General features: G+C 41.3%; 34 protein-coding genes across 54 annotated transcripts; 22 read left to right on the top strand and 12 right to left on the bottom strand.

The window, feature by feature from the left end:
- Positions 1-21,185: 21,185 nt before the first annotated feature.
- On the top strand, positions 21,186-24,660 carry LOC128257928 (calphotin). Of its 3 annotated transcripts, none has more exons than XM_052989223.1 (2): positions 21,186-21,252; positions 22,015-24,660. In XM_052989223.1, the coding sequence occupies exon 2, from the start codon at positions 22,134-22,136 to the stop codon at positions 24,567-24,569; it is 2,436 nt and encodes an 811-aa protein (XP_052845183.1). In that variant the 5' UTR covers positions 21,186-21,252; positions 22,015-22,133; the 3' UTR covers positions 24,570-24,660. The 3 variants fall into 3 exon arrangements, with proteins under 3 accessions (XP_052845183.1, XP_052845192.1, XP_052845202.1); XM_052989232.1 differs by having other exon boundaries at positions 21,186-21,296; XM_052989242.1 differs by having other exon boundaries at positions 21,212-21,326.
- Positions 24,661-29,442: 4,782 nt separating this feature from the next.
- LOC128266340 (serine-rich adhesin for platelets) lies at positions 29,443-50,560 on the top strand. The gene is given in 8 exon segments (XM_053002797.1): positions 29,443-29,464; positions 31,404-31,852; positions 37,586-38,175; positions 43,520-43,754; positions 44,514-44,798; positions 44,801-45,186; positions 45,925-46,030; positions 49,277-50,560. Coding segments are annotated over 7 exon segments (1,962 nt in total). The 5' UTR covers positions 29,443-29,464; positions 31,404-31,791; the 3' UTR covers positions 49,576-50,560.
- An 11,467-nt stretch (positions 50,561-62,027) lies between these two features.
- LOC128266334 (uncharacterized) lies at positions 62,028-69,474 on the top strand. Of its 2 annotated transcripts, XM_053002789.1 has the most exons (7): positions 62,028-62,201; positions 62,264-62,348; positions 66,548-66,949; positions 67,090-67,175; positions 67,428-67,511; positions 68,211-68,461; positions 69,170-69,474. In XM_053002789.1, exons 3-7 carry the CDS (start codon positions 66,553-66,555, stop codon positions 69,294-69,296), a joined length of 945 nt encoding a protein of 314 aa, XP_052858749.1. In that variant the 5' UTR covers positions 62,028-62,201; positions 62,264-62,348; positions 66,548-66,552; the 3' UTR covers positions 69,297-69,474. The 2 variants fall into 2 exon arrangements, with proteins under 2 accessions (XP_052858749.1, XP_052858751.1); XM_053002791.1 differs by lacking the exon at positions 67,428-67,511.
- Positions 69,475-79,878: 10,404 nt separating this feature from the next.
- Positions 79,879-96,924, bottom strand: LOC128264732 (uncharacterized). 2 transcript variants are annotated; one of them, XM_053000391.1, is made up of 6 exons: positions 95,886-96,924; positions 83,701-84,575; positions 81,204-81,441; positions 80,733-80,947; positions 80,548-80,653; positions 79,879-80,447 (listed from the first exon to the last, which is right to left on the bottom strand). In XM_053000391.1, exons 1-6 carry the CDS (start codon positions 96,034-96,036, stop codon positions 80,287-80,289), a joined length of 1,746 nt encoding a protein of 581 aa, XP_052856351.1. In that variant the 5' UTR covers positions 96,037-96,924; the 3' UTR covers positions 79,879-80,286. The 2 variants fall into 2 exon arrangements, with proteins under 2 accessions (XP_052856351.1, XP_052856357.1); XM_053000397.1 differs by lacking the exon at positions 95,886-96,924 and adding an exon at positions 94,138-94,703.
- A 17,215-nt stretch (positions 96,925-114,139) lies between these two features.
- Positions 114,140-126,094, top strand: LOC128253163 (phospholipid-transporting ATPase ID). Its single transcript, XM_052981381.1, is given in 21 exon segments — positions 114,140-114,542; positions 116,500-117,159; positions 117,385-117,443; positions 117,553-117,765; positions 117,834-118,037; positions 118,039-118,371; positions 118,433-118,654; positions 118,710-118,958; positions 119,245-119,943; positions 120,647-120,937; positions 121,052-121,225; positions 121,285-121,561; positions 121,626-121,778; positions 121,890-122,076; positions 122,869-123,015; positions 123,082-123,233; positions 123,292-123,515; positions 123,573-123,902; positions 123,987-124,235; positions 124,295-124,411; positions 124,482-126,094. Coding segments are annotated over 20 exon segments (5,190 nt in total). The 5' UTR covers positions 114,140-114,542; positions 116,500-116,594; the 3' UTR covers positions 124,827-126,094.
- A 6,023-nt stretch (positions 126,095-132,117) lies between these two features.
- On the top strand, positions 132,118-134,751 carry LOC128254918 (probable citrate synthase, mitochondrial). Its single transcript, XM_052984288.1, has 4 exons — positions 132,118-132,288; positions 132,340-132,545; positions 132,802-133,573; positions 134,244-134,751. Exons 1-4 carry the CDS (start codon positions 132,244-132,246, stop codon positions 134,643-134,645), a joined length of 1,425 nt encoding a protein of 474 aa, XP_052840248.1. The 5' UTR covers positions 132,118-132,243; the 3' UTR covers positions 134,646-134,751.
- Positions 134,752-146,880: 12,129 nt separating this feature from the next.
- LOC128259633 (ubiquitin-conjugating enzyme E2 H) lies at positions 146,881-147,914 on the top strand. Its single transcript, XM_052992170.1, has 2 exons — positions 146,881-147,010; positions 147,084-147,914. The coding sequence occupies exon 2, from the start codon at positions 147,163-147,165 to the stop codon at positions 147,796-147,798; it is 636 nt and encodes a 211-aa protein (XP_052848130.1). The 5' UTR covers positions 146,881-147,010; positions 147,084-147,162; the 3' UTR covers positions 147,799-147,914.
- Positions 147,915-154,967: 7,053 nt separating this feature from the next.
- LOC128256791 (band 7 protein AGAP004871) lies at positions 154,968-157,975 on the bottom strand. 2 transcript variants are annotated; one of them, XM_052987417.1, is made up of 8 exons: positions 157,734-157,975; positions 157,522-157,672; positions 157,108-157,470; positions 156,424-156,589; positions 155,997-156,369; positions 155,895-155,936; positions 155,511-155,577; positions 154,968-155,434 (listed from the first exon to the last, which is right to left on the bottom strand). In XM_052987417.1, the coding sequence occupies exons 1-8, from the start codon at positions 157,897-157,899 to the stop codon at positions 155,311-155,313; spliced, it is 1,452 nt and encodes a 483-aa protein (XP_052843377.1). In that variant the 5' UTR covers positions 157,900-157,975; the 3' UTR covers positions 154,968-155,310. The 2 variants fall into 2 exon arrangements, with proteins under 2 accessions (XP_052843377.1, XP_052843385.1); XM_052987425.1 differs by having other exon boundaries at positions 154,969-155,434; positions 155,515-155,577.
- A 5,241-nt stretch (positions 157,976-163,216) lies between these two features.
- Positions 163,217-165,656, bottom strand: LOC128266427 (uncharacterized). The gene has a single exon (XM_053002937.1). It carries the CDS (start codon positions 165,506-165,508, stop codon positions 163,397-163,399), a length of 2,112 nt encoding a protein of 703 aa, XP_052858897.1. The 5' UTR covers positions 165,509-165,656; the 3' UTR covers positions 163,217-163,396.
- A 1,640-nt stretch (positions 165,657-167,296) lies between these two features.
- Positions 167,297-168,999, top strand: LOC128257973 (band 7 protein AGAP004871). The gene is made up of 5 exons (XM_052989325.1): positions 167,297-167,444; positions 167,499-167,643; positions 167,702-168,061; positions 168,118-168,283; positions 168,348-168,999. The coding sequence occupies exons 1-5, from the start codon at positions 167,381-167,383 to the stop codon at positions 168,969-168,971; spliced, it is 1,359 nt and encodes a 452-aa protein (XP_052845285.1). The 5' UTR covers positions 167,297-167,380; the 3' UTR covers positions 168,972-168,999.
- Positions 169,000-169,233: 234 nt separating this feature from the next.
- LOC128258339 (uncharacterized) lies at positions 169,234-170,227 on the top strand. The gene is made up of 2 exons (XM_052989926.1): positions 169,234-169,597; positions 169,742-170,227. The coding sequence occupies exons 1-2, from the start codon at positions 169,297-169,299 to the stop codon at positions 170,125-170,127; spliced, it is 687 nt and encodes a 228-aa protein (XP_052845886.1). The 5' UTR covers positions 169,234-169,296; the 3' UTR covers positions 170,128-170,227.
- Positions 170,228-170,351: 124 nt separating this feature from the next.
- Positions 170,352-171,518, top strand: LOC128258349 (uncharacterized). The gene has a single exon (XM_052989937.1). The coding sequence runs from the start codon at positions 170,538-170,540 to the stop codon at positions 171,315-171,317; it is 780 nt and encodes a 259-aa protein (XP_052845897.1). The 5' UTR covers positions 170,352-170,537; the 3' UTR covers positions 171,318-171,518.
- A 9,397-nt stretch (positions 171,519-180,915) lies between these two features.
- On the bottom strand, positions 180,916-182,528 carry LOC128266548 (transcription initiation protein SPT3 homolog). The gene has a single exon (XM_053003138.1). It carries the CDS (start codon positions 182,467-182,469, stop codon positions 181,315-181,317), a length of 1,155 nt encoding a protein of 384 aa, XP_052859098.1. The 5' UTR covers positions 182,470-182,528; the 3' UTR covers positions 180,916-181,314.
- Positions 182,529-182,816: 288 nt separating this feature from the next.
- On the top strand, positions 182,817-184,950 carry LOC128253255 (DDB1- and CUL4-associated factor 12 homolog). The gene is made up of 4 exons (XM_052981560.1): positions 182,817-183,190; positions 183,265-183,819; positions 183,876-184,280; positions 184,401-184,950. Exons 1-4 carry the CDS (start codon positions 182,924-182,926, stop codon positions 184,551-184,553), a joined length of 1,380 nt encoding a protein of 459 aa, XP_052837520.1. The 5' UTR covers positions 182,817-182,923; the 3' UTR covers positions 184,554-184,950.
- LOC128253066 (GRIP and coiled-coil domain-containing protein 2) lies at positions 184,703-189,024 on the bottom strand. 2 transcript variants are annotated; one of them, XM_052981256.1, is made up of 5 exons: positions 188,816-189,024; positions 188,654-188,753; positions 185,524-188,573; positions 185,347-185,464; positions 184,703-185,282 (listed from the first exon to the last, which is right to left on the bottom strand). In XM_052981256.1, the coding sequence occupies exons 1-5, from the start codon at positions 188,843-188,845 to the stop codon at positions 185,200-185,202; spliced, it is 3,381 nt and encodes a 1,126-aa protein (XP_052837216.1). In that variant the 5' UTR covers positions 188,846-189,024; the 3' UTR covers positions 184,703-185,199. The 2 variants fall into 2 exon arrangements, with proteins under 2 accessions (XP_052837216.1, XP_052837305.1); XM_052981345.1 differs by having other exon boundaries at positions 188,654-188,750.
- A 516-nt stretch (positions 189,025-189,540) lies between these two features.
- LOC128253201 (kelch-like protein 18) lies at positions 189,541-191,891 on the top strand. Its single transcript, XM_052981448.1, has 4 exons — positions 189,541-189,752; positions 189,844-190,697; positions 190,763-191,021; positions 191,089-191,891. The coding sequence occupies exons 1-4, from the start codon at positions 189,621-189,623 to the stop codon at positions 191,569-191,571; spliced, it is 1,728 nt and encodes a 575-aa protein (XP_052837408.1). The 5' UTR covers positions 189,541-189,620; the 3' UTR covers positions 191,572-191,891.
- A 3,431-nt stretch (positions 191,892-195,322) lies between these two features.
- LOC128264469 (tachykinins) lies at positions 195,323-209,458 on the top strand. Of its 4 annotated transcripts, none has more exons than XM_052999966.1 (4): positions 195,323-195,444; positions 206,912-207,627; positions 208,104-208,329; positions 208,935-209,458. In XM_052999966.1, exons 2-4 carry the CDS (start codon positions 206,956-206,958, stop codon positions 208,946-208,948), a joined length of 912 nt encoding a protein of 303 aa, XP_052855926.1. In that variant the 5' UTR covers positions 195,323-195,444; positions 206,912-206,955; the 3' UTR covers positions 208,949-209,458. The 4 variants fall into 4 exon arrangements, with proteins under 4 accessions (XP_052855926.1, XP_052855943.1, XP_052855917.1 ...); XM_052999983.1 differs by having other exon boundaries at positions 195,351-195,444; positions 206,915-207,627; positions 208,128-208,329; XM_052999957.1 differs by having other exon boundaries at positions 195,351-195,444; positions 206,915-207,627.
- LOC128264458 (beta-galactosidase) lies at positions 197,666-202,611 on the bottom strand. 2 transcript variants are annotated; one of them, XM_052999935.1, is made up of 5 exons: positions 202,468-202,611; positions 200,405-200,626; positions 200,134-200,348; positions 199,311-199,728; positions 197,666-198,893 (listed from the first exon to the last, which is right to left on the bottom strand). In XM_052999935.1, the coding sequence occupies exons 2-5, from the start codon at positions 200,623-200,625 to the stop codon at positions 197,834-197,836; spliced, it is 1,914 nt and encodes a 637-aa protein (XP_052855895.1). In that variant the 5' UTR covers position 200,626; positions 202,468-202,611; the 3' UTR covers positions 197,666-197,833. The 2 variants fall into 2 exon arrangements, with proteins under 2 accessions (XP_052855895.1, XP_052855905.1); XM_052999945.1 differs by lacking the exon at positions 202,468-202,611 and adding an exon at positions 201,982-202,000.
- Positions 209,459-210,770: 1,312 nt separating the features above from the next.
- Positions 210,771-220,725, top strand: LOC128254926 (periostin). 6 transcript variants are annotated; one of them, XM_052984318.1, is made up of 10 exons: positions 210,771-210,896; positions 211,293-211,397; positions 212,078-212,143; positions 215,059-215,174; positions 215,851-215,992; positions 217,513-217,704; positions 217,768-218,053; positions 218,835-219,303; positions 219,373-220,055; positions 220,117-220,725. In XM_052984318.1, the coding sequence occupies exons 2-10, from the start codon at positions 211,327-211,329 to the stop codon at positions 220,600-220,602; spliced, it is 2,511 nt and encodes an 836-aa protein (XP_052840278.1). In that variant the 5' UTR covers positions 210,771-210,896; positions 211,293-211,326; the 3' UTR covers positions 220,603-220,725. The 6 variants fall into 6 exon arrangements, with proteins under 6 accessions (XP_052840278.1, XP_052840269.1, XP_052840306.1 ...); XM_052984309.1 differs by having other exon boundaries at positions 215,056-215,174; XM_052984346.1 differs by having other exon boundaries at positions 214,861-215,174.
- Positions 220,726-221,516: 791 nt separating this feature from the next.
- On the top strand, positions 221,517-222,917 carry LOC128264959 (uncharacterized). Its single transcript, XM_053000704.1, has 3 exons — positions 221,517-221,954; positions 222,014-222,552; positions 222,730-222,917. Exons 1-3 carry the CDS (start codon positions 221,532-221,534, stop codon positions 222,788-222,790), a joined length of 1,023 nt encoding a protein of 340 aa, XP_052856664.1. The 5' UTR covers positions 221,517-221,531; the 3' UTR covers positions 222,791-222,917.
- Positions 222,918-223,892: 975 nt separating this feature from the next.
- Positions 223,893-226,543, top strand: LOC128264953 (uncharacterized). Its single transcript, XM_053000691.1, has 4 exons — positions 223,893-224,172; positions 224,542-224,983; positions 225,602-225,978; positions 226,416-226,543. The coding sequence occupies exons 1-4, from the start codon at positions 224,027-224,029 to the stop codon at positions 226,486-226,488; spliced, it is 1,038 nt and encodes a 345-aa protein (XP_052856651.1). The 5' UTR covers positions 223,893-224,026; the 3' UTR covers positions 226,489-226,543.
- A 1,519-nt stretch (positions 226,544-228,062) lies between these two features.
- LOC128256110 (uncharacterized) lies at positions 228,063-230,623 on the top strand. 3 transcript variants are annotated; one of them, XR_008267701.1, is made up of 4 exons: positions 228,063-228,308; positions 229,102-229,498; positions 230,055-230,352; positions 230,465-230,623. XR_008267701.1 is itself a non-coding variant. In XM_052986214.1 (3 exons), exons 1-3 carry the CDS (start codon positions 228,203-228,205, stop codon positions 230,251-230,253), a joined length of 702 nt encoding a protein of 233 aa, XP_052842174.1. In that variant the 5' UTR covers positions 228,063-228,202; the 3' UTR covers positions 230,254-230,353. The 3 variants fall into 3 exon arrangements, 1 of the variants encoding a protein (XP_052842174.1); XR_008267702.1 differs by lacking the exon at positions 230,055-230,352 and adding an exon at positions 229,552-229,671 and having other exon boundaries at positions 228,067-228,308; XM_052986214.1 differs by lacking the exon at positions 230,465-230,623 and having other exon boundaries at positions 230,055-230,353.
- Positions 230,624-231,242: 619 nt separating this feature from the next.
- Positions 231,243-233,505, top strand: LOC128259246 (solute carrier family 35 member F6). 2 transcript variants are annotated; one of them, XM_052991525.1, is made up of 5 exons: positions 231,243-231,332; positions 231,456-231,624; positions 231,724-231,871; positions 232,354-232,507; positions 232,568-233,505. In XM_052991525.1, exons 2-5 carry the CDS (start codon positions 231,557-231,559, stop codon positions 233,341-233,343), a joined length of 1,146 nt encoding a protein of 381 aa, XP_052847485.1. In that variant the 5' UTR covers positions 231,243-231,332; positions 231,456-231,556; the 3' UTR covers positions 233,344-233,505. The 2 variants fall into 2 exon arrangements, with proteins under 2 accessions (XP_052847485.1, XP_052847495.1); XM_052991535.1 differs by having other exon boundaries at positions 231,318-231,332; positions 231,427-231,624.
- Positions 233,506-233,647: 142 nt separating this feature from the next.
- LOC128252376 (uncharacterized) lies at positions 233,648-239,358 on the bottom strand. Its single transcript, XM_052980038.1, has 9 exons — positions 239,178-239,358; positions 238,050-238,109; positions 236,868-237,002; positions 235,952-236,437; positions 235,695-235,835; positions 235,488-235,628; positions 234,869-234,958; positions 234,669-234,803; positions 233,648-234,605 (listed from the first exon to the last, which is right to left on the bottom strand). The coding sequence occupies exons 2-9, from the start codon at positions 238,106-238,108 to the stop codon at positions 233,837-233,839; spliced, it is 1,956 nt and encodes a 651-aa protein (XP_052835998.1). The 5' UTR covers position 238,109; positions 239,178-239,358; the 3' UTR covers positions 233,648-233,836.
- A 473-nt stretch (positions 239,359-239,831) lies between these two features.
- Positions 239,832-242,698, top strand: LOC128251663 (uncharacterized). 3 transcript variants are annotated; one of them, XM_052978746.1, is made up of 5 exons: positions 239,833-240,113; positions 240,172-240,500; positions 240,558-240,842; positions 241,014-241,749; positions 241,810-242,698. In XM_052978746.1, exons 1-5 carry the CDS (start codon positions 239,954-239,956, stop codon positions 241,866-241,868), a joined length of 1,569 nt encoding a protein of 522 aa, XP_052834706.1. In that variant the 5' UTR covers positions 239,833-239,953; the 3' UTR covers positions 241,869-242,698. The 3 variants fall into 3 exon arrangements, with proteins under 3 accessions (XP_052834705.1, XP_052834706.1, XP_052834707.1); XM_052978747.1 differs by having other exon boundaries at positions 239,834-240,113; positions 240,558-240,809; XM_052978745.1 differs by having other exon boundaries at positions 239,832-240,113; positions 240,558-241,749.
- On the bottom strand, positions 242,534-244,358 carry LOC128251665 (aurora kinase C). The gene is made up of 3 exons (XM_052978749.1): positions 244,001-244,358; positions 243,604-243,949; positions 242,534-243,541 (listed from the first exon to the last, which is right to left on the bottom strand). Exons 1-3 carry the CDS (start codon positions 244,115-244,117, stop codon positions 242,721-242,723), a joined length of 1,284 nt encoding a protein of 427 aa, XP_052834709.1. The 5' UTR covers positions 244,118-244,358; the 3' UTR covers positions 242,534-242,720.
- A 225-nt stretch (positions 244,359-244,583) lies between these two features.
- On the top strand, positions 244,584-246,675 carry LOC128251664 (zinc finger protein 271). Its single transcript, XM_052978748.1, has 2 exons — positions 244,584-244,878; positions 244,939-246,675. Exons 1-2 carry the CDS (start codon positions 244,723-244,725, stop codon positions 246,379-246,381), a joined length of 1,599 nt encoding a protein of 532 aa, XP_052834708.1. The 5' UTR covers positions 244,584-244,722; the 3' UTR covers positions 246,382-246,675.
- Positions 246,676-246,801: 126 nt separating this feature from the next.
- LOC128251662 (major heat shock 70 kDa protein Ba-like) lies at positions 246,802-249,153 on the bottom strand. Its single transcript, XM_052978744.1, has one exon. It carries the CDS (start codon positions 248,927-248,929, stop codon positions 246,998-247,000), a length of 1,932 nt encoding a protein of 643 aa, XP_052834704.1. The 5' UTR covers positions 248,930-249,153; the 3' UTR covers positions 246,802-246,997.
- Positions 249,154-250,843: 1,690 nt separating this feature from the next.
- On the top strand, positions 250,844-253,195 carry LOC128251661 (major heat shock 70 kDa protein Ba). The gene has a single exon (XM_052978742.1). It carries the CDS (start codon positions 251,067-251,069, stop codon positions 252,996-252,998), a length of 1,932 nt encoding a protein of 643 aa, XP_052834702.1. The 5' UTR covers positions 250,844-251,066; the 3' UTR covers positions 252,999-253,195.
- Positions 253,196-253,480: 285 nt separating this feature from the next.
- Positions 253,481-258,509, bottom strand: LOC128261670 (arginine/serine-rich protein PNISR). Its single transcript, XM_052995466.1, has 9 exons — positions 257,825-258,509; positions 257,396-257,756; positions 256,547-256,700; positions 256,084-256,338; positions 255,784-255,886; positions 255,368-255,424; positions 254,848-254,975; positions 254,431-254,659; positions 253,481-254,373 (listed from the first exon to the last, which is right to left on the bottom strand). The coding sequence occupies exons 1-9, from the start codon at positions 258,363-258,365 to the stop codon at positions 253,592-253,594; spliced, it is 2,610 nt and encodes an 869-aa protein (XP_052851426.1). The 5' UTR covers positions 258,366-258,509; the 3' UTR covers positions 253,481-253,591.
- Positions 258,510-258,990: 481 nt separating this feature from the next.
- On the bottom strand, positions 258,991-261,946 carry LOC128254695 (ATPase family AAA domain-containing protein 3A homolog). The gene is made up of 5 exons (XM_052983961.1): positions 261,571-261,946; positions 260,974-261,448; positions 260,088-260,912; positions 259,646-259,844; positions 258,991-259,573 (listed from the first exon to the last, which is right to left on the bottom strand). The coding sequence occupies exons 1-5, from the start codon at positions 261,788-261,790 to the stop codon at positions 259,481-259,483; spliced, it is 1,812 nt and encodes a 603-aa protein (XP_052839921.1). The 5' UTR covers positions 261,791-261,946; the 3' UTR covers positions 258,991-259,480.
- A 79-nt stretch (positions 261,947-262,025) lies between these two features.
- LOC128254620 (protein asunder) lies at positions 262,026-264,747 on the top strand. Its single transcript, XM_052983835.1, has 3 exons — positions 262,026-263,678; positions 263,748-264,053; positions 264,115-264,747. Exons 1-3 carry the CDS (start codon positions 262,120-262,122, stop codon positions 264,305-264,307), a joined length of 2,058 nt encoding a protein of 685 aa, XP_052839795.1. The 5' UTR covers positions 262,026-262,119; the 3' UTR covers positions 264,308-264,747.
- A 110-nt stretch (positions 264,748-264,857) lies between these two features.
- On the top strand, positions 264,858-266,268 carry LOC128254755 (uncharacterized). Its single transcript, XM_052984086.1, has 2 exons — positions 264,858-265,040; positions 265,102-266,268. The coding sequence occupies exons 1-2, from the start codon at positions 264,974-264,976 to the stop codon at positions 266,181-266,183; spliced, it is 1,149 nt and encodes a 382-aa protein (XP_052840046.1). The 5' UTR covers positions 264,858-264,973; the 3' UTR covers positions 266,184-266,268.
- Positions 266,269-266,361: 93 nt separating this feature from the next.
- LOC128254546 (nucleolar protein 6) lies at positions 266,362-270,498 on the bottom strand. Its single transcript, XM_052983715.1, has 6 exons — positions 270,363-270,498; positions 268,878-270,304; positions 268,702-268,812; positions 267,400-268,640; positions 266,935-267,338; positions 266,362-266,870 (listed from the first exon to the last, which is right to left on the bottom strand). The coding sequence occupies exons 1-6, from the start codon at positions 270,393-270,395 to the stop codon at positions 266,454-266,456; spliced, it is 3,633 nt and encodes a 1,210-aa protein (XP_052839675.1). The 5' UTR covers positions 270,396-270,498; the 3' UTR covers positions 266,362-266,453.
- Positions 270,499-278,339: the final 7,841 nt, after the last annotated feature.

Raw genomic sequence — 278,339 nt, 5'->3', positions numbered from 1 at the left:
CATGTGTGTGAGTTAAACCGAAGACCGTTTACACTGCCGGTGTCGGCAGAGTGCCGGCAGAATAAATCGAATTAAATATAGCTCCACAAAATTATGATATTTCCTTTAGCTTTGTACCATTTTAAAGAATTGTGACCAATGCTCTAACACATAAGAAGTTATTTTTTGATATATTTAAAATAAAGTTAAATAAAGCTTATGGATAATAAACTTATTACTTATATTTAAATGGTTTATTTAATTAGCTTTTGTTTATTTATTTTGAACATGCGCTTATTATTTACATTTTAGTGATTTCTAACCAGGGCGGCAATTGTCCTTTAGAAGCCACTAATTCCTGATTATTAAGCACGGTTTCGCAACCACTGTGCCCCAACCGGATACAGCTCGCTTGATGGGCACTCCAACTGTTTGCATTATGAGGCACGGAGCTTGAGCTTCCCGTCCGGCGTCAGCATCACCAGCAGCATCAGCATCAGCAGCATCAGTAGCAGGAATCGGGAGCGGCATGAGCCGCAGTTGAGCGGCCTCAACAGTGGCACGATCATCAGTTGGCCCCCTGGCAAATACCAGTAAATTGAGCTGGTAGCCCGGCAAACCACCAACCAACAACCCACTCAACTATCAGCCATCTATCCCGCTGCCGTTTTGTGTGTGCAACTGTCAATACTGGCAATGAGTGAAATGGAATTTGTCTTGCTTGCTGGTGACGGCTTCGAGTGGCGCTCGGCAATTTGTTGCATTCGACGACCTACGACCCCATGACCCATCTAGTCATCAATTGTTGCCGTCTTTGGCATGGGTAACAGTTTCGAATCACTTTCGAACCGAATCGAGCTCCACCCCCTCGTTGGCTAGAACAGGGTTGGCAGCCACCACGGGTACCTAGGTGCCGACTTATAGCGAGTCCTTACTGTACCATCTGCTCTAATTAGAGGTAGCAAATAATCTGGTGTATATTTACATCCGATTTTTTTTATGTACTTTCAACTTTGTGTTGTGGCTTCAGTTGTGCGGTTTCTAGCCAAACTATGTTTGGAGCACTATTATGCTGAATAAATTTGAACCCTTTTTCAGCTTGCTGGGTGTGAGTAATTAAGTTTACTTTGTTGATACACGCGCACATGTAATTTCGTCTGAATTTTAATTAGGCAGTTTGATTAGTTTAGATGGGATTGCTGAGTGGTTGGGCCCTGGCCCCGTGAAAGTCATGAATATTTTGTGGGGACACCGGATCGCCACGATTTCACATAAATATTTTGCTGACCCCCACAGGAGTTTTCCGCTTTTTCGAATTTATGCAGCGTTATTGAAAATATCATATCGTTTTCGGATTCCTATTTGTCCGGCTGGGGACTCCGCCGGAACTTGACATTGATGCGCATATCAAATCAGAGAAGTGTAAACAAAGTGCCGAAATGCACGACTTTTCGTCAATTCATTTGCATTTATTACAGCTTCAGTTTTTCCCGAAAGAGAGAGCGTACAGACGCCCAATGTGTGTGTGGGAAAAAGGTAGAAAAAAGACAGTCGGAGACCAAACCGGAATCGTACGCTGAATTATTCATATTTTTGCAACGGACAAACTTTGTGGAGAGGCAAGGGTGCGGGTGGGGACCAACTGGTGGAGGGGTTTGCCAAATCAGCTTAGCAAATGAAAAATCGAAATTGGGCAAAGGAAGCAAGGCAGGCGGAAAAGCAAAAGTTGCACTCATTTGTAACAATTTATTTGATTTCTAGCACAGAAATTTCCTCAGCCGGGCTCCCATTTGTTGGCCTTTTTCATCCTCCTATGGTGCTGCTCAATGCAAAAGCGCTTTTTATTCAATTTTCTGCTCACGTAATATTGACAAATTATTAGCGGGGATTTTTGATGGGAGTGTGGGTCAAAGGGCGGGCGGAAACAGCTGGCGAGGCGATGGGAAATTTTTTATTGTTCCATTGGACGAAAGGTGCAGCTGGCAGAGGATTTTCCGGAGACCAAATGACTTTGTTTTGCATTTTTTATTGGGATCCGCAAAAAAAAGCAAAACAAAACGATAGGCATTTTGAAATTGATTATGCCTCCGCAGCCACAGCCCCGAAATAAAATTTTGCCAACGTCTCGTCGATGTGAACTTCGCAGCCCCAAGCAAACAAATTGTTGCACAAATATTTGCTATTAATTTCCATAGACAACATTTAGTACCCCGAAACGAGCAGCCAAAGACTGGGGGAGTGGGGCGTGCCACACCCACTCAAGAAATACCAAAGTAAATTCAATGCATTAATTGACTGAAATTAGCTTCGGCTATCACCATTTAGTTGGGCCATTTGACAAGTTGTCACCTTTAGGCCTTTTGTTGCACTGGAAAGCGAGGGAACTCGTTAAATTTACTCCTTCAGCCATTGCTCAGTTAACAGGGGGGCGGACAATAACAGCATCCTTACAGCCGGCGAGAGCAGTCACAGAAGAAGCAGCGCCTGCGTCCTGAACTCTCTCAGCCAAAGGACCTCCCGCTCTTTGTGATTTATGAAATTCCCGGCTGCTCTCTTCCTTAGGCCTAAGTGGAGGGCAGAGGGCCAAAATCGTATCTGATATTGGCCTGTTGACATATATTTTCTAATTGGCATTTCCGCTGCGTGCTCGCTCACCTTTTGATAGCTCACTGAGTCTCCTGGAGACGTGGGGATTAAGGCGAGGGTTAAGTGGTAACCGGTTGGTTAAATGGTTCTGCTTTATGGAAACAAATTTGTTTAGTTTTGAACTACTAGAATTTATTCATAAACACAATTCTGGAACAGTGTTTAATTGCTTTCAGTTTGTCTAATTAAAATTTAATAAGTACTTATGAACAAAAACTTTTAATACGATTACATTATTAATTATAGTTCAATCAAACATATTAATGCGATTTACATTTATACGTTTGATTTATTTTGTACAATTAAGTGAAAGTGCAGAGGAAAAAAAATAAATTTGCACTCGAAAAATCTGATGTTTCGTGTTTGAGGTCTTAACGGTTTTTTATTAATAAGAATTGCTTTTGCATAAGTGTAGGCACTTGTATAAAAATCTGTTATTCAGCGGATCTATACGTGCTTAACGAATGTATAGGTGTTTTTGAAGCTGTTTTGCTTAATAATTAAATTTTAAACAAACACCAAAGGAGGCTCACAATTAGTTTCCTGAATTTTCCGCAATCAAATTGAATGAGCAATCGAAATACCTATTAAATTTGGGTCAAGTATTTTGGGAGCTTAGCCCTTGGCCATTAAAAGCCACAAAATGTGCAATTTGATGGAAATCTTTTATCAAACTATCAAGCGAACAAAGCAGAAAGGAGGAAAATTAGCTAGTCAAGTATTTCGATCAGGACACGTGCCAAGTTTTTGGTCCAAGTGTTTTGCCTTGCTGGTTACGAATGAATGCACACTGATGGCCAAGCATATGGCTAATGCACTAAGACATACACAGACCCTTCCACCCACACACACACACACACATCGTAAATCTTTGTGCATTAACAACAAAAGGGTCGCCAAAGGTTTGGGGCAAGGTTGGAGCCAATATTCTAATTAACTCATGCATAAACGAATAATAACAAACAAAAGTGCTATAAATTTCCACTTGACTTGATTGATGGCCTCTAAATTGTACATACGTGTATACCCTAACGAATTGTTTCGCACATTGTGTGTGTGCCTACGAATGAAAGTGTGTGCGTGAATTTGACCTTTTCACATTTGACATTTCCGCGGCAATGTGTATTCTTAACAGCAAACTTGAATTCAAATTAATATTTGTTTAATGAAATTCCGAAATGTTTTCTATTTATTTGCCTTAAATTTTCATGGCAATACATCTGAAACAGTTATAGTTATATAAAAATAACCAACAAAATGTTGTATATTTTAATTTATGTATATGAGAAATAAAAAAAACAAAATCCAAGTACAACTTTTTTTTTGTTCAGATCTTTTCGTTTGGAATTCATATAAATATAAGGTTAGATTCTAACTGAATTTTGTAAGAAGAGATTTCTGGGGCACCCATGATTAAAACTGTTGAAACTCGCTTGTTATTTACAAACAATCTAGCAAAGTAGTAACACATCTACCCAGAAAAGAGTATTCAAAACCGCTTGAATTAAGCACCCGGCACTTTTCAAACAGGTAAGAAAAGTCTTTTGGCCTTCGGTCAACACGTTCTTCATTGTCTGGGCACTAAATCACAATTTATGTTGTTCTCACGTAAAGCCCATTAGGGGGACATCAAAAAATTATTACTATAGCACTTTATTTACGATTATTTGATCAAATATGGCGACCGTGTCTGAATGCCATTTGCGGTAGCCTACCCACGCCAGCAACAACGTGAGCATCGGGCATCAGCCCACCCACATCCAAGTGGGCATATAATGTTATGTATTAAGGGTCATAAAGTTAATGCAAGCCAAACACTAGCAACAAGAGCAAATATCAAACAAAAGCGTAAAAAAAGGACGAAGGATACGATGCTGTCGGGCTGGCTCGGCACGTTCCAAAGGTAGAATGTAGAAATGCAAAATTTAGGAAAATTTAAGTGAAATATGTATTCAAGATTAAAAATTAATAAAAATGCTGATGAAAGCTTCGTTTTAGTCAAACTTTATGCTATTAATTTACATTTTAATACTGGGTAAAATCGGTTTAGATTTTCATAAACGAAGCCGAGCTGCACCATAGAGATGCATTAGATCCTTAAGACATAATTTGAAGAGGGACCCTGCCCAAGCCGATCCGAACCAAACCTAACTAAGGCATCAGGTGCGTGCATTTGGGTTGCTGCAGAATGTAAACACGTTTTAATTAAAATACTAAGACAACAATAATGGCAGAGGCTGAGTCGGGTCCAGGAAGAACTTCAAAGTCAGCAGCTGGCCAGGAGCAGCAAACTGAAGTGAGGCCAGTTCAAATGAATTTGTGGTGAGCAGGATGCAGCCTGGAACACGGAACAAATCTAATCGCATTCAACGAATGGTTTTCCTATGGATTTTGTTTGTATGTGCAGGACATAAACTACCGAAAGCTGCTTGGGATGGACAGCTTGCAAGGCACTGGGAAGAGCATCAGCAAAATATATATATCACTACAAGTTGTTTTAGGGCTTAGATAAAATTTCATTTGAATTTATTCTCGCATACTTGCTATGCATTTCTCTCAGTACTTTTACGTGCATAATACGTGTGTGTCGGGGGCTCCAGGAAGGAAGTCAGTTATGTGCGAGTGTTCAAGACTTAAACAGAGTTCCTGGAAGACAACAGCATAATGGCTGTGGCTAATGAATGATGACAGCATTTAATGTCCCTCCCACTATTGCCCTGACCAGCATCATTAATAACCGGCCTGACCGAAAATGGCAGCAGTCAGACCATCAGCAACACCTTGACCAATAAAACCAAATTAAAGCCAGCAGCAGAACTGTGACCCCAACGAGGGAGGTCAAGCAAATTATAATTGTGGAGCTAGGGATAGCACGCAAATGGATGGCCAAAATGTGCCCCGCACCGCAGCCCATTAAAAACTGATGCCCATCGATACTAGTTAGACGTGCTAACAATGGACCCATCAACGATACACCGCACGTCGAGCTGGTCAGCCGTTTGTAATGTATCCTCTGATGCGCGACTGTCGGCAGAGTTGCGATCTCCATCCGCCTGCTGCATCCTGTGACTGTGAGCTTAGTACAGGGCGTATACTTAATTACTCTTGCCTCGTCCATAGCAAATTAATGATGCTTAAAAGCAGCGGGGGAGCAGCGTCGCAGGACGAGGAGCGACGTTCGAGAGTGGTATTGTGCGTGCGGTGGTGTGTGACCACAGCTGACTGCATTATTCATACGCACCGTTGCACAATTAACTCAGTTAGTCCGCTCTCTCGCGCTGAAATCGACGGTGAAATTATTAAAGAAGAGTTACGCGAAGTGAAAATGAACAGCAAGAATTTGGTGTGAATAACGAAGCTTTTTCTTGTTGACCATTGTAATTAAAGGCATTCTTAAGAGCTGAATAATATTTGATCTTAAAAAAAAATTTTTCATTAAATTGTGTTGTTAGAAATCGGCTTCAGAATTGGACAGCCAAATTAACTTTCCTTAATAACTCTTCTAGCATGTTACTTCTAAAAAGATTGAATTCAGAATTTTTGATCAAGATATAAATTTTTTTAATTATATAAAGCCTTATATTAATGTGTTAAAGCCGTAGAATGAAGACAGCCGAAATTGTGAACTTAAAATTAATATAAAAGTTATTCAAATACCCACTTTTCAGTGCCTCACTGCAAACAGTGTATTGGCATTTTAAAGTTCTTTCTCCTCTTAAGCACCCTTTTTGCCTTTTCGTTTTACATTCTTCTCAGATTTTTTAAATTAAATTTGGGTTGTTTGCTCTCATTACACACAGCTTAAAGGATGCAATGAAACATTGACAATGATTAATACTAACATTTGATAATTACCATTTAAAAGAAATCTGAAATAGTTTGTTTTAACATTGGCTCTGCCCGCCCCCTGATGACCCAGAAAACCCCCGCAGACTTTCGATGAGGGGAGGAGACTGTTGCCATTATAGCGTCCGATGTGTTGCACTGATGTTGGCTTAGTTGCGGAGCGAGCCAAAGCCAAATGGCAAACATCGGATGCAATGGCCTGGCCAAAAGCTCGGCCCAGGCAAACAAAGTGCTGCAATCTACCCCATGTCCACTTCAGCAAAGTGGGTTTGCTGGGCTCTAAACGGCTTACCCGAAACGGGGGCGCTACACTAAATATAATTGTAACATTCAAGTGGCAAATTGCTGGCCGTTCCGCGATTATTATTATTTGTTGCATCCGCATTAGAACTTTTGCAAATTGGTTTCGCTTTACCAGCCCGCTCATATGCCAAGTATCGTGTTTTCACACACTGCATACGGGCAACAGTGCCGCTCGGCCATGGTAAATAATTATGCAGGACGCTGGCCGAGCTCCAAAAAACGGTTCGCATATTTCATTTATTTAGGGGAATACATAAATACCGAAAGCGGAGCAGACCAAACAGAAAAATGTACCATATGCAGGGGTCACACATATGCATAGATTTGCATTCGGAATGGCACCGCTCTGGGACCTTTCTGTTGATGGCTGTGATATAACAAGGAATTATATTGTTGGACGGGGAGATTTTAAAACTATTCGGTTTGGGTAGGTTACTGCTGAGCCGCTCATATGTATGGCCCTGAATATATATTCACATTTAACACTTCTTATAAAACGTAGGTCAATGTTATTATATATTGGCATTGCTTCGAAAATGTGATTTTTTAAACAATTTTTACAATTTTAAGGGTTTTGAAAGACTTAAAATATACGACCAGCCACTTATCAGTGAAGAGGAATTACTTAATCCGGACGAAATTTCAGTATTCGATGAACCCAGACAACTTATGCCTACTGAGCTCTTGCCAATCACAGCTCAAGCGGTTTTCCCAGCTTTAAGATTCCTTCAGCAACCAGCGAGGCATTTCCTGATGCTGATGTCAATGTCACCATCGACTTGGACAATGTGCGAGTGCTGCGACGAGTCCAACACATGCAATAAAATTGGGAATCGCTCGACTCGACATTTTTCCATTTTATGGCACACTTCGCTGGCGACGGTCTCGATTTTTCTCGATTCTCCCGCTTTATCGAGTTTATTGTGGGTAAATGCGCTGCGGAAAAAAATCAACAATAAATGCACACAGATGCAATGTATTTAAAATGTGTACATATATGCACCCGAAAGTGGATATAAAGCTGCGTGCAACACGCAGCCCTGATTATTTGGTAAATATGGCGTATTTACGTAACCAGGACAACTGCTAAATGGCCAACCGAAGAGAATGAAATGGGGTAGTGGGTGTATAAATAATATGTGGCAAAATGATTTTCTTTAAGAATTTGTTTCCGCTTTCCAGCCCAAAAACTAAAGAGAAACAAGTGCAAAAATGTGTTTCCCGCTCTTTTAGCTCATCTATAGAATTGTTTTCTGTTTTTTATATTCGTTACTCGTAGAGAAATTGGGTATGTGATAGTCGTTGCAACGTATGTAACATTTTCTAGAAGCGTTTTAAACCCTTCTTGTTCAGCATCACTAGCCGATTTGATTAGTAATGTTTGTCAGACTATCCGTATAAATGTTAGAATCTCGGGAACCTTTCGGGATAGGAAGGTTAATGCTGTTTAATTTGTATATATTATGTATTATAAAACATTTGCTTTATTAAACGCTTATTGGGTCTATAATTACCGACTCACCAAAACACTTTTCAACTTTTAAGAAGTTTTTAAGATATCAAGATTAATTAATTAATTATTTCAGTTGAGTCTAAATTCACATGTAGCGCTCTGTTTATATGCCAATATTTTTAAAACTTGGAACTCCTTTTATCGTTATTTTTTTTTTATTTAAAAAAGTTCGAATTAATTATTAACAAAATTATTAATAATGGGGTTAGTGGGAAATATATAGACAATTCTATGAAATGTTATCAAAGGAACTGTGCGTCCAAAATCACGTTTGTCCCTGCACATTGATAATACAAAAAAATATATAATTACTAAATTATGATTAATACTTATATTAAAGATTTAAATTAATTTTATTTAATTTTAGAATTTATTTTAGGTATCAGGTATCAATATTGCCATTGGAGGGAAACACCGAAAATAAAAAACATGCAAATAAGGCACAGAAATGTACTAATTAACTGGGTTTTCACAGCTAATTCTCGCTAATTTTTTAAATGACCGACCATTATTATGTAGAAAATGCAATTGTAAATATATGAGTATTTCTGGTAGTTTTATAAATGTTTCCCTAATCCCTATTTTACGAAAAAGGCAAAGAAGTTTTGGCAGTATCATACACAAACGCTCGACAGCCGTGCTGCACTTCAGGCAAAGGGTTCTGCCTGTGAGGTTAGATAATAGCCACCGACATGAGAGGTTTTCGGGGTTTTGCGATGAGAGGCTGGGAAAAGGGGTCAGCTCACCTCAGAGCCTTGCCAACAAAAAAACCCGTTTGGTAGCCGTAATCAGTGCACCCAATGCAAAAATTGTTCACAAAATGAAAACTAATCGATGGCGGAGAGCGGGCGGGTTAACTACCACACAGAACGGGGGCGGTGGGTAGTCTGCTGCCCGAAGTGGGCGTGGCGAGCTTGATGGCGTTCCTTTGGGTTTAGGTGTTTTACACGCTGGACGTGCATAAAATTGTGCGCAACCCGGCGTACGTGGAAGGAGGCAAAACCAAACGCAGGAATGGGGACGGAAAATAGGGAGGAGACGGCGCCTTCGTTGGATTCCCATCACGTATCGCAATTTAAATTAACACTTTGATATTTTTTGCTAAACGTGTCGCGGTTTTTATGCGCCATTCTCAGTACGTTTGCAGAAGAGTCAGAGAGCTAAGCAGCCACAGGACTTTTGCCGTCATATAATAGAGCATTTATTATTTTAATTAAGCGTTTAGTGCCGCACAGATGGGTCGTGTGAAATGTACCCATATTTGAGAGCCAAACTGTAATCAGACAGGCAGATTGAAAGTGTCGTTTATTTTTGCATTCCCTCACGTTCATCCGTTTACTAAAACGTATTTTTTTTCTCATTTCGACAGGGGAATTTCATGTATCATCTGTCTGGAGAATTATTCCTGACACAGATTTCAAAAAAAGTGGTAGGTTCAGATGGGAAACCGCTTCCCTTGTATCGGCTTAACAAATTAGTTGCTTGTTGGTGAAAGTCCGTGTCGTTTCAGCTCCACAAAAGCCACCAACGTCGAACATAAAAGGTGCAGTGCAACAAAATGGTCAGGATGGGACAAGGGAATGCATAATTATGGACAAAGTTCTCATTTATTTTCGCGCTGAATTAATTAAAAGTTCACTTATGCACGGAATTTGCATAAAAATTACATTTTAATTGTGCTTCATTTGCGAAGAGGACGCCAAGTCGTCTTCGTCAGTGCCTTCGCCCTGGCGTTATGAGAAATTCTCCTGCGACTGCTCCGGCGAATGTTCGGGAAAGGCTTGGGTGCCAAAGGATGGCTCCAGAGCCAGAGTGCCAGAGCGTCAGAGAAGTGCACTCGAGACAGACAAGAACACTCCCCGACCCACTACAAAGCGCACTTGCCAGTCGTAATGAAAAAACACATCTTCCTGTTAAGACCTAGCCTGCAAAGGGAGCGGAGAAAGTGGTTTGGCTCGAGGTGAGCAAATATAAATATTTATTAGGATTCCAGGACTCTTTCACTTGGCGTTATTCCTGTTGATTTTCGTTTGTGGAAAGGTTCATTCCCCTAATGGGATTCTGTGATATCGATAACAAAATGCTAAGTAGATTAAAAAGTCAAGAAATGAAAAGCATGATTTAATATTGGTTGCTCATATATGTGTAACGACGAATACATTTTAAATTTTTTAAAATTTATATTCTCAATTACAAAGATCGAACTCACGTTTCTCCTTTTTGCATGCTGAAAAAAATTTGATATTTTAATTTATCTTGATATCCATATATTGGTTTTTCCTTTTTATACCCTTGCAGAGGGTATTATAATTTCAGTCAGAAGTTTGCAAAGCAGAAAAGGAGACATTTTCGACCCTATAAAGTATATATATTATTCTTTTCGTCCGTCTGTCCATCCGTTTCTACGCAAACTAGTCTCTCAGTTTTAAAGCTATCTGCATAAAACTTTCCCAAAAGTTGTCTTTCTATTGCAGGTAGTATATAAGTTGGAACGAGCCGGATTGGACAACTATAGCCTATAGCTCCCATTGGAACAATCGAAAAAAAAAACATTTAACTTTAACGTTTTAAATTTTTTTTTAGTTCTTCGACAAATAGTAATGGGTAAATATTTAAGAATTACGGTTTTAATTTTACCAAAATCGGACGACTATATTATATAGCTCCCATAGGAACAGTCGGAAAAAAAATACAAAAAGAATTATAAAATTGCGGTTCTTTAATTTTTTTTTTAGTTCTTCGACATTTAGTAATGGTTAAATATTTTAGAATTACGGTTTAAATTTTATTAAAATGGGACGACTATATCATATAGCTCCCATAGCAATAATAAATTATATAAAATAACTATCTAATAATTGAGATGCAAATTATCATAGCTTCAATGTTTTTAAACATATAGGCAAGTAAATCATAATTTTAATGTTTTCAAAAATATTTAATTCTTGCAATAGCTGCAAGGGTATATGAACTTCGGCTTGCCGAAGTTTGCTTCCCTTTCTTGTTTTAATTGTGCGAGCTATAGTTCCTGTCAAAAAAAATTGCTTTATATATGGGGAACAGAATTTATTTTCATTCCCAGAGTAATTTAAGTTGCAAAAGTTTTTTAGTTATATGTTAATAGCACGGGTGTGTACGCATATTTAATCGCCTTTAGCAAATACGTACTGGCCAACTATTTTAAATATTAAGTTATTAATATCTTGAAAGCATGTTTTCTTATATTTAAAAGAATGCCATCCAACCCATTGAGTTTTATGAGGCTAATCAATTGCAGTTCGCAATTTTTAGCATATGGACACAGTTACCTCGCATTAAAATCGATCAATAGGTATGCAATATAATATACACAAAAGCCTGGAGGCTTGTATATCGAAGCTAGAAATGAGAAATTCAAGGTTACTCTGCTTGCATCGGTTGTGCAAATGTTGTGTGACAGTAATTTTCAGTTCATCGCATTAAATGAGCCCCTATTAGCTTAACAAGTACCTGACAAATAAGTTAATTCCCGTACGTAAACATCAGCGAACATTAACGCCTTTAGCCGAGCCCCGCCCTTCAAAAAGTCATGGTGGTGTGAAGAACTCGATTTGAAGTTAATGGGAACCGCCCCCACACCCACGCCCATGAAGAGGGAAAGCTGCCATACAACACCCCTCGGCATTTCATCAACTTGGTCCAATGCACAGAGCCAAGAGCCAACAAATAAGTGGGATTCAGAGGGAAGGCGAAAAAAAGTTGGCCAAAATATGCTCAAGTCTCGGCTGGATTTGGATTGTTCTTGGTATTTTTTTTTGCTCATTTCCGAATACGGGCAACCTGAGGTTTGTTTTAATTTGCCGCTTTTCTATGGAGCAGAGGACCTCGGCCTCCTCCGTTCCGTTCCATTCCATCCCATCCAGAGCATTGTCTTACCGAGCGAAGCAAAACTTTTGCATTTTCTCATTTTCGGAAAATGTGCAAAGGGATTTGTTTTCATGTCTGCCACTGGTACTCCTGCTGTTCCTGTTTCTGTTTCTGTTTCTGGTCCTCTTTCACGCATTTGTGTGCTCATGCTGTTGCCTGATATGATTTCTGCTTTTGTCCCCCCAAAAAAGCGTGAGTGTGTGAGTGTGGGGGGTCCTTTGAGATTATTTTTGTGATGCGGTGGCACAAAAGACAACAATCGGAGACCAGATCCGACCCCCCCCCCCCCCCACTCGTACTGAAAATAAATAAAGCCAAATACATCTGTTTTGCCATAAATTGTATGAGCATCTGTATATGAGCGTGTGTTGTGTTGTGGGTGAGTACTTTTATGAACAAGTACGAGCTACGAAATGATATCTTGCTTTCGGTTTGTCGTGCCACAAAGTTTTCGGTTTGCTCCGGCGGTTTCTTTGGTGATAATCTCGAATTATCTGCTGTGTACTCAATTCGGAGAAACATTCTTAGGTCACATCAGGGCTAACAATAATTCTAAACTGTTTACAGCTTGCAGGAAATACTTCATTTCATATTTGGATAATTACCCTAGACTCTCCACGAAATAAAGCTCCCAAACATGTTGTTTTGTATTTGCAAGCGCTTTGCTTGGTTTTTGTTATTGGGTTCGAGAAGTTTAGTCCGACTTTAGTGATAAATTCGGGAGCACTGGCAATGATTTTCGGAACGTGTTTATATGGCGAGCTTCCTTTGTTGTCGAACATTTCCTTGTGTGCCTTCAGCAGGGGGCATTTGCCTATTGAGCCACGTTCCCGGCTTCCTGTGGTAATGACATTGTTTTATTTGAATTACGATTTGTCCCGGCCAGAACACAGCCCTAGCCAACGGCATGTCCTAGACATGAAAGCTGCTTTGGTCTAATTTAATTTGTCCCACTCCGAGGGAAATGCGTGTTTATGTGATTGTCTTGGGGGGGAGGTGCTGTAATGGCAGCCGGGATGGCCAGGAAGGACACTTGGCGTCTGCTTTCCTCCCTTACGGGATTATGTACTTCAATTCGTAATGCGAATTGCATTATTCACGCGTGCCGAAAGTCGGGGCATGTCAGGACCCTAATTATAATTGAATAAATCAGAGCAGCGCGTAAAAACTCCGACGTACGTGCGTCGCTCGCGAATCAATTAACCCTCGAAAGCGGAGAACTTTGCAATCCCCCCGCTTAACTGGACTCCAGAATGCACTTCCGGCGTACTTCGCTTGACTTAGTTGATCTGAACTCTTTCTTGGCTCGTTTACTTTGCCCGTGGACATGCTAAAAAGGTTCCCTTCGACCGGAAGGAAATCTCTTCCAACCAAAGCTCCGTGCTACGTGGAATGCGGCACGTGGCGCGAAACAAGTGAAAATACCGCGCTGATGGCTTACTCGTCTTTTTTTTTTCCAACCAAGATAATAAATGGTCAAGGGTTGTCATTGTCCCTCTCGGCTACCCGCAAATTGTGTCCGGATGTTTTCCACTTTGCAGCCGTAATCCTGTCTTGCTCTTCGGTGACACTAAGTATCATAATATCCGCGATAAAATAAGCTTGAATATTTGCTTATTTGTTTAGGTTTGGAAGAGGAAATTCCTTCCCTTGAATTAAAACGTATACTAAAAACTAAAAGTGTAGCAAAAAATACGTAATAAAAAGTAAAAACAGAGTAAAACCTGCGCACAAAAATAGCCATCAGCGCTGCCAACACATTCTCAGCACATTACTGATCTACTTAGTTGAGCAAAACTAACAAAGTCAACAAAGTTTTCTCGGGAATGACTAAAAAGTACAAATTCGCCAAAATAATCAAATAAAAACGAAAAGATCGGGGGCGGGCAGCGAAGGGGATTACATGTAGAACCGGATACTGGCAAGACATTAGCACTGCTGGAAAAATCCGATGCCAAGCAGGTGGAAAAACCAAACTAAAAACTTGTGCGAACCGAAAAAAGGAGCGACACTCACGTGTGAATGTGTCTATCTGCTTTGTTGCAAGACATATGCTTGGCACTTAGCTGCCCTGCTTCCATTCTGCTCCATTCTGTTCCGTTGAGTTCAGGCATACTCAACGTTTTTCGAGCTCTTGGGCAAAAGCAAACGCTTTTCCAGCATTAGTTTTTGCCCAGCTCACGGCGCATTCAGCTTTCTTGCTCCTTCTGGCATTTTACAGCAACCATTTCACCCACCCCATCCTGCGTACCAGGTTTGGCTCACGTATGTGAATGGCTTTGTGGTAAATGTTTTTCAATTCCTTTTCCAGCAAGCGTTTGCAGGCAGGCCACCACAGCCGCCGAAAAGTACACAAATTTAGCGTTTTATTTGCACCTGCTTTCGGCCGCATCTCAATGCGGTGCTAAGGTGTGTGTAAGTGCTGGCAATCCGGCGTGGAAAGGCGGAAATAGAGCTTATTATGTGGCCCACTCCACTCACACGCTCTTGGCCTGCCCAAGTCAAAGGCGAAGGCGAAAGCGAAGGCCGCTGGGCCAGTCCGATTCGCTCTTTTCGCAGTGTTCAGTTCGCAGCTGGCTTTGAATCGAGATTGAATGGAATTGGAGGAAGTGCCATAGAATTCCCATAGAATTTAGCCTGAATGGGTACCTCGTTTACCACATATTCTCAACAGTCATTTGCTCCCCGTACTCCAGTGCTTTGATTGGGTGGGCCCCGAACGTTTTGGCCCATTTGTGGCTTCTATTTATGAGCGTCAGTGAGGGAGGCCACTCGGAACAGGGGAAATTTAAGGTCCAAATAGTCTTACCGATAAGAAAAATTCGATTACCATATGCTACATTCCATTACACACCACCTAAAGGTCTCTGCGAAATATTACTGATCTTGTAAAAATCAAAAGGATTCCATAACAAATACAAAACAAATTAAATTTAAAATAAATATTTTATTTATTTAGCTGCTCAAATAAAACTTAATTATTTGTTTACCGTGCAAGAGTGAGCCATAATAATTGGTTTGAATGCGAATGCAAATGCCAGTGGAGCGAAACAATCTGTGGAAGAAAGCAAATATAAATGGTAAATAACAGAGTGCACATCATTGCATTCAATAAAAAATAAATTGATATCGAATAGAAAAAGGCAGGAGTGGAAACGAAAGTGCAGCAGGTGGGCTTTCAGTGGAGCGTGGAAAATGCTTCTGAGCATCCTTAACGATTGCACTTTCATGGTCAGACTTTATTTAAATTTTAAATCACTAGCATCCTTTGAGAGCGTAAATATTGTTCAGCTAATCAAAATAATAAATGGCAATAAAAAAAGGAAAAGTATTTGTTGGCCAATCAACTGAAAGAACATTGTTTTGTAGGAATATTATTGCCTAACTAACCGCAGAGTTGGATCCCAAGTCAAAGTACAAACTCCCTAAGACAAAGGTTGGCGAAACAATTCAAATTATGATGTGAACAATGCGGAAATGCTGCAATGAAGCTGTTTCTTGTGCACATTTGTTGGTCGGTCAAACAAGCATTTCTGTTAAATTAAAACCTCAAACTCAAGCAGACAGTGGAGCTGGCTAAGAAACATGTTGCCAAAAAAGTTCATAAATTGTGTATGTGCGTGCTGCTGAAATTGTCTGAACTATTGCCAGGGCACCCCTACTGAAAAGGGTGAAAGTGGGGGATAATTCCTCGTTCCGAGGACGACAAGTTCTGAGTGCCCGCAGCCGGACTGAGTTGCGGCCTCGCCTGCTCAACGAATGTCACTCGTCGTTGAATGGAAACCGGGCTAGAGCCCTGCCACACAATGATGTTTCAAATTTGAGCAGCAACAATGGCAACAACACCCGGAATGTCCACATCGACAAATGTAATTGACATTTCTTTAAGCGTTCATATGCTCACATCTTGAAATATCCAAAAACCAGAGACAGGACAAGAACTTTTGGCTTATCCTCGTTCTGGACAGATGCTGTGTGAATACGTGTCTACATCTGAAGAATGGGCCTGCTCGTGTATCAACGTGTTATTGTGATATCTTTCGGACATCAATCCTAAACACGTAGCCCAGCCGATGGCACCTTATCTGCAGCCGCATTCAAAGTATCTTGTTATTTTGACCACCTCTTTTGAGGCCATGAGAATTGGGTAAGTAAAGTGACCTGTACTAATGGCACAATATCCAGCCAAAGTCCCTAGCCCAAAATCAACCCATAAAATCATAAAAATGAAGCCAAAAAAGCGGAAGAAAATAGTAGGGTCTTCGTACCAAATCGAAAAAGTTTCCGCTTAGGCCTGGCATTAAAAACTTGGCAGCTTGTTAAGCTCGGGTGAAGACCAGATTGTAGTTCGCAGTGCTGGGGGCCAAATTAAATCCGCAAACTGTAGACAAAATGCAATAAAATAAATTGCAACAATATCCGCAAAAACCAAGGGCGGGCGGGCAGAGCTTAACAAAATAAAAGTTCCTTATAAATGATGCTGCTAACCTTACTGCCGCATTCGGAGTGAACATAATATAAATTTTCAACCGAGCCGAGCAGGAGCCAAATGAAAGGTGACAGCTGGGATGTGGGGAAATGGAAAAATGGGTAAAAGAAATAGGTGAAGGGGGACGAGCTATGGCAAAACAATAGTTCAGCAGAAAAAATAAGCTGAAAACGAGTGAGAAAAACTTAAGTGCCCGTTAAATTTCCCAGCGGACTAATGATAAAAGTTACGCGACTCCTGCCCCACCTTTCACTCCTGCCCTTCACGCGTATTTTCCTACCTTTCCTGCAGCATTTCGCTCGGCTTGTCGGATTTGTTTGCTCTTTAACCCTTTCCATTTGGAGCCGTTTCATTGTTTTTTCCTTCGCCATATTCTTTGTTGTTTTTCCCCCTTTGCGTGGAGTACCGGTAAATACATTGCGGCATTCAAGTTAATTTACCACAAGAAAGCAGCCAGCAAGATGGCGCAGCGGAAAACCGGGAAGGAGCAGGGGAGGAGTCTTGGAAAGGCTGAAAAAATGCAATGAAAATTATGTTGAACCAGACCCTGGGATCGTAATTAGTTTACTGCCATTTAACTTGCTACATTAGTTGCAATTACGTAGTAAATATTGTTCATTTAATGTGTAATTCATTTGAATTTTTTAAACGGTTTGCCAGGGTTTTATCTGTGAGGAAAGTCTGCAAGCCTGCGAAAACTAAGGACTTAGGGGTTTTCATTGGGGTATTCTTTTTGTGCTCTTTAATAACTGCACAAAGGAATTAATTACATTATTTTTGGGTATAAGAATTGGGGTAGATCTTTTTAACGATTTTAGATTTGACCACTTAACATTTAGTTATTGAAATGCCAAAAAGTTTATGCTTGATAAACTTTGTCAATCTTAATTTACATATGTACTCATTTAAAGCAAAAGTCTATTAAAACAATAACAGCAAATAAATTGTTTTGCACACTTGACTGTCATAAATATTATGAGTTAAATTTATCTGGCTTTTTGGCCATTTGGAATTTTAATGCATTGATGAATTTATTAAATAATTTTGTAATAAAAGCTTTTGGTAACCAAATTAAACACTTAAAACTAAGTGCATCAAGTGTCAAGTGGATTTCGACCCACTACACTAAGTCTTGAAAAATTATTCAAGTCGTTTAAGTATTTCTCAAAATTTAATTGATGCAAATTGTTGTTCAGTTTTGTTGTTTTGTTTTTAAAATTAAATATTCTCCCTTCCGTCGCTGTTGATACAGTGTACGTGCGTGCTTTTCGATTTGTGTTTGTTATGTGCTTTGCATAATTTAACACTTTGCCTTAAAAACAATCAAATTGTCAAGTGTCAAAAGTTCGTGTCAGGATATTTCCCCGCTCAACTGGGCTGTGTTTGCGCTGCCATGTAAATGTAAATAAAAATGCATTAATTATGTAGCTGTATTTTACACACTCACACTTTCCCGAGGAGGAGTGAAAATGGAGTGAAAAGGGGCGACCGTAAGTGGGTGCTTGTGTGCAATATTTTGCATTTGCCTGCCAGTTTTTCCGGTTTGCTCTGACCACAAAGTGTTGGCCATTAACCGAGCGCAGTTTGACACAGTCGCTGACTCGTGTTATGTTTATGCAACAAACTTTAGGAATAATGACAATAATAAGATATTAATCTAGGATTTTAAATTGTCTATTTTGGAACACACAAAAATATGTTAAAATAAAAACTTCCAAGTGTTTCATTATGATCGATTTACTATTGGTCATAGATTTTATTATGCAGAACAGGGTTGCCAGTTTTAAATCAGTCAGAGTTTGTAGAAAAAGGTGCCTTTGAAAACAAAACTGATTTTGGAACAAGGCCATCGCATAAACGCAGTAACAGACACTAACGCAGGGCAGCAGAATGGCGGGCTGACGCGTGTTAATTTGAATAAATTATTAAAGCACGTGATGAGCGCGACCTTTCAACCAATTGGGGCAGCAAACCACCACCACCCACACCCGCACCGATGGCAATTGGATGGTCACAGCCGCCCCGCCCGCCCCTCCCACAATCCAAGTGCAATTAAGCACGAAAAAACCAATCAAACTGGAAATAAATTGCGCCATAGTTGCAGCAGCCACACAGCTACCAGGGTTGCCATACGGCGCCGATTTTTGCGAATTTTTTTTTTGCCAAGCCAGCACTTTGTGTGCCCTCCTGCGTGTGGGTGTTTCTGGGTTCTCTTATTTTTTTTTTGTGTTCGCCGGGGGTTTCCCTTTTTATTGTGGCCGCTGGGTGAAAATTGTTTGCATTGCATTCTCTGCTGATGCATGCGAATTGAGAAATATTTGCAATTTAGCAAAATACACCCGGAAGCGGGCCCGGATTGAAGCTTGAGCTGCGATGCCGCCTGCTGCCTGCCGCCTGCCACATTCCTCTTGCCACATTTCGCAATTTCGATTCTCGCCCCGCATTTGTATTCATATTTGTATTTGGGTTTTCCAATCGCACTCGCAATCGGACTCAACTTTCAGCACGCCCGGAGTGCGTGCAAAATGACGGCAATTAGGTTTATGTGTTGCACTGATTTGCGTTTTTTGTAGTCGATCCTCTCACCTGTGAAAAGTGGCGGAAATGCGATGTCAATAGTTTTAAAAACTAATATTTTCCAAAGCTGTTCAATTTTTGCTATGCACATTTGGCCTGCGGACTTAAACATTGTTAAATAATGTATTGTTTTGTGGAAAGAAGTTAGAACTACTGTTTTCAACAACTTTGATTGCAGTTGTATATAGAAAAAAAGGCTTAAAGTTAATATAATCAAAAATATCGCATATTTTACTATACGATATGTAATTTTTACATTTGTAAATACGTTTTATGTGTGAATTGGTGGTGTCTACTTTATAATTAGTTTAAGTTTAAAAAAAATTAAAAATAAAAAAAAAATACACATACAAGAACTATAGGAAAAATAAACAATTCTTTTGTCGTTGGGTTTAGTTTGTGTTATTCACCTTGGACTTCTAGTCGAAATTTTCCACAAAATGGTTTTCTAAATTTTATTAACAGCTTCAAAGTTATCCGGCTCAAACTGTCATTTGGATTATTTATGTACCACCAGCTCCTCAGTACATCTAAAATATACATTTTTATTATGCTACGGAAACTCCTTTTCGTCCGTTCTCCTTAGATCAATTGTCGAGCGCAGTGATGCAGCAGGGGATAGAATAAAGTATAAATACAATTTGTATGCTTGATGTAATTTCATTTCCACTTATCTTGGTATTTTCTCTGCACTTTGCTTCATGCGATTGATTTATCGCACAGAAAATAATAGGCAGCCAATGTCTATGCATCCTGTGAAAGGACTCGCTCCTGCTCTCGGCCTTCCAGCCATTCAATCCCTGAGCCGGGTTCAGTTTATATTCAAATGCTTACGCTTAAATGTCAATAATACGTGAAATTGAACTGCCAATTCAATCTTCACAACTACTCCGTTCGTTCTTCCACTTCTCCAGTGAAATCATTTCCATATAAGCGTTTTCCCATCTTCTCTATTTATATATATATGTATATATACATGTGTTTCTTTTCTTTTCGCTGGCAATCTTTTTATTTTGTGAAAGAAATTCTTTCTGTTCATATGTGGAAAAACTATTTGCAAAAGTCTCAAGTGTGCTCGGTACCCGACCAGCAGTGATTGCGGGGTGCGGCGAGGTGTTGGACTTTTTTAAACGACGGCTGCAAATTGTACGCAGATCACATTACACTTGCTCCAGCGGGCGGCATGTGCAACTGCCGGCTGCCTCTGCGGATTGCTTTACATTCGGCTGCACTTCCAGCTCCCTCCCCCCCCGCACTCACTCGAAAAATTGAAAGATTTATTTCTTAGTTCTCTGCGATTACATTTCCACCGAGCTAATGTGTTCCGATCCAACGGCTACGTAGTGGCAGTTTGTCAACTGTCATTGCATCAGACATTCAATGGCGGACCGGCGCTGGGAGGATGTGGACGAGAACGGGGATGAGGAGGAGGGGGAGGGGGGAGCGGACTTGTCGCATTTCGTTGACAACTACATTGCAAATACGGCAAAGTAATCAGTATTGTGTAAATAACCAGTTATGTGTCTGCAAATGCAGCTGACAAAGCGAGTGGTAAGCGATATGCAATGAAGCAAAAAAAAATCATCGAAAGGGATTCTCAGACGAATTTAATGCATTTGGCAAGATGCAAATGGAATCGATAATACAATAGCGCGGAAATATCTTAAGCAAGAGATATTCGAACGCATGTAGCACACTTTTAAGCGCACCCCAAAGTTTTCTCGTGCGAGCCGGAAAAAATTTAATACTGGCTAAGGTCAGCTGCTAAGCACCTTAGAACCTAAACGAACGGACGCCAAGGCACTTGAAACTATGCGTATAGTTTTTGCACTCAATGGGCAGTTGTCAGACTTCTGACGAGGGTAAACCAATGAAAAGAGGTAAAAATGCGCAAGAAAACTGAGTCAAATGGCCAGTTAGCCACTAGTTTTCCCTACGAGTAGTCGGTCGCTGTTGAAAAATATTAAACAATTCGGATAGTATTATTAAAAAGGTGCAAAAAGGATGAAAGGCTATTTTTAAGGACTAGCCCAACAGGCAGCTTGATCATGAAAAAATCGGCTTATTGTCAGTTTAAAGTTAAATAAACCATTGCAATGGTTTCAAAATAATTAACATAACAAGGAATTTATCTCAAGCTTGCTAAAGGTCTCACAATTTCATGTAATAAATAAAAAGTGACGCTTTTAATTGCAAGCTTTAATAAATATAGATAATTATTTGAACAGCAAAAATTAAACATAAATAACTACACGTGTACCCAAAAAATATTGTCCCAAAATTTAACTAGGACAGTATAAACTTAACTTTAGCTTTTAGTTTAGTTTTAAAAACGTCGGGCTTCTGTTTTTGTACTGGAGTGTCATTTCAATATCAAACGTTTCGTTTTGACACTGCCGAAACTATTAAGTTGATACGGACCTTGTTGAAAAGTTTTTCACACTCAATAATAAAACAAAATTTCCTTTCATTGTATATATTTTGTCAAAGTATAACAGCACAAATTGAAAATACATTCAATTGAGTCCGCATGGGCGGCTCCAGAGTAAAATTAAAATGAATCGATTCCTTTAGAAGCTTCAAACAGAAAAAGAAAATATTTAGCTTGTCGTCTAGGTGTTGACATATTTTCTTGTTTTACTTACATCCTCCCTCATCGATCGCCATGTTATTAGTGGCAATGGCCTCGTTCAAGGCCCTATCCTAATGTATCTCATTTCTTTGATTTTTTTCGTTTTCGTTCCTCTGTTTTCAGCTATCTACTGACCTTGAAAGGCTGGCCATGAAACTATTCTTATTCTACTAAGCACTGGATAAGTGAAAAGCTCTTCAAAAAGGGTGAACAGATTGGAGGTTAAAAAAAAAAAGATAGAAATGGAACCAGAGGCTTCGCCAGCACCAGTTTCTGCCCCTGTGGCCACGCCCGTGGCTCCAACAACCGTGGCTGCTCCGGCGGCAGTGGCCAGCCCTGCGGCAGTGGCTCCTTCACCGGCAACACCGATTGTGGCAGCACCTATTGCTGCTGCTCCTGCCGTTGCTAGTGTGCAACCAGCAGCAGTTACTGCTCCTGCTCCAATATCTGTCGTTCCCGTCGTTGTTTCGCCAGCTCCTGCTCCTGCTCCTGCTCCAGTTCCTGCTCCAGTTCCTGCTCCAGTTCCTGTCATTTCTGCAGCCCCAGGACCTGTTGTTGCCACCCCAGTCGTGGCAACTCCAGTTGTTGCAACACCAGCTCCAGTTGTTGCTCCTGTGATTGCTGCCCCACCCTTACCTGTTGCTGAGACTCCCGTTGTTGCTGCCTCAACACCTGTTGCAGTGGCTCCTGTGATCGCTGAGACCCCAGTTGCGGTAGCTCCTGTAGTCTCTACACAAGCAACTGCTGCTGTTGAGATTGCGCCTGTTGTAGCTCCACCCGTGGAGCCTCCAGTGGCTTCAGCACCCGTACCTGTAACAGAAACTCCAAGCGTTGTCGACACTCCTGTGGCTGCTGCTCCTGTGATCGCTACACCGCCTGTTCCAACAACAGCTGCTGTTGCTGTTGCTGAGGCTCCAGTGATAGTATCACCCACTGTTGCCGTGGCACCTGTGACTCCAACTCCAGCGGCTGCTGACACTGAGGTTCCAACTGCCGTTGCACCACCTGCGGCATCTCCATCTCCCATAGTGGCAACACAAGCCCCTGCTGCGGAGATTCCAGCGTCCGCTCCTGTGATCTCACCGCCAATCGCTGTTGTTGCCGATACCCCGATTGCTGCAACAGTAGCAGAGGTCACACCGGTTATACAGACTTCACCCGTTGCTGATACTCCGGAAGTCGTTGCTCCTGTGGTCGCTGCACCACCAGTTGCAGTTTCTGAGACTCCAGTTGTCATAGCTCCGCCGGTGGCTGCCATATCAACACCAGTATCAGAGACCCCAGTAGTTGATGCAGTTGTTGCTCCAGTCACTGCCGAGGCGCCTGTTGCTGAGCCACCTGCAATTGCGGAGACACCAGTAGTTGCTGCCGAGATAGCTGCTGTTGCTGAGACTCCAGTTGCAGAGCCTCCCGTCGCTGCGCTGGTGGTACCTTCCGAAGCATCCATATCCTCGATACCAACAGTTGCTGCTGCTGAAATTCCGTCGCAAGTTATTCCGCCGGTGGAGCTTTCAACTGAAGGAGCTGTTGCCGGATCTTCACCACCAGTGGCATTTGCCGATACCACTTCAGTTGAAGTACCAGCTGCAACGATTCCCGAACCAGTGGAAACACCAGCTGCTGTTCCGGAGTCTCAAGTCGTTTCCGTGGCCCCTGTCGAAACTCCTACAGAGCCATTATCCGGAACCGCTCCTGATATTCTACCACCAGCTGTTGTCTCAGAAGTAATTCCTGTGTCAACACCCGAACCCAAAGCAATCGAAGCCACTCCGGTGGAGCCTTTACCTGTTGAGACTCCGATTGCGACCCAGGAACCAGCAGAAATTCCAGCACTTATTCCAGAAACTGTTGCCGAGATTCCAGCTCCGGCACCAGATAAAATTCCGGATGCTGCCGCAATCGAAACTCCTGCAATGGCCCTCGAGCCCGAAATCACCACTATCAGTGAACCTTCTGCCGTTGCCGAAGTTGTAGATGAAACCATTCCACCTGCGGTAGTTGAGCCAACTAATCCTGAACCAGTTGTAGCTTCAGCTGAGCCAATCACTGAACCACCGCCTAATGCTGTTGAATCCGTAGAGCCAATTCCTGCAGAAAGTGTTTTAGAAGCTGAACCAGAAATCACTAAGGTCAGTGAGACAACCGATAATGTAGGCCAAGAAGTGCCTGTAGCAGAGACTCCAGAAACGGCACCGAATGTTGTTGAGGAACCAATAGCTACCGCCCCGGAACCTGCAGCCACAGTTTCTGAAGAAGTACTGGTAACTAAGGGTGAAGATGTTGTTGTTGCTGAGGCCGCCTCTGTTGTGGATCCTCTTGAAACACCAGCTGCTGTCGAAATTATTTCGGCATCAATAGAGCCAGCAGCTGACGAACCAATTGCAGCAGTAGAAACAATTACTGCCACTGGAGTAGAAGCCACAACTGCCGAAAAACCTGTAGAACAGGTCCAGTCAGAAGTCCCCGATAGATCATCTCCAGATCCCAGTTTAGTGCCAGTGGCAAAGATTACGCCTTTGCTGAGGGATCTTCAGACCACCGATGTTTCTCTGCTGGCCATCGCTGCCACCTTGGATGCCATTGGAGAAAAGCTCAAGGATCAAAAGGCCAGAAATCAGCAGGTAATGGACAGACTTTGCGAGATTGAGAAAATTCTTGGCCCCCCCAAAACGAACTAGCTTAAGCTGAATTTCTTGTTTAAAAATAAATATTTACAAAATAAGTTTAATATATTAAACTCATCACCAGAAACCAATAAAAGTTCAAGTTCGGAAGTCAATTTTATTATTATATTCGTTGACAAAACTTAAAACAACTTAAAACATAAAAGTTGTATATTTTGGAGTTAAAAAATTGAAATAAAAATTTTAAGGACTTAAAAAATTAGCTGCTGAGTGGGGGGGACAAATCCTTTTTACCACCAAATTGGCTTGGCTTTTAAAAAAATATCTCTTATAACTTGCATTCAAACTGAGAAGATTTATTTGTGGGCCATTTTTGCGAGAAACAGTGTTGGCTAGACAAATTGTTCCCTGCAAAATTCATGAAACCAAAACAAATGTAGCATTTCAGCTTTTGGACACATAAACATGGTTGTTTCCAACAACCCAGCCACAAATTCTAATGTGCACACGTGTCCAAAAATTTTCACGCGAGAAATTAGCATTTGGAAAGGAAGCGGGGCAAAAACTCCCGACGATTCTATAAGATGCAAATGAATGAACATTTTTCACTGTTTTGTCAGCAAAAAAATATCATAAATAAGCATTATAGATTCTGTTCTTTTTTGTTCCCAACCGCGAAAACTGACGAGTTCTGATAATTGAGAATTTATCAATGAATAATTTAAACATGGCTTCCGCAAAAATCACTCCCACCCCTCTTTGATTCCATTTAAATTGAGCCGATGAAATGTACTATGGTGGGGATGGATGAAACTTGGTTCAGAAGTCAATTGAGAGTCATAAAAACGTTCGAAAGGGGCAAATGGAAACTTTTATTGCGGCAAACTGAAATTTGTGTTTATGGGCCAGTAAGTCCGGGTAAGTCAAACACCTACGGCGATTATTCTAATCATTTGCATTGTTTTGGCTGGCTGCTTGTTCCGCTGGCCTATCTCGCAAAGTTTCCCTATGCTGTGTGTGGGCCAAATTCGGTAGAATAGGCCCCAGTAACATGTTCGACAGTTCAATCTAAATCTATCGGCTACTCACACATGCAGCGGCAAAAAAGCAGAGCTAAAAGCCGAATTCCCATTTGACCATTTTGTCGGGAAACAATAAAATGACCTCTCGCACACATATCCACACACAGATACACACAATACACACAGACAACAGCATCCGAAATCCCATAAATGTTGCAAATGGAGCAACAGAGTGAAGTTGTCATGCAGAGGACGCCATGCCACAGGACCAAAACAACAGCTACCCGAAACTGAAAAAACGAATTTCCTTTTTTAGACTTTTTGGCACTTTGGGGGGCACCATGGGGGGATAGTCGGCCATTCTCAAGCGACTGAGATGAAGGTTACACAGCCTAACCGCATTAATGCCAGCACAACCAAATGTGTAATTGTTGCCTAGAGGATTTGCGAAAAGATTTTCACTGTCATTTGAACTGTTTTTAAGGCTCCATTTACTGCTCTTTCCCAATGAATGCTCTGCCTAAATGTGCCAAATTGAAATGATCCTTGCTTGCAAAACGATAAGAGAGGTTGCCGTTTAAACTGTGTCATTAAGAAACATTGTCATGAGTTTAATTTAATTTAAATGATTATATCATATAGCTCATATCATACGGCAAACACAGTAAGCCACAATCTGTTAATTTGCAGTAGACGCGTCCTACCTTTGTACTTTTTTTTTAAATAGTTATTCTTCTATATTTGTTCGTTTTTAATTTTTTCAATTGCCCATGACCTGGGATCTGCAAAAAATACATATACGTATATCGCGTTTAATTGAACACACGCTGGGTTGCTTCAGAAATATTTTCCAACATAAATTGTTTGGAATTTTTATGGATGTCTGTTCTGAATTTGATTGGACAAAATTTCTGTGACACGGTGAATAATACTGCCAAACGATTTATAAAGTGAATCGTGAGAATAGCCACCATAAAAACTAGCAGCCCAATTTTCCAGAGTCTTGTTGCCTTGCCAATATTTATTTGAGTTTTATCGCTGATATCTCGGATCAGACGAAAGCGTTACAAAGCAATTATAGAAAAATCTCACTTGCACAGCATTTTTGGCTTATATGATTTTGTAAAGGAAATTGTGTTTAAACACAAATCGGAACCTCCTCTATGCTTCACTTCTAAGGCGACGTTTCAAGGCGTCTAGCATCGTTTATAAAACGTTGACAGATTGCAAACGCTTTTCTGAGTGCAGTGATCAACACTTTAGACAGGAGTTGCTGTCGGCCGCAGGAACATTGGTCGAACATTTACTTGGTTCCCCCGAGCCGAGAGCTCCAGAGTGTGCCAAATCAATCAGTCGGCAATGCATAAATGACACAGTCAGGGCCGGGCATGCACTCCTCATCTGCGACATCGTCCAGCTGTCACACACGGCCATTGCGGCTAATGCGGTCCCTTGTTGCGGTCCCCCTTGCCAACCCCCTTTCAGCAGTTAAATTGGAATCATCTCCCCATACCCCCATATCCCCATAACCCCACCTCCCAGCCCACCGCCATTGGGCTCACATTAGCCAGACACGATGAATGTTCCGGGCAGTGGACAATGATGCCTTAGTGCTTGACTGGCTATAAATTTTGAATTAATTGGTGGCTGCTGAACATTTTGCCCAGAAATTTATGTTTTTCCTGGCTGGCATGCCTCATCCTGGGCAGAGATTACAGGCAGTGATTTTAGGTAGATACTAAATGGCAAGAGGGTTCTATGTATTTTTTGCTATTTTGGTAATATATTTCTATTATGTACTTCATTAACTTCTTCTGATTTAAGCACTCCAAAGCTTAAATAAGAAATTATCTCTAACAAAAGCCTTCATTTTCGTCCTTTAATATATGCACGTTATACAGTTCTTATCGGGATTGTTTTCGATTTTACTTGACTATCTCAATCGCATTAATTGGTGCGACCTACTTAGGAAGGGGCATTCTTTTACAACTTTTTATCTAATTCTATGAGTAATTTTTTAATTTTTTTTCGCCCACCCTTCAACAACAGTGATTAATGACTTGTGAGAAAAAAGTGAAAGGTGTGCAAAAGGCAAGGAGAAATTCGTTTTCAAGGGTCTGGCATGATTGAGTTCTATTGAGTGAACTGCAGAGCTAAGCGGAAAATTGTTCTTTATTCGGACTGGCAGGGATAATTCGAGCGTTTGTTTATGGCTAGGATGGGCGAAGAATTGAAATCGGAAGAAGGTTTAAAGGTGTCTTCCTCAGTCTGGTTAGTAAACGGCTCTCTTTAACCTACCCTAACAATAAATGTGTGGCCTTATTTAATTACATTTTTTCGTATAAAGATTTTTAATAAGGAACTAAGACTTGTTTTACAAATGTAAATAACTATTTGGTAACTGTTAGTGAAAAGCCTGTAGGTACAAAATTTGCGTGTTCAATCAAACTGTCTAAGCCCATATTATAGCCCTTTAATTAACTCTCAACATGTCTGTATTACTGGCAAATGTTTTTGAGTTATTCCTTTAGTTATTTTCAATTTGTACAAAAAAAAAACAATTAGCTGCGGGCCTTTCAATAATACAGCATAAAGCAAAACAAAAGAATGTATGTAAAAATCGTTTTAATTTGCCAATGATTGTGTGTGGCCGTGGGTGGTTCAATTATTTAACTACATAAACAATAAAAATATTCGCAACTGTGTGTGGGTGGTTGGGACCGTATTAAAAAGTGAATGTGTCTTCTGCATATATGCAGCCATTGTTTTTCAAGCTTTTGTGGGGTTTTGGGCTCTTGCTTTTGCTGGGATTGGAAGGGAATTGGGTTGGCTGGGTGGCTCCAGATCCCAAACTGTCAGTGACAGCACTACGTAAGTAATTTCGCGCATATGTTACGGCCAGGGGGCGGAGTGGGCGCCAGAGAGTCATCATCGAGTTCGGCTTTAAGCCGGAGTTCGGCATATTCATGGCTGCTGCACACGACAAATTGAATTTTATGCAAAAGCTTCCGCTTTTTGTGGCCCTCTGCGAGAGCGGACTCCACCCTTCAATGTCGCGAATGTCTTCGCAATTTGCGGCGACATCTATGGACCGTTCGTCTGCATTATAATTTGGTCCTTTGTTTTCTCTGCCAACCCGCCATATTCCCGGCTATCCCTGTGCTTTGCACTTCGCCATGCCATAGATATCCGGCCAAGATGCGGTTTTCACTGGCTGATGCCGCTGTCCCACTTTCGTTCGTATCCTTTTCATCCGCTTTGTTTTTGCCCCCACTTTTTGGCCAACACTTTTTACGAGCACTGTGCAGGCGCCTTTGGTTCGACGTTAATGAGGAATTATGTTATCGCACTGTTAAGCTGCAATAAATGTCGGTATGATTGCAGCCTCCTTTGCCCACCAACCCTTTGTCTTGTAATTGGCATGGCTTAACGCCGGTTAACGCCGGTCTTACTGTGATTTTAAGCATTCCCAGACTGAAATTAACATAAAATCCAAATGAGTAATTTACCTAACTGCTCAATGCATAAAACATGCCTAATAACAATAGAGCAGTTTAGCCGTGTAATTGCATTTGTTTCGTTGACAGACTCGACAGCGTTAACAGTCCATGGCTTTAAGCATTTGTGCAGCCGACTCTCGCCTACAGTATCGTGTTCTCTTTTGCTGTTACCGAATATTGCGTATACGCCACCGAACCGAACTCTTCGGCGAACTTCGGGCCCGATTGGTTTGGCCTGTTAAGGTGTCGCCAGTTGACTTAGTTTACTTTTAGCCGGTGCCAAGCTGGGTTCGTTTCTCGCTTTACAGTCGTTGAACGTAATTCATCCACATCCACAGAGATTTATAAATGGTTATTACTGAAGAGGATCTTTTACAAATTATAGTGATCAGTCTGTGCCGAAATCAATATAACGAAATTACATGAAGTATTAAATAATTAATACAAATAACTACCAAGTAATTCATATAAACTAAAAACAAGAAATACCTCTTTTTCCAATAACTCAAGAAATGGAAGCGATTTGTGAATTGTGCCCAAATGCGAATAAACAAATATTAATAATAAATAAACTACCAATCGGTGCTTCAGTAAAAAGATCAGTTAGTTAAAACCGCATATTAGGTTTTATTGGTTAATATAAATATATATATATATATATATATACCTGATCGCATCGAAGACTGACTATGGAACAAAAAATCATTTGAAAAAAAAAACAAATTACGTTTTCCTTGGTGATGAAAAAAGTTGACGTTTTAATAATACGTAACAAAATGCCATTGCCTTTAAAAAAATAATTGATTTTATTAAACCCACTTACCTATAACCCCAGGAAACTAAACTGTAGCAAAAGCTACGAAACTGTCATACATAATCTGCCACAATAATCGTATTAAAATAATCCTATAAAATAATAACGAACTAAGGACACGGCTACGGAATTGAATGGCAATCAAAATAAACTAAATTACAAGACTTAGGAATTTCCCGCTTTCCACACCGTCGAGCTTGGGCCAAATGTCTGAGTGTTCGAGCAGCAGCAGATGGCCAAGACCGAGGCCAAGATGGACAGCAGTCAAAAGTCGAGGATGCGGAATGCGAATAGAAATAGGAATTGTGTTAAATCATTTACACTTCCGCTGCTGTTTTGTTTGTGCAATCAATTTAATATTATTTGTGTTATCCACGCTCTGGCCCAAGATCCAACTCGTTCTCCTCCTTGAGGGCATACGACCCAGTCGTCCGGAACATTACATTTGTTTAACATTTGAGTTAACGCTCCATTGGGCCACCTACTCCACTGCCATTACTTATGTATGCCTGGCATTTCTCAAGCTCTGGCTGTAGTCCGACTTCAAGCCCATCTGTTGGCAGAGACAAAACAGCATTTAAATCATTATTCCCGGCCAGACCTGGCCAGATATGGCCAGCCTGGACCTACCTACACCTTGGCTAGCCATCGAGAATCCTTTCAATTCATCCTGCGCGTGTCGTGCATTCGTAAGTTTGCTCGGTGGGCGTGGCCACCCGCCTGGATGGCCATATGTACTCCTTTTACGCCCCACTAAACACCCGCATAAATAAATTTCGTTAATGCCAAATAGTCTGGGGCGTAAAAGAAAGATGAGGTAACACAAGCAGCCGCAGTAGCTGGGAAACCGAGCAAGCGACGCCAACAGAGGTTGGCCAAATGGAATGCCCCAGCTTACACAACTACATGTGCTCAGGTTCCGAAACCTAATTCGCCAGCAAATCTCCAAAAATTCTCACATTATTTTTAAAAGCTTAACACATTTCGTTAGCTCTTTGCGATTTCTTAAAGGTTTATTATCACTTCACTTGGTCATAAGTCAGAAAAAGAAACCAATTTGAAGAAATAGTTCTTTTAAAAATATTTTAATTTGTACGAGATAAAGTAACTTAGATTGCTTGAAATTACTCCTATACATATAAATATATGTATACATATACATATATATATATTTCCCATAAATCTATTTTATTTTTCTCAGTTCTTGAGCTTGTATGCCGAAGTATTTTTATTTCCTTAGGTTTTGAGCCGGATTTTGAGACGGTCGGTTAAAACGGGAACACATTGTTTGGGCAACTAATGCCAAGAGCACCCGCATTACCCAAGCCAACCGAAAACTTACACAAACATATCAAAAACAGGACGCGGCGCAAAACGCCGGCCATAAACTGGGACACGGGCCAGAGCCAGAGCCCGAGAATGTGGGAATACGAATACAAGACCTAAAACGTAGAATAGGACCCAGCTCGACGGGCACATTGTGGGAATATTTAAAATTGGCCACGTGTTGTTATTGCTGCTCAGCTTGCCATACGACATTTTTTGCTTTTAGTTATTTTAGATTGCCCCGACAAGCTTACCGTGGAAGTGCAATTTGAAAATATGTTAACCCAGCGATTTTATGCACCAAAGAACCGCCAGCAACGCGTAGGAGAAGGAGTAGAAGCTATTGCAGCAGTTCGTGTCAAGGCGTATACGCGATATTAACAAGAGCAACAGCCAAGAAGAGCGGAATCCCCGCCGAGGCAGGGATAAATTTACACAGGCTCCAGCGGCCCAACGCCGCCAGACAGCCAATGTGACCCAGTTAAAGCCAACGGATTTAGCTGGCCAAGGACCGCGAACCAAGGAGCCAAATCGGGAGCACGAAACGCGATACACTTCCAATCCCAGACTCAACTCGACACGGAGCAAGGATTATCAATTTGCTTGGCACTTTAATGGAGCTGGCCAAGATGCCGGGGCCCCTGATCCTGCTGGCTCTGCTCATCTGCCTGCCGGGTAAGCTGCGTCAAATATGAAATTATTTCTCACGATACATTTGTCGCATATTAAATGACTCGCTCCCCATTCCCTCTTCCTTTTCCCGAATCTTTTTCTCATGTTTTCATGGAAAACAATTTGATATGCGCGGCTTAAAAGCATTTTGTGGGCGAATTTAAGGCATTTGCTGCCGTACATCCTTGGCCTTTGTGCATATTTTAGCGCAGACTGTCTGAGGTGAAGAGAAAGGTGCGCGAGGGAATGAAGCTTTACTTGGGAATTTTTTGCTTAGTTTGTCAGGGTCAATTTAAATTATGTTGGTATTTTTGCAACGCGGCTTATTCTGGCAGAAATTGAAGAAATTTGTATTCTGAGCCCCAGATTTACACATCATATGGTACTTTAACATTTTTGGCTTTTAAACATCAAAAGCTATGTTTGCAATACTTGGTTTTACCAACCGTTTTAACATGGACACTTAAAAACAAAACTAAACTTAAATAGAAAATAAAAATATTATAACCAAAATGGGTGAAAAAAAAACCTCAAAACCAATGAAATTAGAGCTTCCGATAAAAAAAACAATCTGAACGATTTGTAAGGGATGGCTTTAAGCCAACATTGCAATCGCTTACAACGCTTGAGCAGTTAACTTTTCCCATCAATTAATGGTTTGCCAAATTGTCCACGATTTGTACCTTTCCCTTGCAAAAGGAATTTATAAAAACCTCTGAGAGAGTCCTTGGGCTACAATGCACGGCAAATAAAAGCCGAAAATGGACTGAAGGAAACAAGAGAGAGAAAGGTAATTAAAATCAAAATGGCAACATGAAAAGGCAGAAATTGCTAAACTGAAAGTTAAAACTAAAGCATAACGAAAGTGACTCTCGACATTTTCATCAATGAACCAAACTCGATCAAACGCTGCGCTCCCCCCACCTGCCCATCAGAATTTTGTTTTTTCAATAGAAAAGTTTGGAAAAAACTGCAGCAAGGCCGAGTGAAGGGGAAAATTTCCATGGGGGGAGGGGCAGGGGCCAAAACTATGGCGGGGCGCCTCTGGATGCCTTAAATTGTGTTAAAAGCTCGCAACTTTGGTATCCACCCCCAAGCTAACCCCTTTTTTTTTTTGCTCTTTGCCTCCTCCTCGCAAGCTGTTCGATTCTTTTGGCCATGAAAGTGATTGACGAAACGCTTGAGGAGATTCAGCCAATTGAACGGGAAATAACAACAATCAGGGTAGCAAGCGGGGCAGAAGGATGATTGGGGGTAAGCGAAAAGTGGGAGAGCAAAAAAAGTTAAAAACTTTTACTTTTGTTTAATCAAATTCAGCTGCCCAGTTGAGCATCATTGAATGCTTGTAGCGAAAAGTGAAGTAACTCGAAAGGGCCCGCCCAAAACGGACCCAACTCAACCGCAGGTTCTGCCCCCGCCACTCGAAAGCCCCCTTTTGTTGGCTTTTTGGCCGTATTGCCTTGCGGTAGCGATAAGTTGCTCAAGTCTCGGGTTATTTTCCCACGAGATGCCTCTTGGTTAGCCGCCAAAGTGGCACGCCCGACTTAAACGCTTAACAACAATTATTACACAAAGTTACGGCCATCCCCGTCCTTCTGGTCCTGCTCGTCGACCTGCTACTGTGCTTTCATCATTATGGGCGAAAACTAGGCTGGCATTTTGATGAGAGTGTCCGGCCGAGAGTCCTGTTGGCATCGAGTTAACTCGAGGTGGAGGCGAGAGATTACGCCGCTCCATAGCTGCGGCCGGGCGCCTTGGGGTTAAGCCAATTTCCACCATCATCATCACCATCAGCCTCAGTATTAGCCTCATCATGCCGGCAACATGCCCATCATAATTAGGAAAAGTGTCGAAATGTTGTCAGCCCGAGACGGACACAACGGGGGCGCGCCCCGGTCATCAGTCAGCCCGCAGGGGCAACACACTGAAAGAAACGCAAATTGAGAAGATTTCGAAAACATATAAAGTTCTATTAAAATAAGCTACTGTTATAAGATCAATTGATCAACCGTATAAAACCACCTTCTTTAATAAGAACACAGAAATCTTTTTGTAATTTGTTTTAGAGGTATAAGTGTATCTCTTAATAACAGAACTCGCACTATAAATACTTATATATAAAGATGGTAATTAATTAAATTTTAACATGGTTGTATATTTTAATTTTTTTTAAGCACCAAAAAGGCATTTAAATTTTTAAATTTAAACCTAACTTTTTTCTAAAAAAAAATGTTGAGCTTTTTTGTTAAGCCTCTTGGTTAAAATGTAATTCAGTTTCAAAAACTACAAATTAAAAAATGTCTCTAAAATACTAGCTGGCGTTTATCTATGATATTTCAAATGTTTGCTCCTAAAGGAGTGACAATATTTGAATATTCAAAAAACATTTGTAAGTAGAATATCAATTGATTTTGAAAAGGGCTTAGACAAAACTAAGTGCAAGGTCACAATCATTTAAAAATCTTGTGGGTACTTGAGATACTTTTTGATACGAATTTTATGAGCTTGTCAATGCTGGCATTTTGTACTTTTTAGGAAAGGTTTTGTAATTTTTTTAAAGAAATATCACATAATGAATAGATATATATAAATAACGCCATTAAATTGTTTAAATGTTAAAAGGAAGAGAATATCATGATATAATAGGTTTCGAGCTTTCCATATCATGACCGAAAGACAGGGTTACAAAAATTAAAGTCAAATATTTCCCAAAAGGCTTCACCCTTTCAAATTAATTTTAGCGGAAAATTCCGCGCTCATCTGAGATTTTTCGCATAGTTTTTCTTTCATTCTTGATGCCTTTGTTATTGTTGGCATAACAATAACGGAAGCAAACAAACAAAAACAAGCAACTACGCAACAATAACAGCGGCAGACAAACTTAGACTCCGGCGAACTCAACTCGCTTCCGGCCGAGGAAAGTGTAGAGAGGCGTTTGATTAAAACACTTTCGACTAAAAATGCCCGCGGGACTTGGGAGCCTGCTCGGTTAATTTTAGTGTGAGGAAGCAGCTCAAGTTTCCGTGCAGTCCCAGCAACTTTCCCCCGTTCCCGGGTCAATGAAATTCTGCATGATGAGGCTCATTTTATGTGTGAGAGTTTTCCCCATCCGCTTTTCCCCGCCCACCCAGACTCATTACGCAAGTTTTCCTCCATCCTCCATCAAGTGCTCGACTTGATTTCCTTCGTCCCCCATCTCTTTGTGTCCCCTTTATTTTTATTTTTTACTCTTGCGCACAATTTGTTTTTACAGTGGCATGGTACGGAGGGTGCTGTGTTCGTGTCTGTTTTTACAACTTTTTAGTTTGCGACTTTGTCTTGGCGCGAAGAGATTAAGCAAATTTTTGAAGACTCCGCCAGTTGTCGCGTGTCCTTTATATTTTTTTTTGTCCGTCCCCAAACATCCTTAATACCCCTATGCAGCGCTGCCCTAAATAATAATTTTTTTCGTAATAATTTCAGTTTATTATTTTGTTTTCATTTTTTCCTTGCCCTGGCCCTGTGCCTCGGACTTTCAAGTAATTCTCCTGTTTTATTGCACTTTTTTATGCTGTTTTGATTTGTTTCATCGCCGGCTGACACGCCCTTCTGTTCGCTGGCGACTGCCCCGAAAATCCTCGCCCTTTTCCGAGTGCCTTGGACCGCCAGACGGCAGCTGTTGGTTTTTATATGTTTTGCGGGCAAATCAGTTGAAGCATCTTACAGTGGTCCAAAAAAGGAGAGCCAGGCAATTTAATTAAATAACAGCTAAGACTGCTTTATAGCTATGAATTACAAAATTTTAAAATAAATTATAATATACAAAAGGTGTTTAGCTATTTTAAAGGAATTCTTACAGTAATTTGTATATTAGTATTAAGTAAAAGCATTTAAGCAAAGACAAGATTACCATACCACTGCCAACTTTTTTTTATAGTACTGAAACATTTTTCAGAACATAATTTCAAAAAGTTTTTTTTATAAACATATGATTTATTTATGATAAGTTGAAATGTTCAAAACAATTAAACATTGCAACAGCTTTTCTAAGTTTAAGAAAAATTTAGAAAATATAAGATAAAAACAAAGTATAATGCAAGTATCGAGTATGACTGCATTTGAAAAAGAAATATAAGGCAAAATAACTAGGCAACTTGACGCTTAATTAAACTTTTCGCTCTCCCTTTTAGTTCATTGCCCACTGTGCTCGGAAGGAAATGGAATTTTTGTAACTTTATTATAATCAAGTTGTCTGCAGTGCATCATTAGTGCAGGCAATTAAAAAGTTTTTTATATGCAATCGCTTTATCTTTATTGCACGTACACGAAGCATAAACATAAAACATGATAACGCACACACACTGTCGCACAGACACTTTCGCCCACACGCACACAAACAAAGGGAGAGAGTCACACGGACACACGGACTCGCACGACTTGGCAGGACTCGTTAAAAGAGGCTTCGAGAGTTTTGCATTTACTTTGAGCCCGGCAAATTACGCTGAACTTGATTAGGAAATACCGGCACCCTCGACTCCACTCTGCTTTGCTCAATTCCACTCCAAGTTCGATGGCTGTCGAAGAGCACTTGATGGCTCCGATTTCTCTCTGTGTATCTGTGTGATCTCTGTTCATTAGCTAATTAAGACCAAGTTAGACACACACTGTGCTGTGTATTGGAAATATAACTAAAAGCAGTGATTTGAGTGGTTCGACTTAAAGATACTCGGTACATACTGCATTTTATAAAAATGTGTTTCCTATCTCTAGGAACTTCAGCACCCATCACATCATTTTCCATCATATTAACTGAGGGAAGTGATTGTTTTAGCTATTTGAGTTTCAATACAGATAACTAAGCTTTATGGACTCGTCTGTTAATTATATCATTCTCTATTTTTCGATTTTGCAATACGATTACACACTTGTTTAATCTGTGAGTACAGAGTAAAAAGTTTCATTCAATTTACATTAAAGTGGAAGAAGTTATTGCCAAACCTTTGGAAGACTCTTTTATCAATATGCTACCAAGTATTTTCCGAACCCTTAGCTCACCCACGCACTTTTACTTTCGCTTTCCCTGGCTGTTTCTATCTATGACTTTCAAAAAGTTTCGAGCGAAATTTATGGCTCCAATTTAGCAAATTTACGCGTTGCAAGTGTATGGGAAGCTGCAACCAGCAATCTGCATCCGGGGAAGCCCCAAAAGCTTAGGAATCGTATGTCAAAGTCGTATAATTTATTGTCGATTTTCGTGTATATTTTATTGCGATTTCAGGTATAGCGCATTGGCCCTGAACTGAGGCGTGGCCCAGTTTTCTGCACTTTCCACACTCATCGCCTTATGAGTTGCCAAGGTTTCCGAACAACAGTGTAAAAGCAATTATCAGCTTTTGGTAGGCCAGACACTCCTTACAAAGTTTTCTGTCAATGAAAGCGCCACTCCACTCCAAGTACATGCAAATCAATTCAAGTTCGTAATTAGCTAATTAATTTCACTTGCGCCGAAACTCAAACTTTCTCCCCATTTTGGGCTTAGGTGGGCAGCCGAAAAGTGAAGATTAATTTATTGAACAAAAATGTCGGGGCCGTAAATCGTTTTAATTGTCGTAACGAGTATTCAAGATAAATGGGGATCGTGGCATTTGAAATATATATCTGAGCCGCTGGAGGGGACAGCGGACAGAAAACAAAACACTAAGTCATTAATTTCCACTCACAACCTATTCATTTTCCCTTTTTTCTCCCATTATCCAGCCATCAGTGGGCAGTCGGAGGAGACATCAATATTAAACAGCAATGGAACAAATGGGCGAGCATTTCAAAGGACTCAATCAAGGCGCGAGGCATTAATTCCGGCGACAACACAAATGGCCCAGGCGGCGGACAAAGCCAGCGCGTTTGGGGCAACAATGGCTGCAGCTTTGGATGCAGCCCCATCCTCATCGCATCGCTCCCGCAACAATGTAGCCATTAATAACATTAGCAACAATGGCGATCAGCGGCTGACCGCTGCCCTCGAGGCGAATCTGATTATGAGCAATCGGAATATCCAGGAGCAGCACAGCTACAGAATCACGCAGGACACGCAGGGCACCATGTCTGCAAGAGCCGCAGCTACGATTGTGCTGAATGCAACTTCAGCCGAAGCCACCGCTGCCGCACCAGCAACAACAATAACCACAGAGGCTGCCACAACGACGCCAGCAACAACAACACCAACAACAACAACGAGGCGAACAACCCGTCGCCCGGTGGCAACAACAACGCTGAAGCCACCGCCAACAATAGATGATTACCAGACAATAATTAGCCAGGCCGGTACCCATGCCTACCTGCCATGCAATGTAAGTTGATCAACTACACCGAGCAGAAAAGAGCTTCTTGCTCTGAAAATTTAGACCATAGATTTATGTATTTTATTAAGTCCATTCGGTAACTAATGGTGAAAATTAATCGATAGTATTTGAAGCCAAAAATGTTCATGCAGGCACATGCTGTTGAATTAACTCAGAGCTATTTTCTTATTTACAAATCAATACTAAAAGTTGGCGCTTTTATATTTGAATTCTGAATGATAACAAACAGCAATAGTCTAGCTAGTTAAATGCGAATCGTTTAAGTAGAAGATTAGAGTTGACAACTAACTGATTATCAAAAGAACATTTTTTGCCAAGCAACTTTATCCGGATTACTTATATTGTATGAATATGCTCAGCTTGGAAATTGAATTTTATTATACTTACACTTGCATTAAAATTTTAAAGGACAATCAAGCATTGTTAACTGTTTTAAATAAGTGCACAATATTCGTTCATACGTTTTAACCCATTAAACATTTTTTCCTGTGTGAATTCCCCTGGCGGTCCCTTTAATTAGGCAGTGGACCCGATCAGATTTCAGTGTTGAACTCAGAATGGGAATGGGAATGCTGCCAAATCGACTCATGAGCACACAAAACACTGGAAGTCATAATTGGGGAAAATTTGAGGTAGATATGGTAGGAAAAATTCATGAAAATTCAATCAACCAGCTCAAGTAAACTCTTTCATGCTCCGTTGTTTACCGACCAATCCATCAGAGAGAAGTTGCACGGAAAATTGTTGACTCTGCAAATATTTACAAAGGCATTTTTATTAATCATTGATAATTTATAATAAGCAGATACTACTGTGCCTTCTCGGTTCAATCAGTTTCCCAACAAAAATAAAGAGGCTGATGGACGAAGGAGCATGTTGTAAAACCCAAGGGACGTGGCATCGATTGGCCCGACTTCCGCTCTCCTTTTTTCGCATTCTAGAGCTTTGAACTAATTTACGCTGGTCGCTGTCGGAACTGAGCGAAAACAAAACCGGAAATTGCCGATGCTGATGTCGATGTCGATGCCGCGCCCTAGCCAAAGGGCATACCTAAGCAGATGGATACACTTGAATAGAGTTTTGCAATTCCGAAAACTTAAAAAAATATATTTGGAAGAGTCTAGGTTAAAAATATCTCTTTGTTGAAAACAGAAAATAAATTAAGTCTTAAGTTGGCAGTCTTAACAAGCCCTCATCGAAAATTTCTAAAGACTACAAGAAGTATTCCTTAGCTATGCGAAACTTATATACTCTTTAGGTATAATATTATGTGAATCATAAACTTTGGAAACAGATCGTTCCTATAACAGCTTGATAATAATATTGTCTTACGTTTCTTGAAAAATGTCTTTAACGGACAGAAAACTTATAATGATGTTCCTCAGGAACTTGCCACTGCCAAGAAGTGCAGAAGGCGCTGAAGAAGACACATTTTTGTTTGGAATTGCTGAAAAACATTGACCTATATAGTTGACACTATGTACGTTTACACATCCGCTTAGTACATAAGTATATACTTATGTACGCACAAATCGAGGGAAGTAAGAGAGGTCGAGTGGCCTGGCATCCGCTAATAACTAAGTTACCCATCGCTCCTTGGCGCTGTGCCTGCAGCATCCGCTTGGTGCATCGCCACATCCGCACTTCCGCATATCCGCGTATCCGCGATTCGCATTGCAAATTATAATTGGCGCTGCTGGATACTGTCGCTGCCACTGCCAGAGTTACTATTTACTGGTTACTGTTTGGACAGGAAATTACTGCTAAAGCGAGCAGCAGAACTTAAAGTTGCAGGAATAAATATTCCGCCCAACTGACGGCTGCAGATGCACAAACACAGACGGGAACACACTCGCCTCAGATGCTTATTCAAAGGAACTCAGTTGAAATGAAAAACTGCGGAATGATGTGGTGTCGAGTTAATTAAAAGATGCAACTGAGCAGCAGCCGTGGGTGTGAAAGGTTATATTTACTTACCTGTGAGTAATGACACAAATAATCCTTTCTTTCCATTTATTTTAGTTTCTTTGCAAATCTGTTTTTTTTTCTGTTTTGATTTCGTTTAGAAGTAAGGGAGAATTACTTAATCTAATCTTTTATTCATTAAGCTTTTTCCATTAATTTTCTGGAATAAATGCAATCAACAATGTAAATTAATTTCACATAAGAATTTTAATGGTAAACGAAATTATTTAGTTTTCGAAAATAATAAAGAAATTGGTAAACTAATTAATATTACGAAAACTGTAAATTTGTTAACAGTAATTGGCTTCGGGTCTAGCTTAAAATAAATATGCAAACTATCCGTCGGCTAAATGTTTGCTCAATCGTTTGTCCCCTTGCTCAAAGCCGAAAAACAATCTAGTGTAAAATATTTACTAGATAATTTCAGTACATACACACAATCTCCGATTTCGCATATACGCTTATGGCTGTTGGCACAGCGCATCGGGAATATACATATTTATATGCCCGGAATAATCTTCAAATCTGCTTAAACCTAATCAATTAATAATACGTTTTAAGACCTTGGGCGTCACAAAGAAATCAGCTGAAGGATAACTGGTCGGGCGGGGTGTTACAAGGAGATTGAAAGGAACCCCAAAATTGTGCAGGGGGAAAGCCACAAAAGTGCTTTGCCTGCAAGCACTTGAATATTTTTTACCCTGAATCGACAGACTCTCGCTTCCAATTCGCTGACATTCTTTTCTTGCTTTTTTCGGCAACTAAGCGAAAAGTTTTTTCTCATTTTTGTATTTTGTATTTTGTATTTTTGTTGTTGTTGTTGTTTGCTGTTTTTGTGATGTGTTCTTTTGGTGAAGATATGAAAGCAGGCACTTTGAGGTGTATTGTTGTGTGAAACGAAAGAGGAAGACGAGAACGCGGCACAGAAGACAGAGGAGAAACAACAAAATAAAAGAAATTATTTGCAAACAAGTTTAGACGAAAATTCGCAATGTTATGAGCAAACTTTGTTGTCTGCTCGACTGTGATGGAAAACGATGCTCACGCGGATTCTCAAGCTGAATCTGTGGCGGGTGATGACGTCAGTCGAGGGAACATAAAACCCATCGAGCGGAGGAAGTGGAAGTGTCTAGCACTTTGGACCCGGAAAACCCGGTTCGAGTAGGCGATGTGACACACTTTCAGCGGTCTTTGAACTGCAGCTAAAACTAATTAACAATATTTGAATGGCAAACACTCGGGGATCTTGATAAGTGCAGACGGGCCATCACTTTACGGCGGAATTAAACGCAATCTACACAGGCAGCGAAAATTTAAATTAGCTAATGCCAGGCGGGAACCCACTTTCGAATCCTAGTCAGGCCACACAGGGATATTTGTCAGCCGCAAGGACAAAGGAGGCGGAAAGGCAGGAGACCTACTTACGCTTGCCACGTACTCCAAGTCCTGACTTGGCTGCCTGCCCAAGCTCATCGGCCTCACTGGATAAGCATCTTCACTTAATACAGAGTATAATGTCGATGCTCAGCCCGATAATAATGTCCTTAGAGCCGGGACACTCCTGGCGGAGACTGTGGCGCAATTTAATAAACTTCCTCACCGCACAGTGGCTCTCATCGATGACTTTTTTTGATTTTTTCCAGATATCTGGGCAAATCATTTAATACGCAAATTCTGCGTTCTCATGTATCCACTGGGAAGAGATTAATAAAACGGGCTTGCCAATGAATAGGTAATACGTTTTATTATGGTATTCAATAAAAGCAACTGAGATTAAAGGATTACTTGTGAGCTTAAGGCCAAAAAAGAAAATTTGTATCGAGCAAACGATGCCCCTCACTCTGTTTGTAAATAGCATTGGTCTTAAGTACTCATACAATTTTGCAATTTTGTGGCTGTTCAAGAACAAAGCAAATCCCTACACCCAAAAAAAGATTTCATATAAACTTAAACTTTTAAACTATTGGGTATAAAAAATGTATCAATAAGATTAGTATTAATATGGCCTTACACTAGACTTTTCGACTCTTTGGTATATAAATTAAACTTAAAGGTAATGTGGTTATGTGGTTTAGTATTGAATTAATACTTATACTCTATACCACTAAAGTATCAAAATAAAAATCATGTGACTTAAATATAAAGCTCTAGACCAAGAAATAAAACGTATATTTGTAAGTTAAATTATATAGTATTAAATTATTATTTATACTTTATTACCGTCTGTAGTTTATTTTCAGACATTATTTTTAAAATTTAAAATTTCATTTTTTTTATGGACAAAAGTGAGAACAATCGATAGAATAAAATCAATCAAATCTATGTCAATTCTCAATTTTATTAGACAAAAAAATATGTCCATAATGATTCACCTGCAGCAACCACTCCACTACAATGAGCTGATTTGTTGACGAAGCGGAGATGATCATATTCATTTAAAGGAGATGGTTTTTGACAGAACGTGCTCATCCGACAATAACAGCTCGAATGGTGATGTGGCTGGGGGGTGTTTGTGGGGTTTTCAGCGCCACTTCCTTGGCGACGTCCACAACAACAATGGCGGCAACAACAAGCACATAAAACGCAAATGATTATAGTATCTAATCATGACGTTGTCGTCGTCGCCTTGGTCCTTGGCGTTCAGTTCCTCGTTGTCTGGGCCCTGACACCGACAATGTAGTTGATGACAGTGGTTCAAAGGCAGTCATTTGCCTCTGTCACGACGCCTTCGTTTCGGCCAGTTACCACAATAGTCTCCGCTCCAATAGTAAAGCACTGAGAGAACGGGCGAGTTGGCTTGGAGGACTGTGATTTAACCCAGATTTGAGCGCGCTTTGCTCAACTAGTTGTCTATTTGTTTCGGGCCAGTGTAATTAGAGCAAGACATGCCATTTATTGTGGATCCATATTTGAATATGGACATATATACCTGATAGTGGGTGGAGGGCTTTGGGCCACTTCCGTATCGATGACTGGCAATTTAATGTGTATTATTTTGTTTTTGCTGCTCGGAGGCTGCCTGGGCAAATTGCCACTAAATTATTACTGCCATTATTGACAGAAATGAATCGTCGTTTTGTTATCGTAATTGTTTACCGCCCTGGCAGGGACCCACGTCCCCCTTTCACCGGAATCGCCTCGTGAAGTTTACCAAAGTATAAACAGCTGAGGTAGGGCAACGCAAACAAGGCAAAGTTCTGCTGACATCATCATCATCTCACTGACCAATCCCCAGGGTCGGGGAGCCGGGATTTACTGTTTGAATTGCTTTTTGTGCGGGGATAATTGAATTAATTTTAAAAATTGAAGCCCCCATTCGAGTGAATTCGCGATAATTGAAAGTAAACTTGCTGTCTCATTTGGGCAGGTCAAGCAACTGGTGAAAAAGCCGATATCCTGGCTGCGGATGAGGGACGGCCACATCCTTACGGTGGACCAGACCACCTTCATCGCCGATCAGCGCTTCCAGTCAGTCTTCTCTCCGAATCCCGAGCGTTGGTCGCTGCAGATCAAGTACGTGCAGCTCAAGGACGAGGGCACCTACGAGTGCCAGGTGTCCACGGAGCCCAAGGCCAGTGCCATTGTCCATCTAAGGATTGTGGGTGAGTATGGATGGTGTACCTGGTATTTCGAAGCATACTTATTGGGGCAAACAAATAGTGTGGATGCTCGTAAAAGTCTATTAAGAATTGTCAATTAATTATCTGAATTATTATCTGAAGATATTTGTTAGAAAAAAAAATAGGTTTAAAAGTGTATCTTTATACAATGTCTTGCCTGCATCGATGAAAAAATAGAACAGTAAAAACGAATATCTGACCATAGAATCAAGATGGTATTATGATGATGTATTATACTCGTATTTAAAATAACTAAAACCAGCAGTAGTAGAAAATCTATTCGAAAATTGATAGAAGGTTTTATATTGTTTAAAAATTTAACTGGTGTACGTAGTGTTTAAGTTCTTTTGTACAATGTCTGAATCATTTTGTAATAAACTTTAATTTTTGGGCGTCAAAGAGTTTGGCAACTAAAAACGTCCTTTCTTTAAATTATATTTCTCCTGTCAAAATCAATAGCACAATGGTTATATATGTCCCAAGTAAACCAATATCCAGACTCTCTAATTCACTGTTCAAACATTCCACTGACCCATTGGCCTTCAGCCGCCAAAACTGGTGCCAAAATCAAAATCAAAACCCGAAATCAAACTCAAACCCTGACCACACCTATAAATCTGCAATGGCAGAGACAATAAATCAATGACCGTTGCACTTTCGAAAGCAAACCCGTGATGTGTGTGTGAGTCATTGCACTGACTACATGCAATTCACTTTCTCCCCCTCACTCTCCCTTTGCAGAGCCGAAAACCGAATTAATTGGCGAGTCAACGCGACATGTGAAGGCCGGAAGTCAAGTGAAATTGCGTTGCATAATTAGCCAGGCTCTGGAGCCGCCGCTTTTCATTAATTGGTTTTACAATCAGAAGCAAATCTATTTGCATAATCGTCGCGGTTGGCGTACGGAAATTGAACGCATCGATCTGCCACCGGAAGTGCCAACCACCACAACCACCACTACGACAACAACAACCTCCACAACCACCACCACGGCAGCAACACCATCAACAGTAACCACAGGATCAGCGACATACCATCCTCAGAGTCGCTTAATGGTTTAGTAGCCATAACACGTTCGTATATCTTAGATGCCATATCCCAGAATGATGTGGCTGTGGCGGGAGTGGCTTTTGGCACTGAGACATCAACAGCTCAGCTGCTCGCCGAGGTGGATGCCACATCTTCGACTTCGGGGACGACGACAGGAGCAGGAATCCTCTCCTTGGCCGTTGCAGCATCCTTGGCATCCGCGGAAGCAGTAGCAGCAGCAACAACTGGAGCAGCAACTGTTGTCACGACAGGTGACTCCACAGCAACAACCACCTGGCTGACAACAACGGAGGCGGCAGCAACAACTGCCGCCACAACGACAACAACCATGCTGCCAAGCAGCAGTTTCATTAAGCAGATAACAGTAAGTGGCTTACCACATTCCGGCCCTCCCAATTCTCTCACTACAAAATGCTCCCCATTAAATGCCTTTTCATTACGCAAATTGGCGTGAATGCGAGGCAGGTAAAATAATTTTTATTAAATTCTTATTGTCAACGTTTGTCAAATTATAATTTTTAATATGGCCCCAGGAGTTCGCGCCTGCCACACTCGATCTTGTCTGTTGACTGTCTCGGTGGATGCATAATATTTCCCTTATAAGAACAGTACAGCTTATATAACTGACTCAAAAGTAGATTTTAATCGCTTAATTTCTTGGTTGCCTCCTTAGACCATAACAATGCATTTGCTTATATCAAATCGTGTTTAGTTTAATCAGCCATTTCTCTTTTTTTTAATTCTCTACTTTTATAAATAAAAGGCACTACTCTTCTTAACTGCTTCCTAAAATAAAACTTAATATTTTTTATAACGAATCGCTTATTTTAACATGCCAACATAATCGACCACAACCTATTATCATTACTCTATTAAATTTTGCAAATGTGGATCTACCTTTTTTGTATATATTTATTGAAATCTTAAAAAAAACTAAAATCAATTAATTTTAATTTTTTTGTACTGTACCTTTATTTATTTATGCGTTCTGTGAGAAAAGTTAATGTTTTAACTCTTTTGGTTGACCTTAGCGAAGCCTGACTGTACCTGTACCCATATATGCGTGCCTCTGTCTGAGTGTGCTCTTATTATATCATTGCAGACGGCTTCTCTCATCATTCCGGCCGTAGTCAAACTGGATTCCGGCAACTACACGTGCAGCCCCTCGAACAGTGCGCCCCGCACCATCGTGCTCCACGTGCTGAACGGTAAGGAGGTGCAAACGGGCGGTGATTGAGTGGGTGGTGGGTGGTGGAGGTGAGGTCATTGGCGGGCGGCCTTAACTGTTTGTCTGCCTGTACGGCAGGGCAATTGAATTAAGTTTTCATTTAGCTTAATTGAATTTTATTCGGATGCGTTTGTGTTTGGCCTGACTTTTGATTTTCGCGAAATATCCGCACAGTGGGGCAAGAATCCCGAAATCAATCCCGCCAATTATGAATGTAAATTTAACTTACCGAAACCGAAAGTATGACAGCAAATAGCCGCCGAAAGCTCAGCGAATTTAACAAAATGGTTTGTTTTCGTTTTTTAATCCCCACCAACCACTGTTCTGGCCATTTGAGAGGTTTTTATTTTGTTTACACAATTTCCGACAATAGCAAACACAATGGCAGCGAAACGAAATGAAACCAAAAACCAAACCAAACCGAGAGACTCGGGACGAGCAAAGGAACAGTTGCAGTTTTATTGTTATCTCGAAATGGCCACAATTGCGTTATTTGCTCAATGTCCGCCAGGCAACATGGACACTGTTGAGTCCAAGAACCAAGGACATCCACAACAATGACAGAGATGCTGGGCACTACGATGACTGACCTATAAATGTCGCTACGTAATGGCTAGCTATCTGTCCAGTTTTCCATCTCACTCTTTTCTATTGGTCTCTTTGTTGGCTTACACAGAAAAAAAAAGAAAACAAAATAATCACGTAAAATAATATTCTTTTTTTTTAACCCATTTGTCATATTATATTGCTGAGATAAATATTTTATTGCTGAGATACATAATTTTAATAGATAAACAATAGAATGTTTAATGAGCAATAACAAAGTATTACTTTTTCCTTTTTGTGGTAAACCTTTTCCCGAAATTTACACATTACTTGATTGTGTTTTGATTACCTGTTAATAACAACATTTTTGTAATTTCCAAACAATATATAAATTATTCAGCAATTTACTGAATACAATATGATATAAAAGGTAAACTCAATCGTGTTTTCCATAATTGTCTTTGAAATTAACAGTCTTTTTTTCTTTTGTGGAATGATGCAATCGATTATAAATTTGCATCTTTTTTCAGTGTGTGCTTGTTGCCACACAATTCCGCTTGCATTTAAATCGTTTGTCCATCACTCCCGCCGGCAATGTTGTCATTCCTATTTCTGATCCACTTCCTGTTCCTGGCTGTCAGCTCCGACATGTGCTCGTCGGGGTCTCAGCTTGTGTTTGTGTTTGTGTTTGACTGCTATTTGTAGCCTGTCGTTTTCCGTTTGGACTGGAGCACGCTACTTAAAGGCACTTCAGCAGATGACAATACGGTTCGACAGTGCCGAGTGCTCACTCACACTCACACTGCGATCCGGCAAAACAAATGCCGAGCGATTGTGACTGATGACACCTGACGAAGGACAAGGACTCGCAGCAGGATTTTCAGGCAGACAGGTACAAGTTTGTCGTAGGGCGGGGGCTGAGTGACGATTGTCGTCGGGCCACAAATAATGGCCAAAAAAATGGCGGCCTGTCTGCGGGGAACTTTCCAGGGAGGAAGCTACCCTCGAGTGGTGCTTCTGTCTAGGTCAGAAAGGGCAAACAATTGTCAAGGAATGCATGCCGGGATTTTAAAATTAAATTTACAATTTAATTTGCTGTGAAATGGCCGCAATGTGGGGCGAGAGCAAACATCATTCATAACAAGGAATTAATGTATTTTTAATATTCGACTAATTGACGCAGATAAAAGAACGGCTTACAGCGAGTGTTTTTTTTTTGTTTTTTTTTTTTTTTTTTGCTGTTAAGCTGGGCAAATGAGTGAAAGCATTTTAAAGCCGGGGATAATGAAAAACAATGCTCCAGAGATATGTGTGGGCCTGGGCGTGGGCGTGTGTATGCTTGGCTGAGTGCCAGACAGTAATGAAATTTCAGGCAGAAGAGAGCCCTACTTTGCCCCCACTTTGCGCTTTTTACATAATTTTAATAATATTTTCCACGAATCATGTGCAAGTGCGAAAAGGTTAATAAACTTAATGTCAGTGCTGCCGCACAATAGTTGTGGCATATAACAAATTTCGTTGTCGTTGCCGGTGCCGTTCGTTGCGTTGGCGCATCGTTGTGTCATGACAAATGATAATTAATAACTTAATAATATTATCATTTATTTATTCAGGGATTTTTGTTTTAATTGCACTTTTTTCTGTGATTTATTAAATCAGCTAGGCTGGCCCTAGCCCTGGCCCCCGAATCTCGACCCCTTTCGGTGGCATAATTAATTTGCTTATTCATTCGCACTCGCCCCGTCGCTTTGTGAAGTGGCAATGTCAGCGTGCGGTTGGCTTTTAAATTTATTCAAGTTTAATTATTTTAAATAAGTAATTTTGTGCACACATATTCGACAAGCTGCCCCCCCATTGCATAAATGATTCTGCAGACCACAGCGCGTTTTAGACTTATTTTCTGATGACTCGCATGATTTGGTTACCGTTGCCGTCGGAAACACACAGTGGTTATGGTAATTGATACCAGGAGGGTAAACGAGGAGGAGCCAGTGCTGCGAAACTAATAATTAGTTTGGCTTAATTGTGGTTAGCTTGTCGACTCCATAGTGACATGAAAACTTTCAAAAGATAAAATCATTAATCTTGTTAGGCTAAGGTTAAATTAACAGCATGGAACTCCTAATAACATTAGAAAACAGCTTTGGGAATAATGAAATTAGAGTTTGATTGTTATTTTTGGGTCTAACGAGCTGTCCAGGCGATCTGGTGCATTCGGTTTATTTCAAGGCAGTGTTTATGCAGTTTCAATATTTGCCATGAGCGCATTTCACGTGGATGCCGCAAAAGTCCATCAACTGTATTAGCCATACACAAATTTTGTGAATCGCCCACATGAGTGTGCATAAACCTCATGCATTCGCACAGAGACCCACTCATGTTTGCTGTTCAATTCCTGAATAGAAATATTTAATTACAATGGCCACTTTATTTATCCATTCGAATGTGGACCGGAGTCGTGTTCTGGGTGGATTTAATTTTTAGTCAAAATTGGATGTGATGGTTGCGGGGATTCGGTGCGATTTCGGTTTGGGAAATTGGGTGGATCGCAGTGTCATTATTGAATTAGTTTTTGCATCCATGGCGGGATTTATGCCGGTGCCAGTGCCAGTGCCAGTGCCTAAAAACCGCAAAACTCTGTGCTCTCAAATAACTTGTTCCATTCCGTTCTGATCGGCAGGTGAATATTCCGCCTCGGCCATTAAGTCGGGCAGTGTCAGCTGGAGTGCGCTAATTGGATGTCACGGCTATTTGCACTGGCGGAATGTTTCAACGCTTCTGACACTTTTGTGGATTATTAAATTTGCACTGGCCAGGGACATCTGCCAGCCGAGTGTCAGCAGAGCCACCGCAAGGACATCGGGCGCAGGAGCATCAGGAGCATCAGGAGAAGGAGGTGCAGGACCCAAATCAGGGGTCGGCTTCATCAGGGACAGCAGCTCAATTAGTGCCACCAAAGTGGCGGAGGACAAGACTTGAGTTGTATTCAGGCCCTCGCCTGGTTCCTTGGATTTTACGGTATAAATGAGGATACAAACTAAGATTTTACTCGATTTAAATACATATTATCACAGAGTAAGAAGGGCACCCATCACGAAGGCAATATATACAGGACGACATCCTTGAATTAGTTTAATACGCATACTCGATTCATTTTTGCTATTCCATCTGAGTGTAAATTAATGTTGAAAGTCACGCTTAGGTTCCGGCATATCGTATGTTTTGAATAAACCTTGCAAGAATTGTGTAAATAGATTGCACAGAATTCGCCTTTAAGAGATAAGACCATTTTCCTTTCTGTTAATCAATTGGAATCTGCCATGGTTGTATCATATATAAGTTTACAACAAATTTGGAGTGATTGAGATTTCAAATAGAAACCACTAACTAATTCACAAGGCAGCTGGCCTTTAAGAAAGTTTTATGGAATTAAATCTAACAGCTCACTCATTAGCGCAATGACGACTAAATGGGGAATAAAATAATTTAAAATTTTTTGGTTTCCTTAAGCTATAAATTGTAAATATGTATGTATAACTTCAGATATATGTATGAATATCCCTGATTTATTAAGACTTAAAATCCATTTATATGCATAAAGAATAATGATAAATGAATATTGAATAACAGTGTAAATAAACGGGTGTTACTGCGTTCCATTCAAATAAATAACCAAAGCAAGCCAAAAACTAAATGTAAACATTAGTTAGTATATAAAAGACTTACTAAAATTTTAGACGCAGCCAAGCCAAGAAAAAACCAAAACTTAATCAACTAAATAAACAGAAATGTAAGGAGTTGCTCCAACGTTGCGTATACTTGATTTGCAACATCAAATTTTATGGGAATGCGAATGAAAAATTAAATGAAATCACAACTCAATGGGAATGATATGAAGTGTTTGCAATAATTCTTAAGCTATAATAAATAAGTGAAATACAAATAAATAAAATACAATTTCTTCAATGGATTCAAATCGATTATTTTTTAAATCAATTTGTACATGAATACAATTTTTGTTTTCTTCCCAGTATACACACTTGTTAACTAACTTGTTTTCTAATTAAAGTTTTGACAGGCTAGAATACAGGAAAGGCTTTCCTAAAAATGCATTCTGTCTTTTCTTCCTGGCCCAAGTCAGACAACTCATATATTCAAATGTCGCCTCAGAATTGCTGACAAGTTTGTTAAATATTCATTCATGACTTTGCCGCTATCCACACACAGCCGTAAATGGTCCAGAAAAAAGGGCAAGCAAAAAAAAAAAAAGGACACAATATATTCTTACTAACAACGCATTAAACTGATGCAAGCCCGGCGAGTTTGGCAAACCAACTGGATGTCAAAATATTTCCAACCCACATAGCCCAGCGTGCAACTTTTGTTGAAATAAATTCAACAGTAATTTTCTGTGGTTATTGGGCAGGAAGAAGGCGTGGCCATGCATAAGCCAACTGTGCTAGATATGATTCAGTTTATTACTTGTTCAATTCAGCAGTCGATGGCTTTTTGTGAATTTTAAAGTATGCACTCACACATTGTGTTAAAATTAATTTTATTACCCCTTTATGCGGAAAAAGCTTATATATTTTTATGTGTAATTAATGCTAATTTGTCTTAATGGAATTATAAAAACTAGTCGAACCAATTAGATTATTCTCTTTTGCATTTTTTGTTGATACACCATTACTCAGCTTAATAGAGGTATTTATCATCATATTAAAGTGCCAGAATTTGTGCATTAGCAAACCTAGATTCTGAGAGCCTGAAAAATATTAGCATCACGAGAGTTTTGAGGCAGGTCGGTCTTGAAAGGAAAATGGGATGTATAAGCAGAGAGAAAATGAAAATGAAAATCGTTTGTGGCATTTGTTTCAACAAGCGTACGCAAAGTGGTTGACAAGCCGAGAAAAGTGGAATGATGCAGGTGCCGACCTCTGAGCGGTGAGATGAGCAAGAGTATGGCATAAATCAGGGCGTACATGGAGCCATTCCATTCCTATCCTTACACCTCGTTGTCAGCCAATCATAGTTTTCACACTCTAGTTAACATCATTGTCACCGAGTTTCACTCACTCCCGGCTTCTGTACATTCGAAAGTAGAGAGGAAAAAATTGGTTGACGTTTGCAGTTTGTCACCATCTCTATCTCTCCTGGCCCGTCCCTGAATTTGGTGCACAATTCCAGCAAATTTCCACTGCTCTCGGTGGCCACCCTTTTTCGGATGGAATTCTGCGTTTGTCGTTTTTAAAATTTTACCAACGTTGACATTTAAGTTAATTTGCATATTGCCGCACAAAATTTGCCTGGTGGCGGTTGGCATGATGACTACGCTGCTGATGATTATGACAATGAGGGCAAGGAAATGGACCAGTTTGCGTCTGGTTTTGGGCCCTGAACTCCATGAACGTCAAATCCCACCTATCCTTCTGGTCTCTCTCTTCGCAAAAATTCTATATTTTCATTCTATTTTGCGCCTTTCTGTCGTGCCGAGTCAGTTTTAAAAACTAAACGTTGGCCAATTACACAGGAAATTAACATACAAATGTCATTCAAAGAAATGCCAAAATTGCCAGCATCTGCATATACAGTGGATAGCAGAAATATATTTGGTTTTTTATTAATACAGCATTTTCACGAAAACGAAAATTGGTAAATTGGGCTTAATGTTTTAAGAAAATCAGAGTTTAGTTAATTATTAAATTTAACCGGTTTTTATTGGTTTCAAAGATAGAATTTTATATTTATCAACATTTTCAAAAACGTTTAGTTTACCGAAAAAGTTTAAAATCTCAGCCATATAAGTGGTAGTCTGCAGCGCCGTAAACTACAGCTTGCTGAACTACGTTCACGTTGCATATTAATCAAATTCGCTCTGCAGCAGCGAGTTGTTGCAATTTAGCTGGATTCAGAACGCCATAAAATATGCCAGCAGAAACCAAAGAGTGCCCGCATCCACATCCCCATCCTCATCCACCTCCGCATCCGCATCCGCAAGCCACGTCCCCGTCGGCATCCGCAGGGGATCACACTTGTCTATGCGCGTTTAGTACGATGGCTGCCATGCCACCCAGCTCGTGGCACCCAATTTCCGGTGCTTGCGTAAATACATTATGCAGCTTACAACTACTTAACTGGCGGCAAAGTGTGGGGAACTCGCGGCATAAAGTGGCAAATTCAAGGTGCAACTTTTGTCGATACAAGCTCTGGCTCCTGCGTCTCAGCCGACGAGGACCCGCCGCAAAAGGATGCAATAAAAGTGCACGGAAAAACTGTGAAAAAGGTGAAGATTACGCACTGAATAAGAATACGAGGCTTTCCGGCTGGGTATGAGTGCACTAGGAAAAATGAAGATCTCTATTGCCTAGCTATGCAATATGTTTTAGAGTAAAAGAGCTTATAAAAATGTCTTAAGATGGACCCGTATTAGTTGTTTTTTTAAATTTTATGAGGATATCATGTGTAAACTTAAGCTTTGTCTTGCGGAATAGCTTTCAAAGATATAGTACTTATTTGTCTTTGGTAATAACTCGGGTTTGTGTCGCTTGATTGTTTTTAGATCATTTTTGAAAGTCTTTAACTAAATATCTTACTACAATGTTTTTGAATTATATGTGCAACAAAAGCGAAGCCTGTTAATAAAAATAATAATAATAATAATAATAATAATAATAATAATAATAATAATTAAAAATAACTTCTTGGTTCTCTTATTTTTTAAACTTTGAATTGAGTTCTGATTAATTTTTTTGTTGGGAAAATAGCTTGTATTTGTTTCAGCTCGTAGAACTGTCCTACGGTAAAAGAATTGTTTTCTGAAACTTCTGAAGCATATTATATTTTACATTTAAATTTGGACGACTATTTCTTAGGCAATGGTCGTATTTTAGGTCTGTAGCAATATAAGCCATTGGCTAATCGTTGTTTTTGTGTAGATAGAATGGGTAAAACATTTTTTTAAAACTATTTTACTAAATATTTCACTTACCATTTGTAAATTGATTGATTAATGAAAAGGAATTTCTTAGAATTTAAATTTGAATTATGCCTTCATCAAATATTAAAAAAAAAAGTAACTCTTATTTGTTTCTGTGTAAGTATGTTTGTGGTGTAAAGTTCTGTGAGAGAACTCGCACTCAACCTGAATCCGGACAGACACTTTGAGGCAGTGCCATTCACATGACAAACATGTGTGATACGCCACTTGCACCCAGCCAACAGTCAGTGCTATCTGCATTTGCAACAACAGTTTTTCTTTAGCGGCACCCTTCTCAACCCCTTACCATCCCCTTTGCCAACACCCAAGCCCCCAAAACGCTCGTCTGTCAGCGTGGCATACTCATGAAAGTTAAGGACTTGCATAACTCCTGGCATTTATGTGCGCTTTTCACCTGCTTGCCGACAGCTTCACCTACTTTCGCTCCCACTTTTCCATGCTTCATTACGCTAATGCCGTGTTTTCAAATTATTTTACAAGCCCCCACCTGCCGGTGAGTGGAATTCTCCCCGCTATTTGTTGCATACTAAATGGAGGAGCGGTCTGATTAGCATGCGATAAACTAGTTTAGGTGCTGTGACATAGTTGCCATGCTCGGCATTATTTTCAATGTGTAGTCATCCCGTTCTAAATGTGGAAATGGTTACTCAATGATAAAACGGTTCATTAAAACACAGTCCTAGTTCGTTACAAAATACCAAGTGTAATTTAAATTACACAGCTTTCCGCATATAAAAGCCATCTAATTAAATGCATAATAATTAAGATTGGATATCATCAAATTAATGAAAGTCAAAAGCAAGTCTCTGTGGCAAAAGTGATGGCCAAGGTGGGCATATAACGACAGGTTGTTTGCTTTACATAATTATTTCATTAAGCGTTTTGTGTGTGGCTTTGAGACCGAGGCTGTCAGGAGCTTCCAGTCACCCCGAGGAGTGCCGGGCTTATTGAGAGACCTTTTCACTTTTCCACTTTGGTAATTCCAGCATTTAACAAGTCGGAAAGCTGCAGACATCCCGCAGCACTCGCCTTGACCCCAGGCAGTGCCAGGATGCGGGGAGATGTGGCGAAGCTCATTAACAAACATTAGTTGCAAATGTTGTGAATTACTTAAGGAATTAATATTCCATGCTTCACACACACACAGTCTCTCGGGAGGGGAGCGGGCTGGAACTTAATCTCCCCAAGGGCTTCTGGCACTCTACGACGGCAGCCAAATGAGCGAGAGTCATAAGTCCTGCCTCACACTCACGTTCACTTCTTAAATCCTGCTCAGCGTCTGCTGTGTACACTGCGGCGTATACTTAATGCAAACTAATTCATTCCCACATACACACTTACACACACCAGCACCCGCACTCCCATTCGGTTATAGTCGTCTTCATCATTAGAACGATGCTTGTCTGCAGCGCTAGTTAATGATAGTTGACCTCCCCCGTAAGCATATTGAATTAATGAAAGCTTTTTGTCTGCTGACCAAGATATATTCACCGGCTTGCCTATTCCATTCTGCTCTGACCGAGGGTTCCCTGCTTTATCTGCCCTTATAAATTGACTTGAAGCCGCCTAATCATCAGCCGCATTGTTGTCCGTCGAAGATGAAGAGTGTTAAGTTATTAATAATAGAGTTCTATTTTGGTTAACGATTCGGAATGGTTCCGATTGATTGACTGATTCTTTGAAAACATCTAAGGCCATTTTGAAATATTGGGTTAAGTAAAATATTTATTTTCATTATTTTTTACTAGAGTGCAAAGTCCTAAATCTTTTTGACGTCTATCTATTTTAAGGGTTCTTCCTCTGGTTTGGTTGGTTTTTCCAATAGAACACTTGTTTTTTCATCTAAAAATGCTGTACTTGACTTTTAGCTAGAGTGGCGTTAAGCCTAATGCAATGCAACACCTTGCTTGTTAATGCTTTTATGGGGATTTTTGCACATCATTTGACATCATTGGACATCAACTGCATTGTTAATGCATTTTTTTTTTTTAACAAGTTTTGTTTATAACTATTAATCCAATTACAAGTTACCGCAAAGTGCGTAGTGGTTTACAACATGTTTTGCTTATTTATTAAAGAAAAACCAGGCATTTAAAAGCTTAAATCTAACACAGAAATTGTATGATTAAACTCAGAAAAATAAGCAAGGATTTTATAAATTAAATGTTAAAAAATATATATATTTTACTTATCTGCCAATTACATCATTAACATTTTTAAAATCTTATTATTTCAAAAGCTGCGACCAATTTCCAAGGCCATTTCCGACTTTCCTATTAAAAGCCAGGCGCAATAGTTTAGTCTTATCATTAATTTCCTCTTTAGGTTAGTTGTTTTTTGTTTTTCACCTTTATGTAACGCTCTTTTCGGTTTTCTCTGCCTTAGCGCATTACTCACTGAAAGAGGATAGTGCTTCAGACAAAAACTTTTAATTTTTCTCCACGCATGGCATTGGTTTTAAGCGGCTTTTGGGCCACTCTCCTTTCGGCATTTCTATTCCTCCTGCTGGCACAGTATCAACTCTGGGTTTTTGTAGCTTTCCAATTTTTCAAAATGAATTGGTCGGAAATGCAGATTTCCCATATACAAAGCACGCACAACAAATTAAAACAAGTCATAAATGTGTGTGTTCCCAAAACAGAAAAGAATTTTGACCAAACACAAACGGCAAACTCTTTCATGGACAAAGAGAGTGGTGGAAAATGGAAAAACAGGAACATTCAGCGCGTGTCTTGAATATTCTATGGCTGTTAATTATGTTGTTGTTGCTCTGAACGCCGCCGATATCTTTGTCTAAGGGGCAAACATTTGGAATTTTCTACGATTTATTTGGTTTGGGAAGGAAAATTAGCACGAAAAAAGGGAACGATAAGAGGTGTGGCAGAATATGAAAAATAACTTGCGCATTTTTATGCGAAAAATATTGAAATATTAGATAGTAGAGGAGGGGCTCACTGGCTCCACCGACGCAGGCAAAGGCAAAAAGGATACCCTTGGCTTGCCGGACCCAAAGGATTCATCAGCGGCAACAGCTGTTGACTGTCGGGACTGCCGAAAATGTTAGCATTTTGCGATGATGTATCGTTGGCATCATTATAACAGCTGCCAAAAAGTGCACCGAGAGAGATTTTCGGAATCAGTAAAAGGAAATTCTTTTTTCAATATATATTCATATATATATTTATTTATTTATTTATTTACTAATTTACTAACATACTAATTTATTTGCTAATTAAAAAAAAATTAAATCCTATTAATTAGGAACATAAACATAACCTTGTTGAGTTTCCAGCTTTTAATAAAATTGAAAAGTTTTAAACTTAAAATGTCGAATCTTGTGTAATTTAAAGCGAGTTAACTTTAATTTAGACGTGTTTTTCGGTGTGTATATCCCGGAACCAAGGTTGGGCATGAAATTTTGGATGCGTTTTCACCCGAGCCCTGTTGGGCCCTTGTGCGTGCCTTGGGTACTTGTTGTTATATTTATCACAGAAATGTACTTTATCTTTGCCGGTGCCCAATGCGCCCAGCGTAGAACCGTAGAGCCGGCGAATCGCGGCAGGATCGAGCGGCAGACCCGTAACCCTAAACCCTTGGGCCAGGACATTCGTCAACAGCTGCTGCGGAGGAGCCTTCCCCGGATCCGCCGGTAATTTCGCCCTGCCCATCTGTCTACCAGCGGATGAAGCGCAGATTTCCATGCAAACTAAATTATATAAAAATACTTCCACACATTGTTTTATGATTAAACTTACATTATAAACCCGCAGCGGGTGAAAGTTGTGTCGTAAAAATGTCTGACATATGTTTGATTTTCACTTTTAAAGGGACAAAGAATGTTGCCATGTATTTTTAATGCTTAAATATATTTTTATGGATGGTAATAAAAAATACATATATTTTTTCTTCTTTAAAGGGACTCTCTTAAATTTACAGTTGCCATTCTAGCGCCACCGACACTTGAGCTCCTACTTGACAAATGCACCTGCCCATATTGAGTTCAAGTCGCATAAATGCAAATGCCATTCAGACTCCGGGATATTGATTGAAATGCAATATTCTGTACGCGGTATAACTCACTCATTTGCATAAGTTCATTACTGTCCGAAACTGACCTGGCCTGTATTTACCGGCTGTTGATAGGAGGGCGGGACTTATGCCATGGCATCAATGGGGAAGTTAAATGTGCGAAGAGGTCGGTCCATTTGGGTTTCCATGGGTGGGTTAAAAGATGCTTTAAATTTAAGAGAGCATTTTGTAAAGGCCTTTTAGTTTAAAAAGCAAAAAAAGGGAGATTAATCAGTTTTTAGTTACTTTTAGTAACTACAGTTCAATGGGAAATCCGTGAAAGAAATTCAAATACCTTGATGAAAAAATGAAAAACTTTTTCAATCAAGTTGTAGAACAACACGAGTTACAAAGCCATTTATTTTCTTGATGCTATTGCCCTTCGATTTTGTTCGAGTTCTGAAATTGTACTTTGGCAGAAAAAATTAACTATTATGCTCTCTACCTTCTTCAGTTTTATTGCTCCGTTTGTTAAAGTTTATTTGTAAGCTGACTGGCAAACTGGAAGCTTAAGCCTTTCAAAAGCTGATTACTTTAAAATCTGAGAACCTTTACTCCTTTCCTAAATCTCATATAATCGCTGCACTGTTTCACAAACTTATTTACCCCGCTCAATTTTTGTTGCCATGACAAAAAGAATTTGCTGGCAACTGAAACATTCACAACTTGCTGCCGCTTTATTGTTTAAGGAATACAATTGCAGCAGTATACGTAGGAGGGAGGTGAAAGGCATATTTAATATGAGACATGACAATATTGTCTTGGCCTTTGCCCACACAGTGACTGTTCGTTCTGTTCTGTTCTGTTCAGCTATGTTCTTTTCTATTCAGTGCACTGTTGTATTGCCATTGCCATTGCGTTGTTACCCGACCCTGCCGGCAGACATCATTATTCCTCGAGTGGTTGGTGCGCTGATAAACTCGCAGAGCGTGGCAGTTTCGCTTTCCTTATTTCGCAATCCCAATCCAGACCCAGTTAGGATAGCAGCATCATCGTCTTTTGCCCGCTTTGGCGTCTTTATCCTTTATGCAAAAAAATGCGAATAAGAAACCCAAATCGAGTAAATAAAAACAAGGCTGCTTTCCTGTGTCCTGATGGCAATAAAAAAAATGCTCACAATTTATTGATTTCATATTAGTGGAGTGGAGCACACACATCATGATCAGGGAAAGGCCCACGAAAGTCTGTGCATAAATTTTCATCAGCCTGAAAGCATGCAACAAAGTCTTTCGCTTTCTTTCCCACGCAATTTAGATGTTGACGCACCACTTTTTCCTCTGCTGCCGCATATTATTGTGTTTTCTGTTAACGCCTTGATTTCGATTTGTGTGCACCGCATCGCCGCCCAAATGTGGGTCAGCCTTTTTCTTCATTTCACTTCGGGCTGGCTTGCTAATTTGGACCAAGAATTTTGGGGCCAAAGAACTTGCTAATTGAATTAAATTGTTTCCTAATTGTTGTCGAGTTTCGATTTCTTTAAGCAGAGATTTTTAGTGCTATGCTTAAAATGGAGGTGGAAAAATGTTCCCTTTCTTAAATTTAAATACTGAATTGCATTCATCTGAAAAATAATTATCTAATAAATAAAAGGAAAACTAAAATTATAAGCACAGTTGAATATATAATTATTTAAAAAAACAACGTATGAATATCCACAGATAGAGATGGTAACTATACTCGAATAGCAGTTAAATATTTTGCTTAAACCCAAAAATGTTGGTAGAAAAATGCGGATGGCTAGATTTTGATACACGTTCTGGTATTTTGATAAGTAGAACAAAGCCATTTCATTGTTCTCCGCCCTTAATATACCGAGTTAAAATTTTATTTCAAACTGAATTTCAACAAATTAGTTGTTCCCGGATGCTGCTCTATTGGGAATTATCAGATAAAACCACATCCCGAATATACAAGCACTCGCACACACTCACTGAGAAGTGCGATATTCCGCAAACAATTCATCATTTATGCCAAATATTGTGTTGCCTGCACAAATTATAAACCAAACTACTGAATGCCGATTTGATAAGCTGATTTATGCTTCATGTTTAGTCTGCGGCTGCCACGCCCCCGCCTCCCCGCGAAACTGCCGGTTGACATGAAAATCATTAGGCTAATGTGATTGAGGGTTGAGCGGGGTCGGGGTTGGGGTTTTGATTGCGATTGGGGTGAAGAGGATTGGAATGCCAAATGTAAACACAAATATTGGAATTGGCAAACAAAAACGAGCTGTACACATAAATTAAATGGGAAATCGGTAATCCCACCGAATCCCGGCTACAGCTGAAATTGCCCGATATGCAAAGTCAGTTCGCTTGGCGATAACAAATGCGGAGCAATTATGGCCGCATTAAGCATATGCCCAAGTGGTCATCCTCTCCATCGGCATGTGGATGTGTGCGGGCTCGGAGTGCATCGTCAGTTGCTCGCCCAAGGATTTGCATAAATCCCACCACATTTATTGAATAAGCAAACCACACACACACACTCTCCAGCTAGAACAGAAGCACTTGACTCGGCTTTAAGACCACTTAATAATCCACTTGGATGGGTTAAAAGAGTCCCTCCCCAAACGTTGATTGCCCGCACAGTTGGCATTGATTTACGGGTGGACAAGCCCCAGGAACTCAGCTCCAGCATCACCCTCGAATGATCCCAGTCCCTGTTCTAATACCATTCCCAATTCCAATCGGGTATGCAAATCGAATACAACTAAATGTAAACACACACAAATGCAGTTCAAGATGGCAACCTTCGTTGGTTGTTCCACTTCCATTTCTATTTTCCGATTTGATTTTGCAAAGGTTCTAATGCCCCTCAGTATCGGAGATGGGCTATGGGGTTTTTGGCCGACTGAATGTCTGGCAGACATTCTCGGCAAACTTTTGCCTCAACGGCTTAACTTTTTTGCACGTGTAGTTGGCCAGCAGATGCCGTTAGAGGTGGATGGCGCGGGGATTCACTTTTAGTTAAATTCGAAAAAACCTCTTTTGTTCCTTGGCAATCCCCTGAAATGTTTTCTTTGCCAAGAAGTTTACTAATTTACCAGTCAGCTGAGATTGGACCCAGCAATCTTCTTAAGCCTAATGAATCACGCTGTTGTTGAATCTTTAAGAACACTTTAAAGATGAGCTGTCCTAGTCAAGGTCCGAGGAGAACAATAACATGGCACCCACAACAAGGAAAGTGATCGACAGCCCAGCGGCATGTAAATGAGATGGAAAACCTTGACGGCAGATCAACCAGGTAGTCCAACACTAACCGTACACACCCTATTTTTCAGGCAACAGACAACAATGGGCCATAAACGCATTAAGGTAATGGCAAACAAAACGGAGGTAAAATATAAGGCAGAAGATGGATCGTGTCCACGAAGTCACACCTGCGACTTGTTTGAGGTCGAACCGCGCTTCAAACCTCGTGTGTCAGCCATCTGCGCAGGCGCCGCGACACGCCTGATGATCAGAGATGCCAATTTGGCTTTTTTCCCGTCAATTTCACCGTCCAATATTAATTTGCCCACATCTTTTTGTTTAAACATTCTTTCAAGTGAAGTATACATTTGTCTCAAAGTCTCAGCGTGTTTTTGGCTGAGAGTGTGTGTGGTTTGCTAATTGAATAAATGTGGTGGTCCATTTTCCGATGAAGAGGTTGACCACTTGTCCATAAGTCTAATGCGGTCATAATTGCAATTTATTTTGTATTAATATTAAAGGTTTTTATACATTTAAGAAATGATTACATCTATTTGTTTGTCTATTTCTACAACAAAACAATAAAATATATTTAACTTTAATTTAAAAAAAAACGGCGTAAGCTTTTTTCCAAGTTAAAAACAGAATTGTACAGCTTGCAAGATTCCGTTTTAGTTATAACTATTGTATTGTAATGTTGTATTTCAGCTTGCATCATTTAAGAACACCTGTTTTTGTCCTTATGGATTTTATTTACATAGGCATTCAATATAAGTTTATAACAAAATGTACAAAATACATTTTATTAAAAAAAAGTTATTGACTATGCCTAAAAATGATTTCGCTTACAATTTAAATTTCGTACATCGGCCAACCAAATTAAGGTTATCAAACCGATATACTTGCAATAAATACTATTTTCAAATAAAGACATTAGCATTAATTCTGTAACCGAATTTTTCGTCTCTGCGTGAACAATTTTAGCAATAAAAATTTAATATTCCCGTCCCTGCTTCTTATAGAGGTAACAAAAAATAGCTGAGAAACTATTGTTGACTTGCAACATGTTCGTGCTCGAACTTCTTCGGCTGCATTTCTTCTCCGCTCGCTTCCAGGCCCATCGCGAATAAAAGAAATGGGTCAGGCTATAAAAGCACAAGTTCAAGGCGATCGTCGTTTAATTCAACTTCAGCAACAGACGCAGCAACATCGAAATTTCTACTCCAAAGATCAACAACAGTGCCAAGTGAAATCCGAAGTCTCTCGAAGTGGGATCGAAGTAAACGAAAGTTGCCATCGATCGACTGTCTAAAAAAGAGAGAGCAATTTTCCAGTGCAAATTTTGGGTGAATTTTTAAGTGAATAGTGTGCTTGACAATCGCGTGCTGAATTTTGCCATTTTTTCTAGTGCGACGAGCCAAATCAACTGAACTGAAGGTGTAATTAAATTCTAGTTAAATCGACGAACTAATTGTCTTAAAATAAAAAGAAAGGTAAGAAAACTGGTTGAAAAAGAGTCAACTGATATTTGTAATGGCCTTAAAACGGTTTTAAATTTAATTGCCTGAAAAAGTCATTTGATAGGTATTGAACACTTTTAAAACTTTCGGTAAAGTTTATGGGATGATACTGTAAAACTTATATGAACTGGTTTATTTTTTTTTTAATAAAAATGTCTGAATTATTTCAACATACAAAATAATTTGAGTTAATACTCTACTTCTGAAAAGAAATTAGACTTATGCGGTGTGCATAAATTATTAAAAAGAACAACTAAATAGCAAAATGTATTAAGCCTTTGATCTAAAAGTTTATGCAAACTGATAGGCATGCTGAAATAGATAGGTCGTACATAATAAAAATATAATTATTTTAGCAGATTTAAAATAAATTAAAAGAAGTAATTTAATATCTACTCCCATTTATTAATAAAAATATATAATTTTCACAGCTGAAGGGAATATCTAAAAAAGAATTCCATTAGCTACGACTAATTCGCAACGCAAATACTGCAGTGCGTTCGGCTAGAATCTGGCAATAGAAAGTTATTGACAATTGATCGACTGCCACCATTCGGCCTCGAGTCGTGCCGTGCGTTTGTTTGGCCAACAAATTGGGGCTATATGGCAAGAGCCAAATATTTGGGTCAGGCCAAAAGAAATAACAGAACTCGGGGCATAAATCCAGCAATGAAAGCAACAACTGGGGAGCAACGGGGGGAAAGAGAGGTGAATTTCTGTTAAACGAGTTAACAACTTTGCATGAAAAAGCAAACAGAAACCCATCGACTGGACGGAGCATGAGCATGTCAAAGCGTCCGGGAAGAGGGGCTTTTTTCCGTGAAGGGGCGCGGTGTGACGAGGTGTGGTAGGCGACAGGCGGGCACGCACACACGGAGATGTGCATTCAGCCAAGTTCTTTTCAAGCCAGCAACATGCATCGACGATGGCCGCCCACTGACCCAAATGGGCGCCTGTTGACTGCCGCACGAAAGAATTTCGTTTTCGAGTGCCTTTTAGAGGTGGAGGCCTTGCGGACGTTTTGTCTGTGGCCTTCATTCGATGTGGGTCTCCGCCTTCGCTGTCTCGAAATCTCTTTCTCCAGCTCTCTGCCAGTAGGCCAATTAACGCCTGCCTTTTTGCCAAGTTTTTGGCCAATTCCCAAACAGAATTTATTTATTTAATTGCCTGCAAAAGGTCACGATTGTCTGCTATTTGTTTACCCATTTGTCTGTGTGCATTCCTTGGCTCTTGAAGCAAGTATTTTTTTTTGTAACTTTCATTCATTGGCCTTCGTTTGCTTTTGGCATTTTGCGGTTGTCGTTGTCAAGCTGTGCGAGGTGAAAGTTTTTTCTTTGAAGCTGTTAAGCCGTGTTTAATACAGTTTATGTTTGGTCCGAACTGATTTGGTTTTTCTCAATTGCAGCCGAGAGAATGTAAAGTGGTTTTTTATTTAATCAAATTGAAACTACTGGGGAATAAGACAAAGCCGGTCTTGACAATGGCAGTTGCAATTTGTCCATCAAATGCAGCCGACTAATAACCATAATGGCTGTGGAAATTGCAAGTGCAATTCGTTCTGCTTTCGTGCGGCCTCAAGTTGGTTGTCGTTTGTCTTCTGGCGACTGATTTTCGGGGTCGGTAAAAGTTTTCCGAGACGTTTTCGCTGCCAAAGTGGATCGCTGACTTGTCCTGCCCTGGGATTGCATCACACAATGCGTAGTGTTACCAAATATTCAATATTGAAATGCAGCTCAGGCTACGCTCATTTCGGCCAATGGACAGTTGGCTAGCGGTTTTCATTCAGAGGTTGCTGACCAGCCGCGCAAACGAAAGACTTAAGGCACAAACTCGCTGGAAAGCCGCTGGGCATTCCAATTAAGGTTAAGCACTGGACGGCAAGAAATTGCCGCGCATAAACATTTAATTAATTTCTTCTTTTTCGTGGTCAATAAACCTTGGCTTGATTCTGGGCGAAAAGAAAGTGAAATGTGAATATTCGAGGCCGCTTGAGTTTCTCTGCGACTCAGCCGGAAACCTGTCCGTGACTGTCCAGAAACGCGGCTAAGACCCCCAGAATGACTCAGGGCCCTCCGATCTTCGATCTTCGATCTTCGTTCTTCGAGCTCCGATTCCATCCACTGAACTGCCAGAAATCGAAGACGAGAGCCAAGAGTTTGCCCACCTACCGCAAATCACGAACGCTTTGCCGCTTTCTCATCTTTGACTTTAACCAGGGAGCCAGTGGAGCGTGCCTTGGCACGAGACCGCAAACGAAACTGAAAATAAATAACTGGGAGACCAAACAGCAAATGATATTTCTCGGCGACTGGCAAAGAACTTGGTTATTGCTGCACCCCCGCCTCCTCGGCTCGAAAATTGTTTTTCTTTCTGCCCGTTGCGGTTTCCACACTTTCTAATTTGCGACTTTTGACCAACGGCAAGTGTAATTGCTGCTCTCTTTATTTCGTTATTGAAATAGTTATATTGCCCGTTGTTTGTGAAGACGGTTTAATTGCCATTTTAAGGCGGACCATGAAAGTAAGAGTTGCGTGCGAGGCTTCCAATTAGAGTTGCGTGTTTTCCTTCGAACAGAAGAAGAGCTCATCGATGGAGCAAAAGGCGGCCGATAGCGATGGAATTGGCCAGCATGCCAGCTAAATTATGTCATAGCAGACCGTTGAGGGGATGTCGATGTGACTAATTTTGCCATCTCAATTTCCCCGGCCAATTTCCCACTTCACTAGAGTGCAATCAATAAAATTTCTCCGCCACACATTCCAGCTATTAATTACCATTATCTCAACCACTAATCGCTGAATCACGCTCTCAGGCAGAGCCTGCTGCTCTAACAGCTTTCTAAATTTACATGGCCACCATAATTTCCAGCGAACTGGGTCGCATTGTGTCACAAACAATCAAAAGTCCACGGCTATGACCGTGAGATGGAGTTGCCCGATTAATGACCCGACCATTTACATTTCCATGCTGACCCATTCTGGGAGCCTGTTCTTCGGACGGCGGCAATTAAATGGAAATCAATGCAATCTCAATCTCAGCCATTGGCATTCCTCAGCCTCGTTGGCTTTATTAATTGTAACGGGAACCTGTTGCATGACATCTGAGCAAAAGAACCGCTAGTTAGACCCGCTGAAACAGGTTGGCCAGCACCAAGAGACCAAGAAATTGAGAAGAAAAGAAGAACCTCATCCCCAGCCATTCACATTTGCGATCCCATTCTAATTCGCCCCGAAGAAGTGACCAATTGTGATTGATTCTCGATGCTAATATCGCTAATCCAGCCAACCGATCGCCGTGAGGAAGTCGCGGCTAATTGCCGGCACTTGCCACCTCACCTGTGGCGGCTTTCTACCACATGTTGCCCAACCTGCCACTCGCTTAGTTTCCCTGCCTCGAATGCTCCTCTTCAATCCACTGCGAGTGCGACTGCGACTGGGGAACAGGTTCGGTTTGACCGACACCTTAATTGGGAGCAGTTAGACCCGTTTCTGGATGTTTCGGAAGCGAATGAAGACGCTTCACCTTTAATTACATGCCGCTACAACTTTCTTATCTGGTTTCCATGGAAATTGTAACATATCTAATGCCTGAGCAATGGGAAAATTTTGACAATGATTCGGGAAACTTTGCTGGCTGACAGTTAGAAGCACTTGCTTGTAATTCGAATGCAAGGGAAAGCAATAAACTAAACATTTAAATAATCTACAAGGTCTAAAAGACATTAGCATTCAAAACATACAGAAAGAAATCTACATCAATTTAATTTTAACAAGTGACCAAAAGACAAAGTTTAAAAATAAATGAAGTTTGATTGGAATAGATGGTTAAAGTATAAAATTGTTAACTAGAATGATTACAAAATAAGTAAACTAAGACAACCTATTAAATCCGATCTATTTGCTTAATTAATGTTTATTAATTTCTTAAGGTTTTGTTGAGGTTTTCGTCTTAATTAGATATGTAATAGCAAACTGAAATCAGGCCAAGCATGTGCCATCCATATGGGACATCGCTGATGGGCTGATTCCAATGCCCAACCCGTGCCGCAGTTCAGGAAACTCCCGCGCACTCAATTGGGCAATGTGAAAGTGTTGTTATGCGGATGGCCTGGGGTCCGTCCCTTGCTGAATTTCAAATAGCTTTAACCGACTCCCGCTCTCGGTGTCTTTCAGCCGTCATGTGGAATCAACGGAAAGTGCACGCCTACCTGCTGCTCTCCATAGTGGCCAGCAACTGCCTGCTGATGACCTACGCCTTTCCACAGCAGGAGGTCTACCAGCGGCAGCACCAGGTGACCCAGTCACCTGTCTACAGGGATGAGAGTGTGGCCAGGAAGTTCGCGGTGAAGCCGAATGCCTCGAAGAAGGTGGCCCTGGATGACATCGAGGACGATCTGGAGACCAATCAGATCCAGGAGAGCGTGGGCGGACCCGGCGGATTCACCTGGTCCAACATGCTGTCCACCGTGATGACCATGTTCTTCAATGGAGCCGTCAACGCCCCCACGAAGTCGGACGATGTGGACACCTCCATTGGACTGGGTGGCAGTCCCTGGGCGAATGTAATCTCAATGGGTAAGTGTCGATGGGTTTTATGTTAAATAACAAAAACATTTCCTTTTAAAATAAGAAGTAAAAGTAAAAAGCAGAGACCGTAACGATTATTACTTTTATAAAATAATTCTCATAACTAATTACCGTCTTTATCTCCGCAGGTCTTCGCATTATCAACACCTTGCTGGGCGGTGGAGCCCCTAGCGATGGCATCGATAAGGTCGACAACGGCGGATCTCCCATGCAGGTAATCTATCGATCCATTAGCCCATAACTTGGCTTACACTCACTGATTGCTTTTGTGCCACTTTTGTTTTGCTTTGTCGTAATTTTGCTGTTCGATTGTTACCGTTTCGTTTCGATTTGTTTCGTTTTGTTTTATATCTTATACTGATACTGATTCTGGGTGCCTGGCTCTTCTTATTCTTATTCTTATTCTTTTGATTATGTTTGCTTCCCGCCTACCTCCTCTACCTCTACCTCGCTAATAATCGCACAGGGCATATTGGTGGCTGTGATGTCTGCTGTTTTAGGCTCCAGAGACCCCGATCAAGTCAACTCGATGGCCAAGCAAGCTGGCGAGGTAAAACAACTTTATTGCTTTCACAACACAAAGAACAGCACCAAGCAACAAGATTTTGGCTCTTAGTTAGTGAGTTAATAACGACACAATTAAACAGAGTTTTTGTTGAGAGAATTAATTAGACAGAGGAAATATAAATTAAATGTTAAGGTAGCAACAATATCATGGCTATATTTTAATAAAAAAGTATAAGTTTCTATCTACTTCAACAATAACATTAACCATCACAAATTTTTTAGTACTATTTATTGATGATCTAAGGTTTTGGGTCCATATTATTAACATGACTTAATTATTTAAACAAAAGAATAGGCCAGAATTAAATGGTTGCTTCCAGAAATATATATTATTAATCGGTTGCTAATCGAAAATATGAAATACTTTTAGGGCTCAAAGACGCTTTAAAAAAATGTAGTAGTTAATTGATACTAACTCTTAATGCCCGAATCTTGTTGCCCAGTGCTAAAAGTGTAAATTTTTGCTATGCACACCGAAACACACACACTCACACACACACTCACACACACACTCACACACCACGGACACCACTCTAGTATTGGCACAGCAAATGCAAAACTAATTGACTAATGCCTCCTCTACCCCTGCCCCAAATCAACACTCGCACACACGCCACACACCACACACCACACTCCACACTGCACACGCCACTGAACAACGCTCCCCCTTCCGCATCCACAGTTCATTCAGATCGTGATGAACCTTCTGGACGCCCTGAAGACCTCCTTCTCGCACCGCTCGCTGGCGGCCCGCTCGCTGGGCAAGCGGGACTCGGTGAGCGACGCCGTGGTCGCCGGCATCTCGCTGATGAAGGGCTACGTTCGCACCTACCGCAGCTCGGAGGACAAGTGCACGCAGCGGTACATGTGCGATGCCAACACGGAGTGCGTCCGCGAGATCGGCGGCAGCAGCATCTTCTGCCAGCTGGGATCGTAAGTAGTGTTCAGGCTTTCACTTTGATTGAAATCGATTTTGGAGTTGCAGTGCTCACTGGCTCTAGTAAATTAATAATAACCGAAAGGGTATATTTGATAATTTATGTCTAATCTAATGTCATAAAACATTTGTTTAACCAGTCAGCTGGCTTCTTCTTTTACTACGATATAGACAATATGTCATATTAATGTTTTTATTTTGTCATACTAGCTATATAAAATTATGTAAACTAAATAAGAATATTATTATTTACTTTTTTATCTATACAACGTTTTTATGAATGTTTCGAGCGTTCATCGCATAAAACAGATTTTACCAATACTATAAATTGCATTAAAAGCTTTGGTTTTAAATAATGACACATCTAAACTAATGACACATTTAAACAGACTAACTAACTAATTAACAGTTTAAGCAAGCCTAAAACCTCGTTAGATTTTAAATAGATATTCATAATTATACCAGACAAATTTAATTATGCAGTTTCAAACTGCGTTTATTTATGTTCTTGAATGAATTTAACTGCCAAAACTGAAATGATTAAATTTATTTTGATTATATGTGTACATGGATTTCACTATGAATATTTATGACCATTTTAAGGGTGATAAAATATCAAATTAGCATATTTTATTTTTAGTTGTGGGTTTTTGCTTATTTGATCTTTAATAATTGCTAACAAATCTTGATTATCCCCATTCTAGGTACGCCACCAGCTATGTCCTGGGCCGCAGCAGTGGCAGCAACTTCGAGGAACTGTACGACGCCGGACGCAGAGGACGCTCCGGATTCGACTGCCGCCAGATCTATCTGGAGTGCAACGAGGTCTAGACTTCCCAGTGCCCACGACTGGACTCTCTCTAAACTAATTTAAATTAATTTATGACTTCCACCTAGATGTTAGCTATTTATATTATTTATTTAAAATTCTATACTTATGTTCGCCGGCAAATGTGACTGGCCTCTAAGTTGACAAGCCAATCCTTTAAAAATAAATGCATTAAATGACTATGAAGTTTTTTATTTTCTAAAATACCTAAATATATTCTATATTCTAAATTAATCTACTAACAAAATTATAAATTAATTTGTTATAATACAAAATTCTTGTTGTATTAAATTTTGAACATACAAAATTCTTGTAACTGATTAAAATTGTTTTACTATGACTTTTATGCCAACCGACGAATATAATCAACAAGCTGATTTTTCCAATTAGGTATGCTTTGAAAATAGTTTTTTATTTAAATAACTTATAATTTAAATAAACATAAGAGCTTTCAAACAAACTTTCTAAGAGCTTTCAAACAATTCAAAAAGGTGGTTGCTTTATTAAGCGGACAAAAGCTCACTGCTCTGAAATTGAATGTCTGCTAGCAAGCAGTAGAGCCGGAAGCCGCATAAACAGTGCACGAGCAAGCAGTTTACATTGCACTGCTTGTTCGGCAACATTAAGTATGCGAACTGTAGGCTTAATCAACGAAAATTTTCAAATTCTTAAAGAAACCATTATTATTATGTGTTGATTATTATGATTTAAATACCAATTTAGTTTAAGGAATATTTAAATAGTGAGGCACATAAAAATATTTATTTCTTGCTGTTTATTTAGTAAATTCTTTAATTTTTTTATAATAACAACAACTTTACTTAAAAAACGATTAAATTTAAAACTGAACTACCATATTGTAAGCATGTGCAACAACTACGCTTTAGCCTGATGGTACAACGGTTGACTAACAATTGAACCCTCCACTCTTCTCCTTTTTTAACTAAAGGCCGCCTGTCAGAAAAGTGGACGCCTCTTCGGAGTTGCTTTTATAAAACAGTAGTTGTCGGGTCGGTTCTTATTGCTTATCAACATTCAGCAGCAGGCTTAAACTTTGAGTCCATGCCACAAGGGATGGATACGTGAAGAAATTGTGACACTTTCAATAAAAACAATCTATTAAAACTGAAACCAATAAAAATGTTAAAATAGTCAAAAATATACAAATTAAACAAACACTTTTTAGGTTTGTGTGAAACTTTTGGGAACATATATATATATTTATTTATAAAAAAAAGTAAATCTAAAATGATCAAAACAAGCTTTTAGGAATTGTTCTAAGTAAATAGTTATTTAGAAATAAAAGCAAACAATATTGTTTTCTACACCCCCTCCCCAGAATGCATTTATTTGTCAAAATGCTGGCTAAAGTTGGGCAAGAGAGTACAAGGGTGGACGAGTTACCAGTTACGAGTGCCAGGCCTGATTGCAAAGTTTCCGGCAGGCAATTTGGGGAAAACAAACAGGAAAACTTGAGATGCCAAAGGCAGGGAACTTGTCTTGTCTCGTGCCACTGCGCAGCTGCAGCCGCTCGCAAAGTTTTTGCTATTTTGATAAATGCCACAGCACAGCTGAAATTTATTGGACAGCCGGCAACGCCGACGCAAAAATTGCAGCATGCAAATGCAATGTGGGGAGTCCTGACTCCATATCTGCAGTATTCAGTGTGCCGGCGTCGGGCCTAACCCACATTTAATGGGCGGGACTGGCAACATTTTGTCCAAGATGAAGGCAATGCTCCTGCAGCAGTGGCAGCCTCCAAAGTTATGATTAATTTGTGCGGCCAAGTTTTGCTGCCACCACCCACCGAAAAAGTTGCTCCATCTACATCTACCGGACTGTTTGCTGCCACAATCTGCAGGAGCAGCGAGGAGCAGCAGGAGCATCCGAAGGAGCAGCCAGTAATTAAAGGCGCTTTGGCTCAACTTGCAGCCGGCAACTGGCAACTGGCAACTGGCAACCGGCAACCGACAACTGGCGCTCCGAGCGGCTGCGATGCATCGCTTAAAATTCCATTTAATTACGTTGAGTGTTGAATATCTTTAGTGCGCTAATTAGAACTGTGCGCAAAACTTTTATCGGACACCGAACGCATTCCCGGGAAAGTGGAACTGCACAAGGGGATGGCGAAAAAACGCTGCAAATGAAACAATCGAATTTGGACAACGATCTAATTTGCACCAGAAGTTCCGGCCATCGTGAAAGGCTGCAGCTGCAGTTGCAGCCGGCTGTCTGGGCCTGACAATTTTGTCAGACAGCTTAAATTGTTTTACCCAGATTATAATTTACTTCTTGTTTGTCTGGGGAATTAATCTTCATGCGGAAATCTTGGAGGGACTTGACGAAAGTTTAAATTGCTGCAAATGGCTTATTGTTCTGAATCCGATTTGGGGGAGCTGACACGATTTTGCTGTTACGCTCTTAAATATTCATATTGAAATGAACTAACGAATTTTAAATTGTAGCAAATATTTGCATTTATTTATGTCCAAAAAGGTTGGGCAAATTTTTTGCTGCACTTGATTGTTTTTTAATCCTGTTCGAGTTACAAACTTACACTTCAAATAATGAAAATCATAAAATGAAATTTGTTTAATTAATTTCATGGCACTTTTTCCCAATGAAGAGGGTTTCCCATGCATGGTGTTCCCTTTTAATATTTCGCAATTGCGTAAAGGCATAGATCCAACAAAATAATAACTGAATTTGAAAAACAATTTTATATTGGACAGGTTTGCTATTAGAAAGAAAAACATTTGATTTGATATGAAGATTCTCGATATACATAGCGATAAAATCGCAAATTTTTTTCTTTCGACAAGAGTCATGCTGAAATAATAACGTTTTGTTAACATTTACCCTCTGGTATAAGCCAAAAACTATATGGGGCAAATCCCAAGGGAGCCAAACCGCAAATCAACACGCACACACACATTGACTTCCTCAACAACACGTACGAACAGGTGCATAAATGTCCATCAAAGTCACAGGCAATTATTTTGATATTTGCGCAAGCATTTTTTGATTTGATTTTCTTGTGCGCTGTGTCCAAATCAATTTATTCGAATGGCCAAAGTGCGAAAATCTGTTTGATAGCCTCAGTTTAAGGACGAAAACGGGCGTCAAAATAACTGAGCGACAAACTGTAAAGTGGGCAACGTGAAAATCGGGCATTGAATTTGTTTTGCAAAAATATTTTCGGCATAGGTGCTGAACCAAAATTGACCTATTGAAAATTTAATGTTTGCGCACAACAATTTCCTGCACAACAGAAATAACAATGCCCCACAACGACACCGAGTACGACGAGTACGTGGATGTTCTGCTGATGCTGACAACTACAACGAGCTGTGGGCTGAACATAAAAATACAAAAAGGCAAAAGGGCTGGCTAGCAGGGGCAGGAGCAGGAGCTGGAGCTGGAGCTGGAAAATGAAACCCAAAACAAACCACAGCCAGGACAGCGAGGACGACTGGAGGATCCGCCGGAGGAGGTCGCTCTACGGGAAGCCGAGTGAACAGTTAAATCGATACACTGAGCATGTAAGCGAAACAAAACCAATACCAAAGGAATTTGCATTTGGCTTTCACCTTGCCCTAGCCCGCACCACCCAATTCGGCACCACCACCCAACACCGACCACCCACCACCCTGCGGCAATGTGTAGGGCATGTCAGTGGTTGTCACCATCAGAATCACCATCAGAGTCACCAGCGCCGTCAGCGCCGACGATATTGGCTTTTTTGGCGGATTGGGGGCGCTGCGAGGGGGCGTCACTCTGGAAAAATCAGAAGGCGCCCTGACATCCAGTAAACGCATTCTATGCCAGCTTTGCCCGGCCCCCCAAAACCGATTCCAATTTTTGTGATGGTAGCTCTGTCAAATTCGCGGCCACCGTGTCTTGTATCGCATCTAAAATGAGTCTATTTTCCGTTTATGGTTTGTTTTATTGTTTCATACGAGATTATTACCCAAGCAGTCGCGACAAAAAAACCATTAAATAAAATGAAATTCAGCTCACAGTCTGTTTTGAATGATTTCTGAGCACGGGTTTTTTTGAAATATTACTGGACACTGTGGGGCTCGCGTTTTTGTCCATCAATTGACAAGCGATTTTCCGTTCAGTTTTGGACAAGTTAAAATTGCTTAAATTTGCAGAACATATTTCAAAAGTGAAAAAACAGTCAACGGGGAATTTACCCACTTTTTTTCGGACTATTTCCAGCCAACTTTTTGCATTCATTATTGAGACTTTGAGGGCGTGTGAAACATATTGAATTATTAACATTGAAAAATGTGTGAAATATTTAATTGGGAGTGCCGAATTTGGCAGCCGTCCATGCAACCACTGGTATTTTGCTGGCTAATTTCAGTGGTTTCCTGTTTAAGTTGGGTCCGGAAAATATAAAAGTACCATTTGGCTACAAACTACTTTCCGCTTTGGCCCTGGGGCAGGAATTGTGGGCTGATAAGCTGCAAAAGGGTGGGTTAAATGTGGGGCCACAAAGTCATGGGCTCCTGAATTCGGCCGCCGCCGTCGATGAAAACAAGCTGTCAAAGTCGCCCAACATCGATTTGATTTCGAAAGAAATGTTTCCTTCCATTGCCCTACCAAATTTCGGGTCAACTGTTTTGGTGCACAGCATGATGAACAGTAAACAAAATGTATTTAAAATATAAGCCAAATTATTTTCAATATGCACACTTTTGTAAAGAAATGCGCTTTATATTGAGTGATTTCACTTAAGCCCCAAACAATGACTCCTAAGTGATAAGGCATGTGCAGTTTAAGTTTTAATCCTCTCGCAGTTCAATTAAAATCTGGCTTAAAGTTGGCCAGCCAGCTCGATTGGCTCGAATCGGCTTACCCGCCCCACACGAGTGGAATTCGATTTGGCCACTTTAATTACGACCGCGTAGGGCATAGAGAAACTTCCCCTGGTCAGAGCCACATCCGCCGAGTGGCGATAAGTATTTTGCCTGTCCTATCGCCTTTTCCGAATCGCAACTCCCCGGAAAGCTGGAAATTCGGGTAGCGCCATGTTAGTGATATTTACCCATACATATATATGTGGCTGTTGTTGTATTTCCGTTGCCTCTTGCTCCCGACACAAATTGCTTAAAGTGGAAAATTGCTGGCACTGCATTTGTTGTTTGGAGGGAAATGGAGGGAGTGAATGTGTGTGTGGGTCTGGGTGCGGGTGTGTATGTGTGGTCCCGGCCTCACGATTCCATTTGGGTTGTGCCTGCATTTATCTTTTATTGGCTTCTTCTATCTCTTCCGCATTGTGAGCTTCCTTCCCAATCAAATCAATATTCGATTGATGCGAGTGCTATTATCTTTTTATTATGAACATTCATTTGCCGCTGGCTGCTCAATTCGCCAGCTAATTTTCAAGCTGCTCTGGGGCAAATTAGTGGGACTCGGCTGTGATTAATTGATGGGGCTGCTGGCAAGCACTTGTCACCGCAGCGATTTGCCATAATCCATCACACATCATCCTTCGTTGGGGTCGGGGTCGGGGTCGAGGTCGAGGGAGAACGACAAGGACAACCCTTTTTTTCTGGCAGGGCCATCAACTGATTTCTTTATCGCCATCGATATAAGCCAGAGATGTTTTATGGGAAACAAATGCCCGGCCTGCCTGACAGCCGGTCTGCTTCATCAGCAGTTGCTACAAAGTACGGATCGCAATCTCGTAAACTCGATTCGAATATTTGCTTAAGAATGTCATAAAAAGGCAAGCAGGGTAAGCCGTAAAACCATGTCTAGAGCGATGGCTACTAAACATTTAACTCCCGATGACCCCTCCCGTGGGCCTGCACAATAATAAATATGTTCGGGCCATAAAAAAGTTGGCTCGAGTTCGTTAAGCCGAGCCTGCTCGACTGTTTTAATTGTGCTGTGCTGCTCTTGGCCAATAATTTTTTATTGCCATCTAAACGCCGTTCGACGTGCAGAAAATTAAAACAATTGTCTGGGTCAACAGCGTTGCCTCCGCCTTCCAGGCATCGTCAATAAGTTGGAAAATAAAACGAGAGCGCGTACCACAAAATTGTAAACAACGTATAATTTGATTGTTCGCTGCAGAAGGGTGGGGAAGCATTTTATAATTAAAATTTGTACTGCAATTGCTTTAATTAAAGCCGCAAGGTGAGTGCCAAAGTTTACGACCAATACAAATTGACGCCGGTTGGTGTGAGCTGAAGTTGCTTTAATTCAAAGGAAGTTTCGTGCAGGCAAAGTTTTCTCTCAAATTTATGGAGCTTTCTTTGGGGGCAGATACTAATTAGCAGTGGGCGAGAAGAAGTCTCAGTCTTGTTTTGGCAGCTAAACTTTAGTTTCGAAGAATGTCAACAAAATCCAAAGACTATGTTAGAGAATGGTTGAATGAACCTCACAAAAACGGTATGAGGATTTTATTTTGTATTCCCATATAATTTGTATAGCCCAAATAGAAAACTTACTATTTCAATACATTTTAATAAAATAAATTTTTCTACTGAAACATTTGCTTATCATAAGTTTAGTGCTAGTCAAATCTCTTATATTTAAATTAATTTAAACAAGGAATTCAGCTGGCTTTAATTACACTTAATAAATATTTTCAACATGGTATTATTTATTAAATTTTTAAACGCTTAAATAAATTCAGCCACACCAATCAAAACTTCGACTTGTTAGGCTATGCTTTGTATCCTCTCGGAAACTTCTACCCCTCGACTTGACATACGAATTCGCTGTGAAGACAAACTTGTTGTTTGCTCCTCAAGTTGGTGGGTTATCTCGAGTCGAACATCATCATCAGCAGCACATCAGCTACGTAGCAGCATCATCAGCATCCCAGCATCAGCGCCATCATCATAATTTGCTGCCTTCGCTTATCGAACTCAAAAAAAGTTAAGAATAATGTACACTTCAACATTTGTGCCATAGTTGGCAAAGAAAAATCTGCCAGAGATTGCGGAAGGCAATGGATGATGGCAGTGTCAGTGGCAGGGAGACAAAGGCCGCCCCGAAAATAGCGAACATAACTCGAGAAAGGAATTTCCCGCTTGCTGAAATTTTCAGCTTCTTTGTTTGCCCTTGGGGAGTTGGACAACACGGGTTCGATGTGTGTGTGTGTGTGTGTGTGTGTGAGTACGAGAATTCGGTAATGCAAATGAAATGAGCTTTTGTTGGGTGGGGAGTGTTATCACTAAAACCCTCCTGTTTCCAGGCCTCCAAATTGCACTGGATGGCTGGGCAGTCGGACTGTGAAAAGTGCAAATATTTATAACTGCAAACTGCGCGGCAAATTCATCAGCCCTAATAGCCTGCCAGTTGTGGAAACAATGTGCGGTTGCCAGACGCCGATAGTAAGGCCATTTGGAATTTTCCCTGGCACCCCAATGGGGCTCCCCTCACACGCCGCATCAGTACTCCCAGCTTGCCATCGCATGCCATCACATCATCGATGCTGCTCAATGTAAATGTTGCTGATAATGATTTGCATTTACGCGCATTACGGCAAACCCATTTCAGAAATGGAGAATTAGAGTGTGGGGACGCACTCGGAAAAACGATTGCAGCGTGCCCACTGAACAATAATTTTCAATCCTGTCTTAAACAAAAAAAAAAAAACCAGTAAATAAATAACTAATAAATATATCAATGCATGTGTTTAAAAAAGTTCCCTTAATGCTTAACAGTATACAAAATTAAATATATTCGAATGCCTACGTATGTGGTTATCAGTTGCTTAAAAAATCATCTTACTTAAAATTGTTGGCTATTTAAAATGCATAGTAAATGTTAGTTTGAATATGAACAAAATCGGCTAAATGTTCTAAAATTTCAAAATTGTTGTTTTCCCTTCGGTAAATTCGAACGGAAAGCCTTAATTTTTTTAATAAATTATTTAAGATATTATTTTTTTTTTTGAAAATGTTTTTTCCAATAGTATTTGAAACGTATAAAATAACCTATTAGGAAAAAAAAACAAAAATTATATACGTGTAGAGCCACTTTTAAGCTCGCTAATGCGAAATGATTTGAATTCTTCGGACAGAAATTTCTTGCGCAAACGCCATTTATCTTCCTCAAATTGAACCATTCCAGAGATGCATGTCCGATTAGAACTTTGACGCATATCAAAGGCCCAAATTCAGAAAAAATGAGGATTACCTCTGGCTTAACGCAAAGAGTGAAGGAGCAAATACCGCCGACAAGAGAAGAGCGACGCCTTTCTAATAATTTGTTGACTCCGACAATTGCCTGGCTATTTGGCTTGTTCAATACATTTATCTGAAGATTTCTACTGATTTATTTACTTGGGACTTATTTACTTTTTGGAAAAGATAGATATACTTTCGTTTTGACTTGTTTACTGTTTACAGAAACGCGAAACCGCAAACACAACTAGCACACTCTGACCAAATGTCCAGGACTTAAGGCAACAGAAAACACTTGCGAAACCTAAGTGCTTCGGGAACAAGCAGAATCTGTAAGAAAATATGTTAAAACGGCGAGGAAAAAGTAGAACCAAATTCACGCTGAAGGTCCGTAGTGCAAGGTAAAATAGAAGGCCAACTTTGGACATCAAAGGATCATAAAACGCACTCGCACTTCTCCACGGAAGGCGGGGCTAAAAGTGGTCCTGTCTCTGAGCTAACCCAATTATCGGGTCTTGGGTCACCACCGGCAGCAGCCAAAGTTGTTACACGACAAAACGGTCAAGTCTGGGCCAGATGTCATTGGGTGCACTCGCCTCTGTTCCTCATGTAGTAGTCCTTTGGTTATTATGGGCAAAAATAAGGAAAAATTAAGAAGTTCGAGGAAAAACACGAAATGGTATAACTCGATGGAAGTGGAAAATGGTACTTGAGGAGAGGCCAGAACGGACTTTAAGTATGCTTCTTTAAACAACTGAAATCACAGACATGTGTGAAATTTGTAGGATGATAGCAGTTAACATATTTTTAAAATTTCTAATTGATCGCCTAAAAGTAATAAACATTTCTAACCTTTTCTCAGCAGAGTGTCATATTTTTCCCATTTTTCTTTTTACGGCAATCAAGTTTTCCTGCTTTGAAGTGTGTTACGAGTTCAGTAATTTGATTGCCGTCCAGCCGTCCGACTCAAACAAAAATTCAAATAAAATATCTACGGAAATCCCAGCGAGGACTGACAAGGTTTTATTCGGGTATTGAATATATTTAGCAAAGAGAAGGAAATATATAAATGTTGGGTGAAACTGTCACTTGAAAGTGTTCACTTTACTTTCACTCTCCCTCTCAGTGGCTTATCTAAAAGTTTTATTTTTGGTTTTTCTTGTTGTACTCCGCATCTTATTTTCCTGGGCCAGCGTCGAGCAAGGACATTTCCAACTGGCTTCATCTTGTTTGACTTTTCCTGCCTTGACGCGGGCCCTGCTGGGTTGTTGGACCTAAGCCAGCGGGGAGTTCCCTCTTTTCTTTTTCCCGGCTGTCGTCGGGCGAGTCAGTCTTCAGCATCAGCATCAGCAACATAGTGAAAAATATTTACTGCCTTTCGTCGGCCGCATCGCTCACCCTCCAGGTCTTTGCGTTTCTTGAAAATTGCTTCGCTTACGTCCCTCCCACTCGCTACGAGAAAATTCTGCCACTTGACAGGACAGCGACAAATTTTACGTGTTGTTTCGTATTTTGCTCCATACTTTTTGTTTGTTTGTTTTCTCCTCGCCCTGTTTTTTATACTCTGAGACCTGAGACTGAGATGTGATTTCCGCTGCAATAAAATAGACTGGCTACCTTAAAGGCTTTATGACCCTTGGAATTCGCCAGTTTATGGCTTGTGTTATTTTTATGCACTCTACTTGGCTTTTTCCCCTTGGCCAGGCCATAAGTGTTGCCTCATCTTTGTTTTCCTTTCGTCACTTTGATGTCCCGAACAAGGTCGCCGGCACTGGGGCGGATTTCGAAACAGGACCAAATTACCATAAAATATTAAATTGTTTATGCATATCCCAATAGCTGGTCCCCTCTTTTATGGGCCACGTCAATCAAGGTTGAGCAGTGATTATTTTGCCGAAAATGGGTTACGGTTTGACTTACTTAGCCTTATTTTGGCTTAATGTTGTCAAATACTTACATTTCTTAATGTGTAACAAAATTCCACTTCACGATTTTTATGGATCCCAACAATAAAATTTCAATTTTTTTATCTCTTGGGCAGTTCATGTTTATGTTTATTTGTATTAAAGTGCAATGTTTTTTTTGTGAATGAAAGAAACTAAGTACAAGCTAAAGCGAATTGTTTTTTTGGAAAACAACAAATTAAAAAATGTAATTTAAATGCACATAGATAATTATAAATTAGTTAGTACCAGCAAATAACTCAATCGAGGCAATTGCGCATTTAGTATCAAAAGCCGATTTATAGCGCTGAAATGCATTTGAATTAAAAATTTTCCATTTTAATCAATAGCTCGCCAGAGAATGCTAATAGAGCCAATCAATTAGTTGAGCCTGATAATATTCATAAATGATTTACCATTCTGTTAAGCCAAACCAAACCAAACCAAACCGAACCGAACCGAGCACTCAGAGAGAACACAGATTTAAATAAAGTTTCACATGATTTATTGAATGCCTGTTATTTATGATGGATTTTTATGATTCGGTTTTAATATTTTTCATTTAATAATATTTCTCTGTCAATAATCTAATTATTGATTCGATTTCACAACTTGAAATGGGGTATGCTTAAATTGAATTGTACATTAGACTGGGTTTCGGTATGGGGCATACGAGTATGTGAGACACGCAGACATGAGAGTTATGGCAACATTTAACCTAATTACAGAACCGTCAATCGAGCTTCGCCCTGGCCCGGGCTCCTCCAGCCGTTCCCACCGCTATTTACAAGGCCGCGTTTAATTAATCTCTATCCTAAATTACGTAACTGCAGATGGCGCAAGAGCTTACAAATAATTGGAAGTCAGCCGCCGCGACCAGGCGTTCAATAGGCGAGTCACGTCCGGGGCGTTGTGTGCATCGCTCCCTGCAGCGCCCAAAGGAGTCCCAGGATTCCCAGGAGTCCCAGGAGTCCTAGTGGCGACCGGTACGTGCTCCTTCCGCCAGGCGGCGTCGTCCTTGCCGCCGTTGACATGATGGCCGATGCGGAATATTCACCTGTTGGCCATCGCAATTCGTCGTGGTGGCGACAGTTGCGATTAATATGAATCATTCATTTGCCACACACTCATCTATGTAGACAGGATGGGATACTTACCGCTTAGCACGTGCAGGTCCACGGATACGGAGACGCTGTTCGACGGCTGGCACGTATAATTGCCGGAATCCTCTTTCCGCACGAGCGGTATAATTAACGAGCCGATCTGCAATAAATTATTGTTGTGTTCAGTGACATTCAACTAGTCAATTAAGCGACGCCACGCGCGTTAACACCCCACTAACCGTGTTCTGATTGTCGCCCACTGTCCCGAATATGTTCCGATCCAGTTGCGTGTACCAACCGGTCCGCTCGTCACTCTCGCTAATCTTCTTCTGGCCCCGGAACCAAATGATGTACTTGGGCGGATCCAGGGTTCCCCGGACGATGCAGTGCAGGGCCACCTTGCTGCCCGCCTTCACAAAGCGGCTCTGATCCCCAATCAGCTCAGTCTTGGGTCCTGCGGGGAGTCATATAATTATGTTACAACGCAGCAGAAATCTCTTTTAACTAAAGTGTTCCAAGGGATTCACCCAAAATAATCGTTTCTAGTTTCTTTTGTTTTTAAAAGGCTACTAAAATTGTTACTTATTTTGTATTTAATAAGGCTGATTTTTAAACACTTTTTGGGCAGAAACATTTTGAGGGTCATGAAAACAAGGATAATCCTTGTGTGGCTATTAAAAAAAAAACAAGGGTTATTCGTAAGCACTCACTGACTATCTGCAGATGCACCTTGGCACTCAACTTGGGCTCCGTTGCCATCTGACACTCGTACCACCCGGCATCACTCGGCTGTGCGTATTTGATCTGCAGCGACCAGGTGTAGTCGTGATCCTCCTGGAAAATTGACTGAAAGCGCTCGTCCGCTATGAAAGTAGTCTCGTCCACGCTGATAATGTGGTTATCGCGCATGCGCACCCACGAAACGGGCTTATCCGACAGTCGATGTATCTGGAATTTAAAGAATTTAATAACATACAAATAAATATGTACATTACATAAAACGATACTTGTTTTTGATAAAATTCAAATCTATTAAAATGCTTTAAGTAAATCACCTAAAAAATTAACCATTCTCAAACAGTGCTTTAAGAAAACGCGCATCTTAAAATTCCTCCCTCTAAAATCAGTCTACTATTAAAACATCAAAATCAAAGCTTACGGCAGCCAACATTTACATAACTATTATTATTTTAATCTTTGCCAATCTGCCGCTAATGAGCTTACACATTACACAGATTGCATTCGATGTTGACTAATCCATACATGAATAATTACCCCGCCACAGGCGAACTAATCCGGCCACGTTTGCCTGTCGTTTCGGATGTTAAGTTGCAAAAAATCAGACGGCTCAAGCGAATTAAGAGACGTCAAATCTGAGATCCCAGTGAATGTCAGAGGCCGGGAAATGGAAATGAGCTGAAAAGGAGGGTGCTCATCTTTGTGCTAAAATATTCTCACAATTTGGCGTTTTGCTTTGGCTCTATATCCGCAGCGAGCCTTGCTCCTGTTTTAGTCGTCCTGTTCCTACTTTTGCCTACTGTGGTCCGGCACAGATCAGCATAATTTCATTTGCATATCAACAATACATTCTGTTTACGTTTATTTTTTATGACGCAAACAAGCACCCAGGCTGAGGCTTCTATTTGCCGCTTACAATTCCGCACAATTTATAAATATATATATTTTTTTTAGCTGGCCTCCTTTCAGGACCTGTTCCTTGGGCTTTGTTAAGGTCCTTTCGGCAGAAATCACCATACATATATGGGGAAGAAACACCTACAAACGCATGTAAATTTGATGTCTGTTGTAGCCGTATGTAAAATACACTGTGCAATATGTATGCATGCAAATAAGTGTTTCGCTTCCCCCCATCCAGATGTATCTGTATCTGTATCTGTGTCCAAACATGTAGCTGTATCTGCGGATGTGTGAAAGCGTGTCTGTGTGCAATATGTAAATGCTAGTTTTATCTCCGGTCCGTTGAAATTAAAAAGGAATTCAGAAGCAGATGGAGGGACAGTGAGTCAGTCAGTCGACTGTCGCTGGCTTGTCTTCGTTTGGCTTAAGTTTCGAGGAATTCGTAAGTGAGTCAGGGTCGTTTGGCTTGAGTGGCTAAAGTCTTAATGCCTAAACTGAAATCCATGGTGACGTGTGTGGCCTTAAGGTCTAGCTAATCCGTTAAAGTTAGCTGGAGAAATTTACATTTTTGGATAACCTAATTCTTGGGATGTCAGCTTTAGGAATGTAATTTAGGATCCAGTTTCTGAAGAAACATAAATTGTTTATTTTTTTTAAATTAATTGGCAAAAGTCTCGTTTGGGTTTATATTAAAAATATCAAGTCTAGACAACTGCAATTGAATATGCTTTTTCCAGACATGCTCTTATGTTACCATTAATATCTGTTAATAATGAGTGATATATTTATGAAGGATTTCTGCTTCTTTATTGCACCCTTAATAGGATAACTCTTAAAGCAGCTTAGCCAGCTGACAGCTATTTATGGCACGTGCCATTTAATTCAAATATAATATTCGCAATTAAACGTAATCTCATATTAAAAACCTTTTTTCTAAGCGAACCTTTAAGGCTTACCCGACTTATGTCACACGCCACTGCGCGACCTACAGCAAAGCCAACCCAGCGGATTGTGTGTCATACAATAGCAAACAAAAACACTTACAGAAAACTTTAATTCTTTTACAAATATATGGTTACAATCCAGTTTACTTAAGAAAACGTATGCTACAAAATTAAGATCACTAAATATACTAGAAGAGGCAATTAATCTAACTCTGACTATTTATCTGCCTTACTTATGCTCATAATAAAAGACTTATGTAGGTGACACATTTATAAAAGTAGTAGTACAAGTTGGTTAAAAAAAACATGTATTTCAAAATCTTTGAAACAGTTTTTACAAACTTTTTTTAAATAAAAATCCAAAATTAAGAAAAATGTTGACAATAATACAACACAAATAATTTTTTTGAGACCTTTATATTAGAAATTATAAAAATAGCCGTTAAAAAACTGCTACTGTCCCTGGTAAATTAAAATTAAGTATACACATTCATTATAACAAAAGCCCAAAAAAGTTGACGCATTAAAAATAGTATAGCTGACCGTATACAAAATTTCAGGTGACACACTTATCATAGCCTACTTTTTTGGGCTACCCTTTTTTTCGGGTGTACTTCCCACTCACCTGGCAGGGCATGTAGGCGTGGTTTCCCATCTGAACAGTGATGTTAAGCACGGGCATTGTGAGGTTGCGTCGCGGCCCCGCCCCCTCGCCAGCCTCCCGGTGGGCGGTCAGGTAGGAGTGCTGCTCGTTATACATTTGCCGGCGCTGCTCCTCCGGCGACATTGTCACCGCTTCGGAGGATGCTGCTCTTTTGGCGGCCTCCGCCTCCGCCTCCGCCGCCAGCTTGGCCGCCTCCGCCGCATCGGCAGCGGCACGGTAAGCGGGCAAGTCCGCTGCCGCAAACACGGGAAATGGCGGCAGGAAGGTCGGAATGGAGAAGCCCTTGGTCAATGCATCAGCGACACCCGGATGAGCCATCGCCGTCTTTCCACTTCGCCCCGGCAGCCGCTCAATGAAGTTGGGCCCATCCGTTTCCGTTGATGCTGGATAAATTGTTGATATGAGCATCTCTGCTGCGGCCTCAGTTGGTGCTGGTGCTGCTGATGTTGCTGCTGCGGCTTGTGTTGCTGCTGCTGCTGCTGTCTGCGCCTCTGTTTGCCCTTCTGTGGCCCGAGTAGTTAGCCCAATTTGTGCTGACTGGCTGGTTGGTATCGTTGCTGTTGCTGCTGTTGCTGCTGTTGCTGCTGTTGTTGCTGCTGCCGCTGTATCTGCTGATGACGTGCCCCGGGCTAAGGCCGTTGCCTCTGTTGCTGCGGCTGCCTTTTTTGCTGTCGTCAAGTTGCTGGCTGTCGTAATTAGATCGTTTTGTGTTGTCATTGGCCTATCTGGCAAAGTGGATCTTGTGGCCGTCGTAAGCTGTCCCTCAGCAGGTCTCTGTGCCCGTGTCAGTTCCACTGGATTCGCTCCAGGCATCGGAGGACTGCAGGTAACATGTTCTGTGGATGGACAAAAATAAAGCAGAGTACGTTTGTTTACAGCTTGTTTGCTTGGAGATGCTAATTAGAGTGGTTTGCATTTAAAGCCGGTATTTACTTGAAACCAGAATTATGGCTTAGGGCGGATTCAAATTTAAAAAAATAGTCACCCCAGAAAGGGGTGACTATATATTTGACAAATATTTGAAATGTATTTTAAAAGTATCAATTTGTACTTTAAGATCCGAAAGATTGATTCTCATCGTTCTTAGATTTATAGATATAGATTTACAAGATATAGTTAGAATAAACATTTTTACAGATAATTATAATGCTGTTCATGGTTGCTTTAATATGTTTTCGTTAAGTGACGCAATAATATCCTCATCGTTCTCGCCCGACCAGCGAAAAGTCCTAAATAAATAAATTTAATAAATGTTTGCGGCGCACATCAAAGCAATGCGAAATTGGGAAAAAATTATTGGAATCGGCTTATGAAAGGTGAATGAATTAAAATTCCTGCAAACAAGTGGGACCGAAATGAGTGTGGGGCTGTCACATACACTCACACTTTCAGAGGCACATGTATTTCGTTTCAGTTAATTTTCAATTACGCTTTTATGCTAATTAAAATCATAAAATTTTGCCGCTTAATGTCACCGCCTGTGGTGGCTTTCATTTAATTTTGTTTTCTGTTTCCTTTTCACTTTTAATTTTTTTGTTTCCCATACTTTTTGCTGCTAAAAGTTGTTTGTTTTTGTAGCTTTGCCCGTCTTTTCCCTTTACCATTGCCGGTTTATGTTTCCCTTTTAAATTTTTCCTTTTTACATTTTCGACTTTGTGCCCTAGAGGAAAATTAAGCATAAAAAATAAATGGTAACTTTGGCCTCATAATCATTTCATATACACGTGCAACTAACTAACTAACTAACGTCCTTGGCTGAAAAATATGAAAACTCCACACCTAAACCTGTGCCCTCCAGCACCTTGCTCTAGTTAATCAAATGAAATGCAGCCAGCTAAAAAAGGGCTACTTTTTTCCTGCATTTATTATGCATGCATTTGCTAGAATAAATATGTCATATATTTACACAATTGATGGCAGAAACTAAAATCAATCCAGTGTGCAAACGATTTAAACACCCATCAATTGCGTCAAAACTTTATCAAAAGATTACAAAGCTAATAACTTAAGGCAATAAATTTGTACAAAAAAAAGAGGAAAATAAAAGAACATCAATTCGACTAGGCGAAGGACACACCATTGATTAGCTCAACACACCCAAAAAAGTTATTTTAAGCAACTTTCTGCCTCAACACTCTGAGAAGGACATGTTGCCCCAGGACACTTGTCCACTAAATTGAGGGACTGGAGCCGAAGTATGAAGTTAAGTATAAACTTGGCAGTCTAAGTCATTGAAAAGAAAAGTTTGTAGCTAACCGCAAAAACAGGGAACAAGAAAAAGAACATGTCCGTCTAAATTTGAAACTCTTAGGTTTTAATAATTATGTTAGTCCTAATGTCCACAAACTTAATATTTTTATAAATGTTAAATGTTTTCTACGTAAACAGCTTTTAAAGTCCTTAGTTGTCGAAGATAGTTAAAAAAAACTTATAGGAGAGGGGATCTTTTGGAAATCAAAGCTTTGATTATGTTATTTTATCCTGTTTCTTTAGCGCATTTTTAATACATAAATTCGATGCTCATTTTGAAGGTAGTATCACAATCACAAAAGAGCAGGCGTTATTTTTCCATAAAATCGGAAATGTTCGTGAGAGGAAAGCCAACTCATTTGCGGTAAAAATGCGGTAAGCCAATGCCAGCCAGTTGGGCCGAGATGAGAAGTTTGGGTTTTGGTACTGTTTTCCAGGGCTAAGATATCAGTGGGTTGATAAAATAGAATTTGCATTTTTAAATTATTTCATTTCACGTGCTTGTCAGAGCCTTGATTTAGGTAGAGCAAGAAATTTCAGCCGTTCTCGTTACCTTTCAGCTGCCCAAAAAAATCTGCGTGTCTGGTTGCACACCCACAAAAATAAAGAAAGGCCGAAAAAGTGGAGGCCAAAGTGAAAAAAAAGAGAATCCACAGGGCAACCGCATAAATTTCCCTCACGAAATCATTTCGAACGAATGCGTGTGATTTGGTTGTGTTGATAAGGTCCACCCCAGGCCCAAGCCCATTCCCATTCCCATTCCCATTTCTTTGCCCTCGAAAAAGGTTTGCAAACCGAATTTTTGTTAAAATGCAAATTGAAAATTTCACTCCCAGAAAAATAGTAAATTTCAAATCCACTGCTGAGTGGTCTACTTTATCCTTTGGTTTGTTCTCGTCTTGTTTGGTGTGTCAAGATGGAAGATCTCAAGGGTGGTGGAAAAAGCTAAGCCAAAACGAGTTGCTCAAGGCAGGGTTTGCATTTTCAATTAAAACCGATTTAGCTGGCAATCAAATCGGTTCTGATTTCCCTCAAAGGAATTTGCTAAGTCAAACAAAAATGGAAATTCATTCTTGTGGTGCATTGGGTATTTGTATTTTCTTGTGCGGGAAATGCAAAAGAGTGCTATGTAAAGGAGAGGACGATTTGGGCCCTTGAACTATTCCCAAAAAGCCGATTATTTTCTGGTTTTTTGCCGTGTCCCCGCTTTGTTTAGCTTACCAGTAGAAAAAAGCGCCTACAGCCAGCCAGAAGTGTCATCCAGCCATTTAGAGCACTTGACGACATACAGACACACACGAGGCAAAAATAGTGAAACGTGCAATAACACTCAAATTGTTTTCTTGTTTCCCCCAACCAGAATGGCCCGTTTCTATGGATTGTGGCCGAAATCCTTCCCGCCAAATTCCCGCAACCGCTTGTGTGCCTGGCGGGACTTGGAGTTCATATTTTAAGTCAGCTCGAGCTGGAACGCCGGCGGAATAGTAATGGCCACAAATTAGGCCAGTGGCTGACGCAAAATTACTGAAACTGGCCTTCAAACTACCTTTGCCAGACAGTCACGGTTAACACACACGCTAACCATGCACCACACTTATGTAAATTATGGAATTGGTTTAGCCCACTACAAAATGAGCAGCCATGTTAGGCCAAACCTCATCAGCATCGCCAATGCCAGCAAAAGTGGCGACAGTCAGACAATGGGTTACAGCTGGAGGTATATTCAAGAACATTTCTATATATATTTGACATAAAGTGATATCTATACCTATCCTTATCCACACTCATAATTTAGGCACTCTGAACGGCATCATATGCTTGCTTTAAAACAAAAATCTTACAGTTTAATTTGATAGACTTTAAATAATCTAACCTCCCACAAGCATTGTGTTTATACTACAAATTGGAAGAGCAAATTCAAAATATAGTAATAATATTTAATTAAATTTTGGTGTGCAATCCTATTGACTAGTTAAATTGTTGAGTTGTTCAAAGCAGTAATGCAATCTATACCGGCTACATCCAATATCCTGCCTTGGGCACCTGTCAACGAGTGTTTTGAAATAATTAAAAGAATAGTCCTAATTTCGTAAAGTCTTGCCATTGCCCAAGGCAGTAGTTTTACCCACAAAAACCATTTTGAATACTATCCCATTTTAATGGCCGCACAAGTTGCTAGGCCCTCCCATTGTGCATGTGGCTGCCATGTGCCATGTGCCATGTTTCACTTTGTACGCTTAGGCCCTGGTCGGCCAATGACACAGTCACCTGAAGGATGGCAAGATTGCAGGATTGCAGGGATAGGGACAGGGATTTGGTCCAGACTGGCCCATATGGTGTACTCGTCCTGGCACTTTGACCCCTTAGTTAATATTTCATGGATTTTCCCTTTATGGTGCAGGATAAAGGAAAAGACAGGGGGAAAAAAGGGACTTGAAAAAATGATTGGATTTAGCTGGTAGCATGATTTTTTTCCTTCGGTATCGATTAACTGGCAAAGAGAAAAACTGAAATTTAATTAGTCTCAAAATATTTCTTGCGTAAAAAATGTTTGCAGTACTTAACGGTCCAGCAGATACCTAATTGTAAAATGTTTTTTTATTAACCAACGTAAGCAAATATTAGTTCGGCAAATATTAGCCTCAAAATACAAAGAAGTAATTGAAATTGATTCAAAGGGAACAAAAAAAAACCGTGTTTTAATTACATATTCAGTTCATGAGGTGAAATCACTATATATAAATATTTATTTAGCGAGCGTTGTGGAAACTATAATTTCATATTTAACATAAAGATAAGATAAATGTTCGTTTTTCAGTTTCAATCAAGCCACGTTGGACTTGAAGGGCCTTCCAATTTATAATTAAAGGCACTTTTAGCATTTCATCTTGCCAAAGGTCAATAGGACTTAATCCGCGCAGTCTTCGTGGCACGTGCATCATTAGCGTGGCATCAGAACGCTGAGGATGCTCAGGAAACTCGCATCAGCTCCCGGTCTTCATTTTTCATGTAATTATAAAAAATATGCGTGGGCCCGCGAGCCAAAAAAAAGTCACGCAGTAATTACATGTCCAATAAAAAGTCATGGTTGTTTGCAAGGACAAAATGGCGGCGGCCGTAATTAAAACTCTGAGCGCTCTTGGCCAAAAGAAGACGGAGAGCCTCTTGACTCGTGGCCATCTGAAGCTCATCCGCACCTGTAACGACATCCGCGTCCTGCCCGCATCCGCCAGCAATGGTGTTTATGAGAAAACCCAGCAATGGCGAAGCCGACACACATTCCCGAATAAACCAAAAAAAGTTTACACCGGGGAGCACTTTGGCTTATAGCCGCCTCGAGTGCACATAAAACACGAGCCTGCGGACTCAGATTGCTGCATCTATCTAACTCATGAGTAACTTCGGTGGGGTCGAGGGGCTGATAGTTGTGTCGCCAGATTTGTGTTGCTCCAGCTGCGGGCTGACAATCTTAATGAGTCCCCTTTGGGGGCCGCCCGCCAAGCAATTAAAGTTCAAATGAGCCAAATTACAAGCTTGGAGCCACATCAAATGGTGGGCCTTGGGGATGTATTTATATGGAAGACAACTTCCAAGGGGGAAAAATAAATTAGGAACGCCAACTTAAAGAAGCCAAGCCAATTCCGGATCCTAGACTCAAGTACTAAGACTCTAGATCTCGAAATGTTAAATTAAAAATGTCAAGTTTCCACAGAAAAGCACATTCAGAAACTAATAAAAAAAACCATCACCTCTATTCCTGAATTATTAAAACCTTGAAAATATTTCATTTGAAAAATATTTAAAAAGAGTAACTATTAAGTATATTGCATTTGTCATTCTCTCTGTCGAAGAGTTGTAAATTATATGAAGGGACATAAAAACGTTGCCTCAGCATGGCCATTAACAACTTTACTTAAGCGCAAGGCTAACAACACGCAGCGCGGAGACGACAACGTGCAGCATACAACAGTGCGTATACGCAACACTGGGCAATGCTCCAATTTCAACTTACTGCGAAACTGAAACTGAAATGAACCTCAAAGGGGAGACATCGAGCGAGAGAATGAGTGCTGCTGCTGCTTTCTTTGCTGTTCTACTTTTTGGCCCGCTTGCAGGGAACACGTAGACCGGAGAACACGATGATATAAAAATAAATTGAGCCAGGGCACACAGTCACCGGCAAAAGTGGGTGTGCCGACAAAGAGCCAAGTGAGCGTGAAACGGAGTCTGGACCAGGAGGATAAGTGCCCAAGGGGGGTGCTGGGGTGAGCCATATTGAACACCCCGCCACATGGCTTGTATAATTTTCACACTGACACCCAACATATGTTTCAGTTTTGAATGAATCCTCGGATAATGGTGGCACATAGCAATTTCACACTAAACACAAACACGAAAGCCACTCAAATAACAGAATTTCCATGGCATATTGCAGCTCTCACCCACTCAAAGCACCAACACTCATGCAAATGTTTCTTTAATGCGTAGACAGCGTTTCTGTTTGTGAACTCACATAGATACTCGCACTCACACAATCTGCAGAACACTTCATGCCTGCTCTGTTCAAAGGCTTTTATTTATTTATTTATTTATTTATTTTGCGAGCATTCACGTTGGGTAATTGTTTATTGATCGATTTGATAAATGCCACTTTAAATACAATTTTCCACCCCTGTTCGATTGTTTACTCAAATATTTATGGGAACGCCAAGCACTTGTGATCAAATGTCATCGCAATGTGCATAAACATAAATAATTTATGATACGAAAGGTTCAAGTTGATGAAGATGAATCAACTTTGGTGTTGGTATGATAAGTGAGCAGTGGTCAATGGCAAAAACCTTTGGGGAAATTAAAAGCCAAAAAAATCTGAAATCTAAGGATGAATTTTAAATGGATGCTCTGTTTTCTGCAGGGAGAAATATAAATAGTAATTGTTGAATAACATTGGCTCATAAAAGAAAAGGAACATCAAAAAAAGGAAATCACCTATGTGAGTAATGACTATTCAACTTGCTTAGACTTTATCTTGGCTTAAATCCAGCTTAAAGTCATGCCTTATGCAGTACAATAAACTTGAAAACAATTTCGTGGGAAATTTAAAAGTATCTTTCATTTCTTTTTTATACTGGCTTCTTTAATGATTTGGTTTCTTCTGTGCTCTTTGTCTTGTATAAATTAAAAAAATAAATAATTATGCGAAATCTCAACATCATACCAAATAGGACTCTTCTCTTATCTATTTGATTTTTATGGCCTTCTTGGCAAAATGTAGCCAGTCCAAGTTTTCCAGCATCTTGTTTGAAGAACGAGGAAGTTGTGCGGGCGAGAGTTGTCCGTGGAGAAGGCTGCTGGACAGTCATAAATAAGTTGGCAAACGTTGACCAGAAATAAAATAATTTTTCAAAGGGCCTCCTGCCAGGACACAGGGAGCTCCGCATCCCTTTTTTTCTGGGCCCCTCCTGCTGCGAATCATAAATAACCACAGAGGCCCAGAGGCTTCATTGCTTTGTGTTTTCTTTTTCGTTGGTTTGTCTTATTCTTTTCACACTTCGGCAAGAAACAAAGACAAGGCTCGTTGACTGCCGCTGCACTTTGTCATTTGTGGGTCATTTATCGCTACGTCTTTGCCGCTCGTGCAGTCCCCGCCCTAATCCCCCTTAACCTCGCCCCATTGCCATTCTCCGAGCAATTAAATGGCCCATACACACACACTTGTTGTTGGCTTTGATTGCCCAAAGCGGCGACCCCTGACCCACTGAATAATTTAAGCTCACATTTTGCGAGCCAAAAGCGCATCAAGGCCATTCAGCTTACATTGTGGACGTGATTGTGTGTATGTGAACAGGAAATTGTTAGTTGCATGGCGAATGAGAAACAGTGGGTCCAATTGCGAACCGAAAATCACTCATCCGCAGCGTTGGACCTTTTGATGGAAGTTGAAGATGAACAAGAGCTGTGCGCAAAAAAATAAAAAAGAATTGCAAGTCTTAAATATCACAAAAAAGGAGATGGGTATTAAAATTTCAATTACTATTTTATGCTTTTTTAAATAATAATAATAATTTATCAGAAAGGAATGCATTAAGAGTTATTTTAACAAGAACATTGTATAAAAGCAGTTACCAAAAAATGGATTGCAAATCGAAATTATTAACTACGTTTACAAACTTAACGCACAATTCAAAAATGTAAAAACAAGCTTGCGTACAAAAAGTCGCTTATGAACATTTAAGTTGTTTTATTTTTTTTACCCCTTTTTTATAGCTGTTTGAATCCAAGTATCAGGTGTAGTTGGAAGTTTTTAGCCCACATTTTTAAATCTTAATTGGAGCTGTTTCCAGAATTTGCCAACCATTATTTGACTGAAGAGAATTATTTAGATAAAATAAATTCCATGTGAGACTTTCCCACAAACCGCTGAGTGTGCGGCTAAAATTCGCGAATTTTTCGGTCTTTTAATAAAGCCATGGGTACAAATAATTCCACCGTTGGATGTTTTGTTGACCTGCGGCACTGTCATGTGCCCGCCCCAACTTTGCTTGTGTTACAATATTTTCCGTCATCACAGGACCTGCCGAGGCGGAGGTCAACTCGGCTGACAATGTGTGTGTGTCGCACACTCCGGCTGCCTAAGGGATGCTTCTGCTGCCGCTGTTGTTGTTTTGGTCTCTCCGCAAACCCATTTATAATTTATGAAGGTAAGCAAACACTTTTGGCCCTAACAACGACGACCACACACACGACACGAAAGCAGGACAGCAGGACACGACATCACGACCCCAGAGCAGCCTTAAAGGATTTTGCATGTTTTGGCCAGGTGTAATGCGACGAAGGTGTCGGGAGGTCAGGCCAAGTCAACCTGTAGGCCGCTTTGATTCGGGGCCCAACAACTCTGCCGGCACATTGCCGAAATTAGCAGGAATCCGGCACTATGCAAGCAAATAAAAAACCCTTGTACAATCCCCCAAAAATTTTCAAAAAATCAGAATGAGGTTTTGCGAGAGAACAAAAGCTGCAGCAAGACAAACTTTGGCCGCATTACATTTTCGACTATTTCGGGGGACTAGGATGTGAGGGAGTAGGAGTTTGCTTGCATCTGCTTTGTTGGCCCATTCTGTATTTTGCCATAACGAGTTGCACTCAAACTTTTTGAAAGCGCATTTTGTTAAGGGTTATAATGAAGGGGCACAGGGGGCAGCGAAGTGGGGAATGCGTATAGGGATTTAGCACGGGTTGGCGCTCCATGCTACTGAAAATGTGTTTATTAAACATTTTTTGGCAAGTTTTCAATTTCGTTAATGCTTTTAGGGGGTTGCGAGGACAAAAGGCAAAGGGGCGGTTATAAAGGAGGTGCAATTTATTGTTTTATTTCTGCCTTGATTATCGGGCAGTCGAGTGAGCAGATGCTCGTGCTACAGGGGCAATGGGGTTAAGGACCTTGCGAAACTATTTTCGTTCTCATAATTTGCGTAAGCGGTCGTGATTCATTTTGAAACTTTTTACTTTAAGAGGTGCGGATAATTGTTATAAAAGTTAAGAAGCTGTGTGGTATTTAAAAAGTTTTGGGACAAAGCAAGTAAATTGTTCTGCAAATTCAAAGTGTTTTATATATTTTTTTTTAGCTGACTGATCTTTGTTTAAAACCAGGCTTTAAATCTTTTTGCCTTATAAAAATGATACAAAAATTTTAAAAATTTTTCTCTTTTGTCAGTACAATTTTATAAATGAATAAAATGGCAACTAAGAAATCACATTGTTATTGACAATGAAATTATTTTTCTTAGAGCGTGCGTCAGTTCGATTGCAAATAAGGTTTTTTAGAAAACACTTTTATTTCCGCGTCAATTTCAATTTTAATTAGTTTTCTTTTTTATAACTTTCATAACAAGACTTTGACACATTACATTTTCCTGTCAGTAAGTTTTTGTGTTTTTTTAAAGAGCAATTCTCCCAGTATACTACATCAATAAAGTTTTCAAGGAAGTAGTAAATATATAATAACCCAGTAACAGCGTTTTCAAGGATGTTAAATATTAATTTTTGTATTTTTGTTATTGATAAATATGATGCCAATTAGTTTGCATACAAGATATAAATGTTTATAGAACAACCCAAAAATAAGTAATAAGTAAACTGCAAATTTACCTTTCTGACAATTTAGCATCCAAGTTTGTGCTTTTTGCATCTTTTTTCCCTTGTCCTAAGACATTAAACACCATAACATCTTCTTCGTCAGAAAACGTCAATACCTCCACGTAATTTTCCGTTTGGTCCTGAACTGTTTGCATCTGTGGGCATACCGTAATCTGATTCATCAGATCCTTTGGACATGGCCATTTCCTTCTGTTCCTTAAAGTTATTTCAAGCGCTGTCTGTATTTCGTTGTCAGCGCATTCATATTTTAGGGAGAATCGTTGCCCAGTCTTTTGAATAAATCCATGGTTTAAGCCAAGCTGCACGGCAACCAGCACGCTCGTCTTTATGTCGTTACTTTTAACACTAAGCTTGCAGGAAACATTTTTCAAAAGTTCCCGTAAAGTCACCGGCTCATGTTGCTCCCTAAGAACAGATATAATTAATCCACCCAGCGTTGTGCAACAAGCCATTTTTAATGGGTGTTTACTTCTAATTTAGATTACTTTCTTTTATTACAAAAAATTTTAGATTTCTTATGACTATTAAGCCAATAAAATGAATAAAACTGACTTACACGTCATCGCTTGCTTTAAACAGTTTTTAAAAATACTAAATGTTCCAACTGAGATAAGTAAATAATTACTTATTTACGAATGAAAGCAATTCAAATTTATAAAACTAAAATACTCAGTTGTAAATTGTTTATTACCTATTAATTAAGTATCACCTCTTCATTATCTGTTCGACAAAGTTCATTATTATTAAGGCGGTTATGTTACAGCACCTATATATTTTGGTTAAACATTCAATTAATATACATAAAAGAGATAAAGAATTAAATCTTTAATTAATTTAGATAGAATGAGTTTGTCTGATTATTAAGAACATCGAGTTAAATTTCTCATTATAAAGAAAAACCATAAGGAAAAAGAAGACTATAAGACTCTCTCCCCTAAAAAAATTTCAATGCGGACTGGCGCACCATTTTGTCAAGTTTTATGGGCTATTGTGGTCCGATTTCGTTGACCCCGTGGCTTGTTCTAATCTAATTTCAGCAAATCAAGTAAAACAATAGCAAGCTCAAGCCCCGACTTATCCTTGGCAATTTCCAAGGACTAGTTACGCAGAGGACATCCGCCCTGGCCTCACTCCCCTTTAGATTCAGAACTACTAAAATAATTTGCCAGCAGCCATGTCGCGTCTTGGGGCCCGCTTACGAGAGCCATTATCCATGTGTGTGTTGCCAAGTGTTTATGCGCGGTTATTTTACCCGGTACTTGGAATAGTTGGGAATACCCGGAAAACAGGGAGTTGTAAATATTCTTGATAATGGTCAACATAGCATTCAAGGGATAATAAAAACACTTTCGACTCCACGAATGACAAGAAGCTGAAGGACTCATATAACTCAACCACTGAAATGTCAATCATTTTATAATAAATTTTAAAGATTTCTAAATTTATGCAATGAAAAATCGGATGATTCTCTTATTGCATATTAGATACCTTTAAAAGTGATTTTTAAACTCGCCATTAAATTGGTGTTTCAATCAGCCTGTTTTTTAAAATCTCCTTTAGCACGTTGTCCAGAACCAGTGCCAAATGCGTGGTATCACACCCGTTTATAGAACTTCCCATTTTTCCTTGGAATGTGTGTGTGGGAGTGTGTGAAGTGAATGCGTTAAATTAAATCAAAAATGTATGAAAGTCACATGCACACACAAGGACCAAAGGGGAAACCCCCGAGCTGTACTTACGCATCCCAAAGCCAAGAGCCAGGACCAGAAGGACGGAGCCGATGCGCAGCCAAGATGCTGGTCTGGATGTAAGGAAAAATCGGCGACACCAAGTCGAACCTGCTCCTCCCGTCCTTCGTCCGGTTCGTCCTGCTGCTCCGGCCACTGTCATCTCAGTTGTCAACGTTGCTGTCCGGGTCCTGGTACTGCTGATTCTGGCTGTGCTGCTGCTGATGCTGCTGCTACTCCTAGTGCTACTGCTCTTCTGGCTCTACTCCTGCGTGGCAGTCCCAGTGGCCCAGTTCCTGGCTGCAATGACACTTACAGCGCCTTTTGTGCGCTCATTGTCCGCCTGCCTCCAATTGGGACTCGTTTGCGGCATCGAATCTGGCTGCTCTTGCTCCTGAGACCCAGAGCCAGAATCTGCTGATTGCACTGCGCCGTCTTGACTGGCAAACTTTGTCGCATTCTCTGCCCTGCTCGATTCTCCAAATCCCAGCCGAAGTCTCAGATAAATAGGTTTATTGAATTAATACGCTGGGGGCTGGGTCCTGGCTTGCCTCCATTTGGGCTCCATCTAACCACTCTCCTGTTTCGTTTTATTTTATTTTATATTATTTTATTCGATTTTATTTCTATTTTCCACAAAAAGCTGCAACTCTTCTTTATGGGTTGGCCAGAAGTTTTTCGATGCGTTTTCTCAAGCGATTTTCTTGCAGTCCCATTGTTTGCTTACTCGGTCGGTCCCCTCGTTTTGCACTATTTTTGTGTTGGTTGATTTATATATTTATTTAAGTGTTTTCGCCTTTGTTGAGTGGTAAACTTTTATTGGCGCTGCAGTGGCACCAACATAGACAAATAAAGTGGCATCAGAACTCAACTTTATTGTGTGTGCGGTAATCCAATTTGTTTATTTGGCTTTTTGGTATTCTCGAAAACTTATTTAGCTGAACATCACAAACTCGTTTAAGCCCTAATAAATAAATTTACCTAACAGTGTTATTTGCCATTGGGTTTTATTGTCCTTATTAAAATGCTTTGCCTTGGTTTTCTTTGTTAAATAAGAGGAAATAACTAAACATGAAATGGTTATAGAACGTAAACACAAAAAAAAAGACCACAACAATTTAAGAGTTTAGTTTTTTTATAGCTTGTGCTGAACTGTATAATAAAAAATTTTCGAAGAACAATTTCTCATTTTTAACTTTTATTTCAACAGCTCAATTAATGAAAACTTTTCAAGATATATAAATCAAATTATTTCCACTTGAACTTTCAAAATCGTTTTGCAATTAATAACATAAAATTTCCTTTTTAGTTCTTCGCGGCTGACTTTCTCATGGCGCCACACAAAAGTTAATAACCTGCGCGGTTGCCATGCAGAACTATCACACAATGTTCTCGATGACTAATGGCTAAAACTTTTTCCACAAAAAACCCGAAGAAGTTGGACCATTTATAGTGTTTAACAAGTTTCACATTGCGTCTCGAAGGTCTTTGGCGTTTTGAATTCTTTGTAATAACTTACAATAACCATATGGCCGGGCTGTAACCAATTGTGGTTCATTTATGTCTAGCTCGGCTGGCTTATATTTAACGATTTAACACGTGAGAAAACATTTACACTTCAGTAACAATTTATCGCATAATCCAACTTGAAAATGTATTTTCCTTCGCCTTCTTACGATTTCTTGTTGGTGCCCGAAATGATGCACAATAATCCCATTCTTAGGTTACGGCGGGCGCCTTCGCATCCTTGGAGAAATCCCCGGATTCTGTTTGTCCTGTTTTTCCTCTTTGGGTTCTCAGTTCAGCGCGACATTCTAATATCCATTTGAATACGGCAAGAGCAAACAAATTTTAAAAGTGATTTCGGCAAAAGACACTCGACAGGCGGCACTGCAGGACACAGACAAAGGACACCCGAGGGGACATCAAGTGGTTTAACTTTGTCTTAATTTTTCCTCTTTTTGTTTTCCCACTTTAGCATATTTTTCTTTGTTTTTCTTTTCACATTTTGGTTATTCCTGACATTCGTTAGGGCACAATTCCTATTCAGACATCGCGTAAAATTGACTTCTGGTTTGGTTGCGGTTTCAATTTCGCCATCCGAGTCACGTCCGCGCGCACCGGATTCAAATGTTCGACTGAAACGCGTGCGGCCAACGCCAACCCGCTGACTTTCTAACATTCCGAGCCATTCCGTCCAACGTTCCACATCGGGTTCTCCTCTGTTCCATATCGGCGGGGAATGTCTCGGCTCGGATACCGTTTCGTTTCGAGCTTCCCCAGCTTTGTGCCGTTCTCATCCCTTTGGTTGCATTGGGATTTGGAAGCGAACTGGGTCCTGCGAACTCCACGCCTTCGTGAAGTTTGCCGGCTGTTTGTCTGCGCCTGCGCTCTTTGGGGTTTGCTAATAGAAGATTGAGGATTTATTATTTTATTCATCGGATGCTATTTGTAGATGACCAACTAAACACTTGTTTCCGCCACGCAGTTGCCTTGCTCCCTTCTTCCTTATGAATATCAATTGACCACCTAAACGGGTTCAAGCGTAAACAAAAATACTGAATACTAATAAAGCTTCGAATTTAAGCAAGAAATTGATAGTCACTGGAACTAATTGATCCCGGGGATATTTCAAATTTAAAACCAAGTAACATATTGAAACTAGTTACAGATGTAAGCTTTAAAGTTTGGTTTTGTTCTCTATTTGAACGCAATTAAAATTTGATATTTAACCGCTGTTTCCGGCTATATCGTTAAAATACTTTGCTATTTATTCTTTTTATTAACTAAATCTGTAATTTATAAGTACCCTAACTAAGATAAAGTCGTGGCTCTTCTTTATTTACTTCCTCAGTTAAAGTCGCAAGTAAACCAACAAATAATTGGAATCGTGCAAATGGTGACCCCGTAAATCACACTGGTGACCGAGTTGGCATTTGGTCACTAAATTAGCTTGGTGTCTGTTGAAAAATCATCGCCTTTAGTGGCCTGAATTTACTACCAGAAATGGAAGGCATCTGCGGTCTCGGCTATTATGTGACAATATGCCATTATGTAAGAGGGAGTGAGCCAATATGAACGGCGACCTAGGACTAAGTATAATCTGGTGTGCTTTGTTGTCAAAGAGCAAGTAACAAATAAATATTATTGAACTTTTTAGTCCCCAGGGGGTGGCCAACAGGCAATTGACGCCCCAATGCGATAGCGGATGCCAAAGGCATTGGGCATGCGACAGATAGGGTGCGGGTGCTGGTGCTGGTGCTGAGTGTCCTCACACTGTGCCAACATAAATTCTTGCACAGTTCAATTTATTGTGTATTGACACAGCTTACGGAGAAACAAATAAAAATGTTTTCCAAAGTGCGGGTGCTTGGGCCAAAAGTCCTGCCCTGCACCCGTTCTAGGGGGCTCATCTCGAAGGCTCCAGGAATGCGGACAACCCCTCAGCCCCCGAAGTCAGGGACCTCGTTGGCATCCATTGTTATTACCTCTTTGTTGTGTTTACACGCCATTTGTGGTATTTCACCCACTTCCATGTGGCTCACCTCGTCTCGCCCGCGGCGGAAGATCCTGCGGGAAGGTGTCGGGCGGCATGCGGGCCCGGGGTCGAGGGGCTGTCGTAAAAGTATATTTGAAATGCAAATGCCGGCGGGCCTTAAAATACTCTGCTTCGGGCTCACAAAATAATCAAAATATACTTTATGTCGCCTTTGAGCCAGTGAAAACGGTTGGGCAAGTTATCGCACCCAAAAGCCAGCCGACAAAAACCAAAAAGCTGCTCAAAGCCCATGAGTCGGGTTGTGAAATAAAACAAAAGATTCCAATTTTAATATCCACTAAAACGAATGCAATATACTCTGGAAACAAAATGATTTTATATTGCACATTTTATTCCCTAACTAATAAGAGTAAAGAATACCTTTTTTTTGTTTCTTTAGTTACATAACAATTGTAATCCAAAAAAAATGTTTTAATTAACTTTGGAACCAACAAAAAATACCTAGGGGTTTTTAATTAAATAACTGAATATTGCCAAGCTGTTGCAGGTTAGTGGCAAGTGCTATTCTATACTACCTCACACAAAAAAAGCATATTTTCAGCGCAAGCTGCTGGGTCTGCATTAGCTAAACATTGCGCAGCAGCTGTTAATTTAAGCGTTTTCACCAGAGTCGTAAATAAATTAAAATGTTTCGCTGGAGGCAATCGCATCTGCGCGAGGACCTAAATGGAAACAAACATCAGCTATCATTGAAGGAAAACTCGTTGCCAGGATTGGGTTGTTCATTTGAGGACTAACTCTCGAGTTTTTCGTCTGCCAATATTTCAATATTTACATTATGATTGCTTTTCTCAATTTTTTTTTTATTTTTTTCAGACTTTATTTTTCTATACGTATGCATATAAAAATATTTTTCTCCTTGTCCAACTACTTGCTCGTTTTGGAAGGGTGCCCGACCCTGCTCTTCGAATATGCGAATTTTCGTTGACATGCTAGACAAATTCCTGATAGATATACTCGTATATGCATACACATATGAGAGAATCTGTTTTGATTTTCTACATCGTCTACGGCGACAAAAGCAACAATGGAAAATGTGTCTTCGATATTAAATATTTGCCAAGGGAACCTATAAAAGAGCAGAGGAGATGGTCTGGAAAATACCAACATAAGCAAATTATGCACTTGGGCTACACATGTTTTGCATGGCTACCCTTGTTGATAACACAGACCGAAACGATAATGAAGTTTTAATTTTCTTGTTTTTTAATATTGTTTACAGCTTGAAGTTAATTAGTTGAAATTTTGCTGAAAATAACCACAGAGTTTTATTTTGCTAGCAGATTTTAGTACCAATATCATGTGGATCTATAAAATTTAAATATAAATTTTAAATATATTTTTATTTGAAAATAGTAAAGCAGGGAAAAAACGCAAGTCACAAGCTTACAATCTACCGCATTTGATTTCTGTATTCAGGCAATCTAACCAAACTCACTTTAAGCTTCACACTTCTCATTTGAAAAGCCATAGGGGAAATAACCCCCTTTAAGCGAAAAGTCAACTTCAAAATACATTGCACTCAACCGAATACTATGTAAATGCACTGCAGATTCCCGGTACTCACTAAAGTGCTTGACAGTTTGACTTTTATATTGGAATTTTTTTTTTAATCGACGAATTTTTTTGTTTTAGGTATCGATATGAATGTAGCTTTAGTCAATCGTTTGAAAATATATCCTGATCCTGATTTGTGGAACCTACCAATAGAACCTTGGGTATTGCATAGAATCCTTAGTCCTTACATACATACATAGGGAAAGTGTGTGTGTGTGGGTATTAGAGTTCAGTAAGATTGTATCCGCTGTAAACCCATTTTGACACCAACAACATCCGCCCTACTAGCGGTCTTTGTTGCAGTTTTTTCAGTTCATCTGCTCACCCATTTTCCATTTTCCATTTTCGCTTTTTTGTTTTGCTCGCCATCCTTTTGTGGTGACTCGGGATTAACGGTAAACATAATTACTGCACCCTTTATTCGGCGATGGAAAAAGGTAAAGGAGTCACACAGGCAAAGCGACGTGACGTTAATGACATTGTCGGATGGGGCTGTGAACCCCCGCTGGATGTGAACCCTTGGCTAATTTGTTCTATGTTCGACTTGTGCCTAATTAATGAAGATTGTCTCGCATAATCGTAACGGTTAAATTTATATTAATTGTTGTGGGCCTCGCCGAGCACTTAAGTGGTAAACTTGTTTTTTCTTGAACTGCTTTGGCCAAATGGGATTCTTAAGATATTAAGTCCCTTTCGTTTTGGAATTTTCGATGTCATTTAATTGTTTTATAAAGTTTTTGACCCACATACATACACAAGAAAATGTTTTATATTTCGTTAATGATTAAACAGCACAGCTTAGATAAATTTAAACTATTTGTATATATTTTTGTTAAGCTTGGAATCCACAAAACTGAACTGTATTAACTGTTTACTTTATATTTCCTTAACGGAAATTTAACTGATTTTCAAATTTTAAGCGTGACTTTGTAAAATGCGTTCAGACATCACTCATGGGAAATTCCCCTCTTAGCTTACAAGATTCGGAGTAATGAAATGCCCCAAAAGTTCGCTTAGATTTAGCTTTTCCAGCTTTAGCTTTTTCCCAAGACCCCGACAGTTGGCAACTCGTGTTGGCAACACCAGTTAACGCTTATCAGTTGGTAAGAAGAGTGTAAAGCTCGCGGCTCGAGCGAGCGAAAGAGAATCGAACGAACTTACTGGGCTCTGTAGCTCATTCTCGCGCGCTCAGTTGGTATTACGCCGCCGAGAATTCGACGCTTCAGTTCAACTCGAAGTTTTTATGGCTACGGTCGTGTGCTCGGCAAAAAAAAAACCTATTTAATCGGACGGAAATATCACTGTTCTTAGAAAATAAGCGGATCCAATTCCTAAGTTTCGTTTAGTTCTTACTTTGGCTCACATTTTTCTGTCCGTCAAAAATTTATAAGTCGCAGTGCGAAAGTTATCTCAAGTGCAACAAAATTAAGTTAAATTCAAATCACAACAAAGCGTATGCAACAGCTGCGATATTAGCAAAAACAACTGCACCTAAAACTTCAAACAAAAGCGGTAAATTTAAAAGCTTCAAAGTCGACGCCGGCATTATAGTCTCAAGCTCGGCTTTTCTTACCACCTCCCCTTTTCCATCGGGCTTCTGCCGGGTGAGTTTTAGTTGCTCAGTGCTGCCAGTATTTTCATGACAAAAAACTTGTAATTCGGAATAATAAACTAAAAGATGTGTAATATCGATTTCGGTATCGTCCTGTGATTCAATCAACTTTATAACATAATTCTTTTCTTGGAATGACCCCTTTTAAATATAAAAAAAAAAATATTTTATAGTCGTCTTAAAAAATAGTCTTTTATTGAAACTAGCTACTTTTGTGGATTGCAAAAATTGAATTTACTCTAGATCTTTGCGAAACCCATTCAAATTTGTGATATAAATTTCTAAACTTTATAGTTTCCATAATAATTCTTCATCGAAGAGAATATATTGAAAGCTATTAAGTGTAAAAGCTGCAAATATTTCTTACTATTATTTTCCAAATAAAAAAATCACTAAGGGCGATAACGACAGCACTGTTGCTTGTGCTGTTTTGTGCTTCCAATTATTTTGAGTGACTTATAAACAGGTGGTGCAATATGCACAATATTTTCCCTTCCCCGTCGCCTTCTTTTTTCTATGTGCCACATTTTTTTCTCAGAAAATTTGCAAACTCGGCTGTACTGTTGGAATAGAGCTAATCTGTTGCAATCTTCGTTTCTATGTTAAGCACTCCAGCTGACAGCGCATCATCCGGACAGGTGAATAAGGGATTATAGGCGGTCTTTTTAAGTTCAGTGGGTGTTCAGTCTTTTCAGCCTAGTCATGGTTATGGGGAGTGACACTATCAGTTGATCTTGGTCATTGACATTAGCCAGCCGTCTGATTTTGGTAGCTGTTAAAATAACTTCGAGGGCTTGGAAGGGTTGAAATATAGCTTAGATGTGGGTCAATAACGAGTGGAATAAGTTAATATTATTTAAATTATTTAATAAGGGTAGAAAAGCCATAGTTATCGAAGTTATTATGAAGGCGTATACCAACCCAATTGATTTGAGTTATCCAATAAATATAAAACTTAAATACGATGTTATACAATTACATATGTAAGAAACACGTAAGCTAGCAAAGCATGATTCTCACAGACAAACTTACAGATGGGCAGCTAACATTATTTACATGAAGAATTAGCGACGTCACCGCATTGTGAGTCATTCAAAAATTACTTCTAGATCGGGGATTCTCATTTTTTACCACTCTTTTATTCATTTTTTAGTTAGAATTCATTTTGTTTAATATGACTTGGGCTTGGATAAATAAAAACTATAAAAGAATAAAGTTAGGCCAAATATGATGGGATTGTGGAAGAAGAAATTGAAGTTTAGTGCAAGGCAGACACGTGTCTCCATTCAATTTCATCTTGATCTTTTTAGCGGCGGCGGCCACGTAGTGATGTCATTCCAGAATAAAAAGTTTGTTCAGAAGAAATCACCAAAAGCGAGGCCAAAATTAATTTCAGGCATTTCCCATTCCGCTTACTTTTTCTTCGTTTCTTGGCGGTATTTTTAATTGTTTTATCATTTTTTTGTTACTCTTTTGCCGGCAGTTAACCCTCTTGACTCCTAATAGTAATTACTAAAGAATATGCCTGTTGCAAAACTGTAGATATTATGAGCGAAGCAATTTTGTTGTAACTTCTTAAAATTTGTTTGTGTTAGTCAAAGTTAAGATAAACGAAGCAAAAACAAATCAGAGATAAAGGAAAGCATCTAGTTCAGTAGAACCTAAAACATTTTAAGAAATTCTGCTCAAAAAGTAATCATGGCAGTCTGGTACTGGGCTTAGGAACATTGTCTACTTCAATTGTAATGATTTTGAGCTATTCTTAGCTTTTACCTATGCTCTCTGTTTGGTAATGCTTTTCTGACTCATTCAAACGACAGAAATATTTAGTGTCCACACAACTTCTGAGACAAAGATAAGGCATTGAGAGATACAAATTGCTTCTGCCCACTGGGGAGATATGTGTACAACCCAATGGAAACAAAGATTTCCAAGGCAAGAAAAGTGCAAACATCGATTTTTAACATCAAAAAGTTTAAAAAATTTGACTATACCAAAAAACCACTTCTTTTAAATTAAAGTTCACATTACATTATCAAAGCTACAATTTTAATGCATGCAAATTTCTTTGTTTTGACCGCTTCTGACCGCTTATTATTAAAAGAAATCAAAAGAAAAACCATGTAACTTTATATTAAATTTAAAGAGGTAGTAAAAATAGAGTTTTGAAACAAGAGATTGTATTTCTTGAATTTTTTATTGAAAAGAAAAGGTGCAAAATACTAACACCTAATTTAATGTTTAAATTATATTAATTTTAAATACTCAATATAATTTAAATGTTAAAGTGCTATAGAAGTTAAAGAACACAACTATTTAGTCTAAAATAAGTATTCTCAAGAACATTGGTCTTGTTATTTTCCGCGACCTTGGGAATATTTCTGCCACTTGCTATCTTACCCGATATCGATACACATTGGAGACACTTGTGGCACTTTTGATTGACACACTCGGGACTACAACTCAATTTTTAAGAGAGCTCTGTCAAGGAGCCCCGTCCACACTATCTCTGAATGTGTACAGCCACGGTCAAGCCGGGGCAGGGTCGCACTTATTTGTGGCCTCACCGAACACCCAACGGAACCCCCCTCGCGGGCTATGTATACCGGACAATGGACGTTCGGACAGTCGGACAGTCGGACAGTCGGCTAGCTTTAAGTGTACGCCACACGCCAACCATCCGCATTGCCAGGGTCCACCAACAACGACGACCACCACGACGGTCATTGTCAAAGGCAATAGGCGAACACGCAAAGGACGTGGACGAAAGGCAGGTGAAAGTGGTAAAAGAGAAAGCGGTTTTTAGGGGAGGTGGGTGCAATCTCGTGGCCAGATAAAAGCGAAATAATCGGTTTAGTCAACTTTCCCGACCCAGGTTTACCGGGTAACTTGAGACAAAATAAAACAAAACGAAATATTTGGCATACAAGACTGTGAACTCTTATGCAAAAAAATACATATTATTTATTACAAATTTTATTAAGATTAAAAGCACTTGTATATAAAACAATTTAAAATAAGATATATTTTAGTATATCATTGTACTACAAATTTCCTTGATCGGCAATTAAGTATCATGAATATGCAAAATTTTTAAAGGGGATAGAGTGGCATAAGCTTAAGCTAAATAATACACCCATTTACCTTAAAAGTACCTTGCAATGGAAATCGAAAAACAGGGTTACGCTTTAAAAATCAGGGAAAGTATGAGTGTCCATGACCAACCGCTAGTGAAAAAAATTAAAATCTTTTCTGGAATTTTCCACACATCAAATTATGAATGAAAAATTGCATGCAACCATTTTCACAAAGTTCCGTACACAGGGCTGCGTCCATATGTCCCACCAAATTATAGTTGCCATATTCCGGTGTGTACACAAAATAAATATATATATCAGGGTATGGGGAAAACACACTGGGGGAATAGTTGGGCACTGAATTGATTTACCTTAACTCCAACTGCATTTCATATAGGTCCCCCGAAAGGCCAAACCGTGATAGACAAGCGGACAAACGGGAGGGCAAGAGTGAGATGGGAAGCTAGAAAGATAGAGATAGAAAACAACCATAGAAAAGGATAGGTAGTACGAGGTCCCATTACCATCGCCTCAAATTAACTGGACAAGGTCCCCAATGAGCTCAGCTTGTAGGTAGTGGATTTAGCCCGGCACGTTTATAATCAGCATTGTCGGTCCTGGCTAATGGATTGTTTTAAGTTCTACTTACAGTAAACTGTGAAAGTTGCGATAAACGCATATCAGATAGAGATAGATAATAAGGATATTTCTAGTAGCAAGAGTCTACCACAAGAACTTAAAACAATTGGGAGCGCAACTCTATTTAAAAATAAAATAAAAAGAAATTTACAAATAATAAATATTTTTAGAAAAATAAACACAAACATAAAAATATTATAAAATTTTTTCAAAAATGAGATAGTTTATAGGACTTAAGACTAAAAGTCAATAATGTTTGTATTTTTTTCATAGTATGATGACAATATGCTTAGCGCTGGGCTAAAATATTGAATAAATTTAAAATTAAATTAGGAGTCAATGTTTTTTAAAACTGCAACTTGCTTTGCTTCAGTGAATTACCACACTTAATAGATTAATAATGACTTACTTGGAACGAAAATCTCACTTGCTGACTTCGAATTTTTAAAATTGCTGAATGAGTAGCGACTCATCATAGTTATGTACATATTTTTAAGGTCAGATATATTCCTACTGAGGGAGCTTAAAAAATTACGTTTAATTCTTATTTAGTTGTTACCTTGAAAAAGATTTCAATTATAATTAAAAAATAGGTAATTATCTTTTCATTTCCTTTCTGAGCAGAGTTTGCAGGAATCCAATAACAACTGGGCACCATTATATTCATCAGTCTAGCAATGTCTCTATTGACTCTTTTCTTTGGGCATTCCAATATGGCACTCTAACTATCTCACAAACGGCAACCCCTGCCCGCATTTCATTTTGCATTCCTAGCGTCAATTTGGCTTTAAGCGTTTGTCATAGAAGCCCCCATCCTCATTTCCCGCTCGAGTTGGATACATAATTTTGATATCTAGCGATGGGAATCGTGCGAGTTGTAGGAACGATAGGTTTGAGGTGTTCCCAGCACGCAATTGTCAGCACACGCACAACCCATTTGGGGTAACCCGAATTCCCCACTCGTCGACCTACCAAAGTGACAACTGGGCCCAAAGACAAACCGCCTGATCCGTCGCACAATGGAATCGAGAATTCGACGGACAGATGTTTCCACATGGAATGTCTCATTGCGGCGTTAGGTTCAACAAGTCTGGGGACGATTTCGAGGGGGACTTCGATGAGAGACGGAAACCTGCTGACTTCCCGCACCTGAAGGAGACCTCCAATAGTGGGCCATGTGTCACCAAGACCGGGGTTTTCACTACCATATACATTTTTAATGCAGCACACGGAGCACGCACTCCCACGAGCCCCGGGATTAGTGGGACTGCATGGTAATTATCTGCGATGAGTCCTTTCTCGGCCACGACGGCTAAATTATTGATTGCCAATCTAAGGTTGTGGGAATGTACTATAAGGGATTATGGTTCAACCTAAGATGTCTGACACCTATATTCAGTTAATGGATTTCTAGAGCGGTCAGAGTGATATATATCAATAAATCTCTTAATGCAACACTGTTGCTTAAAGTAAAAAAATATTTATTTTTCGTAATTTAAAACCTAACTAGGTTATTTGTAATTTATTCCATTGTTTCTAAACACAATGACACTTTAAAATGTGACTTTTTCATACCCTAGCTGTTTAATTACATAGGTGAGATCTATAATTAAGTTTAGATAAAAATATGATTGCCTCCCTAAACAAAGTTTAACAAACGTTTGAAAAATGTACGTTTTGGTTAAAGTTTTCCTGTTTTCAATAAAATAAGTTTTTCTTCTTGAAGTTTTTTAATGTGTTTATTGTCAATAAAACTGTAAAAATCGCACTTCAATACCAACAGATTACCGTACTTGCGGCTTAAGCTTTTCCAAGCTAAGACTTATTACCCCCAGATTTCCTACACAAGAAAGTTTGCTAATACTCTTACTTAATTGCTCCTGTGCCCGTTTACGTGAGTAATTTTTCAGCCGTTCAACCTTTGTAAAATTTCCACGCAACTTAAGAATTCCTTTCTGCAGAACATTTTTATTTTGCACAAGCCGTGTATAAGTCTCTATGGGTTTTTCAAGAAACTTGTAGAGGGTTTTGGTTTGGGGGAGGGAAAAGCTGGTCATGTGGGAAGCATTGACCTTGGTTGCACATTTCCATTCTGAAACGCTCGCTTCCTGAGCGGTCTCGTCATTTAGAGACTATGAACGCAGGCTAAATAATTTATGCGGCTTTTATGGTGGAACTCAGGCGGTGCTAAGCGCCACTGCTCCACTGGCCGGGTTCAAACCTCACAGCCCCTGAATCTGACCCCGTCTCTATTCCATTTGCACGTGGGTGTTTCGCCCAGCCCCCTCCCAATGCCTTTCTTCATAGTTCTCACTGCTGGTGCTCTAATTGCGCCAAATCAATTGAAATTGATGCTCCAACATTCAATTGCATTGATTGCCTTTTATTTGCAGCTGCTAGAGTGACTGGGAAAGTATCTCGAGTGAATTTGTATCTGCTTTTTGCCGACGCGTCGGTCAATGGAATGCATTATATTCGAGAAATATTGTGATTGTATTTGTTTATATTTCCATATCTGAAGCGTTTAAATGAAATAAGCTTATCTTGCTTGAGCTGTCTTCTTTATTATTCCAGGGTGATGGATTTGGTATTGATAGTTAGATAATAAACTATTAGCACGTAAAACTGACAAGTGTGAAATTCTTAAGTGATATATCATTAGAAAAGATTGTGACACACAGATATGTATTTTATTTTTGATTTGTTTGTATATAATGAACTTAATACTTTTAACTGTTTAACATTAAATTTTTTTTAATTAAGCTTTATGAACAAATTTGAAAGATCATTAAATTGTGTTATTTTTATAAAACCAACACATAATCAAACCCTTGTGATGTTTCATTTCTAAGGTCCAAACGTGAACCATATATCTATTGACTATTTAGTAGCTCAAGGTTCATTAGCTTAAAATTTTCTGGGGGGTGACCAAACCAATTTTTTCAAGGATACAAATAATGACCCATAAATAGATAACGAACAATTATTAACCCATGAAAAGAGGAACACGGAAAATAATCGAAAATATTATAGATTAATATAATTATGCATAATTTATGTATCGGTCATCCTTAATGACTTCTGCGAGTGTTCGGTCAAAGTCGTCTAAATATTTCTGGGACTTTTGGGCTATTTTCGGTGTTTAATTCTTTGGGGGAGTTTGGGGAAGCATTTAGATTATCGCATTGTGAGGAGGTAAAATGGTTCGTCAATTATAAACGCATAATGTTTGAAGCTTAAGCGACGTTTTTTTTCGATTAGCCAAAAGCTAAAATCAAATCTGGAACAATGGATGATAAATGGGGTTTGTTTTTAAGCTTTAGTTTAGTTAGCGACTTTAACTTCCGTTACAAAATTAATTAGCGCTTCAGACTCACCAGCTGTACTATTACCAAAGTTACATACATACATAAAGATATAAACAATTTCGTTGGGTTTTTTTGCCACTTAGTCACTTACGTTTGAGCGAGAAGCAAACGATCAACAAAGGCAACCAATCGAGTGACCTATAGAGGCTTGCGATCGACACACAAATCGCTCGTTTGTTTATTATTCATGAATGGACTCTTATTATACGCAATTAGCATACGGTTTAACTGCTGCAGTAGGGTACTTTGGCGACATTTAGCTTTGATGTTCATACGAAATTTGATTGCTTAGAAAATAAAAATAATCATCACAGCAGTTTCATTTGAAAAGTTACATTCATATGAGGATGAGCTTTTACTATCTTAACGTTAAGCTGTAATTTTCAAATTTATTTATGCAATGAACCTGCTATTCATTGAACAGATCTTAGCCTTGGTTTTTATAAATATTTGTGCCAGACTTGCTTGCATTTTATCTTATCATTGGGAGTAATAGTGAGGACATCCACAATTCGTATCAGTCTCAACTCTGTTTGATTTTCTGCCGGGTTCTTGTGCACTCGCAACCTTATTCATCTGCCTTTTGTACTTCATTTTCTGCTTTGTTTACGAGTCCCCGGAGTGACTCACATTAGGTAAATCGTTTCTCTGTATTTATTTTTGCTCTGTTTTGTTTGCTCGGCCCTGTAATTGCTTTTATTAATTTTCGATCATTACTTCGCCTTAGTTTTTGTGCATCCGGTCGCAAATGAATTAAGAAAAATTACGCCAGCATTTAAGGAAACCCCACCTATATGCAATTAATGCCGGCTAAATTACGTATACGCCTTGTGGTAGTCCTTGCAAGCATTTCTAACCGCCAAGGACATCATCCTGTGGGGGCGTATTTGCCTTTTGTGGCGGTTACACCACGGGGACAGCTGCTAATGGACACATCAGCCCCCGATCCCAGTAAATCAGCTCAGTCGTGTGACAATTAGCATGTGAACGCATCAAAATTTAAATAGACCAGTCAAGACCAAGACCAAGCCCAAGTTCGTTTGTTTGGGAACTTTTCCTACAGCTGGGTTGGGGACAATCCTTTCCCACATCCAGTGACCAGTGGCTCGACTTTGTTGGCCACCAGCTGACAACATTTAAAAAAGCTTATGAGCGTCATTAAAAATTCAACAAAGAAATCTAGAAAAAGCAAAACTTTTACCCGATGACGAGTCTTTTGAATGCTTACTGAGTCCACATATTCCCCTCCTCTCTTTTCCCAGGCAGCCATCGGCGGCTCGACAAGGCCGCCATATGGAGGAGGTTGGCGTCCGCTCGGTCCGATCAGTCCGCTCAGCTACGACGACAACCGAGCCACCGGCCAACCGGTCGCAGTCCCATTCTCAGTCGGAGCCGGAACCGCAGTCGGAACCGGAGTCGAGCAGCCCCGGATGCCGCCAGCCACTTGATTCCTGCTGGCCCCATCAGATCAGATAGAAACCTGCTGAGGACACACAATCCCGAGTGACTCCCTCATAATGGGCACAAAAACCCAACCACAATTGGCCAAAGGTGAGTGCACGTTTGAAAGTGCAAGTGGACACTTTCTGTGAAGAGTTGCACATCAAGTTAATATAGAAATAGGCAAAATAACAATGTTTTTGCATGTTGTTAGCAAGCAAATAACTACCTCATAAAAACATATATTGGTTTATTGAATGTAATACACAGAACGACTTGCGGTTATTATAAAGTAGTGGCCTACAATAGGCCAGCACATTGCGAGGAATTAGGTTTACCTGGCAAGGATTTTTTAATCAGCAAGCTTAATTATGTGGTGTTTCGTTTTCACTCAAGGTAGAAATTAAAAAACTGACCCGCACTGGGATGCCACCTCTGCCCTTGCAAATATTGAGATAAGTAAAGAAAATGAATAATAATTTTTTATCTCAGCCGAACAGTCGGTTCAAGGTTGCGTTTACTTCTCTCTAGATTTGAGCAATAAAAAAAAAGATAATGCCAAAATGTGGCATACTTTGACCCTAAATACGGTGACAAAATCTTTATACGAAACATGAAAGCGACAATAACCATAAAAATCAGTAATTAAAAATAATTTGTTTTTCTCCCCCTATCAAATGCCGTACTCAGACGATATAAACTGCGAGCATTTAACGAATCATTTCAACGATTAGAACTTAAAACCAAACACAAATCGTCAAGGCGGACTTATTAAAGAAACATTTGTTTTATGGCTCATGTGTTCTTAGATAAAGGGAGCGAAATCGCTAAATTACACGGGACTACTACAAAAATATTTTATCTATACAAGAAGATTGAAAGATAAAAGTTAAAAGATTTAAGAGTCAGGGATTTTGCTTAAAAACCACTATGCAGAAACAAATCTAAATTAATTAATCATTTTAATTATTTTGCTTTTGGAATAAAAATTGAAACTGATAACTTTGAATACATACATACAACTAAAATTACAAATACAATCTCACAATATAAAAACTGATGATACATACGGTCGGCTCTTCAACAAAGACTAACAATTAAATATCCATTAAAAAAAAGATAATAATAATAACACTAAAATCAATACCTAACATAAATACAATGCCGCTACAAATTGATTTTGCTCAAAGCCTTTGGCATTTCCGATTGGGGAATCTTGCTTTTGGGGTGGCAAAAAAAGTTGAACAGTTGTTACTGATTTCTGGCAGATAGTGACCCAGTTCTCTGGCGTTACTAAACCAACTGCTGGGAAAGTCAACGAGAAACTCTAACAAAAAGCCGTCCGTTGCACGATGTTGGCCCTGACACTATTCCACAAAGGCACCGTTAACGAATGGCCTGGGCGTGTGTGTGTGCGTGTGTGGGCGCGGGGGTGTCCAAGTACGAGTGTGTGCTAGTGCGTGAGTGCCTTGAGCTTGGCCAGAGCGGCACTTCGATTTATTAGGCGCCTTGTTTTGGCCGCTCAATGAATGAAATTAATGAATGCGAATTATTTCAATGCGAGGGCTAGGGTGGGTAATTGTCGACTTGTAAGTATGTACAAGAGTTTGCTATATTGTAGGAGTTAGCATGTTTAGCGATTGGTGGGGCAAAACCGACCGCTTGCTTAAAAAAAAAGTAAAATAAAATTCTTTATCAAGACTCTTTGTATGCTGTGATTATTTAAAATGCATTTCTTTTCCTCCTTCTCTTGCGAAAATTCCAATTATACTTAGATCAAACATAAATAATTGTTGTTTCCATTTTTTGTTTCGAAAATCAAGAAATCTTGATTTTTTTAAACCAATATTAAATTTAAGACTTATTATGCTATACTTTCATGAAACTATTGTATTTCTTTATGTGAACTTAATGGGGCTGTGAACCAAATGCTGCCTTTTGGTGTTTTTGAAATAACTTTTGATGATAGAGCTATTTCATTAATTACCATATGCCAACCTGTTGAAATCTTCAAAGGAATTACCGGAATGCAATTTTATCTGTGGCCACAGAAACCACAAAATAAATTTGCACAATCTATTTTGTTGTATTTCTTTATTCAATGGGACTTTATTTCATACATATGTATGTACATATGTTCTTTGGGAGTTTGTTGCTTCGCTGACTGAGTTTGTGTTGTGATTGGAAGGCAAAAAAAAAGTAATGCAATGTATGGAGTATGATTACCGTTTCCCGCCACGGCAATCATTCATTAACCCTTATGCGCCAATAATTATTTTTTTTAGATCTGACATTGACATTGCTGCTCATTTGAATGAACAGAGAGAGAGAGCGTGCTTTCTCTTGTTTGATTTGTTCACGTGCGAGAACGAGGGAGAACCTCCAATTTGTTGCCGCTCGTTCTCTTTCTCTTTTTCTTCTGGGGTGACTTACGAAATTTGCTCATTTTTATGCTTGACGAACTTGGGAAATTGTTGACCGACTCTTGGTCACCGCGACTTTGGAAATGCTCTACCGATTTAATGGCATTAGCCCAAACAGTGATCGACTTAATAAAATGTATAATAATTTGAATTAGATGCCGTGTAGATGCTTTCAAATATACGGTTGTAACAAGTAGTCACCATCGGTTTCAATTGATTGTAACTTTTGAGGCCTGAATATATACAGCTTGTATATTTCCCTGTTAATTCTTGTATTTATCTTTTGCACCTTGAACCAAACCATCGTTTATCAGTCGGCTTAAGCCAGCATGTTAATGCTTTTAAGGTTTTTTTTTAGCTCATTTTTTTGTTGTTCTTTACACCGCAGTTGAAAATGGAATTTATCACCTATTGTGCTTTGACCCTTTGAACCGTAGATCAGTTCAGCTTCTCATATACATACATAGGTGGCATAGTAAACTTTGGATTTCGGAGCTTTTGCCATAGCTCTCTTTTGAGCCAAGCTCGTATTTTACTTCGAGCCGTTTCAACCATTTCCGTTTATATGTGTGTGTGAATCGGTTGCCAAGCTAACGGTTGCCTTGGCAGCGCAGTCGACGTCGCTGTTGCCGCGTGTAATTTGCTCACCGTGCGCTCAGCGTACGTCACTTCACAGCCGCTGCCGCCGTCGCTGCTGCTGCCGCTGTCGCAGTCGCCCATTTTGGCCGTAGTTCGCGCGGCAGTCGGCCATTTGGCTTTGGCGTTAGCCGTTTTTGTTTATCGCGCTGCGGACCGCTTCGCATTTCGCGTTGCCTTGGGCCAATTTAAAATCCCCACTCCGCGAAAAACTCGAGTTGCAGTTGCAGTGGACGAAAGCGGATCCGCACTTCCACGAAAAGTTCGGCGTAAAACTGAGAAAATCGAAAAACTAAGTGAAAAACGGCAAAAGCAAACGCAAGCGGTGCAAAAAAAGTGCAAGAAATGTGCTAAAAATGTACGAAGCTGGGTGGGAGGAGGAGAGAAGGAGAAAGGGAAGGAGAGGCAGATGATGATGCATTTGGCACCTGGCACTGAAAACATGTTTCCTTTCTCGCCCCTGTTTTGTTGTTTTTCGTGCTCTCAGCATAATTATTGAGCCTTCATCGATTCTTTTGGCCTTTTCTTGTAGTTAATTTGTTTCCACCACCCTCTTAACCGCCCCTTAAAGGTGACGCATGCGACCGAAGGCAAAACGAACAGGAAAAAGAACTAAAGAAAGCGATACAAATTGAGAGCAAGGAGCATATGTATTTACATTCACAGGCATGACTCATACTCGCAGCAGGATATTGTCAAGGAAAAAGAGACAGCGGGAGGGCGAGGGGGAGAGAGCGTGACAGAGCCTAGCCGGCTTCGTTGTTGCTGCACTACAAGAAAATAGCTTTTTAATTTATTGGTTAGTTAAAAAGAAGCGGTATTTCAAACATTTCAATTCCATATGAAATTGTTTAAATTGTTTTAAAAGAAGTCCACTAAACTGGGTAAATAAATTTTATACTTGATTATACCGATAAATATATAACGATGTCTTTGTTCCGCGAATTTTCTTTTCCTCTTGCAAAATGGAGACTTGATATATGGTTTTTTTTATGTGTAGGCAAGAGAGCTAACTCGTGAGAGGCACATGAAAGAGAAAGAGCGCGCCAATCAGCTGTGACGGCACAAGTCCTTGAAGCAAAATAAAACCGCTTGTTTGCGGAGCAGCGTGAATCGAAATCGAACGAATGTGGGGCAAAACTTTTACCGATTCCCTTAATAATCCTTTCCAAAGAGACAAAAACTTTGGGCTCAACTTTTCGTCTCAGATTCAATTTCCGCTTTCCTTCACCTTTATGCCCTTCATATCCTTGTTCGTCTGTGTCGGCCGTGGCCTTGACAACAGTTTTGACATTGACTCCCACCCACATTTATGGAAGAAAAGAGAGTTGAAAAGAGAGTGCTTTACTATGCTGCAGCCTCCCTCTATTTATTGTTGCCCGAACAAAGAACACCTGTTGAATGTGGAAAGTCCACACACTCACCAGCTTAGTGACGTCAGACCTCCCTGTTTTCTGCAGATTTACTAAATCGGGCATAAAGTAAACATCGAGTAGTATTTTTGTAGTTCAGTGCTCAACCATAATGCCCCCAGATGTACTTACATGAAAATTCCGAGAAAATTCCTTGACAATCAGGTGAAAAAACTACAGCTAATACAGGTCTCGATTGATGAAAGAAACAAATAAAAAAAATAAAATAATTTCAAATTATCTGATAATTGCCGAGCTACAAATATAAATATATTTATTCAGGGCAATTTCTTAAAATAATCTTATTTTAGAAATATTTTCTATGTTGAAATAAACAAGATGTGTATATTTATACATTGAAAGCGGATACATAGCAAGTCTTGAGATCATTTACGTAGCCTTAAAGAACCCGGTGTAAAACAAGATAAACATGGATTTAGTCCGTTGTTAATGATGACTAAGTACATATGCATATGTCTATATATATATATGTACCTACGAACTTCTCTGATTTTCCATCTTCATCGACCGAACAATGCACTCACGACTCCATTGCAACATGGTATAATCAGTATACTTTCAGACAGAACAGAACAGAAAAGGCCTGCTGTGCTAACTCGCCAGTTTGAAGCAATTTAAAAATTTGGCAATTAAACTTTGAAAAAAATTTCCCATGGGTACCCGAAATCAAAGCAGAAATTTGTTTACTTATTTATTGCCCAGACATATGCGTGCAAACACTCGCAGTATACTGGGAATCGTTTCCAGCTGTTTGGGGCTCTGAGCAAAGGGGAGGGGAGCAGTCCACCATAGTGATGGATGGTACAGTTTCATTAAGCCAGCCCCCCAGGGAAGTTTTTTCGGTGCCGATGGGTTTTCAATTGCATTTTAATCTTCCGGGAGTTGGCAACACGTTAAACATTCGTTTCCACTCATAGAATGAAGAGTAATGAGGAGCCCCTATATCGAGATAGAGCCGCCAATAGTCTGAGCTGGTCATGATCGGGGGCAGGAAATGCAGCGAGGCTGCCCGGCGGCTGCGACAGCGTCCTGACACTCTGGAACTGGCCGTTCTGGGCGGCCAATCTGCGGAAACGGAGCTTCAGGAGGAAAATGATAGGAACCTGGGAGCTGAAAATGGAGATGAATGTGGGACAAAAGCTGCCGAAACGTCGGGCCCAACAGCCAGCAGGAGAACGCGATGGTTTCAGTTCGCCAGGAGCTCAAAAAGTCGAAGGCAACGTCTTCATTGCGAAGAAGATGAGGAGACCCAAGAGCAGGGCAGAAGGAACTCCGATAAGGAGGGCGGTAGGAGGGCGTGTCTCGCTCAACCGGAGGGCATGAACATTGGCAGCTCCACGCAAACCATCGCCACCCCCCTGATTTTGGGTGACAGCTTCTACAGCCTGGCTCCGGGTGCAGCGAATCCATCAACAAACAGATCCGATGACCAGAAGCAGTACAAGCAAAGGGATCCATCGGTGGCTTCGGAGACCAAGTCGATGCCCAGTTTAAGACGTCTGTCACAGATAAGACGGCGTCGCAGTTCTTACTATTTTTCGGGTAATGAGGAAGAAAGTGGAGAAACTTGTATATTAGAATTAAAATATGTATTTACATTTCTTAGTTTATTTCTAATATAATAGTAGTTTAGTTCATATCACAATATTTGATTATACAAGCTTTAAATATTGTTTTTGCAATAGAAAAGACTATCTTTTTTAAACGCTCGTTTTATGATTTTTGTTTATTGGCATCGCTAAAACTTTATTTGTTTTTGTTTTTCAGAAAACGAACGCAGAATCCGCGCCAACGACAAAGAGTTTAATGCCCAATTCAAATATCACGTAAGAATTAAATCTTATTCCATTCTGAAAACATAATTTAAGTGAAAAATCTTTGAAAGTGGAATCATAACGCAAGTTTATTGAAAACATACCTTCTCTCATTTTTTAGAACAATTACATCAAAACCTCCAAGTATTCACTGTTCACGTTCCTGCCTTTCAATCTGTTGGAGCAATTCCAGCGGTTGGCCAACTTCTATTTCCTCTGTCTGTTGGTCCTTCAGCTGATACCAGCGATCTCCTCGCTCACCCCCGTAACCACAGCTATTCCCCTTATAGGAGTACTCACTCTTACTGCCGTGAAGGATGCCTACGATGATATCGTAAGTGAACAAAAACCAAGCAATTTCAATAAACTGTTTACACAAAACAAAATGTTGTTTTCTTTCAGCAACGTCATTTGTCCGACTCGCAGGTTAACAATCGCAAGTCGAAAACGCTGCGCAATGGCAAGTTGGTGGAGGCCAAGTGGTCGGAGGTACAGGTGGGCGACGTCATCCGGCTGGACAACAATCAGTTCGTGGCTGCCGACACCCTGCTGCTGTCCACGTCCGAGCCAAATGGGCTCTGCTTCATCGAAACCGCCGAACTGGACGGGAGAAACGAATCTCAAGGCGAAACAGTGCCTGACGGAGACCATCGAGCTGGGGGATCGCCACGATTCGCTGTGGAACTTCAACGGCGAGATCATCTGCGAGAGACCCAACAATCTGCTGAACAAGTTCGATGGCACCTTGATCTGGCGGAGTCAGAGGTTCGCCCTGGACAACGAGAAGATCCTGCTGAGAGGCTGTGTCCTCCGGAACACGCAGTGGTGCTATGGCGTGGTCGTCTTCGCCGGAGTGGACACCAAGTTGATGCAGAATTCCGGAAAGACGCAGTTCAAGAGCACTGGCGTTGATCGCCTGCTCAACTTTATTATTATTGGGGTAGGATCATTACACATATACTACGCAAAGAACTGATAATAACTTGTCCCTGTAATTTTAGATCGTCCTCTTTCTGGTTTCGATATGTGCCCTTTTTGCGGTCGGCTGTGCCATCTGGGAGGGCTTTATTGGCCAGCATTTTCAGCTTTATCTGCCCTGGGAGCACATCATACCCAAGGATTACATACCCACGGGGGCCACCGTCATTGGATTGCTGGTTTTCTTCTCGTATGCCATAGTCTTAAACACAGTTGTGCCAATCTCACTCTACGTTTCAGTAGAGGCAAGTACACAATGCCACTTAAATATTAATATGCTAATATGATTTGACTTGACAGGTAATACGCTTCGCACAGTCGTTCCTCATCAACTGGGATGAGGAGATGTACTACGCGCCAACCAAAACCTATGCCAAAGCCCGCACCACTACGCTCAACGAGGAACTGGGCCAGATCCAGTACATCTTCTCGGACAAGACGGGCACCCTCACCCAGAACATTATGACGTTCAACAAGTGCAGCATCAACGGACGCAGCTATGGCGATGTGATTGACCTGCGGACCGGCGAGCTAATCGAGATCACCGAGGTGAGTGTCGGGCTCGAGGGGTTTTGGAACTTCTAAGCCGATTTAACCTCTAACTTGGTTGAGGGTATGTTGTCTTGTGTGTGTCGGTGTCCGTTTCTTGCACTGTCTGCCCAAAGAAATTCCAGCCTCAGTCTCTGGGTGCTCAAGTCAAACTTTAACTTTGATCTATCCCCCGACTCCACTGTGTGTGTCTTTGTTCAATTGTGCGTCTGGCAATGTGCAAAAGAAAAAACAAAAAAAAAAAAAACAAAAAACAAAAAACAACAACTCACATTACTCGTTATAGCAGCAAACAATTTTCCAAAATAGCAACACCAACAACAGACCCAGCCCCGCAGGTGGAGCTGCGGCAGCACCACCGGCAGCACCACCTGCAGCACCACCTCCCATCATCCTAGTGCACAAGGCCGAGGTGCACGCCAAGAAGAGTGCCCTGGTGGTCACATCCTCGGGTGAGGCGCAAGTGGCCAGCAGCCCCATATCCACAAGATCGGACCTCGAGCACTCAAACGCCAGTGAAAGACGACCGGGACTTAAGCAGGTGCGCTACTCGGCGCCCAGTAGGAGCCAGGATGAGGACCCGCACTCGGGTGGCTTGTCCCCCCGGCTGGGTGGTGGAGGAAATCTGAACCCACCCATCAGCATTGAGGCACAGAAGAGCAGCGGCTTTAAGAGGAGCGGAGCTGGATATATGCAGCGACAATTATCACGCACAAGCAGCTGCGACAAAGTAAAGATTTTGCATGACACTGAACCGACAGAACCACACAACATGCACCATTCAAAGCACCACCGCAAGCGACATGTCAAGATCCGGTTGAAGAAATCTCCATCAACAGTCACGCTGGGCGTTCCCTTCTGCCAATTCGGGCACCACCTTGAAGGGGAGCCAGAATCTACACCGCACCTAAGCCACTCGAGCCACACAAAGCACCATCACAAAGCATTCGCCACCAATTGGAGTTCGTCGCCTCAGAGAGTGCACGTATGCATGCTGCATGTCCTTCAATTCACACATAACATTATCGTTTAGTGTAGAGCTGTGTGTTAAATATATGTATTCAATGTGTGTGCTTGCTGCTTTCACCCAACCATTAGGCGGTATTCCATGTAAAATAACTTTCCTCACCCCACCCCTTTATACCGGTCATTAATTAAAATAGACTTTCTGTTTTCTGCATCACTAAATACACTGGCTTTATCGCAATTATTGAAAATATTTTAAAATAACACTAATACGCATCATAAGGTCATTTTCGCTGAATTATTTTAATTTTAAGGAAATCGTCTGTTTAATTTTTTTGCTTGTTTTTGTCTTTAACAAATTTAAAAAAAAACCTTATGTAAATATGACAAGTTTTGAAGTGCAGATAAATATTAAAGCATCAACATTTCAAAATCACTATAATTTATTACGAACATGTATTTCCACAACACATTATTTTTGTATTTTTAATATGATTTTAATTCTAAGGGGAAAGCCCTATGGTTTGGAATCATTAAGAGTACCCATGTTACACCATAATAACAAGAAATTTAAAATTTTTGACTAATTTGAATAAGGAAATAACGCTAACAACGCTTGATATCGTATACAGCCGAGCTTTACGTACAGTAACCTACAGATAAACCACCTGTTTCTAAGCTGCAACTTTAGTCCATCTGTTTAAGCCAACTCTCTTTCGCAGGCCCTGCAAAGTGTGGACTTCTCGGCCAATCCGCACCACGAGAGCGAGTTCCGCTGGTACGATCGCACGTTGCTGGACGCCGTCCGCTCGGATGAGGAGCACTCCCACGTGTTTTTCCGCCTCCTGGCCCTCTGCCACACGGTCATGGCCGAAACGGTGGACGGAAAGCTGGAGTACCAGGCCCAGAGTCCCGATGAAGCCGCCCTCGTCTCGGCCGCTCGCAATTTTGGCTTTGTCTTTCGCACACGAACACCGAACAGTATTACCATTGAGGTGATGGGGCAGATGGAGGTGAGAAAAGCTGGTTTTTTATGAACCGGCCCCTAAAATAATTGCTTGAAATAGGAAATAAGATTTGGGGATTTTATAGAGAAATAGGAATTAAAATATATCCAACCCCTGCAGGAATACGAGCTCCTTAATATCCTCGACTTTAACAACATCCGCAAACGGATGTCTGTGATCCTCCGGCGCGGAGACTCAGTGGTGCTCTACTGCAAAGGAGCGGACAATGTGATATACGATCGTCTGCACGGCGGACAGGAAGATTTGAAGGCACGAACCCAGGATCACCTCAACGTGTGTTGTCTTGAAGATTGACTGTTCCTTATTTAACTAATTTTACATTTGTACAACAGAAATTTGCTAGCGAGGGGCTTCGTACTTTGGCTCTGGCTGAGCGGCGTCTGACCCAGCAGTACTACAATGACTGGAGGCTAAGGCAACAAGAAGCTGCCCTTTCGATGGATTCGCGGGAGCAAAAGTTAAATGAAATCTACGAAGAAATCGAGAGCGACATGCAGCTGGTTGGGGTAACGGCCATCGAGGACAAACTGCAGGACGGCGTGCCAAAATCCATTGCTAATCTGCAGAGTGCAGGCATCAAGATCTGGGTCCTCACTGGCGACAAGCAGGGTGAGCTTTGATTTAAATTTGTGTTATTAATGTAATTAAAATGCTTGAGTTAATCATTCGTCAGAAACTGCCATCAACATCGGCTACTCCTGTCAACTGCTCACTGATGACTTGGCGGATGTCTTTATCGTTGACGGCAATTCCGTGGAGGAGGTGGAGAAACAGCTAAGGCAATTCAAAGAGTCCATCAAAATATACAATCGATTTAGACCAGGAGGTAAGTAATTAATTATTAAAGCTTTATAATACAGAATATTGTGAAATAGGAATGTGATGGATGAGTGGGTATTTTATAGCCATAATAATAATTTTAATTAAATTTTTTCAGGCATCGAAGGGTTTGACCAATTCAACAGCGACAGTAATATGGATCCGGTGAGCGTGACCATGACACATACCTCGGCCTTCATGCAGGAGACGAACCTACCACCCACGCCGCCTCCACCGCCTGCCATTTCGGTGGTTACCTTTAGGTGGGATGACAAAATTAAGGATAATAAGGGCGGACCGGACAGGTAGAGGGCAATCCTTAAACAATAACCTCAATAGCTTAGCTTTAAAAATTAAACGATTCTCCAAGCGTATTTCTAGCTGAAAAGAAACTTAACCTGAGTAGCAGAGCTAGAATATATTTCTTATAACGAAATATAACTTTCCTATGTACTTTTCGTTGTATCTAAAACGCTCTATAATTTATAGTGTAATATCTATCTATGAACTATCTTCCTTATTTTAAACTTAAATATCTTACAAAACTTCAAACTGTATCCTTACTTTATGTTATTAAAATTTTTGGTTGTCTTATAGGACAGAAAATTTCGCTTTTAGTATATCCTCTTGGTTTATTTCGTGTTAAAGATAGGATGTTAGCAAAAAAAGTTAATGTACTACTCACCAAAGGATGTAACCCTCTATTGGTGCTTGTTCCGCCCGTCAAGTAAACTATATTTACCTAATTTTTTAAACAAAATATTTTCGTACAAATTTAAAACACCCAGCATCTGTTCAAGTTCTGTCTGTTCCTCATGCCTTGTACAAAACTGAAATTGAAAACTTAATTGCCAACGAAATCAAATTCCAGAACCACAAAAACAAACAGTCACTGTCCAGTCGTTTTCATTATACAAATAGCTATTCTTCTTCGTTGACTCATCCAAAGTAGTTTATTGTCTATCCTTCTGTAAATATAACTCATTAAACCGTGCCACTCTCTACACTAAACTTAGCTTGATAACATTTCCATTTTGATTGTTTAACACCGTGCACCAAACCATAGTATTTATTGAAAGTTTTGCATTTTAAAACAGTGCTGAATGCAATGATTTGTTCGGCGATGAGAAGAGGAGCGAGGATGGGGGCTGTGCCTCCATTGTGATGGATGAGAACACCGGCTTTGCCTTGGTTGTCAACGGTCACTCGCTGGTGCACTGTCTTTCGCCGGAGCTGGAGACCAAGTGAGTGGCCAGGCCGTAGTTTTCGAGTGTCAATCATATGTGGATTAATCGGATATTTTCCTGCAGATTCCTAGACATTGCCTCGAATTGCAAGGCGGTTATCTGTTGCCGGGTAACGCCACTTCAGAAGGCGCTGGTCGTCGAGCTAATTAAGCGTGCCAAAAACGCCGTCACCCTGGCAATCGGAGATGGCGCCAACGATGTGTCCATGATCAAAGGTAAGCCATTGCCATAAAATATATTAAAATGTTGTATACATAGATCTGTTTCTTTAAGCTGCCCACATAGGCGTTGGTATTTCCGGACAGGAGGGCCTTCAGGCTGTCCTGTCCAGCGACTACTCCATCGCCCAGTTCCGATACCTGGAGCGATTGCTGCTGGTCCATGGACGCTGGTCCTACTACCGCATGTGCAAGTTTCTGCGATACTTTTTCTACAAGAACTTTGCATTTACCCTGTGCCATTGCTGGTACTCGCTCTTTTGCGGCTTCAGCGCTCAGGTGAGTTTATCCACAAGTGGTTGTCAGTGCCAAGTACTAATCGCATCCCAATCACAGACGGTGTTCGACCCAATGTTCATTTCCGTGTACAATCTGTTTTACACATCCCTGCCAGTTTTGGCGTTGGGCGTCTTCGAGCAGGATGTTTCGGACAAAAACAGCGTGGAGTTTCCACGCCTCTACACTCCGGGTCTGAAAAGCGAGCTGTTCAACATACGCGAGTTTATCTACAGTGTGTTGCATGGCGCCTTTACCTCGTTGGTCCTGTTCCTGATTCCCTATGGCGTTTACAAGGACGGCGTCTCTGCGAATGGCTACATTGTGAGCGATCACATGACGCTGGGCGCCGTTGTGGCCACTATACTCATAGTGGACAATACGGCTCAGGTGTGTTAATAAAAAAGAATATGTTTATTTTATTTAAATATAAATATAAACATCAACATTATATTATTTTTAAATTTCCTTTAGATATCTTTGTACACCTCCTACTGGACGGTTGTCAATCATGTGACTATTTGGGGTAGTTTGATTTGGTACTTCGTGCTGGACTATTTCTACAACTATGTCATTGGAGGACCTTATGTGGGCTCATTGACGCAAGCAATGAAGGATCTGACTTTCTGGGTCACCATGCTGATCACAGTGATGGCGCTGGTGGCCCCTGTCTTGGCCTATAAGTACTATTTGCTGGATGTGCATCCAAGTCTGTCAGACAAGGTACATGTTGGTTAAGCCGTAAAACATATTCGTTATTTGATTTTTTTCCCTGTTTGCAGATACGTCAAAAGTCCTTGAAGAAGTTCCATTCGAGAGCCTCCAGTGATGTCAGACGAACGGCTTCTTCGCGCCGCGGACGTCGCTCCGTGCGATCGGGATATGCCTTCGCCCATCAGGTGGGCCAACCTCCTGGGATAAGCCTCCCATTGAACATAATTAACCCATACTTCTCCTTACCCTTTTCAGGAGGGCTTTGGCCGCCTGATCACCTCCGGCAAGATCATGCACAAATTGCCACAGGACTTTGCCTTCCCGCTGGGCCTGGGCACCAAGAAGACGCAGACGCTACACAACAACCTGAACTCGGCCGATGGACAGGCCCCGAAGACCAACAACGTGACGGGCCAGCATATGGTCAACAACAACACAAATCTGAGACAGAATCAGAACCAGAACCACTCGTCGATGGCGGACATAACGGCTGATGGGCGGGGCACTGGGGGCGAGGGCAGCAGGGGCAGTGGCAGTGGCGGCACAGACGACATGAGTCCTAGGGCTCCCTGCCAGGACCTGGATACGATTAATCTCTAAGCTTTAGACGCAGGTGCTGGATCGGTAGCGGGTTCCGTAACAAACACCAAAAAAAACTGTAATGAATTTAAGTCAGCAACCATAAGTTTTAGTCAGAAAAGAGTTGTAGAATCTAGTAAGGATCTGTTTGAGTTTTTTCTTTGTGAATGTGAGTCAAAAAACAACTAGTATTATAATGTATGTTTGTATAATCCCCGTTTTTATCCTTTTCAAATGAGTACTTATTTATAGATTGAAATTTATCGGCAATCATTCTGAAAGTATTTTTACCAGTACTTAGTAAGCCATCATCCAAAGACATCGAAAAACCATTATTATTTAAAAAGGGCTTAGATAGAGTACCCTTCCAATCGGAATTTAGTAAACCAAAAAGTATTTCTACCTGATCTTGTCCATAACGTCCTAACTTTTCCAGTGACAATCCAGTAATATTTACCCCTTCTTTGAATAGCCCCAAGAAAGCACAACAATCTCTTCTATCGTTGATTGCATTTAAGAGAGTGAGCCCCTGAATGATTGAGTGTGTGCTTGGTTTTTAAGATTTAGCATAGGAAAAATTAGGTTTAAAAGGTCTTCGGGAAACTGAAAGTGTACTTAATTGCTTAATGATGTGCTGTGTGCTTAGCCAATATAACTGCGGTGACAACCACCGATCAGAGTAGCTTATCTACCTTTAGCTGAACGAATTCTCGTCTCAAAGTCCATAGCTATTCTATATACTCGCCCGATAAAGACACACAACAACACGTAGAAAAGTCCACACGTCTGTGTTCCTAATTAGAGTTGTAGATATAAAGCCTGCATATGCCTTAGCGAGTCCCTAAGGTTTAAGTCATTTTGCACTATCGGGTTTTCTAGTTAGGACCCCCTTATTTTGGTTGTTATAGATGGGCATTCGAATAAGAGGGTTGTGGGTTTGAACAGTAACAATGGTCTAAAGTGATTTAATTTTAGCGTGCGGCGACTTAAGAAAACTACTTTAACATGGCTTTTTATAAATAAAAATTGAAATACTTTTAAGTATAAATAACAAAATGGTTGGGATTCATAAATTTGCATGACAAAAATCATGCTTTTGCAAATTGTTGGGATAGAACTTAACTTAATATTAATGTGCAAATTGTTGCTATACAAGTCGATAAGTGAAAGAATATTATAAAACCAAATAAAGATAAATCGTTTTATTTTTACCTACAATTTTAGCCAAGGAAACTAAAATTTGCATTAAGTACATTTTTAAACGATTAAATAAACGCGAAATATTTTCAAAAGGCATTATACCTGGTATTTTCGTTACAGTCGAGGTATTATTGCTAATTTAAATAAGTTCTGACTAACAACATTTTTTGGTTCGTTACAAAAAAGTTCAACGGTGATTGTTTTATTTCAGATTTAATAATTAACCTTAATTAAATCCTCCATTTGTTTGTAACCAGCTTAGCTTCACATCATCGCTTTTGAATATCTGCTACTTTTCAGATTGTGCTCAATTTGCGTTACAAATTACATTTAATTTGTTAAAAGAAAAGTTGAAAGCACGCCCAACCCAAACCCGTGACTTGTTTACGCATCATTAGCTGGACATTAAGATTATGCATTTTTATGAACTTTTTGGTCAAATTTAACACACGACTTGGCCGGAACTTTGTAATTAAATCTGTTAGCATCAAATTACTTTCCCTTTTCTTGGCCACACTTTCCCGCCCTTTTTATTTATTTTTTCTTGCGATATCGGAAGGAAAAACTTGAAGTGGCTGGGCAAATTCAAGGCGTTGGAATTAAGTCAACTTAATGTCGTTGAAGTATCCACATTGGAGGGAGAGAAACAGACAACAGCAGATAACTGGAGAAAAAAATGTGATGCCATTTATTTTAATTTGCGAGTCAAAATGTCGAGACTTAAAGTGAGCAATGAATGCGACCGAAATGCGCCACAAGCCAAGGAAAAGTGAAGATTGAAAGAAAAATGGCCAAAAGCTGCCGCAATGACGCAGTTCTTGGGGCCAAAACGGATTTGGCTGGTTTTATGGTCAAACACTTTAATTGACTGAATTATAGCCAATACGAAATGGGTAGGAAAAATCATCATAAAATAGTCAATTTTATTAAGGTAACCAAAACTTGGCATCCCTTTATCAAGGAAAATCGTTCTCAAAGTTGTTCAAAATCTTAACATGCAGATAAATAACTTCAAATGCCAAAAGGGATCAACGTGAATGGCCCCCTTGGGCCAAATACAATCCAAAAAAAATGGCCATAAAACTAAATTTATGTGTATCTTGTAGTCTTCAAAACCAATGGTATACAGCAAGTAACGAAAATACAAAATCATAAAAGTTATTTGATGAGTTATTACACTGCCCACAGAGATTTAACTTCTTGCCTTATTGCACTTAATTTTAATAAATTAAGATTTTGAAATAGTTTCATTATGTGTTTGTTTGGTATTTATGCCTGCCTGTTTTTATTAGCGTGATGGAAATATTTAGAAAAGCAATCAAATAAATGTATTATAAATTAAATGACACTTTTAATTATTTATTTTGCTACAAAGTTACAAAATGATATCTAAGCTTTAAAGCATACACCTGCAGATTCAACGTGAGGGGGGCAAAGTCATCAGTCTGAAAGTTCTCATTGGGTTGCGATACTTCTAGTATGTTGAATGATGTGAGTGCTTCCGCTTCCGCATATCTATATATACATATAAATGTGTGTGTGTGTGTGCGGACCACTTCCTGCTGCTGGTTTCATTTTCTTCTCTGCGTTGCGTTTTTATTTCATTTTATAAAAAAATTTCAAAATACTTAATACTCAATTTGGCCCACAGACCGAGAGACCGAGAGAGAAATGCTATGCCAGACAAGTGCCGGAGGGCTTGAAGTGGGACGAAGTGGAAGGAGTGCATGTGTGTTGTGTTAACTGCTCACCACTTGGCCGCATTTCCTTCTGGGCACCGCCTGTGCGGCAAAAGCGAGATAAAAGCGTCTTTAGCAAGCTGAATAACTTGTTGGATCCTCCGTTGCTGGAGCAAACACTTGCAGACCAAATGGTGCTTGAATGTAATTCACTTTGATTTGCTTTTATTTTAAAGAAATCCATTCAGGCGGGCGGCCTGCGCTTGGCATAAATCTGTGGGCATGCAGACGAGGCGCAGGGCTTGAGGCTTTTATGCGCGGCACTTAACCGCTTAATTACTCATTATGCTCCGGTTTATCCAGCCATTTACTCAGGCACTCAATGCAAGCGAAAGGTACCGGCACAGTTCAGTTTAATGAATAATTGAGTCAAACGGCAATAAAACATTAATTAACAATCTCTGTTTGGAGCTCTCGTCCTTCCTGAGCCCTCGAGTGTCATTTTACATTGATTGCGGGCATCCATCTGTTTGCTGCTGCGTACTCAAATATGCAAAATTCAGGGCCATGTTTTCCGTGTATAAATATTTTCTCAACATAAACAGCGGTGATCAATGCTCACACCGAGAGTTGCATTTCGTGCGGTAGTAAAAAATAAAACAATTTAAGCGTTAAACTTCCAAGCGGGAAGCGATGCGTGTCATCAACCCACATTGTACAATGTACAATTTTTAATTGGCACCACTGAAAACAAGCCTTAAAATTACTCCAGGCACTTAAAGCTTTTTATTTGTATTCAAGCTTTAATTTAATTGTAAGCAATCGAACCGAATTACATGTTTTTCGTCGAAGAAAACAATTAAATTAAAATTGTTTATTAAAAGTACAAACATTGCAAATTTTCAATCGCTTGTTATGTAAATAAGAAAGGTAACCGCTTGCAAACAAGTTGACCATATACAGTAGGAAACTTTTTAAGTTGTCTCACTTGTTCAAGTTACTTTAGACTACACAAAAATACATTTTTTTTTAAGAAAGATGATTTTCAGGCAACAAATAAATGTAAAAAATCTGAGCTATGGAATTTCAAAGAAATGTTTTGCCAAAAACCTTTAAGTTTCAAGTGTATGGTAAGAGAAAATTAAAACATTTTGTTCTTCAAAGGTCTTAATACCCCCCTGAAAATTTGCTGACCTTCGGGTTGGCCACGTACTTGCTACCGATTTGTCAAAATCATCGACTCACCGTGACCTCAGACACATGAAATTCGGGTGCACCCGAGAAAATAGGGAAAATCGAGCTGACACCCGTAACAGGTTCGACGTGATGTCAACAAAAGCCAAGCAATATCAACCTAAGCGAAAACTCCTTGACACTCCCACACATAGAAGCACGTATGTGGGCGAACTTTCATTAGTGGAAACGTCAAAGTTCGTGAGGAAGCACCCCAAGCACTCACTCACGTACAGTGCCCACCATCAAGTGCGGAATTGCAGAGAAATCGATTGGGTTGCACACGGAAAGTAGGAAAGCGATGCTGAAAATATCGTAATTGCATTTGCATATGACATTCCGCTCGACTTTAACAAATCTTCGTCCCCCTCTGCTTAAAGTGAAACGTAACTTCAGGTTCGAAAGAGAAGTCTTATTCACTCAATATGCGCACAGTGGCCCACAGTATATTTCAACCACTGTCTTTTCAAAACTAAATAGCATATAAAAGAGCAGAATACTTCTTTAATTTACATCTTTGGAGTATTTAAAAAAAAATCATTTATAGAATTAAATAAAAACAAATTAAAAACCATTTTGATTTCTTATTGAATCGATTTTGTCAATAGTTTTGTTGTTTCTAGATATAAATTATACCTCACCTTTTAGGTGAAATCGATTATTTTAAAACACTATACAGATTTATCTGGCAAATAATCACATGGGAACGGTTTTAGATAAACGCAGACCACATTATAAAAGGAGTGTGATTTGGATCACTACATTGTTCAAAACGAAAGATACTCTGAATTTTGAACCCAAATAAATATTTTACATTAGACTTTAGATGAAGACCAGCAATTGACATATAAATGTATGTGAGCCACTATATTTACACTCAAATAAGCCCCAAGATAAATATTGTCAAGTTGGAATATAGTTTCATTTATTTGACCGCCTTTGGGCCAAGATTCTCGGAGTTTCCAATTTCTGTGTGTGTTTAGTTACCAGTAAAGTTAAGATAATAAAATGATTTTAAAGTTGGGCTGTCAGGGATGCGACGCTGTCTATTATGCAATAGGGCAACAAAATTGTTTTCAACCTTTTCGCTCCTTTGCTTTCTGTTTACAGCATGTCCATGATGCAACTTTCAGGGCAAAACAAAGGCAAAGGGATGTCAAGTGGGAGGAGTTGGGTGTTTGGGGCGAGATAGACACCGTTGCTGATAGCTGCTTAAGTGCAAAATTCGATTTCGCATTCAAGGGCGTTGTCCACTTTAAGCTTTTGCTTTTGCTTTCGCAATATCGGGCTAAATCGGAGAGCAAAGGCGCCACGGACGCTGGAGCAAGGGAAATTGTTTAAATTTGTAATGAACCAAACACCAAAGGCACAGCGGAAAAAAATCTCAGACCGTTAAATTTATGGAGGACATCATGGAAACGGGAGAAGTACTGCCACTCAGGAAAAAATATTACCCCTTTGTACACTGAACAAGATTAACTTCTATAAAAAAGTCAATTGTGTCTTATTTATTTTGCTTTACCCTTCAATATATTCGGAGTAGCAAAGTTTTTGTTCCGGTCTAAAATTAAATGCAAATAACTCCGCTTTACTTTGTTTTACTTTGTTTTAAACGAGTTACAGTATACCAATTTTTCGGCAGTAACGTTCTTAGTTTATCCCCTTTTTTTAATCAACCACTTCATTCTAACGCAATTATAAGCTCCATTTGTTATTTTCAAGGCAGTGAAAAATATAGAGCCTGTAAACTAAGAGCACCTGAAAAAGAGATAAAACTAAAACGGTGAAAAAACTAAATCTTATTATAAAGATATCCTTTGGCATTGGGGCAAAAGCGAACTCTATTTAAATATCTGAATGGTTGGCTTACAAAATTGTGAATAGCTTAAATGCCACTTGACTGTGGCACGGCCGCAATCGTTTTCGCTAATTGAATGTTAATTAATAAAATGCCAAAACTTGCTAGCAAAAAAAGTGGAATAATGGGTGGAAAAAGTCAAAGTGCGGTACTTGTTGACTGAATGCCCATTTCTAGAGCATCCGGGGATGGAACCTCCAGTTCACAAAAAGCGAGGCGAGATCTAGCAGCGATAAAGTTTTAATTTTCATTTGATGGCTGTTAGTGAAGCAGGGCAAAAATATTTTCATATTTATACGCTTTTTTTCTACTGCCTGTGTATGTAAAATATGTTTTAATTAAAAGCAAAGTTTTATATATTTTTTCCCACTTCGGCCTTGTTGTGCGCTGATTGCCCCAAAGCTGGACAAAATCAGAATGGCAAACAAACAAATATAAATTTGCTGGGCAGTAGCAATGGCGGCAAAAACCAAAAAAGTCCCCAAAGTGCAGACCAATCCAATGGGCAATGGCAGATGAAAAACGCTACCAAAGTACCAATTCCACTCACTCACATGAATTCCACATCCCTCGCCACACAACGGCGCTCTGTTTCTGGCAGATGAGCCAAAGTAACGTAAAATTCCCCAATGCCCGAAACTACAAATAGATATTTAATTTTTTGCAATTTCATACACAGTTTTCCCAGTTGAGAGCGGGAGTGTGTGCCAGTGGGTGTTCCGTGTTCTGTGTTCGTTGCAGTTCAGCTTTTGTCCCACACAAATGACCGAAAAATTTCGTTAAGCGACAAACAAACAGGAATTAATTTTGGTTGCAGCTTAAAGTTGGTCCCTGGAAACGAACAACAAATTGCACCCAACAACTTAGCTCCTCTGGCCTCCGTCAACCGCATTGAAATGCATAAAATAATATTTCACTCAAGTCTGGGCCACAAGGGATTACAAGATAATCACTTATTCTTAGACAGACATACACTCGACACTTTGATTTGTATAGTTTGGCTATTGGAATTAAGACGCTTAATGGGGCCAATTAAGAGAATTTACACGAATGATTTGAGAACCGAAAGATATTTATTTGAACATTAAATACTTTAATAGATTGATTTAAAATGTCTGTTTGAATTTAAGAACTTACAATTGTTAAATACTTAAACTAAGGCATACCAGTATGCACCCAGAGAAACGCGGCATGGCTCATTAAAAATTCAAATAGATGAACGAAAAATATATTTTTTTTTGATACAAGCATACTTAAAACAAACTTAAATTTTAATTATTTATATATTTAATTGGTTTATCTGAAGAGGTCATACATATAATATTTTCCTGGCTGAAACAAACAGAAGGCCTTGCTTAAAATCTCATCTTGCTGATATTTTCATTTGTTTTTTTTCATCTGAACTATAATATAAATTCCAAATTCATAAAACTCACTATAATTTCTGCCTTTTCAGTTGCTCATCACCATGCAAAAAACAATGTCCCACAGATGCTTTCAGTGCCATTTAAGGGTAATGTAAAAACGTTCTCTAATCGAAATTCGCACTTATGTTTATTTGCAGACTATTTCCATCCGTTCTTATGGTGACTGCAAAAGTGGCGGCGACAAAAGCATTAAGGCCAAGCTGGCAAAGAAAATTCCCGAGGAGCGAGAAAAGTTTTTGGGTATCAAATGTCTTCACGGCGACAAGACGATCGGCAGGATCAGCGTTAATAGCGTGATTGGTGGAATGCGAGGACTGCCATTACTGTTTTGCGAGACCTCCAGGTATTTTAGGAATATTTACAATATTTAATGATTGCCAATTATCCGTTTCTGGAGGTTTGAGCATTTAAATAAAAACATAATATACCAAAGACTTCATAAGAATAGTTGAAAACTCATTTCAACTGCAGGCCATAAATTATGGTAAACCAGTCATTTTAAAAACTTTAAAAATTATTAATTATTATTATTGTTTTTTAAAACAAATTTAAAATTTTTTTCCTTCAATTTGTCTTGTTGTTTAACATTATTTACCCAGCCTGGACAAGAACAAGGGCATCTTCTACCGCGGAATGCTACTGAAGGATGTGTGTGCCAAGCTGCCGCGGGTGCGTAAGGGGACGCAGGAGGGCACTCCCGAAGGCTGTTTCTACCTACTGACTACGGGGCAGATGCCCAAAAAGGAGGAGGCCGAGCAGGTCACCAGCGAGTGGGTGAAGCGTGGCAATGTTCCGCGCTATTGCCTACGGATGATTGACTCCCTGGACAAGCGGGTGCACCCAATGGCGCAGCTGTGCGCCGCCTGCGCCTGCCTCAGTGCGCAAAGCAAGTTCGTGGAGGCGTACAACAAGGGGGCAAAGCGGGGGGTCTACTGGGAGTCCATCTACGAGGACTCGATGAACCTGTGCGCCATGCTGCCCACCGTGGCGGCGGCCATCTACAACAACGTCTTCAAGGACGGCGAGGGCACACGGGAGATCAGCGAGGAGCAGGACTGGTCCGGCAACTACTGCCGCATGCTTGGCCTGCCGGACGAGGCCTTCATCGACCTGATCCGACTCTATATGATCCTGCATGCGGACCACGAGAGTGGCAACGTCTCCGCCCACGCCTCCCACCTGGTTGGGTCGGCGCTCAGCGACCCCTTCCTCTCCTTCTCGGCCAGCATGTGCGGCCTAGCGGGACCACTCCACGGCCTAGCCAACCAGGAGGTGCTCGTCTGGCTGACCAAGCTCCGAAAGGCCATTGGCGACGAGCCCACGGACGACGAGCTGAAGAAGTTTATCGACGACACGCTAAAAGGTGGCCAGGTATGTGAACATTTCAACTTTATTTCTGATTAAACAACCCAATCTGAGACTAGCAGGAGTCGCACTTATATCAAAGATGAGAGTCAAATTTAGAAATATCTATAAATCCTTTTAACCTCCTTAACAAATATAAAGGAGAATCTGAAAATAATAATATGTTTTCTGCAATTAAAAAAAAAAAATCGTTCTAAATGTGTAGAGGACGGTTCGTTCTTATTTTAATAACTTAAGTTTAAGATCGGAATTTCAGTACAAATAAAACAAACACAGAACAATGAGAAAAACAAATGATGAAAGCCCTTGTGCATTTTTCAAGACACAACTTAAGACGAAATCATTTTATTTATATTTTTTTTTTCAATTAGTTATTACTTATAATTAGTTATAAGAAGTACTTAACATCTGAAAAACTTCAAACTTGTAATGACGGCTGCCAAGCCTTTGGCTTCATATAATATCTAGTGGCTTTGACTTAATCAACATGAAATGTTTTTGTTTTTGTTACGCATATCGTTGACGGTTCCTTATATATCAGTAAGGACCATCGAAAAACTAACTATACTTAACTAAATTTGAGTATTAAATCTGTCTTAGTTTAGTAAGCTTAATTTTCTTAGTATGGTTAACTAACATAAGTTACTAAGTCTTAATGGAAATATGTCTTTTGCAGGTTGTTCCTGGCTATGGACATGCCGTGCTGCGTGACACTGATCCCAGGTTCATTCTGCAAAACGAGTTTGCCATGAAGCATTGCAAGGATGACGCGGGCGTGAAGCTAGTGACTCGTCTGTGGAAGATCATACCAGAGGTGCTCAAGAAGCTGAACAAGGTGGCCAATCCCTATCCAAATGTAGACGCCCATTCGGGCGTCCTTCTGCAGCACTATTGCCTGAAGGAGCTTAACTATTATACGGTTCTATTTGGCGTTTCCCGGGCGATTGGAGTTCTGGCCCAGCTGATTTGGTCTCGAGCCTTGGGAGCACCCATCGAGAGGCCAAAGTCGTTTTCCTCGTCGGAAATTTGCCGGTTTATCAAGGAAGCAGACGAAAAGGACAAAAAGAAAAAGTGCTGAGGCAATAGCTTGTAAAGCCATGCTTGCTGACTAGAAATCTACAGTCCTGTATTTTTATACTAGGTAGCTAAATCATGCCAACTACAACTGGAATTATTACAACGATTTTTGAATCTTTTAACTTCAAAGGGCCTATGTTTAGCTCTAAGTATTACTGACGCATTTAATATTTGTCATTACCATATGCATGTGCTTGGCATGATGTAATTGGTTTGGCTGACTGACAGTGGGCTGTTTATTTCTGACTCCTTTGATATTCAGATTGGGTTGGAGAAGGGGTATCCTCATTTCGTCCTGGGCGACTTGTAATTATGGCGTGGGCTTTAATAAATCGCATCTGTATTGCTTTGATGTTGGCGGCCCATGAAACGTGTCCAATATCCATTTCCACCGCCTGTCTCGATATTTACTTAGTGCCCAAAAGGGGATCATAAATCAGTCGCGTAATCCAAGCCCGAAACAGTTAAAATGATTAATTAGAATCAGATAAGCTTGCATTAGTTTTGAGTTAATTGAAAAGCTTGGCAACAAATTTAATCGGGAATGTTGGGATGGCATTTAACTCAAGCGCTTTTCAGCTATTTGGATCATCCAGGGCAAATCAAGGATATTAATGTGTGAATACAATCCCTCGACACCCGCTACGAATTTCATGGAGTGTACTCGTGATATTGTAATTTTTATAAAAGCATTCCATCAACTGATTGATTTCTGTTCAGCCTCAATTTCCCCGCTTTGTTTGGTTTGGCTCATCCCATTCCGAATCCGATTTTATTCTTCATTTTTTGTTTCATTAATACGGTCCGTTGTTTCTATAAGTGATATTTTATTGTTATTTTTATGATACCGCTATCCCAGCGCTGATGGTCCTAGGCGTTGCCTAAGCCAGGTCCCTTGTTTCCACTCTCTTGGATTTGATATTCATTTTTCAACGGCAATATGCATTTGGCCTACATGGCAAATGACCTAGTGAGAGATAAAAACTTAACGGGTATGGGAAAAGTGAAATTCGAAAGTGATGAGATATAATTTTGTATTTTATGTACTATTGTTTTGCCGTTAACAGGACACATCGAATAACTTTTCCCTTACATTGCCAATTAAAACCTTTAAACCAGATCAAATCATTTATGCTAAAGAAAAACCGAACTAAAGCTATACCCTTTCATATACATGAAAATATACATTTTGTGTGTTACCTTTACTGCGTTACAAACTTTTGATTAAATTAATAACAGCGTATGCAAGTATATAAAATAAATCAAACAATAAAATAAATCAAACAAAAATTAATTGAAAATTAATTGAACAGCCACTCACATGAAAAAATTATTCAGCTTTTCAATAAGCTTGATATATATTATGATCACGAACTTCTTTTCCCCGGCTCTCAAATTTATTAATTGCTTCGAACATGGAACAATGGAAATGTGAGCAGTTAGTGTGGGCAGTAAAATGTAAATGATAAAAGTTAAAATATGTTTACTAAAGTTGGCGGGAAAAATAAGCTGCAAAACGTTTTAATAAAAGTATTTACTATTTTCCCGCACAGTTATTTTATTGTTGAGGGAAATCACGAAAACTTTTTTATTGCAATTCAGTGCGCAGCAACACGCAGCTGTTTTTTCTATCATTTATTCTTTTTTAAACATAATTTGAAACTGTTTTGGGCGGACGAAATGCAGAGGCACGCTCAGGCTTTATATGTGGCCTTGGGTGTCGGAAAAGGAAAGCGAGCCCCATACACACACACGCTCAAATTCACCCACTTGAGCACGCACACACCCACACATTAGGGGGTGGCAGGGATGTAATAAAACACATCCGCATCAACCATGGTCCTGTCCATGTGGACGCTGCTGTCCCGCCGCGTGGCCAGACCAAAAAATAAAACAATAGTCGACTTCCATCTGGATGTACGCTCGTGTGTGGCAGTAGTCATATAAAATGTTCGCACATATGCCGAGTTGCTTTCATCCATTTGCTGCAATATTAAAACAAAAGTAATGCGAAAGTGCTTTCCAACCCATCGCCCTTGTTGCCGCCCACAGTGCTTGCCGCTCTAAAAAAAAACAAAAGCCGTAGATAAAACATTTTCTGAAATTGTGTCTGGCATGCAACTATGTAGGGATATTTTAAAAACTGACCAAAGTAAAGCTTCATCTATGCCCCACTAGGATCCAGGAACCAAAACCAAGTTCAACGGGTTTTTTGGGTATGCTGGAAACTGCGGAATTAAGGGTTATATCTTAAAGTGAAATAGTATTGTCTTGCCAACACATTCACTTTATTAATATCAAATCTTGGCTTGAAAACATAATGCTTTTAATGGGTATCCAAACTACATATCATCTGGCTTACCCAGTTTTAAATTTAGTTTAAAACTTGGCTCATTACACTTTCGGCTTGGAACACAGTCTCTCTATAAAAAATAGCACAGTTTTATGAAAAAGGTTTATCACCACTATCCCCCCTTTTTCTTATCGTTTGCTGTTAAACACAATATATGTTGGAGTATTAGGCAACCTCGTTTTAAAAACTTCCGCTTTAAGCTATGCTCTTGTCCTCTACTTTGTCTGTGATTTCATTTCATTAACTTCCGGGTAAACTTCGAAAAGACAACTTGAGAGAGTTCCCCAAGGACTGCTTTTTAAGCCCCATATCTCCATAATCACTTTCATTGCCGCCGAGAGTATACCAGTCTTAAATATAACATTTTTTTTCTGTCAGCGAGATGCGATTTTTGTCGTTGGCTAAAAAGGAAGCGGATGGGGAAACGCAATAACTTCCTTATAGACCAAAAACTTTATGGCTGCAACAGCAGCTGCACTCGAGTCGCTATCAAACCCAAACCTCATCCTTTAGCCCCTCAGGCTTTCGCATCCTTCCCCCATGTCACAATGTTATTGTATTATAATGGTCTCTGGCGCGGACCAAGGCTGCTTGGGCTTCTGCGTATGTTCTATTTTTTAAGATATGCAAAATAAGTTGCAGTTGCTTTCGACAAAAGCAACTCGCAGACAAACACATCAGACATTGTGGAAAATAACTATTTATATATACGGACGCATACTCGTATATCAGTGTGTTTGTGTTGGGCTGAGTGAAAAGTTTGCCGGGTACGCAGGAAAATTATAATTCTTCCTCTCTAAACAAAGACTGGCCCAAGGAGGAAAGGACATGCTGAAAGAGCAGCAGTAACTGACTGAGTGGCAGTAACTGTTGGCTTCCATTTGACAGTTTTCCATCCTCTCGATATTTAATCAACTTCCTTTTTGTTTTTATTCCCCTTTCTATTTTGCATTTAAAATGACTTGATGCGAGTCATATTAAATGGGAATAATTGAATTGATAATGCTCATTTGGTTATTTATGTAGCATGTGCCACGGTTATTTGTACCAATTAATTGTTTAATTATTACAAAATCCTTTTCATATTTATTGGCCATTGAATTAAATCATTTTTAATTATAGGTCAATGAAAACAATCCATTCTACAACGTTTTTAAATTAAATGGCTGTTAATTTTATTATTGTTACTTATGAAAGGGTCATCATTGTGTTTTGTTGTCTGAAACTAATGACTATTTAACTGCGAAATGCTTGCTGTGTATGGGTCTGATGCATCAATGCGTTTTAATGCCGATTGCTATCTGATTTCTGACGAGATTATTCTAGCTTGAACTCGAATAATTAAGCACTGTTAAAACCCATTGTGTTTTATATTTTTGATAACGATAGCCCTGCTGCTTTATCAGATTGCATCAAGCAAACATCACCACAGCTTTAAGGGTTTTTGAAACCAGACTTCAAAGTTGTACGTTCTAGTCCCCCCTTTTTGCCCCCTGCTGATTCATTCTAACGTTCTCTATTTTATTTTCCAGTCGAAGAAATAGTCGCACATATTTTTGCCTGGTGGAATGTGCTAAAAGTGCCGGCAAGTAAAAATAATTGCGATTATACTCGCTATTTTTCCGCACAGCAGAGTTGGGCTAACACTAAAGATGAGTGGGGTTGGGGTTGGGTAAGGAGCTTACCTGTTCTGTACAGACAGGAGCATAAGTGAATGCCTCTGGTTGGCATTCAGGTTGTTTCAGGGGAGACTTTTCCACATTGCTCCATTCGTTCGATTTTGTTTTAGTTTATTCCCGTTCCGCCACATTGTAAAATACGAAACCGCTAAAGTTCTTTAACCCCTTTTCTCTTCTTAACCGGCACCTTTTATTAGCCAAACATTTTCAATAACAGATTGTCCTAACTTTTTCAACTTACCATATGTTTTATTGTAAAACACAAAATATTTTTATCATAATGAAAACAACTTTGGTGGTTAGTGTAATCAATGATTAACAAATCAATAATATGCTTTAATGAGGTGCAAATTAATGTAAGGGTTTTAATTATTTCAATATTCCGTTCATTGAATGCAAAACAAGTTTAATTACAACAATATTTTGCGTTGTTAAAGTGAATGGTAAATTACAATATTTGATACGCATACAAAGGAATCTTTTCGACCCATTTAAAAAGGCTAATACGCGATTTATTTATTCAAATATGTTTTATATGCATCCTTTGTGAACAACCATTTGTAAAGCACCGATTTCGGATAACAAAAATGCTCAATTACGTTGATGGTATTTAAAGAACAGTTTGACTTATTGATAGGCAATATACTGCGTCAAACGTGGCGTATGCGTAATTTAAATGCCGAACAGCTTCTCTTTTTTCCCTTTCACCACCTTGGTAGTTTCTCTGATTGCTTGTGGCTTAATTAAGGGGAGGAGGAAAAGTTAGCCGCATTGTTTGCAATTTGGTATCCCATTTTTGTCATCGTCAACATCATCAGCAGCTCTCCCATCAGGCCGGGCTCTGTTCTATTGTTCGTTGAATTAGGTTTTGGTTTTAGTGAATGGACTGCAGTTGTCGCTTATCCTTATCTGTTTGTCCTTGTTATTATAATTATCAGCAGACGAGTAAGGTGGCCTTTGTTTTCGAGGACTCGAATCGCGAATTATGCTTTCCACTCGGCTTGCTCTGGCCAAATGGCAGATAAGATATGCTCAAGTCGAGATGTTGGCTTTAAGGCTGCAGCCGCTTTAATTAGTGATTATACATTTGCAGCACGTGCTGCTCTTGGCCCTTTGGTTTCCCAGTCGAGTTAATTAATTTATTATTGTTCTGGCATTCGTTTGGCAACAAATTTTGACACAATACAACTGTTGGCCCACAATAAATTAACTCCACCACTGACCTCCTGTTGTTCCTTGTGCGGCGTTTCATTAATAATTCAGCTCATACGAAACTGAGCCAAACTGCTGAATTGAGTAACCGAAACTGGATGAATTTAGTTCATCTCACATCAACAGCAGCAACATCTGTTCCATGACGTTCCTCGTTGTGCTCAAACCATAGTTTTTCCATTCAAGCCGAAAATCAATACTTTTGGCATTTGTCTGATAAATCTCTAGCTATTCGTTTCAATTTGTCAATCAAGATGACACACCCGGCCAGAAAAACAAAGCGAAAATTGAAATTAAAAACATTCAGACAGCATTGATCAAGAAAAATGTCCCGCCAAGTTTTTGGAAAATTTTAGCCGACTTTATACGCACTTTTGAAGATAATCCCTGAATTGTTTTATGGTAACAGCAATGTAAATAAATGCGTTTGATCTGACTTTGTTTTGTGGTTGAGTTCCCGAAATTTCTTGCTGCATACTTCTGTGTTCGAGCTAAACATTCATTTGATTTCGGTTGAACAATTTATTTGTGGGATAAGATTTCACAATAAATTATGAGATTTTGGCTCTTAGAATAGTTATGTTGGAGAATCCCTTAAATATTTAAGCAACCAATCTATTTAATTATTTCTATTTCTCTTTGAATATTGAATTTATTAGATAAATATCCTTTAACTGCAAGCAAAAGTGGGAATTTAATCAGCTGCACTTGTTTTTGCATTCTACATCTCTTAGCTTTGTTTAACCGCTTACCATATTTTTGTAGGATAACTCATTTAAATTTGCTGCTCAATTTGATAAATTTTAATTGCAAATTATAGCTGCAGGCGAAAATAGGGGGAAATGTGTGTAAATTTCCGAACATTAACAGAGCACAATTTTTGGCCATTTTCAGGAGGAACACTCGGGGTCTGGTTGACCTTCACTTAGCACTTCTAACGTTTTAGTTCTAACTTTTTCTCGCTCTAATTGCATTTTGCATACTGAGCGAAGTCTGGTGTGCATTTACACAAGTTTGCATATATGCATATATAAATATCTGCAGTCTGGCTGTCATGTGCCCGTCAACACACAGAGCATTTTGCACACATATCGCATTCAACTATTTGAACAGCAACTGAAATGCGCATAAAAACTTTTACAATAAATCAGGAAATTTGTAAAGCGTTACACACGCACCCATATGTGAAGCAGTCGGTTCGGCCAGATTTGTTGCAAAAATGTTCTGCTCCAAATGGAAATTTGTTTACCAAGCTGTTGATGCCGCAGGCTGTGTTCTGTTTTATCTGCCGCTGCTGTCGCAACAGTTTACATTACTTGGCGAGAGTAATTTCAAAATTTTGTAGCTGCTGACTACTGTGACAAAATCCCCATGATGCTTTTAGTTGGGAGGTGTTTTTTCTCGACCGTCTTTTATTTTTTACAGCTAATTAAGCTAATTAAGCAGTATGTTAGCAGGAGCAAAGTATTTTCAGCTCTTAAATTAAGTCTTGCCTTAAGTCTATCTACACACCTTCTTGAAATAAATCATTCTGCTCCTCTTACCTTTAAAAATAGATTGATTACGCTGTCTGCATTTAAATATAGATTTAATAAAGCGACGCCAGAAAGCATGGGTTGAAATGGGAAATTTGAATTTGATATTGTCTGTGTTGCAGCAGAAATCCCGTAAAACTTATTGATTGGCAACAAATATTTCGATGCTGTTGTTTTGTTTATTCCTAAGCTATAGTTACCAATTAAAAATATTTGCCTGAAATTGTATTTTAATTTTAAGTACGTAAAGGCTAAAACATATTATTTCAAGTACATTGCTAACCAAGCATGAGACGAGTTCATTGCTGGCTGGTGGGAGCAATCAATGTCCGTGACGAATGAACGATTTAACGATTATGGCGATAGAGTGATTTATCGGCGAGCAAATCAACTGAAGCAATACAAAACACACGTCCACACCCCAGTTACTCTGCTTCGCATTTGAGAAAGGCAAAGTCTTTAAACGTTGAGGGGCAGGATTTGCGTGTGTTTTATTGAGCACTAGATTGCACTCACTTATGGAAGCGATTAAAATCGATTCAATCCATTCCCGGCATAAATCAACTAACCAAAATCTTCTGCTGGCGAAGGTCAACACAACACCAGCACCAAACTCCGCCCAAAGAGTTCAACGAGGAAATATAAATGTCTGTAAGAGCGTATTTATTTAGTAGTCTTTGGTTGACAGCACTTGGCGGTATTGTCATAGAGGGAAATTGTCATTCATCATCTGCCCTTACAATAATCGTGCAAAAAAAACTATTTCCCAACTCCCATTCTGATAGGGCGATGAAAAGCCTTTTAAATGCAAATGCTTTATTTGTATTGCGGAAAAAGAAACCAAGAGAGCCCGTTTTATTTATGTTCCCTATTGTTGAACTTACTTAAAAACGTTGCGACCATGTAAACCACAAAGAGCAAACACAGATCTATCCATAGCAGATATGAAACCAAAAAAAAAAAAAAAACAAATTGCTTGCAACCATACAAATATTTGTATCGATAACTTAAATTTGATGCAATTCGTTCTTGTGTTTTCTTGTGTAGTATAGTTTTTGATATGAGAATTTTCCAATCAGCAAAGAAAGTAATAGTACTGGTTTCTGTTAAATAAAATATTTAAGTACATTGATATTGATTATGACCATACGGAGTGGAAAATTTCTCTGCTTGTTGCATGCCAATCAGCTCCACTCGGATTTTCAACTGCAGCTCCATCTGAATTTCATTCTCGACGCGTTTACCCATAAATATTCATGGGGTCTAATCGGTTTATGACTGTCATAATCGCCTGCACTTTGCACGGCTTTCGGTCATGAAGTTGGATTAGCTTTTCCCCACTATTTTTCCACATTTCTATTTCTGTATTCTCTTTACTCCCTGCTGACATATGTTTAATAAGGAATATAGGTTAATCTAAAATGCAAACCTTAAATAATTCAAAGCTTACAATTCCAAATAATTGAAAATAAATGGAAATAAAACTATATAATTCGTGTAATACCCAGGGACTTAAAACAACAAATTAAATTGTAACACAATAATATTTATGGAATAGATTTAGTTGTTAGTTTGTAAGTGTAACAATGTTTTTGATTTTTGGAATGCACCCAGAAAAAAAATTACCTTATAATTAGGAATTATTGCCTTAAACTTGAACCTTTCATATACAATTCAGGAATACATTACCTAAATTGACACCCAAGGAAATTGATAACTTAAACTTTGTTTTAGGTCATTTTTTTCCTAAATTTTGTATGGGAGGCCATTATTAAAGGCTAATATTTCTAATTTAAAGGCAATTTTGTCCTAAACAGAAAGCAATTTAGTTTTCTGAGTGTAGATTAAGTCGTTTATTTTGTAAGTGTATAAATATTTTTGTAGCTATTTAGTAGAGAAACTACAAAGATAATCATTTTTAATACAAAGTTCCTGATTTCTGTAAAAATTACTTATTACTTGTTGAAATCCTAAAGGTCTCCTTCCACCTTATTTAAGAACTCTAAAGAACACTAACTCTTTGGGATCAATCGAATAATCGTTTGGAACGAGAAATATTAAATAAAAATTGAAATCGGGCTACATATGGCTCCAGCGAAATGTCAGCCAACAAAAAATGCGTATATTTACGCGACATACTTACGACGTTTTAAATGAAAGCACGTGTTTAGCAAGGCAAACGATGGCGCTGATGCCTCAAATATCGCACCTAGCTCGCGCCACAAAAAGCCGTCCGGGGCACAAGCGAAAGTGGCAAGAGCATCAGCATCAGCCGGGCCAGGCAACCTGAAACGAGACCATAAAATGGCGAACGTTGGCAATAAAAACTAGAACAACTGCCAGTGGGCCAAATTCATGGGTGGGAGGAAATGGGGCAGGCTATGGGGGAGGGGCTAAGCGCTGGCAGGTGGAGCGCATTACTTTGAAAGTACATTGAGCTTGAAAATGACTTTGTAAATGGCGCTCGACAAATATTTTATTACTGGGGTACAGCAACAATTTATTTTGTTTGCCCCTCTGCTGACGCCCTTTTCTTTGCTTGAGATTTGCCGCCACTTTTCGCCTCTTTCGCAGACTATTTACCTTAAAGTTTCACTTTAATTTTAAATCAAACAATAATGAGCATGAGCTGCGCTCCCTTTAAGTTGTACGTACTATTACGGTCGAAAAACTAAGTAATCAGAAACTAGTGCTTTGCTGGAGTAACTGTAATAAAATATTACGTACAAAACTTTTGATTTTCTATACCTCTCAGGAAGGGTTGATTGAAATATAAAACATTTAAATTTATCAATTAAATTAATAACATCACAAACTATGGGCGAAAAACTCCGAACAACAAAAATCTATTGCTGCAAATCCAGCATAAGCAGCATGCATAAAATAAAGGATATTAAATTCGGTTTATCCCATACTTTATAATCGATTACAGCGAAAATTCCATTTTATTCATTCTGTATTGGCTACAATTTGTTGTTCATTTCAGCGCCTGCTGGGAAAATTTCATTAAAAATGATCAAGTTAATTTCACAAATTTGTGTGTGTTTCACTTCCTCCACGGGAGATGCCAGTCCAGGCCCAGTCGACTGTGGACTGTTGACTGTGGGGCTAAAACCGAGAAGGGAGAGTTATGGAATGTTGCCAAAATGGCAGCGGGTTAGACCTGCGGTTGCGGTTTTGCCCTGTTCTGGCCCGGACGAGTCGGAGCTCCGAGTCCGCACTGTACTGGGCCTCTTCGGTCCTGGTCTTTGAGTTATCCTTTTCGCGGTTACCTTTTGTCGCTTGCCATTGTTTTAGCCGGTCCATTGTTTTATATCCTTCGGATTGGGGCCCGAGGAAAGGGTTGCCAGCACTGTTGAACCTGGCCATTGTTTTTGGGCAGCTAGTGCGGGAATTTTTCAAACCGCGCTTCACTTGTTGGAGTGTTGACTTTGACGTGGTCAATGCTTGGGCGCCGTAACAGCTTCATTACCGCGCCCGTTCTCAGTTGATTACAATTCACAAAATTAACGCCCATGTTGAGATTACTCCTTAATGTCCCAGCCAAGGAGATAACGCCACTACCAGCCCATTCCCGCCCGCGGACAGGACTTTCCTTTCTGAAAGTCATCCTTGGGCTGCCGCGCGTAGTTTGCATTAATTTCGCGTTAATTTTGCGCGATAATCGTATTTCTTCGCATAATAGTCTGAAACTGGGTATTGGGCGGGGGCTTCCATATTGCTTTAATGGCGGCTAAAATGCTCCTAATGGCATCTATTTGAGATTTTATTTATGCTATTCCTCCTTATCCTTGCCTGGCTTCAAATTGAATGTGAAAATTGGCGGATAAATTTCAGCAAACATCTACTGAAAATAGCAGAGAATTTCGTTAGAAATTGAATTTTATGGGGTAAAAAAATCGAATATTTATTGATTGCACGGTACATTTTTAGTTATGTATATTTATTGTTAACTAAAATTATAAATGATGAGCGATCTGGTGAAACAGAGTTAAGGCCTGCATAGTCAGTTTAAGTTTATCAGCAACCTGTTAAATCTAGCCCGTAGCACAGACTATGGCCAATTGCGTTCTATGGTGACCAACTTTATTTTAGATATTGCAGCCGAATTGCGAACCGCTTTTTCATTGTAACCCCAAATCGCTTTTGTTTGATTCGCTGACCATGGCCGGCAAATTAAAAGTCGCTTGGATTGGCCCCAGCAAACAGTGGCGGGGTGGATTCCATCGGTCTTGTTTGGGCGACAAGAGGGGCTGAAGCGATGGGGAAATGAGCAATGGACCTTCAACAAAATCCTAATTATTCATTGTCGACGCGCCGCTCGCTGACAGCGAAAACAATGAGCGTACTCAACTGTGAAAACTGCAACAAAGCGCATTCCAAGCCCAGACTAAAAAGGACAGGGATTGGAGAAAAAAAAAAGGGGGGGGGGGGGGGAGTGACGCATTTACTGTCGCACTAAAAATAAAGCTTCGGGCCAAAGGATTTGCAAGGCATGAGAAACATTGTCAACATTTTTTACAATTTTCTAGTCGTTATTTACCATTGTTTCAGCTCAGAGCATTGTAGAGCTACAGCTACAGTTACAGCTACAGATACAGATATAGCTACATATACAGATACAGATACAATCCTTAGCTACGGGTGGTTGTATCCATGACTGTTGGCTATGGCAGCAATTTTCAGCATTTAGTCCAAGTCCATTTAATTTTAATGCACTCTCGCTCTCGCTCGCCATCGGAGTTATCGCAGCTTCCTTTATGGAAACGCCAGCAGACGATCTTTGATTTATGGCCAGAAATCAGAAATGCATTCAGCTTGGAGTGACCACTTATAGGAGTGGGTGATTTCGCAAGGACAGCGAATACCTTGCCTTGGGTTCTTCGCCTTCCCCGGTGCCCAATTACAACCAGTTGGCACTACGGCCAAAAATGTCTGCCCAACTATCTGACCCACGCCCAATTAATGAATGGTCGGCCAAGAGCCAAAATCCGCTTAGACGCAATGCGACACGTCCAACCAAAATAAATAAAAAACACAACAACAAGGTGAAAAATGCTAACCTAAGATATACAAACTTTATTTGTTTTTCCTTTCAAGGTTAGTCCATGCGAAATTGGCAACTGACCAATGGCAAAATAGAGCAGGATTTTCATTTCCTCTGTGTCTAGGTATAACCAAATAAATCATTGTTAATCCGTTTGATCGATTTTATGCCGAATTTTTCTACGCTTTAGGCTCCGCACGACAACAAAATGCAAATTGCTGCAATTAATTTCAATTTAAAACGTAAAACATCAGTGAGAAGGGCAGCTAATTTTGGCAAGCCAAAGCTTCAACATTCTTGCATTTAATTAAGGTCAAATTTAAAACATCTTTCGTTTAAATTACAATTTTTAAATTGTATTTGAAAGCAAAAAAATAAATAAATCTGGGAGACTAGAAATGGAGTTTTTCCAAAGCAGGCATTGTTTGTCAGTAAAAGAAAAAAAACCCAGTGTAGACTTATAGGCCACGAGTAGGCGATGGGTTTGTATTTATAGAAAAATCAATGAAAAAACAACGAAATTCTGGATTAATTTTATGTGTAAGTACGGAATGAAATTTTGCCTCTTGGTGGCCATTAAGTAATTGAAATGCCCGCCCTGCCAAATGCATAGTTTTGAAGGTACCTCTGAGTAGCAGACGAGTGCACTCAAAATCCCAGTAGTTCCAACACGGAGACGGCACAGGATACCCATGGCCAAAGCAGTGGTGAACACAACGTCGCCGTTGGCTGGACGGCGCCTGCTCCGGGACGTGAACCGGCTGCTGGCCTCGGGTTACCGCACCACCGTGGACGACGACATGGCCAACCTGGACGTGCGCTTTGAGGGGCCACTGGGCACCGCCTACGAGGGCGGCGTTTGGACGGTAAATGTGGCCATGCCGCTGGAGTACCCGCTGATGGCGCCGCGCGTCCGCTTCTTCACCAAGATCCTGCACCCGAACATCGATTTCACCACGGGCCTGGTCTGCATGAATGTGTTCAAGCAGGCCTGGTCGGCCAGCTACGACCTGGTGAACATCTTCGACACCTTTCTGCCCCAGCTGCTGCGCCACCCGAATCCGCACGACCCACTCAACCACCAGGCCGCCGCCATCATGAAGCACTCGGAGAAGCTCTTCTATGAGCACGTCGTCCTCTGCCTGAGGATGTACGCCCTGCCCGTGTTCCTCGCCCCCAGTGACCTCGTGGAGGAGGGCCTCGAGAAACGCTCCTCGGACCTTAGTCTTTCCGATCTGCTGTCGGACGAGGATGACGACGGCGACGACGACAACGCAGCAGCTTTAACGGCGCCGCCTTCTGCTGGGGCAGATCAGGTCGGCGATTGAGTATTTGGATGGTATTTTGTTGTGTTTTTGTAGGAGAACATTATGTATGCGATCAAATATATCGAAATTGGAAGTGTAATTAGTTATTATAAATAGCATAACGTATTTAACCGATAGAGTTCTTCGAGTTCGGATATTCATTTGTTGTCTTAAAAAAAAACATTTTCTAACCATCGAAATTATCGAAAATATGATACTATCATATCCACAAGGTTGGAGTAATTGGATGGTCTTTAGTTTTGGTTTTGTAATATTTGCAACCATTATTAATTTTAAAATCATTAATTATATTTTAACTTTAATCTTAGCGGATTCGAATGATTTAATTATTTTTCTTGCTGACCTGTTAAGGTGAGAAGGCAATTTCTTTGGAATTTATTAATAATTTATATATAATATATATTATTCGCTGTTATTGAAATACTTTCCCACCCTTAAGAATATTTTTGACTATCCTTAGCTGAAGAATTCCCGCTGTCAGTCAAAAAATCAATTATTACATATTAAAATAAATTTAAAAAAAAGTAAAATTAAATAAGAATTTAATATGCCTGACCAGAAATATTTGACATGAGCTGATTGAGCTGTTAATGTTCGAGTAAAGTGATTTGACTAAACGTTTGTTTTGTTTTTAAGCAGAACATTTTAAGGAAAGTGATTTTTCTCGATGATTACATGGCTCATTCCAAAGTCAAAGATGAACAGATCAGGTCTTGGCTCGGAGCTAAATATTAAATTAAGTACCAAGGCAGGCTTCACAACCATTCTAAACTCATGACAATTACCAATTTTATTGCTTGTCCAATTTCCTGACGAGATGTTTGCTATTAAATTGCGGGCCTTAATAGTGTCAAGCAAGATGAAACCATATTGCCGTAATGTTCCGATAAGAAATTAATTTTCGTCCATTAAGGATAATTACGAATTCAATGGCCATAATTGAAGCTGACGTCAACTCCACTCGACACTTCCAGGGGGCCTCAAGCAGGTGACTTCTGATTAATTTGTCTGATTAGTCTGAATCTGAGAACGGGTTTTCCGTCCTATCAGGCGGTCGAGTTCAACAGTGGAAAACTATTCTGTCGAATAAGTGCAGTCATCTGCAAAGAACGATTTAATTATGATAATTGTTAGAACAATGGTTTTTGATGGCCCAAGTGTTTTAATCTGGTTTACGACAGTTGAAGGGTTCGCAAACATAACAACGGCGCTAAATGTTTGATAAATCGAATTTGATATGGCTTTGGAAATGCCAAAATCAAGAGCTCAGCAATAATTCACTTATTGTTTGTATAAAAACGTAATTTAGATTTTACAAGGCATTAAGATTGTAATTTTTGTCAGCTAAAAATTGGTTTTTTATATCCCAAGAGGCTTAAACTGGCTTTGGCAAACAAATCAAGCCGATAAATTTAAGATAAGTCGAACTTGATATGATAATTGAAGAGACAAGCAAACATTTACTAATTTTTTTTTAAATAAATTAAATTTAACTTTTCACAGTTTACTGTTAAATTCTTTAAGACCTCAACTTGTGCTTCAGCTGAATTTTAAATGGTATTTGTTTTGTCTTTGTGTTGTAGACTTAAATATTTTGTGGAAAATAAATGGAATGGCGATAATTCAGAAAACTGACAAAACGATTTCGTCTGCATGTCCCCAAAATTTGGTTCAATTCGATGACGCTGGGTGGTGGGCGGTGAAGGGGGCACCTAAACGTGAATTTGGCTTTATTGACGCCTGCTGCTTGGCCTGGTCTGAATCTCTGGCTGACTGAATGGCTGGCCACCTTCCTTCCTTCCTGCCAATTGCAGAGACCATGGCCAATGTGAGTGCAGTGTTCCAGACAGTTGCGCAGACAATCCGAGCGAGGTTGAGGACGAGGTTTCAGTGGTTCTGGGCAGGTCGAATGCCTGCCCGTCTGCGTGTGCTGCCATCGAATTAGAATACGACGTGGCCCAGTCCCTCTGAGAACGAATTTATGCAATAGTCGTTGCCATTTTCGACATTGAATGACTTTATCTTCACATTTCCACAACGAAATGATGTCTTTAGTGAGACATTCGATTGAAACTGATGGTTCTTGGGGAGAAGAAGGAGTCGGAGTCGGAGTTGGATTGTCTCTTCTCCTTATGGTCCATAACACGTGGTGTGCTTTAGGATACTGAAAACCCAACAGATTGCAGACAATGAGTATTAAAATTAATGACAACAGAGAGAGTTGTGCTTGGCAAAACAGAAGTGAATATTGAATTAAAAGCTGTACATATACATTGTATACATTATGATTATTATGAGGAGACTCTTATTTATAAATATTCTTTTGGGATATCGATTCGAAGCAATTTAATAGTTTTTGAACAGAAAGGTTTTCTTCTATTGTGACTACGGCCTCGGCTTTTAATCTGATTGTAATCTGAGTTTATCATAATGGACCCAACAAAATCGCTTCGAGCATTTAAGATTATTCATTTTTATTCCAAAGTTAAAATAATAAGCTGTTGCCCTGTCGCGACGGAAAAGAATTTTGTGAGTAAAGAAAAATGTTCGAAAAAAATACGTATACTTAATACTCTACTAATACGGCGAGAATTGAAAAGCCAAATGACAAATAATTAATTTGCATTTATCTCAGTCGTAAAGTATTATTTATCTTAGAAATAATATTGACTTTATATTTCCCTAGGGAAGACCTTACTAGGTAAATGCTTTAATGAGTTTTATCTCAACCATTTAATCAAATCAATTTCTATGAAATATTTAAAGGTCGTGTCTCTTAGAATTGTCTAGACATTTTTGTGCCAAAGTGAGCCAGATCCGACTTAAACAGGAATTATTTTCGCCAGGCAGCGAAAGGACTTTTCAATGGCCAGATGGGTGGGTCAGTGGACGGTTAAAGCCAACTGTCCGGGCATTGAGCATGCATCCGCTGGCGCTAATTTATTCAAGTCAATTGACTCGCAGCGAACCGAGTTCAGTTTTAGTTTGCTGAGCACGGTAATGTCAGGCGGAGGCGGAGGCGGAGGAGGAGGAGGAGGAGGAGGCTGGCCTCATTAACATATTCTAATTAATTTATATTATTCCAAAATGCACAAAACTTAATTGGTATGGAGCACTTAGTTAATGAAATTGAAGCTTCCACCAAACTGGGACGCTCTCCAGCTCCAGCCCTTTATACCGTTCTGGTATTCATGCAAAATTCTTAGCTGTTGACAATTTGGCGAGTCACTCCGCTGGTGCTTGATGGAAAGTTTCATCTGTACACGGCTGCCAACATTATATAACAATCCCTGAGTCCGTCCCCCACAGACTCGCTCTCATTAAGGAGCATCTCCTTTCTCGAGAGTTCCCGAGTTGTTGGCAAACAAATTTCGGGCACCGTCTTCGCCGAGTTAGTTATGACTGCCAACTTTGCGACACACAATTTGCATTTGGGTTTCCTTTCCTGGCCAAGGGGCTTCACTGTTTGCAAGTTATTTCTTTCTCCCTGTTTGACAACCAAAGGACATGTGTTCCAATTCCTCGGAGGGGTTCTCCTACCCACGCCCAGCTAATTTATGCCAAGACAGCAGTGTGTTGATGCGGATACGATTGCCAGAAACACACCTTTGTGTGTGTCCCCGCATAAATGTCTTGTTAATTTCACAAAACCCAGCCAATCGCTCCCCACTCAGTGCGATTCGACATTCCACCCAAAACACCCAACCCTTGAAAGTTATCCGGTGGCTTGGCTTGCCAGGTTGCTGCTCCCGGCACGACCATTGTTTGCCTACACAATTATCACCAACGCTATAAGCCCCAACTGCTGGCTGGGAATGTGCAATGTCAGGATTGGAGCCTTCTTTGGATATACAACTACGCCAAACAATGCAGCCTCAATTACCAGGCTGCTCACAGCTTGTTTAGCTGGGAATGCTTTTGTTCGGCTCCTAGGTGGCTAGGCTCAAGAAACCTCATTTCAATTGTCAATTAAAAGGAGTGGGGCGCTTAAATCTAGGTGGATTGTTTACCAACAGGCACCTGCGGTAGATAACCTCAAGTTTTTCCCTAAGCTGCTGACTCTGTGAAGTCTCTCAATTTGGGGCTTCACTACAAAAAGATAAGGATGCTTAAATGTGCACAAAGTAAACTATTACTGTAAGTCTACTTGAGGATTTTTCATTTTCCTTAAAACAGTGCGCGCCAAAGAAAAATATTTTTATATTTCACGTACTATCAATTAGTTTTCAAATCGAATAATTGATCAAAAAACAGGATATCCACGCAATTTGTACAAAATCGTAAGACTCTGCTAAATTGACTGCAAGAAAGTCATCAATCTAAGTTAAAGATAAGACTAAACGGATGTTAGACAACCCCGAGCAGCCCTTAAAATCTCATCCAACCTTGAACTGGAAGGCGAATGATAAAGCAAGGCACTGAATGCCACTCAGGTCTGTCCCATTCAAATTGCTGGACATTAAACGGATGTCGATAAATGAGATTGACAATGACAAACATGAAAGCGAAGAAGTAGCCAGAACAGAGAGCGAATTCCCCACCCCATGGAGTCAATAAAATCCCAAAAAAGCCAAATCCCGCCCCTGAGGTCACTCACAAAAACTAAAAGGGAAATGCTTTAACCAAAGCGAGGAGATCTGAGTGACAGTTGAACCTCTGCACCCGGTCCCTTTGATCCCCTTTCCATGGGTCCGTCTCCGGGCTAACAGATGGCAGAACATATACGGTCACAGAGCCACATATGTCAACCGTAGCCAGTCCGGATGATTGCAGGGCCAGTGGTGGTACACTCACAAAAGTAAACTCTCGCTTTCTCTTTAATACTATCCGGTGGCAAAAAAAAAAAATTTTTTAAATATCAAGTTGTTTTTGGACTTCAAAGAAAACCGCATGAAACAATGAATATTTGTGTTTTATAAATAAAAATTTGGATTTTCTGTTAGCCATTTTAATCATTAATAACACAAGAGCACAAAACAAATAAAATTTCGAAAATAATAGGAAGAAGGAATTAAAATTCAACAAATTGTGAAAATAATGGATATTTTTAAAATAAAATAATTGCTTTTATAATCCCTTTAGTTTATAGCCGATTTAAATAAAATTTTAAATGTAATATTCTGACTGAACTTCCTTCAAACTTAAATGAGTTGAATAAATTGAAACATTATAGTTTGTTGTTAAATTGCTAACACAAATCTTTTGAAGCACACACAAATTGATGCAAGTAAGTGTGTTTTATGGGTAGACTAAACATGTTGTAAAGTATTTTGGTGGGTTTGATTTGGCCATTTTTTCCCATGAGAAATTACAACACAATTTCCAATTTCCTAATACGCGATTTGACGTCCTCTGTCGTCTTCTTAGGGAGTTGGTCTTATTTTTCATATATATGTACAATTTTTTTCTTACCTATGCGTTTATATATCATATTCAGTAACTCAATAAAATTTAATTTATTTCAGAAACATAGGCTTGCCATATCTTATACTGATATAAGTACATGCAAGAACCTACTGCTATTTTTCTCTATGTGCATTAAGGGTTGGGCAAAACACAGAGATGGCCAACTGAAATGAGCAATGTGTCAAGTGCAAGCCCAAGGAATGAAAAGAAAAACAAATCAAAACCAATGGCAGGGTTGGCATTTGTTTAAATGCGAATTAAAGAATCTCCGCTTCGAGGATGGCAGAATGTGAACTTTGTAATTCGGGCGCAGCCGCACACTCCACGCATTTCATATGGGAGATTGCTTATTTGGCTGTTGGCCACTTGGCCACTTGGCGAAAGTGGCAAGTGCAAACAGGGGCTCCGGCTCTGGCTCCGCTCCCGGTATCCGAGCGCCACTTGCAGCTCCTGGTGCATGTGCCATTTGCATAAATCAAATTTGAATTTGCATTGCTGCCTGCAACGAGCAGATGCAGTGGGTGAGAAAGAGCAGCAGCAGCCGTCGCCAGACTCAAAGCGTTCCGGCACACACACCCACACACAAAGGTGTGCCAACTGTATAAACACGTGCACGGGGCAGGGCGAGCGCGGAAAGGCAGGATTTTCTACTTGCCAGTTTGTGTGCTCAAACACGCACAGGGCAATGAGCACGCAGCCAAACTTACGCACGCTCACCCACCACACAATCGCAAAAACAAACGCACATGCAAATACAAACAGCGGCAAGAAGCACCAAAAACTCACTCCCCACGAATTACGCCCAAACGATGTGCCATTAAAAGGTAAAAGCCAGTCAAAAACTCTGCAGACAAGGACCTCGAGTTGAAACTTTCTGCACTCCCTATTTATAGCATAGTTTTAGGGGCTCGTAAGAACTTCATATCTGCATTCTCGCGACTGTTTTTTATGCATGAGTCGAAATGTATAAAGATTTATTCGTTTATTTAACATAATTGACTAAAAGCAACACTTTTTTTAACACTTAAGGCTCTGCAAGAGGGTTTTTGGCCTCAGGCGTTTCATTAAAACCAATCCCAATAAAAACTCATAAATAGTTACACATCAATTTACTAATACTGACTTGTGATTGTGCATTAACACTGTAGTTAAAAGCTATATATCACATATATTAGTCATATGTCACATTGGATAGATATAAATTGAACAAATGAATATTAATATTGAATATTAATTAAAAATATATGTTTTCTTTTTAGCTGTACGGCTGTCATTCTTGTTCTGAAAATGATTAAAAACATGTGAAAGATTTCAGTTGTCGATTTCCAAAAATGATTATATAATCTGTAAAGATTATGCTTCTGACACTTTGGTTGGTGGCTGCCGTCGTTTTCGGGCACATATTTCCTTTGATTTCTTGGCAATTTCTTGCACATTAGCTCAACAACTTTCTTTGCCAAGTTCCGGTGTACACACACACACACACACACACACATGCAAACTCGTGCCCACACACATGGAAAGTGCATTAACATTCTGCCTCGCCCATTCCACTTTGTGGCAACTTTTTGCCGTGTCCAAATTAAATAATAAATGCGCAAAGTTGGGCAAATTTATAATGCTGAGGCGAAATTGTTGAGTGACTTTTGAGTACATTTTTGCTGTCAGCGATAATTGCTAGTTAATTGGCTTCCCCAGACAATTGCTGATTTATGAAAGCAAGAAATTCCAAAGACTTATTAGGTAATCGAATTATTACTATGGGGATTTCAACTGGGATATTTCGTCAGCTGGTAATTTTAGGAAAAAACTACAGTCCTTGTTGTGTGCCAACCTTTATGATAGAAGTTTAGTCATATTTTGTCCCGCTATTGAAGTATCGACTCGAAACCTTCCAATTTATTAAAGGAGATAAATTGCCACCCGGGATTCCATTCTCACCGCGAGTGAAAAATACCAAGTATTCAGCTATGTTTTATGGTGTCACAAAAACCGCTTGGAGGCCATTCGATGGCAGTGTCAATGTCGCTCCAATGGTTGAGGAGCCAGGATAATGCCCTTCAATCAAGTTTGTGGCCATATTGGGTGACGTGACTGTTGCTCATTTCACGCTTGGCCTTCCCATTGTCCTGCAGCCAGGAGTTTGCCAGCCCGCCGGCTGATTACCAACGAGTTCGCAGGAAGTCCCGATAAGAAAGCAGGTCCATAAACGCCAGGCCTCGTGTTAGACCTGAAATTCGAAAAAAAAAACGACGACAACGGTTAGAGGAGTGGGGTCTACAAATCACTCCGAATTTCTATATCACCCGCCTGGTTGCTGCAGTGTCTTTCGTTTCTGGGTCGTCTTGGCACTGACATCGTTCGAGGAAAATTCTAAAAAAAAGAATAAAGCCATCCTCTCAGAATATATAGGCTTAAAGAGTATTGAAATCAAAGTTAATTGAGACTGTATAGCTTTTCTAGTGAGTAAAGAAATGCTGCGCTTATTAATATGCGAGCTGAACAATTAAATCAATTAAATCATACCTATTAAATCTTAAAATAAACCTTATTTCACTTTAAAAAAAAATTGTCAAATTTAATTAAAGCTGTTATTTTAAGAGACACTATCTTCTATTTATTTTTCTCTACCAAGTGTAATAGTTATGAGTGTTTTTTTTTCAACATTTAGAAAAGTGTGTTGGCCATACTTGTAAAATTCCTGTTACTTGTTTCCATATCGAAGGCGACATCTGAAGTTTAAAAAGTAAAATTAGTTTATATAACGTATATATTAGTTGAAATACACATACACGAAGGCCTCTGGTTGTTTGCTTCTGTCTTTTCTTTCAGACTTTTATCTATGTTTTGATTTACTAATATATCATCAGTTGGATCAGTCCTTAGAGTCTTTGACGAGCCGAGTTCATCTGTGCCATTCGGCTTGTCATCTTCATCCTTACTATCGAAAAAGAAATTGGACAGGATTCCCCCACCAGCAGAACCACCACCTTCCTTTCGAGCGTCCTTGCTACCACCAGGGCCACTACCGCCACCACCTCCACCATCGTCCTGTCGAGAATCCTTGCTACTCATAAAGGGCTCCATAATCTCCAGCGGAATGGGGTAAATGATCCTGACTCGGCGCTCCGAGGCGATCGATGAAAGGACTTGCAAGTGTCTCAGCTAAGCCATCAGGAAATGGTTTAACAATACAGTATATACTTCCTTATCTTTTACCTGTAGTGTGATTCTGTTTTCTGACATCACGTCGGAGGCCTCTTTTAGTGCCTTTGAGGCCTTGAGCTCGCCTTCGGCTAAAATAATCTTGGCCCGTGCTTCCCTCACAGCCTCAGCCTCGCTGGCCAAGGATCTCTCCAAGCTGGACGGCAATATGATGTCCATTCTAGATCAAAATGAAATGTTGTTATACTCATAAGCTCAGAAGAAGTTTTGGATTTATCTAGTAATGGATCGAAGCAAGTCCCTACACTGAGATTATTTTTTGGATGATTTTTAATCAACAGTGATATTTGTGCAAATTGTGTTTAAAAGCAAGACTTCTTTGACCCTTTTAATTATTTTTAAAAAGTATGCCAATTTGGAAGTTGTTATAAAATATAAATGGTTCCGTTTAGGGGGCAGTAAGGTTTTCACATTTTTTTTTGACTGCTTTTGACTTTAAAAAATTTTTAATATTTTAAGATGGATGTGTCTAAATTGCAAATAAAAATTGACGAAGGTATGGCTATTTTTATATCTGTTTACAATTTAACTTTCGAAAAATCGGCCACTACGTTACTTTAATTTTTATAATTAGATTGATACAGTACAGTGCTGTGATGGGCACCGCAATTCAACCCATACCGTTGCCAAAAATGTGTCTTTTCCCCCTTAAATAAATATACATATTGTTTTGCTTACACATCTACCCGTTCCACCCGCACTCCCCATCGAGCTGTTATTCCGGCCACCGCCTGCTGGATTTCCCGGGACAATTGCTGCCTGGAGGTGAGCAGGATATGGAGCGACTTGGAGCCCACGATATTGCGCAGGGTGACCTGGGCGATCAGGTTTGTGGCCTGCCGCGCATCGTCCACCTGGATGATCGAGTCGATGGGGCTGTAAATGCAAAAATACACGACTGCGTTCACGGTAATGGTCACCGAGTCCTTTGTGAGCACATCCTGGGGACGTACGTTGGTGACGTCGGTGCGAAGATCCACCCTGGTGATGTCATCGATGCACGGCAAATAAAAGACCAAGCCAGGTCCTCGAAGACCCTTCCTACGGAGGATAGGACTTAAATATAGTCATCAGCAAATATATGGGTCTTACCTTAGTCGACCCAGACGAAGGACAATTACACGAGCAAACTCGGGAACCACAAGAAGACAACAACACATTGAGAAGGGAAAAGTTATCGCCACAAGGATCCAGCAGATGGCAACGGCGCACTTCTCAAACGTGGTATCCTTATCGTCCTCAGCTGAATAAAAATGGATTGCTGATCAGATTGGACTCTAGATAGATAATTCGGGTTTTCCTACTGGTTTGAATGTAACGACTTGGTGGCGGCTGGCGACCCGCTCCATCTTCAGCTGAAGGACGTTGAAACTTTTCGGGTTCACTGGGAGGTTTCTTTGTAGGATCTTTCTGGAAAGATACATCTTGTCCAGGTCCCTTAGCCCGATTTCCCTCGTTGTGATCGCTCATAACGACAAATTTAAAATTATTTATTAGTAAAAATAAAGTACGTGACTCGTGTATATGATGTTTTATTCAAAGTAAACAAAAGAACAAATAACATATGTAACGTACTTAAACATTTATTTTTAGCGAGTGGTATTTTGGTTACTATGGATGGGAACGTTAAATTGCACATAACCCGCAAGAGCTCATAAATTTCGCTTTTCCAACTGGAAAAGCTCAACTGCAACCCACTCACTGTCAACCCACAAAACCCCAAAAGTGCACATTACTCTGCTTATGAGCAAGCCACTTTTTTCAAGAGAACACGTCGGTGACAGCAGGGGAAAGGGCCAGAATTCGAGATGAGGGATCGGAAGGTGATGGAAATATAGGTAAATTGTACCAGTCCAAAAATTCACTAACAGTTTCAATTCCAAAGAAAATGAAGGATAACAATAACAACTAAAGAGTCTACCTATGAGTTATCCTTTTATAAACCAAGACTCTTTTATTATATTAAAATTTTAATTTCATTTAAATTTTTTAAAAGGTTTGGGAAATAAATGGAGAACTGATGTACTGACGCGCCTTAAGTTCTTTTAAATTTAATCCTACATAGCTCCACTTTATTTCACACAAGTCACAAATTATAAAATTATTTTAAACTAAAAACATAAAGTTATTGTTTAAAGTTTACTTGGTTTACTTGGTTAACTTGGTTTCCTAAAAGTGCGAAACGCACTGTACCGTAGGCCAGGCGCACCTCGGCAGAAGTGTCAAAATCTGACATGGAAAAATGAACCCAACACGAAGAGCTCCTAATTTTAGTTATAAAAGCCGGTTGGCGGGCTTCTTGGCAGTCAGCGCTCTTTGAGCGGAGTCGCGGAAAAGTGTGGGATGTTGGAAAAGTGGCCGGAAGGAGAGGAAGGCTGGCTGACTGGCTGGCGAGTAGCTTTCCGATGATAATACCTGGCGGCTTGAACGTGACGATGACTGGCACGATAGCATTGAAATATTACCTGAGCCAAGACTCCGCCGATTGCCGCTAAAAGATTCCCGGATGGCGTTGCCCGTCATTCCGGCACCCATCGTGGGCAATTATAATTAGATGTGACTGACGGTGGGAGCTCAATTAAAAGCCACGTGGCTGGGCGAACACCGAAATTGGGTTAAAACGTGCAGTGGCAAATACTCGTGTGCAAATGCTGCGCTCAAAAACCGCTGGAAATTGTTTCTATTTCAATTTGCCAGCCTGGTTTTTGGGGTGCGGAAGCGTGACATTTTGGCTGTACCGATATTTATGCCACCCCGACTAAAATCCCCACATTTACACAACTTTCGGTTGGGCCAAGGGCCAAGGGGCCAAGGGGCCGGGGGCGTGGTGGCAAAGTTTTCGTTCGTTTTCATTTTCATGCCAAATTTCGACACACACATCCGCGTCTGCGGTCAACTCCGGATCCGCCAGGCCGGAAGCCTTCGGCAATGCGACGATAGGAAATTGGTTTATTTTATTTCCATCGACAGTTCGCTGCGGCCTTCAGCGGGGAGTGGTAGTGGTTGGTGGTTGCTTGGCGGTGGGCGGTCGTTTTTGGGGGAATTTTCAAATTAACATGAAATGCGATTTAACGATTTCGTTCTGAAAAATCTAATTAAGAAAAAAAACAATTTCCGATTTTATTGCGCATTTTTTTGGGCGAATACCGAAATAATTATAGCACCATTAGCTGGATGCTTGACGTTCCGTTTTTTTTGAGTTAGCTGCAAGCGCTTAAAGCCGGCCAATTGACTGGTTCAGTCCGGTTTTTGGTGGCCAGCCGGCAGGCAGGAAGCACTCCACCAGTGCCCTCAGTTTGGCCACGTACTAATGAAAACGAGCTCCAAATGAAGTTGGAGTCAACTGCAACGGTGGATGGCAATAGGGAAACTGGGCCAAAATAAGTAGATGGGCAGAATATGGTGTGGTTTACTATGAACACCAATGCTCTAATACACTTTGCTATCAGCAACACACTTTGCTAAAGTGAGGTAAAATAAAATTATCAACTCTGAAGTTAATTATATTTTAATACACACCATACTATTTATGATCTAGAATTAATCAAATTTTGGTAAAGGCTTGCGTTAAAATATAAAAAAAAAAACAAAACGGATTAAGTAAGAAATATAAACCAATTTGATTAAATTGTTTCGTTTAAAAAATAATTAAGTTAAATATTAAAAAAGTTAAATATAAAATTCTTTCTTAAGAAAATTAAAAAAATATATATTATTTTGTTTCTTTAAGAAGCAAACAAAATGCATGTATTAAGGACATTTAATTAAATTCATAACAATTCAAAACCAAAGGTTTTTATCGGCATATAAAACACTAAATAGGTTTAACCATAATTATTTCAAACTTTGGGAGCCAAGTAGGGTTGCTCTCTGCCAGAGTATTAGAGGGTCTTTGACCTCATATTCAGCGTGCATCCGCCTCTTTTTCGAAATTTACCAGCCAGACATACGCAGCTGAAAATGCATTTGCAGTGTGTGACCGCAGAAACACCGAGGAACAGAAACGAAAAAGAGCCAAATGAAGCGCCCAGAGGCCCAAGAATGAATGAAGTGGAAGACATGAATGGGAATGGGCGTAACAGGATCACAGGACGAGTATGGTGAACAAAAAATGTAGGCGGCAAAAAATGCAGGCTAAATGTGCTCGTTAGTGGTTTTCTGGATGAGTTTTCCCTGTCGATGGTCTGTGAGTCTGTGAGTTGAACCTTTTTTGTGAATACACCAGATTCATATCCGTATCGCATAAATTCCGTATGCAGCGGCTTCGTTTGGCCAATTCTTTTTGGCCTGCGCCGGAATTCGTTGGCAAATGTTTGACTTTAGGCAAAGTCAACACGCAATTTAAATAACAATTGGTCTTTCTTGTGCGGGTGTTTTGTGAGCGTGCTTGTGGATGAGTGTCATTAGCAAGACATTTATACGCCTCAGTTGAGCACCCAACACATGTTTATGCATATCAGCAACCTTTTGCCGAGAATAAATTAAGTCAAGGCCGGGATTTTGCTGACAAGGCAAAACATTTTACGGAACATGTGTGACTCAATGTTCGGCGTAACTTGTCTAAGAATTTGGGACTTAGGCAACTTGGGAAGCTTTACTAACCGAGTAGGATGGATAGGCGATCGAAGTAGCAGAAAATCTCGAAATTCAAACTTAAAGGATGCCATGTTTATATGACTGTACAGAAATAACGAATTAAATAAAGTGTAAGCATTCTTAATTTTCATATTTCAAACAATATTGTTGTATAAACATAAGAGTATTGCTCATCGAAATATTTTCCATTTGGATCAATTGAGTTTTGCGTGCGTTTGAACGAAATAAAACCACTTTAAAATACAAATTGAGATATATGAAATGATTCACCCTATTTTTCTACATTCACTATTAAACAAAAATTTAATTAAAAAGTACTTTAACAAATTCAAAATAAAACTTGTTGACTTTAATGACAAATGTGCTTGCAGAGTTTAATCTAAGCTTTGCACAAAACCCACATCCTTTACCGATTGAAAGTATCCGAATAAATGCATTTACACCCTCATACAGATGAGCTTGTTGGAATTATTTGACCCGGCCACACCGACTTACTGGTAACCTGACCAACTTTATCCTCTGCCGGCGGCAGTGCTTCCTTCTATCGTTCTTATCCTCTTCACATTCCCCCTTTTTATCTAAGCTCGGCTTTGGCATTGTTAATGCCAACACATTTTTACCCACTTGGCAAATTTACGTATTTCTGTGAGCCCCCCGCACCGCTGATGTCACGGCATTAGTACTTTCCTGCACTTTAGTGAGCACACAAATCCGCAAGAGAAACGGAAAAAAAAGGGATTTTATCTTTTAGTCGCTTGTTGCTTTTGGCTCCTTGAAGTCGCTATGTGGACACTTCCGGCTGGAGGAATGCGTATGTATGTCCTGACATGGACTTATCGCCGGACCAGATTTATGCCGGAGCCAACAATGCTGCTGCTGATTGTGGGAATTAACAGCTCCGGTCCTATGCGACATTAATTTATGGCCTAAACAGCGAACCGAAACAGTTTTTCATGATTGAATTTATTCGAAACTTTCGGTGGCCGCAAGTGCCGTGCGGCCATTGAGTATCGTATAGCGTTTCCCACACGACCAGAAATTCCTTTTGCTGCATACACCAACCACATCTTCCAAACACCACAGTTGCCAAGTCATCTGTGCTGATTTCCATGGCGAGTTTTAGCACTCGCACCATTCATTGCCATCGCCGAACAATGGATCCGAAAAAGAAAACGAAAGTGGGAAAAAGTGTCTGCATTGAGACAAATTTAATGAAATTTCAAATTGCCATTCGCCTTCTGTCTAGATCTCAGGAAGCTTTTGTCTCCTCTTTGATTTAAGAGGTCATTCTGGGTTTCCTTTTAAAAGTAGCAATTTATATCTTAAATCTCTAAAAATCTTTCGTTTTATAAGAACTTTGGATAAATGTAAGAACTTGACTTTTAATGCACTACCAACACTGGTCGCACACTTGTTTTTGTTTATTTTCAGGAGAATTTATATTCTTTTCAAAATGTTAAAAAAAAAATAATTCTAAAATTATTTCAGCTTTTCGGTGAAGTCAGTGCAACCCTATTAGGAAAATTATAAGTATTAATAAAAAAAATTTGGAAATAAAAAAACCTTACAATGAAGCCTATTTAAGACAAAATCGGATTCGGTGGCTGTGAATATCGGAATCGGTTCTCCACCTCTGTCGTTGGCTTTGCATGTCGGACACGACTGACTCAAGTCGACTCGTTCAGGGTCTCTTTTGTGCCGCTGTGACAGCTGCTCATTTCACGCTCGGTAATTTCAATGAATTTTGCTGGGATCTTGCAGGACATGCCACGCCAACCAGAGCCACGGCACGCTATCCACTTATTTGTATGCCGCTCATTAATTAAATTTTCTCATTTATATTGGTTATATTTAGTTTGAATAGTTTTCCTAGGTTCACGTGAAACTCGTTTATTTCGCACCATTCTGTGAAATTGTTAAAGAACTATTTCATTGGTTTTCTAAAAAGTAATGCTATTAAAAAATAAAAAGGTTATGGTACTGAACTTAATATGTTTACTGTTGAGTTAACAATGACTTATTAATTCAGAACTGTTTAATAACAGTTTTATCTTGAAAAAATAAATTAAGATTAATCAGCTAAAATTTGCTCAAAAAGGGATTGTAACTTTTATTTTGAAAAGTAGTTCCAAGCAAAGAAAAAGAATGATTTCGACTTACTATCTTTCCTACATAGCATTTGCATAGCATAATGTGTTTACTAATTGAAACAGTTTTAATAAATTCGTCGGTAATGAGCCCGATCTTAATATTTACATCAGTATAAGTATAAAAGGGGACAGCACTACAAATTTAGCAACTAACAATTTGGCAACTAACAATTTGGCAACATTGAAACGGTCTTGTCCTAACTTTGGTCAATACTGCAGTCCTATCTCAGCATATCGGCGTACCGAACGGGCAGATAGGCGAAGAAGCTGTTGAGCAGGGATGACCCGTTGACCAGGTGCGGCTGCAGGGCCTGCCAGCAGATGCTGGTCAGGTTGAGGATCTTGTCGTTGAGCGGCATGCGGTAGTTGGCCTTCAGTCGCTCGCTCAGCGCCTTCAACCGAACGATGTCGTCGTAGGTGTCTTTCGCCGAGTATCCAGTGCGCTTGGCACTGGGTGGTTCATTGGCCAGCTTGTGCACCACACGCACAAAGGTTTTCAGACCCTTTCGCATCCCCCGGCCGATCTCCTCGTAGCTGTATGTTTTCCCATACCGACGCTTTATCCACTCTTTCATCACGGTCGACTTGTGTGAGTCGGGAAAAGCGGCAAAGACGCAGCGCGGATCTCGCCGCAGTATAGAAAAGCCATCCTTAAGCAGGCGCTCCATCAACTGATGGTTGTCGGGGTCAAAGTGCGTGATGTCCCTGGTCCAGTCCAGGTCGCCCTGACCCTGGCCGCAAGTCTCGAGTGGCGGGTCAGACTTTTTGGATTCGAAAGAGGCCTTATTCCGCTGATGGGCTTCCAGCGAGCCAAACCACATGTTCTGGGCACACTCCACGATGGCAGCCACCACCTGTGCGCGCGGATCCAACCTTTCGTTGAACTGATCCTCACTGGAGGGACAACTCTGTGGCCTCAAGGAGCGAATGGCCTCGGCGCGCATCACGTCCCTGGGAGCGTGACTCTCTGGCCGCGGTGCCAGCTCGTGGTAGTGGAACACGAAGGGACCCCGCCGACTGGGACTCCGAAAGAAGCGTCCCGGCCTCTGGTGCTTCCGGCAGGAGGATGGCCTCTCATCGCCGACCCTCGTCTGCGTCATCATCACCCGCCGGGGGCGCTTCATGTGGCCGAGCAGCGGAGGCGGACACTTTGCCAGCTTCTCCTCGCGCACCTCCACGGGACAGGGAACGTCGTCCTCCGGATCCGAGATCCGCACTGTGCTCAGGCGACTCACGCTGGCCTTGCCGGTGACCACATGGACCTGCATATTGGGCGCAGCATTCAGCCGCCCGATGTCCGCCTTGTGGAAGAGGTGCTTCACCCTGTCCGGCTGCACAGTTGTGGGCACCTTGCCCATCGCACACATCTGATCGTGATCCTCCAGCAGCATGACATCCGTGTGGTGGCGCTCACGCAGTCGCTTCCATCGCAGCGTGCAATCCTCGATGTCCTTGTCCAGCTGCGCCACAATGCGCTTCTTGAGAGCAACATCGTGCCGCGTATTTAAGTCTATGAGAGCCAGGCACTGTTTGTGCGCCTTGACCATGGCCGCATCCTTGACCAGCTGCTCCTGTCGCAACGCCTCCTTGTGGAACTCGCACATGGGCATTGCTACGTCCTCGTCTGCTTCACCCACTTTGGCCCAGTAGTCGCTCATGATGTCGCCCACCATCCGGAAGAGCATCCGCTTCACCGGCTGGAACTTGTAGTCGGCGAACCAGCGGTTCGCCTCGTTCACCCTGTAGTTGGGCCTCTCGCCGGCGGGCCAAAAGGGGAAGGTGACCACGAGGCCGGCTGGCTTGCTGCTGAACTTGCCGCCCGACTGGGGCACCTTGGGTTTCGGCAGCGGCGTAAAGTAAGGCGAGCGGACTTTCCTTAGGTCCGAAACCCTTTGGGGCGACGAGGGGCGGAGGGAGATGGATGTGGTGACCACCGGCGGCACTATGGATTTCTTCACCCGCTTCAAACGCTCCACTCCAGGCGGCAGGATGCGGTCCAGTTCGCGCATCGTCATCTCCAGATCCAGGTACGTGATGGCCGCCATTAGGATCTTCTCGCTGTAGGCGAATCCTGCGCCCTTGTAGCAGGCCTCCAGCAGGAAGTAGAGCAGGGCCAAGTCGCTGCCGCGGCACACGCTGAGCAGCTTGCGCAGCATCCGCGCCTTCACCATCGGAGTGACTCCCAGCCGGCTGAGGCAGAACTGGGTGCGGTACACCGTCGCCTCGGCCTGGTCGTCCCGGATCGAGAACGCCAGGGCATCGATGGCCTCCACCTGGAAGTCGGACAGGTTACTGAACCACGTGGCACCCACCGGCGCTGGCTGGTCCCGCATGGTCTATTTCTATATTTTATTTGGTTTCGCAAACTATAAAAACGGCTAAATAAAATCACTTAAAATTTTGATTGAAGCTGGGGATGTGAATGCTTTGGTTAAGGTTTCAAGTTAAAACTGAACTGAGCCATTTCCTTTCAGATGTGAAGCTAGTTTGCACAGCAAACTACTCGTTTGTTGTTTTTTTGTAGATGATTTAAAGTTTGAAATTCAAACAATATTTTCTACGCTTTAAATTTTTGCAAAATTCTGAACAAAATTGTAACTCAACAAAATTTAAAACTTAATAAAAATTCAAGCCTGCCACTTCGATTTTGTTTTACACATAACCGCCCACAAAAGTAATTGTTTTATGGAAAATGAACAAAGTTTACCTTTATCAAACAGATTATGGTTTTGTTAGTTCTCTTTAGCTAATAGACTGTATGGCATTGCTTAAGCAACGTAAAAACATAAACTTTTGTTCGGCAGGAATATAAAAATAAAATATTTAGAAGGGATTAGAGTTTTGATGGAAAACAATATACAACAATAATAATAGACTAATGTTTCCTTGCAACATTTTACCATAAAATAAGAACAAAGAGAAATTTTTTAACGTAGTTAATACGAACAAAAAGAGTCTGCCTCACAGTTTATAGTATGTTGCAACTGAGTGCAACTAATATAAAAAACTGGCACTGATAAATACGTTTTCACATCCATCGTTCAACCCATCCACACTGGATTGACGCCACCCACACTTATCGCTCGCCAATCAGCGATGATTGAGCCAATTTCAAAGGTATCTGAGACTGCATTGAAACGCCATTTATTTGGCCACCTTCCACCAGGCAACAGGTGGAATTTCGTATTGTGGCCATAGTGGTTCGGAACTTTTTTACCCGTCTGTGCCATTTCCTTTCCAAATGACAACTGACAATGATGGATTAGTTTATCAGAGCGGGTCAGGACATTCATTTGCTCTTTGTTTCGCCGTCTGTGGCAGGAAGCACACATCCTCCTCCGTGGGGACTAATAACTTTATACGTCATCAGAGCGAAATATAATAGAGTAATTTTCTATGTGACGCGCCAGGATAATTGGCTGGACTTGGACTCGGACTCTGACTCTGACTCTGACTTGGCCATATGTCGCTGCACTTGCAATCAGATGAATTGTGTGTTGTGAGTTGTGAGTGGTGGCAGAAAGAATGGGCAAATCACATAAATTACTTTATGATGGCGTTGGGGCCATGAATCTGGTGAGTGAGGGAAAACTTTATTTTAGCCCGGCACATGTGGTCACGGAAAGGCCAAAGGAAAAAAAAAAAACAAAAAGTGGCAACTTCCAGACTGCCGCAAGGAAGCAACAAAAGTCATTTCGAAGTTATTACCCCGCTCGCCCAACTCTCGGTCCACAATATTAAAGCCTGGTCAGTCGGTTGCCATTTGTTTGTCGCTTCATAAAAAATAGCGAAGAAGGCGGGAAAACAAAAGTTTTCCTTCTTTTGCTCTGTGAACTTTTGTCAGCTTCGCTCTGCGACAAAGTTTCTGCTTTCTATTTTATTTTTGGCCAATTTTTGTTTGTGACTGACCATTTCGAAAGATTTTATGTGTTCGTTTTTGGCTGCCGAAAAAAGTTTTCCTTTCAAGAAACTTGCATGAAAAATGCAATTTCAAAAAAAAATTTAAGTTTTTCAGTTACTCCTGCTAGCGCAATATGGAAATGATTAAATTTGAAAATATTTTACTCCAGGGGCTTGAAAACAGTTCAAAGAGCTAAGTGGTTTGTATTGTTAAAATTGGGTTAGAAACAAAACGAATCAATTTGAGTACGTATTTGAAATAGTCTTCAATAAAATAATTATCTTTACAAAATTAATTCATTGTAATGAAGGAGCGATACGAAGTCCAATATGAGAAGTTTGCTAAGATGGAAACATCTGAAGTTGGGGGTAAGAGTTACAGAACTATCAGTACGGGAATAACCATCATTTAACTCTTAACAGATGAGAAAAATGTTATGATTGAAAAAATAGCTGTGTGCCTGTCCTGGATTCTTGTGGTGATGTTTTTACCCTTCTCACTGTGCTTGTGTCTGATCGTGGCCGCCGAGTACCAGCGAATTGTGATGTTCCGCCTGGGTCGCATCAGGTAGTATCACCTACTTAAAAGCATTGTCCATATAGGTAATCCAAGTTCTCGTTACAAGAAACTGCTATGGTCCAGGCCTTATGTTCCTGCTGCCCTGCATCGATTCGTATGTTACTGTGGACATTCGCACAGATGTGGTTAACGTGGATCCCCAAGAGATGCTAACCAAAGACTCGGTGACAATTACAGTGAACGCGGTAGTTTTCTATTGCATCAACCATCCCATCGACTCGATTGTCAAGGTGGACGATGCCAGGGATGCCACCGAACGCATTTCCCAGGTCACCCTGCGCAACATCGTGGGCTCGAAGCCACTGCACGAACTATTGACCTCCAGGCAGCAACTGTCGCGGGAAGTCCAGCTGGCGGTGGCCGAGATCACGGGACGCTGGGGCGTGAGGGTGGAGCGAGTGGACCTGTAAGCCAAACACTCCACCTACAGTTGACCTCCACTTTGGGAGACTTCTTCCGCAGAATGGAGATTTCATTGCCCAGCAGCTTGGAGCGATCGTTGGCCAGCGAAGCGGAGGCGGTGAGGCAAGCTCGGGCCAAGATCATTTTGGCCGAGGGCGAGGCCAAAGCCTCAAAGGCTCTGAAGGAAGCCTCCGATGTGATGTCCGAGAACCAAATTAGCCTACAAGTAAGCTTCCGAGAAGGGACATGTTTCTAAGGTTTGGTTTGCTGATCCTTTTTTCCCACCTTAGCTGAGGCATCTTCAGATCCTCTCATCTTTGGCCACGGAACGTCGTGTAAATGTCATATTTCCCATTCCCTTGGAAATTATGGAACCATTTGATGATGGAAGTGAGTCGCCTGCAACAGAGCAGGTTTACGACGATCAACAGAACGATGAATGGGATCAATCTGATTATTTAAATTTGATCTCGCCAAAAGTTTACATAATGGGTCCTCCACCGGACAGCTTTCCTGACCAGGAACCTAGTGAGAATGGTAACCAAAATGGAAGGGAAAATGAGAAAGGCCGAACCTGGAAGTGGCCACCATTTTTGAGACTCTCGCGAAGTGCTGATCGTGTTGAACAACCTTCCAGCAGCCAGCCATCGACCAGCACAGGGACCAACCGAGCTGCTGAGGTCGAACCCTACCCACTGCTATCTAAGCCACCAGCTCGTTCTAGTTCTGCGCCTGCTAAGCCATCTCCCATACCCCTTCCCCCACGCCCCGATCCGCCGGCACTTCCTCCCATTCCTCCCCATCCGACCTTACCTCCTCTTCCCGATCGCCCCACACCACCTGTCAAGTCTGCTTCACCTCCAAGGGAAGACAGTCCAAAAGTACCAAAGTCCGATAAAAACTACTATTTTTAGAAGCATTGTGGAAAAGCATTTTGTGGAAAAATAGTTCAGAGAATATTTAATTATTTAATAAAATAAATATTATTACTCAGACAACTTTGTGTTCCAAATTTTTACTTTACACTATAAAATAAACTACATAAAATCTTATTCGATTATAGATAACCTTGATACTATTATTATTAGTTAAACTAATTCAAATTAGCCAAACTTGCCGAAAGTTTCATCAAAAGATCGATTTGAATTTTATTTCATTCTACAAAATACCAAAAAATCGAAGCAACTTTTTTTTAAACATTTTAATATAAATGACAGCTACTGTTTTGTTTTTGTAATAATGTCGAACCTGAAAGATATTTGCGGTGGGGGGCAGGAACCAAAATGGAGGTCAGAAGTGGACATCGACAAGCTACCGGAACATAAAATGATCAGCTCCCAGGAATGCATGCAGCTGAAACGTGATCTGGAATCCGATGGTCAAGATGACTTCGAAGTTAGTCCCATGATCCTTTGCCTGATGCTAACCCTTTTTCTTTTCGTAATCGGCTTCTGGATATGGTTGATCTCCAAGAGCTGTCTCTTTGCCCAACCCGATGAGGTTAGAAAAAAGAGAAACCCAAAGCGGCGGCTTTCAGGAGGTAATAATCCAAAAGCAAACAACACAAATGTTCGCATTTTGGACATATCGTCACAAGCCCAAATGCTATCGATTTGTAAACTCGAACGAGATGACTCTAATAGCTCGCGAAATCAGAGCTGTCCACTAAAAGTGTGCAACGCAGGTTCCTATGGAGGTCCCAGCCAAGGCATTCCAAGGGCAAACTACTGTAACTTAATGGAATTGCCCACCACATCGCCATCTTGCACAGAACAAGCCGCAGAACTGGTGTCAGAAGCTGTTACGGAAGCTAAAAGTGGATCATCAATGCTTAGAGCCACCGATTCTTCCCCAAACCAAAGCTGTCCAAGACTCTCAACGATAATGGATAGAAATGAATTGGATGTGCCCACAACTCGAGCTGAGGTTGGATCACCACTAATCTACGGCAGTACGCCTTCAAATTTCGGGAGGGAAGACACAGAGCCCAAAAGAAAATACAGTATAAAGTGGACCAATTTTTTAAGGCGAGGACGAAGGGATCACTGCGATACCCAAAGCCCACAGTGATGCCTTATTGATAGAAAACGCCTACACATTTAGTTGTTTTTTTTTTTTAAACAAATCTAGTTAAAAGAAGAATTGTTTTGCACTTATCAAAAATTGTACAACCTTCAAGAAAATCAATTCGTTATTTTTTTTTTCAAAAACGAATGTGACAAAAATTATTTAAAATGTGACAACAAGTTTTTTAAAGAACTTGAATGTCACATTTTTTAGAAATTTAATTTGCAATACAAAAGTTACAGCTTTTATTAAATTTGCAAAAACCTCGTTTACATTTTTCTGATGATATTTGATATACTATCCCTTTTCCAAATTTATCCATAAAAATAAAGAACAAAGAAAACTTGAGCAAGCTAAAGAAAAAATAATGAAATGAGAAGCAAATTTGTTTGAAAAAACTCGTCCCAAACGAAATGAAAATGAATCCAGCCTGCAGAGTGAAACTGCAGAGCACGGAGTGCCAGGAGTGGATGAACGAGGTGTGCGCCCACTGCGCCCAACTGCTGCCCAGTGCGGAGCAGGCGGAGCTCTGGGACAAATGGTGGGCGGACGACCTGCCCGCTCCCTTCAAGAGCCGCGTTAACCTGATGTCCGCCTACGATTGCCACAAGCTGCGCAAGGATGTGGCCCGCCAGGTGGCGGCTCTCGGGGATCAGGAGCGGTACGAGGGCGGCAACGACCACGTCCGGTGGTCCGTCTATCAGGGCATCCTCATGATCCTGGTGTTGGTTTCCGTTCTGATCGCCATGGTGTGCGCCATTCGAATCCTCTGCAATGCCCTCCAGCGATGGTCAACGCCAATGGGCATGGAATGTCCTCCTCCGGCGGAGTTGAAGCCTGAGAGAAGGCAAACACCACCGCCCACGCCAACTGATGTGGAGAGCTCGCCCCAAAAAGATCCCAACAAGCCGTCCAAGCCGTCCAAGCCGTCCAAGCCGTCCAAGCCGTCCAAGCCGTCTAAGCTGCCAAAGTCCTTCATCTCCTTTGGCCGAAGCACCGACCCGCGCACCCGTTTCGGTCCCTACAATCACCAGAAGCTGCTCAAGACCGCCTTCCTGCAGGAGTACCATCCGGCGGAGCTCCATCACCAGTTTAAAGCAAAGCCGAGCCCAAAGCCAATACCCCGACCGGCGGAGAAAAGCGTCCAACACGCCGAACAGCAATCGACGGAAAACAAATCGGCCACAAAATAACCGTCGAGGGAGCGCTGGCCAAAAAATCGAAAACAAATCCGAAGGCTGTCCAAGCTGTGCTCAATCGCGGATAAGATTTATGAAATGTGTTCCGCCCCGATTTGTTCTCGTTTTCCTGGTTCGCTTCTAGTTGGTTTGCGTTTCCCTTTTTTATGTAGCCGTGCAGCGGCGAAACACAAAAACAAATAAATATTAAAGCGGAGGTACAGTGGTTTTCGAATGGTTCAAAAGCCTTACCAAAGTCCTGTCCTAATCTAGGAAATAATATTGCTTTTAACTTAAAATATTGACGATCTACTTTATTTAAGTGGTCAAGTGGTTTTTGTGGATCGTTTTATATTTTGAGTAGAGAACTTAAGCTTTTAAGGTTCACAAAAATTTTTTCTCAAAACTTCTTTTAAGTTAACAAGATCCTACGAAAAAAAATGATTATATCGAGATCCTCGTCCACTGCTTTGTAGGAGAATATTATTATAACGAATACAATATACCCTTTTAAAAAGGGTATAAAAAGTGAAACAAGTCGAAAATTACTTAAGCTGATAAAGATGCCATATTGGCTTTGCGATTTCAAATTTTTGGAAACTTACTTTAAAAATAAAACAAAAATAAATATTGTTTAAGTTCCTCGGTTTTTTAAAAAGTATCAATAATTATAATTGTTCTGGGTAGCAAATACATTCATTTAATTCGCTTTATAAACATTTTGTTAAAACAATAAACAAAACTTACGAAACGAACGTTTTTTTTTCCTGTCCGGATTATTTGTCCACTACTCAAATCCACTGTGAGTATGGTCTTTTGGTGGCGGATTCGGAATCGGGAACGGGATCGGGAATTGGAATGGGAATGGGAATGGGGTACAACCCGAAAACATGCATGCCGTACATTTGGCCCGAATGACCTCAGAGAAGTGGCTGGCCAAGTGTTGTTCCTGGCAGCGTATCAACGTTTTGCCTATAAATACGGCGGATGTCGTTAATCTCAAATACAGGCAATTTTTAAAAATGCATGGGGTATTGTTTATCGCACGCCCGGCTGGATGGGCGGATGGTTCGGAGGACTGAGATCGAAGGTCGGGGGTCGGAGGAGAATGAGTGAGTGTCAGAGTGCATGGGATTGGCCATAAAGAAACAATTGAATTTAATTTCAATTGAATGCACACTCAAATCGAAATTGTAGCAAACAATTTGGACAGAATGCATTTGTTTCCAAGTTATGTCTAAATGATTGCTAGAATTATGGCTGCCAGTTGAGATTTATATGCCTTTTTCTTTTTAATTTAATGATTTTATTTTCGGATTGAGCATGGCAGTCGAATCGTATATTCCAAACTGGTGTGACACAGCAGGCGTGTGGCGCTTAAATCACGGCCGCAACTGTAGCGAAATTGAAAACTTTTACTACACTGAATGTTTGTTTGGCCATTCGCTGAATTGTTTGTTTGTTTGTTTGTAGGTTGGTTGGTTGGTTGGCTGGTACTTTTAATTCATTCCCTGCAGCTGCCGACCTACAGAGACGAAGATATCGAAGAGGGAGGACGACGACCCCTTGGCTGACTTTGATTTATTTGTTGTTCCCGCTATCCAAATGGAATTAAAAGCTTAAGAGCTTTGCGTTGCGCTTTATTGCTTTAAAAATGCATTGATTGCAATTGACAAATTGATTTTCTTTCCTGCCCGAATACTCAAATGCCCGAATGCCCGAATGCCAGTTTCAATTCGATTCGGTTGCATTAACAAAGGGCGCCGGACATTATGACAGACTGTTGTCGTAAATCAGCAGCCGCAGACCGCAAACGAGTTGAGGCTTCAGTTTCTGGTCGTGTCAACCCTTTGGGCCAGTCACTCGATTTTAAACGGCCGACGGTCGACATTTGGACATTTAATTTGGCCAAACAATTTAATAGCTGTTCAGCTTGAAGTGTTTGCCATAGTTAAACCTTAAATTAATATTTGCAAATTCTCAAGTCATATTAGAATTCGATTTGTTGAATGCCGCATGCCTAGCAAATTTATTTATCGAATCAATCACTGGGTCATTGATTGAGGTGCGCTCGCAAAGTATTTACCCACATTGATTTGTCCCGTCGGGGCTGCGTCTGCTCTGAAGACTTGCCACATTGTTTGCCCCCTCTTTGAACTGAAATTGATGAAGCAATGTTTTTGATCCTGTGCTGCAATCCTTTGTTGGTCTGACCAAAGTACGGAGTGGTTCCTCCGCCATGTGGCATTCGTAAGCAGGAAGGCACACATCCATTTCAGAATGCGTCGACAGCAGACGGTGGTTGGGGTGTTGGTGGGTCGAATGGTTGAGCAGGCATATTAGAATTTGATAAATGTGCAGCACGAAACCAGGACGAAATGCACTGGCATATACGTTGCACTGGGAGAATATCATGTGGTAAACATTGTTTGCTTGTGGGTTACTTAACAAATTAATGGCGTTTTGACAGATGTGAAAAGTAGGATATCAAAACTTAGACAAGAACAAAATTGTTTAGTTAGCCAATGACTTAGTTGGCCTACCAGAACTTAGAGACCTTAAGAACTATAAGAGCTTACAACATTCTTGGAGTGTTAATAGTTTTCAAACATGTAGCGCTAAACAACTGAAGTCAATAGAGATCCATATCTAGATAAAATAAAAAGTATTATATTATTTTCCACCACTTGTTATTAAAGTTATACTGTGTCATTACTGGGTAGTTTAATTATCGTTTGTTTCTGATTAGCTGTCGCAAGTTTTCCATTCAATCATTTATACAGTCAATTAAAAACTATTAAAAGCATGTTCAGTTGAACCTTTTGAAAGTTCAAAATGAAAAGAAAAACGTCAAGAAATATTTAATTTTTAAGTACACTATTTATTTATGATAAATAAATGAATTCAAGTCCTAGAATCAGCACTGCGTTATTAAAACTTAACTTGATAGTTATAATTTGTACCTTGGCTGACTGAAAAAAAAGGTTTGATTAAGAAAATAGTTTGAAATTCGAAGTTGGAGTTCTCCCTGTGTAATGCAGCCTGTTTTCAGGGTTCAAGCTGCATTCTTTACACGATTTAACTCGTTGATTTTGTGGCTTACACTCATTAAGCCAGCCTGGGCCCCACTGCCATTGTTTGTATACGAGTCGAGAGGAGTGGGGTGGGGCAAAAGCTCCTAACCGATCCTGGACAATCACCAGAGCCCTCTTACTTTAGCCATTTAAGCAAGCTGCACAACGGCTCTTTGTTTGATTGAAACTAGCAGTAGGTCTTCGCCACGGAGTTGGACTCGCATGCGGTTGCTCATACGCCCCATATGCCCGCGCCAACGGAGACCACTGCCCTTCATCGCTAAAGATGTGGTCTGCATGTCGACGCTGATTTTTATTCTCGGGGTCGGTCTCGGTCCCCAACTTGATTTATTTCCCTGCCCTTGCGCCGGCTGCAATCCTCAGCTGGCCATTGTGCTGCGAGTCTCACTTTTCAAGAACTCAAACAAAGTATTAAATCGCACAAAAGCGATATGGAAAATATTAATAATATTCCCAACCCAACGATTCTTTGGCCACAGTCTCAGAATTTACGATGGCCCATCGCCGATTTATTCCACCCACGACCGCGCCCACACGGTTTGACCTCATTTCACATTCAGGGGTCAGTCGTTGCGGTTATAAAGAGTTCAAATATGTGGGACCGCAGATTGAAGTACTAGTTTTTTTTTAGATAAACATCACAGGCTGCCAAAAATCCTGCATAATTCAACTGAGCATGTCGTTAAAGCCATCGCCCGAGTTAGTAGTAATAATTCGGAGCGCATAATGTGAAAATCGACACTCGAACCATCGGTAAATATGAATTTTTGATTTGATTGAATTTGACTTGCATTGGATGTTGTGTATTTGTGCGCATTTCGGAGCGCAAGCTTCCAACTTTACAAAACAAAATGCTGATATCACTTGATTTGGCTTCAGTTGATAGCATTTGTGTTTGTTAAAAATCTACCGTATTAGATACCGTATTATTACTAGCTCGTTCAATTATCGTTTCAGGTCCGCTGTTATTAAAGCAAACAGAGTTCCGAGTTTCCATTCTTCGTTAAGCCAATTAATACTAATGCAAAACCAGCCAGTTAAACAAGTAAAAAAGTGAAAACTATAGTATATATATTTAAATATATTTAAATACTTATCAAAGAATATTTATATAAAAAGTTAAATCTAGAATTAATTTAATTACATAATACGAATGTGCATTTTTAGTATCATTTAAATCAAAACTTTAACACAAGCGCAAGTGTTTTGACTTAGGTAAGTAAGCCAATTAAGGATAAGAGTCAAATAAATAGTTAAGCAAACCCATTAATTTTTCAATAAACCCACTTCCACCGTAGTTTAAAACACTCATTTATATAAGGCCAACTAACTGACAACACAAAAGCGAAGGTGGCTTTATGCACTTTTAATTATTTGAATCGTTGATTGAATGTGCTCACTTTAAACAATTGTTAATTAAATGGATTTATGCAAAGTCATGCGGCTTTTGTAAACTTTAGCTTGTCATTATAAATCCATGATAAACGACAGCACAGAACTGGCCAGAGAGAATAATTAAACAATTTAATGATGGTTAATAACAAGTCTATGTGACAGACTTAACCTCAACAGTGATGCTTGGGGCCCGACAACAACCTTTTTGATTATGTGCAAATCAGTTTTCACAGCAAATTAGGCAGCCACACATTATAACTTTGACAGACAGGACCGACCCCGACCCCCAAAGGCCTCCTCGACCGCAGATCCACCTTTTCCTCGTCAAGCCAACCCCTTTCCACGCCATTCGTAGACAGTGGAAAGTTCCCCCGGAGGCTCTTAAGAGTACACATGTAGCATATGTATGAGGGGCATCAAAAGTTTGAAAGCAGCTGCCGCCGAACGAAAGTGGGGTAATCCTCTACCGCCCAACAAACCCTTCCCAAAAGTCACTCAGAGGCCATAGTGAAACAAAAAAAAACTTTTCGCGGCCACAGAACCATGAAAGAGCCAAGAAAATTCAAACAAAAGTGCAACAACTTTGGAGGCAACGGTTGAGAATACCTTTCTTTATGCGTCTCCCGTAGAAAAAGTTTCCTTTTCCATTGGAATGACACTTAAACACTTGCCGTGTAATTTATCTGATGGCAGACAAGTCGGCAGTCAATAATAAAAGGATATAAAATAATGAAAATACGAAAACGAAAAAATCTGAAGCATAGGAAACGTATGAATTTGAAGTATAAACGATTAAACCGCAAGGGACATATTTTGTTCACTACCTTTGGAATCTTACACGAATTTACTGTAAGCACTTGCAAAAAGCATTTGAATGAAATCGCAAAGTCTGTATTTTAATAATATAAATCTAGTCAAACAATTAAAAAAAGGACCAAACTGCATTTTCTTGAAAGAATTTAACTGCCTGCTTTTATGCAAACAGTTTGTTTTTGCAGGGCAAACTAAGCAAACAAATAAACGTTTATCTCACAAATAGAAAATATTTATCGTCTTGTAGTCATAATCCTTTTACTATAAATATTTAACAGTGGGATACATCAATTCAGTTATATGTGCGTCCTCTCTTTCAACACAAAATATTTTAGGTATCCTCCTTTTTGCCATTAATATTAAAAATAATTTTATTTAAGAAAATACCACACGCATTCGTTCAAGTTTTATCCGGAAGAAATCCTCCGGTCAAATCTCATTAAATTGCCTTGTGATGTAATCAACATCCTTTGACTGAGAATGGTTCGTTTCAAATTTCGCATTTTGCAACGGAAATTTCGGGCGTATTCTGTTTCTATTCACACATTTCCATTCCCAATCGGCCTTTATGAGGGGATTTTCGTGTCGGCAAACTGTTGAATGCTGTTCCCTCTACGTTGTGCGCATGACTGTTCCCATCTTCAGGTCACTGTTAACCGCTTCGTCCGGTGGAAAGTGTTCCCAGTTTTTAGAAACCTTAATTTGAATAATTTAAATTTTGTCAAGGGATAAGGTAGAATTCAAATAAATGTTTAAAAGCTTTAAAAACTCATAAAATGCCTATTAATATGGGAAAACCCAAACTTCATGCCGCAAGAAGTGTCCGAAAATTGGCGAATGACATAATTGTTTTGTACTTGTTTTATTCATATGAGTATTAGGCTTTAGTTTATTAAATGAGTATTAGCTTCGATTATCATAAAATAAATATTCGTTGTAAAAATAAGATGTTTCGATATTAAATCATTACGATAATTGTTTCAAAGGCCTTTGCAATTAATACCTTTATTAAAGCGTCATCATAAATCCGTTTTCCCTGATTCAGGCTGTAAATAGCTGTGTTACAGCAAATTGAAGTGTCGTTGAGTAAGTAGGTCAAGTATTTTGACATTTTGTCCAATATATAATTGTACCAGCCACTTTACTAATTAAATGAAGACAATTTTCTTTGTGCACCTAACTCGACTGGTGGCACCTGTCGTCCACCTGTGCACCCAAACACACTCCCTGCCACTTTCATTTGCAGTCATAAGGGCTCTGGCCATGAAAGCTGTGCCACCAATGACAATGAGATGAGACGCCCCCAGTTATTTTCATAAGGCAGACGGTCGGAGGCGTTGACGGGATCATTCTGTTGAAGGCGTCTAATCTCATTCATTTTGAATAAGACGGGCTCCAGCGTATTTAGCCTGAGTACTTGTGTCAACACAATTCAAGACGGTCTCAAATTAAAAGGCCGTGTAATATGCTCCTCTATAAGACTGTTTTTGTTTTGGTTTTCTTTTCTCCCAGGTCCTACTTGGCTTGAGCCTGGGCCACTGCCAATATTCTAGGAGGCTGCCATCGGAGCAAATTGCCTCAGGCTGACGTCAGCAACTTTATGAGAAAGTGAAAGTAATTAAAAAAGTTTAGCTGTACGGATTTTCAAAAATATTCAATCGCTTCGCCAAACCAACTGCAAGTCTTTCAAAGGTAGACATTGGCCAGGAAAAGCAACAAATAAGAAATTTTCTGCATTACGCAGTACTATTACCAACAAATGTTGCAATACAATTTTGGATAATAAAATATTATTCTTGTTCAAACTATTCAGTTTTCAAATTCAAAATTCGAACAGAAATTCTGTTATATTAAGCCAGTTAGGTTAATACCGAGGCATTTTCCTTCAGCGTATTACGTATATTGTATGACTTATTAAATTACACGATTTTCTTTTAACACATTCGCAATATTTGCAATGTGATTAAATGTCTTACAAAAAAAAAAGATTACAAAGTTTATTCACAATTGAATTTAAATAAAAAACACGTAAAAATACCTTCATTAAAAACTATAAATAAAATATACAAATATAATATACATATAAAATAAATTTATCTTTCATTTCCTAATTAAAAGGAAGAAATGGGTTTATTTATTTTGTATTTGTTTATATTTTCCTAAAATTCATACCTAAAATGTATCTATTGTACCAACAATAAAACCATTTTTAAAGTCGCAGTATTATAAATGTATAAGTATTCATATAATAAATGCAATGAAACAACAGTTGGTTTTATAATTTTATGCAATATGCCATCTAAATATTATTTTTTACAAATAATAAACAAAAAACCGAAAGGATTTACAAACGAAAATGTCTTAAATTTTTGATTCGCTTGAAAAATATTGATTTTTAGTTATATTATTATAATTTTGCACAACTTTGAAGAAACGACAAATTTTATAAAATTAAATCGATACCTTCGGTTGTGGCCGTATGGACTATATTTTTGAGCACTTATTTCTCTTTAATTGACATGTCATTTAATTTTATTATTGTTCACAAAAAATTTTTAAGCAGAATTATTTTTAAAAGAATGTGTTCCACAACAATAAAAATTTGTCTTGCAATAAGCCATCAAAAGCCCAAATGACCATTAAATGGCCATATCTACATATATAATATGTTCCCTTTAAGAAATGTTAAAGGCAACTTTCGGATATATGGGTTTGGGGCATATTGACTTTACGCAGCCTGAAAATTGGCTACGTGACTTGACAATACGAAGAAATGACGATGGCGGAGACGATGGCGACTCCACGATGTTGATGATGATGATGCTCCTGATGGGGACGATGCGAAGAGCCGCATGAAATGCAAATTTGGTAACATTAAGGGTGAGAATGGAGTGAAGTGGGGTGGAGAACGCAGTGCAAAGGAAAGGCAAATAGCACAAGGCCGGCAGAGGAAAAGAAACAAGTTGTTGGCTTAATTTCGTCACAGGCAGCTTGTTTTCATTAACCGGCCACCGAGGAGCTTTTGACTTGGGGCCCGCTGCTCGTTATGCGTATGAGCAATCGATTAAGAATAATGTGCCGATGGATTTACAGTTGCAGCAGAGAGCAATCAACATTAAGCGTTTAGTCTGATCCGTTAAAAAGAGGATGGGATACAGAAAATCGAAATCGGGAAAATAAATGAAAAAAATTATACCTTGCTGTTTTTTAATTCGTTTTTTAATTTCTCGAGATGTACTAAATGTTAAATATTTCAAAATTACTGTATAAATTTCATTAAAACGACGACTATATCATATTTAAATAAAATAAAATTTAACATCTCAACTTTTTAATTTTTTTTTTATTCTTTTTGACTAAGTAATAGTTTGATATTTCAGAATTATGCATATATAAATCGAAATTAAGATATTTTAAAGAGTATTTAATTTTTGCTGCAAGTTTGCTTCCTTTCTTGTTTTTAATAAACTTTCTTATATCATCTCTAACAAAAATAGTTTAGATTGTTAAAAAGCCAAATAATCAATTCTTTAAATAAAAAATGTAGTGTTTATCGAATTAATAATTTTAAAAATATAATATTTTAAACATAATATTATATATCGAGATAAGTAACACCTGTATAAAAAAATTTTATCAAAATTTCTGTTGAAGATGGAAAGTTGTCTCTTAACAAATAATAATAAAATTAAAACTGACTGAGGTTACTTAAATATAACTTTTTTGTTAAAGTATGTTTGTACAAAAAAATAAATGTTGGTCGTTGTTTTTTTTTTATTTAATTATTTTTTTAATTTTGCATTTTACGAGCAAATTGCAAAATGAAGCTTCACAGCAAGTACTGCGCTACACTTATTTATCCCTCGTTGCCACACACATTTATATGCACACCAGAAAGTTGATTATTAAGTGCGTTCGCGAGTTGCTTCTCTTAATGCCTTTTGCTGCAGTTCCATGATCCAGATGCATCCTCGCAGGTCCTTGTTGTTGCTTTTGAATGCTGCTGTCGGCCAATTTCTTTATTGCACTTTTATTTATCTGTCGGTCCCAGTTTCAACTTCGTTTACCTTTTCAATTTATCGGCTCCATATTAAAGATAAGTCAATGGCCCATGATGAGCGTGCGTTTTTCTGTCGGACATTAAATGCCGGACACAATAGCCAAATGCCACAATTTTACATTCAATTTATAGCCATTAATGTAAATCCCCAACATGAATGTTGATAAAATATTTTAAATGTATTGTTTTACACATATATATTTATTTTTGTGAATATTAAACAAGTATTTTTTGACTCTATTTCCAAAATGCTGGGTTGGTTCCTTGGTTCCTGGCAACTTTTAACTTAGGACTTAAGTTAATAGGAAAGGTATTTATAATTCATGCATTATAATGGGATCAACTATTCCATCTCTAATGTTAAACACGAAGATTAAAAGATTCAATATTATTAATCGAAAACAAAAAACAAGCGAGTTGTTTGCGCAGTCCAACATATCAAATTACAAATGAATGTGTGAAACTTGAAATTGTACACTTTTTATGCCCGCTGAATTTAACCATTTAAGGTTGTTACACAGTTTTTTTTAAGGTCATTGTAATAAGGATGTGACCTACAAAAGATATTAATACATTTATATAATATTCGATTTATAAAATAAATGAGAAAGTAGACTAATCAGATAAGGCGTTTAGATGTAAGAGCAATTTAAATGGCTAGAAAACTGCGCCGAAAATCGATGTCACATGAGTTGCGATACCGTCCAATCTTTCGGTTGCTCATTTGCCGGAAACGGCGCATGGCCTCGTGGATTTCCGGGACACTGATGGGCTTCACGACTTCCAAGCCGCGTCCTTGGGTGACCTCCGGACAGACGTGCATCATGGCCGGACTGCCGCCAGCAGAGGTCACTCGACTGTAGGGCTCGGTCACACGGTTGCTCGAGTTTAAGCGCGTTAGAATCGAATAGTCGACAATGGCGGCGATGGTCTCATGGGCCAAGTAGGCCAAAATGTTCATGGTGGGCGTGGGGATGCGCAGGTCGGCGGGTAGGTCGAGAAAGCGCCGGAACTTGTTCTTGATCTTCTCCCCGTGGCGACAGTAGAAGGAGGTCTTGCGCGCCTCGTTAAACTCCAGATACTGCTGGCCGGTTAGGATCTGCGAGATGCGATCGGCACGAAACAGCCGACGCATGCGATCCTCGTCATGTAGCTCGTGCACATCGATGGCCAGCTCCTCGTCCTCTTCCTGCTGCTCTAGGTCGTCCATAAAGTCCTGCGGCCTTCCCGTGCGGATGCTGAGGAATCGCTTGAGAATCCGCATGTCCTTGAGGTGCTTTCGCATGCGCGCTATCTTCACTGGATGGTTGCGCATCAGGAACTCGAAGTCCGCCTGCGAGGGGCAGGGATTCTGCTTGCGGCGCATGGCCACCAGAGAGGCCTCGTTGAAGATGCCGCGCAGCTGCTGCTGCAGGATCTGTTCCACCAGCTTGACGCTCGCTGTCCTCGGTTGATCGCTATCGCCAAAACTCCGCATAATGTCCGCGATCTCCGTGAGCAGGGAGACGGGCGCATCGTCGGGGATCTGGACGTTGGAAGCGTTGCTTCCACTTGCGCCGCCGGCTGCATTTTGTCCAATTATGGTAACCTGCTGCGGGGAGGGATTCGGCGGAATGGTGGCACTCTGCAGCAAAATAACCTGGCGCTGCACATGAAGTGGCTTGATGTCCTCCGTGGTCTGCAGCTGCGGCGTGCTTGGCGCCGAGGGCGGGGCAGGTCCTACCATTACCGGCGACGATGCCAGGTCGTTGGACCCTATGCAAACCGAGTTCTGGCGCATCACACGCTTGGCATTGTAATTCATTTTATTTATAAACAAAGTCAGCAATTCAATCGCGACACAGCTGATAATAAGAGAATACAGTAGGCCCGGCGAATCAGTGATGGCCTATCGTGGAATAACCCAATGCCGATGGGAACGATATATTAAAAAGGTTTGCATACAAATACTTCTTATATAAAACATTTTATATATGATATTATTAAATATTATATTTTAATTTGTGTTGTTCTTTTTCTTAACATAACTATTACTTTTATTTGTTTGGCAAAATATTTTTGGTTTTGATTTTGTTTAATTGTTGGCTTGCGACACCCTTGCACTATCGCACTAGCGGAACTATCGGAACAATCGGTTCCGCTCGTTTCGGCTCGGAACCAGTCAGCTCCGCTCTAGTCTACGCACCACCATTTTTGTTTGCACTGATGATAACCAGTAAAGTAAAAAACAACAAATCGGATTAAAAAACCGCCGCAAGATGTTCAATGGCATGGTGAGAACCATCCGCGACAGCGTCGTGGGCACCTACCCGTCCTGCCACGTGACCTCGCGGCTGGAGGAACGCCGGGCCAAGCAGCGGGCGATGCGCCAGGAGCGCAGGCGGAAACCGGACAAGCCGGACGACTTCGTCACCTACGAGGACTCGGGCAGCGATGAGGAGACGCCCCAGCAGCAGGAGGAGGTGCTGAACACGTCCTACAACCTGTGCGACTACCTGCGCAGCCGGGAGAGCGGTCTGCGAGATGTGGGTATACCTCTGCAATTGCACCATTGGACGTTGCATTGCTAACGTGAACTTTGCCCCATCTTTCCCTGCAGCGTCGCAGCGTCAATGTGGAGTACACCAGCCGCTATGTGCTCACCCACGACATGCTGCGCGAGACGCAGATCAGCCTGGGCTACATCAACAAGGTCTTCTGCTCCAAGTGGCTGAGCAGTCGGCAAGTGGTGTTCGGGACCAAGTGCAACAAGCTGCTCGTATACGACGTGAACATGCGGCGGGTGGACGCGATCCCCACGCTATCCAACAGCCGGGCGAACCATCCGGAGGTACAGGGCGGGCTGCACGCCATAGAGCTTTCGCCGAGCCGCTCCTTTCTGGCCACCGGGGCGCGCAACTCCTCCGACATTGCCGTGTACCGTCTGCCTACCCTAGATCCCGTGTGCGTGGGCGAGGGTGGGCACCGCGACCTGATCATGGGCATGTGCTGGCTGGATGACCAGTTCCTGGTCTCCGGCTCTAAGGACTCGCGCATGGCTCTGTGGCGCATCAACGAGGACCACATGGAGTTCCCGGACGGCGGCGAGGAAGCCTGCCCCACCTTTGCCACAATCCATCCTCTTAGTGTTAAGGAAGTTCGCACTGCCCAGAGGGTAAGTTTAGTGCTGCACATCGTTAGGAGTACTTTTCACAACCTGTTCCCTCGCAGATCCGATCTCTTTGCTTCAACAAGGAGTTCAAGGAGATTGCCGCCCTCTCCCTAAATGGCTACATTCACATCTTCAACGCGGAGACCTTCAAACAGACGCTCTCCCGCAAGCTGCCAAACTGCCAGGACAACGTGAGCATCGCCTACCACAGCGATGGCCTGTACGCGGTGGGGTGTCGCTCCTACACCATCCTGCTGGACGCGCGGACGCTGCAGACCATCAAGAAGATCACATCCCGCTACAGCGGCTGCGGAATCCGGGCCACTTCCTTCGAAGGCAACCTGCTTACCGTGGGCACGGGGCTGGGTATGCTCCTGTTCTATGACATCCGCGCCGGAAAGTATCTGGAGAGCAGTGTGAATGCCTCGCGAACGGTAGCCCTTAAATGCAGCAAGGGAATTGTGGTAAGAGGAAGTGTTACGGTTATGTCTATTTACAGTTTTAGCAAATATAAAATAAGAATCAAGGAATTCTCTGTTTTAAAAACAATAACCATTCACGTCCGTCTTTATTGTGTGTTGCAGTACCCAGAGGACGAGATGGATGGCTTCCAGCAGGTAAAGTACGTGCCCGCAATCTACACCCACTGCTACGACAGCACCAGGATGCGCCTCTTCGCAGCGGGTGGACCACTGCCGGCTACCCTGGTCGGGAACTACGCAGGCGTTTGGCAATAGATAAGCGTGGCATGCGATCATGGTTCACATTACTGATTAGTCTTTAGGTAGTTATTCGACTTGTGATCTTTAATCTTTTGGCATATTTCGATTCAAAGGGTTAACCTGCCCATGTATTCAGCCAAGTCCCAAATTTTTAACTAGCTTGATTTACTCAGATTTGGTTTTAATCATTTTTATGTTAGGTTTATATTAATGATATTTTATATTGTGTGTGAACAATATACACCGTTCATAAGTGTAAATGTATGCATAATTACCGATCCTATTTATATATAGTACATACAATACATGTAATGGAATACTAATTTATAGACAATGCATCTGATTTATAGTCTGATCTATATGGTAATAGAATTTCAAATTAAAGAAACTATGAAAAAAAACCGAAAAGAACTTCGATCTACAATGTGTGTATTGCTCAGAGAGTGCTGTATAGGGCACTCAATACAACGGATATGAACAGATGTATATACGAGTGTACAAAGTACGGTGTGCCAAATAGCAACGGGCAATTTTAAAATACATAAATATAAAAAGAAATTGTACAAGATTTACAGAACCTATGCTATGCAACTGTTCAATGACTGGCGAATATTCACATCCAATAATACCAAATATTATCATTTATATTTTAGGATGACAGCTAGTTATTGTTATTGGCGGCGCCTCCTCCACTCCACGCAGATAGGAATCCCGTCCAGCTGCGACTGCTGCCATCTGCAGATACTGGTAGAAAAAATACGGATATAAAAAAGAGGATTCATAACATTGATTGTAAGCTAATAGTTACCCTTCTGTCCTTTGGCTACAGAGTTAAGCATCTCCATCTCGTTGCGACTCAGACGGAGAATTGTATTAAGCACGGGAACCAAACGTTGCCGCTCATCCACGTTGTTTAGTGTAAGGAACTGCAAATTGATATAAAGTGATTTTAGAAGTGCAACAAACTGATGCTAATTATGCCTACCTTCAAGAAGACGTTCTTTAAATACTCGGAGTTGTGCATATGCTGTTCCCGCTCCTCAGAACGCTCTTGGCGGCGCAATTCCTCCTTGAGCATGTCGTTCATCTGCGTCAGTTTGGCCAGGTCCTGCTCGTTCTCAGCCAACAGGGAAGTCAAGTGCTTGACGCGGCTTTCTTGTATACTCAAGCGCTCCTTTGTGGCCTGCAGTTGGGCACTCTGGACGGAGAAGTCCCCGCGCGCGGCCATTTCCGCTTCTTCATCCTCCTGCTGGGAAACGCTGCGACCGAAATTGGTGATGGTAGTTACGGTGTCACTGGTTATTTGGTTCATTGAAGTGTTGAGCAGCTCGTCAAGCGGCATAAAGTCGTGTGAGCGTCTCGAGGCAGTGGAGATCTTTCGCTGAGCAGCCAAGTGCGCCAGGGAGGCATCGCCCACATGGCTATCCAAACCTGGTTCGTGGTCCATGAGCAAGTAATCGATCTTAGCCTGTTCCGGACTGGGCTCTCCACTCACGCCGGATGCGCTGCTATGCTGGGACACGTTAATCTGCTTCTGCTGTGCCTCCTCCAACTGCTGCTGCACCTTCTTTAATTGCAACTGGTGTCCGGCGTCCAGTTGATCAACTTGTTGGCGATGCTGTTGCATCAGGTCGTGTTGGAATTGCAGTTGGCGTTGGTTCTCCAGCGACAGCAGGTCGTTTTGCTGCCGCAGTTCGTCCACCAGTGTCAGGAGCTCTTTGCTGCGCCTTTGCAGTTCAGCGTTGTCCTGCCTCAGTGCCTCTATCTGACCATCCATCTGGGCTAGGCGTGCAGCTTTTTCATCATTGCTGGCCCGTAGATTGCGTTCACTTTCCCGTAGGCTGACTAACTCTTCTTCCAACTCTTGGTCCCGGTTGGAGCCCTTACTTTGGTTTTTGCGCAACACCGACTGTGCCTTCAACTTGTATTCGGTGTATTCCACTCTAAGATCATCTTGAGCCCGTTCCGCATTTCGGAGCGCCGTCTCCAATCGCATTTGTTCTGCCAAGTGCATTTCAAGCTCCTCTGTTCGCGTTGTTAGTTGCTGGGTGGCAGTACTTAGCCTTGACTCGTACTGCTGTGCGCTTTCCGCTAATTGAAGACGCAACTGCTCTGCCTCCAGCTTCGCTTTTTCAACACCCTTTTCCAAATCCTTGTTCTGAGTGAGCGCCTGTTGCTTGCTGTGAACGGCGTCCTTGACCTGCACCTGCATGCGATCAATCTGCTCCTTCAGCTGTAGAGAGTGGGTCGCCTCTCCGTTCTTGGCCTCTTCTAGGATGGCTATCTCTTTGCGCAATTGGACAATTGTGTTTTCCTTGCTGGCCAGCGATTCCCTTACAGCGTCCAGCTCACTGGACTTGGCCAACAACTTAGCACTAACTTCGGTCAGGGACTTTTCGGCCGCTTCGATCTCCAGGTTGAGCACACTCGAGTGCTTCGTTTTTTCCTTGGACCTTAGCTTCTGATTTTCTGCCCGGGCAGCGTTAAGGTCCTGCTGCAGTTGGACCTGGGCTAATTTGACCGCCTCCAACTCCTGCTTCAGGGCGCCGCTCTGTTCCATCTCCTTCAGCTGCTGCGTCTGCTCTTGCAGCTTCTTTTTAAGCTTGGCAGCCAGGGCCCTCAGTTTGTGGTACTTCTCCTCGTAGCCCTCGTCAAGTTCCCGCAAGCGGCTTAGTTCCTCGGCACGTGATATCGTCGATGTGGACAGGACATCACTCTGGGCATCAGCATTGGCCTGTTCCAACTCCTCAACACGACTCTGAAGTTGGTTTATCTTCTGAGACTTCTCATGCACCGCTTGCTGACTGCTGGTTAGTTGGGCCTCCAAATCCCGCTGTCGTTTAACCTCCGCTTCGTGCTGCTCCTGGAGGCGGGAAATGGCGTCACCACGTCCTTTTAGCGCCTCGTTTAGTTCCCGCATCTCGGTCAGCAACTCACCATGCTCCTGCTCCTTGAGGTGGAAGCGAGTGAGCAAGTCCTCGTTGTGCTGTCGCAGTTCTAAGCAAATGGCTTCCAGATCCTCCAGCTTTCTCTGCTGATTATTGCGCTCCTTTTCAATGACTTGAACAAGACTTTGCATCTGGTTAAGCTTGGCCTGGAAAAGGCTTACGTTCAGAGTTTTGGAATGGTTATTGTTCCTCTGTTGCTCTCTTGTTACATCTGCCAATTTTTGCTGGTCCTTAACAATGCTTGCCAACTTTTCAATGGCATTTAGCTTATTCAGAAGACGCTCCACATCTAGGTTACTCCTCTCCTGTTTTACCATTTGTGCCAGGCGGTCCAGCTCCTGAATCCTTTGCAGCAATCGCTTACGATCGACTCCGTTGTCATTATTGCTGCGATTCTTTCTTGCCATTTCGGTGTCCTGCTTTAGTTTTTCATTCTCGGCCTGTAGGGACGACATCTTTCCGCACAGGAGCTGCGAGGCCTTGATGATCTCCACCTGCCACTTGGAAATAGAGGCGGCGTACTCGTGTTGAGTCTCCAAGAGCACGCACTTGCACTCCTTGAGGTTCTTCAGTTTGCGGTAGACGTCGATGAAGCGATCCTTAAGGGAGTTGAACTTTTTACGCTGCTCAGAGTTTATCTCCTTGACGCTTTGGTACTTCTGCTGCAGCAGAGTCGAGTTCTCGGTCATCGTGACCAGTTGTTGGCGAAGGCTGGCGTTTTCCGCCTCCGCTTCCTTTATCTTGGCAATGTCCACCTCCAAGAGTTCCAGATTCTTGCGCTGCTCGTTGCCCAGGGAATTGACCTGTTGCATGGCCTTCTCCATGCGATCCACATCTGCAAGGAGGACATCGTTCTCGTCACTCAGCCGCCCAAGCTGGCGCTTCAGACTTTCGTTCTCGATCTCGAATTGCGCCAAGCGGTCGGCATCCTCCTTGGTCTTTCGCTTCAGGGTGTTCACTTGCTCGGTGAGGATTAGGTTCTTGTCGGTAAAGTCCTGAACCATCTCCTGCATGACTGGCAGGCTGCTCTGTTTCTCCGCCGCCCGCTTAAGGGCCTCCTTGAGTTGCCGGTTCTCTTCGGTGAGCTCTGAAAATGAGACGAAGAGGTCAGAAAAGTGGTCTCAGTTTTCTGGAAATTTCCCCGGGAATTGTTTCTCCCAAACTGACCATCCTTTGCCTGCTTCGCCTTCTTGGCTATGTTGAGCAGGCCTTTGTATTTGCTGATGATTTCATCTTTGCTCAGCGCCTCGATCGGATTCGCGTTCTTCTGGAAATGCAAATAGCAAGATGAGACGTCATCATCAATTTTAGTGACACCTTTCCACTGACCTGGGTTTCCCTCGGTGATGCGGTGTCCATGTTACTTGCTATCTGCGTGTCCTTGCATTTAATCGCGGACTGACCATCTACTCCTCAGTTTCTGTAGGTTGGAAATATTCCCTTTAGCCAGAAATCAAGATTGTTGAGAAATTGCTTTGGACCCTAAAACACTTTTGAGTGAAGAAAACACTGGTGGTGCCACACTAACAGCTGATAGGGTTGTCATCGCAGCCAAATTAGCGATGCGCAACTTTCCATGAGAAGGTGACGCAGAAAAACAGAAATAATCGTTAAAATTAATAATTGGAAAATGATCTATTTGACCACTTATTAATTGTGAAAAAAGCTTATATCTAAGAGCTTAGATTACAAAAAAATTAATATAAAATATAAAAGTAATTGATCCTTTTCTAAAATATGTTTGTAAGAACATTTATTTAATTATCTTTTTTTGACTGTCTAGGAAATATATTAATTGATGGGTACTATAAAAAAAATTAGCTGAAATGCTTAAGGTCACCATTATCATCATCAGCATTAAAGTTAACAAAATTTCTCCCAAAAAAAAAAATAAAATTATTTATTTAAGAAGTTTTTCTAATTTAACTTTTTATAAGTTATATTTTGGTTTTAACAGCCATTAGCTAGCTCAAATACTGGGCTAATTAAATAGTTTCCCAATTAACAACTATCGCACCTGCCTCAACTATCGACAGTATTATCGCTGGACGCTCATCCCTAGCACTGCAGTAAGCAAACAACATTTGGCATCTCTACTGTGTTCCCTTATCATTTTTCTTCATCCGCGGAAGTGATGGATTTGAGTGATAATAGCCAACTGGAGGATCAGTACTTTGTTTACAAGCATGAGCAGCTGTTCGGCGAGAGCTTCCCGCTCTTCAAGGAGATCCGCAGGCTGGGCAAGCTGTGCGATGTTACCCTGAAGGTGGGTGGTGGTCAGAAAAGAGCATTCACCCCCAGCTCGGCGATACGGTCATTATCTAGTGTCTAAATATAACGCATCCGAATTATTGCAGGTTGAAGATCAGACCTTCTCCGCGCACCGCGTCGTGCTGGCGGCGACCATTCCGTACTTCTATGCGATGTTCACCAACAACATGGCCGAGAGCCGGATCAAGGAGATCACCATGAAGGAGAGCGCCATCGAGCCCAGTGCCCTGGAGAGCCTCATCAACTACGTTTACAGCGGCCAGGTGCGCATTGACAACCAGAATGTGCAGAGCCTGATGGTGGGCGCCTCGTTCCTGCAGCTGTCCAACGTCCGGGATGCCTGCGCCAGCTTCCTGATCTCCCGCTTCCATCCGCACAACGTCCTGGGCATCCGCACCTTCGCCGACTCCATGATCTGCCGCCAGCTAATCGACGCCGCCGACAAGTACATCGACCAAAACTTTGCCAAAGTCTCGCAGTCGGAGGAGTTCCTCGCCCTCGACTGCGACCAGCTCCTGGAGCTGATGCGCCGGGACGAGCTCAACGTGCGCACCGAGGAGGTCATCTTCGAGGCCTGCATGAAGTGGGTCAAGTATGCGGAGGAGAAGCGCTCTGAGCTATTCCCCCAGGTGCTGGCTGCTGTTCGTCTGCCCCTGCTCTCGCCGCAGTTTTTGGCGGATCGTGTGGCTCGCGAGGAGCTCATCCGATCCTCGCACCAGTGTCGCGATCTCCTGGACGAGGCGAAGGACTTTCATTTGATGCCCGAGCGCAGGGGCCTGCTGCAGAGTTTCCGCACTCGCCAGCGATCCGGGGAGTTCTTTACCGGCCAAATATACGCCGTGGGAGGATTGGCCAGCACCGGGGAATCAGTGAGCACTGTGGAGATCTACGACCCCCTTACCAAGAAGTGGAAAATGGGCGAACAAATGTCCATGATGAGGTGGGTGTTGTGGAATACCTTTACTTTTATTCTTTCCCATTCTTATCTATTATACTTGCGTACAGATCTCGCGTGGGCGTGGCCGTTCTAAATGGCAAGCTGTACGCCTTCGGTGGATTCAACGGCACCGAACGCCTCTCCACCGTCGAGGTCTACGATCCGCGTAAGAACAAGTGGTCCCAGGGCTGCGCCATGCTCTGCAAGCGAAGCGCCGTGGGCGTGGCCGCCCTGGATGACTGTATCTATGTGTGCGGCGGCTACGACGGCGTCACCTCGCTGAACACCGTTGAGGTTTACTACCCCAAGTCCAACACCTGGAAGACAGTGAGTCAATGCCTACTTGTTCAAAAGGACGAGAAAGCTGATTCATTTTTAATTTCCCTATTTGCAGGTTGCTCAAATGATGAAGTATCGATCGGCCGGTGGTGTGACCCAACTAAACGGCTATGTTTATGCCCTTGGCGGTCACGACGGATTGTCCATATTCGACTCGGTGGAGAGATACGACCAGAATGAGGATGTCTGGGTGAAGATGTCGCCCATGCTGAACAGGCGATGTCGCCTAGGCGTGGCTACGTTGAACGGAAAGATATACGTCTGTGGCGGCTACTGCGGCAACTCATTCCTTCGCTCCGTAGAGTGCTACGAGCCGCAGACGGACACCTGGAAGCTGGTAACGCCGATGAATTGCAAACGGTCGCGTGTGGCTCTGGCCGCCAACATGGGAAAACTGTGGGCCATCGGCGGCTACGACGGCGAGTCAAATCTGTCTACCGTCGAGGTGTACGATCCGGAGACCGATAAATGGACCTTCATGCCGCCCATGTGCGCCCACAGTGGCGGCGTCGGAGCAGGGGTCATACGAATCGAGTAACCCACTCAATCTGCCTGCCAAATCCATTTCTCTAGCCACTCTCGTCTTAGGTAATTTATGTGAATTAAAGCGATATAGTCTAGCCTAGATACGATTGTTGAGTGTAACCAAGCTTTAGCGGCCCCTTGTCCGGCCGCCTCGTGTGCAGCTCAGCTCAGCTCCTCCAGCTCTTTCAAAATTGTTCATGTATTACTCACAGTTCTTTTAGTATTTGTCATTCCAGTTATGTAACTGTTTAGTTTCTACGCCTAGCCTTAAATACTCACTAAAATTTTAATCCTTTAAATAAACATGTGAAATGCATGTTGTGTGAAAAGAAATTTATTCTTTTCGTCCGCTTGCAATGTCATTGTAATTGGAACGCAACTGCTTGGTAAGTAAAGTAAAATTTAGAATAAAGTTATATTTTAAATCTTCAATACAAACGAAGTAACAAGCCCGCTTTAATTTTTTCTAATAAAATTAGGCCACACAACTAAAACATGCAATTACATATACTTTAAACCACGAAAGGTACGAAAACGTTGTGCACCCGTATCGATTTTTTCAAAAGTATTAAAAGTTATACTCTGATTTTTTCTAAAATTGTATTGAGTTTTTTAACAAAATTTTCATCCAACAAAAGGGTTGTGGATTATAATTATACCCAGAAAAAAAACCCCATAATAAAATTAAGCATTAAAATATTTGAATGTAACATTGTTATTCAAAATATAAACTTACTTAAAATAAGCTACAAATATTATAATGTAATTATAAACATATCTAATTGCTTTATCCAATAGGAAATATGCAGATTTACATTTTTATTTAATTTAAAAGTGTAACACATTTTGATTTAAACACAACACCTCTTAAAAATATTCAATACCAAGTCAAAATAGTTGGATTTACCATGATTTTTCTATGGCAGTATAACAAATACTTTTCCGGGTTGTTACTGAAATATCTTTAAAAGAAACAAAAAATATTTTGTATAGATTTGCGGTTTGAATTGGGTTGGAAAACATTTCTGTAACAAATGGTTTTCAACTTTATTCCCAAGCATATGGTATAATAATTATAATCAGGATCTTTTCAATGCAGTTAAGCTGCATATTTGACCTTCTGTGAGTTTCCTTCAAAAATTGTCTTCATTTAAAATTTTTTTAGCTTAAACTTTAACTACAAAAGAACAGATAATATTAAAATTGCATATTTGCCCAGATAGTTGCTTAAGGATAAACAAATTCCTTATTTTTTATGTTTGCTTAGTAAAATAGTAATGATTGATCTTATTTTTAATCTGTTACGAGTCTCATAAAAGGCAGATAACAATTCGTTTAATATTTCTCGTTTCTACATTTCCATTTCCAACTTTTAATATCGAAATTCGCCCATCGTATAAATCAATTGTGTTTCGAACAGCCATATGGGCGGCGATACGTTTTATTTGCTCAACAATAAATGGTTGACAAATAACAAAGCAATCTGAACGACAAAAAAGATGGGAAACAATGCGAGGGCGGGTTAATAATTTTATTACCAAAATACGAAACACATTATTGCTAATATTCTATAATTTTATTGCAAGTCTTTTGCTATGTGAAGTGCTTAAATTGTTTCTTTTTTATTATAACTATTAGTTGTTACAAAATGGCTTAACAAAAAAATATCGTTATACTAAATAAATACTTAAAGGTTTAATCTGAGCAAAAAAAATCTGAAGTTATGTGTATCTGGTACTAGTTAAAGTGTATATCTACACTTACAAAAGATACACCTCTCACAATTAATTTATTAAGAAGCTAAAGCGCTATACCCTTTAACCGACTTATGCTTATTGTGGGTGGCCTACAAGCGATCGACCTACCCTCGCTGAGACTCAGTTGGGCTTACTGTAGAACTCTTCCCTTAATATTTGTACACCTCCCACGCGCGGAATGCAATTTTAAATTCAATTTGCACCACCTGCACAAAGTGCAGCACCAGCAGAGCCATTTCCCAGCAACAGGTGGCAATGCGGCATCCGAAAATAGAGGCAAACGATACAAAACCAAAACAAAACCAATTTGCTGTCTATCACTGACCCATAAAATGTCATTCGCATCCGCTGCAAAAGAGCCATAATCCAATCAATCGCACACTTAGCGTCCATATTCCGCAGTTATCAGCTGGTTCCAGCGTGGGAGGGCCTTATCTGGTCCTGTTCCCAATTCGCAGTTGCGGCTATTTACACAAGCCAAAAGGCTTTGCGGCGGTCTTATTTGATTTCGATAATCAAATCACAAATTGCTTGTCTATCGATGGGCAATTTTATTTTAATTAAATGCTAATTATGTTTACCAATGGTTGGGGCAAATATTTGTTGCGTCACCGGGGGCATTTCGTTTAGTTGGAAATCCTCCTAATTGTGCAAGGGTGAGAATGGGCTATTTTCGGCACCGAAATCAGTTGCAATTTAAATGCAAATTTTAACGGGCTCTGTACACTGTAACTTTTACGACTCAATGGCGTTGGGCGGAAGGAAATCTCGAGAGAAATGATGCACAGATAAGATGGGGCCAGCAGGAAGCGACGGTGCTTCCACGTATAATTTTAGACCGAAAAACTGGCGTTGTAGTGGCTGCGAGTTGCAACAAGCGAACAACTACTGGTCCCCGGATGTGTGGCATCCACTTGGCCTTTCCGAGTGGCGCGTGGGTGTTGCGGGTGTCTTATCTTGAATGCCGCGACCTCGCCTCAAGTGCACCGTTGATGGTCGGGCCCGCTTAAATCTGCCAGAAACCAATTTTCCGGCTCAGTTTGTGACGCATTTGAGATAATTTCGTTTGTCCGCTTTAAATGCACATATTTATTTCAAAATAATTTGTCTCTGGTCGAAATAAGAGGCTGACAGTCAGAAATGAACAATTTAAAAGAAGTAATTTTTTGGCAGTTTGTTTTGCTTAAGTTTTTAGGCACACGCATTTAAAGTAATTTCTTTAATTTATAAAAATATATAAAAAAAAGTACTATAGATTTACTACCTCCTTTGTTTTATTTAGAACGACCAAAAAATGTATTTTTTAAAATATTTTTTTCAGTTAAGCACAGCTGCTTGTTATTTTAAATATCACTTGTGTTTAAATACATACATAATGCCACTTTGTTGGTCAGGACAATAGAGTTTTTTGCCTAATGGGTCGCATATGGAAATAAATTTAATTACAAATTTTTTGGACAAATAGCCAGGGAAAAACCAACAAAATGCATAATTTTTATATGGACATTTCGCATGCATAAGGTCCATCATAAATATTTAAATAAACCAAAAACCAAATGAGTACGGCAAAAGAAATCGAAATTATTTTTTCTTTATACATGTGGCTCTGCCAGTTGTCCAGTTGGCTGCTTTTCTCCGTTCTCATTTCGCCTTTTTTGCCATTTCGCATTTCGCCTACTTTTTGCATATGTTTTATTCACATATGCAAACAGAAATTCCGTTCAATTCAATTGCTCGGCGAGGAGGCAATTTTTTATTCCACGATGAAGTGGCGGCCGCATAAAAGAGCACACCGCCACACACACACACACACACAGCCACACCTCGTATCGCCTCAGATTCTATTCGACCAATTGTTGATATGCACGAGCACACACACACACACACACACACACACATCTGAACAACAGCCGAGCCACTTTGTGTTCGGTTCACCCTCGTGTCCTGCCGGTCGTGCTTCCTGTTTCGGCGTTGTCCTTCTTCAGCTTTTATAAAGGTCCGTTGTCGCTTCGATCTGTCGCTCAGTTGTTGCATACTTCTCGGCGCGTTCGTTACGCGAGCAGTACAAAGTAAAACAAACAGATAAAACTGAAAGTGAAATATAACTCCAAGGCAGATTGGCCGTATTTGTAAGTGAGCATTTCTGCCTAAGTTTGCAGTAAATTTGTGTAACGTTTTTACTATAACATCGTTTTATTTTTTAATTTTAATAAATCCCATTCCTTTATTATGTTGCCCAAAAACAAGAATGTGCGGTATTGAAAAGTTGGGAATATATTTGTAAGGTATCTTTAATTACGAAAGTATATTTAAAGGCAGTTAAAAGGTTTAAAAGAAGGTCAATCTCTTTTATTGAAGTCTAACAATATAGTTAACTAAAGATCACGGACCCAAACAATGATTTTTTGACACATTTATTTTTTATTTTTTTTTTCAAACGCCGCAAAACATTTTTACAGAAGTCTGTAAAAAAACATCTTTAATATAACTATTATTTTCGATTTCTGTTCTGCTTTTTTTCTCAAGTTTTTTTCTCAAATTAGCTTAGAAAAAATTCGTTTAATTTTCAAAAAACATTGTCTGGAATGAAGCTTACATTTTTTGACAAACGTTCTTTCTCATCTCATTAAAAAAGCTTTCTACAATTTTGTTTTTTATGAAAAATTATTATTATTGCCAAAAAATCCAACTCCATCATAAAAAACAAAACATTTGAAGTTTTGTTTTTCAGCATGTTCAACATCGGTACCAGATTTAATGTGCTATTTGATCTCTGGGGACTGTTTAATATCATCACCAAGTTTTTATGACAACGCAACAACAACCCACCGTAAAACTTCTTGGCTGGCTTGAACCCAATTTAGACAAGATAAAAAAAGAAATGTCACTTAATTCTCTCAAATTCTGCATATTAAAGCTGCAGTTCATAATAGACTGGGAGTTACAAATAAATAGTCTTTCCCTATACATATTATGGAATACAATGACAATGTGTTAATTGGCCTGATTAGCTGATAAGATCGTCATAACAATTGGGTGATAAAAACACACGTACAAACTTCTTGGAGAAGTTCGAAGTCAAGTTTCCTTTGTTTTTACATATTTCGGACCGGCGAGAGCGCCAACATTGTTTACGGAGGATGGCCGTCATCAATTGGCAGCCGGCGGCGAAAGCTAATAAAAAGCAACATCAATGCAGGACCCAGATTCCGGATTGGGATGGCGATGGCACACATCCGGTGGCAGCACGCAACGCCATCCCATTGGGGAGCACTCCCGAAAAGACACTACCGACCCGGCGGGATGGGATGGGATCTCATGGATTGGGATGGGGTGGGTGGACACGGGTGACATGAGGCGACGCTTTAAAACTGCCCCTGGGTCTTAACTTGTTTTATGTCAACTTGGACAACGAGAACAGGGCAATTACAGTATGTGTAGCCAGCAAAAACACAAATACTTGAGTTGCAGCTGCGCCTAAAGATCCTTTAAAATGTAAGCCACTGCAAGCGAGTGTGTGCGAGTGCGAGTCCGGGCCCGCACTAATTAACCCGGGCAACAACTGTAGCTGCCGGACTCATTACGGCAACAAGAGATGGCCAAGTGGGGAGTGATTCTCGGGTCCGGAACACTCCGGGTAATGGCGCACCGAAATAGCATCGGTATGGCAATTTAGGTAAATATTTTATTTCTGTTTAAGAACAGTTTGGAATAGCTTGAGGGCTTGGAAACTATTCAATTTTTAAGTTAGTATAAATATTTTAACATAATAGCACAATGAGTAAAAAGATTCAACAAAAAATGGGATTGGTAACTGAATATGTGGTGAGAAATGTATAAAGCTATGGGATATCTGAATATATAGATGTCCGCTTACTTGTTTTAGTTATTTAACTGGTAATTTTTTAAATAAACTAATTCGATTTTTATATTTTATTTTGAATTAAAACAAGATTGTTAAGTTTTTCAAGTCGAAACTGTTTTATAAATACGCAAAATCCATTTAAGCTTGAATATTTTTTATAAATAAGCAAAGATTTGAGACATGCACTCATTTATAAATCAACAGAACAGATCCAACATGTTTGGGGCAACTTCCCTAAAAACCCAAAATGGAGGGGGATTTTGTCACTGTCATAAAAAACTTTTAGGTACCTAAAAATCAACGAACCAAGACGCGACTCATTTTTCGACCCGTCTTTGACTTACAGTTCATCATCAGCGCGTTTCTGTGGATTTCAATTTCAATCATTAGGGATTAATTTGGCCAAGGCACAAAGGTCACACATGTCAGACCTGCCACTCCCCGCCCCTTTTGATATGCCCACCCACCCAAGGCTTTAATGAGTCTTTTACAAAAGGGATAACGAGGCAGAAAGGACGCGTCCGTCTCGGAGTCGCTTTTAATGTCTCACAAAGAACTTAAAGCGCATAAATTTACATTTAGATCTACATTAACGAATGATGCATGATGTGTGGCGATGGGATGCACGTCGCGGAAGCCCTTAGGCTCACGAGCTAAACGGTTCTCGCGTTCAGAATGGGGGTGTCCCGGAAGTGCAGCTCCAGGGAGGTGGGTGTCTGCTGGTACTCCACCACCACCAGGCGATTCGAGCCCACCTTGAGCACCGGTGCCGGCACATACAGGGTGACTTGCGGCCCCACCAGTGGCCAGTATCTGCCGAGGTTCTCGCCGTTCAAGAAGACAATGCCCTTGCCCCAGTCCGACATGTCCAGATAGGTGTCCGCCAGATCCGACTCCTTCTGGACGTTCAGGTTGCCATGATAGATGGCGGGACCGTGGCGCAGCATTGTCCTCAACTTCCTCAACTCATGGAAGCCGTGGCGAGATGCCTCATCCGACTGGGTAATCAGCTGCTCCAGATGATCGTACGACTCGAGCGGAAACTGGGTCATGTTCCAGTTGTTCAGCACATGCTTGTCCAGCCGCACATCCCGCAGGATGCCCTTGAAGTCATTGAGCTGCCGGCCATAATTGATGCGTCCCTGGTTCTCCACGATGATCTGCAACTTTCGCCCGGCACTTGCACTCAGCGATAGCTCAAAAACGGGTGTTTCCCTGGCCACCAGTCCCACGTACTCGCCATCCACGTAGACATAACCACGGTCCGCCACTCCGGGCACGTTGAGAATGCTCGGATCCCGCTGGAAGCTGGGCAGCCACGTCTCGTATAGAACCAGTCCAGAATACTGTCCCAGAGCCTCAAAGCTCTTAGGTTTGGCAGACTGCACAAAGCCGGTGGAAAGACGGTTTCGCGCATCCGGGGACAGCAGGCTGCAGCAGCTGATCAGACGCACTGTTCCGTAGGCTCTTTTGGGAACGGGTCCGGGCACCGGCTGATTGGGCAGTGGAAGATAGCGGGCAATGATGCGGCGCAGGGCCATATATTTTGGAGTGGGATCCCCCGCCTCCGTCATGGGTGCATCGTAGTCATAGCTGGTTATGTCCGCCATATAGTTACCCGGTCCGATCTCATTCGCACCGGCCGTGAATCCGAAATTAGTGCCGCCGTAGAACATATAGAAATTGACACTTGCTCCACTGTCCAGCATGTTTCTGGAAGACAAAGTAAAGTTTTATTTAACACGTTTTGTTTGGATAGTATTTAACGGAGCTATTAAAATGGTATTTAGTCATTAAGATAGTTTCTGGTCATTAAAATATTTTCTAGTCATTTAAGTAATTAAAGCTAGATAAGATAAATTTTAGTAATAAGCGAAAATACTTTCGTACTTTCGTTATTTTATATATTCTTGCTTCATTTACGAGAGGTCTTGGCCTTACTATTCCTAAACCAATACCATTTTAGATTAAACCCTGTTTTTTTGTATTTTTATTAAGTCGATCTTGAAATCAGTGAGTTTCAAGTATTAAATGGATTAAAACATCGTTTTTAAATCAAAAATGTACATTGTACATACTAGAATTAGGGTTTTTTCAACCAAGAAAGTGTAGTTTATAAGTTTAACTTACATAAAAGTAGTAGTAATCGATCCCGTGCTCACATTGGCCATCGGTTCCGTCCAGTGGGTTAACCAGCCGGGATAGTATTCGGCGTTGACCAGCGGACCCTTGGGCTGGTACCTCCGCAATTTGGCCCAAACGGGCTTGAGATCGTTGGTGGATCCAAAGTCCATGGTGGCCAGGACGTTCTGGATTTTACCACAGCGCAGCACACTGGGTCCGTCGTTGGTGAAGAGCACCGCATGGCCTTTGGTGTGACTCTCGGTCTCATCCCGAATCCAATTGCGGTAGTTGAGATCGCAGGCAAAGTAGGAACCGTATTCGTTCTCCACCTGCACCATGATAATGGGTCCTCCATTGCCGTACAGATATTTGGACATCTTGGCAAACAGTTGGGCGTACCATAACCGCACCTCGCTTAGATAATCTGAAAATAAAAAATTAACCATTAAGTTGAGCACAAAATAAAGTTCAAATATAGAATAAAGTTCAAGTATAAGTATTAATTAAAAAACAAATTAACTTAAAGTTTCTTTTCTATGCCACATAAGTTTTATTTTGCTACTTTGGTGGTATTATTATCTTATTGAGAAATTTCTCATACCCAATAGTTTAAATATTATTTAACAATCAATAATTAATTTCTTTAACATATTTTTTTTTTTTTTTGATTAATCCAACTGAAATAAAAGTTTTTTAAATCGTCAATGGTCGTTTAAATCAAAAAAAAATGTAGGAATAGGATTTACAAAAATTACAATTTAGTTTTTGTTTAGAGAAAAGTAATTTTCTTTTCGCTTGACTTGTGAGAATAGTTAATCAAGATACTTACTGACATCAGCTGTTCGGAGTTGAATCCCCGGATACTTGTTGAGCAGCCAGTAGGGAAAGCCGCCCATGTCCCGCTCTGCGCAAATATAAGGTCCCGGACGAAGAATGACCAGCAGATCCTCGCCCACGGCCAGACGAATAAAGTGCTCCAGATCGGCAATTCCACTCCAGACGTAAACGCCATCGCGGGGATTGTGCAATGACCACTCGACATAGCTAGTAGTTATTTGAAAAATGACTTGTCAATCAATAACAAGCTAGAATAGACTTACGTAGTCACTGCATTGAGTCCCGCGGCTCTCATGGTTCGCAGATGCCGCTGCCAGGTGGCTGGATGTGCACGGAAGTAGTGGAAGGATCCCGCAATGAACCGAAAGGATTTCCCATCCTTGAGGAACTGATCGTTGTCGTAGTCGACTGTGAAAGTGCGATTCGCTGAAACCGCTGCCAAAAGCGTGAATAGCCCCACCAGGACTACTAGACAAAACTTCATCCTTCAATTAAAAGAACAGATAATGTTTTTAATTAATGCGGTTTAATTAAAAAAATATTAATTTGTTTCTGTCTCTCTAATTTAAAGAAAATCAAAAGTGGCAATCTCAAACATCTCTTTTAATCTCCTTTAATTATTTCAATAATTTGAAATAATAAATAAACAAAGTAGTGTGCAACAAAATAAATGTAACAAAAGCTAGAAATGATTAAAATTAAAATCTGTTTTAGTATTGACTTAGTATAAAATGTTTATATTCATGGTAAATAATTTCAAATCCAATTTGTTTTAAAACCGTTTATAAACCCATTATCTAAATAACACTCCTAATTTCTTAAAGTGTTCTGTTTTCCCATTTTCCCAGAGCAGTGATTTTTCTTCCGGCTAGTATAAGTTCTTAACCCGTTCCGCTTCCTAGAGAATCAATCTAAATCATCTCGGTTCAGCTAAGCTCAGCTCAGTTGAGTTCATCGCAGTGCAAAGCGTGTCTCGTTTCAGTTGAAATGCTTCAATTGAAGTTCACGGCTCAATTGCTTAGTGACAACAAAACGATATAATCTTTTGTTTGTTTTGCTTATGAATTGTTTGGAATTAATTCCATTTACTCAAACCCTCCTATACTTCTTGGCGGCAGTTCGTCTTGGTGTGTGGCTGCATTCCCTTCGGGCCTCATTAATTAATGCAAGCTCAGCCTAAGCCAATTATTTAATCTGACTTTCTGGCACAGAGTAGAATTTCATGCGTACTTTTGTACATACTTCCACAGCAGCTGTTCGACAATAATAATGAATTGTTATTTCAGTATTCGGACACTTTATTATGGATTCATTCTTATCGCCACAAGTTTTTTCTTAGCTTTAACGTCTTCATTTTATGCGATTTGACATATGTACGTGTGTTTGTGTTTTATTTTATTTATGTTCTCGATGCGGATTCTTTTGATTAGGCTGAATCTATGAAAACATTTTCCAGGGAACATAATATTGTTTCTGCATAGTAAACAATTATTTTTGTGATTCATTGTCCTCTGGTGCTTGACTGCCATTATTTTATGAACGTTTTTCGCGTGGATAAGTTTATTATTTCATAAAATGATTCATTGATTAATTGAATTACTCATGTTATTCTAACATATTTAAAATTGACTAATTTGAACAACAAAACAATTTCCCTAGCTCATAACTTGACCTGTTCTCACTTTAAATGTTTACTTTCAATTATTTATTGTGAATATTCATTGATTATTTTAAAAAGTATTTAGCCTGCCTTTTGAAATAAGTCAAGTTTCAACTTTGATTGGTATAATGTAATATAGCAAATTGATTTACTAAAAAAAAATAAATGATTGTGATTTACTTTTGTGATTCCCTCCCTGTTATCACGAGAAGGTTTTTCAGACAGATAGATAGTCCTAGTCCTGATAAGTCAAATTCACCTTTAACCAAATGTTCTGTGAAGTACCAGCCCTGTTATTGCAACTAACCTTAAAATAAATTCAAGTCCATAAAAAAAGATTCCCGTATATGGGATTTTCAAAAATTGAACTAATATACAGAACCAAAGGGAGAATCAGAACTGGAACACCAACGAGGGCTCAAGTTGAGCCCAGTACATTAAAGGCATCTGACCTAAATAGATTATTTTGCATGCCCACGTACAAACACCCCCCCACCTGATTTTACATTTCTGTTACCCGCTGAGTGTTCCATTTAACTTAGCTGACAATTAGGCGAGAAAGTTTGCGATCGTGCATTGTTCTTTCACGGTGAAAGAGGGCCCAGTTGGTTCAGTATACAAAGCCTGCTGGATCGAGATCCAGCTATTGGCTTGACACTCACTCACCTCGGTGATTGCAACTAAACGTAGTAGAAGAAATATTTAACTTTTGCGTTGATATAGAGCAATGAACAAATAGAAACACGGAATGCAAACGCGACGTTGAGGAAATGAAAAGCGCGCCAAGCGATCCGCTTGAAACCCGAGTTCAAACTGATCGTGCGTTGACCAGAAACCCCGATTAAGTGCAGAACCGAAGATGCGGCTGGCAACATGAGGCCAGAACAATTGCACCGCAGCGGCAACATTTGTTGGGCAACATTTCGCTGAATGGAAAACTATAATTTGGAGAGATTAACAAAAATCACCTAAATGGCAACAAACTGTTATCAAATATTTAGTTCTTGTTGATCTACACATGATCAACGCATTTACAATCTTTTAAAATAATAAAAATAAGGTTTATTAAGAACAAATAATAGCAATAAGCCCACAAAAAAGATTATGATTTTATTGAGAAAAAATATTATGATTGAAAATTTTAAAATGGGTTAAAGCTTTTTTGGCTCTTCTAGTGGCAAATATTTTTAATAGCTTGAAGTTGAGCTAATACCAGAATAACTTGACTATATCATATGCTATACTATATCATAATCAAAGATATATTTTTAGGACACTAAACCATTCTACTTTTAATTTGGTTTGGTACATCAGATGATCCCTTACTTTTAACCTATTATATTGAGGGTTTCCCTATTTGCATCCATCGAGAGACTTTTCATGGCCCCGGGCAATAAGCTTTCCCTTTTAGCTGTCGAAGTCGTTTTCAAAAAATTAATGTAAATTTATTTAAAATACACACGCATATCCCGATGCCGGTGGAAATACGGAATTGGGCTGCAGCTGTTCGTCTAACAGAGAGTCAATTTAAAAGTACAGTCACGCCTCATTTTTTATGCATTAACTGTGTGTGTGTCCGCGTGTTTGCTTTGTCCCGAATTTAGGCCTCCTCGCATTCAAAATAGGAATGCAGCCGCAGGCAATTGGCCAAAAAATGAATTTTCCATGTTGTTTTATTATTAATTTCATACTTTTCTGCTGGGCTTGTGATTCAGTCCGCATGTTGTTGGGTCACATTCCGTGGGCCTTCTAGCCTTCCATCTGGGCTAATGGACCCATATTACCCGCCCACAAAAAAAAAAAAGGCACCCACACAAGCCATTGTGCAGGAAGCCGAGCATACAATGTGTTGGCCAAAATGTAAATCTAGACGTAGAACGCCTTGGCACGTCTTTAATCTCACACGCCTGTCGGCATTTTAAAGTGTCCTGTGGGATGCACACACACACACACACACACACCCCGAGGCAACTGGAAGTCACACAAACACGTTCGGGGACAGAGAGCGGCCTACATAGACAATTAGACAACAGACACGGCCAAGTTAACAGCTTAGCCGCATTAAGGCAGCAGAGGGAGTTGAGCCCGGACTTTGGACTACGGACTAGTGGACAATGGTCCGACTGTCCGCTGTCTGCCTCATGTCCTGATGTCCTGACGTCCTGATGTCCTGCCTGGACGTGGCCAGGTAGTTCGAGAACCGGAAGCTCGCCACACTAGCAGGCTGTTAATTTTGCAGCAGCAAACTTTAGTGGCATTAGTTGAATTGTACGGTGGGATAAGCAGGCCATTTACTGGTTTCAAAAGAAGCACAAATGTATGTCAGAGATTGTTCATAGCTAGAGCCACTTTAATAATATATCGACTAAAGGGCTAAATAATTGGTGTTATAGTAGATTTTGCAGCCTGTATTTGCTTAACAAATTTTGTTATATATATACAACTATGTTCTTGCTAAGCCTTAGGTCAAGGCTATAATATAATTTATAGGAATTTAATAATTATAATAATTATAATTTATAATTTAATAGGAAAACTCATCAGCCACCGTTGATGTAATGATCTTAAAATTCCTTAGATAATCATTTTTAATTAATTAGTAAATTTGTTTATTTTTTTGTTGGCTTGAAAGTGAACTTAAGCGTATACTCCTCACATCCCACTGTTCATTTAAAGGTCGACTCTCATGTGCTGATGCTTTGACATTTTAGGTACTTTCCTTTTCTCCCTGCTGTTATAATTGAAACTTTAAAAAGCAGGAAACTTTAGAGCCTCTAGCACTTAAGCTAAACTCAAAAACTCTAAGCAAACAGAGTCGCATAGAGGCGTCGTAAGCATAACACTGATGAGGCTTAAGTACCAAGCCAACCTGTTGATTGTAGCAAACTCAACATCAATTCAATTCAAATGCATTTCGCTAAGTTCAATTGAATTGCTGCTGCTCCTTTTCTCCCCGATGTGTTTGCTAGTCTGCGGTTGACGCCGCCGGTGGCAATCAATTGAATTACATGTTTGTTGTTTCCTGTGCGCATCGTTAGACGAGGCCACAGTTTTTACATCTATTGCTCCTGTTGTCCCTGCAGCTCCGACACCATCGCCATTTCCCCCCTGGGCTTGGGTTTGGTGTTATTCAGCGGGCCAGAGGCATTTGCATGGCAATTTGACTTTGCAAGGCGTGGCATAATCATGCGTGGCGTCAACTCGTTAGAGTTACTCGTGGCTGGGGATGCTGCACTTGGAAATGTACCTGAAAAAAAGTATACTCAAAAAATCATAGGCAAAACTGTTTTATTTTTTTACATATTAAAATATTATATTAAACAAATTATCATGCTATTTTGAAATAGTTTTTGAGGACTAAACAAACATGGTTTGTTTAAAATTTTTGATTAACAAACAGCTATGAATTTAGTGGAGTTCAAATTTTAATTTAATGTTTTAGCAAACAGGCTAATTAGATAGATTTAGCTTTTAGCAACTACATTTTTTAATTCATTTAGTCAACTATATTCTTTAATTAATAATATAATATTATATTATGAACATTTTTTACATTTTTCATTCAATATCTTTATTTTAAGTTAAATCTTTTTTAAACTTTAAGCAAAGAAACTACTTATATATCTTTAGCTCTTAGTAACTGCATTTTTGGATCCAAATAATCAAATTTAAGCTTTAACACAAATATATGCCGTTTAAAAATGTGTGTTCAACCAAATTTGAGAAGTGAATTAAAAATTCTTGAGTGTACATTCTCAATTTCTTCCTTTGTGTTTGCATTTGGGACTATAAATTGCAACATCAGCAGCCGTTACACTTAACATCGATTGCATTTCGCCACACGACCGGCAACCAAGCGAACGAATATACATATAAGGGTATTTTCACGGAAATTTTAACCACGCCAAATAACTTTAAATCTTTTAAGTTCTTATACAAAGTATAGCTTAAAATATCACTTAGCTACAAAATGATTGGTAAATAAATTTATGAAATCTAGGATGCTGGTTAACAATACTATGCAGCGTTTTAAGATGGCTTGTCCTAGGGAAATGCCCTCATGCATGTTGAAACCATTTGCTTTCCTTCCAAACCCCTTAACCCACTCATGCCTCTGCCTACCCTGAAACCCGACTACAAAAAGGTCAAGTAGACGCCGCCGCAGGGAATTTCTGAGTCTAAGTGCACTAGGGCACTTGCCTTATGCAAAAAAAAAAAATAAATCAAAACAAACAAAACAGGAAATGAAATGAAAAACATTTTTAAGGGTTTCTCTTATATGTGTTTTTTCGGTGTTTTCCCGGCAGTGAAATTTGTTCCATTTAAAAGAATACAAGTATTTATGCAATTTGAAATATAAGAGCTACATAGAGAAATATACTCGAACCGAAAGCTTTGGGTGAATCTATTATATTATAAAAACTAACTCTTTTAAAATTTATGACTTTATGATCCATAATAGAATTACTTATGTAAATTCAAATGATTGCCATTTAACAAAAATAAAAAAGCATTGACCAAAAATTATACAACATTTTCAGTAAATTTACTGATTCTAGCGTGTTATGTGTTATTGTCTATGTGTATAATAGCAAAAAATGATCATAGTGTGCTCGCTATAGTTTGGTTTATTTAAATCTGAGTTGTTTCATGCTATACAAAATATCAAAGCTGTGTGTATTCAATTAATTTTGGCGAATAAAGTCTTCAAACTTCTTTATTTTTACGTAATTCGATTGATTTATATATCAAACGCTGTTCTCCAAATTCCAGATGTAAATTTTCGGTACATTTTTTTTTTAAGTTGTGTTTTTTCGAGTTCAAAGAGGGGGGTTATATACAGTTGAAAGCCAAAAACATTATCCAGAATTTTGTGTTTTTTTTTTACCAAAATATTGTTTATAAATAAATAAATATAAATAATAAATAAGTATAAATATTAATCGGTGAGAAAAAATCTTTCATTAATTACTAAAAAATATATTTAAGAAGTTCGTTTTAAAATTTGTGTGTTTTCTTTATTACATGCACACTAAGAAAATAAAACAAAAAATAAATTTAATTTTTTTCAATTCCAATTTTACATAACCCTTTAAGTTTGCTTCTCCAGCAGCGCATTGTATTCCACGCCCGCCTAAAAGCTCGCCACGTCCAATGCGCACTCAGAGCGGTTTGATAGCGGTGGCGCTGCTGCTGCTGCTCCTGCTGCCGTCACCTTCGACTGCTACGGATGCGGAGGCGGAGGCGGAGAACTCGGCCAGTCCGCTGACTGGCCAGCCTGGCGCCGAGCAGCCGCGCAAGGTGGTGAAGCGGGCACCCACGTCCAGCTTCATCGGGATGCGCGGCAAGAAGGACGAGGAGGGGGACACGTCGGAGGGAAACTGGCTGGGACCCGGGCCAGATCCTTTGGACTACGCCGACGAGGAGGCGGATAGCTACTACGCCGAGAACGGGCGGCGTTTGAAGAAGGCGCCACTGGCCTTCGTGGGCATGCGCGGCAAGAAGCTCTTCCCGATCAATGCCGCCCGCCTGTCCGATGTCCTGCAGCACCTGGAGGAGGAGCACTTGCGGGATAGCCTGCTGCGGGACTTCTGGGAGCGCATGGCGACAGGTGAGGGGCCAGCTGTGGGCAAGCGGGCGCCCACAGGATTCACGGGCATGCGGGGCAAGCGACCCGCCCTCCTGGGGGGCGATGAAGACACGGAAGCGGAGGCGGACGAGGCCATGGAGCTGTCCCAGAAGAGGGCTCCGGTCAACTCGTTTGTGGGGATGCGGGGCAAGAAGGACGTCTCTCACCAGCACTACAAACGGGAAGCTCTCTCAAAGGTAAGTCTCATGAAAAGCTGTAATACTCTTTCTTTATTATTATTATTTAATGTTCTTAGAAATATAAAAATGAACTATAATTAGGACAATAAACTTTTTTATTAAACGAGCAATTTTTAAATTGTCTTTTCGATTGAGTATCGGTTGCATTGATTTATTTATTACTTTAAAATAAAATTGCTTTAAGATACCCAAGGCTAAACTTTAAAAATAAAGAAAAACAGAAAAAAAAGCTTTACACAAAAACTAATTTGTTTTAAAGTGTATTTATGGATAAATGTTCAAAAGTGCTTAGATTTTCCGAAAGACGAAATCTATTTTAAACAATAAACAATAGAAGATACTGTTGGCTTGCAATTCAATTTTGCGTTTTAGAATTGTTTTAAATTTACCTTTAATTATGGTTAGTTACTCCACAGCAAACCATTGCCATTTCTTATCACTTTAAATCAATGTGAAGATCTAATCGCCTCCAGTTCTGGCATAATTTCTTTAAAAAGTCCTACGACTTGGGAAAACAACAGCGCTTCGCAGACTTCAACAGCAAATTTGTGGCAGTGCGTGGTAAGAAGGCCGATCTGGAGGGAAATGGAATCGGAAACGGGGAGGATCACCAACAGTCTCTGGTACATCCCTGGCTCTACCTTTGGGGAGAAAAACGGGCACCAAACGGATTCTTAGGAATGCGCGGCAAGCGGCCAGGTAAGGCTGACAATATTTCCCAATATTGATAAATTATTCTCTATATATCTCTGTTCACTTTGGTTTTTTTTATATTACTATACTATAAAACACACCCAGCGAAAAACGGCATAGTAAAATGAAACATAAAATTTTTGAATGTCAAATGGTTCTTTAAAACGTGGTTTTGAATTTATTAACACATTAAATTAGTTTGTCCATTGTAGGCTTCAATAAATCTAAATTTGTTAATACTTAAAAATAATTTGGATTAAACAAAACACCCCTCGGGGCTGAATCAGTCCCGAAAATATATATTTCAATGTAAAAATATTTGGATTGCTATATTTTTTCTCTGAATGTAACAAAGAGGCTATATTGTAGGTATGAAATTGTATACCTACAGTAATTATATAATAATAAGATATTTAAATATATTTTTAAACTCAAAATATTGAAACTTAAAAAAAAAAACAAAAATAAAAGTTAAATAATTAAGGTCTACCTTTAAGTCTTTAATGAATAATTTGTATACTTGCTATTTTTTTTCGCTTACTTTGTAAATACCATTTAAGCTCTTAATTGATTCTGTATCGATTGACATATTTATATAACTTATTTTTCAGCACCTTTTGAGTAAGCGACGTTAAATGATTTAAATGATCTCGATGGAAGTTCCTCTTAGAGCTACGAAACTAGAAAACGCAAGAGTGGATGGACACAGGTGACCGGAAATGCAGTCATGCAAGCAGAATGGATCACAAGAGTGTTTCAAATAATCACAGGGCTGGAGATTATTTCAAACACGAACACACAAAAATACACGGATAAGATTTGCTCTGTTAGTTGACACAAAATTTTCAGCTTAATGTATGTATAACGAGACTTGCAAATACTGTATTGTACATTTTGTTGAAATTGAATGACGCTTCAAAGATTGTGTGGGTTTAAATTTAACTATTTGCATATCTAAGTGTAAACTTTTAATCAAAATTATAAAAAATAGATCAAGTGCACAAGTAAAATGAAAAATGGGAGACATTTGTTTATTTTCAAAACATATTCAAAGAATCAATTTCATTGTGGTACATCTACGTATACAAGAGATATATACACATGCATAATTAGCACAAATAAATATTGTAAATAATGAATAAATATTTATTTCCAAAACTGAAGGCGTCTTATCTATATGGAGGTGTCGTACAAATCACTTTAATTGAAATCCAAATACAAATTTTCTCTAGACATTTCAGCGACTTTTATTATTTAATTTTGATTTAAAATCGAAAGGGTTTATTAAGGTCGGCTTTCATTTTCCTCAATTTTGTAGAGAGGCAAGTCAGCTCGCAACAACTGTCATCTAATATTGACTAAAATCAAAACAATGAGCAATTAAAAACAAGAAAACATTAAAGAGTCTTCTCACAGTTCCGAGAAATTCAATTTCATCTACACATGTAGCTACAAGCTGACATCTTGTTTATACAAAACAATCAAAACCGAACGGAACAGTTTCAAAATATGAGCAGACTCCTAATAAGCACCTTAGAGGCCACAGACCAGAACACTGGGCGGCTAATAGAAACAACAGTGATTGATGGGTGTTAGGGGTTACGGGAGTATCCGAAATTCAAAGTGCGCACTTCACTGGCCTAACAAATTCAGGTAGGCCATCAGCAGATCCACTTTGGCTGCAGTTTTACCTGAAATTTTTTCCGAGAATTACTAAAAGTAAATTTCCTTTGAAATAGTAGACCATTATAAATGGATTTTATGCCCTCTTTTAGAGAAGAAGTAATTAGTCAAAAACTTGTTTGGTAAGCTAATTTTATTGTCTGCCATTAATACAATTATTTCAAAATAAAAATAATTGCAATAATACTGTTCAAGTAATCAATCGTTTATCTAAATGGTATTAGATATGGTAAACTAATTACAATGATTGTATATGTACATATATTTTAATTTTAGTCAGTCAACCTAACTTTTTTTTTAATAGATACGGGGTACAGTCTTCAAATCCCTGAGATGCTCTGTTCCAATGTGTAATTAAAACATTTTATTTTATTAATTTGAGGTAAAGAAGTTTGAATATTTGAATAATTTGAATTTGAATAATTGCTATTTTAATTATTGCTATAATCCAATTCAATCTAAGCTATTACAATTACATTTTTTTAGATATAGTTGCATAGATCCCACAAATATTTTTTTCTAGTTAATAAAAATTAATTTGACTGTTCAGTAAAATCCATAAAATGTATCTCCATACTTTCTTGAATATTATGTTACTAGTTGGCACTTTCACAAATTATTCGGACCTCCAACCACCCGCATCGTACATAGGTATACCCGACTTCAAAGCGTCCCCAAAAGTTCTCTCCGTTCTCCCAAGCCGAGCTCCCAAAGCTTCTCCGATCTCCAGGCGCTGACGTCGGCAGAGGCAGAGGCAGTGGCAGAGGCATCGACCGAGGCAGCGGCAGAGCAGCTTATAAATACCAGATGCTCGGCGTTCTTGGGCAGTTAGTTTTAAACTGCGACTTGTAGCGGCAACATCGTCGGATCAAGCAACCTTTTACCAATTCGTGAGTGCCTGTGCTGAGTGCTTTGGTTATTTTTATTTTTGTAGTCTCGGTAGCTGATTGCTGGAGCCAGGAGCCAGAGACATTTGATAATTGAGTGTGTGCCAATTTTCGTAAAACAAGACAATTGACAATAATTACATGTGAGTGGCAGCACATTCGCAATTAATGCGTGGAGACAGTGGAAAAGTTTCTTCTTCGGCCGTCGCTCTCACTCCCAAAATCAGTCACCTACATACGCGAGTGCACCGCTGCGTGGAAAACCTGTATTTTCTGGTCTCCGCTGGCCGCCCCAGCTGTTTCCACCGTGCAGTGAAAATTTCTCGGATCCATCCAGCCATTCAGCTCCCTTGATTATAGCAACTTTCAGCGTGTCTCATTTCTGTTCCCCGCACTTAGCTCCCAACTGAGGCTCAAGATTGTGATACCAAACATGCTACGGCTGTGGGCGTGCCTGCTCCTCCTGGGATCCATCCAGATCCAGGCGGTTCCATTCTACGGCGAGTGAGTATAGACCACACACTTTTTTTCGTGCTGTGTAAGCGTTCGTTTCATGCACATTTCACGTAGTTTGAGTTGTTTACGTTGCGGGTTTGTTGGTAACCATACATCGACATCTTCTGATAAGGCATGAACTATATGTTTAATGTTATCGGAACACATTCGAAAAGCTAAGAATGCCTGTACACTTAATGGGTTCCTAAAAAAAAAAACATTTAAAACTTATTTAAAAACAAAAAAAATGAATTAAACCCATACCATATATCATTGAATCATTTGAAAAAATGTAATAGAATCAATTTTTTTTAATTTTAATTGCTAGATTACCTTTTGTTAATTTGAAGTGCCTTTAAAGTACTTAATTAGCTTTAATTACCCAATTCAAAATTTGTTCATCAATCACAAACAAAAACAAATAATGACTAACTAGATTCCTAAATTGAATCGATAAATAATATCACTAAAACAATATTGACATGCAAATGACACATCCAAGAACATAAACTATAATACAACTATATATAAATAAATTTTTAGTCACTAAGTTGTAAGGGTTCCACACTAACTGCGAACTATAATCGCTGATGTTAGTTGCTTAAGACCTGTAGTACCCATACTGGTAGATTTCCCCTACGCTTTATTATTAGTAAGCCCGTCCCAATAAACAATACGTTGAATTCCAGTTCAAGCTCCGATGCTGAATTCGAGGACTCGGCGGAATCTTCTCCCGAATCCTCTGATAAGTCCAGGTGAACTATAAGTAAACCCAGCACCCTAACTGCCGACTCCCATCATTCCCCAGTAGACTATTCCAGATTCACAACTACTTACCAAAGCAAACACACAAACAAAGAAGTCTACAAGTGAAACAACTTTAAAATTCTTTTCGAGTCTCAATATTTAGTCGCGTAAGCATATTATACGAGCCCAATGACACCTCATAAAAGTTGGTTAATACCGGGTTCAGTGTTTTTATGACATTTCCAATCTCAGACAGCGAGCCCTGTTTGTTCTTGGAGAAATTTTCGCCCGCTAAACGAAACTGCAAATAAAGTTGACCGAAATGTGGCTTATGTTGGTGGAGGCGGAAAGGGGCGAAAGGGAGCTGAAAAAGCTAAAAAGTTCCCCTTAGAAAGAAAGTCCAAAGCCCGGCGCGAGTATTGACCTCAATTGATAAACCTAAAACTGAAACTGTTGAGTCGAAGAGATTGTCTGACTGTTCCCCATCGAACTCGGTTCTTCGGCACAATTGGGAACGTAAAAAGGCCACGATCAGAGTCTTTGCTGTCTTGCATTTATCTTATTTTTGCGAAAGATACTGCATCGCAAGAGAACAATGTGCAACCTAAGTGGGGCAACACCGCGGGACTTGGGCAACCTCAACATCCACATCCACATCTTCTTCCTCTGATCTCCGATCTTCCGAGCCGCGCCACACTCGACTGACTTTGCAACCTTTGAGTTCAGGCCGCCGGAGGGCTCATTTTTGACACAATTCTTGAACGGTTTTGGCCCTGAAAGCAATTGACATTTGACACGGCATTAAGTGCCATTTTGTGGGCAGGTAATGCGCCGGCTAAAGACTACCCCAAAAACTGTATAATCTGCCCTCGAACTGGGTCACCCACAATTGGTTTTGTTTTTTGTCTCGCATTTCCCGCTTTTACGCTCTCGAAATGTTTTGATTCTGCCTGCCACGGCTGCGCTTTAATTAAATCAGGCAGCCATTTGGTTGGGCAGCCATAGCCATCTCTGCCCTCGGCGTAAACATTTCCCTGGAAGTCTCTGATTCATCACCGCCACCGGTCTGCCTTCGCTTTCAGTCCCTTCTGCTGGTCTGTGGCCAATGACTTTCGCTCTGGCTTCGAGCGGACAGAATTTAGTTTGTTTACAAATATCATTCGTTAAACAGATTGGTTATGCATTCTACCGCTATCAATGAAATGGTTGAACAGCGGAATACATTTGTAACATATTCATTAATCATTCATTTTGTGAATTTCATAAACTAAAAAGTCTAGAAAGGTGTTTCATAATTTATTGTACCGCATTATAGAATAAAATTGCCACATCAACGTACTCCAATGGTGATATACTTTTATATATTTAACATAAATGCATCAATGGTTGTAAAAAATGTTATATTTACAGTCCAAAAAGCTTTGTTTTTGATGTTCTCACAGTTGAAAAGCTGAGAATGGGTTTTTATCTAATGTTCCTAAAAACAACTTTAAGTTTATTTTGAAAATGTAAAATATTAACTTTTAGAATTCATCAGTTAATAAGCATTTATATTAAGAGTCCGAAAAGCTGTAAGGATACACAAATATTTGATTGCTTCAGAAAGTTAAAAACTAGAACACTCTTTATTTTTTTTTAAAACACTTTTTAACTTTTTTGTAAAGTTTTTATGTATTGTCTATTATAATGATCAGTTGATTAATGGACTTTAAAACGATTCAAGCTCAAGTGTTCTTACACTTCTCAAAATAAATCACAGAAATGATTTAAAGCAAATCTGACAAATGAAAAGTTAAAGAAAAAAGAGGCACTCATTCATCGGGCAAGTAGCCAATCCTCAATTCTGTACTGTCGGCTTTAATTGTCTGTATTTCTGGAATAACCAAGCCGATTGGAGCCCTTCCGATCACGTCCCGCCCGGATGAGTCACCTTAAGGCAGAACTCCAACCAGAAGAGAATCGGAGACACAGAAGTGCTAAATCTCAAAGTCAGCAAGCGCACAAATTGTTTACGTTTTGCCTTTACGGGCATTATAGTTTTATTATTTATTTCTTGCTAGTTTCGTTTTGTTTTTTCTCATTTAGCACTTATTATGAACTTTTTTTAATTAGCTCCCGCGAAGCGAATTTTAATGACCCGCAGCGGAAAAAAATTGTAAGTTGGCTAACGCTTCAGTCTTCATAGAAAGTGTCTGAGTCATTTTGTCTTGTTCAATATATATATAATATATACATCCCAGTCTAGATTTGGAATGCATTGGGAGACCCAGAAAAAAAACCGAAGTCCGTTGACATAAATCTCAGTTGATGGATGACAAGTGCAGGAACATTTCTCAAGTTTTGTTTGCCTCTTTTTCAGCGATTGTTTCGGCACTTAAAAAGTTATTTTCATTTGATTCAATATAGAGTTTGACTGGGAGGTGCTTAATATGCGGCTCAAGTAAATGCTGCGCAAAAAAAGCTAAACAATGAGCACGATCAGCATATATACTACACAAACTCAGGCATAGAGATATTTAGTTTTGTAGGGGTAGAGCTGAGCTTCTTTTTTATGTGAGGAAACAACGAAGGCATATGAATTATTGGGCCCCGGTTCCGTTTCGATTCGTTCCGCTCGCCATGGAATTTGCATGAAATGAACACACACATCGGCACACAACGAGCATACAGTAACACTAACCACATCACTCTACACCCACCACCCCACCGATCCACCGATATGCAGCTTTATGCCACACCTAACCCACCCATTGCCGCTGCATCGCAATCCGTTTGCGCCCCTGCCACTCGCACCACTCCAGCCACTAGATCCACTGCATGCCCAGGCCTCGCAGCGGATGGCGAGCGTCTGGAACGGCCCCGGCGGCCCTTCCCCGCTGGCCCAACAGCTCCACACCTCTCACCTGTTGCCACTATTCAGCAGCGAATTCGACACCGAGTTCGTGCCCCTGGAGCACCAGCAGTCGCCACAGGGTCGCCAGGAGGCGGGAGCCAGCGTCCCAGCTCAAACCCCAGCGGGTGTGGAACAGAAGCCCTTCAGTGAGTGGTGCAATATATGCCTTTTAATTTTATTTTATCATTTTCTTTCAAAAATATATAAAGTTAGGGTATAATAATCTTTTAATTTCATTTATTTTTGGGGCCAGACATGATGACCAAACCTTTTAAATGAATTCAATAATCGAATTAAATCTTATATTAAATCTGAATTAAAATCTAAAATTAAATCTAAAACGCGAAATATGGTACAAGAAGTTGCAAACATTTTTCAGCTTACAATTTTGTATCCAAAAAAATTTCTAGCTGCTATTGTCAGCTTAAAGTTTTTATAAGAAATAGTGTTTTTCATCTTTCTGCAAAGGTTTTCTTTAAGTTGAGGCTAAAAGAACCTATTTAATTTAATATTTAATTTTTGTTCAATATAAAGTTGTGGCTTAAGATAGGTATACAAAATAAATCATACTTTTGTTTTTTATTTCAAGTCCGTTTAAATACAAAAAAATTATACACTTAAAAAAAAAAAAATATTCTTATACAGTGTGCCAAAAAAGTTTACGAGCATTTAATATGAAGTTTCAGTGCAAAGTGTACTTTAATTTTTTTGCCTCTTTATATTATATTTGTATTATTTTGAGGCACACAATTACAATGTATTTTTAGTTTATTATTTAATGACATTAAGAAGTGGTTTTAATTGAGTTTCTTCATTTCGCAGATGTGGATACCATAACCACGGATGTGAATGCACCGAATCCGGCCATATTCTTCCAGCAGTCGTTCCCCTTCTTTGGCAATGAGTTCTTCAATTCGTTTGGCGGCTTCGGCTTTGGCGCTGCCCAGGAGCCCTGGTGGAAGGGGTAAGTACCATCGATCAAGAATTTACGCCTCCTCTTAATGGCTGAAAACTTCCCCGGTTATGGTCAGTAATTTCGCGTCTTTCCTAATCACCACACTCGAGTGATTCTGGGACTGGCTTCGCCGTTCTTGGCATTTGGCAATTAAGAGAGCACAATGTCAAGTTCATTCGACCTATTAAATATGATTGTATAACGTATTGTGTCTTCAATAGTATTCTTTAATTGTGTAAAGTTGGCTGGCTTATCGCCATTGTGGGGGCAATCGAGCATATCAATTAAATAGTAAATACTTAAATAATTTTCCATCTATGATTGGTGCCAGCTGAGGCTGCTAAACATTTCTAGGGCTTGATTGTTGCTTTGATTAATTGCCAAGCAGCTGGGCACTGTATATAAGAAAAGTGAATGAATATATGGTGCTTATTGTATTGGATAAGTGCACGAATATATAGTTTGTAGAGCCGAGCTTGCACTTTTCTAAATTGTGAAATCAACTCGTCGCCGTTTTTGCAGTGAGCGATGAACTCGTTGTTGTGGGCATAGTAAAATGAAAGTAAGAGATGTGGCAAATTGAAAAATTAGCTGCATAAAAACCTATATACGTAGATACGTATATCTATGGTTCAGTGGGAAATTTCTAAAAAATTACGCGCACAATGAGTTCGCATTCAAAAACCAAAATACAAGTCTCATCGTCCCCATAATTGAATTGATGGACTGGCAAAGCTGTTAATCCAACACACGAACGCAATTATATAGAAGTGTGTTTGTATAGTATAACTATGCTTTCTATGAGGGATTATTGTGCAAATCCATTTGGCAAACACTCGGTTAGCGAGTGCTGATGAACCGACTGATATACGTATATATGCCTTGGACACAGTTTGATTGATTTCGAAGATATGGGTATGAAAGTATACGTGCCTATATAGGGTTGGTGCAGAATTATAGGCACATGGTACATTGACATTTCGATTTGCACGTCTGATATATAACTAACTCATTAGCATTGAAATTGTAGGTTTGCCTAGAGAAGCGTATAAAAAGAATTTCTAGAAAAATTAGCAACGGGAATACTTGTACTTAATAACGAAATAAATACGAATATACTCAAATTGTAATCTTTTATATGTTCAATATTTAAGCAGTCCATTTTAATTATTTAAATTACGCAATAAAGTTTTTCTTAAATCATTGACTAACGCAACAAAAATATGAATGTACTTGTAGTGTTAGGATGTTATTAAATGAATATACATATATATATTTATTTATGCAACTTTATTAGCCACTTTCCAAATCTCCTAAACTAAAATCAACAAAGGATAATATCCAGAAAAGTTTTATTTAATTTATTGATTTTTCTTAACACCAACTGAAAATAGTAGACTCTTATGTGCTTAGAAACCAATGATTCAATCAAAGCTCAATTTGAAGCCATGTACCAGTGATCCGTTCGACTTCCCCAAAGATTACCACAACAAATGATTAACCAATAACCAATTTTTCGCTTTGGCCAGCCCCAATGTGTGCACCGAGAAGGAGGAAGACGAGACCGTGGCCACTGAGACGGAGGCTGAAGAAACAGTGGACACCTTTGGCCAGGAACGTGATGGCGTTACCAATGTGGTGCGATCCCCACTCTTTGGCCAGTTCCAGTTCAGCGTGAACTCCTGCGCCGAGAAGCCCAACAAGCACGTCTGCACAAAGATGTAAGCGGACTACGGGGGAATTACCAAACATTGAATGTTGATTGAACATTTCCCCCCTTTCAGCGTTAATCAAAACGGCAAGAAGAAAACGCTGACGCTGACCCGCCAGTGCTGCTACGGATATGGACGCCCCAGGAACGCCGATTTCACAACGCCCTGCGAGAAGATCGACATCAAGGACGTGGAAGCCACGGCCAGTGACATGGGTGCCAAGCAGTTCCTCGAGAGCGCCCGCACCGCCGGCGAGCTGGCCGAGATGCTGGGCGGAGGCAGTGGCAAGAAGGTGACCCTTTTCGTGCCCAACGATGCGGCCTTCTTGGAGTACCGCGGTCACCACCAGCAGGAGAACGTGAGTAACCCTTTAGTCATTATAAAGTTTGCTTGTCAATGTCGGGACTTTGAAGATAATGACACACTGATACCAAAATAGAAAAGAAAAAAAATATCTGGCTAATGAGTTAAAAATTTTAGTTTAAATATTTAAATTAAATATTATTACTAATAATATTAATTCATTGTATTAAGTGTTATGCTTTTAAAATTTAGTTAATGTAGAAAATATTAGATTACAAACATTTTTTTTCTATTTGATTTAAGATAGCTATGACTTACATTTAAATTACATTTTCAGACAAACTGCAACGGATAAAAATCCAACCGAAAAATATTTAAATTGAACACAAAATACTTGCAATACTAGGTTTCTTTTAACAGTGTAAACAAATTTTGAGAAACCATATATTAACATATTAACTCTGTAAAACGCAAACTTTCGTTTGAGATTTAATCTGTTTTGCATAAATACCTTGGTGTATGGTATATACATACATTCTTGTCTTTTTCAATTAAGTTAAAATTTTGCTTTTAAAAATTTGAGCCGAATTTGAAAATTTCTGAGTCGTCCTCAAAAATAACACTTCGGGTAACATTTTGATATCCTGCTTAATTTAATTTTAAGTTTTTAAAAATACAAATTTATTTAAGTTTGTAAATTTTTAAATGTTTTTTAAGCAAATGGCCTTTGAACAAAAATTACTAATTTAAGGATATTTCTTGAGCGCACGAACTGACTGAACAAATGATTAAGCTAGCAAATGCAATATATTAACTCTTCAATTTTTTTATACCAGAATGTTGAAGATGCCAAGACCGAGGCTTCCAAGCCTTCCATCTACAAACTGCACGCAGTTCTCGGTGAAGTGCAGCTGGAGGATGTGCCCAACGAGAAGCTGCTGCAGACGGAGCTGCCCGACCAGAGGATTCGCATCAACAGCTACCAGCTGCCGGCGGCTTTGGGCCTGGAGCCCTACCGCTATGCCGCCAACTGTGTGCCCATCGAGAAGCACGACAAGCTGTCGGAGCAGGCCCTCGTCCACACCCTGGGCGGAGTGCTGAAGCCGCTGACCAAGAACATAATGGACATCATCAGGGAGCGGGCGGACATGTCCATCATGCGCACCGTCCTGGAGAAGACCAATCTGCGTGCCATGCTGGAGGATGACAAGCCGGTGACCATCTTCGTGCCCACGGACGCCGCCTTCGACAAATTGGAACCACATCTGCGTCGTGCTCTCAAGGAGGGTCGTGGCTGTGCCTCGAGTAAGTTTTGGGTAGAAATATGTTCACAATTAGTTGATGTAAGTAAACGTGCCTTTTCTTAAACCCTAGACATTCTGAAGAACCACTTGCTGGACCTCACCTTCTGCTCGCTGGCCACTGTTCCGGGTGCCAAGACGACTGCCTACAATCTGCTGGGAGAGCCCCTGCTCCTGAACCGCACCCAACTCTCTGCGAATCAGACTGGACCCGCTCCTATCTACATCAATAATCTGGCCAAAATCATAGACGCCGACATCATGGGCACCAATGGTGTCCTGCACGTGATCGACACCATCCTGCCCACGGAGTCTGCGCTGCCCATGACATCGCTGATGTCGCAGAAGAACCTGACCATCTTCCAGCGCCTGCTGGAGGCCTCCGGCTTTGATGATCAGTTCGATGATCTGGACAACGTGACCATTTTCGCACCCACTGACAAGGCTCTGCAGCACACGGAGTGGGCCCGCATGCTGGAGGAGCAGCCGGAGCTGCTGAACCACAATTTGGATCTGCTGGAGTTCCTTAACTACCATGTGGTCAAGCCCATGATTAAGACCTGTGACCTCTCCGAGAAATCGTTGCCCACCGTGGCGGGATCCAGTGTGCGTCTGAACCTCTACTCCACGCATGCCCTCTTCTCGGACGTAATGAACCGTGCCACGGTCAACTGCGCTCGTCTGGTGCACTTCGACGACGAGAGCTGTGGTTCCGTGCTCCATCAGGTGGATCGTGCCCTGGCGCCACCCAAGAACGTAAGTCCTGAGTTGGTTTCCCTGATCAGACCCGTTTATAACTTGGTTTAATTTCGTGCAGAACATGCTCAAGCTTCTGGAGGCTAATCCCAACTACAGCAAATTCCTGGAACTGGTGCGCAAGGCTAATCTTACCCAGCTGCTGTCCAACAATTCGAGGAGTCTCACTCTGCTGGTGCCCAAGAACGATGTCTTCGAGGAGCTGAGCGAGTCGGGCGAGGGCTCCAAGCCCTCCGATCCCATGGCCCTGGTCAAGACCCACATCGTGGAGGACGTGGTCTGCTGCGCCGGCATTATACCCACCAACTGGCCATTTGTCCGCTCCATCGAGTCCATCTCCGGCCAGCACCTGCGCATCACCCGCGACCGCCGTCCCAAGATCGAGAATGCCGGCGTCACCAAGTGCGATGTGGTGGCCACCAATGGCATCCTGCACGAGATCAACGACATCATCGTGCCTCGGCCCCAGCGCCAGCAGCAGCGACCCCAGCTGATCCCCCCCGGAGCTGGCTATCAGCCCCAGGGCGACTTCGACGTCTTCTTCTGAGCGGTGCGCGTCCCTATCTCATGCATATGATATATAAACATATATTTATACTTACTCTTAACGATTTGTCAATTGATTGGAAGCCACAACAAGCTCAGAATCTTCTCTGATAAATAAAATAAATAGTATTAAAAACAAATGAACTGACTTTGAGATACCCGGTACTCACTACAATAATGTTGCACACCTAGAAGGCTATGGATTTTATAACTTTTTTCACCTTGCTTAAATTTCTCCAATCGCAGAACATACTGTAGCTGCTGATCATTAATATATGTATTTATAGTCACAGCCTAAGAATTTAAGTTATTATCATATGGAAATGGCAACTAAAATTAATTTGGAAGCCACTTTTAAACGGTTTGTTTATATTTTCGTGAAGCCCAAACTATAAAAAAATAAGACAAATATTTATCTTTGGTATAATATTTTTAAATATTTTTAAAAAAAGAGTGATTTAAACAACTGCACAAAAAAATAAGATTTTAAAAACATTTTTATTTCAATACAAAGTTAGGATGGCTTAAAAAAATCGTTCTCATTAAATCCTTTACTACAATACATTGAAAAGTTAATTTCAACGAATTATAAGCTGCTTTCAATTTTTTTATAAAACTAAAAAATATCAATGATTTTTAAACCTCATTTTTTTATTGGTAAAATCATTTTACATTTTTTGCACTGCTACAATATTGACTGCAGCTTTATGGACCACTACGAGTGTCAGGTACGTAATAAAGAGAATGTGTTCTCTTCCAATGCTTATCATGAAGAGAAGCTTGCTAAGAGAGTGAAATCTAATACATATTGGAACACTGTTATACCCCACAGTTCTTATCTATGACTGAAAATTCGCAGCTCAGAGCGTATAAAAGGGAAGCACTGCTTTGAGCTTGAGCTAATTGAGCTTGTTATTTGAATAGTAGAAGATGTCAGGATCATTGCCAGCCACCTTTGTCAAGGGCTTCCATGATGAGGAGCAGGTGCGTCGAATGGAGTACCGGCCATTGGGTTCCACGGGTCTGCGAGTCTCTAAAATTGCCCTCGGTGGTGCCACCCTGTCCAATCTCTTTTACAACGACTTTGATCGGGAGGAGGGGATTCGCACGGTGCGTGAGGCCATTAGGTCCGGTATCAATTATATAGACACCGCTCCCCTCTATGGCAGATCGGAGGAGCTGCTCGGCCAGGCTCTAAAGGATGTGCCCCGAGAGGCGTACTACATAGCCACTAAAGTGGCGCGATACGAGTTAAATCCGGCCGAGATGTTCAACTATACGGGTGCCAAAGCCAGGGAGAGTGTAAAGCGTAGTCTGGAGCTTCTTGGGTTGGATCAAGTGGACATTCTGCAGGTGGGTTTCAGTCAGTCGGCTTGTAAGTTGTTCAACTTATTTGACATACACTTGGGCAGGTTCACGACGTCGATGCCGCACCCAGTCTGGATATGGTACTGAACGAAACTATTCCCGTCCTGGAGGAGTACGTGGCAGCGGGAAAGGCCAGATTTATCGGCATCACCGCCTACGATGTGGACGTCCTGAAGGAGTGCGCCGAACGGGGCAAGGGTCGCATCCAGGTGGTGCTCAACTATGCCCGCTACACCCTGCTGGACAACACGCTGCTGCGGCACATGAAGGCCTTCCAGGAGCTGGGCGTGGGCGTTGTCTGTGCCGCCGCCCACGCGCTGGGACTCCTTAGCAACGCCGGTCCGCAGGGCTGGCATCCGGGAAGTCCCGAACTCCAGGCACTCGGCAAACGGGGAGCAGAAATCTGCCGGCAGAGGAACGTGGAGCTGGGCAAACTGGCCATGTACTACACCATGCAACTCGATGGGGCGGCCACCTTTCTCATCGGCATCCCCAACCGCCAGCTACTGCGGATCAACTTGGATGCGGTCTTCGATGGACTCACCTCCCATGAACAGGAAGTGCTGCAATACCTGCGCGAAAAGTAAGTTGGCCAGCAACTGGTTCAGCTGAACAGGGAACGGGAACTGTGCAAGTCGAATTTGGTGTTAGCAATTGCATCACGGGCACGAACTTGGCCTCAGCCTGGCCAAACTGGTTGGTGGCTATCCACTCGCCATTCGCCAAAATACATGTTTCTCTTTTTCTGCCTTTGTTTCAGCGTTTTTACCAAGTCCTATAGCTGGGGATCCACATTATCCACTGTTAACAAGTTCAAGTGAGTGGTCACTCCAAATGGGCAATCGAACTTGAGCTCCAAAAACCAAGGAAAACATCGGAAATACAGGAAAAACTGAGTTAAGTGAATTGTTAAAGAACATGTTTTTAAAATTAAAATAAATAAAATAAATATCGCAGAAAATAATTCATTTCAGAATGAAACCGCATTTCTAAACACTTATTATTTACATATATGAACCTTGTATAATATGGGATAATACAAAAATCTTAAAAGATTTTCTCTACTCTATCGATGATTTAACAAAATTTTCTGAAGCAGGTACTGCAAATTTTAAGTATAATTTAATTAATATACAAATAACGTAACTTCTGTGTATGAATCTAAAATAAATAAATAATTTAGTTAAAATGATTTTTTTTAAATAAATAAAATAAATATCGCAGAAAATAATTAAGTTCAGAATGAAACCGCATTTCTAAACACTTATTATTTACATATATGAAATTTGTATAATATGGGATAATACAAAAATCTTAAAAGATTTTCTCTACTCTTTCGATGATTTAACAAAATTTTCTGAAGTAGGTACTGCAAATTTTAAGTATAATTTAATTAATATACAAATAACGTAACTTCTGTGTATGAATCTAAAATAAATAAATAATTTAGTTAAAATGATATTTTTTAAATAAAATATAAGCTTATGTATACCCACAGATCAGATCAAGTGGCTATAATTAGAAAAAGTAAATAATTGCGGGCTCAGCACAATCGTATAAATAAACAAGCAAAATGTATAGGCGATTGTTTATTTTCCTTTGTTGGAAGTATTCTAGTTTTTTTTTACGCAACACTCAACACAACACCGGATTAATTTAGTTGATAAATTGTTATTGGTTTCAACACAAGAGAGTGAGAGTAGAAAGCCACGAACACTGTTATGGAACCACAAAATTCTTGCGAATCTCTCTTTATGCTCCTTAAAAAAATTCTCTTTTTTCCTCTTTTGAACTTAGGTTCCATTTATTCACTCTGTATTTTGTGATCTTAGCTTGCATATGTATGTACATTAATATATCATCTGTACAAATACTTTAAAAACCGCTCCTGTATACATAAACACAATATTTACGTTCGTTCGTCAGTGCTCTTTGATAAAGTGGCAGTTCTCTGATTTCCAGAATATACGCTAAGTACATCGCAATCTGTTGCCAGTACTTCTCTGACAAGCGATCGGATTTCAACAGTGTGCGAAAACATATTGAAATTATCAAAAATGTCTGTAACATTACCGGCCACCTATGTGAAGGGCTTCCACGATGAGGCGAAGGTGCGCCGCATGGAATATCGCAATCTCGGAAAGACCGGCCTGGAAGTCTCGAAAGTCTCTTTCGGCGGCGGCGCCCTCTGCGCCAACTACGGGTGAGAGAGATATTTTCCAATTCAATTTATCTTCCACACTGGAAGAAATAAATCTTCTTTTTTTTTGGATTCAAATAAAACATACATACAAAATAAAAAACATTGCTATTAAATCAATACCTGCTTCAATAATTTTGTATTTCGATTTCGAAAAGATCAATAAATATTCTGAGAATAATTTGACAGTCCAAGATCTATAAAAACCTTCTAAATCCCTAAATATATTGCTTATGTGTGTATTGTATTCGTGTTTTTTTTTTAATCTTCAAAACGTTTTACTTAACATTTTTTTTATATTTAAATTTATTGCTTTTCTATGGATAAGGTAAATTTGATTCCCCTTTCAAATTTTTTCCTTTTTTTCCTCAGCTTTGAACTTGAGGAGGGTATCAAGACAGTGCATGAGGCACTGAAATCGGGCATCAATTATATTGATACGGCCCCCTGGTATGGTCAGGGTCGCTCGGAGGAGGTCCTTGGCCAGGCCCTGAAAGACGTGCCTAGGGAATCTTACTACATTGCCACCAAAGTAGCCCGCTACGAACTGGACTATGAGAACATGTTCGACTTCAGCGCCAAGAAGACCCGCGAAAGCGTGGAAAAGAGTCTGAAACTTCTGGGCCTGGACTACGTGGACGTCATCCAAATACACGATATCGAGTTCGCCAAGGATCTGGACATTGTCATCAACGAGACTTTGCCCACGTTGGAGCAGCTTGTCAAGGAGGGCAAGGCCAAGTTCATTGGCGTGTCTGCCTATCCGATTTCGGTGCTCAAAGAGTGCCTGACCCGAGCGGCAGGAAGATTCGATGTAAGTTGATGGGGATAAGGAAGGCACTATTAACATATAACTACATAAATAATTATAAGTTAAAGAGGAGCAGTTTTAAAATATGCTGTACATCAAAAAGGTCTTTAATATATATATATTTTTTTGTTTGAAAATAATTTGAAAAGGCTGGTGAAAAAAAAAATTAAATATGAGAATACAAAAAACACTTTTAATATATTATATAAAAAAGTATGGTAAATATAGACAGATTAAATTTACATTCGAAAAAAAAAAACAAAAAAAAGTTTTTTTGTTTATTTTTTATGAATACTAAAATGTTTTTTTATTGTGTACGCATTTACAAAATATATAAAAATAATGCTGAATTTATACCATGTAATTATTAATATAGTAATTCATAGTACAGGGATTAATTTTAAATATTCAGTAATGCTAGCAAACGATTTACATGCTGTATATGGTTACATTTAGTAATAATTTTAAGTCTTTATAAACAAAACCTACATTTTAGTAAATACCCATTACACATTACCCATTGGCATGTCTCCCATTTATTATAATTGGTTTTACGTTTAACCAACCCGCCGTAGAAGATAGTCGTATTTGCGTGTCTCATTTTCATATTTTTTCTTCCAGACGGTTCTCACCTATGCCAGATACACCCTGACCGATGAAACGCTGCTGGAGTACCTGGACTTCTTCAAGTCCCAGAACCTTGGCGTCATCTGTGCCGCTGCCCATGCCCTTGGGCTCCTGACCAACGGCGGACCGCAGCCTTGGCATCCGGCCACCGACGAGCAGAAGGCCATTGCCCGGAAGGCGTCCGAGATCTGCAAGGAACGCGGAGTGGAGCTGGGCAAACTGGCCATGTTCTACACGATGAAGGGATTGCCCGGGGTGAGCACCTTCCTCACGGGCATGCAGACGCGGGAACTGCTGCGTATCAACCTGGGGGCCTTCGAACTGGGCCTCAACGAAAAGGAGCAGGAAGTGCTGCGGTACCTGAAAGAAAAGTGAGTGTGCGACTCGGAAGTTGGCCAAATGCGGCACAGGCACAGCGAAAATTGTGCAACTCGGATACAATGTTACCATTACATCATTTCCACTTCCCTGCGGTTGGGGGTCCACTCCTCGGCCACTCCACTCCTCCTATGTGTGTGTGCATGATCATTGTCAATCTTGGCCATCGGTGCAGTAGGCACCAGACAACCTCTTCCCTGTCCCCCTCCGCATCAATTACTGGCCACTGGCCACTTCCCACTGAGCGGAGTCCCCGCGAAACCGCCCGAAATCGAGGTTGAACTTGTTGGTCTCTCCACTTCTCCGTTTCGTGATCCACGGGTATTACGAGTATGTGCGGCGATTTTTATCCATTTTTCCCGACTTTATGTGCCGGCCAATTTTCGCGATCCTCTCTATTAAAACATTATGTAAATGTTTCCATTTTCAGCGTTTTGACCAAACCATTCGATTGGGAGGGCATCGAACTGGAGCGATATTGGGCAGCCATAAAGCAGAAGTAATCGAGGAAGATTACTTGCAAAACAAATCGATACAAAATAAAGTCTATAAATTGTGTTTTTGTACCATTTTTCTTTTCTCTGGGTGACCCTTTTTGAATGGATTTACAGTGCCCTAGAAACAAACTTGAGGTTGTTTGAAAAGGCAAAACCCAATTTATTATTCTAATGGAAATTGATAACCGTTTAATCAGCAGGTGATAATGGTAGCAGATAGATAATAACAATAAGTTTAAAACGATAAGTGAAGATCACTTCAAATAAAAATCACAAAGGGTGACATAAATTATGGAAAAGGTAAGTAACAAGGAAGCGTTATATTAAATATAAACCAAATTGATCAAATAACTTAAAAGAACTAATAAAGTTTATTATAAATCGAAATTGTGATGATGTTTATTCAACTAATTTCCGCAGATTGGAGAGGCATGTTTTTATTTTACTATTGTCACACCAACCAGTTTCTGATAGTTAGAGTTCCATTCCAACATAATTTAAATAATACTAAGTTTTTTTTAAATTAAGTAATTATAATCAATAACAATTTTTCCAAAATTTAAAAGCTTTTACAGCAAGCAATGAAAATGGCAGTCATACGAAGGCATTAACAACTTAATTATGTTAAGCAGAGTTTCCACGAATCTCTCGAAGTAAATGCATTTTTTGGCCAATATTGAACACGGCCACTTCCACCTTTCGCTGGCATGGCCAAACCGAATCACTAACTAATTACACTTTAATTAACGCAATAAACGAAAAACAAAAGATGTATGCATATAACAAGAAAAGGCAGGTGGAAAACTAGCAACAAACCACAAGGCAACTCAAGACGAAAGCAACTGCTGAAATAATTAAATTTGTTACATGAAGGAGAACCGAATCGAGCCGGAGCCAGAGGCAAAAAACGGGGAAGTTTAATAACATTTTGAATAATGAACGGCAACAAAAAAAATCGGTTGAATGCAGCGCTAAAAATGCGAAACGAATGCGCACAGCTGAAATCCACATGCCACACGCGAAAAGCGGAAATGTCTTTGGAGCGATGCCGCATTTTGTTTTCCTTAAACTGCCGTTTTAAGAAAAATATTGATACCCTGGCAAAAGGTATTTTGTAATTGAGCAAATTTTTTTGGAAAGGATATATGTATAGTGGGACTAATTAATGAAGTAAAAACAATCAAAAATAAACTTGAGCTGATATATTTAAACTAGGCCTAAACACTTTTCAGAAATTATTTTATTTTATATTTTGGAAATAATAATAAAAACGTAAGCAGTGCAAATTTAATTTTCGCACATCAAGGCCGTTCTTAGTGGGTATCCAGTGTTTCGATCACCTTGATCTATCTTTCATTATCTAGTAATCTATTACGGTTTTCCACTTGGCGATGCCAATAAATTTTCGCCTTATCAAAAGAGCATGACAACTAAATATTTTGTATGCTCTGCTATTGACCAAATTCTCACTGGCTCTCCGCTGAGCCAACCGGCCTCTCTCTTAAGTTGCCTCTCTTTTTCTCGGCTTTTCTTTCTCTGGCTTAGGAAGCCGGAGCTTTCAACTCGCGCTTATATGCGCTGCGCAGACGCAGTCGCTTCGTCAGTTTAAATCTTGGCTTGCAGCTGTTGGGACATTCACGAAACTCAATCTCAAACTCAAACTCAAACTCCGCGATAAGCCCCATTCGTTTTGTGTTAGATAATACTAAAGTGCAACAATATGTCGGGATTACAGAATGGCATTCTGTTTTTGTTCGCCTGCAACTTGCTGATGGCTGTCTGCGTGTCGGCCAACAAGCAACAGAAACACCAAAACCAAAACCAAGGTAAGCTTGTCGAGGCGGGTCAACAAAAATCAGACTGTGACTGATTTATCCAGGTTGGGTGGAGAAATTTTCAATGCCAAGTTCTTTTGCTGCGCCATGTTCTAGCCAGACCAAAATAAACAGAAACCGGTTACGGGAGCTTAGTAATGCCGGTGAGATGAGTGAACTTCAACGGTTCGTTGGGCAAAGTGTCTAGAAATTGTATTGGCTCAGGTGGAAGTAACAGTTATTTTTTTAAAGAAAGCTTAAAATCGTTAAAAGTGGCTAACAAAAGAAATGGAGAGTAATTGTTTCAGAAATCTAAAAGGAAGTTAAAAAACAAATAAAAAATAGCTTAGGAATTTTGCTTTTGTTAATACTCTGAAATTTAAAGATATATTAATATATTATTTTTAAACATATTCACTCATAAACGCCATTTTAATTGAAAAGCATAATTGGTAACCACAGTTTTTTTAAATTGAAAAATTAATAATTCGTTTAGAGAATTTAGAGAATAACATAAAAGGTAAAACAAATCATTGTATTGATTCAATAAATTGGTTTTCCAAGCTTAACAAGCTATTTTAAACTTGAAAACATTCGATTTTTTTTATTTAAATAATGAATAATATGACCCATTTAACCAACTTTTAATTTATGATTTGAATTTTCAAACAACATATTATTTATGTCTGTTGTTTTATAATTAATTTAGCAACAAAATTTAATTAAAATTGCTTTAAAAATTTTAAAAGTAAAGTTAGATAACAACCAGAAAATGTAACCGAAAACATTGCTCGCCCTATTGCAGAAATCTGGGAACAAGACCTTTCGGACACCTTTAAAATCGAGGGCAGCGACCAGGGCATTCAAAAGGTGAACCTGAAGTGCGGGGCCGACTCGATGAACGTGGTGCTGGAGACGGAGAAGCCGTTCACGGGCGTGATGTACACGCGTGGCAGCTTCTACAAGCAGACGGCGCCGTGCTTCATGAAGCCCTCCTCGAACCAGGGATCCCGCTCCATTGAGATGAACTTCCAGCTGGACCAGTGCCAGACCCTGCGGGACGGAGACCTCTACACGAACATCGTGGTGATCCAGAACGACCCCGAGCTGATCACGCCCGGAGACTCGGCCTTCTCGCTGGAGTGCGACTTCCGGCAGCCGCGCAGCCTGGACGTGGAGGCCAGCATGCAGGCCAGGGACAGGTAAGGTGGCGGCTCTGAGTCCGAATCTATGATTACGATCTGATCTGCAATAGAAACCCACAAAAATTGCGCGGAGCACGCAGTGGAGCCCGCCAGCGCCAATAGAAAAGAATTCCAACCACTCTCAGATCTTCCCTCTTCGACTACAACCACCTCCAAAAGCTGTACAAAAGGTACACCAGAGATGAAGCTATTTTTTATTGCCCCAAAAAACTAATACCAGCCAAGTAGCGCAAAACTAACCAGAGATACAATGTAATGGGGACACACATAGGATACAATTTGGTGTGGTCAACATAGTAACTCAAACAAAAAGAGCAATGTTGAAGGCTTTTAACATTTTAATGGCTTGTACCATTTTATTCCACCTTTATCTACCCAAAATTCCAAAATTTTGTCAAATCAGACCATAACCAACTTTTTAGCAGGACTGTTAGTACAAGGAACCAACAAAATGAGGTTCTTATTCACTTAAAGATTTCCGCGCAAATTCTTCAACCATATTATTTTGAGCGCAGCCCTTTAGCCACAATACAAACCTACATACATTCCACAGAGTGGCCACTGGCTCCAAAATCACACTCACTAGTCCCGATCCCGCGGCACCCACGGAACATCTACACAACTCGGTGGTTAGCAACAGCGACTCGGTCGCATACATACCAAAGTTCAGCCGGCCAAATAGAACCATACACCTGGGCTCCGTCGAGGAGGTGACGCTGCCATCGTCCTCCCAATCCCGAGACGAGCTCTAGGAACACCCACACTGCACGACACGACAACATTGTAATGTAATAGGCCACAAGATACCCAAAAACACAATCACAACACTTAAAAAACACTTCAGATTACAGGTGAGACGGCAGGATATGCTTTTAATAGCCATTTGTGTTTTTGCTTGCTTGCGTTCGCTTGGAACACCCTTTACGATTTTTATATTATACAATATTCTTAACTTGTTTACAGGAAAATAGCACAGAATGCGACACAAGCACCAACGCAGACAAATTGATGGCAATTGGGAAAACAATGCACTAACACCACTTCATGTATTTTCATTTAAATGGTTTTTCATATCCTGTGATATTTTTTAAGTTTGAGTTTAATAAAAACTTTGCAAAAACACATTAAAGAGTATATTATTATTTTGTTTTCTTCTTAAAATGTTTTTTAAATATGAAGATATTATTGCTTACCACACCCAAAGTCACTGTCTTTTTTTTTATAAATATATATTTCATTAAACGTTGATCAACCAAATTAAAGGTTATACAATTTCATTAATAAGTAAGTGAATCTTAACAGGGAAGAATGACTGGAAATTGATATCTTATCCTGGAATTCGACTCTAGGAAGGATTTGGCTTTTGAGAGAAAAATGGTATTGCTGTGACTTTTTTCCCTTTATGGAGATATTCCACCGCTTAGTCCACTCGCTATATAAATCCAAAAAGCTTAAAAGGTCCGATGAGCCCTTTACTTTGAGCCGGCAAAACATTTAATTAAAGTTACGAAAATTTCTGAACACATAGAAAACAAGGACAGTGCAAAATACTAAAATTCCGAACTAAATAAAATTATAAATGAAATTATTAAAAAACATGATTTGCAATAAATTTTTCGAGACATAGTTTTTAAGCCAACATTAAATTTGAAAAATCCCGCCTTTTAAAAACCTGTGAGAGTGTGTGACCATCGAAAATTGGGACTTAATCCACAGTTTGGTATTTTTACCGCAGACCATTTAACTTTTTAAGCGGTCACACTATTGGCAATAGAAACATTCAGCAAAAGTCCCGTAAATAAAATTAAAACGCACTAATCGCTAACAAATTGTAAGTTATTTAATTGTTTAAACTTGAGAAAGCGTAAATTTAGTTACGCGGCTATAAGCACCGATGGTATATTGAAGGGTAGTCATATATTCAGCTGGCCGCACTTTTTCTTCCACTTATCAGTGCGCAGTGCGCAGTCACAATTGCGAATTGCACAAAGAACGTCAATATTTGTAAATCGAATTAACGAGCGCTGCACCCAGAAAGGTTCTTTTCTGCCCAGAATGGATCATCGGGTTTTTCTGTCGCTGATCTTTGTGCTCAGCGGCACCTTCAATGTTCTGGTGGTGAAGTAAGTACCGAAAATTATTCTAATAATAGGCAAAAACCATCAAAACAAATATGCAATCGCTTGTGTGTGTGTGTGTGTGTGTGTGTGTACGTATTGCAGGTGGGCGAATCAACAGCAGGTGATTGGCAGCGATGAAAAACTTCACCGCTTCCAGCATCCGGTGGTTTTCACCCTGCTCATGTTCCTGGGCGAGTTCCTGTGCTTCCTGGTCTTTAAGCTAATCCGCATGATCTCCAGCCGGCGTGGAGTAAGTACTGACGAAAGCCGGTTGAAAGGCCGTGTTTATACAGGGGTTCCACAGAAATCACTTGGGTTTTGAAATGATCCATGAAGATCTGTTAGTCCGATGAACTCTCTACGGATTACCACAATTTATTTTTTGAGCATTCTTTAAGACACTTTTATAAGTGATTTCTGTGGAGCCCCGGATAACCAGTTTAAGTGGTTGTTTACATGGGCCATACAATTAAAGGAATTAAATTTATTGTTAATAGATAGTACAGGAGCGGATCTGGAGTAAAGTTTTAAGGGCAGACATTTTGAACAATAAAATTAATGAAAAGATTTAAACAAAAACATAAATTAAATAAAGCAAATTATATATTTATATATTTGTAAAATATAACTATAAAAATTTGTCTAACAACTATTTTGAACAGGTGAAACCCATGTTAGATTTCTAGCAATTGAAGGGTATTTTGTACATAAACTTGATATCTCAATCCACAGTCTATTGCCGATCTGGACAACATTCTGACGCAAGACAGCAGCGAATTCAGACCTTTGAGTATGCTCCTGCCCACCGTGCTGGATGTGGTGGCTTCCATTCTGCTCTTCACCGGACTGTACTTGACATACGCCACCAGCTTTCAGATGATAAGGGGTACGTCAATCAGCTGCCTGAATTGGTTATCTGCCCTACGTTGACTCATCTTTTCTGCAGGCGCCGCTTTGATCTTTGTGGGCATCTTCAGCACCATGTTCCTCAACCACACGCTCAGCGGTCGCCACTGGCTGGCCATCTTCACCATCTCCTGCGGTCTGCTGGACATCATTAGCTTGGACGTTCAGCGCGTGGGATACGACCAGGTCACCTTGCCGTATACGGACCAAAAATCAATCCTGACCGGCGACTTGCTTATCCTAATAGCCGAGATCCTGCACGGTCTGCAGTATGTTTACGAGGAGAAACAACTCAAGACCTCGAATGTGGCTCCATTGCAAGCCGCCGGTTGGCAGGGGATTTTCGGATTGATCATTACATCGCTGCTGGCCATTTGTATGCACTTCTTGCCCAGTGTGAGCCCCTTCAATGAGAGCTCACGTGCTGTGTTCGACGACTGGAGTGATCTCCTTGCGGGTCTGCAGGGCAATCCCGCCTTGATTATGGCCATGATTGGCTTCACCGTCTCATGTGCCCTGTACAACTTTATTGGCCTGTTCATTGCGATGTACTCGTCCAGCGCCAACCGCCTGCTTGCCGATGGTCTACGCGTGTACTTTATCTGGGTCTTTGTGATTGTCATGGAGTGGGAGTACATCAATTTGGTCACGATCCTGGGCTTCATCATCCTGCAAATGGGCATCATCCTCTACCGGCAAGCCCTTTTTCTGGACTGGTATCGAGCTGCAGTGAGCCGTTGGTATCAAGCCCGATACGTGGACTTAAGTGCGGAGAACACAGCTGCGCCCAACAGTCGACCAGCGGATGTGATCTAAAGAAACTGAAGCAGCGATAGCAGGAGTGAAAAGAATCCTCAATTGGATTGTGATAAGAGAGATGGGCTGGTAATCAACCTTGGGCTGATTCTTGAAAATTACTTATTGATTATAAAAGTTTAGCATATAAATGCAATTAGCAAATACACACATAAAATGTTACTTCCGCTTGTAGTTATGGAGTTATTTAAATTGTTTGCATTTGTACTATTCAAAATAAGAATTAGGAATGGATAAGACGAACCCTAGGTTGCACTTTTTACTTATTTAAATTTTTATTACTGAACTGTAAAGTTAAACGCTTTTTTATTTATTGAGTTAGCAATTATAGAATTTTTACGATTCCAAATTAATAGTCCATGACGTAAATTTTATATTATCCGGCAATTAGAGGGAGCTAAACCAACTTGGTTATTGTTAGGTTTTATAAAATGATTTAAAAAGTGTTAAGTAATAGATGTGTATGTGTTTCAAAATGGTCTCCGAAATCATTTTACACTGATTTCCTTTGCTCGATGCCCAAAATCTTCTCGCCCACGCCCAAAAAGTAGAACATTTGTGCGATTCCAAACAGGGGTGCCACTACCATCATCCGACAGAGACCGCCTTTAAAGAATGCCGGCACACCCTCGCGTTTCAGGGTCTTCCGCACACAGTCCACGATGCCGTCGAACTCCTTCTCGCCATCGGCCTGCAGCCGGGTCTTGATCACGTCCAGCGGTGTGACCAGGAAGGCGGCCGTCATCCCGGCCAGTAGTCCGGCCAGCAGGGACCAGTAGAAGACCGCCTCGCCGGAACCGTCCGACTTGCGAGGCCCTTTGTTGTTTATGGTGGCCATAAGCGGAAAGTACACCACCGAGAATGTGATGTCCCGCACCCCGGTGGCGCCCACTCCCTTGTACAGCCCCAGGACGCCCCGCTCACGGAGGAGCTGCTTGGTGAGACCCATGGCCGTCATCTGCTTCACCTCACGTCCCGCTGCCCGGGCGGCAGTGGCCACCCGCCCGGCGTCCTGCATCTGAATCTTGAGCAGCTCCATGGGAGTGGTGACCACGATCTGGAACAGGCCCGCCAGGCCGCCGGCCAATGCTGCCCGCGGCAGGGATAGATCCCCCTCAGCGGTGGCTAGTTGGTAGCGAAAGTAGTCGTTGGCCGTCAATTTGATGGCCTTTTCGGGGGTGATCAGCAGGATGTTCACCGCGGAGCCTCGGTACATGCCAAAGAACCCTTCGCTGGCGATCGTCTTCCGGAAGCAGTCGGCGCTGTGGAAGGAGGATATTCCAACGTGATGTTGAAACCGCAATCCGTTTCCCAAAGCCACTCACATGCTGGTGTACATGCGCTCGCCATTGGGTCCGATTTGCTGGCTTTGCAGTCGTGTCTTGACCATGTCCAGTGGGTAGACGCATGTCACACCAATAATTCCGGCAATGCCACCATTTATGATCTTGGGCAAAACACTGCGATGAGGCCATTAGGATATGGATATGAAGATTATTGGTTTTAATATCCGTAGATTGCTTACTCAAACTGTGCTGGTTTTTCGTTTTCTATTCTTTTCAACATATCTACCCAAAACTTCAATTTTAGTACAATAGTATATATTTCGTTTGTTCATTTTTGACGGTTTTGTAAAGCATACAATTGCTCTAGTCATGTTCTTGAATGCTACTAAACGTTAAAATTTCGCCTTTTGGCAAAGGAAAATGCATTACTAATACAATTTGAGGCAAATGTTCATGGCTAGCTGCGGATTGCTCGGGAAACATATTAAAATAGAGAGAGTGTCCAAACACAACAGCTATAAACTATGATATAAAACAAAGCATTTACATAATATTAGCGTTGATTTTGTTATATCTTATTGTCATTGGAGCATCAGATGTCTTTTGCCGTGGCCTAAATACATTGTATATATGGATTAATGGGACTGGGAAAAACTTTAACAACTGCATTTTATACTTGACTGGCTAGCATACCGCTCGATTACTTTAGCTTACTATAGAGACTTCACGATTACATACATGGACAGCTTTAACAACATTTAAACACGATATACATACATTCAATATTCAGAGAGTAGACTTAAAATGCTTCGGTCTTGTCAATCCGCCTTGGCGAGTATCTATCCCCTTTCCCCCTACTTTTTCTGCACGCCCAGCAGACCCTCGGCCACGCCCAGATAATAGACAGTCTGAGCGATTCCGAACAGAGGGGCAATCACAATCATTCGGCACAGACCGCCCTTGAAGAAAGCGGTGGGTCCCTCATGCTTAAGCGTCTTACTGTAACACAATGGACAGTGATTAATTGGAGGATAAGGGGCATTCACCAACATTTCCAGCACTCACGTGATGCAATCGGATATGCCTTTGAACTCCTTCTCGCCATCAGCCTTCTTGATCGCCTGCAAACGCGTTTTGACCACATCGAAGGGATTGACGGCAAGGGCAGCGGTTGAACCTGCTGCCAAACCGGCAAGGAAGGAGCACCTGCAGAGAACAGAATAACATTTCAATTATATTTACAAACATAGAAAATATAATAAAGTAAAGTTTTTGATAGTAAGAACTCTAAACATTCCTATTTTTAAAACTGTAGATCTTACCAGAACACGGCCTCTCCAGAACCGTCATTGCGCCTGGGACCCAGATCATTGAGCGTAGCGAATAGGGGGAAGTAAATGACTGAGAAGGTGACATCCCGTAATCCAGTGGCTCCAATACCCTTGTACAGCCCAAAGATGCCCTTCTCCCGGATCAATTGCGAGGCCAACTGGGTGGCCGACACCTTCTCCACCGTCTTGCCAGCCAATTTGGCTGCCGCCGCCACTCGACCCGCGTCCTGCATCTGGATCTTGAGCAGCTCCATGGGCGTGGTGACGATGATCTGGAATGCACCGGCCAGGCCGCCGGCAACCATCTGACTGGTCAGCGGAAGTTTGCCATCCTTGGTGGTCAGCTTGTGGCGGAAGTAGTCGTTGGCAGTCAATTTGATGGCCTTTTCGGGAGTGATCAGCAGGATGTTCACGCCAGAGCCGCGGTACATGCCAAAGTATCCTTCGGCCTTGTACGTCTTTCGGAAGCAATCGAACCTGGTGTAAGACACGAATAACAATTAACTAACAAGTTTTTAAAATAATTATGCTACCTCTTTAACGTTATATATGTGAAGATATTATTATATTTTGTTTTATTTAATTTGATTTAAAATAACATTGAAAAGAATTTTGCAAGTATTATTACGTTTTATTTTCTGACGGTTCAATAAAATAAGGTAAAAAATAAACAAATTTACAAATTTGTTCAGATATTAAAAAAAATAACATGTACTATTTTTTAATACCTATATACAGATGATTAAAAAATTGATAAATTACTTCAAATTGTAATAAATACAACTTAGATTGATTAAATAAATATGGGATATGTTGACTTTAAGATTTCCCAAAATGAAAACCAACAGGCATTATTTTTAATGTTTTTAACAAACAAACCGTTTGTTGCTTTTTGGGTTGCACTTACATGCTGTTGTACATGCGTTCGCCATTGGGTCCGACCTGCTGGTTCTGCAGCCTCGTCTTGACCAAATCCAGTGGGAAGACACATGTCACGCCAATGATGCCCGCGATTCCGCCGTTGATGATCTTGGGCAGCAGTCTGCAATTAAAAAAGGGGGAACAGGGAATTGGTTAGTCGGTATCCATTACGCTTGGCTAATTGACAAATATTTGCACTGCGCTAGCTTTGCATTCGCCTTGCATGTGTAGCAGCAACAACAAAATGTAAACAATTGCCGTATTGGCTTTGAACTTGGCCCACATATTGCTTCCCATTCCCATTACCCTTCCCAAGGTACCGCATTTGGGCTATCAATTGAGGCAAAAGAAAGGTCAAATGGGTTGGCCGTTAATAAGCTAGAAATATTTGGTGGCCGGCCAACAGAATACACAGAGTATATATGTACGATTGAATATATCTAGACTTAGCTTGGGTCTATTTTGGGCTTGAATTTTTAGAACAGAACAAGAACAATAACAAAATTCAAAATGCAAAATGCAATAATATTATGTCATAGTACGTATCTCACTATCCCTGTCTCTATGTTTGTCCCAAATTTATTGAAACCGAATGGGGGGAAAAGTGGGGTGAAGAAATTGTCTGTTGGATGAGGGCAAAACACTTTAAAATGAAATGTGTATAAATGTCTATTCATGTGACGGAATCCGTCTTCAACGATGATAAACACAAATACAGTGAGCATCAGCTAACAGAAACGTCTTTGACTTCTTGATGACAACCCATTTAAAAATCTGAAAACTATATCTTTGTCGAATTATTATATTAAGTAATCATTTAACGTTATTTTTTGTATTTGTATCTTGTTCTCTTTTCTTGGACGTCCACTTAAAATATTAAATTGGAACTGTCGATTGAAATACTTATTTGTTTCAAATTTAAGCGGCAACTACTGTAGATGTATAAGCCTCTAAACTTTAGACTATCACTTAAAAACTAACCAGCTTTTTACATACTGTCGGATGCGATATGTATCTTTTTAAGCGATCTATTGTAGCCATATAATTTTAATTTACCGGTGCTGTAAAAACAACCGTGCAAAAAAAAATATTTGTTAAAACAAATAAGCTTTGTTTTCCTATGTGGTTACATGACACAGGCTAATTGAAATGTTTATTGATAACTTACGCGAATTGCTGGTGCTGTGGCTGCTGCAGCGGTGTTTTGTTGGTTTCACTGCCCGACATTCTGCGAAAAACACACACTCATTATATTAAAGATATATATTCTTATATGTATAGAGAAATATGTGAGGAATTGGTGCAAACTGGTTTGTTTATGTTTTAAAACATAAAAATAAACAGAAGAACTTAAACTGCATGTGTAATATTTGGAATTCTCGCTACTGATACCCCATTAAACAATAAATAATAATGAATGTTAAACAACTGATAATGATATGAATATAGGGGTAAACAATATACATAGGTTGGTGATAAGCGGGGTATGGGATCCGAAGTTTGTTGACATGATGGAGCGGCCCCACGGAGATTAGCAGCATATCAACAGGGTTCCATTAGCCTGAACTGGCAAATAAATAAATATTGAAATTGCTTCGTTAGCACCATCACAAAGTGCGAAACGAAAAAGTTGATCGAATTTCGGGGGCTTTAACTATATAATAGTATGCTAAAATGGCAAGGCCGAATAACGGGTTATCCACATTGCGCAGACGATAAGAACATTCTGAACTTTTTATCTGTTCTCTTTTTTGGGTAGTTATTCAAGCATAAAGATATCAAAGTACCCCTTTCTGATGGTTAAGTTTAAAACACCACATATGCCATAAAGTGTTATAATCTTTCGACGATAAAAAAAGTATTATTAAACCATTTTAGATTGCGGCACCAAAGGTAAATGGCAGGCCTGTTATTGATTATTGCCCAAATGGTTAAGAATTCGGGTCGAGGGGCTCCAAAGTTTATGGCGAGTTTTTCTTGAGCGCCGCGTGTTTGTTTTACCTTTCGGACAGGTGATACGCCCCTTCGATTCTAGATTATCACTATTGGCGGCACACTTATTATCGGGAGCACGGGAGCACTGGAGCAGCAACCACTTGTGCTGAATTTTACGTAATTTGTCGTGTTTACCACCAGAATCAAGCACCTTAATTTAATTAAATTGATTGCCACACTCTCGCGATAGGTATGCGTTCGCATGAATCTCTCTCTCGCAGTCCATTAATTGTTTAAATAAAATCCTCTTACCCAGCCCCCACCAAAAAACAACCCACCGCCCCCGCGTAATTTAACTCACTTTTCACTAGTTGGTGCAAGGCTCGATAAATTGACTTGGTTACTTTAAACTTAACTGCTGCCCGGCTAAGCGACTTTTATTTACGTGCAATTAATCTAAATTAAAACTATTTATTGATATTCTCTTCGCGCTTCGCCGTCGATTGGTCGTCTGCAGAGTGACCGTGGCGGTACCTTTGAAATATATCGTCAGAAATCAACCTTTGGCCAAACCGAATTGTAGTTGGTCACACTTAAGGGTTACCCACAATTTGAATTTTATTTGTAAGCATAACATCAGGGATTGAAGTCGAATCAAACATCGGTTTCAGTTCCAGTTACGGCTACAGCCAATATTACAACAATTTCTATTACAAGTTGCGGATACTGTATTGTACTTGTTTAAATAAAACAAAATATTATACATATTTTTCTAACTTTGTAACATTCAATTAATGAAAGAAATTAAAAAAACTCCACCTTGCCAAGTATTGCTGTATGATTTTAATTAATTTTCTCAATCTATGAACGTTTCGCATGAGCGATTTTTCACCATAATGGACCCTTAAAAATTCTTTTACTCAAATCTTAAAATAATAAAATGAAAAATTTAAATACTGATAGGTTGTTGCATCGATAGCTTCCGCCCATCTCTAGTCCGCAACCGTCGGCGTTTTCCAACACTCCTGGATAAGCACAACAAAAGAATTTTGCAACACCCAGAACTTTTTCACTGCGACTTTTTCCTGCACAAAAAAGGGGAAATTTGGCAATTTACTAGCTTAAACTGAGTAGAAAATGAGTTCGGCTCGTTTCGCGCGTTCCGGACGCGTCCGCATCTGCATTCTGATGAGCATGTTCATCGTGCTCATCATGATGATAGTGATCTACCAAATGTCTCAGCACCAATTGGACGAGAGCCGCGCCTTCCAAGAGGGCCTTAGTGTCCAGATGGAATGTGAGTCCCATTTAGAGTTCCTTTTCATTTAAGCCCACTAATTGCTATGCTATTGCAGCACTAAATGCCGAGAAAGAGACCGCCGAGAAAAGGATGAGCCTGCTGCGCTCGGAGAAGATAAGCCTGCAGGAAAAGTACGAGGGTCAGCTGGCGGAGGCGGTGCAGAAGCAGCAGGAGACCGAGCGTGCCCTTCAGGAGAAGTTCGACGCACAGGTGGAGAAGTACAAGCTGCTGGAGCTCAAGCACTCCGACCTGGAAGCCGAGTGCCTGAAGAGCAAGAAGAAACACATCGAGGACACCAATGCGTTCGACCAGAAACTGCAGAAGGTTCTGGCTGATGTGCACAAGGACAAGGCGAGCAAGGAGCACGAGGTGGCTGCCTGGAAGGTAATCTTTATTATTGGCTGCCCTAGAACCTTTTAATTTTACCTGCTTATTCTCTAGGAAAAACTGGACAAACAGAAACGCGATGGGGAGCACAAAATACACGCCCTGGAGGCCACACTCGCTGAATTCAAGACCAATTGCAATTATGTGCCCAAAGTCCAGCCCGCAGAGGCACCGGCCCATGACCACCAGCAGCAACTAAACAAGCCCGCCGAGCAGATGCCCACTACACGCCACACCAATCCCGCACAGCTGGCGCACAGCATTGAAAAGCCGCGCAACGAGAAGTCCTTCGATGCCCAAGTGCAAGTGAGTGATGGCCTCTACAGGATCGGCGGCGGGGTAAATCAGCTAGCAACTAACCCAAACCAAAATCAAACCAAAGCATCTACTAACTTCACAACTAAGAGTAATGGTGACGGAACCCAGGAGCAGCCACAGCAGCTGCCTCTGCTGCCCTTTGCCGTGCGCAACAACCACAGCCTCATACTAAACTCTGTTGAAAACTTTCAGATTGTGCCCAAAACGCTCAGTGAGAAGCAGCAGCAGGAAGAGCCGCAGCTGTCCGGCGGTCCTGTTTCCCCGCTGAGCGCTCCCCGCAAGAGCAGCACACAGGCATCAAAGGGCGGAGCGGTCGCGAAGAACGCCGGCGACGCTCCAAACGCATCCGTGGCCCCGAAGGTTAGCAGCAGTGGCCTGCCACCACTCGCCGTACCGCCGGCCAAGCCGGAGCGCAAACTTCCCGAAAACGTCGCTCCTATCCCCGATAACTTTGAGGACAAGGCGGACGCCAAGGGCGACGCTGTAGATGTGGATACCGCCGCTGAGGAGATGCCGAAGAACGAGAACAACAATCGCTATGCAAACGCCGTCAATGATTTGGAGAGCAACAAGAATCTGGGTGTGGCGCCCAAACCCATCGAGGATTCGGGTGCTCACGAGGTCAAGGACGCTTTGAATGAACCCAGCTTTAATTTACCGGCAGCAGGCCAGAACTTCTTTGATGGCGAGTTGCCGGCTCCTGGTCCCGGGCCCGTGCCCGATGAGCCGGCTAAGCAGATGGCCGAGGCAGCCGGCGCTGGCGGTGGTGCTGAGGGAGACGACGACGACGATGTGGGCGATGTGGCAGTAAAGCAGCCACAGCACCTGCTCGATACAGACAATCTAAACAACGAAATCGTGGCCGACCAAGGCAAAGAGTTTGCTGAGGGCATTCACCTGGAAGATGGAATGGATGAAGATCAAGATGGTGAGTAGTTGGAGTTGATTTAGTCGGTTGGATCTTCCTAAACGTTAACTGCAATTTCAGAGGACGATTACTCTAATGTGGCGGCGCGCAAGAAGGGAGGCGAGGTTATAAGAAATTAAGTAAGATAATTTTCTATGAATATTGAGCGGCATGTGTGCAAAGGCTTGAAAACCCTTTATATTAAAGTCGTGCTCACGCATCCATAGATTTTAGGGAACCGAATTGGTCCAAGATGATACGAAATTCAGAAAACCAATCAATGGATTTGTAAAATACTTGAAGATTATAAATCGAAATCTATTGCGGGGTGAGCACGCCCTAAGCTACATAGTTTGTAAGTAAAGTTCAACGTAATGACTACCATCATTTCGTTAATAGCAAATGAAAAAAATGAAAACTCGCAGGAAATACAATACTCTTAAATGGAAACGAGATTAGAGGCAGCCAGTTCAACGCATGAATTGAAATCGATTCGGTTCAGCTTCACAAAATACTGTCGCAATAAGATAGCTATACCTGCTTCCGTTGCTAGATCCACCTCCATATCATACACAAAATTTCGCCCATCTCAAGAATACACTCTTGCGCTTTCCATCTGCGTACAATATTTCCTTGTACTTGGTTTTCTGTGATAAAAATAACTCGCTCACTGCATTTGGGCAATGCTGCCTGTGTTTTTGTCGCTGCCTCAACATTTCGCATTTGCATTTGAATTTCGTCAACTCATTTCGCTAGAGATTAGGTAGCCACTTAAGATAGGAATGTACACATCGACACACTCGCCTAGCATTCGAAAACACACACAAACTTTATTGGTTAATGATTATAATAAACTTAATTCATAAATGTTAATTTCTCGAATCTGGCTAAATGAAAATTTAAGATGCCATAATTAAATTACGCGGCGGGCCTTAACTAAAACTGTGAATTAAAAGGAAATAACTCAAAATTAAGTATGGATGGGTACGGGTTCACTGCGTGTGCGCCGCTATCCAGGGGTGCACCATCACCTGATCCAGCGGCAAACGGTGCTGTGGATTGAGGATCAAAAGCTTGGAAATTAGGTGGGCGGCTGCCTTGGATATGTGCTCCGGTAACTTGTATTCCACCTTTAGGATTTTCTTGTAGGTCTCGTCGTAGTTCTTCGAGTAGAAGGGGGCGTGGCCCACCAGCAGCTCAAAGCAGAGCACACCCAGGCTCCATAGATCCACGTTTTTGGTATGCGGTTTACCCTGAACCATCTCAGGCGGCAAGTAGTCCACAGTGCCGCACAGCGTCATGCGCATCGAGTTGGGCTCGTGAACGGACCAGCCGAAATCGGCGATCTTCAGCACGCCCTTGTGGCCGAGCAGAAGGTTTTCCGGCTTGATGTCCCTGTGAATTATGTCCCGCTCGTGCAGGTAGAGTAGCGCCGAGCACAGCGCCTGGATGTAGGTAGCCGACTGGCGCTCATCGAACCGCTTCAGTGGCTGTGCCTGCAGAGCATTGAACAGGGTCCCTTGGGGCGCGTACTCCAGGATCAGATAGATGCGCGCATCGTCGTGGAAGTAGGCGTAGAGACGCAGGATGTGCGGGTGGCGCAGGTGCGACTGTATTTCGATTTCCCGGCGCACCTGGTGCTCCACCTTCGACTCTCCTACCTGGCGCTTGAACAGCACCTTTAGGGCCACCACAAACTGGGACTCCTTTTCACGCGCCAAATAAACATTTCCAAACTTGCCGCGGCCCAGCAGGCGACCTATATCAAAGTTATTCAGCTCCCAGGTCTTCTTGGGCTTTTGAGGCTGGATTTCTGCAAGAGATCACAATGGAGTTGATCATTGGAAAAGTACACACTTTGGCTATGGTACCCACCAGTCTTGACTTTCTCCTTGTCGGTGGTGCTGCCTGAGCTGCTGGCCACCAAAGCACTAGATTCTGTTGAGGATTCCGATCCTGGAGCAGGGTTTATCTGTTTTGAGACTATTTCCGGCTTCTTAACGGGTGCAACTGGAGCGGGTGCCACAAACTCCGAGGTGACCTTCTTTACTGGTGGCATCAGTGGCTTCTGGAACTTGCTTACTGCCAAAGGAGCTGCAGAATTAGGGGCTCCTGGCCCGAGTTTATTGGGCGGTCGCACGCCAGCCGTCACACTCCTGAACACAGTACCAGATGATCCCGGAAGGGGCTTGCCGCCCGGAGCCACATTCTCGCTGGTGGGCTGCAAGTCAGCATTATGATGTGTCTGGACTCTAAATTCTTCTCAACTCACCTTTTTTGCCAAAAGCAAGTTTTTTTTCTGCAAATTGTGGAGGGCGCCGGATGTTTCCGGCTTCCTAGCCAGGGCATTTTCCTTGGAACGCAACACATGGTCGGATGGATGGGACATGGCGGCACAAGCACAAAACGTTTAACAAAATTTGGTCAGATACTAAAGGTCAAAAAGTCACTATTGGGTAAAACATTCACGATTCCCGGGTCCTGTGAAATAAAATGCCGTTCGTTTGAATTGTGAAGCGGGTGTGTGCGTCTCTGGGAGAATGGCAAAAGTGTGATAGTATCGATTAGTGATTAGGCCTCTGCACTTTTCAGTGCTGTAAGGCAGTTTCCAAATGTTATTTATTATCACTTCGTTTTTAAATTATCAGAAAATATTTGAAATTGAAGGCTGACGATTAAATCTTGTATTAATATAGTTCAAATAAATCATAAGAAATAACAGCCATAAAAGTGATTTTTAAATTCGTTTTCTTTCGTGGGCTTTTTTTTTTATTACCAATAAAATAAATTAAAAATAACAGTCTTTTAATTTTCAAAATATCGCTTAAATTATAGGTACAAGCGCTACTATTTTGAAACCAGACATCGCATAAACATATTCAGTGACTGCGACCAGTGACTGCCAGCTGTGACTTAACGCCCATCTCTAATAGCCCGCTGATGTCAACAAATTTTCTTGTTGCTTTGATCTGGTTTGTTTCATGATGCGAAACCATGGACTCAGCCGAGATTCACATAAATATAAACTCGCAAACGTGTCGCGTGTGCTTGGAGACCCACGAGACCAATTTGTGCCTCCACGATGAGATCGAGTACAACAACCTGAACTTGGAGCTCTGGCAGCTGCTGGAATCCGTTTCTAAAGTAAAGGTAAGTGGAACTTTAAACACAATTGGCAGAGAAATACTTACCATTTCCTACTTTGACCAGTACTCTTGGACAGATCCGAAACTGCCGATGCAGCTGTGCCAGAACTGCACCCGGCGGCTGATCAGTGCTTACGAGTTCATCCTGGAGGTGGAGAACGCTCAGCAGACATTGCAGAATCTATACCAACAAGCGGATGCAGTTAAGCCGGAGGAGAGCCATGTGGAAGTGGTGGACCTTATTGGCCAGGAGGGTGTAATTGGTATGAACGACTTCCTGCCCGTCTCATACGAGGAGCAGCAGCTGGAAGTGGAGGAGGTATTGGGGGACCAGGCCACTCCTGCTGATTTGGAGTCTGAGGTGGGAGAAGAGCCGCTGTATGCCGACGAGGATCAGCAGAAGGAGCTACATCTGCTGCCAGAGGAACCCGGAAATCTGAAAATAACACATGCGCGGCCTTCCCAGCTGGGCAGCCGTCTGACACACTCCGAGAACTTCATCTACAAGTGCGCTGTCTGTCCGCGAGTCTTTGCCAAAAACGAATCCCTGTCCCGACACTTTTCGCTGGCCCACGGGCTGGCGGCGGGAGTGGCCGCTCTGCAGCTGGCCAACGAGAGCAGCGGCACTGGTCTGCTGACCTGTGCGCACTGTCCGCGGACATTCAAGCGCCAGGACACCCTCCGGCGTCATATGCAAGCATTTCATCCCGACGCAGCGGCCCTAGAACCGGAAGAAACGCCACAAAATTCCGCTCGGAAACGCAATGTCAAGCGGCAGGACTGTCCCTACTGTGGCCTCAGCTTCCCCATGTCCAGCCTCACCATTCACATTCGACGGCACACCGGCGAAAATCCCTACAAGTGCGACCAGTGCGAGAAGGCCTTCCCCCGCAGTCAAGATCTTAGCCTGCACTTGCGCCAGCACACCGGCGAGCGTCCCAGTGAGTGCAAGATCTGCTCCAAAAAGTTTATTTCACAGAACAAACTGGCGCGACACATGCGCCTGCACACGGGGCAAAGGCCGTACTCTTGTAACAAGTGCAGCAAGAGCTTTGTGCAATCCAACGACCTGAAGATTCATATGCGCCGGCACACTGGCGAGCGACCGTACCAGTGCGGCGTGTGCGGGGACAGCTTCGTCTGCGGTTCGCTCCTCAATATCCACCGTAACCAAAAGGGTCATCAGAAGGCCGTAAACCCGGGCAACGCCGACGAGGAAGCCCTCCCAGTGGATCCCTATGTAAACGCCAGGGTCAACCAGCGACGGGCGGAGGATATCGAGCGCATGCGCTTAAAACGAGATCCTGCGGATCGACTGCAACAGCCAAACGAGGGGCTGCCCAGCAAGGAGCAACCTGCCACGGCCTACAGGTGCGGTGTCTGTGAGCAGAACTTCAAGAGCGGTGCCCTTCTGACCATCCATCGCAACAAGATGAGCCATTATGAGACCGGAAGGGACTACGGAGATCCATTTGGAGAAAAGCAAAAACATGTAGTAGTACAATAATTAAAGGCACAAACGTAGATGTAACCGGGAACTTGCTTTAAGGTTTAATAGTGTACTGAAGATTTCAGTTTTAACTAAGACTTATTTATTAAAATATTAAGAACATGCTTTCTAAAATATAAAAATGGAGAAGCGAAATGAAAACCAAACATTTTTCGAATATGTAAATACTAGTTACCCATCTTAAAGTATCCAGTTCAAAAGAATTCTGACTTTATTATTTAATCTTTTATACTAAAAACCATATACATAAGACAAAAAATTACATATCAATATTATTGGTTAGTTTTTGAAAATGGTAAGACAATAAACATTTTATGACGGTCAGATAGGTTAATGCAGATTCATTCACGCTACCGATTTTAATTTTCCAAACAACGTCATTTCTTTTATTACCAAAATTATCAATAAAAGTCGGGATTTTTTTCAATTTTAAAATAAATTATTTATTTTTCATACTGCTATAACAAATTTCTTGCTAACTTAAGACTGGGGTTTGTAGTTAATACTATGAGTTCTTTTGGGAATATTCAATTAAAACATTCTTATCAGTCTTAAAAACTTAAGTTAAACTAGGAATGAACCCATTGATGAACAAAAATGAATCTCTTTGGCTTTAGTCGACCTCCTCGACTGTGGGTCCCGAGTAGCCGCCAAAACCTCCGGCCTGCTGGCCGCAGTTGGCTCCTGGTCCCCCAGCTGCTCCCGCTCCCGCAGCCTGTTGATGCATCTTGGTCATGATGGGGGAGCAGTGGCGGGTGATCTCCTCCAGTTTGTGATCGAACTCCTCCTTCTCAGCGGTGGTGTTGCTGTCCAGCCACCGGATGATGTCGTTGCACTTCTCCAGGACGGAGTTCTTGTCGGCCTCATCCAACTTTCCAGATTCCGCCTGCTCCACCGCCTGTTTCACGTTGAAGACGTAGCTCTCCAGTGCATTTCGAGAGGTTATGCGCTGGCGCTGCTTCTCGTCCTCATCCGCGTACTTCTCTGCCTCGTTCACCATGCGGTCAATCTCGGCCTGCGAAAGGCGTCCCTTGTCGTTCTTGATGGTGATGTTCTTGGCCTTGCCCGTGCTCATCTCCTTGGCCGTGACGTTCAGGATTCCATTGGCGTCCATGTCGAAGGTGACCTCTATCTGGGGCACACCCCTTGGAGCTGGTGGTATTCCTGACAGATCGAAGGTGCCCAGTGCATTGTTGTCCTTGGTCATTGCCCGTTCGCCCTCATACACCTGGATGGAGACTCCGGGCTGGTTGTCGGAGTAGGTCGAGAACGTCTTGGTCTGCTTGCACGGGATGCGGCAGTTGCGCTCGATCAGCTTGGTCATCACCCCGCCTGCAGTCTCGATTCCGAGCGACAGGGGAGCCACGTCCACCAGCAGCACGTCCTGGATCTTGCCGCTCTGGTCTCCGCTGAGGATCGCGGCCTGGACCGCTGCACCGTAGGCCACCGCCTCGTCTGGGTTGATGGAGAGGTTGAGGCTCTTGCCGTGGAAGAACTGCTGCAGCAGGCTCTGCACCTTGGGAATGCGCGTGGATCCGCCGACGAGTACGATGTCGTGGATCTGGCCCTTGTCCATCTTGGCGTCGGTCAGGGCCTTCTCCACGGGCTGCAGGGTGTTGCGGAAGAGGTCTGCGCACAGCTCCTCGAACCTGGCGCGGCTCACCTTGGTGTAGAAGTCGTGGCCCTCGAACAGGGCATCGATCTCGATGGTGGCTTCCGTGCTAGAGGAGAGCGTGCGCTTGGCTCGCTCGGCCGCCGTCCGTAGGCGTCTCAGAGCACGCGGGTTGGAGCGTAGGTCCTTCTTGAATTTGCGCTTGAACTCCTCAGCCAGGTGGGTGACCAGCCGGTTGTCGAAGTCCTCGCCGCCCAGATGTGTGTCTCCGGCTGTGGAGCGCACCTCGAACAGCGATCCCTCGTCGATAGTCAGGATGGAGACGTCAAAGGTGCCGCCACCCAGGTCAAAGATGAGTACGTTGCGCTCCCCCTTGAGGTTCTTGTCCAGTCCGTAGGCCAGTGCCGCCGCCGTGGGCTCGTTGATGATGCGCAGCACGTTCAGGCCGGCGATGTGGCCGGCATCCTTGGTGGCCTGACGCTGGGAGTCGTTGAAGTAGGCGGGCACTGTGATCACAGCGTCAGTGATGCTCTCGCCCAGATACGCCTCCGCCGTCTCCTTCATCTTGGTCAGCACCATCGAGCTGATTTCTTCGGGGGCAAACCGCTTGGCCTCGCCCTTGAACTCCACCCCGATCTTGGGCTTTCCTCCGTCGCTAACCACCTTGAAGGGCCAGTGCTTCATGTCCTCCGCGATCTTGGGGTCGTCGTACTTGCGCCCGATGAGGCGCTTGGCGTCGAACACCGTGTTCCTGGGATTCATGGCCACCTGGTTCTTGGCGGGGTCGCCGATGAGGCGCTCCGAGTCTGTGAAGGCCACGTAGGACGGGGTGGTGCGGTTGCCCTGGTCGTTGGCGATGATCTCCACCTTGCCATGTTGGTAGACACCCACGCAGGAGTAGGTGGTGCCCAGATCGATTCCAATGGCTGGCATTGTGTGTGTTTGCTTCTTACTTGGTAATCAGTAGTAGGTAAAACGTAACTAGGTTGTCTTCTGCTTGTTCTTGTTTTCAGTAATATCTTCTTCAGTAGTCACTTGTACTTAATTCACTTTAAATTTGCAGTTTAGTTTAGCTTTATCAGCCGCGTTTGTTTTGTTTTGCTTAGCTTTTGCTTAGCGATGTTTTCACTTTGCTTCTTTGAATTGAATTGACGCTCAGAGAAGCGAGCGGCCCTATTTATACTCCACAGCTCTCTTCGTGAACATTCGAGACGTGCTCTCTCGAAACGTCGAGAACTGAGCGAGGTGGCATGCTGCTACAGCAGTTAGAGTGAAGGAGATAGGGAGTGCGGCGGCAATTTAAGAGAGGGTGAGCGGCAATTGTTATTGCACCCGAAATTTCTCGACTTTTCTCCGCTTCAAATAAATGACCTACGACAAACCAATTTTTTCTTTTTGGGTTCTAGAAAAATCGGTTTTCTGGTTTGTTTATTTACATTTTTAAATGGGTAAATAACTTTGTTTAAAAATAGCAACGCTATTTTTAGCGGTCGAAGCACGTGCATGAGACAATATGATTTGACGTTATTTATTTTTGCAGACTTGTTATAAAGATTATTAAATAGTTAAGGGAGACTTTTAAAAAAGTTAATAGTAGTTTTTATTTCTAACGGGTGGTATTTGTGTTACAGCGGTTACATAAAATGTATTGTTTAGATATAAGATATGTATCTTTAAGATGAGAAGTATGCTTTGAAAAACAGGGGGTATTATGAAGGTTGTTAAATAGTTTTGTTTTCAACTTAGCTGATTTATTAGATACCTAATAGCACTTTGGGTTATTCAGAACGACTGAGAACACTTACAGATTTATCCGTAGAAAATTAAGTTGATAGAGAAATATCTAAGCTTATGTACATACATATGTATCTTTATAATAAGTTTTGGTTTAGTGATCAGGAAAAAATGATAGGATTTAATGTTTTGATTATGATATCATCGAGAGTGGATACTCCAATTTATATATAACGATAAATAGCTGTAATGGCCTTTCTTTTGATTTGCACATTATTTTCTTTCATATTTTTAGAAAAGTCATTGCTTTGCGGGTTTTATTAGACAATTTCACCTCTATTGCGTGAATAGGCAATTCTTTGCTATAGTTTAGAATACAGGCCACCATTGAGGGTAAAATTGTGTATTTTATAGAATTTTGTTGTATCCCACAATGTTTTCGGGAACAGTCCCATTTACAAGAAATACGCGTTTAAGCAGAGTTACCAATAACCAGAGATTAAGTATAAACTGCCTATAAACAAATTTAACAACAGTTTTCTTTCTTCTCACAACCTAAAAGATACCCCCTGTATTTCAAAGCATACTTCTCATCTTAAAGATACATATCTTATATATAAACAATACATTTTATGTAACCGTTATAACACAAATACCACCCGTTAGAAATAAAAACTACTGTGTTCTTTTTTAAAAGAAACTATTTAATAATCTTTATAATAAGTATGCAAAAATAAATAACGTCAAATCATATTGTCTCATGCACGTGCTTCGACCGCTAAAAATAGCGTTGCTATTTTTAAACAAAGTTATATATTTACCCATTTAAAAATGTAAATAAACAAACCAGAAAAGCGATTTTTCTAGAACCCAAAAAGAAAACATTGGTTTGTCGTAGGTCATTTATTTGAAGCGGAGAAAAGTCGAGAAATTTCGAGCGCAACAACAGTTGACGCTCACCCTCTCTTAAATTGCCGCCGCACTCCCTATCTCCTTCACTCTAACTGCTGTAGCAGCATGCCACCTCGCTCAGTTCTCGACGTTTCGAGAGAGCACGTCTCAAATGTTCACGAAGAGAGCTGTGGAGTATAAATAGGGCCGCTCGCTTCTCTGAGCGTCAATTCAATTCAAACAAGCAAAGTGAAAACATCGCTAAGCAAAAGCTAAGCAAAACAAAACAAACGCGGCTGATAAAGCTAAACTAAACTGCGAATTTAAAGTGAATCAAGTACAAGTAACTACTGAAGAAGATATTACTGAAAACAAGAACAAGCAGAAGACAACCTAGTTACGTTTTACCTACTACTGATTACCAAGTAAGAAGCAAACACACACAATGCCAGCCATTGGAATCGATCTGGGCACCACCTACTCCTGCGTGGGTGTCTACCAACATGGCAAGGTGGAGATCATCGCCAACGACCAGGGCAACCGCACCACCCCGTCCTACGTGGCCTTCACAGACTCGGAGCGCCTCATCGGCGACCCCGCCAAGAACCAGGTGGCCATGAATCCCAGGAACACGGTGTTCGACGCCAAGCGCCTCATCGGGCGCAAGTACGACGACCCCAAGATCGCGGAGGACATGAAGCACTGGCCCTTCAAGGTGGTTAGCGACGGAGGAAAGCCCAAGATCGGGGTGGAGTTCAAGGGCGAGGCCAAGCGGTTTGCCCCCGAAGAAATCAGCTCGATGGTGCTGACCAAGATGAAGGAGACGGCGGAGGCGTATCTGGGCGAGAGCATCACTGACGCTGTGATCACAGTGCCCGCCTACTTCAACGACTCCCAGCGTCAGGCCACCAAGGATGCCGGCCACATCGCCGGCCTGAACGTGCTGCGCATCATCAACGAGCCCACGGCGGCGGCACTGGCCTACGGACTGGACAAGAACCTCAAGGGGGAGCGCAACGTACTCATCTTTGACCTGGGTGGCGGCACCTTTGACGTCTCCATCCTGACTATCGACGAGGGATCGCTGTTCGAGGTGCGCTCCACAGCCGGAGACACACATCTGGGCGGCGAGGACTTCGACAACCGGCTGGTCACCCACCTGGCTGAGGAGTTCAAGCGCAAATTCAAGAAGGACCTACGCTCCAACCCGCGTGCTCTGAGACGCCTACGGACGGCGGCCGAGCGAGCCAAGCGCACGCTCTCCTCTAGCACGGAAGCCACCATCGAGATCGATGCCCTGTTCGAGGGCCACGACTTCTACACCAAGGTGAGCCGCGCCAGGTTCGAGGAGCTGTGCGCAGACCTCTTCCGCAACACCCTGCAGCCCGTGGAGAAGGCCCTGACCGACGCCAAGATGGACAAGGGCCAGATCCACGACATCGTACTCGTCGGCGGATCCACGCGCATTCCCAAGGTGCAGAGCCTGCTGCAGCAGTTCTTCCACGGCAAGAGCCTCAACCTCTCCATCAACCCAGACGAGGCGGTGGCCTACGGTGCAGCGGTCCAGGCCGCGATCCTCAGCGGAGACCAGAGCGGCAAGATCCAGGACGTGCTGCTGGTGGACGTGGCTCCCCTGTCGCTCGGAATCGAGACTGCAGGCGGGGTGATGACCAAGCTGATCGAGCGCAACTGCCGCATCCCGTGCAAGCAGACCAAGACGTTCTCGACCTACTCCGACAACCAGCCCGGAGTCTCCATCCAGGTGTATGAGGGCGAACGGGCAATGACCAAGGACAACAATGCACTGGGCACCTTCGATCTGTCAGGAATACCACCAGCTCCAAGGGGTGTGCCCCAGATAGAGGTCACCTTCGACATGGACGCCAATGGAATCCTGAACGTCACGGCCAAGGAGATGAGCACGGGCAAGGCCAAGAACATCACCATCAAGAACGACAAGGGACGCCTTTCGCAGGCCGAGATTGACCGCATGGTGAACGAGGCAGAGAAGTACGCGGATGAGGACGAGAAGCAGCGCCAGCGCATAACCTCTCGAAATGCACTGGAGAGCTACGTCTTCAACGTGAAACAGGCGGTGGAGCAGGCGGAATCTGGAAAGTTGGATGAGGCCGACAAGAACTCCGTCCTGGAGAAGTGCAACGACATCATCCGGTGGCTGGACAGCAACACCACCGCTGAGAAGGAGGAGTTCGATCACAAACTGGAGGAGCTCACCCGCCACTGCTCCCCCATCATGACCAAGATGCATCAACAGGCTGCGGGAGCGGGAGCAGCTGGGGGACCAGGAGCCAACTGCGGCCAGCAGGCCGGAGGTTTTGGCGGCTACTCGGGACCCACAGTCGAGGAGGTCGACTAAAGCCAAAGAGATTCATTTTTGTTCATCAATGGGTTCATTCCTAGTTTAACTTAAGTTTTTAAGACTGATAAGAATGTTTTAATTGAATATTCCCAAAAGAACTCATAGTGTTAACTACAAACCCCAGTCTTAAGTTAGCAAGAAATTTGTTATAGCAGTATAAAAAATAAATTATTTATTTTAAAATTAAAAAAAAACTTTTTATTTATGAATGCAATAATTGGAATACCCTTGAAGGAATACATTTTTTAACAGTTACAGAAAGGATCGACACTTTAAAGCTTTAACCGATTTGTTTATTAGGTGATTGGACTTACCAAACCCTTTTGTACATAGTCTTCCGTTTGGTATAAGATGAACCAACAACCTTTAACAAACTTTCTGTAGTATTTTGAATTAATTACGAAATGGTTTAATTTCCATACGAGGTATTTAAGAAATTCACATCACTACAAGGGATTGAAAAAACTAAGTCGAAAATATTCTTTAGTAAATTTGAATTTATTATGCTGGATTAAAACTGTTTACTGAAAGCATCTTAAACAAAAGAAAAAGATAATTATACAATATAACAATAAGCTGTAGTCGTAATCTTAGTGGCGCTTGCGCGAATGCGACGCGGAAGAAGTGGAGGAGTATGCGTTGGAGCTGGAGTGGTGGGTGCTGCGCGACTTGGAGCGGGATCTCGTGCGGTGCCGCTTCCGTCCGCTGCTGCTGCTGCCGTGCTCGTAGCTGCGGCTGCTGCCCTGTCGCGAGGAGCGGTGGTAGCTGCTGCTGCCGCCCTCCTCCTCGCCAGAGTGGCTGGAGTCCCCGTGCCGCCGCTGCCTGTGGCGCTGACCACCACTACTGCTGCCGCCACTTAAGTGGCTACGATGCCGGCGATGTCCCCGATCGCGGTCCCTTTCTCTGTCGCGATCACGGCGCTCATATTTGCTTCGACTGCTGCCGTGGCTACGATGGCTCTGTCGGCGTACCCGCTTGCCCCGACTGCTGGACGTCTTGGAGCCGCTGGAGCTGCTGCTGCTGTCCTCGCTGTCGCTGCTCGAGCTGCTCCCACTGCTGCTGCTGGAGGAGGACGAGGTGGACGAGTGGCGCCGCTTGCTTTTGGACTTGTGCGACGATTTGTTGGCCTTCTGTAGTGCCTTGTCCGCCGCACTCAGCATGCTGGCCACCGACTCCGGCATCTGAAGCAGATTGGTGGCCGGATTGGGAACGGGCTTCAGCTTCGGGGCGCCGCCTGTGCTGCTGCTCAGGGTGTTCAGCGGAGCCACAGCGGCAGCAGCCACCACTTGTTGGACATAGCTGTGCGACTGGTGCTTGCCGTCCTTGTTGTCGCTGAAGCGAGTGGTGCGCTCCTTTCGGCTGGGCCGTTTTCCTGTTTAGAGACAGAAAGATTAGTGGTGTTTTAGGAACAGCTGCGAGCCACACAAACCATTAAACTGTTGCAGCTTCTCCTGGTTTGGTTGACTGGCCAACTCGCCGGCAGGCTCGGGTTTGGCCAGCGGTCGACGGTGCTCACTAGCACTAGCGTCGGAGCGCTCCAGCTCCCGCTTGCGATGCCGCTGCAGGGTTTGCTCGTCACGCTGCTCTTGCTTCGCCACTCGATCTTCAATGTCGTCAATGACTCGCTCGAAGGATCGTTTGCTGCGTCGTATGCGAGCCTAGGGAAGAGGGGAAAAGTTTCAATAAGTTTATTGATGTTTCTTATTTAAGTTAAAACTGATCTGCATTTACAAATATTCAATACATTATGATATTGATATTGATATCCTACACTTAGCTCCAAGTTTTAAATAATTTTTTCTAATTCTGAAAAAGCTATCTTTCCTATTTAAAGTTGAATACCAACCTTCAACTCCTCCGCGCTCATTTGTACGCTTTTGTCGGCATCCTTTCCTGGATCCGCTTGGCGCTCGCCTTCCTCGTCGTCCTCATCCTCTTCGCTTTCGCTGGAAGAATCGCCATAGGCAGCTAAACCTATAATTCAAATCAGTCAAGTGCTAATTGTTGCTACCAGGATTCAATGTAGATTGGGCGCAGTTTTAGATATATTTTGATTTGATTTCGATATTTGGTTTTGAAAGTTTTTGGGGAAAAATTGTGGGGAAAGAGGGAGAGAAAAGGCGGAGAAACGCACTAGAAAGACCAAACTGCGCCAAGGGGGTCGATTGCAATTTGGCCTTGGCTCAAAGTTACTTTAAGCATTAAGGAGGTTAGAACATATCCAATATTATGTAATTGTTTTGCTTTGTCAGTGGGGATTCGGGACTCGGGGTATTGAAAGAGAGGATCAAGCATAACTCAGACTACCTCTAAACAAAAATGGTGCAAAGGAAACTTACGAACTAAACTGGAATTTGGTTACTTACCCAAGTTGCCGGTAATGGAGGACAAGGCGCTTTTGCGAATCACTTGGGCTGATGACGCTTTTGATTTACACATACATACATATATATATAGTTATATATTATATATTACAATTAAAGAATTCAGCAAGTGATTTCATTGGTTTGTGTGGTGTTTTGATATCAATTCATTGTTGGGATTCAAAGATTAGCAAAGACATAGGATTAAAAGAGTTGGTAACGCGCTCGCCGAAAGTTCGACTGCAATCGCTGATGGCCGAAACATCCGGTCATCAAAGCTAAGATCGGTTAGCTGTGCAAGAGTCCGCGATATATCCGCACCGTCTTACGATCTATGTATAACTACTTACACACACACACACGCGCGAGCGCTGGAAGAGATCGGTTTGGGGTGAACTTAAGTGTAATGCATAATGTACCTTTAGCACGGTGTGCTTTCAGAGTCTCGCCGGCAATGGCTGCAATCTCTTCGTTTGTGGTTTCCAGCAGGATTTCGGTTAGTGTCCGACGCACCACAAGCATCTACATGGGTGGTATTGGGTGTTCATAGATTGATTGCAATAATACATATGGATGTGGATGTGCCGCCGGTGGCCAGGGAATGAAAAGCTAGTGAAGAGTGAACGAACTGCAAAACAGCCGCAGTTCCTTCGCCTCCGGAACTCACTCCATTTCATCGCCTGGCTGAGCAAACATCCGGGTCAAATGGAGATGCCTACCAGATCCGCCAGTCTTTCTTCGTAGTTTTTACCATTGACATCGTTTTCGGTAGCCGCCGTCACTTGCTCCGCCGCCGCCGCCGCCTCCCGCTTTCCGGTCTCGATGGGGCCTCGTTGCTGCTGCTCCTCCTCCTCCAGTTCGTCGCTGCTGCTGATATCGCCGGCTTTACTTATCAACTTATTACCTATTTGCTGATCTTTCAGTTCTCCTAGCGCCTCCCCAGGCAAGCCAATGGAATCTTCGCTGTCGCTGGCCTGAATTTCAAGGAAATGTTTAATCGACAGCCTGCACTTCTATCTGCAGTCTGCACTACTGTCTGTCTCATTTCAATCCGTTTCAGTTTTAGTTTCAGTTCGGTCCCGTTCGCGTTATTGTTTAACCAATTGAGATGTGTGCAACACTTTCGGCACTTTTCGGTCCGTACTGATAGTCAGTTAGCCCTGCATGCCCGACCTTACTTACCACGTTTGCGATGTTCAATAGATTAACAGGTGTTGTTAGTGTTTTGCTTGATACTTGCTTAACATGGTTGACCTCATCATCTGTCGTGCCAATGGAGGTCTGCTGGCGCTCTAGCTGCCGCTGTTTTTCGCGCTCCATTTTCTCCAGACCCTCTCTAAAATGGATGTAAATTTATTTAGGGTTCTCGATTTATTATACACATGTACAATTGCATATGGTAAGCCATCTAAAAAAGCTTGTTTTAAAGTGGAAGTAGAGTCTAAACCATTTTTTGTATTTTTTATGAATGCATTCATCCTTAAAATGTTAAGTCTACATTTTAGGTCGATGGTTGCCAAATTTGCAAAGGTATTTGTACACCTGTTAGTAATACTATTACTTCAACTTTCAAAGTCGGTGCCCAGTAAAACATCAAAACTTCTGCACTGTTCGTTTTAAAATTTGTAACTCGAGTTCGAATAGACGGAAATTTAAATTTTTTGATTTCAGATGATTCTGTAGTATAATTTAATATTTATCCATGCAAATAAAACAGAATATTCTTTAAATGTCTTACTTTAGTGTAACCTTGGATTTAAGCATAGATTTGACTCATTCTAAGAAAAATCAATACTGTTTTTCTAGACGAGCGGAAGGTTAATGCTCTTAGTTAATAGTTAGCTTTTAGTTTTAAACCTTAAGTTAGCTTTATATAAAAAAAAATAATTTATTAAGTATAGATTTAAGCTGTTTTGTTAAGAAGAAATCCCAAAATAAATCATAATTTTACACTAATTTCCTACCCCCTTCTTAATTAAAGCCAAAGCGGTGTGAAATATATTTCATTTCCAGGCAAACTGGGGGACTCACCTTATCCAAGCTGGCAACAGTTTGCGTTTGTTGGCATCGATCTCACTGCTGGCACTACCACTTCCGCTTTCCTGCTGCGTCTGCTGCACCTGCTGTTGCTGTTGCTGCTGCTGCTGTGTGTGTGGTGTTAGGTGATGTGGATGTGGATGTGGCTGATGTGCCTGTGGATGGTGCGGATGGGTTGGCGGCTGCTGCTGTTGCTGCAGCGGAGGCTGCAACTGCAACTGCAGCTGTTGCTGCGGCTCATTGGGATTGCTGACGTTCAGCTTGAGCAGCGAGGGTATATGCGCCGTGGGATTGCCCGTGGATTTGCCGGGCTGCGTGTGCCAGTTGTTCCATGGCTGCTTGCCCATCGTAACAGCTGCACGGGGGCAGGAGAAGGGGTTAGTTTCTGACCTGGTAATAGAGGCATTCATATCTTCCACTTACCCGCTCCACTGGAGGCCTCTATGGCCTGGCCAGGCGTTTCGCTGGCCGCCAGCCATTGAGATTGCGTAACCACTGGAGCCGGCGGTGGGGGCGTTTCTGCACCCTGTCCCCGCTCGTGCTCGTCGTCCATGTCCATGTCCGCCTCGCCGTGCTCCTCGAGGATGGGATGGGCCGCCCTGACAACGCTGGGCAGCGGCATGGCCAGCGCCTGGTTGTGGTACTCCCGCACATTGCCGATGATGGGCGGCGGTGGGGCCACGGGCATGGCCACCGGAGAGGCGTCGCGCATGTGGATCCACTGCTGGGCGAGCTGCGCCCAATCGATGCCGGCGCCACCTTGCATGGCGAGGGGAAGACCTGCGGCCACCATGCCCGCACCTCCACCCGGCGGCAGGGGGAAGTGCGTGGGTGGCGGCGGGGGCTGTGTCAGGAACTGATTGTGATTATGATTATGGTTGAGCCCGTGGCCGTGTCCATGTCCGAGGACGTGGGCGTGCTTGTTGTAGCCCAAGTCGGCGTTGCCATTTCCTCCGGGAAACATCTCTGCTCCCAGCCTGACTATTTTATTCGTTATCTCTCCTAAGTTTTCTAAGTTTTCCAGGGTTTTTCTTTAAACGAGATGAATTTTCTCCGAGTTTTACGCCATTTTCTCACTCGGCCCGTTTTTTTATTCGCCCCGAAACGCCGACAGCGTGTGGGCTCCCAGTGACGTGGTATTTTTTAGGGTATTTTTGCAAATACTGTTATTTCAGCAAAATTTAAAAATTGGTCGCTTAATTTAAACCGTTTTTAAATAGCATTGCCTAAATTTATGTTTATTCAGTGGGACATTTTTTTAAAGTTTCTCTTGTCCAAAGTTGTATTAGGAATATATTTAAATATATCTGCAACATAAAGAAAAAAATATTTAAATGTTTATGACAGACATAGATTGGGAAAGTTTCACATTAAAAAATGTAAATGTAAATCTCGTTAAAACTAGTGTTTTCAGACTTTTAATTTGTCCCTCGACAAATCAAAAGTATGCACCCTTCTTAATAGGGCTGAAAAGTTCTCCACGTTTTGAAAACGATAGTTGTTAATATCCTTAGCAAAAACATCCTCCAAATCTGTTACTTTGAAATTTACCAATTGAAATTTTCTTTTAAGCAAAATGAAAAACACAATTTTTAACAAGTAATCTATATATATTTATTTCATACTCATATATAGGAAAACACTGCGGACAAGTCAAATTAATGGCCGCGCCAGCGAGAAGTTTAATATAAATCTCTCACAGTGCCGGCGCGACGGGCTTCAATTTACAGTCTACGTCCAAAGCTTTAACATACGAAATGCAACAACAGCAGTTTAAAATATATACCTCTTATTGTATACACTAATTGAGACAGTTAATGCAAGCTTAAAATACAATTATCAGTGGGTCAAACTTAATTGCATTTATAGGCAAACACGTGCTTTCGCCAACGATTTTGTACAGGCTGTTAAATGCATAAATATCTAGCCGATATGCACTTATTTGGGGTCTCGGCTGCTGTTTGGTATCCGGTAGTAAGATAAAGCCCTGTGCGTTACCAACTTAAAGTTAAATCTTTAGAAAACTAAACAAGTTTTGAATGCAGGTTGCATCTACTTCGACATCAACTCCTCCGCGCCTCACAGTTTATTGGCAGTAAGTGTAAGGGGCGGGGATACAGCGCCCGTAATGGATTTGTGGTCCGCACGCTCCTGATCCGAGAGCCAGGCCATCTGCACAAAATATATATATATAATGGTTGTAGAGAAAAAAAGGCCAGAGTTAATACACATTTCAACACCCACCTTCTGTTTGTGCTGCTGAGCAGCGGAGTAGCACCTGTCCAGCACCATCTTCTCGGTGAGCAGACCATCCTCGGAGGCATAGACTGCCGCCTGCCAGGACACGCCCAGCTTGGAGATCTCTCGGCCCGACATGCCTTCGCATAGAGCGGCCATCTTCGAACACGTCTGCCCGTAGTCAAATGTGTCCAGGTTGAAACGCCTAAGAAGAGTTTTTAAATTGTTTATAAGTCCTTTTGTTATGCAAAATACTTGGACTCTTAAGGATAATCCAGGATTTCAGGAGGTTTATTTATGATGAATGATGTGAATTTATTAGAAAAGAGATAAGTTGTGTTATTTTATTTTATGAAGGTTCTGTAGATGTTATCACAATTGTCAAACCGTATCTTTAAGCGTTCTCCAGGACCTTCTTTTAATTGAGAGACAATGCAAGTGTACTTACTTGGCACCCGCAGCAGCCGGCTGCAGTACATATTTATCGAAGTAGAGGCGCAAGAGGCGCTCGCGTTCTTCCAGGCCAGGCAGCGTGAACTCCACCATCTCGTCCAGACGATCGTTGATGGCGTAGTCAAACTGTTCGGGCGTGTTGGAGGCCAGCACGAGCATGAACTTGGGGTTCTGCTCGGAGGTGCGGTACAGGAAGGCGTTCAGGGCGGAGCGCAGATCCTCCGAGATCTTCTCCGAGGAACGCTTGCGCAAGAAGGCGTCCGCCTCGTCCACGAACAGCAGCAGTCCGCGGCGCGAGGTGTGCGACCAGTCGAACACCTTGTGGATGGCCGTAACGCCCTCCTTGCCCATGGGCGCCACATCGCCGCCGGTCATGATGGCAAAGTCCATGCCCGAGTGCTCGGCCAGCTTCTTGGCGAACATGGTTTTGCCCGTTCCGGGCGGGCCGTGCATCAGCACGTTCCTGTACATGCCCCGGTTGATACGCGTGTTCTTCGTGGCAATGGCAATGTCGCGCAGACGCTCCTCCAGCTTCGGATTCAGCACCACGCCCTGCAGAGCATCGGCGGGTTTGGCGCGCAGCCTCTTCAGGTAGTTTAGTGGGTTCTTCAGGGCATCCAGGAAGGCGAAACGCGAGGTCTCGCCCACCAGCGTCGGCTTGCCAATGCGCGCCTCCACATATCGGGAAACCACACCGGTGGCTCCCTTGGCAGTGTACACACCGAGGGCCAGCAGCGAGAGTCCTCCAGCGGCGGTCAGCACCTTGTCCCAATCCGTGAGCATGGCCTCGGCGCCGGCGCCAATGACAGTGCCGGCGGTTCTACGGATCGGGAATTCAAAATTGAATTATTTTATCCAGTTAAACTTGAAAAATAACCCACTTGATGCCCTCCAGGACGGTGGTGCGATGCTCCTGCGCCTTGAGACGGATCTTCTCCAGGTTGATGTCCCGGTTCTCGCGATCCACACGAGCCTTGGCCCGCAGCTCGTGCTCCAGGAGCTTGAGCCGGTTCTTCTCCTTCATCTCGATCTCGTGCTCGATGGTCTGGCGGCGCATGGCCTCCTGTCGCTGGACGCTCTCCTCCTGCTTGCGCAGGTTGTCCTCCTGGACGCGCTGCTGCTGCTGCAGCTGATCCTCGTAGCGTTTGCGGGACAGCTGGTCCTGGTACTGGGCACGCTGCTGCTGCTGCTTGGTCTCCTCGATGAGGGTCTTGCGCCGCTCCTCGTGGTCGATGCGCTTCTGCTCGACCTTGGCCTGCTCAATGTGGGCCTCGTACTCCTTGACCTTGGTGTTGTACTCCGTCTGCCGGGTGGCCTCCTGCATCTTGGACAGCTCGAGGGCCTCCCGGGCGTGTTCTGGGCGAGATTAACATGGGTATGGGTCATGGACATGGACTCTAACTCCCAGACTCACACGCACGCTGCGATAGCATGGCGCATGTCGGTTACGCAATTGGCTGACGAAATTTTCCGCTTACTTGAACGCTCCAGGGTCTTGGCCGCATCCGCCGCCCGTTCCAGCGCCGACGAGTCGAAGCGGTACGCCTCCATGGCCTTGCGCTCCGCCCGGCTCAGCTGCGCATCCCCGGACTTGTCGCCGGCCGTCCTGCCCTCCGGATCGGCTCCACCTCCATCGGGAAATCCAGCCGACTGCTCTGGCTGCGGCTGCTGACGGTTCCTGCCCAAAAGCCACGACATGATGCTGCTACTCTGGCGTGCGCTGCTCGCGCTTTTCACTCAGTTTTGGGGGCAAAAAAACAATCTAGAAAATATTACGAAATTTTGACAGCTTTTGCTTTTACATCCAACAACGTGATTCTCAACAAGTGTGACCAGACGGCGTGAAACGATGACGTGTGAATGGTGATTAAATTTGTATTAATCGATAATAAAGTTGCCACACAGTTTCGCCGGGTCGAACTCACCACATCAGCTGTTTGTGGTGAACAAGGATTGTAAACAATTAAGATTTGCCATTTGTTTGACTTCCCTGCGTTTATTTAGCTGCCTAGGCGAGCCCACAGACCATGTTTGAACGCAACCAGAAGACCATCTTCGTGCTGGACCACACACGGTACTTCAGCATTGCCAGCGAGGAGTACATCTCCATGGATTTCCTCAAGGGAAAGCCGTCCGTAGACGGCGGAGGAAACGCAACCGGAGGAGGTTGTGGATCCCAGTTCAGCAAGAGCCTGTGGACCTGCGCCTGCGAGTCCTCCATCGAGTACTGCCGCGTTGTCTGGGACCTCTTTCCGGGCAAGAAGCACGTGCGCTTCATCGTCTCGGACACTGCTGCCCACATCGTGAACACCTGGAGTCCCAGCACGCAGAACATGTCGCACGTGATGAACGCCATGGTGATGGTGGGCGTGCCGTCGCGCAACATGCCCCAGTCGTCGGACTACTCGGTGATCCACGGCCTGAGGGCGGCCATCGAGGCTCTGGCCGAGCCCACGGACGAGCAAATGGCGGCGATGGCCGACTACGGCCCCGAGGAACTGCCACGCGTTCCCAACAAGGGGCGCGTCATCTGCATCACCTCGGCGCGTGACAACATAAGCATGAAGAGCCTGGAGGACATCTTCAACACGGTGCTGGTGCAGCAAAACGCCCTGGCAGCGCCGCCGGCCAAGAAGGGTTTGTCCATCGACCACTGCCACCTGGTCATCCTCAACATTGTCCCGTTGGGCGTCGAATCGCTGGTGACAAATCGCAGTCTGCTCAAAATCTCGCCGCTGCTGGACGTAGAGATCCACACGGTTAGCGCTCCGGACATCTCGTACAAGTTGACACACCTAATCCTGAACCACTATGACCTGGCCAGCACCACGGTGACCAATATACCCATGAAGGAGGAGCAGAACGCCAATTCCAGCGCCAACTATGACGTGGAAATCCTGCACAGTCGCCGCGCCCACTCCATCACTTGCGGCCCGGACTTCAGCCTGCCCACGAGCATTAAGCAAGGCGCCACGTACGAGACGGTGACCCTGAAATGGTGCACACCACGCGGCTGCGGCTCGGCGGACCTGCAGCCCTGCCTGGGTCAGTTTCTGGTGACACCCGTGGATGTGACTTCGCGGCCAAGCTCGTGCCTGATCAATTTTCTGCTGAACGGACGCTCTGTTCTGCTGGAGATGCCACGCAAGACCGGCTCCAAGGCCACCAGCCACATGCTGTCTGCCCGCGGTGGCGAGATCTTTGTCCACTCCCTGTGCATTACGCGTTCCTGCATGGATGAGGCGCCGGCCATTGCCGATGGCCCCGGCGGACGCGTCTCGGACTATCGCACCGCAGAGCTCGGCCAGCTGATCAAGATGTCGCGCATGGTGCCGCTGAAAGTAAAGGATCCGGCTGCGCCCACTATGGCGCGTCGACTGCCGCGCTACTTCCCGCTGACCACCAGCTCGTCGATCCTGTTCCACCTGCAGCGGCAGATCAGTTGGCTGCCGCACTTCCTGCACCTGTTGGTCAAGGAGGACATGGACAAACAGGAGGAGGTGCGTTGCCAGCAGCACATTCACGAGCTCTACAAGAGCGCCTCGCGCGGCGATGTTCTGCCCTTCACCCATACGAATGGAGCCAGGTAGGAAGTGGATACCTTAGCTATTCGATAAGTCTAATTTAATACTTTAATTTTCTGCTTTTATTTTAGGCTTAAGCACTCCAAGGCCAAGGACCAGTATCGTTTGCTATATAGGGAGCTGGAACAACTCATCCAACTGAACGCAACCACAGTCCACCACAAGAATCTGCTAGAGAGCCTGCAGAGTTTGCGTGCCGCCTATGGCGATGCGCCGCTCAAGTCGGAATCGGGCACCAGTCTTCTGCGCTCCTACACGGAATCCCCGCTTTCACCTGAGCGGTTGGAACCTCTCAGCAGCGGCAGTGCCAGTGGCAGCAGCAACTCCAACAGCCTGCTTAAGGCCAGCAAGCGCCGCATGTCCAGTTGCGGGCAAAGGTAGGCTGTTTAACCCTGGATAAATCTGTACTACATGTACTAATCAATTCATTATCGCCAGATCCCTGCTTGATATCATCTCCTCAGCGGAGCGAAGTCAGTCTAACAAACGCTTGGATTTTTCGGGTCGTCTTTGCACGCCATTGGGGCAAGTGGCTAAATTGTATCCGGACTTTGGCAACAAAGAGAAGGATTCAATAACTACGGGAGCCAGCATTACGCCAAATGTTAAAGAAGAATCCATACGCAGTTAATTGGAGAGTTTACCTATCTGAACTATGATCCGGACATAATTATAGAAAGAAACTTTCTGTAATATTTTCCTTAAGCATGATTACTTCGGTATGGAATAATTGAATGTTGCAATTAAGTATTTTTCCATGCTCTTAGTTGGCTTATGTTTAAGCTAGATTTATTCCCATGATTTAATCTGCTTATTTTAGGCTGGGAAAACCCAAACTCTTTGTGGATAAAAGTTATTGTAAGCTGCCTCAAAATGAATTAGTTTATGATTCAAACTTTATGTTTAAATTAAGAAATTCTTTTTTTTCTTATGTAAGATCAGACTTTTGTAACTGTTTTTAATCCTTCACACCGATATCCATTGTTTAAAATTTTGTAACTTAAGAAGAATTTACTGAGTGCTAGAAAACGCAGATTTAATTTGAGTTTAAAACAAAATTAAACGAATTAAAATAAATAATGAGTTGCATTTACGTTTTACAATAAATTTAAAAATTTTAAAGTTAACTTTAGAGCTTTGTCTTATTAAATTATATTTAAAGTACAAATATGTTCAAAACCTTCTCCATCAAGGTTCCTTGTTCCTAGTTGTTTTGTAAAAAAAAATGTGTGTACATTTGTGACTTTACCAGATAAATTAAGAAAGTACTTGCAAAATTATCTGTTAGCCAAAGACGATGACCAACAATACCACGGTGAAGAAGGTTATGCAAGTAACCGAGGAGGCGGCCCCAGCTCTGCACAGTAAGCGCCGACTTCCTTTACTATGTTTACTATTAATTAGCCCCATTTTTGTTTGGTAAAGTTCCCATAATGGTGGGCAATGAGACGTTTGTGCTAACACAGCAGGACATTCGGCGAGTGGAGGACATCCGGATGCTAACCTACAATCGAATGGAACCAAACGGGCAGCTTTTTCCCATGGTCTCATGTCCAACTGCTCCGGGGCCTTTCTGCCTGCCCACCACCACAAATTTCTGCCCCCTAAACGATATTATCGCCCGGCCCCCAACCAAAAGGGTCAAGTTGCAGCTGGACGAGGGCCACGATGCGGAAATCCCCGGCCGGATAAAGACGGTGGCTAGTGTGGCCACTCAACTGGGCTGGTCCAAGATCAAGGCGGAGTCGGAGTCCGTTTTTCCCCTTCGTTACAACACTTGCACCTCTACTTGCGGCCTGATGACGAGCACCGGTTGCCAGCATTCTCCAAGCTCCAAGAAGCAGGACTCGAGCTGCCAAACGCAAACCAATTCCAGTTCCAGTCCTAGTCCAACTCCACTTACAACGAAGGAGTCGCCGCGGCACGCTGGTTGCCAAACTCAGACTACTCCCAGTCAAACTTCGAGTGCAAAGAAGGAGCCAAAGAACTCGGCTTGCCAGACGCAACCCATCACAACCTCCACGGGCTGCAATACCTCATCCAGCCACCTTATTGAAGGAACCTCCACCGAGTCGTATCTATCGGATGAAAGTAAATGTTCGTCGGAAGAGGAGACTAAGCATCCCTGTCCGCGCTGCAAATCGCAGCAAGCCTGTACGGAAAACGAGCTGATGAAGCAGCAAAGATGTTCGGTGGAGGAGCCTTGCACATCGCGGAAAATACACTTTGATCTCTGTCCTCAAGATCGGCATGGGGAATGCTTTGAGCGCAAATCCTGTCCCCAGCAATTGGATAAGCGTGTAAAACAGGAGAATGAGGGCTTTTATAGGACGGTTCCATTAAGTAGATCCCTTTATCGACAAACCCTCAGCAGAGCTACTGACTCCAAGTCAAGAAAAGCAGCAACTAACGACTTGACAAGACCCACCGAGCACAATCCAAACTACGAGGAACTGCAGCAGGAGCGCAGAATGTACGATTCAACAGTCGCCAACAAGCACCAGTGATGATCGCCTTTCTATATTAACACTTACTTCATTTACTTTTTGTATACCCTTGCAAAGATTTGTAAAAGTAGTGACCTTATAAGATTAGCAATACTACTCAAGTCGACCAAAACTCACTTGACGATTCTAAACTCTTTTTTGTAATATAAATTTGTTTCAATTATATAAACAACGAAAAAACAATATTTTAAATTATTTTTCTACTTTTAGAAAAGTTCTATATTTAATAACTAGTTTACTTACACTTTTACCATAAGGCTATGGCTAAAACTAATTCAAGGCCTTCAGTGCCGAACTTTTGATGAGGCGCTTTTTCTTTTTGGGCGGCGCTTCCTGCTCAGTGTCCTTTCGAACCTTCTGCTTCTTGGGCTTGGCCTGGGGCTTGGGCTCCTCCTGCGACTGCTTGGCATTGAAGTACCGCTTGGGCTGTTGATGCTCACGCTGTTCCCGCTTGAGCTCCTCCGGAGTGGCAATGCGTAGGTAGAAGTCTTTAAGCAGCAGTTTGAAATCCTCGATGAGCGTTTCCTTTAGCACTTGCACTTTGCCGTTTTCGCAGGGAGTGCAGGCATGCAGCTCGGTGACCTTGAAAGGCTTTGGTGCGAATTCAGTGGGTGGTCGCCACACAATAGCCAGTTCCTTTCCGCCATGGGGATTGTAGAAGAAAGCAGCGAAGTCCGAGTAGGCAGACTACATATGATAAAAAAGGGCCTCATTAGATCTAAATAAAAATTTAAATTCCTTCTCTGCTTACCCTCAGTTGTCTCACAATCCTTGCTAGACGATCTGCACCTGCCGGCGGTAAAAGGAAGTTGGGCTGGCTGAAGGACACGAATGGGGATCCCAGATCGAAGCTCAAGGAATTGGGCACCAGATCCGGCTTGAGTTGTATAACCAAATCGTATCCCTCGTTGGAGGCGCGGAACAACTGGGCTGGCCGCACGAACCTCAGATCCTTCGACATCAGACTGGTCTCGATAATTTCGAGGGCATGACGGGCCAGTCGCGTCACATGTCCCAGTACCCGTTGGCTAGGTGATTGCTCCGAGGTCCACAGGCGTCCGGCATGCTGCATGTCGTAGGAAGTGGCCAAAGCCAGGGCGGGATAACTCTGGCGGTCGCTGCGGTAGCTGTGCTCCAGATCCGCAATTTGTTGTTCTGAATTGAATAAGTGTTATATAGTTTGCTATTATTTTGGGACTGGTAGTTAAGGACTTACCCTGCCAGCTGTTGTTAAAGTTGAGCAGAAAGAGCTCGCCGTTGAAGTCGCTGTGGGCGAGCAGTTGCAGGAAGCGAATGAAGCCGGTTTGGGGCGCTGCAATGGCCTGTGGCGCCTGTCGCTGCTGGAAGAGATGCGCCACCAGCAGCTCTGTGGCCGTTTCAGGCCACAGACCATCGTCCAGCAGCTGGGTGGCAAGCCAACGCTTGGCCAGGAGCACAGTGGGACCGAAGGCGGAGTGCGTCTGATGAAGCGAATGCAGAGCGCCGCTCACTTTGGGCAGTATGTAGTGATGGCGCTCTAAGGCACGACTTGCTGGATTATCCACGTACGTGGTTACGCCACGTTCAGTGACCTCTTGCTTGAGCAACGCCAGCTCCTTGCTGTGGGCCAGCTCGATAAGGAAGCAGAAGCCCTGCTTTAGCACCAGAAGACCCTCTGCGGACAGCACCCATTGAAGGCGGCACTGCGCTTCCAGCTTCTCGCCAATCTCGATGAGGAAGGCCGTCTTAAGGGCACGCAGTGCAGTCAGTTCGTTGGGCCACTTGCCGCTCTGGCCCAGCTGGATGATTACCCTCTGCACATGGCTGGTCAGGATGTGGCTGCCCGCAACACGCGCTTGCGGCAGCACTGGCTGGGGCTCGCAGTAGCGGAAGACGGCGGACGTGCCTGATATGGAGACGATCTCCAGCGGCAGATCATTTAGGCCGTGCAGTTGGCGTGCCAGTTCATCGTAGCAGCGGATGACGTGCGGACTGAGTGCCTCCGCATCTGTGTCCTGATCCAGTGGCAGCTTGGTCTTTAGCTTGTTGACCTTGAACCATGGAGACAGGCGGTAGACCTCTTCCAGCTCGGCGGCGATGTATTGGACATCTTTGCCCTCCACTTGTAGGTGATGCTCCAGCAAGTGAAGCACAATCTGGCGAACAATTAGTCGCTTCTTGGCGGGCGCATCCTGGGCGGTGCCCCAAACCACAGCCTCGGTGATGCTGCCATCCTGGAAGCGGCGAAGATTTGACTTTTCTCCCCAAAACCGACGGAACTCTGCCGCTCCCTCGGGATCCTCGTTAGCGGCTGGTCCTTTATTTAACACCTCGTAGGCGTGTTCTGGCTGGAGTATCAGCCCCAGTTGAATGTGCTTTCCAATGACAGGAGCTTTGTTTTCCACGGGCCAGGCTTCTGTGGCCCTTTCCAGTGGAATAATGGACTGTATACGCTCAGCAAGTCCCTTTCTAAGTAGGCTGAAAATAAGGATATTTATAGTTCAATGGCTTAGAAAAAAAAAACCCCACATTCACTTACTCTGTGAGCAACTGCAGCAGCTGGGGATACCCGTATTTGGCATAATCGTACTTGAACTGAGGCTGAGAATGCAGCAAAAGCATCTGATCAACACACGAATAATTGGTGATTCTAAGCAAATAAAGATTGAAAGTGTTAATTTTGAAAGGAATATTAGATGCCAGTTGAAGCCTTACTTCAAGATGTTGTCTACCCGGCTGTACAGCGGACACTTCTGCATGAAGATGAGCGGAAAACTGTTAAGCTTCATGTCATTGAGCAGGTCCACGGCTAGTTTGGCCTCCTCTCGAACCCTCTGATAAACGGAGAGTGGAACATTCGCACACAGATTGAGCTGGCCCGTAAAGTCCATGAAACAGACATCATAGTGCGCAGCCAACTTTCCCAGTTCTTCTGTTTGGCTCGAAGCGGGAGCCAGACTGATTCCTTTGGTCCAATCAGTGTTGGCCAGTTGGTTCCACACAGTTCGCGCCACCTGATAGCTACTGCTCGACTGGTGAAGGATGCGCTGCGCGTTCAGATAGACAATGTAGGCGGCTAGGATGTGGGTGCCAAAACCGCTGTAGCCTATGCCCAATTCCCGTTGACGCAGCCATACTTTGAGGAGCAGTAGACCGTCCTGGAAGTTGCGCCTGCCCTTAAAGGCCTTTTCCAGATGTGCCTGGTTCTCGGCCAAAGTCAGATCAAACAGCACGTTGGCGTTGTAGTGCTGGGTGGAGGGCAGCGGCTCCTCCTCGTCCCACTCGTCATTAAATAGCGAGGGTCGAATATTGTTGTTCCAAGGCACAAAACGACCCGGCTTAAAGCTGCTCAGCGGGGCAGTGATGAACAGGCGCACCTGCAGATGCTTGGTCACCTGCTTAGCCACTGGGGTCAACTCCAGTACAGGCTTCAGCGGATTGTTCGCATAATAGTTGAAGGTGAACTGGTCCTTGGCGTAACTCGGGGACTCCTTCATCCTCTCCGTCACGTAGGTGAGGTAAAGGGCCCGCTTTTGATCATAGCGAAGGTTCAGGTAATCCTCTTTGTGCAGGGATTCCTTCGGCATCTCCAGAGCCACATCCACCACGATCTTGGGACCCAGCAGTGTTCCCGTGGCGGCGGCCCCAATCAGATAGGGTTCTCGGGTGGGTTTGGAGAAAACGAAGCCGGTAGGCTTTTGGGTCATATTCAAAGGCACTTCCAGGTGGGTACGCTCCATTAACCCATCCTTAAGCTGTTGGGTAAAGACCTTGAAGGACTCCAGCCAGTTGTCGATGAACTCTGTGTACTTGGGCTTTAGCTGCAGCTCCTCCAGCATTTCCTTGACTTGCAGCTTGAAGAGATTGGAGTGGAAGAGGTTCTGGGTGTCGCGCAACTCCTTCATCTCCTCCAGAGTGGGTGGTTTTACATTCTTGGCATCGCCCCTCTGCTTGAACTTATTGATCTTCGGCTTGGTGGTGGACTGGCTTGGGTTCTTTTTGGCGGGTATGGGTTCCGGCTCATCGAAGCCATCGTCGCTGCTAGGACTTGACTGCTCCAAGTGGGTGGGATCCTCTGCAGTTAAATCCTCCTGGGACTCCGCTCGAGCGGCTTTCTTCGATGTTTTGTTCGGTATCCGCGCCTGTTTCGGTGAAATGTTAAGCCAATTTCTTTCTTCTTATTAATCTAGGCCCACTTACCGACTTCCCCAGTTTCCTTTTAGTTTTAAGCATCGTGTTTTAAGCGAACAAATTCAATTTAAACTATAATTTATTTATTTTGTGGAGAGAGAACGCAACTCGCACGTGTTGCAACTGCGGTTTATAAGTATTCGGTATTTAAAAGCCATTTGAATATGGTCACCCTGGACCAGGCAGTTTCGTTTTTTAATAACAATCAGTCGCGAAAACAAACCGTAAAAATCGAACGTAATTACAAATAAAAGATTAAACAAAGTTTATAAATTAATAAAATATATAAAAACAAAGAATTCGGCATAGTAAAAAGGTTAACCAATTCGTGCTACTTTTTGCAGCGCCAAATGTAAGTGTGTGTATTCTCGTTATTTTTTATGCTCGATATCATCAAAAAAGAGCTTTGACTTTTATAAAAATGTGTTCCCAGTGAAAATATAAAACAAAAGTGCATAGAGTTTTCTTTTTCACTTAAGGTTTAAGTGTAGTTAAACAAAGTTGCCGGCTAATTGGCTACGCCAGCGGTATTTTAATTGGTATTTTTATTTTATAAATTATTTAAAGTAACTAGCAAACAGTTTACTGCTTATAATAACTTATAAATATGTATATAATATAATATAATAATATAATTAAGTAATTTGTGTTTTGGTCAGATTTCATTTCTTAAATTTACCTACGGTATTTCCTTTTTCGACCAACACGGTCTTACTTCGTCTCAGTCCATGTTCGAGTGTGTGTGTGTGTGCAGGCAAGGGAAAAAATCGCACCATTTTTCTCGTGCCCTCTTGCGTGCGTTTTTTGGTCTTTCGAGGACAATTTCGTGGGATATTAATCAAACATAAGCCCAGCTAAATATGTAAAAAGTAGTGAATTAAGTAGTTAACGAGAAAGTGACGAGTGCAAAGCCGCAAATCGAGTTGCAAATTATATTCGGTCTGTGTCTGTGCGTGCGTGCGTATGAGTGTATGGGTGAAAAAATGAGGCGTAGTGAAAATGCGTGCAAAACTGTATAAAAGGTAAATCGTCAGAATCGATTTGGCTTATATATTAAGCCTAAAAGTGGTTTTATTGCATACAAATCAGCAAAAAACCAAACAACGATGCGTTGGCAGAAAGGCGGCCCATTGAAAAAATATGGCCAAAAGTCGAGTAGTTACACCCTCTCTGTCTCTTTTCCCCATTGTCGCTCTCTTTCCCTCTCATTTTGTTCATAGCCGCTTTGGCTCTTTTTGCATCGAATAACAAAACGTGAAAATTTATAAAAATAAACGAAATCACGTACGGAAATATTCACTTGACCTTGCGTCCAAGATTTTTCCAACATTTTACTTGGAGCGTGGTGCAAACCAACAAATTGGCCCTATTCTGAGCCGTTGGCCTATTTTTCTTAATGACCCTAGGGAAATGGAACTTTTTTTGGACAAATTGTTAAAAGTAGAAAAAGACAAAGGTCAATAATAACACTCCAAAAAATAAATGAAAATCAATGAGGAAAAGCAAATTTAGTTAGCGCTCTGGGCGCTGCTTAGTGTGACCAGTGTGCGCGCAGACAGGCCAAATATACCAAAAAATACCACAATACTTTTACAGTTTTTGATCTCGAACTTATTTTAGTTATCTACACAGAAAAAAAAACATATATCATCCATCAATATATATTTAACATATACAATTAATAAGTGTGTTTGAAAGCGGTGGAACTTCCTTCCGAGCTTTTGCCAAACTTAACGCTTATCTAATTAAGCATTGTTTAAATATAAGAGTTATGAAAAATGCAAATGTATCTTTTTCACCTAAGCATGTCGATTTGACATCGAGCTGACTTTTTATTTCTGTTCAGCATATTTAAACGTCATTTCCTTCTTTTACAGATTGCTATGATTTCAAGGCGCTGAAGCCATGTGCTATAAGTGTTTAAGCGTGCAACTGACCGGTTAAATTGTCCATAGCTGAAATTTAACTACACCCTAACAACAGCAGCAGCACTTTTGCCTAAAATGTCAGCTGGGAGTGGAAGAAAAACATAGCAGCACACTGAATGAATACAGTTCGGAGTTCAGATTTGTTGTCACACAAATTGTTGGATAAAATGTGCAAAAGTGTGTTTGTCAAATTGTTTAGCCAAAATTATTTGTTTACCTAGTTATCCAGTGTAGCACGAAACTGTTTCCCCTTACACCCTACAACACACATTTGGCTAAGTTGCACCGAAACATAGAACTGAGCCCGAAATTAAACCAGAAACTCGATCAATCGTTCAGCGGCAACGGATTAGCAATAAGAATTTAATAATTCTACGACAAATAGCCCGCCTTTTGACATTTGTACACAACTACACAGCACACACACACCAACACAAAATTCACATCAAAAAATTAAAAAAAAAAAATTAATAAAGTAAAGCAACAAAACGGAAAACTCAAGGAGATGCTGCTCAAATTTCATACTTAATGTCAAACAACAACGACGATCCCACAGAAATAACAACAACAGACAGAGCAGGAAAAGGAACAACAGGAATAACTGTAAGCTAGCGAAGAGCGAACCAGGGAGCGAGAGGACGAGCTCATTCCTTACACACACACCTGCCGTGTCGTCCCGTTCAGCCACCTGTAATCGAGTGGGAGAAAAAGAGAGAGCAGCGGACCTCCCGTTACCGCATGTGCGACATGCGCGGACCCTAAGTGAGTGTGAGTGAGTGCGCGTGTGCAAGTGCGTGCGAGTGTGCGCGAGTGTGGGCGGTGAGAGGATAATTCGCTCAATTCGCACGCATCCCACAGATCCCTCAGATCCTCCAGTTTGCGCAGCAAGCATAACCCGCATTTCGGATCAAACCAATCGCCAAACAGCAAACAGTAACCACAACAACAATAACATCAGCAGCAGCGGTAGCCGATAAACATTCATTATCAAAATTCACGGAAAAGGCGATCCAGTTCTTGAGTCAAAATTCAAGAGAGATTAGCTAGGCGAAATGCAGCGACGTGAACGGCAAGCTAGGTGAGTTATGATTGTCCAAGCTTCCATACCACTTCAATGATCGCCCCAGATTTCTCTGAGAAATTTTCATTACATTTTTGAATATTTTCAAATTATAAGTATCTAATATCTCATCATTGAAAAATTCGGTGTTTATATGTATCGAAATAAAGTCAAAATACCATTTTTGTAACCTTTCAAAGCCGATTCTTAAAAAATATTACTGGCTTATTTAATAAGTAACAATGTTGTGCTTAACTTTAACTTAACTAAATTTAACTGTTTTTATTTTATATCGTCCAAAACTTTTTTTTTTTTTTAACGAAAAATACATTCAGTGTTCACAGTGTTCAGTGTTCAATTTAATTGTAAATCGCCTGCAGCAACAAAAACCAACCAAACAAGCCGTTGTTCAAACTCGACTATCCGACTCCAAGCAGCACTTAAATTGTGCGTAAAATCAATCTTCTTGCGATTTTTTTTTAGAAATACTCTTAAGCAAGGAAAGTGTTGGTTGTTCCCATTAAGTTCTACAAATACGTATCGTGCCTCTTGCTATCAGGCCTATAAACGGATGGATATTTCGATAGCGATAAGATTATGATTATGACAGAGTGTTTGCAAGTGTTTAGTTTTTAAAATTATAAAATTTTATAGTTAATGCAACCTCGAATTCTTCAGCACAATAGGTTTTTAAGACAATTTAAGACAAATTAATAATTCATGTTTTATTGATTCCTTCCTGATATCAGTGATCCTAGTGATCAACCAAAAAGTTTACCAAAAGTTGATTTTAATTTCCTAACAAATACTGAGCATTGCCAAAAGTTCAACCATCAGTTGAGTTACGTATTTGTTGCTGCCTTTTACTTTGCCAAAGGATTTTATTTTTAGCAAAGACTTGTTTCTATTTAAACTTGTGTGTTTGAATTTATTTTATTTTAGCAAGTGTTCTTGCTGCTTTTGGTTTATGGCGTCTGCTTCTTGTCGCCTCTGGCACGCCAGTCGAAATAAGAAGAAGAGCCATGGGAAGGGGGTGAATGAAGTGGTTTTCCAATCAAATACATAATACCCACAGATGTGGGTGCATAATAGATGCCCTTGCTGTGTGTGTAAGGAAGCGGAACACGAAGTGCACACAACTCACGCACATTCTAAATATTTTATAGGCATTTTAGTTGATCGGCCTTCTTAAGTCAGGGTGACGGAAGGCACCTTATTCACCTTGAATATGGGTCCAAAGTTGTCGTAGCTGATGGTTTTACCTTGGGCTCGCTTATTGACATTTCTAGGTTTTTTTTGTCTCCCAAATCCTCCTGTGAATGTGTCTTTGTACCTGTGTGTTTTATAGTTTTGTATACACACATTTATCTGCCATTGGGTCTTCCCAATGTTTAATGTCTGCATTTTCGGCTCTTCCAGCTATATTTACTCACACAAAGCACTTGTTTGCACGTCGCCCATCACGATGCGTTCTCGAGCGGCGACTTTTGGGCGCAGTTTATCGGATTGAGCCGTTGTAGATACCCTGTTAAATCAGGACCTACGATCCTTGAACGCTTGTAAAGTATTTCTTTTGCATAGCAAGCTACATAATTAAAGAAAAAAATTGTAAGCTTCAGAAACAATCTCACAAACAAAAGTTTAAATTGAAAACAAATTAAATTTTCAAATGCGCCTACTTTTGCAAACACGGATTCACCCATGAATTTAAACTCTTCCAGCGGAAGGGGAATTTAAAATGTTTGTTGACCCGCTTACATTAAAGTAGGTTAAGTAATAAGTGGTGATGATTGAGTCTTTTCGCTTCCATGTTTATCCAACAAAAGGAATGAAAGAGCAAAACAGAAACCATGTTGCAACATTTATTTTACACGCCACTGACAGTAAATAATAAAAGAAATCGGAAAGCAACTAGACAAACTAACGTAATTTTGTTGCTAGCCAACGAACAAACTTACTCACACACGTCTAAATATTCACATTTCCACACATTTTAGATGGAGACAGCGAATGTAGCGTAAAATCAACTTTTTGTATTACTTTTTGTTATTTAATAGCCAAGCTGTTATGGAAAGAGGTCGGTGAAGGGGCGACGGGGATAACCTAAATTTTCATTTAGAAACGAGAACAGCAAGCGGAATAACGTAGGCCACGCCAGTCCTGCCACCTGCCACCCATTGAGAAGGCTTCACAGTTGAGCTTTCCTAACTCAAACTGGCATTACTAACTCTGTTAATATAATATGAATAATTCTTCGGAAATTATTTCAGATGTATTGAGTTTCTAACCCTATATTCCGAAACTCAGAAATTTCTGTTTATCAATTAAAATATTTTTTTATACGCATTATTTTATTAAAATAATAAGTTCCGAAGTTTTTCATGTTCCGAAAACTTTTTTTTTAGAATTTAAGCTGTAGTTAAAGCGATCTGGACGATTTCGTCTAGCAAATTTTCTTTCTCCCAAATTTTCTCTAACAAGACAATTTTTGGCTTCTTGATTCGAGCGTTTTAGTTAGCACAACTAACTGTACTGCCTAGAATTGGGAGAGAAAGAACCGAAAGCCAAGTTGCGTGCGGCGAAAAGTAGCTCCTATAATAATAACACAAGAAAACGATGGTGAAAAGCGACGAAAGCGAGAGGACAACGGTGGGGGAAGGACTGGGTGACCAGCGTACAGCAGCTGTGGTGCCACATAAAAACAAGAAAAAAAATTGCGGATTAAGCAATAATAATGTGAATGTAAAGGCGAAACACACCGAAATAAAAAGCAAAGCTCGAGTGACCCATCAAACACTCGCACTCACACACACACAAACCACGTCAGTATTTACCGGTGACGTCATTAGGCTGTTGTCGACTGTCAATCGCTGGCTTCTCTTTTTTATGTTTTTTTTGTTTTTTGCTCCACAGAGAATAAGTAAATGGGTGACACTGCGTGGGGGTGTTTCTCTCTATGGGAGCTACAGAAAAGCCAAAAGCACAAAACTAATTCCTGAAAATGAAAGAGAAAACCTAAAGACCTACAAACCGATGATGCCTAAGCAAACCAATTTGGACCAATTGCTCTATTAGTCTATATGCTGCCAGTTATTGTGATTCCGGTTACTCGAAACTTCTGTCTTATCGATATTGTCCTAATTTTGATTTGCAATGGTATAATAATATAAGATCAAAAAGATGTGCTGCTTCACGAGTTTATTCCAAATACACGAGTTTATTCCAAATACAATACCAATGCTGAATGCAGAAAAAATTACAAATTAATTGCATGGAAAAGGGCAAAGCCAGCAAAAGGCTGGGAAACAAAAAAGCCAACAGTGTGAAAATTTCATCTAATTAAATTAGATGCTCGAGTCTTATGAAAGTAAAAGCCTGTCAAACAAATCGATGGGATTTCACATACAAACAGCTGACACAAAGCCTCTATTTTACCCTGCCCATTTTCATTTTGACACAGACGTTTGCGGTTGGATAAGTGTAAGCCTTCGGCAATGAATCACCAGGTTTTTTTGTCAGATGGTCAGGAACCTGAATCAGGAATGAAGTCCTTTGAAATTAAAACAAAAAGTGAAATGTACATTTGATATTAAACTTTAATGTATTCTAGTTCAGTTTAAACAAATTAAATTTTCTTCATTTAGTGCATTTAATATTGAATATATTTAAACTTTAAATTTCTAGAAAAGCTGAATATATGCCTTGTATTGAAATTTAAGTTATTAAATAAAACATGTTTTACCAAAGGGCAGCTTTTTTTAATCAAATGAAAAGACAATGATTAAATAGAACCATTAAAAATTCTTTTCGAATTTCTCACTTTCTTGCTCTCGAAATTTCAAGAGCAGCGCCATGAAGAAAAAAATGAAAAGGGACAAGTGCTGTTCAACTAACTCGGCTGGCTTAAGTTCGCTTTTTTCTTTTATGTTACCACCCCCTAAAGCTGCCTCTCTGCCGCTCTGTTTGCGTTAATTTTTCATCTCTGTCTCTACCATGGTGTCTGGAGTCGTGGAATTCCTTGAGCGGAGGAAAAAGCGGACAAACAGATTAGACGTGGCTTTGGAGAGGAGCCTAACAAGTTGCTCGGGTCAAGTTTTGGATTTGTTTCAGTTCCTTTTGTTTCCATCATACTCATGCGTTCTGTTCTGCGATTTTTACCAGGTATTTGTTGAGTGTCAGGAGAATACGACAGAGGCAAAGTGAAAAATGTCGATATAATAAATATTACTCAGAGTAATACAGCTTAATATTCCTCTAGTAATTTGTATAAAATATTCTTCAGTGTTTGCTGGCGACAGAGTGTGTCAAAGAAAGACTTCAGTCATGTTTAATGAACCGAATGAGTCGGCTTTGAACCCTTTCCTCCTATCTCTCTGTCCATCTCCTTCGTCTCAAGATTGTCTGTCGTATATTTCTTTTACTTTATGCCCTTGCCCCACTGATAATTAAGCAGCAACTGGTTTTTCCTTATGCCATTGATTTGGTTCTTGTCCACTTCTTTTGGGTTCAATCATAATTGTTTTTAATTTTCGAAAACAAATAAATGTCGCAGGAAAAGCAAACATAAATTACATTTTAATTAATTAATTGCCTGGCCACCAAAGAAAACCAAAAGCAACAGTAAACGACACATGTGTATACACTGTAGATTCTACAGTCATCTCCCCCAGCTGTTCGCCATCTCTGTCGCGCCTCTGCAATTGAGGTCAAATGCGTAGTCGCATATCAACTGCAGTAACCTCTGAGCGAGATAGAGAATCGAAGAGAGAGAGAGAGAGAGCTCAATAACCCCAAAGTCCAAGTTGTTGCTCGAGTTTTGTTTTGCCGTTTCTTTACTTCGATAATTACACCAACCAAATGCACACATCTTGTGTAGCTGGCCATATCGATGTGCAGCTAAAAAAAAACACATTCGATTGAAGGTTAAATCACTTGGGAGGCTTAAGTAAATATTTAATCATTTAATAATGACCGGCGGCATTATCAGTATAGATGGTT

This window comes from Drosophila gunungcola, chromosome 3R, assembly GCF_025200985.1.
Source record: "Drosophila gunungcola strain Sukarami chromosome 3R, Dgunungcola_SK_2, whole genome shotgun sequence".
Taxonomy (NCBI): domain Eukaryota; kingdom Metazoa; phylum Arthropoda; class Insecta; order Diptera; family Drosophilidae; genus Drosophila; species Drosophila gunungcola.
Note: the sequence above shows the minus strand (reverse complement) of the source record. Positions and strands in the feature narration are given on the sequence as shown.

Coding starts and splice junctions, on each gene's coding strand:
- LOC128254546 (XM_052983715.1), bottom strand. CDS start 270,395: ATGCTTAAAACTAAAAGGAAACTGGGGAAGTCG. Junction 270,305..270,362: donor AAAGGAAACTGGGGAAGTCG/GTAAGTGGGCCT, acceptor TCACCGAAACAG/GCGCGGATACCGAACAAAAC. Junction 267,339..267,399: donor CTTTAACAACAGCTGGCAGG/GTAAGTCCTTAA, acceptor TATTCAATTCAG/AACAACAAATTGCGGATCTG.
- LOC128258339 (XM_052989926.1), top strand. CDS start 169,297: ATGTCGAACCTGAAAGATATTTGCGGTGGGGGGCAGGAACCAAAATGG. Junction 169,598..169,741: donor AAAGCGGCGGCTTTCAGGAG/GTAATAATCCAA, acceptor TGTGCAACGCAG/GTTCCTATGGAGGTCCCAGC.
- LOC128251663 (XM_052978745.1), top strand. CDS start 239,954: ATGAGTTCGGCTCGTTTCGCGCGTTCCGGACGCGTCCGCATCTGCATT. Junction 240,501..240,557: donor ACGAGGTGGCTGCCTGGAAG/GTAATCTTTATT, acceptor CTTATTCTCTAG/GAAAAACTGGACAAACAGAA. Junction 241,750..241,809: donor AATGGATGAAGATCAAGATG/GTGAGTAGTTGG, acceptor CTGCAATTTCAG/AGGACGATTACTCTAATGTG.
- LOC128254695 (XM_052983961.1), bottom strand. CDS start 261,790: ATGTCGTGGCTTTTGGGCAGGAACCGTCAGCAGCCGCAGCCAGAGCAG. Junction 260,913..260,973: donor ACCGTCCTGGAGGGCATCAA/GTGGGTTATTTT, acceptor CCCGATCCGTAG/AACCGCCGGCACTGTCATTG. Junction 259,574..259,645: donor CTCAGCAGCACAAACAGAAG/GTGGGTGTTGAA, acceptor TATTTTGTGCAG/ATGGCCTGGCTCTCGGATCA.
- LOC128254918 (XM_052984288.1), top strand. CDS start 132,244: ATGCAAAAAACAATGTCCCACAGATGCTTTCAGTGCCATTTAAGG. Junction 132,289..132,339: donor GCTTTCAGTGCCATTTAAGG/GTAATGTAAAAA, acceptor GTTTATTTGCAG/ACTATTTCCATCCGTTCTTA. Junction 133,574..134,243: donor ACACGCTAAAAGGTGGCCAG/GTATGTGAACAT, acceptor TGTCTTTTGCAG/GTTGTTCCTGGCTATGGACA.
- LOC128258349 (XM_052989937.1), top strand. CDS start 170,538: ATGAAAATGAATCCAGCCTGCAGAGTGAAACTGCAGAGCACGGAGTGC.
- LOC128256110 (XM_052986214.1), top strand. CDS start 228,203: ATGTCGGGATTACAGAATGGCATTCTGTTTTTGTTCGCCTGCAACTTG. Junction 228,309..229,101: donor ACACCAAAACCAAAACCAAG/GTAAGCTTGTCG, acceptor GCCCTATTGCAG/AAATCTGGGAACAAGACCTT. Junction 229,499..230,054: donor AGCATGCAGGCCAGGGACAG/GTAAGGTGGCGG, acceptor TACATTCCACAG/AGTGGCCACTGGCTCCAAAA.
- LOC128251665 (XM_052978749.1), bottom strand. CDS start 244,117: ATGTCCCATCCATCCGACCATGTGTTGCGTTCCAAGGAAAATGCCCTG. Junction 243,950..244,000: donor ACTTGCTTTTGGCAAAAAAG/GTGAGTTGAGAA, acceptor GCTGACTTGCAG/CCCACCAGCGAGAATGTGGC. Junction 243,542..243,603: donor CAAGGAGAAAGTCAAGACTG/GTGGGTACCATA, acceptor GATCTCTTGCAG/AAATCCAGCCTCAAAAGCCC.
- LOC128257928 (XM_052989223.1), top strand. CDS start 22,134: ATGGAACCAGAGGCTTCGCCAGCACCAGTTTCTGCCCCTGTGGCCACG.
- LOC128253066 (XM_052981256.1), bottom strand. CDS start 188,845: ATGGACACCGCATCACCGAGGGAAACCCAG. Junction 188,574..188,653: donor GGCGAAGCAGGCAAAGGATG/GTCAGTTTGGGA, acceptor TCTCATTTTCAG/AGCTCACCGAAGAGAACCGG. Junction 185,283..185,346: donor TGTAGCCAAAGGACAGAAGG/GTAACTATTAGC, acceptor TTTTTCTACCAG/TATCTGCAGATGGCAGCAGT.
- LOC128257973 (XM_052989325.1), top strand. CDS start 167,381: ATGAAGGAGCGATACGAAGTCCAATATGAGAAGTTTGCTAAGATGGAA. Junction 167,644..167,701: donor TTCCGCCTGGGTCGCATCAG/GTAGTATCACCT, acceptor TCTCGTTACAAG/AAACTGCTATGGTCCAGGCC. Junction 168,284..168,347: donor AGAACCAAATTAGCCTACAA/GTAAGCTTCCGA, acceptor TTCCCACCTTAG/CTGAGGCATCTTCAGATCCT.
- LOC128252376 (XM_052980038.1), bottom strand. CDS start 238,108: ATGTCGGGCAGTGAAACCAACAAAACACCGCTGCAGCAGCCACAGCAC. Junction 236,438..236,867: donor GAACGCATGTACAACAGCAT/GTAAGTGCAACC, acceptor GTCTTACACCAG/GTTCGATTGCTTCCGAAAGA. Junction 234,804..234,868: donor GAAAAACCAGCACAGTTTGA/GTAAGCAATCTA, acceptor GCCTCATCGCAG/TGTTTTGCCCAAGATCATAA.
- LOC128251661 (XM_052978742.1), top strand. CDS start 251,067: ATGCCAGCCATTGGAATCGATCTGGGCACCACCTACTCCTGCGTGGGT.
- LOC128266427 (XM_053002937.1), bottom strand. CDS start 165,508: ATGCGGGACCAGCCAGCGCCGGTGGGTGCCACGTGGTTCAGTAACCTG.
- LOC128264959 (XM_053000704.1), top strand. CDS start 221,532: ATGTCAGGATCATTGCCAGCCACCTTTGTCAAGGGCTTCCATGATGAG. Junction 221,955..222,013: donor ATCAAGTGGACATTCTGCAG/GTGGGTTTCAGT, acceptor ACACTTGGGCAG/GTTCACGACGTCGATGCCGC. Junction 222,553..222,729: donor CTGCAATACCTGCGCGAAAA/GTAAGTTGGCCA, acceptor CCTTTGTTTCAG/CGTTTTTACCAAGTCCTATA.
- LOC128253201 (XM_052981448.1), top strand. CDS start 189,621: ATGGATTTGAGTGATAATAGCCAACTGGAGGATCAGTACTTTGTTTAC. Junction 190,698..190,762: donor GAACAAATGTCCATGATGAG/GTGGGTGTTGTG, acceptor ACTTGCGTACAG/ATCTCGCGTGGGCGTGGCCG. Junction 191,022..191,088: donor AGTCCAACACCTGGAAGACA/GTGAGTCAATGC, acceptor CCCTATTTGCAG/GTTGCTCAAATGATGAAGTA.
- LOC128264469 (XM_052999966.1), top strand. CDS start 206,956: ATGCGCACTCAGAGCGGTTTGATAGCGGTGGCGCTGCTGCTGCTGCTC. Junction 207,628..208,103: donor AACGGGAAGCTCTCTCAAAG/GTAAGTCTCATG, acceptor AATCGCCTCCAG/TTCTGGCATAATTTCTTTAA.
- LOC128253255 (XM_052981560.1), top strand. CDS start 182,924: ATGTTCAATGGCATGGTGAGAACCATCCGCGACAGCGTCGTGGGCACC. Junction 183,191..183,264: donor GGGAGAGCGGTCTGCGAGAT/GTGGGTATACCT, acceptor CTTTCCCTGCAG/CGTCGCAGCGTCAATGTGGA. Junction 183,820..183,875: donor AAGTTCGCACTGCCCAGAGG/GTAAGTTTAGTG, acceptor GTTCCCTCGCAG/ATCCGATCTCTTTGCTTCAA.
- LOC128254755 (XM_052984086.1), top strand. CDS start 264,974: ATGACCAACAATACCACGGTGAAGAAGGTTATGCAAGTAACCGAGGAG. Junction 265,041..265,101: donor GGCGGCCCCAGCTCTGCACA/GTAAGCGCCGAC, acceptor TGTTTGGTAAAG/TTCCCATAATGGTGGGCAAT.
- LOC128261670 (XM_052995466.1), bottom strand. CDS start 258,365: ATGTTTCCCGGAGGAAATGGCAACGCCGACTTGGGCTACAACAAGCAC. Junction 256,701..257,395: donor CTGTTGCCAGCTTGGATAAG/GTGAGTCCCCCA, acceptor CATCCATTTTAG/AGAGGGTCTGGAGAAAATGG. Junction 256,339..256,546: donor TATTGAACATCGCAAACGTG/GTAAGTAAGGTC, acceptor CTTGAAATTCAG/GCCAGCGACAGCGAAGATTC.
- LOC128254620 (XM_052983835.1), top strand. CDS start 262,120: ATGTTTGAACGCAACCAGAAGACCATCTTCGTGCTGGACCACACACGG. Junction 263,679..263,747: donor ACCCATACGAATGGAGCCAG/GTAGGAAGTGGA, acceptor CTTTTATTTTAG/GCTTAAGCACTCCAAGGCCA. Junction 264,054..264,114: donor ATGTCCAGTTGCGGGCAAAG/GTAGGCTGTTTA, acceptor CATTATCGCCAG/ATCCCTGCTTGATATCATCT.
- LOC128264953 (XM_053000691.1), top strand. CDS start 224,027: ATGTCTGTAACATTACCGGCCACCTATGTGAAGGGCTTCCACGATGAG. Junction 224,984..225,601: donor GAGCGGCAGGAAGATTCGAT/GTAAGTTGATGG, acceptor TTTTTCTTCCAG/ACGGTTCTCACCTATGCCAG. Junction 225,979..226,415: donor CTGCGGTACCTGAAAGAAAA/GTGAGTGTGCGA, acceptor TTCCATTTTCAG/CGTTTTGACCAAACCATTCG.
- LOC128264732 (XM_053000391.1), bottom strand. CDS start 96,036: ATGACAGTGGCCGGAGCAGCAGGACGAACCGGACGAAGGACGGGAGGA. Junction 81,442..83,700: donor ACGCCTACATGCCCTGCCAG/GTGAGTGGGAAG, acceptor TTTAAATTCCAG/ATACATCGACTGTCGGATAA. Junction 80,654..80,732: donor TGGGCGACAATCAGAACACG/GTTAGTGGGGTG, acceptor AATTTATTGCAG/ATCGGCTCGTTAATTATACC.
- LOC128266334 (XM_053002789.1), top strand. CDS start 66,553: ATGTGGAATCAACGGAAAGTGCACGCCTACCTGCTGCTCTCCATAGTG. Junction 66,950..67,089: donor GGCGAATGTAATCTCAATGG/GTAAGTGTCGAT, acceptor TTATCTCCGCAG/GTCTTCGCATTATCAACACC. Junction 67,176..67,427: donor ACGGCGGATCTCCCATGCAG/GTAATCTATCGA, acceptor ATAATCGCACAG/GGCATATTGGTGGCTGTGAT.
- LOC128251664 (XM_052978748.1), top strand. CDS start 244,723: ATGGACTCAGCCGAGATTCACATAAATATAAACTCGCAAACGTGTCGC. Junction 244,879..244,938: donor AATCCGTTTCTAAAGTAAAG/GTAAGTGGAACT, acceptor TACTTTGACCAG/TACTCTTGGACAGATCCGAA.
- LOC128251662 (XM_052978744.1), bottom strand. CDS start 248,929: ATGCCAGCCATTGGAATCGATCTGGGCACCACCTACTCCTGCGTGGGT.
- LOC128266548 (XM_053003138.1), bottom strand. CDS start 182,469: ATGAATTACAATGCCAAGCGTGTGATGCGCCAGAACTCGGTTTGCATA.
- LOC128264458 (XM_052999935.1), bottom strand. CDS start 200,625: ATGAAGTTTTGTCTAGTAGTCCTGGTGGGGCTATTCACGCTTTTGGCA. Junction 200,349..200,404: donor GGACTCAATGCAGTGACTAC/GTAAGTCTATTC, acceptor AATAACTACTAG/CTATGTCGAGTGGTCATTGC. Junction 199,729..200,133: donor ACTCCGAACAGCTGATGTCA/GTAAGTATCTTG, acceptor TTTTATTTTCAG/ATTATCTAAGCGAGGTGCGG.
- LOC128254926 (XM_052984346.1), top strand. CDS start 211,327: ATGCTACGGCTGTGGGCGTGCCTGCTCCTCCTGGGATCCATCCAGATC. Junction 212,144..214,860: donor GAATCCTCTGATAAGTCCAG/GTGAACTATAAG, acceptor ACCGATATGCAG/CTTTATGCCACACCTAACCC. Junction 220,056..220,116: donor CCCTGGCGCCACCCAAGAAC/GTAAGTCCTGAG, acceptor AATTTCGTGCAG/AACATGCTCAAGCTTCTGGA.
- LOC128259246 (XM_052991525.1), top strand. CDS start 231,557: ATGGATCATCGGGTTTTTCTGTCGCTGATCTTTGTGCTCAGCGGCACC. Junction 231,872..232,353: donor TGATCTCCAGCCGGCGTGGA/GTAAGTACTGAC, acceptor CTCAATCCACAG/TCTATTGCCGATCTGGACAA. Junction 232,508..232,567: donor CAGCTTTCAGATGATAAGGG/GTACGTCAATCA, acceptor TCTTTTCTGCAG/GCGCCGCTTTGATCTTTGTG.
- LOC128259633 (XM_052992170.1), top strand. CDS start 147,163: ATGGCCAAAGCAGTGGTGAACACAACGTCGCCGTTGGCTGGACGGCGC.
- LOC128256791 (XM_052987417.1), bottom strand. CDS start 157,899: ATGAGCGATCACAACGAGGGAAATCGGGCTAAGGGACCTGGACAAGAT. Junction 156,370..156,423: donor AAAACAGAATCACACTACAG/GTAAAAGATAAG, acceptor CTGATGGCTTAG/CTGAGACACTTGCAAGTCCT. Junction 155,937..155,996: donor AAACAACCAGAGGCCTTCGT/GTATGTGTATTT, acceptor TTTAAACTTCAG/ATGTCGCCTTCGATATGGAA.